Here is a 288179-nt window from a genome sequence, read left to right as displayed (position 1 = left end):
AGCTTTTCTTCTGTCATTACCACTTAAAAAAGGTATGTTGGTGAGTCATGAGTCATGCTTGAATACCTTAATTGGTGGAACAAAAGACAAGGTCCCATGTTCGACTACTGGACCGGTACACAGTTTCAGATTAGTGCACATTCCAGTGCAGAATGAAAATTCATTCTTGAATCACAGTCTTCAGGCATCTCTTTTATCTCATTGGGTAATTTGTTATATGGTTTGATTTGTGTAGTAGGAAATATTAATTTTAATGTTTGTTTCAGTTTTCTCGGGTGAGTAAATTAAGTCTAGCTCTTGTTCTGTGATCATAAATAGAGCTTTTACTGTAGTAGTTACTAAAGCTTTTCTCAATCTCTGTAATATTGTGGCAGATGTACTAAGATGGGGTAGAATCCCCAGCTTTTCAAAACTATTTTTACAATCAGCCTGATTTTTGTATTGTTGTTGTTGTTGTGGTCTTCAGTCCTGAGACTGGTTTGATGCAGCTCTCCATGCTACCCTATCCTGTGCAAGCTTCTTCATCTCCCAGTACCTACTGCAACCTACATCCTTCTGAATCTGCTTAGTGTATTCATCTCTTGGTCTTCCCCTACGATTTTTACCCTCCACACTGCCCTCCAATACTAAATTGGTGATCCCTTGATGCCTCAGAACATGTCCTACCAACCGTTCCCTTCTGGTCAAGTTGTGCCACAAACTTCTCTTCTCCTCAATCCTATTCAATACTTCCTCATTAGTTATGTGATCTACCCATCTAATCTTCAGCATTCTTCTGTAGCACCACATTTCGAAAGCTTCTATTCTCTTCTTGTCCAAACTATTCACTGTCCATGTTTCACTTCCATACATGGCTACACTCCATACAAATACTTTCAGGAATGACTTCCTGACACTTAAATCTATACTCGATGTTAACAAATTTCTCTTCTTCTTGTATTAAATTATTCTTATTGCCATTTTTTTTATAATCAGAATACTGTGAAGATATTTTGTCCACTTGAATACCAAAAGATGACTAAGTGTACATAGGAATAGTATGTAATGAAGACACATTCACTGTTAGAGATAGGAAATTGTCTTGCTTGAAATTTCCATTAAAAATAGCCAGCCAGATTCTTTAACATCTTAGTATGTACTGTGCTGCCCTCTCTCTGCTAGTTGTGCAAATCAACAACTGCTCCCTAGGAGAATGTGTATTGGGTTACCGTATTTACTCGAATCTAAGCCGCACTTTTTTTCCGGTTTTTGTAATCCAAAAAACCGCCTGCGGCTTAGAATCGAGTGCAAAGTAAGCGGAAGTTCTGAAAAATGTTGGTAAGTGCCGCCACAACTAACTTCTGCCGTCGAATATATGTAGCGATTCACATGCATGCTTTTCAGGCACAAAGATAAATACTGGCGCCAAAACCTCTGCGTCAGTAAATAAATAAAAAAAAACGATGGAAGACGAAATTTTTTCTCCGCCCCGAGTTTCGACCACTGCATTTTCATACATTATCCAACGAAGTAAATACAAATTCCGTATTGTTAGTCTTCGAATGTAGCAACATTTCAATGTACTGTACTACGAAAATCCGACTGGCAAGACTGTGTTTGGGATGTTTGTCAATATGGCCAACTCTACGTTCTGAATTTTTTCTATGAGAAGAGATGGTTACTAATAGGAACTTTTATGAATTGTGAATCACATGCAGTATTCTCTTCACCATAAGAATAATACGTATATAAACATTTTGCCATGTATTCTTTCGTGTTTGCTGCTATCTCATTTAAATCCTGTCCGCTTAATAAACTACGAAACTAGAGTGAGACAACAGCAAACGCCGAAGAATATACATATCATTTCATGTTTATATTCGTATTATTCTTATGCCTAATAGTGATAGTCAGAAATGAAGCACGTCAATTGACTAGATTTTTAAATCTAAGATGACTAATTTCTGTGCAGAATGTTATGTACTAAAGAGACGTCTGCAAAGATTTTCAAACAGAAAAATTTTCGCTAAACTCTCGTTCAGAACATCTTCTATCATACGCAGTCTATTATTTGGTTCTTGTTGATCGTCAAAGAAAGCAGCAGTGTTAGTAACAACAAATAGCAGTCTCTTGCCATTGTTTCGCTAATGAGACGATTTCTCTCTTTTTCTTTTTTTAATTGTAAGCGGCGGTAGTGCGCCCAAAAGCAAGCCACGCCGCGAGCGGCGACAGGCCGTAAACACTGATTATCAGAATGCGACAAACAGTGCATGACACAGTACAGTAATGCATTTTCAGCTTAGAGTGACGTAAACACCTATAACAAAGAGAACGGCACTTATAAGATCAAAGAAAAATAAGCAATCGATCCAAACCAGACGAAGCACGTGAAAAAGGAAGGGTACCCGTATAATTATGGACGGAGCGCCTGACTCATAGCTAATTAGCTATGGCTACCTGGTAAAGCCTAACTGCTTAGCTTACTACGCGAACCAAACTACTGTAGCTGTATCGTCATTCATTCGACCTAAATTGTGTCTCATATTACAATGGACCAACTTTGTTTCGATTTGGAGATGCGGCCTAAAACTTTACTCTCCCCTTGAATTTCGAGTCTCATATTTCAGGTGCGGCTTAGATTCGGGAAAATTTTTTTTCCTTGATTTCGAGTCTCATTTTTCAGGTGCGGCTTAGATTCGAGTGCGGCTTAGATTCGAGTAAATACGGTACACTGTCCATGGCTATTACAGTTTCAAACTTGGTTTTTAAATTGAACACTCACACTCAACAGTCACATATATTGATAAGCAGCTTTAAATGCTTGCATATTCAGTTGGCAGAACTTAACCCATCTTTGATTGTAGTCTGAAACAAATAAATTTGATTGTTTTTAACAGAATAAAGTTATATTTACTCTTTCACTGAATTCACTTATGAATTGTCTTTAGTCTAAACTTTGTATTCAACATTATAAATAATAATAAAAACAGGGATGAAGTGAACAATATAAGATTAAACACATAATGTAAGGACATAATTTTTTCGGCTCTTAATTAAGATGATATAGTGTTTCCTATATCAAAGATGTTAATTAATTTTCTGATCTCCCTTTCATTTTTAGCTTTACACTTAACACATACAGAGAACACAAGAAGCAAAAATTAGGTTTTTGGTTGCAAACAATGGTACATAAAGTAACCACCATTACACACCATAGTGACTTGTAGTGTATAAATGTAGATTAAAACAGTTTTTTCTTATAACAGAACAAAATTCCAAAACAACTGAAGCCATTACAGTCTTCTGATTTGCACATGTTGAAAATTTGTAGAATATTCTAGAATCCTGCAGTGAAAGAAAGCATATTGCAATGCAATGCAAATCAATCTGATGAAGCTAATTCCTTAAGTCCAGACCAAAATATCATAATTATTAAAATCAATTAATAAATACTTCCAAAGAGTACTTTCACAGAAGGAACAGGACACCTGTTTGCTATGGTGCGTAGTGTTATACAATGTGTGCTATATTTTTCAGTTTTATGTCACAATTTTGAATTTTTAACTTTCTCTGTAGTAATTTATCCCTATATATCCTTCAATATGAAATTGCTTTCATTTCCAGATACACTCATTCCATGTTAACAAGAGAAATTAATCGTAGGAACTATATTACAAGAAAATCCTCCATGTCTAAATACTTGTTGTGCATCTAAAATAACCATCTTTTTAAAGATTTAGTTTATTTGACACAATATTCTATTTTTCGTTATTTTCCACAGTTCACTAGTAAAATGAATATTACAGCATGTGCAGTCTGAAGAACAGTTTCTTGTTAACGTAGTAATTTGTCTCCTAAACAAGCTTGAAATCTGAAATATCTGTATATATTTTACACTTATCTTTTTCTGAAGATAGAGCACTGGTAGCTAAGAAAGAGAGTAATTACATAAAGCTACTACAAAGAAAATTGATAGAATATAATCAAAAGATTTTTAACCTAGCCTAAATGAAAAAAAAATCACCCCCAGAAAATAAGTAAAATCCTGTTGTTAATATGACAACGCATTTTATTTTCTAGAACATCCACAAAACAATCTCAGGACCAAGATTTTCTAATACCTTTGTGTGCTCGCCCTCATTCAAGAGGCAGGCATAACTATCGTAAAAAATTTAGTTTATTACATAGTGTGTGAAATTATCACCCACATTTGATGTAACAATATTATTTTACCTCCTGAAAGTGAAATTTGTACTGTTCAATTTCTTTATAGCATTATAGCTTGTAGATCAGTTGTACATACCTCCAAACTTTTTATTTGCAATATACCATAAGTTCTGGTGTTTTATTGAAGTTAAAATGATGTAAAAAGAATTTTTTCATTTGCCTAATACTGTTTGGGAGGTCATTGCCATCAGGAACAATAATGGTCCTGAGATACTAGTGAGACCAACTTCTGTATTAATGTATTCTGGATCTGATTTATATTTTATTAGAAATTTTGCCTCATTTTTCCATTTGTGATTGAAACTATTCATCTGCCACACTCCGCTTATTCTTAATTACTCCAGCCACTTCATTTTATGTTCATAATGTCAAATACTGTGGACAGCTTTAAAAATTTGCATGTGAAGCAATCCTTGTTGTTCAGTGCATGACATGTAGTTTTTTTAAACACTATAGCTGATTCTGTATTTCTGCTACTCTGAAAACAACTGTGCTTCAGTCATGTTATGTGTGTTCATTAAATTAATTAATTAATTAGTCTCTCTTTCACAACTGATATTAAAATTTTTGAGAATGATGACAGTAGAGAAACAGGTCTGTAGTTTTCTGTACTTTTTACATTACCGTTGTTTATTAGAGATTGACTTTTTAGACACTTTGAAAAGGTTCCAGATCTGAAGAACTCATTTATTATATCAGTTAAGGAAGCATGTATGTCCTCCTTGCATTATTTCAGTACACAAACTGGTACTTCATCTATGCCTGTAGACATTTTATTTTTTAAATTCTTGTTCTGTTTTCCTGACTTTAAATCATCACCGTACTTGTTGCATAATGTTTTTACAGCAGCTCTTCAAAGGAATTAATCCGTCTCAGTGTACAGAAAGATCACATCAACATAAATTTCCTCATGGTTTCAATTTTTAATCATTAAAGAATGTTGTCTCCTTCAACAAAACTAGTGTGGTCCTCAGTTCACATGAGTACAGCATTTTCATATTTTACAGTTGTTTTCTTTTCTTTCACAGTAGATTCAAACATGGCAGACAAAGGCAAAATCCTATGATAAAGGGGACAATAGCAGTAAACAAACAGTCACAAGAACTTCAAGGTAGAAATGTGCTCATAATCAGTATCACATGAGCAAGAGATTTGTGTAACTGTTGTTGTTATTCTCAGGAGAGATTTCACTTATAAAATGTGACGTAAAGATAGTACATTACTAGCCCCTTTTAAGTGTAAGCACCAATGTTCACAGCTTCTTTATCAGCACTGAAACAGTGTACAATAAAATACCAAAAGTTACTGTACATTTTGGCACACATTTTAAAGTGAAAGATTCAGTTGATATTAGATAGAAGGAAGTGAAAATACAGAATGTGGAGGCATGGATAAATTTCAGAGGGAGCAAAATGAATAATCGTAGATTGTTCCACTGAGTCATAAACGTATTTCATGTTCAAATAAAACACTGCACGGCACTACATATTTTGTGGTAGCATTTGTGAAATTCAAACCTCTTTAGAGAAAATATATAATATCTGGAGATTTTACTCTAGATACTGTAAGACTCGTATAGCTACAATAGTTCAGGAAAAGACAGTTCTTGTTATACCTTCTGGGCATTATGTATACGTAAGGATGCCTTTTGGCCTCCAAAATGTCCCTACTATATTTTAAGATTTTGCTAATTTACTTTTATAAGAGTCAAGGGGCATGAAAAAGGAAGCAGTGGTTGGGAAGGGAGTGAGACAGGGTTGTAGCCTCTCCCCAATGTTATTCAATCTGTATATTGAGCAAGCAGTAAAGGAAACAAAAGAAAAATTCGGAGCAGGTATTAAAATCAATGGAGAAGAAATAAAAACGTTGAGGTTCACCGATGACATTGTAATTCTGTCAGAGACAGCAAAGGACTTGGATGAGCAGTTGAACGGAATGGACACCGTCTTGAAAGGAGGGTATAAGATGAACATCAACAAAAGCAAAACGAGAATAGTGGAATGTAGTTGAATTAAGTCGGGTGATGCTGAGGGAATTAGATTAGGAAATGAGACACTTAAAGTAGTAAAGGAGTTTTGCTATTTGGGGAGCAAAATAACTGATGATGGTCAAAGTAGAGAGGATATAAAATGTAGACTGGCATGGCAAGGAAAGCGTTTCTGAAGAAAAGGAATTTGCTAACATTGAGTATAAATTTAAGTGTCAGGAAGTCATTTCTGAAAGTATTTGTATGGAGTGTACCATGTATGGAAGTGAAACATGGACAATAAATAGTTTGGACAAGAAGAGAATAGAAGCTTTCGAGATGTGGTGCTACAGAAGAATGCTGAAGATTAGATGGGTAGATCATATAACTAATGAGGAGGTATTGAATAGAATTGGGGAGAAGAGGAGTTTGTGGCACAACTTGACAAGAAAAATGGGCTGGTTGGTAGGACATGTTCTGAGGCATCAAGGGATCACAAATTTAGCATTGGAGGGCAGCGTGGAGAGTAAAAATCGTAGAGGGAGACCAAGAGATGAATACACTAACCAGATTCAGCAGGATGTAGGTTGCAGTAAGTACTGGGAGATGAAGAAGCTTGCACAGGATAGAGTAGCATGGAGAGCTGCATCAAACCAGTCTCAGGACTGAAGACCACCACAACAACAACTACTTTTATGAGGTTTACAGCTGATCCTGTGTCTAGATTACATAATTATCTTTTCAAGTATAATGAAAGAACATGCAGAATGGCTAAGAAACATGCTATCTCATGTTAATGATTCTAATCCAAATTTGAAATTAGAAAAGTGCAGTTTAGTGCAATCACAAGTGCTCTATCTAGGCCACATAGTTATGGCAGATGGTGTAAGACCAGATCTACAGCTAACAGATGCAGCAGGGGCAGTGACAAAGGGGAGGGTTATGGGGCTGTAGGCCCCCTCCCCCCAATGGAGTGTCATATTACACTGGATAAAATAACTTCAGAGATCAGCGAATAGATTACTTCAAAAGATTCATTCATTTTTTTTTTAATAATTATGCAGCAATATGGATTGCAATGTGTTTCAAACACATTTTAACAAAAGAATAAGAGCAGTAAATAGCTTACTGTCTAAACCAATAAATATTATTTAACTTAAAATGGGGATCTTTATTATTTATTAATATAGATTGGATGTATATTAATGTACAAGTACCACTTACAATAATCAAGAAAGCTAAATATGCCGGGTATGCCTACCAACACTTAAATTGCTGACTCCAGACAAAAACTTCGAAATTGCTGGACATCTGGGTCAAATTGTATTATTTTCCTGGGCACAAACATTCTGTAGACACATTTTTATGCTGAACTCCATAGCAGTTACCAAAAACTGCTTTAAGCAACATCAAATTTTACCAATTTGTCTGTGGAGGACCCCAACTCTCCTTTTGTTAAACGATATTCCATTCCCCCAAAACCAGCCCCCCCCCCCCCCCCCCAACCAACTTCTACAATCACCCCTGAGATGCAATGAATGATTTTCTAGTACTGAGGAACATTAAAGATTTGCAACCATTTCTCAGGTTAACAACTTACTGTCATCATCTCGTGGAGAACCGTACAGCCACCAAAAAGCTGCTCAAAAAATTACTGAAGAGAAGAACTCCTTTTGTCCAGACAGTGGACTAGAATGCAAGAAATTCTTGCAAGTCTGCTTGTCTTGGCTTAACTAGATTTTGTGCACCTTTTATCTTGTCATGTGATGTTAGCAGTGTAGCTATTTACTGCACTTTGAGTCAAATACAAGACTGTGAAGGAATACCAATTGAGTACTGTATTCTATAGACTATAAGATGCACTTTTTTCTTGAAAAAATTACCTCCAAAATTTATGTACCTCTGATACTCGAAATTAATATAAAAATGTCATGTTCAAAATGACCATATATTTGATGCAATGGAAAACTTCTCTCTATCTGAGAACATTGGTTGTAGCTGACAGCAATAGTGCATCGATGGAACAAACATAAGCTGCGGGGATTCATAATTTTGCTCACATTGTCTCTCTCCTGCCACACCATCACAAACTCAGAACACTGTCTAGCCTATGATGTGTTAGTGCAGTCTACAGTGCCAGTGAACTTAAACTGAAAAATTTGTGTTAACAATAACAGTACAATATTTTTTTAGCAGCTAGATTTGTAATGGAAAAAATTCATTTGATATGGACTACAAATTGAAAATAATAGCATATGCATAAGAACATGGAAACAGAAAAAAACCATTCGTGATTGGTGGTCTAGTAAAGGAGAACTGAAAAAAAAAAAGTGAAGAAGACTAAATGTGCAAATGGCCAAAACTAGAAGATGATGTATTGAAGTGGATTCAAGGACACCATCAAAATGGCATTGGAATTGATACAAAAATCATTCAAATACACCCTCATAAGCTAGCTCTACAGTAGAACTTAACAGACTTTAAGGGTGGAGTTGGTGCTACATGTTTATGAGGCATCATGGACTTAGCATGCAAACCAAAACCAAAATATCTCAGAAAATGCCGCAAGAGTATGAAGAGAAAATATTACCTTTGCCCCACTTTCTTATGCAACATCGAAAGAAAACCAGTATGGAACTAAGCCAAATAGAGAATATGGGCAAAACTCCTCTGACATTTGATGTGTCTAGTAACAGAAACGTTGTCATGAAAGGTGCTAAAACTGTAACTGTTAAAATAAGTGGACACGAAAAAATGAACTACACTGTTGAACTTTCAATGTTATGACCACCAACTGTCATTTTTCATGTATATGACAAGTGTTGGATGGACGAGGCTCATGTGAAATCATGGATTAACAGTGTGTGTGAGAAAAGGAAAGGTGCTTTATTGAAGAAGAGTTCTCTTATTGTGCTAGATTAGTTTAGTAGTCATTTGAAAAATTCTGTGAAACTGAAACTGAGACAGGGAAATAAAGAGTTTGCTGTTATTACGGGAGGACTTCACTTCACTATTGCAACCTCTTGATATCTCAAAAAATAAATAACTTAAAGTGTATATCAGACAGGAAAGGAACAAATGGATGATGGATGAAACCCAACATAAATTCACACTGAAGAGAGCTTTAAAATGACCCTCTTTCAAATGTGTGTAATTGGGTAAAACAGTCGTGGTATAGAGTGAGAGAAGACATTATTCAAAAACCTTTCTGGAAGTGCGGCATAAGTAATGCTCTCGATGGACGTGAAGACCATCTTATATATGAAAAGAACAATGATGACGACGAAGAGGAAGTAGAATAAAATTCAGATGACAATTTTCACGGATTTTAAAAGCCACTCCACTTTTATAAACTAAGAACTCAAATAGATATAGGTAATGGTAAGTGCCATTTCTTTCTGAAAAACCAAAGATTTTCTATCAGCCTGATAACCACACTGGAGAGGTATGACACAGTAAACCCAGAACCCCATGTCGCTGTACAGTATTCATATCCCACCATGTATTTGTTGAACAAATATGATAACAAACACAGGGAATCATAGAGCCATCATTTTCACCATACTGCAGCCCAAAACTACCAGTTAGCAAACCTGCTGGATCAGTATGACTAGTTTTAGACGCTAGAGGCATAAAAAAATCCTAGTATCAGTAAAAACAAAACCAGATAATTTAGATGAACAATTGCTAAAATTTCATAACACCAAATATTTCCCTAAATCGTTTCAGGCAACCGAACCCGAGCTTGCGCTCCGTCCCTAATGACCTCGTTGTTGATGGGACATTAACCACTAACCACCACCACCACCACCACCACCAAATATTTCAGCACCCTTGATCTGAAAAATTCCCATTGGCAAATAAAGTTACATGAGGAGAGCAGAAAACACACAGCATTTGTCTGCAATGGCAGGATTTATGAAGTTAAAGTTCTACACTTTGGCTTAAACATTAGTGCAGGCGTATTTATATCAGCTTTGGACAGGGTCTTAGGACCAGAACTGCTCAGTAAAGTTACCATTTATGTTGAAGATATGTTAATAGCGACATCAACTTGGGCAGAACACATCAGTATAGTGGAAAAGATATTTCAGAGATTTACTGAGTACAAAGTAACAGCAAATCTTAAAAAATCTGAATTGGGCAAAGAGCAGGTAAAATTTTTAGGACATATCATGTCAGAACAGGGTATGTAACCGGACCCAAAGAAACTAGATGCCCGCCCCCCAAGGAACAAAAAACAATTGAAAGCATATCTAGTATTAACCTCCTTTTTTCGAAAATTTATACCACTACTTAACCTGTTGAGAAAGAATGAACCTTGGCTATGGGATGAGAAATGCCAGGAGGACTTTACCAAAATTAAAAATGCGTTAATATCACCAAACATTTTGAGTCATCCTGACATTTCTAAGGACTTATGTTTAAGCACGGACGCCTCATCTCAGGGGCTGAGGGCATGTTTGTTCAAGATACAAGAAGAAGAAGAAGAAGAAGGGAGAACAGTACCCAAAGTCACCAGCTTTGCCAGCAGAACTTTATCAGAGGGAGAAAGATCATACTCCGTATCAGAACTGGAAAGTTTAGCAGTAATTTGGGGGTTTAAGAAATTTGAGTATTTTCTTTGGGGTAAAAACACTAAGCTCTATTGTCATCATGAATCATCATCTTTTCTCTTAACATGTAAACTGTTACACCGAAGACTAGCAAGGTGGTGTTTGTACCTGCAGGAATTTTTAAATGATATACATAAAAAGCAGTCAGAATATTATCGCAGATGCACTATCCAGTGGACTAGACAAGTTCAGTGAACTGTCTGAACACGATTCAGAAATCCAAACATTATTGATGCAAAGTAATACACAAAAATCAGACTACAAAAAATTTTGTAAACAGATGGGAATGATACAACACCAAGACAATAGGTGGGAAAAGGAAGTGTGTGATTTGCAGGGGGGGGGGGATTTCCCCCCCTCTGCATCAGACCATCCCCTCCTCTGGTTTTAGTTTATGCATCCCAACCTGGGATGTTTATTTCCTACGCACTGGAGTAAAACATTACACATAATTTAAATTTGTGGAGCCGAACACTGAAAGTTTTTAATACAGTGTTCCTATTAATACTATTAATATGTTTGCTTATTAATTTTGAAAAAGTGTTATGTAGTAGTTAAGCATTTCAAAACATTTAGAACTAAGTCATCATTCTCATGTTGTCATTGTTGCTTTCGTCTAAGGTGCGTCATCCGTTTACTTGCGAGCGTGCGAGGGAAGTAGTGTGGCAGTCATACCGCAGAGTTGGGTGAGCTGGGGGCTGAAATTCCCACCCCGGGCCCTGACACGGGGTGGTGACCGGCCTGGTACCTGTGCGAAAATTTACCGTTAGGCCACCTTTTGGCAACGGTATGGCGCAGACTAACGCGCCTGGGATGAAAGCACCAAGTAGTGCGAAGTGAGCAACATTGCTTACCAGACGGGATCGGATAGTCTGACTTCACTAGCCACGAAACACGTGGGTGGAGCTTAACACAGGCTCCCCAGCATCACATACTCTAAATTAATTGGTGCCGTTCGTTCGTGGCCTCGCGTCCGCCAAACACATGGCGATCTACACAAGTTCTCGCTTCAGTAGCTTCATTAGTGAGTTGAGTGCATCCGGATCTGTAAGAACTACGGAATTTCAGGATGTGATTCAAACAAAGCAAAATTTCTGATTTCCTTAAGAGCAGTGCATTAGCTGATACGTGTACAAACTCTGACAGTCAGGATACTAACAGTGGTACTAAAAGAGTTAGACAGTGAATGTAAAAAAGAAAACGGTAATGATGGTGCTAATACAGGGGAAGAGACTGAATCTCCGGTGACTGAAAACTGTTACACCGTGAGAGGTAGGAATGGGAGTAACAGTACTCTTGCAAATATAGTAGGAAATTGTGTTGCCCTATCATGTTTTCAAAACTGGCAAAAGAATAAGTTGTGGCTGTCTGTAAATGACAAAAACTTAGTAATATGCACATTGTGTTCACTAGTGAACATGTGCTTATCGATAACGCGTTTTTAGCTGGTGTTTACCACAGAGCTGGCGAGGAGGTATGGGCCTCAGCTGCCTATTACGACGGCAATAGTAACTAGAACTCGTAAACCGCTATTTAAAGGTCGAGATTAGTTGCGATTTCCACCTGCAACGACTTTCCTGGGCTGAAAACCGTAAATTTTCGATCTTTTGTTACCCTTCAAGCTATAATAACTCAGATTATTCAATGGAAATGACAGGTAAAATCAAGTGAACTTTGAGGCTTAATTCCGTGCACATCAGGAAGTAACTCGTCGATCACAGAGTTGCCAAACTTACGTTGCCTTGTTGCCAAATCTCAGTTACAGTACCAGCAGGAAGAAGACGAACCGATGTGATCCTACAGCGGTCTGGGAAGTGACCATAGCTGGTGTCTCCAAGTCGCGGCTGCTACGGCCTGGAATACGTAATGCGTCTGATTCGCTTTCTGTAACTAGGTTTAGGGACTGGAGCGTAGTTACTAATAATACTCAGAACTGACTGCAAACTGAGCATCATAAATCAGTAACTCTCATTGTTGTTTTTATATTTCTTTCGTAAGTGCACTCAAAACTAAGAAAGTCGTTCACAGGCGTTTTCGTGCCTCGCCGATAGTCGAGCACAACATACAAATAAAAATAAAAAAGAATGTGTGTGTGTTTGTGTGTGTGTGTGTGTGTGTGTGTGTGTGTGTGTGTGTGTGAGAGAGAGAGAGAGAGAGAAATAAAAAGCAATGAGAGAGAGTGTAAAAAATTGTTGTAAAGAAATTGAATCATGGTATTTACAGAAATCTTTCATCAAAATGACACGTTCCACGTCATTACGAAATGTCGTATTCATGATCTATGGAACAAGAGTTAATCTAATGTAATCTAATCTAATCACATCATATTGATGATTAGCCATGAAGAGTCATGAATTACCGACATTTTTGCCAATACCAGTAACCAAATTTAAACTTGAAAATAAAAGACGACAATTTTTGTAATAAACCGTGACTCCTATCAAGACCCTTTCATCCCTGTTATCTAACCACGAAAGATGTCTGATATACCTCCATTCTGAAGTAACAAAGTGTGCATGCATTTAAAGATGAAGTGCATGATGTGAAGATCTGTGACGCAGATACGAACCCAACACGTAATCCGATTGTTAACTAAGAAAAATCAAATGTTACGTATCGGTTTTTCTTACGAGCCGCTAGGTGTCTGAATCTAAAATAAGGATACAAACTTTTGTGCCTAAGCGACAATCGAACTGCACACCTACCGTGCATCCACGAATATAGCTTAAGTATCAGTTGCTTACTCATGAACAGTAAGATGTGTGCGTGTTTGACCAGAAATAACGACACCTGTTGCGATTGTTGGCAACACATGAACAGACATTGAAATTGCGCGTTAATTTTCACTAGCAGGTGGGTGTGCACTTGATAAAGCTAGAAATGAAATTATGAATATTTTTGTACTGGATCAGGTTTCAGACCCACATACTTACCTTTGGAGGAGACCTAGAGAAGATTGCAGTCTTGGGAAAAGGAACGAAATGACTGAACTATACTGTTCCGAGAGATTCAGATCCTCGAAAGAGGAGATACGAATTCGAATCACAATCCAGCACCAAATTTTTAAACGTCTCTAGTTCAATCAAGTACAAGTAAAATAAGAGCCCTGTCCCTTTAAATGGCTATCGGTTCATCAAATAAAATAAAATTTTCTAATGTAAGTAAGCTTACTGGCGACTGTATTTCTTTTTACCATGACTTCCGCTGTGTCATTTCCCAACGTAAACCAGCTCTGCCCAGTTGGTAATGAAGGAACGTGATGTTTAATGCGGATTCTGGATTATAACGTCTTTCTCTTGAGGTTACCAGAGGTAAAATAAATCTGTTTGTGCCTCTTAAAAGTAAATGCCTGAACCCACGCATTGCACCTGTGATAGCTCGTTCCACCAGAGTATTGTGGCCACATTACCCAGCCCCAGGAGTGTGCTGTAACGGATGATGTGCTTAGCTTACAAAATTAGTCACGGTGGAAAAAAATGGTCAAGTAGAAGCAAGCTTCTGACGCAGAGATTATGCTATTCTCATGTCAGCAGGATGTAAAGACTCTTCTAGGCATCATAGGCTGGATGTGAAGCCATTTTGATTTTTCACAAATTCAGCAAATTTCTTATTTCGAGAAAATCCACTGTGAAGTGTGAAGTTGCCGGATAATTCGATTATTACTGTTATTATTACTATCATTTTATTCATACCGCTGATGGAACACGACCGTAGTCTTGAGGTAAAACGCGAGACCAGCTAATATGACGTCTGGCGACCGAAAGCACATATCGACAAAATTTTTATCGCCCCTTTCCTCTCGGTGCTGAAGCTATGAGTGTAATTCAAGCGAATCTACAATATCATATTAGCTGGTCTCGCGTTTAACCTCAAGACTACGGTCTTAGTCAAGAGTAATGTACTAAGACTGGAGTCAAGACTTCCTCTGGGAAGTGCCGCAGTCTACATGTTGCTAGATCGAGCATATTGCCAGTAATTTGGCATTACTGAAACAATGATCGGGCTACTTAGTATATAATAGAGCATACAGATTTCAAGGAGGAAACGTATGAAGACGCAGACTTCCTCGTTATCAATATGTGCGACATATCTTTCGTGTTAACGAAAGTAAATTCCCGCTTTACCTCTTCTTACGTGTCAAATGAAATGAATGCCATGAGGAATAGAATATTTCCAGAATGAGATTTTCACTCTGCAGCCAGGAAGTTTCAATAGAATATTTGTTGACTGCGTCTCTTCTTGCTTCCATCCTTACCAACATATTTCTTCATTCTCGTGGTAATCATGACATTCTATGTGCATGCTGCAAACGATTGCAAGTGGACAAATTCGACATCGAGGTGCAAAGCGTTTGGTATCTTACATTATATTCAATTCGAATAAGCTTCCGGTGTATTTTTACTTCGTTTGTATTTTTAGATGATTATGAACGTTACGGAAATTTATCTCACATGCTTTATGCTGAATGAGAAACATTGAATGATCCGTTTTGCTTTCCCTACGTTGAAATGATATAATGTCGGCGTCAACAGCCTTCTTCCACGCCGGAAGCTGAAACTTGTATCATTCTGGATTAATGATAATTGAATGTCTCATATGTATACATAGCCCACAAGGCGACGTCAGAAACCATCAGGGGAGAACGCCGCATAAAAACCAAACGTGCGCGCGCGTCTCCACTCTGAAGAACCGTATCGGAGAATCGTCCGCCGCTCGTGGTCTCGCGGTAGCGTTCTCGCTTCCCGAGCACGGGGTCCCGGGTTCGATTCCCGGCGGGGTCAGGGATTTTCACCTGCCTCGAGATGACTGGGTGTTTGTGTTGTCCTCATCATTTCATCATCATCCAGGAAAGTGGCTGAGCAAAGATTGGGTAATTGTACGGGCGCTGATAACCACGCAGTTGAGCGCCCCGCAAACCGAACATCATCACCCCCGTATCGGAGAATCACGGCAAGCATTTCGCTGAAGAGCTGCCTCGTCAGAGAGCCGAGAAATGGCAGCGTCGTAGCAAGTATTTGTCAACACTCTGATAGTGCATTTACTTCCGGGTGTAGGTCGGCGTTACCTCGCTAAATTCACTTGACATTCGTTTTCCACATCGAAGACTCGTACGATATAATCCACTGCAAGATGACACAATTAGAAAGTATATTTTATTTCTGGACTCCAAGAACGGCGTTCTTCACATAAGTAACACCTGTTTGTGTGTGCATTCGGGAGGACGACGGTGCAATCCCGCGCCCGGCCATCCTGATTTAGGTTTTCAATGATTTCCCTAAATCTCTTCAGGCAAATGCCGGGATGGTTCCTTAGGAAGGGCACGGCCGATTTCCTTCCCCATCCTTCCCTAATCCGAGCTTGTGCTCCGTCTCTAATGACATCGTTGTCGACGGGACGTTAAAACAGTAATCTCCACCTCCTCTGTTTGTGTGTTTAAGGTTGCGTTTTGAGGCTCAGGAAACATCGCAGTGACTATAGTCCGCCTCTGGCCGCCAGTGTGCCGTTAGCTCAGAGGTTCCCTTGTGCGTTGCAGTGCTTGTACTATAAGTTCGAATCACGGTAGAAGCCGCTGACTACAACCTTTTATTTTCCATTTTAATTAATGGAGTTGCAAACTGCTAGTAAAAATTTCTTATGCGAAATCTGAAGAATGCCTTTAAACATCAATCTTCGTCCGATTTCGACTTAGTAAATTAAGTTAATATCATGGATTTCTGCTTTGCAAATTCCAAGGTGCTTCACTGTAAAATAGGACCTGAAAAGATTCAAACCGACTGTCAACGATATAAATTTGAGCTTTGTTCGTCATATAGGTCTAACATGTCAGAAGGTTGTTTATGAAGTGCACATGTTCATTAATATAGTTCCCATCTTCTAAATTTTTGCAATAGCATTTAACTGTAGACGTTTTCTAACACCGGCGTTAGCAATTCCTTTCCGTTCTCTGAAACCTTCAAAACGACAAATTTTTCTGGTTTAAATCTGATGACCTTAACTATCACTTCCGATCAACAATAAATACTTCATGAACCCATACATGGAACTCCAAATGTGCAGTGTGCCTGCACTGCTACAGAGCATGCATTGCAAGGTATTCACACAGTTTATCGCATAGACTTACCATAAGGAATGAAACAAGAACTGTAATACACTTTACACCACAGAAGCTCACTCTGGCTTGACGAAAACATCCAAACATTGACCAAAAGTTGCACAAATAATTAAGTTTGAAAGGAAAAGAAACGAGGTATGAAGCATTTATAAATTCATCGAATGTAGTGAGGTGGTTTAATTTCGTCCCAGTCTATAAAATTAATTTCGGGCCATACTCAGCTCTTGCCGATTACCCGCCTACTAATCAGGGCGTCTATCTCCGTTGCTTTTGAGCGTGAATGGAAATTGTAGAAATTTTCTGTGGAGCAACATTTAATAATAAAGCGTTTTAAGTCATCAAAAGCGATGAGCGGTAGCAGGCGCTTTCGATAAAGAACGGGGGAGTGCAGCGCCGCTGCTGTCGCCACGGCCGCTGCCAGTAGCCAGCAAATGGAACCCGGAGCTTTGCCGCATACGGCGTCCAGAGGAGGACAGTCTGCAGGAAATCTGCCGCAAAATCGTTACTAGATAAAATTTTGATATCGGTGTGTCACAAAGCGAAATAGATTGAATCTGCGCTACCATTACATTCACGTCTTCAGCATTCAGACAGAAGAGGCTATAAAAATATTTTATGCCAGCTGCTCTCGATCCACTGACATTATGAACAGAAACAACGCACGCTACCGCTAGACCACAGGCGTAATCAGCCTAGAGTCTCTCTATCTTGGGACAAGTTTTCCTCCAGGAAGTGCCGCAGTCTACAGTGTTGCCAGATTGTGCAGATAACCGGACTTAGAGAATTAGCGAGTTGGCCAGTTTTTTTGTCCCATGTCGCGATCGGCGCGGACTTAGCCTCTGAAGCGGCCGGCCGCCGGTCGAGTTTTATGTCAAAGAGTGTACATTGTAACTAGAATTAAAAGAAATCATAACAACGAAACCTACAGGACGTGTTAGCTAACAAAAACATGAGATACTGTAGGAGGTGTCAAAGTAACTTCCTTAGCAGTAAATGAACAAAAGGAATACAAATGCAAGTAAATAAATACACTCCTGGAAATTGAAATAAGAACACCGTGAATTCATTGTCCCAGGAAGGGGAAACTTTATTGACACATTCCTGGGGTCAGATACATCACATGATCACACTGACAGAACCACAGGCACATAGACACAGGCAACAGAGCATGCACAATGTCGGCACTAGTACAGTGTATATCCACCTTTCGCAGCAATGCAGGCTGCTATTCTCCCATGGAGACGATCGTAGAGATGCTGGATGTAGTCCTGTGGAACGGCTTGCCATGCCATTTCCACCTGGCGCCTCAGTTGGACCAGCGTTCGTGCTGGACGTGCAGACCGCGTGAGACGACGCTTCATCCAGTCCCAAACATGCTCAATGGGGGACAGATCCGGAGATCTTGCTGGCCAGGGTAGTTGACTTACACCTTCTAGAGCACGTTGGGTGGCACGGGATACATGCCGACGTGCATTGTCCTGTTGGAACAGCAAGTTCCCTTGCCGGTCTAGGAATGGTAGAACGATGGGTTCGACGACGGTTTGGATGTACCGTGCACTATTCAGTGTCCCCTCGACGATCACCAGTGGTGTACGGCCAGTGTAGGAGATCGCTCCCCACACCATGATGCCGGGTGTTGGCCCTGTGTGCCTCGGTCGTATGCAGTCCTGATTGTGGCGCTCACCTGCACGGCGCCAAACACGCATACGACCATCATTGGCACCAAGGCAGAAGCGACTCTCATCGCTGAAGACGACACGTCTCCATTCGTCCCTCCATTCACGCCTGTCGCGACACCACTGGAGGCGGGCTGCACGATGTTGGGGCGTGAGCGGAAGACGGCCTAACGGTGTGCGGGACCGTAGCCCAGCTTCATGGAGACGGTTGCGAATGGTCCTCGCCGATACCCCAGGAGCAACAGTGTCCCTAATTTGCTGGGAAGTGGCGGTGCGGTCCCCTACGGCACTGCGTAGGATCCTACGGTCTTGGCGTGCATCCGTGCGTCGCTGCGGTCCGGTCCCAGGTTGACGGGCACGTGCACCTTCCGCCGACCACTGGCGACAACATCGATGTACTGTGGAGACCTCACGCCCCACGTGTTGAGCAATTCGGCGGTACGTCCACCCGGCCTCCCGCATGCCCACTATACGCCCTCGCTCAAAGTCCGTCAACTGCACATACGGTTCACGTCCACGCTGTCGCGGCATGCTACCAGTGTTAAAGACTGCGATGGAGCTCCGTATGCCACGGCAAACTGGCTGACACTGACGGCGGCGGTGCACAAATGCTGCGCAGCTAGCGCCATTCGACGGCCAACACCGCGGTTCCTGGTGTGTCCGCTGTGCCGTGCGTGTGATCATTGCTTGTACAGCCCTCTCGCAGTGTCCGGAGCAAGTATGGTGGGTCTGACACACCGGTGTCAATGTGTTCTTTTTTCCATTTCCAGGAGTGTATATAAGCGAATGCATGGTCTCAATGCAACTGATCTCAAAGACTGAACTTACAGACTTTGGATGATGCATTCTTTGGTTGAATCAGGCAATGTCTCCACACATAAAACGGGCTGCGCAAAATTTTTAAGTTTGGTGTGAGAAAGGAGTTTGTGGCACCCTGAGTAAGAGAAACGTAATGATAGGGATATGTCTTGGAATCCATGGTCTGAAACTGCTATTTTATTGGAATCCAAAAATTTTGGATAACTTAAAAATTTAATAATAATTGACTGGACATTACCGTATACTACATTATCTTATGTGGATGTCTACCCATTTCAGCTTCATGTCCATGCTTAATGCAGCAGGTCATCTGCAAGACAGGCAAAATCTATATTTCAAATTTTAGGCCTACATTATACTCTAAAAAAGTTATGTGTTTAGGTGAAACAGGTGGCATGTATCAATTCTAATACTTAACACATTGCCTCCCAGACAGGACCAGCGTTAGGAAGGGTAAGCAGGAAGGCCCTTAAAGAAGTGCCTGACTAAATATCTATCAGAACCATGTTTTAAAAGCTGCACCTATGAATATGAAGAAAAAGTTTAGTAACCTGTGGCTAAATTATGCAAAAAAATTGTTTCTATTTGTGTGCAAGCATTGTGTTATTTATGAACGGACACTTATGGGGGAAAAAGATCACAATACCAAGAAGAAGTTGTGTGACATAAACAAAATTTGGTAGGCGTATTTATGTGTCTAAAAGATTATCTATTCCAATTTTGTGCCAGTCGCATAAGAGTGGTGCTAGTAGTGCCACTAAGAGGATGCAAATCAAGTTTGCTTTAAATTATTTGAGGATTTGTAGAACTCCCCTTGATAGGGCAGGGGTGCAATACACAAAGGAAGCAGCTACTCGGGGAGTGCACATGAGGGCTTTTTAGGCTAGGCAGTAGTTTCAGATGCTCTGATGGTCGCTTGATAGTCGATCTGCAGCAAGGGAGATCAAATGGCATTCAGAATAAAGAGACTTTCACTGTCGTAATTTTATCAGTGACCTGTCAAAGTGTTCATAATAAAGTTCCTGAATTCACTGCCCTCCAGGAAAGTTCTTGCATTCAAATTATTACTGGAACCAAACTAAAACCCAAAGCTCAATGGTAGTTAGCAAGTCATGGAACGTATAGTGAAAAGACAAATTAGAGGCCATAAGAGGGTGTTCATTGCAGTTGATAAAAATATTCTCTCTTTTGAGGCCAAAGTTGAGTGTGATAGTGAAGACATCTGGTCGCATATAATAGGTGTAGGTGAAACCAAGTTAGTTGTTGGATGTGTTTACTGGCCACCTGATTCAGTTGTGACAGTTCTAGAGTCATTCAAAGAAAGTCTATGGTCCATAGTGCGTAAATACCCAGATCACACAATACTAGTTGGAGGCAACTTTAACGCACCGAGTATAGACTCAGGGATCTCTAGGGATTCATTGCGGGAGGGGGTTTACAGACAGACAGTCATACGAAATACTTTTGAACAGATTTTCTGAAAATTGGCTTGAGCAGCTAGCTTAAGCTTAGACCTTGTAGCTACAAATAGCCCGGATATTATCGACAATATCAGTACAGAAATGAGGATTAGCGATCATGATGTCATATGACTGTGAAAGTTAATAAATCAGTAAAGAAGGATAGGAGAGTGTTTCTGTTAGATAGAGCAGTTACTAGCATTGCCCTTAGTGTTAACTGGCATTGTTTAGCTCCAGTAAGATGAATATAAAGGAATTATGGGCAAAGTTTAAGCAGATTGTATGGCGTGGTCTGGAGAGTTATGTGCCTAGTGCGTGGATAAATGTTGTTAAAGTCCCCCCATGGCTTAATAATGCAATTCGGAGGATACTGAGGAAGCAGAGGTTGATGCACTCTCGGGTCAAAAGGGAACACACAAATGATGACAAGCAAACGTTAGTAGAGATTCATGCGTCTGCAAAAAGATCTATGCACAAAGCATACAACAACTACCACTGTCACATCTCAGCAAAGATCTGCCAGAGAACCTGAAAAAACTTTGGTCTTATGTAAAATCGTGAAGTGGGTTTACAGCTTCCATTCAGTCCCTTGCTGATCAATCTGGTGTGGCAGTTAAAGATAGCTAAATGAAAACTGAAGTTTTAAATTTCATCTTGAAGGAATTGGTCACACAGGAGAATCATACAAACGTGCTGACATTTGATCATCGGACAGCCTCCCTTATGGACAAAATAGTAATGAGCGTCCCTGGTGTAGAGAAACAATTGAAAGATTTGAAAGCAAATACATCATGAGATACAGATGCAATTCCAGTTCGATTTTACAAGGATCAGTCTACAGCATCGGCCCCTTACCTAGCTTGCATATATCATGAATATCTCGCCCAGAACAAAATCCCAATCAACTGGAAAAAAGTGCAGAGGACTCTAGTATATAAGAAGGGTAAAAGAACAGACCCACAAAATTATCGACCAATATCCTTAATTTCTGTATGTTGCAGAATCCTCAGTTCAAATACAATAAACTTTCTTGAGACTGAGAAGCTAATGTCCACGAATTAGCATGGTTTTAGAATGCATCGCTCATGCAAAACTAGGCTTTCCCTTTTCTCACAGGATATACTGCCAACCGTGGATGAAGGCTAACAGGCGGATTCCATATTTCTAGATTTCCGGAAATCATTTGACACAGTGTCTCATTGCTGGTTGTTAACGAAAGTACAAGCATATGAAGTAAGTTCACAAATATGTGAGTGGCTCGAATACTTCTTGAATAATAGAACCCAGTACGGTGTCCTCAAAAGCGAGTGTTCATCAGGGACAAGGGTATCATCAGGATGCCCCAGGGAAGTGTGATAGGACTGCTGTTGTTTTCTATATACATAAACGATTTAGCGGACAGAGTGGTCAGAGATCTGCAGCTGTTTCCTGGTGATGCCATGATGTGCAGTAAGATGTAGAAGTTGAGTGACTGTTGAAAGATTTGAAAGCAAATACATCATGAGATACAGATGCAATTACAGTTCGATTTTACAAGGATCAGTCTACAGCATTGGCCCCTTACCTAGCTTGCATTTATCATGAATATCTCGCCCAGAACAAAATCCCAAGCAACTGGAAAAAAGTGCAGAGGACTCGAGACAAAATTTCCTGTTGGTGTCATGAATGGCAGCTGGCCCTAAATGTGGGAAAATGTAAGTTCATGCAGATGAGCAGTTAAGATCAAACCTGTAACATTCACATACAGTATTACTGGTGTCCTGCCTGACACAGTCCCATCATTCAAATATCTTGGCATAACATTGCAAAGCGATATAAGATGAAACGAGTATATGAAAAGTGTGGTAGGGAAGGCGAACAGTGGACTTCGGTTTACTGGGAGAAGTTTAGAAAGAGTGGTTCACCTGTGAAGGAGACTGCTTATAGGATGCAGCTGCAATCTGTTCTGGAGTACTACTCAAGTGTTTGGGATCCAAACCAGGTCGGATTGAAGGAAGACATCAAAGCAATTCAGAGGCAGGCTGCTAGACTTGTTACCTGTAGGTTCGAACAACATGTAAGTGTTACGGAGATTTTTCGGGAACTCAAATGGGAATCGCTGGAGACAAGGCAACATCCTTTTCGAGGAACGCTATTGAGAAAATTTAGAGAACTGGCATTTGAAACTGACTACCAAACGTTTCTGTCACCACCAACACGTGTTGTGCGAATGGACCACGAAGATAAGATACAAGAAATTAAGGCTCATATGGAGGCATATAGGCTGCCATTTTCCCTAGCCCTGTTTGTGAGTGAAACAGGAAAGGAAGTTACTAGTAGTTATAGAGGGTACCCTCCACCACGCGCTGTATGGTGGCTTGCGGAATATCTGTGTAGATGTAGAAATAAACACCATAACAGTTATGAGCATAGTTACCTTATAGACTGCACATGGTGAATTGATGTTAGTCAAGAATGCCTTTAAGGTGACAAAGATGCCATTATCAACTCCTCTCTGAATTTGAATGAGGTTGTCTAATAAGGCTATGAGAAGTTGGATGCTACTTCTGCAATATTGCAGGAAGACTTGGCAGGAATGTAGCCAATGTACAAGATTGCCAGCAATGGCGACCACAAGAAAGTGCTGTCACGAGAAGACCGGGCTCCAGACAGCTGTGTGCCACTACCAATTGCGAAGATCATTATGTTCAGCCATGACTCTGGCTCATCATGCTCTATGGCTCAGTCACATCATACCACATATGCAGCCTTTGCACTATAGTGACATAATGAACTGTTGCAAATTAGTTACTTCAAGGTTCGCTCCGAGCAAGATGCGCTATAGCGTGTGTTCCAATGACCCCAAACTACTGTCATTTGCGACTTCAGTGGTGTCAAACGAGAGCTCATTGGAGGGCAGGGTGTGGAAGGTCTGTTGTGTTTCCGATGAAAGCTGGTTCTGCCTCGCTGCCAACCTGTCACTGTGCTAGACAGACTCGAACTATACCTGGAGGTTGGTGGGGTGTGATTTCATATGACAGCAGGTCGACTCTTGTGGTTATCCCATGCATCCTGACTACATGTTTGTACATCAGTATGGTAATTTGACCTGTCGCACTGCCATTCATGAACAGCACTCCAAGTGAAACCGCTCATCCACACACTGCTTTTTTAGCCCAAAGTGCTCTACAGAATGTTGCCTTGTCCTGCTTGATCTCCAGCTCTGTCTCCAGTCAAGAACACATGCGACATCATTGGATGACAACTCCAGAATCATCCACAAACAGCGTTAACTGTCCTCCTATTGATTGACCAAGTGTGACAGACATGGAACTCTGTCTCACAAGCTGACATCTGGCACCTGCACAACACAATGCATCCACATTTGTATGCTTGCATCAGCATACTGGTGGTTACTTCAGTTATCAATGTTCCAGCATATCCCATTTGGAATGGCTGTCTCATGTTTATATTAACCAGTGATCGTGTAATGTTAATCACTTAAATATCTTATTCAGACAAATGTATTCCCGAAATTTCATTATCCTACATTATTTATTTTTTGGTGTTGCGATTTTTTCCATCAGTGTATTTTAATTTCTGTCAATTGACACCAGATTTTAAAGCAAGTATAAGTTCCTTTTATTTGTTGTCAAAGTAAGGGCAATGTTTTTAATTGTCAAAGAAGTTTATTTCTAACCTTATCTAACATGTATGTTATATAGTATGTGTGAGTACGCATGTACGAATTTCAACCTTCAAGCCCCTCTGCAAGTTCTAGTTCCACATACCGACTGAGTTGCGGGCACTCATTATGACAACTTTAAAATTTTTTTTCGTTACTTTTGCATGATAATAATATACACTCCTGGAAATGGAAAAAAGAACACATTGACACCGGTGTGTCAGACCCACCATACTTGCTCCGGACACTGCGAGAGGGCTGTACAAGCAATGATCACACGCACGGCACAGCGGACACACCAGGAACCGCGGTGTTGGCCGTCGAATGGCGCTAGCTGCGCAGCATTTGTGCACCGCCGCCGTCAGTGTCAGCCAGTTTGCCGTGGCATACGGAGCTCCATCACAGTCTTTAACACTGGTAGCATGCCGCGACAGCGTGGACGTGAACCGTATGTGCAGTTGACGGACTTTGAGCGAGGGCGTATAGTGGGCATGCGGGAGGCCGGGTGGACGTACCGCCGAATTGCTCAACACGTGGGGCGTGAGGTCTCCACAGTACATCGATGTTGTCGCCAGTGGTCGGCGGAAGGTGCACGTGCCCGTCGACCTGGGGCCGGACCGCAGCGACGCACGGATGCACGCCAAGACCGTAGGATCCTACGCAGTGCCGTAGGGGACCGCACCGCCACTTCCCAGCAAATTAGGGACACTGTTGCTCCTGGGGTATCGGCGAGGAACATTCGCAACCGTCTCCATGAAGCTGGGCTACGGTCCCGCACACCGTTAGGCCGTCTTCCGCTCACGCCCCAACATCGTGCAGCCCGCCTCCAGTGGTGTCGCGACAGGCGTGAATGGAGGGACGAATGGAGACGTGTCGTCTTCAGCGATGGGAGTCGCTTCTGCCTTGGTGCCAATGATGGTCGTATGCGTGTTTGGCGCCGTGCAGGTGAGCGCCACAATCAGGACTGCATACGACCGAGGCACACAGGGCCAACACCCGGCATCATGGTGTGGGGAGCGATCTCCTACACTGGCCGTACACCACTGGTGATCGTCGAGGGGACACTGAATAGTGCACGGTACATCCAAACCGTCATCGAACCCATCGTTCTACCATTCCTAGACCGGCAAGGGAACTTGCTGTTCCAACAGGACAATGCACGTCGGCATGTATCCCGTGCCACCCAACGTGCTCTAGAAGGTGTAAGTCAACTACCCTGGCCAGCAAGATCTCCGGATCTGTCCCCCATTGAGCATGTTTGGGACTGGATGAAGCGTCGTCTCACGCGGTCTGCACGTCCAGCACGAACGCTAGTCCAACTGAGGCGCCAGGTGGAAATGGCATGGCAAGCTGTTCCACAGGACTACATCCAGCATCTCTACGATCGTCTCCATGGGAGAATAGCAGCCTGCATTGCTGCGAAAGGTGTATATACACCGTACTAGTGCCGACATTGTGCATGCTCTGTTGCCTGTGTCTATGTGCCTGTGGTTCTGTCAGTGTGATCATGTGATGTATCTGACCCCAGGAATGTGTCAATAAAGTTTCCCCTTCCTGGGACAATGAATTCACGGTGTTCTTATTTCAATTTCCAGGAGTGTAAATACTCAAGGCATGTCCATTAGTAAAAGAATTAAATGTCTTAAAATACTCTTTGTGATTGGTAGTTTTTAACTTACCCTCTAGATAAAGCTGTTACATACAAAGAAAGTTTAATCAATTGACATTTTCAATTTTTGCATTTGATATTTCATTCTTTCCATCATTTAAAAAATATTTTTGCCTTTTAGAGCACTAGGGTGACATTGTAGACAATAATGTTTATATGTTGGTCATTTTAGAATGGATTACACTTTCATTTTTGTTTACTTAACCCAGATAACCCTGTTGCAATTCTAGAATAATGCATTGTTGCAACAGTCTCTAACACAGAATTAAATTAAATACGTTATGGCAAGAATGCCCTGTCACAGTCATTTTGATGCTACTGTTTACAGTTATTGAGAAATTGTCTTGAAAATAATTCCAGTATTACCATCGAGCAATTGGCTGAGGTTGTTATCGATGGGTATGTATATATTCTTGTATATATGTATCTTTTTTCCGTATTATGTCAAAAATTCCGATATTGTTAATAGAACATCTTAAAGGAATAAACTATAATATTTTTAGAGTTACATTGCAACTGAAAGTTTTCGTCAATTGTAATTCAATAATGTTTTGTACTGTCCTTCCAGAAGGACATCAGGGTAATATGTTGTCAGTTTATATTCACACAAAACGATGTACATTGTTATAACATTCGGACATTTTTAAACAAACGTTGATGAAATACCAAATAGTGATATGAGCGTAACATTACATCCTCCTCTAAATTCAACGGATGAAGTTACAAATGAATATTCGGGTGCCAAAGAAAATCCAGGTGCAAGTAATTACCAGCAAGTCAACTCAATGCAGCTGCATTTTGTGATTTGGTCATTTCTGCCTATCATAATGTTGTGAATACAACACAAAAACAATCCTTAACCCTCTGACTGCTGGAGGCGCGCCATCTGCTTGGCGCACTGAAGCGCCGTGGCCTGCGGCCTTAATGCGGCTACCTGAGCTGCATGCCTGTCCCTTGGAGCCGCCGCCGGGACCGGATCGGCCTGCCCTGTGCTGAATATTTCTCGGCTGAATACTGCTCGCGCAGAGCCAGCGTGAATTTTTAGCGACTTCGAGCTGTAATATCTCGGGCAATAGTTCTTGTAAAGAAATAAAATTTGGCCATCTTGTACAACTTTATGGGTTCTCTTAAGAATAATAATGAAAAAAATTTACGAGCCATATGTGCCAGAAAATTGTAGGTAAATCGGCCAAAACAATAGGCGCCCGAAAAAATTTTGAAGTTTGGCTTCTTGCATCTCCTGAACTAATGCTATGATGAACGTGAAACTTGGCATGTAGTAACCTAACAACACAAGGTTCTTAAGTATAAAGTTTCATTTCCATAGCACTTTTCAGTATTGAATGAATTGAGCGCAAAATTGAATATTTTGTAAAAACGTCAAAAATGCGGTATTTTCCCTCCGATTTTGCTAAAAAACTATGCTCTGTGAAACATACCAAGCTGTACGTCTAGAATGAAAGTTGGGTGCGAAAATCAGGCCCGAAAACTATGTAAACTTCGGGTTAGCATACTTAGTTGTGTGAATGCATGATGAAAATGAAATTTAGAGTGCAATAGATTGACTGCACAACGATAAGGAATAGAAATTTTTATTCCCCTACTATTTTCAAATAATCCATATATTAATCGAGAAGATGTTGATATTTATGAAAAGATGTATATTCGATACTTCTTTTTCAAATACCGTTTTCTATCAATGCTTCATTCAAAGCCAGTCTCATTCGAACAACAAATTTTAAGCCCCCCACCCTCCCCAGAACAATGAGTTTATTTTTCAATATTGGCCAACAACAGAGGCAAAGTAGCAAGAAAAATCGACCTGAGAAAATAGTTTTAACTTTGGCATGTTGTTTCTTATTGATCAAAGGCGTTTAAATCAGTTATGGAAAACATATTTTGTACAAGTAGACCGAATGGGATCTACATTTGTACTATTAAGGATAAAAGAGTATAACTGTCCATGTTACGTGTTAATAATTTAAATATATCGTACTCAGATTAATATATGGATTTTGTTACACTGGCGCAATGTACTCGGCGTAAACACATTCCCCACAGTAGAGATATTGTGCCATCGCAATCACCAAGTCCGTTCATTTGCCAGTAATCTGCTACATATGAAGTCAGGCTTCGTGTGAATTATTTCACACCTGTTGCATCTATTTCCCATCCTTCTTTTCGATTCGGACTTTGGACCGGCACTGGCGAAGTTAAAAATAGATTTATACAGTATTTTGTTTTACATTTTTGCCTTTTTTTAGTAGTTCATTCAGAAGCGTCAATAAATTTTCTCAGATTTAGTTCCCAAAGATTAGTAATGCTTCTTTGTATGATAAGTCTCAAAGCAGGGTACAACACATAATGGAACGTTGCAAGTTTTGCATTGGTGTCTAGTTTCCCGGCGCACTTTCTGTTTCGTGAAAACCACGCCTCTGCGCATTAGCGTACTTTTCTGCGAAGGCTCATTCACGGTAACAGCCGGAAAATATCTCCCTGCGAATCGCAGAGGATTCTCGTCATCGTAGCGCCTTCCCCTATCAGCTTTTCTCCGTTCTGTAGCATATTTTTCTAAAATATCCCTTACGAGAGAAAAGTGCCATTTTTCGCCCTGTTACTGACCGGTGGAGAGCATGTTCATTTCTTGTTGTTGTTGTTATTGTGGTCTTCAGTCCTGAGACTGGTTTGATGCAGCTCTCCATGCTACTCTATCCTGTGCAAGCTTCTTCATCTCCCAGTACCTACTGCAACCTACATCCTTCTGAATCTGCTTAGTGTATTCATCTCTTGGTCTCCCCCTACGATTTTTACCCTCCACGCTGCCCTCCAATAGAATGCACGAATCCAGAATGTGAAAAAATGTTTCTTATACCATTTCACAGTCTTACGCACTGATCCCACTGAGCTCAGTAAAATGTCACAACGGTCAACTGCACCCATACTGCAATTGTAATCTACAATACATTGCCGTTTCTTTATTTTTTTCGCCAGTATTTCTGTCAGTCTTCTCTGTTTCAACCATTTGTGTTGTGTGACTTGTGGTCAACATGTACACCTCTCTCTTATCTCACCACTTGATAGCAAGTTTCTCCTCGTTTTAATTTCTTCTGCACTTTTGGCATGTTGCGCCTATTGTTACGAACGGTGCCACATGCGGTTTTTCCATGGTTGTGAAGTCAGAGGAACAGGTGCGGGCTGGAGTACCAATTATCGTCATATAGAATATGACTCTGTTCCAAATATGGTCCCATAATAGTTGCCACTACGTCGCCACCTTTTCCCAAATTGGGGAACCCAGTTTCTGTTGTTGCGCCTGTATATAGAATAACATCTAAAATATACCCACTCTGACAGTCACATAGTACAAATGTCTTTATTCCGAATCTACTTCGCTTGGTTGGAATAACTTGCTTAAAAGATAATCGTCCTTTGAACAGCAAGAGACTTTCATCTATACAAAGCTTGTGATGTGGGCGAAATGAATTACGAAACGTCTTACGAACTTTGTCAACAGTCGTCCGAATTTTAAATAGACTTTCGCCTCAAGTACTCGCAGAGTTATCACTGAAGTGTAACATTCTCAGAAGTAAAGAAAAACGGTCTCGGGACATAATTTCGCTGAAAACTGGTGTGTAATTTTAACTTCTTAGCTCGCGTCATTAGAAGGCAAACAGCAATAAAACAATACATTTCCTCAAATCCAGTGTCTATCCACTTCCACAGTCGAGAATTCACAGATTCTGTAGTATTTTTTCTGCTGTAAACGTAAGAACGATTTGTTTCGTCTGCAATAAATTGCAACAGCTCTTGAGACATAAATATTACCAAAAATGAAAGAATGTTAGAGTCAGTATCTAATTAACATTTGTGTTCTGAACTCGAGTCATCGAAGTAATGGTTTCTCTACAGTAAAATGTGTCACTTAAGCGCGTCCTTTTACGAACCGTTTCACTGTCACTTTTTGATTCCTCGGATTCAGAGGAACTGCTGACTGCAATTCTTGCTCTCCCCTCTGATGTAAAGGGCTGAGGACTACAGCTTCGAGATCCTGTTGAAGACTCATCACTGTTAGCGACATCAGATAATTCACACTGTCGCTCTTAAGTGAGCATATCCAAGATTTATTTATCTGTGCAACCACGGCAACGTGACATTTTTCACGTAGAAAACAAGAAAACTGACGAAAATACAGGAATCGAAGTCGAATTCTGCGAAGAGAGAACACAGTAACAAACCTATATGCACTGACGAACTATAACTATACAGTCAGACCACTGAACAGCTACCGTAAGAGCAGGGCTGAAAGACAGCTCTGCGACCTATACACGTCTGTAGCGCTCAGGTAGCTGTGACTCAGTAACTCGTCCCTAGCAGTGGGAAGGCCGATGGCACGGGATGCGTAAACGCATTTAGTGACCCAGACTCCGTTGCGCATTCATGCTCTTCATGAACAGCGTGGTGTCGTCCACACAAAACGCTAGGTTTACCCTTGGCGTTTTCGGGAAGTCAGCTGTCTAGGGGCAGTACAGTAGGGGGCCCAGAATGGAACTTGCGGTACTCCTGCTCTTATGGTATGTGCTGTTGATGCACCATCGTTGGCTCATAATTAGAAGATGCATTCTTGTAGATTTGACTGGAGCAGGTGGACGTGCAACACTGGCATCCCACACACAAGCAACTTGTAAAGAAGACCGTTGTGCCACATGCAGTCAAAGGCGCCAGTGACATCCAGAAGCACCACCCCTAGATACCTGCGACACTCCAGCACTCTCATCACCCGCTCCACAAGCTGCAGCAGCTGCTGTTGCATCAAGTGCCCTCTGCAAAATGCGAACTGCTTGTCAGGAAGCAAGCCTTCCTCCCTGACACGGTGACACAGCCACCTCGCATTAAGATGCTCGAAAATCTTCGATGTGGACGACAGTAGGGTGACCGATTTGTAGTTCTGGGCCAGCCTGGTGTTCTTCCCTGCCTTTGGTATGGCCACTCCCTGAGCATGCTTCCACGCCGGGGGGTAGCTGAAGCTCTGCAGGATGGAGTTGAAGATTGCCATCAGGACAAGCACTGTGTCAGGCAGCAGCTGTTTCAGCAGTGCATTGTTGATGCTATCGCAGCTGCCTGCCTCCCTGGTTGCCAGGAGGGTGAACTGTTGTTGAACTACTTCTTGTGTGATCTCTTCAATCACATCATCTTCTGCTCTGACAGCCAGGAAGGCATGCAGCCACTCCTCCACCAGGCGGACATTGTCATCATCGATGACATATTCCACAGGCGTGAATTTGACTGCAAATGCGTCTACTAACATGCTGGCTTTGGCATCAGGCTCTGCGAAGGCGTTACACCCCACCTCAGTGACGGAATGCGTTGGCGACCTCTCAAGAATCTCTTGGTGATTTGCCATGCGCTGCCATCATCAATCCTAAGCGCTGAAATCGGGCCCATCCACCATTGGTTCCAGTGGTCAGCTACTGTGTCTGCGATGTGGCGGCGACATTGGTTGAGCTCTAGTTTCACAGTGGGGTCTCTTGTGACCGGTCAGTTACGGAAAAGCCAGTCTTTCTCCCAGATGGCGTCTACAATGTCAGGAGGCAGCTGGTGGGAGTAGCCCCTTGGTTTCCTTGGTCCTTGCGGCCCAGCAGCATCTGTTGCATCCAGTGTGTAGCACGTGGAGGCCACAATGGCTGCGTCAGCTCCCATTACATCTGGGTCTGGCGTGACAGCAACTGTCTGTACCGGGTGCATCCAGAACTGCTCCCAGTTGACGTTGTGCAGCGTCCTGTAGCTCTCCAATGGTGCTACCCTGTCTGTGTCCAGGTCGAGTATCACTGGCAAGTTGTCCGATGTCAAGGCACAATGGGTGGACATGACTGCATTGTGGGTGAACCCCTTGATGATCGCGACGTCGAGGACGTCAGGGAGGTCACATCATGGGTGTATGGTAGGGTCATAGGGGCCTACCACAATCCCATCGTGGTTCCTGGCCACTTGGAGTAGCTGCCGTCCACTGTTGTTTGTTACTCAGGAGTTCCATTCCAAGTGCTTTGCGTTAAAGTTGCCGCTGATGAAGAGGTTGCCACACATCGTCAGCAACGCCTCAAAGCATGCTGGTTGTAGTTTCCCTGTTGCTGCTATGAACGTTGTTTTTCTGCCAGTGTGCTGATGGCGACACCATTCGCCACCACCGTCGACAGCTTCGGAAGTTGCACAGAATGATGTCTTGAAGTACACTGCTGTCCTACCAACCGCGAATTCTCGGTCTGTGCAGTAGCACCGGTAATTCGCTACCTACAGGGTGTGGTAGATAAGTAATGAGACTGGCCGCCGCGTGGCGCCCCAGTCGCTCGCAGGGCGGTCTCCACCTGTACGTCACGTGGTGGGGGATCTGAGCTAACAATAGAACCGGTTCGCAGTCGCGTCGGAGCTCTGGTGCAGTGAGGGTCGAGCTTCGCGTATTACGTTGTTTGTGTGCCCGTGACACTTGTGAAAACGCTGAAGATGGATCGCTCGATAGAACAGCGGTATGCAATCAAATTTTGCTTTCGCTTGGGCAAAACTGCTTCGGAAACTATTGCTATGATTACGGAGGCCTACAAAGAAGACTCCCTATCAAGAGCTCAAGTGTTCCGGTGGTTTAATGAATTTAAAAACGGGAGGGAATCCGTTGAAGACATGGAACGATCTGGACGCCCTTCAACGAGTCGTGTGGATGAAACGGTGGCCAAAGTGAAAGAACTCCTGGACTCCGACCGTCGTTTAAGTCTCAAAATGATCGCCGATGAGGTCTCCGTGAATAAATTTACGGTTCACCAAATTGTTATGCAAGATTTGATGATGAGGAAAGTTTGCGCAAAATTGGTTCCCCGAGTGCTCACCGCCGAACAAAAGCAACAACGAGTGGACGTTTGCCGTGAGATGTTGAATGATTTGGAAAATAATCCACACTTTTTAGACAACGTAGTAACAGGACATTCCAGTACGACCCGGAGACGAAAGCCCAGAGCTCGGAGTGGCACACACCGGCATCCCTGCGGCCGAAGAAAGCAAGAATGTCAAAGTCCCGCATCAAGACAATGCTGATTGTGTTTTTCGACAAGCGGGGGTTAATTCACAAAGAGTTTGTCCCTCAGGGGAAGACTGTCAATGCCGAATTCTACAAAGAAGTCCTTCAGCGATTGCACAGAGCCGTCAAACGGAAGCGACAGGACCTTGCTCAACGCTGGCGTCTCCACCACGACAACGCTCCGGCGCACACAGCATTCCTCGTGACCTCCTACTTGACCCGAATTGGAGTTGAAGTTTTGCCACAGCCACCATACAGCCCGACTTGAGTCCTCCTGATTTCTTCCTATTTCCGAAGGTCAAAAGATGCCTGAAGGGTCATCGTTTCGACGATATTCCGAACATCCAACGTGCTGTCACGAAGGCACTAACTGGGATAACTCAAACGGACTACAGTGGGGCCTATGAAGCTTGGAAAACGCGCTGGCAACGTTGTGTCGACGCCCAAGGCGAGTACTTTGAAGAATATTAACGTTTTGTATAAATTGGATCAATAAATTTGTTTTTCTAGACTGAGTCTCATTACTTATCTACCACACCCTGTATATGCTGACCCCTCGTTTTAGGTGAGTTTCCATGATGAGGCATATGTCCACTGCCTTGTCATGCAGAAATTGCTGGAACTCCCTTTCCTGGACACGAATGCTGTTTGCTTTCCAGACTCAGGCTTGGCTGCGATGCTCAGTATTGGTGTGTTAGCCATATCTGGGCATTGTGGATGCCATTGTGATGTTAGCCTGTGTCGCCACTTGCATTGCAGCTATGATAAGCTATTGGTGTGTTAGCCATATCTGGGCATTGTGGATGCCATTGTGATGTTAGCCTGTGTCGCCACTTGCATTGCAGCTATGATAAGCTATTGGTGTGTTAGCCATATCTGGGCATTGTGGATGCCATTGTGATGTTAGCCTGTGTCGCCACTTGCATTGCAGCTATGATAAGCTGTGGAATCTGCATGACGAGTTGTTTGAACACGTTAAACATCACACTGAGTACTACAGGTTCACTTGTTGCAGCTGGTTTCTCCTGGTGCAGTTTGTCTGTTCGGCCTGATCGGCAGTTTGGGAGTCTGTGGCGACCTATGGTGGCCGCAGTCCCCACCTATCACGTCTCTGGCCCACCCTGGCTGGTGTCAGTTGCTCCGTCTGTGGTCCACTCCCTATCGCGTCTCCTGCGATAGACACATGCGCCATCCGATGTCCACTCCACTGGACGTCTGTGGTGGCGTCTGGACGTTGTTTTGTTGGCCTGGTTGACGTTGATCTCGTTGCTGTTGCTGTGGTGCATCTCCTTCACTGCTGTGTCTGCTTGTTGGGGCGACTGCCCTCTCTGGTTTGTGGCTGCACATTTGAAGGCACAGCATCCTTCGCAGCTCGCCACATGTTTCTCCTCACAGTTTCAGCATCGTGGTGGGTCTGTCTTCGCGTCAGTGCAGCCCCAGCTGAGGTGTGCGCTTGCACACTTTATGCATCGTGGGGGCATTCGGCAGTACTTTTTGATATGGTCAAGGCCCTGGCAGTTGAAGCACTGTGCAGGACCTAATATTCTGTGAAATTTTGCATCATAGTTCCGACACTGCCTACTCTTTTGACTTGGAAAATCTTCCTGTTTTCTATACTGTCGTCCAGGATGGCCAGGAAGAGTGGTGTGTCAGAGTTATCTCTAAGCGACTTCATTCGTGAGGTAATACGAATGTTGTAGCCCATTTCTTCCAGCATCTCATTTGAGAATACAGGGTCCATGCTGAAGGGGAGCTTGCAGAAGAGCACCTTCGGCATCTTCATTAACTCCAAAGAGTAGGTGAAGCAGTGCAGGCCCTCCTTCTTCACGAGGTTCAAGAGCCCTTGCTCTTTTTAGTCTTTGGTTGTGTGTGGGACAGTTCACAGTTTGTACAGTTCACATCCTGTCACGCAAGTTGTGAAGTTGCCCTCCATGACCAATTTTATCTTCTGTTCAGATGTTTTGAAGATAACGATAAGTGGAGGCAGAGGCGGAAGCATCTAATTCTGCTGTTGATTCTCAATATTCGCCCCACCTTCCTCAGTGAGGTACAAGAATCAGTTAATGGTGTTGATGTTGTCTGTTGTTGCGAGTGTCACTGCCCTTGCGGTGTGCTTGTATTCGAGCTTCAAGAAGCCATCATCATCTGGGGTGTGTGGGGCCCTAGTACCCTTCCTTGACGCCTTTTCTTGCGTGCAGATGTGGGGGCGCCACTGGCGGCGCATGTGGCAGTGCGTTTTGTGCTGGTGATGGTCGCATTCATGTCAGCTGGCCGCTTCCTCAAAGTTTGCTCCACCTTTCCTCCTCCCAGCAGCTGGTTTTGCCCCTGGTATGAGACCTAGCATTAGGGTGATATACTCCTCTGCCTCTGAAATGGTGTCAGCGCTCGTCGCAGGTGGCGTGCACTGTGATGGTGTGCTGTCCTTGGCAGCTGCGGGCTGGCAGACAGTTGTCGTGGCGTGTGAAGCCGAAACTTCGCCCACAGTGATGTTCATACTGGTAGGGCAGGAGGCAGCATTCAGAGGAAAGCCCCCATTCATGGAATGCGCGCACCATCTCTGCTGTGTTGAGCCTTCCTTCCTGGGTCGCCGAACCACTTGCTTCCACAGCCAAGACTGTGGTGGCGTTCTTCTCATTCTCTGCCTGATGCCGATCCACCACCTCCTTCATTTCTTTGCTGCGTTCTGCACGGGAAGGCATCTCTGTGTCGAAAGCACAAAGGGAAAGGCCAGTGCCTGCTGCAGTCGCTCACGTGAGTGGATGGCCACCGAGAGAGCAGTTTCCACTGATGCTGCAAAGACAGCAGCGTGCCACTCAGAAATCGAAGGCAACTGAGGCAAAAGGTGCTGAAAACTCTCCTCCGTGAAGTTATGCTGGTCAGAGACACGTTCCGATAACACGTACTAGCTCAAAACATTGATTTCTTTCAGTGCAGTGTCCGCCGCTCGTGGTCTCGCGGTAGCGTTCTCGCTTCCCGAGCACGGGGTCCCGGGTTCGATTCCCGGCGGGGTCAGGGATTTTCACCTGCCTCGAGATGACTGGGTGTTTGTGTTGTCCTCATCATTTCATCATCATCCAGGACAGTGGCGAAATTGGACTGAGCAAAGATTGGGTAATTGTACGGGCGCTGATAACCACGCAGTTGAGCGCCCCACAAACCAAACATCATCATCTCCTCTTTCAGTGCAGCAGCTTATACAGCTTATACTGGAACTCTCACAGATAATTGTGGCTACAATGAAGTTGGCCCTAGTTATCATTGCCATGGGAAAACCTCAGAATTAATATGGTTAACACACTGATACAAGGTTTAACTGTTTGTGTGTGGAATGCCAGTTACTGCGAGATGAGGCCATTGATATTTGTCTCGTAACAGAGATATTCCTCAGACCTGGTGTAAAAGTATACAAAGCAAATTTCAGCTACTACTGTAACTATTGCGAAACGGCAGGAGGCTGGATGTGTTTATCAAACGAACACTGTGACTTCATGTAATCCAGCTTCCCAAGTTCTAGCAATTGGAAGCAACTGGTGTGGCAGCCAGCACATCTGTACGTCAAGTCATTTTTATACTATTCTACAGACAACCACGTAAACCACTATTACAAGGCGACATGGAAAAGCTATTAACAATACGTGGCAGATTATTCATCAGCCATGACTTTAATACAAAGCATTCTGAATGGAATTCACGAGTCACTAACAGTAACGGACGCCGTCTACTACGTGCCGCTCAATGACAAAATGAAGCAGTAGTTGGGCCCTGTGACCCGACAAATTACCACAGACGTGGCTGCCCAGACGTCCTCGACATCACGATCCTGAAAGGCGCAGGCCACCAGACTTGCCATCTACTTGTAGTATTTGATCTCGACCTCAGTGGAAATACAACAGAAAACGACCACCGCTAGCTGAGAGATGTCGACTGGGGTTAATGTGCACCTCTCACTGCAATACCTAACACAGATGAAGTCGCAGTGGATGAGGCTCTTGCAGTATTTGTTCAGCTTACATTGTAAGCTGTTGATGTGGCCACTCCCTGACAACCACCTAAGGTGACAGATTTTTCCAGACAGTTCCCTCTTGATGTACTGGAGGTCATTACGGAACTGCTTGGTTCGTGAATGGCACATCACATGAAATCCCGCGACGAAATCAAGGTTGCCGTAGAGAACCAAAGGAATCGAGACTGGGAGGGCAGGATCTCAACCCTCAGAATCGTTGATTATAGTGCATAACGAAACAGTTTTTACGTTAAAAAAAAAAAAAAAAACATGGCATTCCGCCACTGCAAGTCGAGTGTGAGATTGTCTGCAAGCCGGTTCAAAATGGCTCTGAGCACTGTGGGACTTAACATCTTAGGTCATCAGTCCCCTAGAACTTAGAACTACTGAAACCTAACTAACCTAAGCACATCACACACATCCATGCCCGAGGCAGGATTCGAACCTGCGACCGTAGCAGTCACGCGGTTCCGGACTGAAGCGCCTAGAACCGCAACGGCCACACCGGCCGGCCTGCAAGCCGGATGCCGAAGCAAACCGCCTTGGCAGATATATTTGCAGAGAATTTCACACCCATTGATGACAAAGTGGACGAAAACCATATTCAGCTTGTGGAGGAGAGGCTTCCATCTTCCTAGTAAATAGAGATGCAAACAACCTCATTGACGACATTTCTGAAGATTATAAATTATGTGTCCATTTGGAAATCAGATCTGGAAAACGGAGAGATTGAATAAGAGTCTCTTAACATTCTTTCCACCAACCTGTCGTTTACTAAAGTTGTGTCCCCGGCGGAAAAGACAGCTCGTCAGTTGTGGGATCTTCTTTAGCGGAGGCTGCTTCGCTGTCAGTTCGAATCCGTGATTGTGCTTTTTCCAGGATGCCACTTACCAGCTTATACACAGAGGGCAAGATCTGTAGTACTGACAATGATGGTAGGTGAGACTTTTCATTAATGTATCCTGTTTGGTTATCATTCAAATATTCACACATTTATACTGTTCTTTACAACACTCGACATTGATTTCTTAATTGTGGGGTAACTTTTCCATCCACCTTCGAAATATGATGCACGTGTCCGGCTTTCCGGTACGTACTAGATTTTGGTTTCCGCAGGAGACGCTTCACAAGACAATAATTACTCAGGCTAGGTGAGCAGGGCATGGGGGTACTAGACCATTGTGAGTACTTTGGGGGAGTACTATAAGAAGTGTCGAAGGCCTTCAATGGTATGTGACATAACAGCCTCGTTCAAGCTTCTCGACCAGGGGCGCCAGCGTCACAAGCGCCCCTACTCAAATCGTACTCAAGTAACAGAACACTTCATGTCGGAACCAATGGAGGCATCTCGACGGTATGGAAAATGAGGGCGGGAGTACCACAGGAATCTGTACTCCGGCCCCTGCTATAGGCTCTGTATACCGCCAATACTCCGAAAACCTAGAGAGTTGTTCTCGCATTATACGCCAGGAAGGAGAAGAAACGAGGACATCACACAAATTACATGGAGGAACATGACGATTCCAAATTCACATAAAAATTTAGTACTACTACTTTTCGATCTCATGCTTCAGAAACTGGAGCATTTGAATGAAATGTGTAACTATTTCCTAACATAAAACTTTTTGCTTGTAGTGGGCCTAATAGGCATTTAATATTGGTACTTCGTGAGTTATATTCTGTGGTGTTATTTATGTAAACGAGGTAGACAAAAATGACCATTTGTGCCGAAACACTCTCGCTTATTTGGCGTGTGTTACAATTGTGCAATATTCGAAAGGCCTATTTCGTTTTATCTAACGGACAGAGACAAAATAGACGTAGTCAAATCGAGATACCACACCACTCTTGGGTACTTTCATATTAACAGCTTTTTCAGTATTAGACAAGGACATATTCAGTTTTCATGTAGCAAAAACTTTGAAGAATTAAGGTGAGGTAACAGGTTTTTTCGCAGAAGGGAAAGCACGCCGTGTAAAGCTGCAGCAAGATTAGAGAAAAGAAAATGCTGGGACCTAAGGATTGAAGAATGTGTACTGTCTTGCTTGTCTCTTGTCTTTACTGCTTTTATGTTTCCTACATTTCATTTTATGTCACACAAAAGAGAAAGTTATTACGTAATAGGCAACATAGAGTGTAAATTTTCTGAACAGTTCTATTCTCCCGGTTACAAATAATCCGACCTAGTATTACTTGTGAGTTTTTTTTTAAGGGGGGTAGGATGTCAAACCGGCCGACTGGGAGCAGGAGACGCACCACAGAACATTTTAATTTCCACTGCACTGAATATAGGTTTGATGGCTTCCATTACAAAATATAGTCGTTCGAATTCCACAGAGCGAACTACAGTGACGCGCGACAGAAGAATTCTGTGTGAAGATTCGTTGCACTGCCCTTTGACACACTTTACACCAAATAACATGTCTTACACTTCCTCGAACATATATGTTTCATGTATCGAACTCTCCAGAAATATGTGCGCCACAAAATGAACTTATTTTTGAAAATCGATTTTTGAAAATTTTTGACCTCAAATGTTGGAGGGGCGTGGAGGTGGGGGGGGGGGGGGAGAGGAGGGGGACGCCACTACCAAGTTTTTGCCTCGGTTCTCGGTTCGGATGTATCGTAGATACGGAGCTGGTGTAAATTCCACTTACAAAAGCCTAATATATGCTGTGACAGAAGAGGAACGTTGTTACAACATCGTTCTTCCCATGACTTTCTGGGATAGGAAGGTCTGAGGTGTTCGAGATTAAAAGTAAGGGAGAATGATATTCAAATGTAATCTTAGTTAGAATTTGCGGGTTAAATAGCAAGCCGTTTTCCTTAGCCCCTTAGCTGATTTTCACTCTCCTGCAGTAAAAAAAAGTAATGCCCATTTGTAAGCAGTTTTCTTGCCACAATGTGAAATATTAGGAAACTTGTCACAAGGCTGTGTCATATACGACACTCAGCTAAAAAAGTGCTTCCCCCTTATAAATCGAATATACATACGTTGTGTAACACACGTTAGTGCTGTTTTTTCTGCAAACGAAAACAAACAAGACGTGTCAGATCCGGCACCGCATTCTCCTAGAAAGGTTAGTTTTAACGGAAATTTTGATCGTGGTGGCTGTATTCTGAACAAAATTTTGCGATGTAAGCTTTTATTACTGCCACATGTTGCGGAGCACAAATTGCAGTTATATTTTTACATTTTTCAAACGAGAGCTGTATTAATGTAAACAAACGCATTATAACCGAAACACATGAATAGTACCCATAAGACTGCTCAAGGTTGGGTACCGTAAGCTTTCGCTATCACCAGAAAGCAGTACAAGCTGCCGAGCCGAGGCCAGTTGAGAGCTTCCGATCGGTACCAACATTTGCTGTCCCTAGACACAAGTGAGATTATAGCACTAAATTCGTACGAGTGTGACATGCAAAAGTTTTTTTTTGTTTTGTGTTCTGTATTGTCATTACTTGCAAGTACTGTTCAGAAGTCAGTCGAGCTGAAAGGTCTGTTGCACGCTCTCTTGTTATTTTGTGGTTGCGTAACAAGTTACGTTTTTGTTTCACTGCACCAACAGTTTTAAGTTTTGTTATAGTGGAAACGAATTACATGAATGGAAGAAATGCTGCAGTGCTTCGCCAATTCGTCAAAAACAAAAGCATAAAGCTGGAAACTACAATACTGCGAAATAAGGACAGACACTGTTTCCTTTGTGCCACTTGCTAAACCAGCAGTGTTGGGGGAGTCAGAAGGTATTAACGGTAGTGAGCAGGATCAGGATTCTCAGAGACAAGGTACATTGTTAGTTAGACAGTTCTACTTGTAACTGATTAAGGTGGTTGTGGTGTAGGCATTAAAGAACGATCCTAAACTACAGAAATAAGTGCCAGTTTTGAAAATTTTTCAGATGTTGATACGCTAGGAAGACGTTATTTAGAAGCAGCTGTAGCATAAGCGGCGCAGAGATGGGATCAGGTCGATCAAGAGAGACAGTGGCATCTGACTACACACAAAAAGGTGATAGTAACAGAGCAAGTAACACTGACAGCTACGAAATCGTTCCAGATACTGAACATGTTTTAACAGCTAGATCGACAAGGAACGAGATGCTTCTAAATTTCGATATTTGTCTGTGGAGCGAAATAAAAATAATTCTGCAGTTTAGAGGTAAAAGATGTTAGGAGTGGACTGAGCAAACACCGAAAAGACTGCTACAAGACCAAAAATGTATTCAACCTTTACTTTCAATTGTGTTTGAGCGCATCCTACAGAATGGAGAAATTTCAAAAGAGACTTTTGTTTGTAGCGGAGAAAAATAAGCATTGTACCGATTTGCTTGCCAACTGCTTTTACAACGCACGGTTGTATCTAAAAGATTGTCTCTATAAAGGAGACCAACCAGCAATCGGATTTTTTTAAATTTCTTGTATTTATGGTACATAAAGTTCAGAACTCAGGTATCAATTTCCCAAAGTACTTCAAAGCAACTCTCGAGAAAATCGACTTTGAAGTAAGTTATTCCAAGGAATTTCATCCAATAAAATTGAGACGATTTTCATGATGGGCCACAGGAATTATTTGGTAGTGTCGGACGATGGTAAAAGGGTAATCGATGTAAAGCTGGTTTGAATCGCACTAGTGGTTTTTTTATTCAGTTCAAATACCTACAACATTAAAATATAAAATTCATCAACTATGTGCTATTTAACACATCTAATCCTCAATTTTTATGAAAAACATACATCCCGTTTGTAATTATGTATCACACACAACATTCGTTTTCATTGCAAGTATAAATTCTTAATTATTGATATTTTTAAGGATTGTTAATAAATTGCAATGTTTTCTTTGTAATTTAAACAATCTTTTATAAAATATCTATAATTAAGAATTTATATTTTCAAGGAAAACCGGAATTTTGCGTGTGATGTGTAATTGGAAACAAGAAGACATACATTTTTCATAGAAACGATGATTACATATTAATGAGCATACATGTGGTGATTTTTATGATGTAGGTATTAGAACTGAACGAAAAAATGAACACCATAACGAGATTCAAACCAGCTTTCCACTTATTACCCAATTGCAAAAATCCAGTGGCAAAGAGTGAGCCAACGAAAATCGTCTCAGCTTTAGTGCATTAAAGTTCCTCAGTAAACGTCTAAGTCAATTTCCTCGAGAATTTTTAAGAGTTGCGTTGAACTGTCTGGGGAAATCGATATTTGAGTACTGAAATTTACGTACCGTAAATGTAAAAAAATGCGATTGCCGGGTGGTGTCTTGTAAGTCCGATTTGCCTCCAAGAACAACGGCTGGGGATTATCAAGAGGCTGGGAAAAGCTAAAATCAACATTGATTGAACATGAAAGTAGTGCCAATCACATAACACCATGCTGTGAAAGGCGCAGATTAGAAAATGCGCTAAACAGACCGACACATTTAAAGAAAAGAGCAGTATTGGACCATGGTATGCATCACATAATAGAGTGATTCTTTTTATTGGCGAAAGAGATTTACACTATGTGATCAAAAGTATCCGGACACCAGGCAGAAATGACTAAAAATTTCTTGGCGGCCTCCATCGGTAAAGCTGGAATTCAATATGGTCTTGGCCCACCCTTAGCCTTGGTGACAGCTTACACTCTCGCTGGCATACTTTCAATCAGGTGCTAGGACGTTTCTTGGGGAATGGCAGCCCATTCTTCACGGAGTACTGCACTGAGTAAAGGTATCGATGTCGGTCGGTGAGGCCTGGCACGAAGTCGGCGTTCCAAAAGTCCCAAAGGTGTTCTATGGGATTCAGGTCAGGACTCTGTGCAGGCAAGTCCATTACAGGGATGTTATTGTCGTGTAACCACTCCGCCACAGGCCGTGCATTATGAACAGGTGCTCGATCGTGTTGTAAAATGCAATCGCCATCCCCAAATTGCTCTTCAACAGTGGGAAGCAAGAAGGTGCTTAAAACATCGATGTAGGCCCGTGCCGTGATAGTGCTACGCAAAGCAACAAGGGGTGCAAGCCCCCTCCATGAAAAACACGACCACACCGTAACACCACAGCCTCCGAATTTTACTGTTGGCACTACACATGCTGGCAGATGACAGTTCATCGGACATTCGCCATATCCACACCATGCCATCGGATCGCCAAATTGTGTACAGTGATTCGTCATTCCATACGATGTTTTTCCACTGTTCAATTGTCCTGTGTTTACGTTCCTTACACTAAGCGAGGTGTCGTTTGGCATTTACCGGCGCGATGTGTGGCTTATGAGCATAAAATCCAAGTTTTCTCACCTTCCGCCTAACTGTCATAGTACTTTCAATGCAGTTTGGAATTCCTGTGTGATGGTCTGGATATTTGTCTGCCTATTACACATTACAACGCTCTTCAACTGTCGGTGGTCTCTATCAGTCAACAGACGGGGTCGGCCTGTACACTTTTGTGCTGCAAGTGTCCCTTCACGTTTCCACTTCACTATCGCATCGGAAACAGTGGACCTAGGGATGTCTATGAGTGTGGAAATATCGCATACAAATTTATGACAGTGACACCCAATCAGCTGACCAAGTTCGAAGTCCGTGAGTTCCGCCGAGCGCCCCATTCTGCTCTCTCACTATGACTACTGAGATCGCGGATATGGAGTACCTGGCAGCAGATGGCAGTACAATGCACCTAATATGAAAAACTATTGCTTTTGGGGGTGTCCGGATACTTTTCATCACATAGAGTACCTGCGGTAGGTGACAGCGGCTTAGTCAGGGATATTTTGGGCCTTTTAGAATTTTTGAAATAGTTTGATCTGCAGGAAATCATTACAACATAATTCAAATCCAAAGAAGTAATCATTCTACAGAGAGTATATAACCAGAGCATGCAATACTATCTGTGCGAATTTTGTGAACCAGTTGTTTCAAAAATTGATGTACGGCTCACTCTTGTCTTAACACTAGCCTTGAATGCCTGTTATCTTTCTCGCTTCTCGGCCAGCGGATGAGGTAGTCATCACCCCTCCATCCCATGATGCCTCCTTGGACAATACTTCTCTGGTGGACCACAGGATAGAGAGGTGTTCGTCAATTGTACAGAACGGACACTGCCACCTTCATCCCCACAGGCCTCGAAAATTGCTCTCGACACACTTCTATTGGGAGCGAGTGTGGATTATGCCTTCTCCTCTGTAGGTTCCGCATTCTAGGGGAGAGGCGCTACGGAACAAAGCGGAGCTGCTCGTCAGGCGGCTGCCGCAGCTCTGCAGCGCGGCAGCAGACATGCTCAAATTAAGAAAGCTACTGAAAGAAAATCGAATAGTCTGCAATAGAAAATAGAGGTAGCTATGAATTTGCGTTTAAAGCACATTAGGTCATATGTTGCTGCGTATCAAATGTAATTACACTACTGGCCATTAAAATTGCTACACCAAGAAGAAATGCAGATGATAAACGGGTATTCATTGGACAAATACACTCCTGGAAATTGAAATAAGAACACCGTGAATTCATTGTCCCAGGAAGAGGAAACTTTATTGACACATTCCTGGGATCAGATACATCACATGATCACACTGACAGAACCACAGGCACATAGACACAGGCAACAGAGCATGCACAATGTCGGCACTAGTACAGTGTATATCCACCTTTCGCAGCAATGCAGGCTGCTATTCTCCCATGGAGACGATCGTAGAGATGCTGGATGTAGTCCTGTGGAACGGCTTGCCATGCCATTTCCACCTGGCGCCTCAGTTGGACCAGCGTTCGTGCTGGACGTGCAGACCGCGTGAGACGACGCTTCATCCAGTCCCAAACATGCTCAATGGGGGACAGATCCGGAGATCTTGCTGGCCAGGGTAGTTGACTTACACCTTCTAGAGCACGTTGGGTGGCACGGGATACATGCGGACGTGCATTGTCCTGTTGGAACAGCAAGTTCCCTTGCCGGTCTAGGAATGGTAGAACGATGGGTTCGATGACGGTTTGGATGTACCGTGCACTATTCAGTGTCCCCTCGACGATCACCAGTGGTGTACGGCCAGTGTAGGAGATCGCTCCCCACACCATGATGCCGGGTGTTGGCCCTGTGTGCCTCGGTCGTATGCAGTCCTGATTGTGGCGCTCACCTGCACGGCGCCAAACACGCATACGACCATCATTGGCACCAAGGCAGAAGCGACTCTCATCGCTGAAGACGACACGTCTCCATTCGTCCCTCCATTCACGCCTGTCGCGACACCACTGGAGGCGGGCTGCACGATGTTGGGGCGTGAGCGGAAGACGGCCTAACGGTGTGCGGGACCGTAGCCCAGCTTCATGGAGACGGTTGCGAATGGTCCTCGCCGATACCCCAGGAGCAACAGTGTCCCTAATTTGCTGGGAAGTGGCGGTGCGGTCCCCTACGGCACTGCGTAGGATCCTACGGTCTTGGCGTGCACCCGTGCGTCGCTGCGGTCCGGTCCCAGGTCGACGGGCACGTGCACCTTCCGCCGACCACTGGCGACAACATCGATGTACTGTGGAGACCTCACGCCCCACGTGTTGAGCAAATCGGCGGTACGTCCACCCGGCCTCCCGCATGCCCACTATACGCCCTCGCTCAAAGTCCGTCAACTGCACATACGGTTCACGTCCACACTGTCGCGGCATGCTACCAGTGTTAAAGACTGCGATGGAGCTCCGTATACCACGGCAAACTGGCTGACACTGACGGCGGCGGTGCACAAATGCTGCGCAGCTAGCGCCATTCGACGGCCAACATCGCGGTTCCTGGTGTGTCCGCTGTGCCGTGCGTGTGATCATTGCTTGTACAGCCCTCTCGCAGTGTCCGGAGCAAGTATGGTGGGTCTGACACACCGGTGTCAATGTGTTCTTTTTTCCATTTCCAGGAGTGTATATTATACTAGAACTGACATGTGATTACATTTTCACGCATTTTGGTTGCATAGATCCTGAGAAATCAGTACCCAGAACAACCACCTCAGGCCGTAATAGCGGCCTTGATACGCCTGGGCATTGAGCCAAACAGAGCTTGGATGGTGTGCACAGGTACAGCTGCCCACGCAGCTTCAACACGATACCACAGTTCAACAAGAGTAGTGACTGGCGTATTGTGACGAGCCAGTTGCTCGACCACCATTGACCAGACGTTTTCAATTGGTGAGAGATCTGAAGAATGTGCTGGCCAGGGCAGCAGTCGAACATTTTCTGTATCCAGAAAGGCCCGTACAGGACCAGCAACATGCGGTCGTGCATTATCCTGCTGAAATGTAGGGTTTCACAGGGATCGAATGAAGGGTACAGCCACTGGTCGTAACACATTTGAAATGTAACGTCTACTGTTCAAAGAGCCGTCAATGCGAGCAAGAGGTGACCGAGACGTGTAGCCAATGGCACCCCATACCATCACGCCGGGTGGTATGCCAGTATGGCGATGACGAATACACGCTTCCAATGTGCGTTCAGCGCGATGTCGCCAAACACGGATGTTACTATCATGGTGCTGTAAACTGAACCTGGATCCATCCGAAAAAATGACGTTTTGCCATTCTTGCACCCAGGTTCGTCATTCAGTACACCATCGCAGGCATTCCTGTCTGTGATGCAGCGTCAAGGGTAACTGTAGCCCTGGTCTCCGAGCTGATAGTCCATGCTATCGAACTATTCGTGCAGATGGTTGTTGTCTTGAAAACGTCCCCATCTGTTGACTCAGGGATCGAGACGTGGCTGCACGATCCGTTACAGCCATGCGGATAAGATGCCTGTTATCTCGACTGCTAGTGATACGAGGCCATTGGGATCCGGCACGGCGTTCCATATTACCCTTCTGAACCCATCAGTTCCATATTCTGCTAACAGTCATTGGATCTAGACCAACGCGAGCAGCAATGTCGCGATACGATAAACCGCAATCGAAATAGGCTACAATCTGACCTTTATCAAAGTCGGAAATGTGATGGTACGCCTTTCTCTTCCTTACATGAGGCATCACAACAACGTTACACCAGGCAACGCCGGTCAACTGCTGTTTGTGTATGAGAAATCGGTTGGATACTTTCCTCATGTCAGCACGTTGAAGGTGGCGCCACCGGCGCCAACCTTGTGTGAATGATCTGAAAAGCTAATCGTTTGCATATCACAGCATCTTTTTCCTGTCGGTTAAATTTCGCGTCTGTAGCACGTCATCTTCGTGGTGTAGCGATTTTAATGGCCAGTAGTGTATATTCAAATATTATTTAAATTTGGGATGGGGTCTATAAGTTCAAATGGTTCAAATGGCTCTGAGCACTATGGGACTTAACATCTATGGTCATCAGTCCCCTAGAACTCAGAACTACTTAAACCTAACTAACCTAAAGACAGCACACAACACCCAGTCATCACGAGGCAGAGGGGTCTATAAGTCACTACGTTCTCGAGAAAATGGATCCTATATAGCGCACACCGTTCCGCTACCATGCCCTGACGATGAAGTGAGAATGAAATATTCATAACGCCCTTGTATCTCAAGAATGGTTTGACAGCTTAAAACAAGATGATGGCAAATGGTAGCATACAAAGGGGAGACTGTGTTGCCATATGGTTACTCTACATTACATCCTTATCTAGCACAATATACAAGTTACTACAGATTTTTTTTCTACGTCTGCTTCTACATCGGTACTCCGCAATCCACTGTACAGCCATTTCGTTTCCCATTCCACTCACAAATAGAACGAGGGAAAAAGAACTATCTATATGCCTCTGTGTAAGCCCTAATTTCTCGTATCTTATCTTCGAGGTCCTTACACGCAATCAGTGTTGGAGGCAACGGAATCATTTTGCAGTCAGAATCAAATGCCGGTTCTTTAAATAATTTCAATAGTGTTCTTCGAAAAAAGCATCACCTTCTCTCCAGGGATTCCCATTGAGTCTCTGAAGCATCCCTGTAACACTTTCATGTTGCTCAAGCCTACCACTAACAGATCTAGCGGCTCGCCTCTGAATTGCATCAATGTCTTCCTTTAATCTGACTTCATGGATCCCAAACACTCAAGAATAGGTCGCACTAGCGTCCCATATGCGGTCTCATTTACGGACGAACCACACTTTCCAAAAAGTCTCCCAATGAGCCAAAGCCGACCATTCGCCTTTCATACCACAATCGTCACATGCTCTTTCCATTTCGTATCGCTTTGCAGTGTCAAGCACAGATATTTAACTGGGGTGACTGTGTCAAGCAGAACACTACTGATGCTGTGATATTCCACTATTTCAATGGAGTAATGTAATTTCCAAGGCTCATTGACAGATGGTGAAACGAGAATTGTTACAGGTTCTTAGAAACCACAAGGAGTTTTGGAGACATGGTTCTGACATTCACCATAGGATTGATAACAGTTGTAACAGCTGTGGAGTCAGCTACCAAAGTGTTGAGGGATTGTCTCCAGTCACAAGACAAGTGCCTTTTGAAGATGATTTTTTAAATACTGTAAATGATTTATACGACATATAGAACTTTTGAAATGCAGTCGATGATGCTGACAGCCATTTTCATTCAATTATCCTACAAGCAGTTGCAGATCCTCACAGCAAATTCGTCATAATCGATGTTGGGTGACATGGGAAGGAAAGGGAACTGGGTAGATTTCATTCTTCTAGTGTTTTTGCTTGATGCAAGAAGGGGAACTTGATATACCATCAGACTCTCAAAGACATCAGGTATATTGCCTTTTGCTGAGACATTTTACTAACTCCTACAGTTGATAGGTTTCAGATCCAGGGAAAGAATATTTCGACAAACGCTTTTCCAGACCACGGTGATAAATTGGATGTACTTTTATAATAATGAGCGCTGGTTGGAGCATATTTTGGAAGTCAGTACAAATATCACCAGGATTTGCTGACGATATTGTGAAACATACATGTTCTTCACAACACTGTCATTGACCTAGAACAGTGGTTGCCAACCTTTCTGAGACTATTACCCCTGAATGCAATCAATATTGATTAGTGCCTACTCCCTCCCCCCATCACCAATAACATTAGCACCTAACTAAGCATTAGAATGAAAAAGAATTTTCTTTGAACTCTTTTATTTTTTAAATGGCGCAAGATAAATGATTTTTAGTTTTCGTAGATGTCTTTGTAAATCACGAAATATGAGCCAATGAGGCAACTGATACTGGTGCATTCTATTTATTTTTATGGAAAGATGAAGTAATTCTCAGAGCATTGCGAGTGCTTCCTACAACTCTTCCTCAGAAAAGAAAGCTGATTATCCACATTGGTGGTAGATACTTATTACAAAACGTGCTTCGTCTGCACCACTCCTCTCCCTAGCGACATTGCTTTATTCACACCCTGCATCCACATTTTAAAATCAAGTAAGTCAAAGGGCGTACACTATACCAGGGCTTAACAACTGGCCGGTTTTGAGCGCGAGTACTCGCGTCTGCTCAGGCACGGGCTCGCGAGCAGGTGCAAGGAGTAGGGTGGGTGGGGAGGGAGGGGAAATGCGCGTGCACGTTTTAATAGGGCCGCAGCGTAATTCGCGCCGCCTGTGTAACGTTTAAAGTACTACGATCAGCTCCAACAGTTACTTCGCTGGTTAAGAATCATGTCAAGTCGCCGTTGTGTAACCCCGACCGTGCTTTCGCAGTTTGGGAGGAATTGTATCTGTTTACAGAAAAAGATGGTGTTGCAAAATGTTTAGTATGTCACAAAACGCTGAATTCTTTTAGGAAATTTAATTTGCAGCGACATTATATGTCGTACCACGCGAAAGACAACGGAAGTGGAAAATGTGATGGACCAGATCGTTCTCAGGAAGTTATTAAACTTAAAAGGAAGCTATCCGAAGAAGATCTGGACGACGAAGAAAAATCAGCTGAGGCAGCTCTCAGAGTGAGTTACAAAATTACTTTGCTTTTAGCAAAATCTCTGGGCCCCTTCACTGATGGCGATTTAACAAAAGAATGTTTGGTAGTTGCAGCGGAACATTTGTGTCCATCTCAAGTTGAACAGTTTCGGATTGTGCCATTATCTAACATGACCATTGCGCGTCGCATACAGGACATGGCAGACGACGTCCAGAGCCAGCTTGCAAATATCTGTAAAGATTTTATGGCGTAATCTCTAGCTCTGGACGAAAGTGTTGATATCACTGGAACAGCGCAGCTTGCCATATTTACTAGAGATGTTAAGAGATCTTCAGGAGAGGGAGGAGCTCCTCGATGTAGTAGCCGTGAAGAACACTACAACCGGAGGTGATATTTTAAGTAGTGTCGAAGAAAGTGTTGAAAATATAGGATAGTCGTGGAATTCTATAGTTTCAGTGTCTACAGACGGTTCACCAGCGATGACAGGGAAAAAATCAGGTTTCGTTCCGCTGTTGAAGGAGAAAATGCAAAAACTGACCGTGCCGAATGAAATAAGGGGCGTTCACTGTGTGATCCACCAGGAAAACTAATGTGCAAAGAGTATCACTCTAAAAAATGTGATGAGTGTTGTTGTTCGTACAACCAATTATATAAGGAAGCATGGGCCACAACACAGGCAATTTAAAAGCTTTCTTGAGGATGTAGAAAGCCAGTATGGTAGCCTGCCTTATTACAGCGAGGTCCGCTGAATTAGTCGTGGCGAATTATTAAATCGATTTTTTTGGCTATTAGATCAGATAAATATGTTCGTGGAAATAAATAACATGTGTGTTCCTGAATTAAAAGTGCCTTCATGGAAATGTAATCTCGCTTTCTTAGCAGATTTAACTAGCCATCTGAATGCTTTGAACATTTCACTACAAGGTAAAGATCTGCTAATTTTCATTTCATAGATCGAATACGAGCCTTTAAAATGAAATTGACACTTTGGGTGAGTCAGCTGGAAACAGGAAATCTAGCTCATTTTCCTAAATTATCATCCATGCAAGATGTTCACAAAGACTGTGAACGTTATTCACATAGTTTGGTTGCCCTTAAGGAAGAATTTGACAACGCTTTCAAGATCTGACAGCACTAGACAGTGATTTTGACCTGTCCTCCTCTCCATATTCAGCGAATATTGAAGAGATTCGTCCTGAGCTGCAACTAGAAATTATTGACCTGCAGTGTGACAGAGAATACAGAGACAAATTTCAGAACAAGAAAAACATTTTGGAATTCGACAGACACTTCCCTCAGGATAGATTTCCTCGTTTGCACAAACTGGCGGCTACAATAATATCAATGTTTGGTTCCACGTACAGGGTGTTTCAAAAATGACCGGTATATTTGAAACGGCAATAAAAACTAAACGAGCAGCGATAGAAATACACCGTTTGTTGCAATATGCTTGGGACAACAGTACATTTTCAGGCAGACAAACTTTCGAAATTATAGTAGTTACAATTTTCAACAACAGATGGCGCTGCGGTCTGGGAAACTCTATAGTACGATATTTTCCACATATCCATCATGCGTAGCAATAATATGGCGTAGTCTCTGAATGAAATTACCCGAAACCTTTGACAACGTGTCTGGCGGAATGGCTTCACATGCAGATGAGATGTACTGCTTCAGCTGTTCAATTGTTTCTGGATTCTGGCGGTACACCTGGTCTTTCAAGTGTCCCCACAGAAAGAAGTCACAGGGGTTCATGTCTGGCGAATAGGGAGGCCAATCCACGCCGCCTCCTGTATGTTTCGGATAGCCCAAAGCAATCACACGATCATCGAAATATTCATTCAGTAAATTAAAGACGTCGGCCGTGCGATGTGGCCGGGCACCATCTTGCATAAACCACGAGGTGTTCGCAGTGTCGTCTAAGGCAGTTTGTACCGCCACAAATTCACGAAGAATGTCCAGATAGCGTGATGCAGTAATCGTTTCGGATCTGAAAAAAGTGGCCAATGATTCCTTTGGAAGAAATGGCGGCCCAGACCAGTACTTTTTGAGGATGCAGGGACGATGGGACTGCAACATGGGGCTTTTCGGTTCCCCATATGCGCCAGTTCTGTTTATTGACGAAGCCGTCCAGGTAAAAATAAGCTTCGTCAGTAAACCAAATGCTGCCCACATGCATATCGCCGTCATCAATCCTGTGCACTACATCGTTAGCGAATGTCTCTCGTGCAGCAATGGTAGCGGCGCTGAGGGGTTGCCGCGTTTGAATTTTGTACGGATAGAGGTGTAAATTCTGGCGCATGAGACGATACGTGGACGTTGGCGTCATTTGGACTGCAGCTGCAACACGGCGAATGGAAACCCGAGGCCGTTGTTGGATCACCTGCTGCACTAGCTGCGCGTTGCCCTCTGTGGTTGCCGTACGCGGGCGCCCTACCTTTCCAGCACGTTCATCCGTCACGTTCGCAGTCCGTTGAAATTTTTCAAACAGATCCTTTATTGTATCGCTTTTCGGTCCTTTGGTTACATTAAACCTCCGTTTAAAACTTCGTCTTGTTGCAACAACACTGTGTTCTAGGCGGTGGAATTCCAACACCAGAAAAATCCTCTGTTCTAAGGAATAAACCATGTTGTCTACAGCACACTTGCACGTTGTGAACAGCACACGCTTACAGCAGAAAGACGACGTACAGAATGGCGCACCCACAGACTGCGTTGTCTTCTATATCTTTCACATCACTTGCAGCGCCATCTGTTGTTGAAAATTGTAACTACTGTAATTTCGAAAGTTTGTCCGCCTGAAAATGTACTGTTGTCCCAAGCATATTGCAACAAATGGTGTATTTCTATCGCTGCTCGTTTAGTTTTTATTGCTGTTTCAAATATACCGGTCATTTTAGAAACACCCTGTATGTTTGTGAACAACTGTTCTCTGTATGAAATGTAACAAGACGCGCCTGAGAAACGCATTTTCTGATCGAAATTTAAACTGCACGCTGCGCCTATAATGCACAAGAACAATTACTCCGAACATAGACGCAATTGTAAAGGTCAAAAAGTACAAGATAACCGAGAATCCCACACTTCAGTGACACCTTTTATTGTTTAACAGTTCACAAATTAATACGAATGTAGAGGCATACACTAAGCTAATAAAATTATGTGTCACTGTACAAACTCCTTTATTTGTTTCATTTGTCGCAGTAATAATTTGTGAGTGATATCCCTGCAGGTGGCCGCGGATTTACATTGACTGGCGGCAGCTGTTGTGTGCCCCACATGACTCTCCCCACTCTCCGCTCTGGTCCGGTAGTGGGGGTAGCGTGCTCGGCGCTGCTCCGTGCTCGCGCCTTGCTGCTCACAGCTTGCTCCGCGAGCACGTATGTTGTGAACCCCTGCATTATACTTACTGCTTGTGTACCATTAGATTCCTGGAATCCTTACCCCTGAAATGACAGAAATTGGAAGACTTCAGGTTGCCAATGCTTTGTGTGTGACCACTGTTGCACACTAGTGTAGTAGCCATAACATAATTACAAATATGTTCTCCATTAGATTGTTTATTGAAGCGAAGTGAATAATGAAGCAGTTTCTGGTGCATTGTGGGTACAACATACAACTCAGAGAAGGACTTTTCGTGAGATACAGGGTTTGTATAAAAAGTAATAAGACTGAGGTTGTGAATCAAAATTTATTGCAGATATCGCTAGAACCACTTAGTACTCTTCAATGTATGACCCTTGAGAATCAACAACCAACTGCATGCGAGATTTCCACACTTCAAACTCTGCCACAAATGCTGAGTCTGTGATAGCCTTCAAAGCCCTCGTCGGGGCAGCTTGGACCTCCTCCACAGTCCCATGACGGTGTCCTTTCAGGGGTGTTTTGTAAGTCTGGCGGAACCACATCGGAACTGTTGGGGGGCTGGGGAATTGTTGGAATCCCTTTCTTAAAGCAGGTGAGAGTTGGCGCATTGTCGCTATGCAGCTTCAAATCATAGGCGATGCCTGGCCTCACATGATGGACCCTGGCTTTCAGTCTCTCGAGCACTTCACAATAAAAAGCACCATTGACAGTTTCGCCTTGGGGCACGAACTCATGAAGAACCACACCCCTGACATTGAGAAACACAATCAGCATGGCTTTCACCTTTGATTTGCTCATTCGAGCCATTTTGGACGTGGGGATGCTGCAGTGTGCCATTCGGCACTTGTGAGCTTTGTCTCCGGGTCTTACTGAAACACCCAGGTTCCGTCTCTGGTGACAATGTTAACTAAAAATTCTGGATCAGCTTCAAGGCTCTGGAGAATGTCTTGGTAGGCATCCACAAGTGCTTGCTTTTGAACGTCTGACAAAATCTTCAGGAGCATCTTGGCGCAGATCTTCCTTATCGACAGTTCTTTGATGGTGATGATGTGCATTGTCGTTTTATCAAGTACGAGTTCGTCTGCTATCATCGTGACACTCATCCCACAGTCAGTGTTCAATAAACCGACGAACACGTTGATGTTTTCGTCAGTTTTGCTGGTTGGTGGGCGCCTGGAGCGGTTCTCGCCCTCAACGCTATCCCAGCCCTCTTTAAAGCTCTTCATGCACCTGAAAACCTGGGTTTTTGACAGGCAATGATCGCTGTAGGCTTGCCAAGACATATCCAACAATTCCGTACCCGATTTTCCTAGTTTCACACAAAACGTGATGGCGTAACGTTGCTCGATCGTTTGCTGCATGTTGCGCCACGACCAACGACTTTGCGACATGTCCAATCAACGCACGATGCCGCCGAGACAAGAGCCCGCAGACAAATGGCCAACGTCACCTAGAAACCTAGGTGGCATTGGACTGGCACGCCAAGCGTTTTCGGGCGGACACCCCCCCCCCCCCCCCCACCACCACCACCACTAATCTCCTGCGGGCGAGCGCTTGCTGCGAGATACAAACTCAGTATATATGTGTCAATGTTCAAAAATGGTTCAAATGGCTCTGAGCACTATGGGGCTTAACATCTGTGGTCATCAGTCCCCTAGAACTACTTAAACTTAACTAACCTAAGGACATCACACACATCCATACCCGAGGCAGGATCAAACCTGCGACCGTAGTGGTCACGCGGTTCCAGACTGAAGCGCCTAGAACCGCACGGCCACACTGGCTGCCTGTGCAGTGTAAGTCACAGATGGATGATACAGAGTATATGTGCAGTAGGTGGACTATATGCAGAACAAGGAAGATGCAGTTCATACATTCATTTTACAAGCTGTAACCGTCACCACATTGTCTCACGTGTTAATACTAACATTTGAAGTAAAAATGTAATTATTGGTTATGTATATAATCAGTATTATGAAATAGTGACGATAATAATGATGATCTTTTGAAAATAGTTCAGTTTAGAGACCCAAACGCTGCTGAACCCTCTTTTCACCTCTTAGAAATTTTCATTTTACCTCTCAGGGGGTAGTAACCACCAGGTAGGGAACCACTGGCCTAGAAGGATCCCCGAGTGTCGATGAGCAACATACAGTATAAATCGAGCATTCTATACAAGACACTTATCAGTCAGGACGAAACTTTAACAGAGCTTCAAATGAAGCTGTCCAAATGAGACATTTTTGAAAACTTTTTCTCACATAATAAATCATAATTTTCATGTGTTTGTCAGCCATACTACTTGGAATTTACTATCGCCTATCACTTTAAGACAGTGAAAGAAATGAGATTAAGGAAGTGTATTCTGCACATGTTATAATATTGCTGCCATCTCATCAGATAACTTGTCAGAAACGAATCAGTTGTGATGATAACTTGTTTCACTAGTTCGATTAAGAACGCCGAGTAAAAGCAACTGCTATCAAGGCTCTGATGATGCCATTTCTTAGCAGTACAACAAAAGAAACGAGTGCCGGCAACAGCCGAATGCTGCCGACATTGCCTGAACGCAACTGGAGTCACTCGACCCTTCTGTTCGCCACTGTTACAAACATGTTTGATTTGCTCAGCGCCGCTTTACTTGCAGCACCACTATAATCGGTGCACTGAGCAGCGCTGGTTTGTTTCGCCAGCGCCGTACCGCTCCACTATAACTGCAGCCCAAATATCCCTTGACATTTTATCTCCATCAGAAAATTGAAATAGCATATTAGAGGAGGCCAGTTCACCTGTCTGCTCATGTGAACTGGTCTGTGGTCAGGCCACAGCAGTGAGCAACCAGCAAGGTCACAAGGACATGTGGAAGGGACAGGAGGTGCGAGGGGAAGGTAGGGAAGTGAACGAGGAATCTGAGCAAGACAGCTTACCAATGTGTTTTAATTCTACAGCCGATAATGTCATGTTATATGAAGATGTATCACTTCACAGTGACTCGTTAATGTGTTTTGAGGCAAATTTATTTTCTAAGACTATTGTGTTAATGCGAAATGACAATGAAATGAAACATCTCTTTTTATATATATTTTGACGATGTTAATAACATGAGGGAGCTAATTACGAAACATATTTTTTACGATTATGACTGAACCAGCTGTATGACAAATGCCGTATTAGGACGAAATTTAAATTGACAAACTTATATTTCTTTAACATTTTATTTGAATATTAACCATGGAAACACAGAATGGCAATGAATATTACGTATTTTGCTTCTCACTGAATCACCAGTCTTTGGTACCGTTTTATGAAAACTGCTAATTACAATGTATGCTTGCAGTCTCCCTGTGACCTACTGTGCGTGGATTTTGTTGTCTTCATTGCGGAAAAAAGTTGCTTGCCCAAATGTGTAGGTCAAAACATCGACATAATCGTAACTGCAGGCTGCCTGTCACACTGTAGGTCGAACTTCTAACTGTAGATCAGTTTCCACACTATCAGCCCCAATTGAAAATCAGTGAACTGTACAAAGCTCTGCAAACTGAAAAGCTGTATTGTAACTTGCTCAACTGTAGACTCATGTGTCGAGTGTTCCTCCTGAAAATGAAAATATATTTTCACAGTGAAAATGTTTGAGAAAATTGTTCAGCATTTATTTATCTACTCCATATGATAAATTATTTCTTTGGTCACATCACTTCATTAATTTTTGCACCTCCACTTCTCGCTCTTTGCCTTCCACGCGCCCATAATCCTTTGAATGTGAGGTATTGTAATGTCATTGTCAACAGATTTTTCCATTGTCTTCAATTCTGAAGCACACCTATCAAATCAAGACACCATGGCATACAATAAACATATACAGGTGATGTACTGCTGTGTTGTAAACTGAAGTTGGTGTGTGTGACCTTCACTGTGAAGTTCCTAATCTAGCTGTAATACTACTTCATATTTATTTGAAAAGATCTACTCTCCGCTTTATACACTGCACCGTAAGCATATACATTGATCAGCCAGAAGATTATGGCCACCTATCTAATAACTGGTATGGCCACTTTTGGCATGTGATGGAAGCGATGAGACCTTGGTAGGTCGCTGGAGGGACTTAGTACCACATCTGCACACAAAAGTCACTTAATTCCCATAAATTCCGGGAAAGAGGGTGATAGTTCTGACACTACGTTCAATCGCACCCCAAATGTGTTCGATTAGGTTCAGATCTGATGAGATGAGGCCCAGCACATCAATTGGAACTCGCCACCGTGTTACTTGAACCATTTCTGGCCTTGTGACATTGCACATTATCTTGTTGAAAAATGCCCCAGCCATTGGGAAATTTGATCGTCACGAAGGAGTGTACATGGTCTGCAATCAGTGTATGCTACTTATTGGCCATCTTGGTGCTTTGCATGAGCCCCACTGGAACCATGGATGCCCAGTGTTCCCTAGGGCACAATGGAGGCACTACCAGCTTGTCTCCATCCCGCAGTACAGGTGTCAAGGAGCTGTTCCTCTGGAAGTTGACAGATTCACGCCCTCCCATCGGCATGATGATGAAGGTATCAGGACTCATCAGACCATGCAACTCTCCGCCACTGCGCCAATGTCTACTGACAATGGCCACATGCCCATTTCGATCATAGTTATCAATGTCATGGTGTTGACACTGGCACATGCATGGATCGTTGGCTGCATCCTTAGAAGTGTTTGGTGCACTGTGTATTGACACACACTTATACTCTGCCCAGCATTAAGGTCAGACGTTCCACCACAGTCCACCGCCTGTCCTGTTTTACCAATCTGCCTAGCCTTTCAACAGCACTCCTCAAACATCTGACAAGTCGTGCAGTTTCCAAAATGCTTGTTCTGAGCTCCAGGCCATCATAATTCGCTCTCGGTCAAAATGAGATAGATTGCGTGCCTTTCCCATTCTACACACAGACATCACCCTGATTGATACAGCATGCACTGTGGCTATGTGTCACTAGCTGTCATTCCTCACCAGGCAATGCTGCTATTGTCTGGACGAATTTAATCAGTAGTAGGTTGGAGGTCATAATGTTCTCGCTAATCAGTATATATTTATGTCTAAGGCTATGCCAAATCTAATAATGATCATTCATCTGAAAGCAGCACTTCGGTTGCACTTCCCTGTGCTACGTAATGACGTCTTTGCAGTGTGACTGTTGTGCCTGGTGCCCTACACCTACACTGAGCACTCTACTAAATAGGACTTCCAGACAGCTCCGAAATGAGCATGCTGTATTTAACACAGAGACTTAGTATGTGTATTTTTTGTACTGAGAAGTTAATGAAAGAAACAATTGAGTGCTTCCAAGAGTTCGGGTCTTGCCGACTCCATAATGTGCTTGGTCAGTTGCCTTCTGCCTTCTATTCCTGTCATATGTCGTGTCCTGATGTTCCGTGCTGCTTTGGTGAAGTTTAATATTGGTCCCATGACTTGCTCTGTTGGAAGCCCGTGTCCCCAGTCACAAGGATTTCAATTGATGCTTTTGAAAATGGTTTCCCAAAATTAATTGGTGGTAGCCAGGACTTTAATTTGCTGGTAATTCATTTTATGTCCATTTTCAGTGCAGTCATATGTTATTGCAGACACTTCCCTCCCCACCACCGCTGCACCCCCCGCCCCCCCTTCGACCCACCCTCACCACGAGCACAGTGCGGGGCCCAAACTCTGACCAACAGACATAAATACTGTCAGCACACTGCAGAAACATCATTCCAGCAGCACCACCTGATGATGGCAAAACACTTATTCACTGAAATTTTGTGGACCTTCGAAGATTGGATCCAGCAGTACACCGGAGAACCTTGAAAGCAGCACATATGTCTAGAAAGCCTCAGATCACAAAGAGCTGACTAGCAGTGGGAAAGCCACCCAGATGGCTCAGATTAGTGCAGACATACCACCCTAACGTACCGGGAAAACTGCTAGGAAGGATGATACTAATGCAGTAGCATAATGGTAAGGGTAAACAAACAAGCACCACTGTTGCCTTGCTGATACTACTAGAACACGAAAGTGTAAAATTCAGCTAACAAGAATTCTCTGGTTTGAATAGTAACTATGCATAAACTGACACCATTTGGTCATGTTCAGTTCACATTTGTATATGCTCACTCTTTTTTTGTTGGTTGTCAGTCTTTTAGTGAAAAAACACCGGGAATTCACATCTTTTCCACTTTGACACTAGTTGCACGGTGTCTGCTGCTTCACAAGCGAACTTTTGTTGTGGACAAGAGTTGAGATGAGCAATTAAAATGGTTACGGTACAACCAGCATTGGCTGAACCTTTATCTGGTATTCATATTCATTTGCTTCTCCAAATCACAATCAAATTATCACCTTCCAACCTAACCTAACCTAGGCTACATTACAGACCAGCCTGTCACCACAACCAAATGGACTGATTTCATGAATGCCAGTTATATCATACTTATTTTAATGACTCCTTGAGCTGAGTGATCAATGGAGTAGTCAGAAGACAACATAATTTTGGTGATAAAAGTATACAGATATAGGTGCTTGTGAGATTCAAGAAAACCACTGCACAACATGCCAAACAAAATGAAATAGGATTGATAGACAAAAGCCAAAATACTCAAATGTCAAATTTGGTACCTAAGAAAGATGGTAAAAGAAGATGAAAAAGAAAAGGACGATGCTTCCATTAGATGGGTGAGGCGTTAATAACCTGTATTTGTTTTTATTGAAATGGAACAGCACAATAAATTACCTTGAAAGTAAACAATTACAAGTATATATTGAAGAGCCAAAGAAAATGGTACACCTGCCTAAATATTGTGTAGGAGCCTCGCAAGCACACAGAAGTAATGCGACACAATGTGGCATGGACTCAACTAATGTCCGAAGAAATGCTGGAGGGAATTGACACCATGAATCCTGCAGGGATCTCGATAAATCTGTAAGAGTACTAAGGGGTGGAGATCTCTTCTGAGCAGCACATTGCAAGGCATTCCAGATATTCTCAATAATGTTCATGCCTGAGGAGTTTAGTGACCAGTGAAAGAGTTTAAATTCAGAAGAGTGTTCCTGGAGCCACTCTGTAACAAGTCTGGATGTCTGGGTTGTCACATTGTCCTGCTGGAATTGCCCAAGTCTATCAGAATGCATGAGTGGATGCAGAAGTTCAAACACGCTTACGTATGTGTCACTTGCCAGAGTTGTATCAGGGATCCCATATCACTCCAACTGCAAACGCCCACCATCATTACAGAGCCTCCACCATATTGAACAGTCCTTTACTCACATACAGGGTCCATGGATTCATAAGGTTGTCTTCGTAACTATACACGTCATTGGCTTGATGCATCAAGGGTACATGAGTTGACCTTTGGCTCCGAAAGCCCATCTCGATGATGTTTCACTGTATAGTTCACATGCTGACGCTTGTTGATGGCCCAAGATTGAAATGGGAAGCAATTTGGGGATGGGGTTGCACATCTGTCACGTTGAAAGATTCTCTTCAGTTGTCATTGGTCCCGTTCTTGCAGGAACTTTTTACAGCTGCAGCAATGTCGAGAGATTTGATGTTTTACTGGATTACAGATATTCACGGTACCCTCATGAAATGGTCGTATGTGAAAATCCCCACTACTTTACCTCAGAGATGCTGTGTTCCATCGCTCCAGTGTTGACTCGATATAACAACTGTGCCAGATATTTGTTGCCATATATAGGCACTGCCAAACACAGTGCCGTATTCTGCCTGTTTGCACATCTCTGTATTTGAATATGCATCCCTATAACAGTTTCTTTCACACTTCAGTGTATATGGTGCTGATTAAAATACACAAAAAGACATCATTCTCTTTGTTTCTGTTCATTGCATCTGTTATTACAGACATTTTTGAAACAGTGCTCAAAAGAATTAGGGGGACATGTATATATTAAGATGTGGTATGTTAAATCTAGTTTGATACAGGCAGTACATGTGGTCTTATTGGGTAACCTGAGAACTCCGCTTTCAGTGTATACAAAAATTGAAGTCATTTGCCATATATAGACTATGGTAAGCATTACAGTATCAGACGACTCCTCAGAAGTCAATACCTTTGTCCCAATGTTCTCTACTGGGGTACACAAAGGAATGGTGGCCTTTCTGTCATGTTGCTGCAGATGTCATCCTTGGCTTGTGGACACTGTACAGGGAGACAGTTCAGTACAGAAGACGAAATGGAAAAAGTCACAGATGCATTACAGCCTGACCTGAAGACTGATACCTGGCCATATCTGCATTATGGTGTTGTATGTCTACCACCAGAGCACTACAAGATAATCACAAGTGGGCCACTGTGTATGATCAGACTGTAAGGAACAGATAATAAGAAAGGACATTACAACTGAGATGTCCTGTTCAAGTACCACACTTGACAAAATATCTTGCCTTCAGTTCTGCCGTTCCCATGTCAACTGGCAACTTTGTCACTGGTGAAATGTTTTATTGACAGAGGGGTCTAGATTTCCTCAAACACAAGGCAATGGCCGTGTTTGTGTGTGGAAACACTATGGTGAGTTGTACCTGCCAAATATTGTCAAGCTTCTGTGATGGTGTGGAGAGGCATCAGTGTTGATAGCCACATACAGTTTGTCGTCGTCCATAGTCACCGTACTGCCAGGTAATACATTGAACAGATCCAGTTAGGCAATGAAGTGGCTCCTGCATATTGTGATGGCCCTGAATTAATCCTCATGCATGATATATCCAAAGCCCATATATTGGGCATCACCAAGGGTATCTTGCAAACCCTGGACATTGAAGCAATGGAATGGCCAATGGTGAGGCCCTACCTAAAACCCAGTGAGCAATTGTGGGACATTCTTGACAGACGTGTTCATAGTCATCCTGTTACACTGCTCAGACATTTTTAGACTCAAAGTATTCCATGCAGGCATTGCGTGATGATAAACTTTCACGGAGGGCACACACATTACTTAAATTCTCAAAGTCCAATGGGAAATACCCACAGTGAGGGATGAACGGCTGTTTCTACTTTGTTTCTGACATGTCAGACATTTCAGTTCTTGTTATATAAATGATTCATAATATAATGTTTCATTGTATACTAAATTTGTGATAGATAATGGTTTAATTTGGTAACTTACAGAATCAATTACTGCCCAATGGAATATGGCACACATCCAAAGTCATGTTTTCATAATTCTTTTGAGCAATGTATAATAACTGAATAAATAAAAATCGAATCACGGTCACACTATCTGGCCTCTAACCAATTTTATAGCAGATATTATAATGTAGCTTACCCAACAGGTTGTACACATATTCACCTTTCATTTATCATGCTGTATTAACAATATGTACTTAATAAAATGCTAGTAGTGCTTGCACATGTCAATTCTCCACAATATAACAGCTGTTCAAATGCAAAACAATTTTAACCTAAATGTCTTCAGATGCTAATAATCTGAATGTAAATGCTAGCCTTTCCTCAGATTATGTTACTCATTGGTTATTAATGTTCTGCTTTCAAATTTGTAATGAGTCAACTGAGATACGTGCAAAGCTTTAGAATAATGCTGAGGAAGGCTGGAGCTGCAGTTCAGTGTTAAGTGCAAGTTAAGCACTTCATACTTGTGTACAAATTCAGCCATCTAGGCTAACATTCTTCTTTTACTGTACAGTTTTACTTGCTTCATCAAAATCAACTTGCTCCCCATGCTAACTAATCCCACCTTAGTTAAAATTAGTGTTGTATCAAGTGAAATCTATTTTTGGAAGTACTAGCAACATAAACCAACAGTGTCAATAGGATTGACACACTATACCAATTCTCTCGTGAGTGGTAGTGAACAATTGTGAATTGTCTGCTGATGTTTGTTCACTAACATTCATTCCAGTGTGAAGGTGGGGCTTAATGAAAATTACATAATGCGTGACGCATAATTTCACAATGGTGAACAGATTCAAATGAATGTACAGATGTATATTTCTCCATATTTCTGGAAGGCTTGGAGCAATAGTAGCTGGACTACTTACTATCTGACAAGGATATGACTGGACTAGAACTCTCATATGGACATAGGGGTGGCAGTGGGAAGGGGTTATAGGTACCGAGAACTACCAATATTACTGTCAAACACACAGTTTTCAGGGCCTGTTGGCCGTTGATAAAATATCTGTTTAGTTGAACGGAATATTTTGGAAATAATTTTTTTCATATAATTTTGTTGTGAAACAAAACTAGAAACAACTCCATCACAATTTTGCAGATAGTATGTTCAACTTGTCAAGGAATATCTCAGAATTTCTGTAAGTTCTTTTTTTCTACCCATATCTAATGTAGATAGCAATGTCTTGCTGTAACTCTCGAAGTTGTGAAATGGTTGGGCAGCTCTCTCTCGAGTTGGAAACACTGGTCATTCACTGCACTGCAACCAGTTGCCCTCCACCAAAACAATGTGAGGTCGGTCTTCCAGGCCATAGCATTTTCAAAGAACACGTTTGTTGGACACAATGTTGTGATCTTTAATTGTAAATTGTCAGCATCTCATTTCATCACAATACCTGTCTCTAGCACTTAGGTTTACCTGAGCAATTTCCGTTTTTGCTCTGTTTTTTATTTAGTTGCACCAGCATCATAAAATTCATACACATTATAAAAGTGGGTGTACACACGTTCCACATCTTCTGAATATTGGATGGATTTCAACCAAAGTTGGTATACATAACACTTAATGTCAGCGAAGAACCACTGTGTGGGTAAGAATCACTTACTTCCCAAAGGGGTATGGGTGAAACAGAAGCATAGCTCAGCAAACTTCACCACAAAATTTCGAACCATTGAGAGACTTTTTGGTACCCCCACCACGAAAAATGATGAAAAGAAAAGAGTTTACCACTTACTAGATTTTTTCTGTTAAACTGCTGCATCACACTGAGCTTTTAGATATATTACTTCTTTACTACTAACCCTATTCACAACACATCACAGATAGTGTTCACATACACCACTAGATGAACCTGCAAAATTATAACATTGTCTGACATGTAAGGATATTTATCGTCCAACATTAAGCTGCATGAAAATGAAACTGCAGGAAAAATTCACGCTACATATAAGAGAAATATGTATACAAATATTTTAAATATGTGTCACTCATTTATGTGGGCAAAGCCACGAGTAAAAAGCTGCTTCTGCACCCGTGGATCTATTTCAACCAAACTTGGTACACATATAGCAACCTCCTAGTGAAGTGGGGGTCACAACATGGACAGAGCAGGCAGGAGGGGGGGTGGATGGATGGACAGACAAAAAGGAAGGAGTAGATGCACACACATGGGGGAAGGAGGAGATGGATTAATAGAACTGGCATAAATACGTACTGGGCAACACTGGTATTGTACTAATTACTATAATTCTTCATTGAAAAACAGGATTTTCTTTCTTACTTTCTTCCAGTACTGCTACTTTTCAATTTTCTATAATGCTCCAGAAATAAACAGTTGCCACTTCAACTGTGTCCTGCACTGGATTACCATAAATAATTTCACCTTTCAAATGTAATAAAGAGTTTATTTTTTATTTTTACCTAGATGTGTGACCATTGTGCCCTTTAATTTCTCTCATACTACTACTTTAATTGCTTAAAAATTCAGAATAATTTCTATGTAATAACTTGCGGACCTCATGTCGGGTTAACAAGTTGCACCTGCAGCATGCTTGTGATCCGTTAACAGGTTATGTCCACCAGGACACACATTAGAATTACATTAACACTTTCATGGTTTAATACCCAGAATCTGAATCAATACCAAAGTTCATTTTACATTTTTGATAAGCAACTTCCATTGTTCACACATCTATATTTGAAATTCTGCACATTTCCAAGGAAGGCTAATGATAGCTGGAGTATGTATTCCCACATCCAAGTAGGTATCTTTTTCTCGGAAAGCTGCTGCTGTTGTCCTCCCATGTTGAAGACGCACATTGCCCCTTTACGTAGCTCACCACACACAAAATAAATTTAATGCCCAGCACAATGCCTGTACATCTATAAACATTTATTACTTTTAGTTTTATCACCATTTAATAATAAGATACAGGGATATGCATCACTCTTCTGAAGTAGTACCTGGTTGTGATCTTCAGTCCAAAGGCTGATTTGATGCCACTATCCACATTGGTCCATGCTGTGCATCTCTCTTCATCTCTGTGCAACTACCCATTTAAACCAGCTTACTTTATTGAAGTCCTGGTCTCCCTCTTACAATTTTTACCCCATACACTTAACTCCACTACCAAACTGATGATTCCGTGATGTCTGAGGATGTGTACCATCAACTGATCCCTTCTTTTAGCCAAGCTACACCATAATTTTTTTCTCCTCAGTTCAATTATGTACTTTCTCATCAGTTATTTGATCTGTCCATCAGATCTTCCCATGTTAACAAAGTTCTATTTTTCAGAAACACTTTTCTTGCTACTGCCAGTTTACATTCTCTCTACTTTGGTCATAATTACTTTGTTGCTCAAAAAATAAAGCTTATCTACTACTTTCAATTTATCACACGATTTAATTCAACATTTTATTACCCATGTTTACTTTTGTTAATATTCATTGTATATTTCCGAGACACTATCCATTACGTTCAATTGCTCTTCCAGTCATTTACCATTTCATAGAATTAAAATCTCACTGGCACATCTGTTTTAAATTATTCTCTTTGAACACCAACTCCCTTCAAACATTTCTCCTTGTTTTCCTTCACGACTTGCTCAATGTACAGATGGGAAAACATCAGCCTTATGCTACAACACCGTCACACTTCATTCTTAACCAAAGCTTCCCTTTCATGTCCTCTCCTGCACCTAGTTTCTGTTCAAGTTATGAATAACCTTTCACTGCATGTATTATATCACAACTACTTTTAAAATTTCAGAGACTGTACTTCAGGCAACACTTCTGAAAGATTTATCTAAATATACAAATGCAATTAACCTAGATTTGCCTACCTTCTAAAATAAACTGCTGAGTCAGTATTGCCTCACATATTACATTTCTACAGAACACAAGTTGATCCTCCCTGATGTTTGCCTCTACAGTTTTACTGTTGTTCTGTAAGTAATGCTAGGTGAGAGTCACATGATTAAGATTCACAAACTCTGCAATACTACTGGACATACTCTACACATGACAGCATATATGGGTTGCATGAATACTGTGTCTAAGGCTCCGGCAGAAAAGCTATGCTTGAAGTTGTGAACAACTGTGTTGGTGATTGGAGAACAATTACAGATCAGTTCATCACTCAGAACAGTTCCTTGAAAGGAAAACATTAGTAGGGGGACACTAGAAAAGAACAAAAGCCATCATCTGCTTTTCATTAAAAGTAGTGTCAAAAGAAAAGGTAAATATAGTTTGCCAATGCCTTTTATTGTGGAAAAGGAAGTAAAAATGAGAAAAAAAGTGTTTTCAATTCTGAGAAAACATGTTACATATGGTTTGAAGAGAGAAGCATGTATGGAATAGATGTAACCAACGATAATCAGTGGAGGTAACAAGCTAAAGTACAAATGGCTGGTTAGTCTTCTGGCCATGTGAAAACCACATTTTGGTGGTACCACAGAAATATCTTTGACTTTCTAAAACATTTACTTGGAATGTCAACTAAATAAAAATTATTGTAATGAGCTAGGAAATACAGTCACTTATAATAATCTCTAGTCTGACATCAGAAAATATGAAAAACAGAGCCTAACACTTAGACAAAAGAGAAACAGAAACTGATATGACAGAGCTAAACTAAAGTAGCCAATTTTCTCATAGCACTCAGACTAATCTTTCCACTGTGATGCCTTGCTCTACTGGCATTTTCAAAATACTGATCTGAGAGGAAAGTTCACGTAGAACATAAATAGTATAGGAGGAAGGGGACCACTTACGAAATAGCAGAAGCATTGAGTTGTCATCACACAGAAAGGATGGAAACAGCTAGCTTGTAGAAGCAATCCTCTGACAAACTCAAGTACAAACACACACAAAAAAGCACTCATATTAAACTTCAGCTATTCAGTGAGTAGTCTTATTTACTCCTAAAGTATAAATATTGAACGGTTACTCATGTGTATAGCATGAGGGTGTAATTATTAACGACATCAGGATTTCCAAAAACCTGATTTTTTTTTATAACTTACCCATTTCTATCCTCCCAATAAATCATCTAGTCCATATTCTGGTAAGCCATCCAGTCACCTTTGGTGACATGAAAAGAAACAGTGAAGAAAAGCCAATAGCATTACAATGTTTACAACCATTTCATGTTCCCCATCATAACTGTCTCCACAGCAAAAGATGGTCTGAGTGACCCACCATTCCTTTTTGATCTTTCACAAATTATGCCTTTCCACCATCCGGGAACTACTAGTTCCAAAACCTAGAAGTGTTGGATACCCTGATATATGCCTCTCAGCAGTACAGATGTATCACTCCTGAAGGTAATTAATGGCCAGCAATTCTGTCACAGACTATATTTTCAGATTAACTTTCATTTTGAATAATTTAAAGAGGCACAACATAAGAGTCATAAAAGAATAAAACTAGCAAATTTCTTTGCATAAATTTGTATGCTATGAACTGAAATTAACTTGCAGGCAACAAACATCCACACCTGGAACAGTGAATACTTCGACATCTTTTGTGTCAAATTTCTTGACCAATGTTACTTACAAGGGAACCTCCCCATCGCACCCCCCTCAGATTTAGTTATAAGTTGGCACAGTGGATAGGCCTTGAAAAACTGGACACAGATCAATTGAGAAAACAGGAAGAAGTTGTGTGGAACTATGAAATAAATTAGTAAAATATACAAACTGAGTAGTCCATGTGCAACATCAAGGAGATTGTAGCATAAGGAGCACCGTGGTTAGCGTGAGTAGCCGCGGAACGAGAGGTCCTTGGTTCAAGTCTTGCCTCGACTGAAAATTTTACCTTTATTTTCGCAAAGTTATCATCTGTCCATTCGTTCATTGACGTCTCTGTTCACTGTAAGAAGTTTAGTGTCTGTGTTTTGCAACCGCACCGCAAAACCGTGCGATTAGTCGACAAAAGGACGTGCCTCTCCAATGGGAACCGAAAACATTTGATCGCAAGGTCATGGTTCAACCGATTCCTCCACAGGCCCCGAGTTTCGACCACTGCATTTTCATACATTATCCATCGAAGTAAATACAAATTCCATATTGTTCATCTTCGAATGTTGCATCATTTTAATGTACTACGAAAATCCGACTGGCAAGACTGTTAGGGATGTTTGTCAATATGGCCAACTCTACGTTCTGAATTTTTTCCTACCTGTGAGAAGAGATGGTTGCTAATAGGAACTTTTATGACTTGTGAATCACATGCAGTATTCTCTTCACCATAAGAATAATACGAATATAAACATTTTGCCATGTATTTTTTGTGTTTGCTGCTATCTCATTTAAATTCTGTCTGCCTAATAAACTACGAAACTAGACTCTAGAGTGAGACAACAGCAAACACGGAAGAATATACATATCATGTCATGTTTATATTCGTATTATTCTTATGCGTAATAGTGATACAGTCAGAAATGAAGCACGGCAATTGACTAGATTTTTAAATTCTGTGCAGAATGTAATGTACTAAAGAGGTGTCTGCAAAGATTTTCAAACGGAGAAAAATTTTCATCAAACTCTCGTTCAGAACATTTTCAATCATACGCAGTCTATTATTTGGTTCTTGTTGATCATTATCAAAGAAAGCAGCAGTGTAAGTAACAATAAATAGCAGTCTCTTGCCATTGTTTCGCTAATGAGACGATTCCTCTCTTTCTCTTTTTAAATTGTAAGCGGCGTTAGCACGCACAAAAGCAAGCCGTGCCGCGAGCGGCGACTGGCCGTAAACACTCATTATCAGAATGCGACAAACAATGCATGACTCAGTACAGTAATGCATCTCCAGCTTAGAGTGACAAACACCTATAACAAGGAGAACGGCACTTATCAGATCAAAGAAAATTAAGCAATCAATTCAAACCAGACGAAGCACGTGGAAAAGAAAGGGTACCCGTATAAATACGGACGGAGCGCCTGACACATAGCAATGGCTACCTGGTAAAGCGTAACTGCTAAGCTTATGACTCGAACCAAACTACTGTAGCTGTATCGTCATTCATTCGACCTAAATTGTGTCTCATATTGCAATGGACCAACTTTGTTTCGATTTGGAGGTGCGGCCTAAAACTTTTCTCTCCCCTTGAATTTCGAGTCTCAAATTTCAGGTGCGGCTTAGATTCGAGTAAATACGGTACTCAGTTTGTATATTTTATTAACTTTTTTTCATAGTTCCACACAACTTCTTCCGGTTTTCTCGATTGATCTGTGTTCAGTTTTTCAAGGCCTATCCACTGTGCCAACTTATAACTAAATCTGAGGGGGGGAGGGGGGGGGGGTGCGATGGGAGGTTCCCTTGTTAGAATGCAGAGCATTTTGGCTACGCAAGTGGTCATGCTTTTCACAACAAGATGACAGCTGTTCATTAGAGGGCTATATCATACAGATTCAGTTAGGAAATTTTCACTACAAAATCATTGATTCTGGCTAGACAACTGTGCAATCTGAATGCCCTTTGACAGATATGAGTGTCCCACTGGTTGAAGGAATTAAAGTGCAGAGGGTACTTGCTCAATGAGATTTAACAATATAATGTCACCTAATTATTAAAATTATTGAGTAAGATGTGCTGAAATCCTGTGAGGGTTTAATATTTCTCTTTAATCATACTTACATCTGTTTTGCTGAGGAGAGAAGACACCCACGTCTTACAACTTCAGTAACGTAAGAAAGAACACAGGAAAAAACTGTAGCGAAAGAAATATTCGAGAACATATTATGATGACTACCATGTGCAGAGAGAAAAAAGATTTCCAAGAGACGAGGAAGGAAACTGGCCATAACAAACAAGTTGCAAGGCAAATAAGAAATCTTTTATTAACAGGGAATCCGAGAACTGTTCATTTTAATTTTATAATTAAGCACCTGCAAGAGTGTAAATGTGTGTTAACATAGAAATGTTAGTTCAGTCTATGTCTTTAGTGAACATATTTCTGTTGTTTCAAGCCTTTGGTGACAACTGACAATTTCTAAGGGTAAGAGAGGGTGTGACAAAGAACCTGGTGCTGAAATTTTCAGTGACTTTTTTCATACTAGAGATCATACCAAACACTGCCTTAAATGTATTACTTGAACAATGGTAAGTCCAGATTGGAATATCAACAATATTACCAATACATTAAAATCCTGCTACCATCTAGTCCTCACACACTCCGCCAGACAGTATTGTTCTATTCTCGCCCTTCCCAGCCCCACTCTGGACTGCTGCTTTCATTCAAGAGTTGCATGAGATGTGCCTAATTGTGTGAATATAAGTATTTTCTTTACTGAATAAGGCTCTGGCAGAAAACTTACAGTATAATGGTCTTTTTGCTTTGCCTATCTGTAACTGTAACAAACTCTCTTTTTATAATACTAATAATTGCATTTGCCTGTAATTCATTTATGAAAGCTTGCAGAATTTTTTAAAACACACTCAGCAATCTTAAAATTTGTTAAAATTAAAATTTAAAACAGTCTTGATTGCAATTTTTATTTTATTTATTGGAGTGAGTGACCGGTTTCGACTCTTTCATAGAGTTATCTTCAGACTCCAGAGTGGTGGATGGACACCGGCCAGATGAGTTTCGTCGATCCTCGACGCTCGTGCAGAGTCGAAACCGGTCACTCCAATAAATTTAAAAAAAAAATGTGATCAAGACTGTTCTAAATTTTAATTTTAACTGGCAGAATGTTCTGGGGTCCACATAAGATCAACAGAACAGAACATAGACCGAATCACGTGAAATTTGACTCTTAGCTGTTGTGATCCACGTTACATCTGCTGCAAAACAGTGATATCGTTAAGTCCAAACATGTAGAAAAGTGTCTCAAGTATACTGGATAAACTTTTGAATTACCATTCTAATAGTTAACTGGAGAATACTTTCTGTGTAAGACAGAGACTTAGGTTAACATCTTCACCCAGTGCATTGTTTTCATTTAAATGGTACATGCATGTTTTTCCTTCAGAAATGGAAACTAGAGATACAATTTAGTGATAAGACTTTGTTCTAGTGTCCTAAACACAATTATTAATGGCATGAAACTTTAAGTCTCTACACAATGTGCAACACAGGAAAAAACCTGCATCACCTCAACAGATGTTCAATGTGCCCACTGTTTGCATCACTAAAGTTGTGGAGATGGTGAACAAATGAGTGTTGTACAGATTGTAGTGTTTGCACAGTTATTGCTGCACATGCAGTTTGACACATCATTGACGATGAGCAATCGCGCAAAGCCAGTGGGGATTTTGTACGGGTCACTAGCGCATGTTCCACAGATTAACATGAACATGACTTGTGAACCAAGCTTCACCCGTACACAATGTATCATGCAGAAAGTCAGGGTGGCCTAGCAATCGCTGAAATACAAAGCAACAGAATTCCATGTGTGATTCAAAGTCATTCCCACACAGTTCTTGGTGGAGGGAAATATATGAATGAAACGTTTGCCTATGCAAATTTCTCCACACACTGCTACGGCTTATTCAAGAACCACATATAATCTGTCTTACACCCACCTCAGGATTGTGAAACTATAGCAGTCTGAACAGCAGTTTTGTTGTCACTGTTAGTTGCTGTGTTTGCACACTGACGTTTTCTGGGTGCCGAGCCACCTGCTTCTATGAGCAATGTGCATATGCTGGAAATGGTACAATATGAAGGGTCCACATCAATACGCACATTGTTCATTGTACACTGCTACAGCTGTGGTCATGTTTCTGTGGCATTCACCGTAAATGAACATCATCACTCTTTTTTCTTCATTACTGAAGGTGGGCGTAGCAATGAGAGGACTGCAAATGTCACAAGCTAGAGTATATCTCCACTTTTACATTTCTGGTTAATGTTTTCTCGCAGTTTATGACATTTCTTTATTGCTCCCATCCAATTACCTATGACCAAAAATGTTAATTCGCACCCGATTTTGCATCAACGTATTCATAATTTTCCCATGATTTACGCTTTATGAAAAAAATATTGTGGAGACAAAAACTGACATAAAAGGATACTGGCACGACATTGGTCATCGTGTAGTGTTTACAAACATTACGTGGTTAAGTTTCTTGACACCAGGGCGCTCTACTCAGCAGATTTGAAATGGTAAATGTGAAGAAGTTTGAACAATTTATGCAGTATCTCCTCCTGCTGCCATTTTCTGCTCAGTGTGGTGGCTGATGGGAGTAACTAGGTTTGTTCAAATAAAGATCAACCATTTACAAACTGTCTCTATTGCACATGCACAATTTTGTGATTGTTGTGACCATCACGACACCTTTGTCGAACCAGGTTTAACATGTTTCATTGTGTGGTCACTTGGCTAGCGCTAGTTGACACCTTCACTCACTTTGCACGCTCAAATGTTTTTTGCTTAACAACAGGGCCAATTATGTATTTTTTCATGCTTTGAGAAACATGTCTGAAAATCACCACATAGAAAAACACCACACAAAATCCTTATGTAAATATTTGAACTTGACGAGAAAAAAATTCTCGTAACATGTCATGTTAAGCAGGAAACAATACGTACCTGGTGCAGTGTTTCATTATTTAAATAATGAATGACACCTGCTGGCTATCCAAAAACAACGGTTATGATGTATGAAATTGTGCCAGACATTTCTATTTCCCAGAAAGTTATCAGTTCCAGTTATATCAGCAGTTTTTGTTACATGATAAAAAAGTCCCTGAAAAGTATTTTTATGCCTCTTATGTACATCATACATAAAATGTTTCATGTACATGTCATACATAAAACACAAAAATGCAAGGGAGACCCTATATGTAACTTTTACAGCTTAAAACATTACTTCCCACATGTGTCACAGGATAGTTTCTTGTTTGACACTGACAGCAGGTCCGAGCAGGAGACACTAACAGACTGAACAGGGTAGGTAAAGCATACATACTGATAGCGGTCTGTTTGTAGCAGGCTGCAGGGCAGTGCAGGCAACCCTTGCGCTGCACATTACTGTAGAAACTGCAGCACCTGCTATTTCACAATGTATGAGGTTTAGAACAGTGACACCACATCTGCCATCACCTATAAACGCCTGTAGCTTTCATTTCTGTAGAAAAAACATACATGGTTTATACATTCCTGCCCATCGTGTGATCAGAGGCATAGGTGCTTCCCTGACCAATTTCATTTTTTAGTTTTGTTTATTTTCGGAAATATGTGAGGCAGCAGTTAGGTGACACACACACACACACACACACACACACACACACACACACACACACACACAAAAGCAGAATTAAAACAATCCAGAAGTGATAAGGTTAAAATAAAACATAAAGCAGTCACACTAAGTAAGAACTTGCAGATATCTACTGTGATAATATGAATAAAACTAGCTAATTTACTGTTACCTATGCAAAAATGTCACTGTAATTTGATTTCTCCCTAGGTAACCAGGATTTAAAATCCAAAGGGTTGGGGATTCAATCACTTTCACCAATGACTTGTTGACGTGAAAAATGCCACATTACACACATTAGTTCAGTGTTCATGTGAAATTGTAACCCCCTCACCCCATAAGGGACTGGGCAGGAAATGGCATACCATCCCCTCCAAGACCATGCTGTGCCTAGCACAACACTGCAATCTAAACTTATGATTGAGGAAAGATTTAGTTTTGTCACGATATTATCAGGATTCAGCTGCTTTCAAAAGTAGCTAAGTTCTGCAATACACTGAAGCCCAGAGGATGAAGAGAATTATATATTCTAATTTCTATACCTCCATTTCAGCATAGCTACCAACCACCTTTAAACAAATATGCAAGGCACTGTCTTCCTATCAACAGCATGCAAGTGTTAGCTTACTTTCACTCAAGTGACAAAATTCATGTTCAAACAACACAAACCTAATTTTAAACACCTAAACAGCAATTGTTTGCACTGTTGCTGGGTGTAGTAACATGACATTTTGACAGCATACTTTGCAGCCATCTTCAGGTGATACCTGTAGAATAAGTGTCTTTGCTACATCCTGTAGAAAATGGGATTAGCAAGGATGCTAATTCTACAGGTGTCACATGAAGGTGATAGCATGGTACACTGTCAAAAAATCGTATTATGAAAACGACAACCTGGCTGGACACCTGACAACAGTACAAACAGTTGATTCACTGGGAAAGCTGATGATCTCACATTAAATAACAATTACTCCATAAATAAACCAAATATCAGATACTTAAAAATGATTCTTCTCTGTGTGCCCTTTGATTGAGTCTACATGCTATATTGCAATATAAGGTACCACAAGAACTGCAGGAGAAAGTGGGGTGGGGTATAGGGGGCACAATATATGCTGCTTACCAAATCCGTAATGCGGCGAAGCTGCTTTCCTTTCTACATTAAATATCGTGACTTTCAGAAGGCTGGTGCAGTTAATTTCAAAAGTCATTGTGGACTTCGACAACACAGTTAAACATAAAATTTTCTTTCATCACATTTACTTGCGAAGTTTGAAGCTTGCCTGTTATCAATCTTTGCATCCGTGTATAAATACATACTACTGATAATATCTAACAACATCATGTACTAAATTTCTTTGCGGAAAGAGAACACATTATTAATTCAAATATGACAAAAATAAGTTTTTTACTTTATATTTCAAATTCAATTTTAAGTCTTTAAACAGATCATGTAATCAATATGACATTCATCAGCCTTTATTGTAAGTTATTTCACATAATTTCAGTAAGATTTGTCTCTCAGCCTTTCTTTTCACATCAAGATTTTTACATCAGCTTATAAAAACTGGAGTTTGTATTTTTTAAATTTAAGACAACTTGTAAAAAGTGTTTCTTCTGAATACTGTAAGAAGTCCATGATCTTTATTTGTTGTATGGAAGATCAAACTTACATGTGCACAAAATCTGATCAAGAGTATTTGGCAGCATTTCACTTTTTGTCTCTTATAAATATTTACTTTTCAAAAAAGGGATACGTATCACGCTAGCTTCTATACTCTGATGAAGACCCCGTGGCACATGGATGTTTGTGTTTCAAAACACATACTGAAAGTTATTAACAACTTTCAATACTAAAATTGACAAGTCGGGCCACTGAGTCACTTAAATAACAATTCCATTTAAATAGGACAACCTAGCGCATGCGATACACATTACTTTCATGCACTTCACCGAGCTCGCCTTTGAAGTCCAGCTCTATGGTAAAATCCAGATCCCTATTATTTCTAGCATTCGGCTTCATTGAGAACACACCATATATTTCCTCATTTTTCTTCACAGTAAGATAATCATCAAAGTAAAATACTGTCTGCTTCCAATGAGTGTACGGAGCCTCTGGAGCAGTGCTGAAACCAATACGTTTATGGCACTTTGTGAACTCTATGTTAAAAAATGTCACTAACGCTTGAATGTAGTCGTTCCGTCGCACCTGGAGATGAAATGGTGCCGTAAAATGTAAGTCCTCTTTCTGAACAGTGTACAAATCAACTTCCTTCAGAAGACATGCATTTGTAACCACCTGAAACAGAAACACATTTAATTCAACAACATTCCACACACTTGTGTCTTTAGTGCAAATTTTTTACTGCCTCTAAAAAATGTATGAAAAAAAAAAACCACTAATGGAGTACTACATTTAAATGTCTGAAATTATAATCATTCAAGACCAAATTTAAACACTTCTACAAAGTAGTTAATTTTTTTGTCAAGAAGTCTTGCTTCAATAAAGGTATAAGACTTCCCAATCATGTTTAGACTGCTCCAAAAAATTTCCTCAGAAACAATACAATCCATAATAATGCTTCACTGTCTGATATTACAAAAACTAGCCAAGCAACCTATGACCACGACTTTGCAACTGCGTAATATTGCTGGATACTTTGCTGCTACACCCTGAGATTCAGATTTTTTCCTGGAGAGTTTCCTTCCACAAAAATGTTGCAATAACTCATGAGAGATACTTTAGTTTTGAGTATCAATGAGCTGGCCTACTGACAAAAGTAATTTGTAAGCAGAATTCATCTTAAGCCTCTCGTCTGGTATCTTACATGCCACTGCAACGTAACACTGATTCCATTTTTAAAGTATGTTAACAGTAAAACAGCACATTAACAAACGGACTTTTAAGGCACATCTGTTTTTTAACAAATATTTCTGTCAGGCCCACAGAAATTGTCGTCAGAACAATGATACCAAAATTTGGTTTTAATGCACCTTGTTTGACGAAACAGACTGCTTTTAAGGATTAAATATTAAACAATTTGCAAACTGAAACCCAGTTATCACTAAAATCCAAACATTTTTGGACGAGTTGCATTAAATATCTGATCGAGGAAGGATTCTTACTGCCAATAGGTAGATCATAAAATTTGGTTAACAATTTGAAACAATTCCAGATTTCGGTAACCAAGGTAAGTGTATAACATTATAGAAAACATTTGTGTTATATGTACCACAGTGCTGATTGGCTGACTATATTGTCTTTAATTCTACACTGTAAGTCAAAGACAATTTGAACATTCAGCTCTTTGCCAAGGCAAAGAAATACGATTTGGTGTTATTTTCTTTGTGTGGTATACCCCGAAAAACAAATGAATCCTGAAACTCAAGGCCCACATGCATTAAAATGGGAGAACAACTGTGCATCATTTAAAGGGCTTTTAAGGATACAGTATTCTTTTTGGCTCAATAAAATGAAAAATCAACACCTATTTCTTTCAGAACATTCCTGAAGCATAGTCTTCATCCTGCAGCATTTCTTTATCTTCAAGCTTCCTCTTGGAATTCCTTTTAGCACTTCTTGATTCTTTGGTAACTTATTGAGCAAATCTTTCAGCTTCATGCACCCATTGTCTGTCACTCAGAAGAAATGGATCTTCCATATTAGAGCCACATTTTATGCCTAAATTTCTCAGGACTTCCAACCTTCCTATCACTCCATCATTGAAACATATCACTGCATCGAGTACACCAACTTTTAATGTATTTAGTTCTAAAAAACATTCTTGGGTAATCTTCCCAATATGCAACGGTTGAAACTTACATTTGTATTCTGAGTGCCCCAATGAAGACATTTACTAAGCAAAAGAGCGTCACTTAGGTCTCTTAAAAATGTTTTATTTCATTCATAATAGGTTCAGGAAGAGAATGCTTATGATGGTGTATGTGACCACTTTCTTTTGCTTTTTGGTAACTGCACCAAGAATCTGCTCTTTAGGGCAAAGTCTGTGAACAGGGTGGTCATCTGTGGACAACTTATGAAAGTAGGATGCCCGTACAACTTTTCTCATTGCTGTAACATCATTCAGAGGTGCAGTTTGCTTAATGGCCAGTCCTTAATAACTCTGAAGGAGGTCTATTTCAGTTTCTGTCAATCTGCCTCGTCCAGACAGAGATTTTCCATCAGATGGCAACTTTCCTTTCATTTCTCTTCATAGCTTCCTCAATCTAGCACCCACCCTCATTTGCACATGTCCACAACACTCCAGTTTTGCTAACAAGGTATCACCATAAAAATAGAACTCATTAATTTTATTGAAAGCTTTATAATCCCCATCGCCTAGGTAATTCATATATCGAACACTATAAACGGGCACTGACCTCTGAAATATTTTTAGAGTTCCACCACACTCCGTACTTCCACTGTAACCATCATAATTCTTAGAACACTGATGTTCAATATGTCCTTCAGTATTACCATGGCAGGTGTGGCAGTACTTAGATAAACACTCAACATCAACAACTTTTCCATTCTCCAGAGAAGTAGCACTTACAACACCATTCAAGGAATGATGTCCTCAATGTTGCCATGTCCCATCTAGTGGAACAACCATTTCCCTGGTTCCACTAATATTTACAGTTTTTTATACCACACATTTCATAGATGCTTTAGACACAACCGTCAAGGCACCTAAAAGTATTTTTATGTACTTGCTGAACCTACTGGGAGGAGGAGGAACGTCCATCGAACCACAAAACGTTTGGGCAGCCTTTTTTTCCTTTTCCAATTGCACACATTACATACAGTAACTTCAAATTCACATCATATGAATTATGCACAATGTTCAAAGTCATTTTTGAGGTAGATTTATTGCAGGATCTACACAGAACAACTAATTTTAACGCTAAACCCTCTCTGCTACTTTGTTGTTCAGTTATTTCCAGACAGCCTACACCATCACACTGTTTACATTTTGCCACTTCCTTTATCAAAGAATATAAGATGCCCATATCAACAACAACAAATCCACAACAAACAGCGCCATTGTTAACACAAAAATTTAAATCACCAGGAGGTGTGCCATGTAGGAGTTTCTTCCCTGAAGAACTGACACATAGGTTACTTTCAACAGTGTGGCTTGCTGTGTTTGTGAACTGGTTACCACAGAATTTCCTTTTGTTGAGTTTCTTGATGTGTGGGATAGTTCGTATTTATTGCACACTAAAGGATATGTACTTCCACAAATATATGTAGCATTCGGGCAACGAACATTCAGTAACACGTGAACAAACTGCTTCAGCGAAGCAAAAGCAAATACTAGCAAAGAATCATTTACAGACACTAGAAACCTGCACTGTTACCAACATATACAATGTATCATATGTATAATTAATGGAAACAGAAAGTTCACAGTTCTTTTCAACATAATGCTGGTTTCTGTAACAGAAATAAAGGGGGCATGGTGGCACACATGACCAAAACTTTAAAATATTGTATATACAGGTTATTTTTAATTTGATACTCTATAATGTATATATCAATGTAATCAGGAAATACTGCAGAATTTCCTCTCACAAGGCTGCAGTTGTCTATGGAATTTCACGCAGTTCTATAATTCTTAAAATGAAAGCTGTACGGGAAAACAATGTGGCACCAACTGGACGAAGCTGTGTGTTTACTTCACAAGAGGAGGAATCATTTGTAAAGCACGCTATCAAACTGAGCGAGTTCAGATTTCCTATTTCCACAATCGACCTTCGCTGCATTGTAAAAATGTATCTAGATTCATTTGGCCGTAAAGAAATAAGGTTCACCAACAATTTTCCTGGAAAACGTTGGGCTGAAACATTTGTTCAGAGACACTGTGACCGATTATCACAAAGATTTGCAAGTAATATTAAAAGGAGTAGAGCTGCTGTGACCATAGAGATCATAAATGTATACTTCGATAACACTGATAAGGAACAGGAAGGTATTGCCCCTGAAAATATTTACAATTGCGGTGAGACAAACCTGGTTGATGACCCAGGAAAGAAAAGGGTCTTAACTAAATGGGGTTGTAAATATCCCGAAGTCATAATTAATTCAAGCAAAGCGTCGGTCTCAATCATGATGTGAGGCAATGCGGCTGGCGAGATCTTACCACCATGTATCAATTATAAGGCTGAGAAAATGTGGGATACTTGGACAGAGGGTGGACCTCTAGGAGCCACATATAATCGCACAAAAAGTGGTTGGTTCGACAGAACCAGTTTTGAGGACTGGTTCATGACTCTTCTCTTACCTGAGCTGAAGAAGAAAGAAGGAAAGGAGGTCGTTATAAGGGACAACCTAAGCAGCCACATTAGCACGAAGGTTATTAAGATGTGTGAAGACAATGATATTTCATTCATTGCCTTACCACCAAAGACAACACATCTGACCCAACCACTGGACTTGTCGTATTTTCGCCCTATGAAAATCTATTGGCATCAGATAATAGATGAATACAAATGTACATCTTGCGGAAGAAAATACCCAACAATCCCAAAAGACATTTTCCCTTCGCTGTTAAAGAAGTTGGTTGATAGGTTGGAGGCCAATGGACCTTCTACTCTGAAATCTGGATTCAGAAAATCAGGCCTGTACCCTATCAACAGAAATTAAGTTTTAAATAGGTTACCGAATAATGAGCTTGATTCCTCACTACCATTAGTGAGTGCTTCATTCATAGATCATCTTGAATCAGCGAGGGCACAAGAAACTTGTACAAACTCTGGTACTCTGAGAAGGAGGAGAAATGTCAATGTCGAGCCAGGGAAGAGTGTGTGTGCTATAGATCTTGCTGATCATTCAGCCAACTGTGGCCAAGATGATATACCTGGACCTTCAGTAATTTCAAAGAAGCAAAAGAGATTTTCAGTAAGTGTATGTCACATACCGGTACCTACCTTATTCTCCTTTACTTTTATTATTTGCATCAAGGCAATGAGATTCATATTACAGTACGTTTTAATTTTCAGATTCCCGAGAAGACTGTGAGCACTAGTAGTGATGAGGATACAACAACATTTGTATCAGATGATGATGATACCTTTGACTTGAGCACATCAGAAGAAAGTGATGATGGTCTAATGAAGTCTGCTTATGTAACAGTAGCATAAGTGCCTGAAGTGGGTGATAATGTGATAGTTCAGTATGAGGGGGAACACTGGCCTGGTGTACTGAATATGCATAAATCAGACATCAGTCAGCTGTATGGAAAGAAGTGGGAATTACTGGAAATGGCCAACTGTAAAAGACATTTTAAAATACAAAATGTTAGATATTGTAATAAGTAAAATGTGTGTGCCGGTGAAGGTCTCTTCAAAAAGGGATTCGTACAGTATCCCAGAGCTAAAAGACAAGTGGGGTATAAAGGAGTAGATTGTTGAGTTCTTATAGCTGTGCTTAGAAACATTTGAGAAGGTCTTTCCTTTGTATTGTGATTTATATCTGTATTAAAATATTTCTACATCCTCCGACGTGTAAAAAGGAGTAAAATAAATGGTTTAAAATAACGGCATCATTGATCCAGTGTATAAAATACATAATGGTCTATAGTTGTGCACTTTATGTACAACAATGTACCACATTTTGGTATAATGTTTCACCAACACATTGACAGTGTTGAGTCCAGCTCTCACAGTAACTTAATGTCTCACAAACCTAGTATCTGTATAAAAAGTTTTGTGAATTTCAGGGATTATACAATAAAGTTACACATTAAAATATGTCAAAAGTGGTATATAGTTGTAGGTAATTACGGTACCCCGTATCATTAACACTTTCGGTTTAATTGTGCAGTTATCCATTCGTGTCAAAATCTTTACAGTCATCAGTCTTCTCAATTCTGACGTTCCACGCAGCATTTGTGACAACGAAGTGACAATGTAGAAGAAGAAAAGGTGGTGCAGATGTTTTACTTTCTTAGTTTTTTCCACAAAGATTGAAAGTACTTTATTTTCTTCACTACACCATTAGGAGTTCCGTCATGCAACAAAGTCTTAGTGTTTACATTACAATATCACTCGTGGATACTTTTACCTCAAAATCAAAATATGGAACACATTTTATATCCCAATGTTCAGATAGATTCCAGAAACCTTCAATCCAAAAGTGCATGTTTTTCATGGATACAATGAGAGCAGGTGGTTGAGGTCCAGGGACAGGTAATGATAAGAGTGTGAAACTGTCCAATTACCTGCGAGAACTGTTGCTGATGATTGTGCTATTGAATGGCTTGCCTGAAATACGTAGTTACCCCAGGAAATTGTGTAATAACTTTACTATTGACAGATCACATTCAAAAGTAATGACATTCCTGAAGTCATTTTTAGATATTTCTACCTATTAACTGCAGAAGTCCCTTGTAGCCTCTACACCAGGGCACAATTCATGCTACAAAGCTAAATAAAGAATGGCTGTTCTGCAGAGATCAAGTCCATTCCTCAAAGGAAAGGATGTAATAAGAACGAATATTTTACAATGTTTTAACCCTAGAGATACTGTTTAACTCCTGTCGGCTATGGGTCAGTATCGGTTTCTTTTGATTTCATTGAATTCTGTCACAGATATGGCAGCAAATGTGGCATTTCAGGAATTCGTTGTGATCTTGACATCCCAGCTTGCATGTCAGATTCAAGTGACTGGATGATGCTTTAATAAAGCTGCGGTAGAGGGTTATGTGGAGAGAGGGAGGGAGGGGGGTGGAGGAGAGAAGATTCTGATGAGGAGGATTTCACAGCACTAAGTTTTGTTGCAGCTGCTAGAAACTATTTTTTCTCACTCTGTGTAGATGAATTTGTTCTACCCAATATCAACTAGCTACAGGAACAACTGTTTTCGGAATCTATAGAAAGGAAAAAGCAAACAATTCTTGATTTTTATTTAGAGAAATAAAGGTTAATACTGTAGGACTTTTTTCCTTTGGGAATTTTACAGGAAACTTCAAAATAATGCCTACAGAGTTAGTGGAAGCTCTGCAGTGTTAATACAAATTTTAGGATTTGCTAAGTCCAAGTTGTGCATTTGTGGTTGTGGCCAAAAACATCCAAATTATGATAATGGATTCATTAACAAACTAGGATAGCCACTTGAAGGATAAACACCACATACGAAAAAAACCACTATATTCGTTATTGTGTGTGACACCTAAACAATAAACAACATTCTTCTATGATCAGTATAGTGTGTCTTACACAACTGGCCAGATATATGTTTTCTTGTTTTAAACTTATAGTACTATTTTATGTAACCTGACCCCTGCATTCATTTATTTACCATCATGTTACACATACATTCTATCGACGAGGAGAGCTTTCAGGAATACGGAGTAAGATTTCTGATAAAGCAACACATCATGCCAGATTTTTAGTAGTGCTACCATGGGGGATTTTTAAATAAGTCCCTGAAGTCTCCTTTCCTTTATCTGATGGTACGCACATAACACGATACATGAATGACTGCATGCAGTCAGTAACCCCCCCCCCCCCCCCTCAAACACACATATATGCAAACAAAGAAATAATCACCTGTTTGGGGTCAACAACATCCACTAGTGGTTCGCTGATTGCAACTTTACGGATTGAGCTCATGTCAAAACCGTAAACATCATCCCACCAATTGATTTTTTCATCCTTGTACTGGCGATCTTCAATTCCACAAATAAATAACGTTGCACGATCTGGAAACAGTAAACCATCAGGACGAAGCCACTTGTCTCGAGCAAAGAGAACTGTATCCAACATTGATTCATAAAAGAGACAGTATCCCATCCACTCCGAGATTATGATGTCCACATTTTCAATGCCATGGGGAAGTTCTACTTCTTCCACCTGAAAAGTGAAACAGAGGTTATATTATTGGCAAATAGTCCTATTACCAAATTTAATGCTAAAGTCATCAAAAAATGATGTCCTTATAAATCTATCTCTCTCTCTCTCTCTCTCTCTCTCTCTCTCTCTCTCTCTCTCTCTCTCTCTGTGTGTGTGTGTGTGTGTGTGTGTGTGTGTGTGTGTGTGTGTGTGTACGCGCGCACACGAGCACGCATATAGACCGTTGTGAGAACATAAATAATTATTAAGTTACAGACATCTTTGACATCGAAGGACTTCAAAGGGAAGTAGGACTATAGGAATATGTCATACACAAACTAGGAATTCATCCATATGTGTAATGAAAAGAAATAAGACCTTAGCAGCAAATTATTGCTGTCTGTTGAGCAACAACAGCTAATAAAATAGAACACATGACCAAGGCAATTCTCTTGTTGGTTATTTCTATGGTAACTTTTGTAAACAATAGCTGTCAGTTATTTGGATATTCTTGATTCAGACATTCCAGGTGCCCCAGGAGGAATGGTCAATATTCAGGGACATGGTAGGACTGATTATTTGAAGCATAAAGCTTGTTATGGATATATGCCCTATTCCAAATGGTTTACATTTAACATGCAGTATTATTTATTTTCTGTATTATTCCACTATATGTCAAGCTTACACATGTAGAATAGTTAATAAACATTACAATAATTTCCAAGAATGATTGCCTATCAAGTCGCGATACGTATCGAACGTGTGATCGCAAATCGATCATGCGACTCTGGTGGCGGGCGTTGTGATAAATTATTTGTGATCGTCATTTTTATCTGTTTTCCGTCATTCCCTTAGTTGCTCTAAATTACATGCTGCCGCGAATTATTTGTGAGTTGCTACGGAATCCCAGACAATTTATGTCGTTAGTGAGCAGGGATGGCTAGAGGACAAATGTAAGGATGTAGAGGCTTATCTCACTAGGGGTAAGATAGATACTGCCTACAGGAAAATTAAAGAGACCTTTGGAGATAAGAGAACCACTTGTATGAACATCAAGAGCTCAGATGGAAATCCAGTTCTAAGCAAAGAAGGGAAAGCAGAAAGGTGGAAGGAGTATATAGAGGGTCTATACAAGGGCGATGTACTTGAGGACAATATTATGGAAATGGAAGAGGATGTAGATGAAGATGAAATAGGAGAAACGATACTGCGTGAAGAGTTTGACAGAGCACTGAAAGACCTAAGTCGAAACAAGGCCCCCAGAGTAGACAACATTCCATTGGAACTACTGACGGCCTTGGGAGAGCCAGTCCTGACAAAACTCTACCATCTGGTGAGCAAGATGTATGAAACAGGCGAAATACCCTCAGACTTCAAGAAGAATATAATAATTCCAATCCCAAAGAAAGCAGGTGTTGACAGATGTGAAAATTACCGAACAATCAGTTTATTAAGTCACAGTTGCAAAATACTAACATGAATTCTTTACAGACAAATGGAAAAACTAGTAGAAGTCAACCTCGGGGAGGATCAGTTTGGATTCCGTAGAAATACTGGAACACGTGAGGCAATACTGACCTTACGACTTATCTTAACCTACGTTTCTAGCATTTGTAGACTTAGAGGAAGCTTTTGACAATGCTGACTGGAATACTCTCTTTCAAATTCTAAAAGGTGGCAGGGGTAAAATACAGGGAGCGAAAGGCTATCTACAATTTGTACAGAAACCAGATGGCAGTTATAAGAGTCGAGGGGTATGAAAGGGAAGCAGTGGTTGGGAAGGGAGTGAGACAGGGTTGTAGCCTATCCCCGGTGTTATTCAATCTGTATATTGAGAAAGCAATAAAGGAAACAAAAGAAAAATTTGGAGTAGGTATTAAAATCCATGGAGAAGAAATAAAAACTTTGAGGTTCGCCGATGACATTGTAATTCTGTCAGAGACAGCAAAGGACTTGGAAGAACAGTTGAATGGAATGGACAGTGTCTTGAAAGGAGGATATAAGATGAACATCAACAAAAGCAAAACAAGGATAATGGAATGTAGTCTAATTAAGTCGGGTGATGCTGAGGTAATTAGATTAGGAAATGAGCAGTAAAGGAGTTTTGCTATTTAGGGAGTAAAATAACTGATGATGGTCGAAGTAGAGAGGATATAAAATGTAGACTGACAATGGCAAGGAAAGCGTTTCTGAAGAAGAGAAATTTGTTAACATCGAGTATAGATTTAAGTGTCAGGAAGTCTTTCCTGAAAGTATTTGTATGGAGTGTAGCCATGTATGGAAGTGAAACATGGACGGTAAATAGTTTGGACAAGAAGAGAATAGAAGCTTTCGAAATGTGGTGCTACAGAAGAATGCTGAAGATTAGATGGGTAGATCACATAACTAATGAGGATGTATTGAATAGGATTGGGGAGAAGAGATGTTTGTGGCACAACTTGACCAGAAGAAGGGATCGGTTGGTAGGACATGTTCTGAGGCATCAAGGGATCACCAATTTAGTATTGGAGGGCAGCGTGGAGGGTAAAAATCGTAGGGGGAGACCAAAAGATGAATACACTAAGCAGATTCAGAAGGATGTAGGTTGCAGTAGGTACTGGGAGATGAAGAAGCTTGCACAGGATAGAGTAGCATGGAGAGCTGCATCAAACCAGTCTCAGGACTGAAGACCACAACAACAACAGCGAGTGGGATCTCTCGTGTTCTTGGCGTTCCTTCGGCAGGTTCTCTTACTTGGAAAAATCTAATCCCATGTTTATCTAGCGTAAAAGATTGTTTGACTTCTGGGCGAAAATATGCAGTACTACCGGACGAGGAAAGAAGGGACTGTGTAGAACGTGGCAGTGCGCAGTGTGTAAAACTTCATACGAACAGTTTCAATGCTGAAATACCGTTACGATTTCATTGCAGACAGTGCGGAAAATGAACGAGTATCAGAAAGAATACATGGTTCAACTCTTCCAAATTATCCATCCAGACCGCTGTAATGGAGTTTCACATGGTAACACCACCGACAACGAGCAAGGTAAGTCGTCTCCTTTTCAATCATAAGTAATTTTGTTACTCTCTTCTTTTGTCGTTGCTGTAGCGAACACCGTAAATATACTCATAATGCCTGCCACCAGTCGCATGATTGATTTACAATCGCTTGTTCGATATGTATAGTTTGGACCCCGTGACTTCGATAGGCAATCATTCTTGGAAATTACCAACATTACAATATGCATTTAACATCATCTATCGAAAATATGTATTTTTAACACATTCATCTCTAATCATTATAGTCATATTACAGCTGTTGCATAGTTCTTAATAAATGTTCAAATATCCCCTCAGTCAACTTGAATGAGTTTGTGCAATCTTGGTAGAACATGTTGTGATGCCACAAAGTAGTTTACCACCTTTATCCACGTTTTGTTTGCACACTCCAGACTTCAACCTCAAAAACAAAAAACTAATGGCGTAAAGATCTGTCAATCTTTCTAGTCAATTAATTGTATTACTACGACCAGTAAAGGGGTTACAGCAAGTACGGTTTATCCCTCATACATCTTGTAAAATGTGAATGGACTCCGTCATGCTGGAACAAAAATGCAGTCCGTGTGGGTGATGATGTTTGGTTTGTGGGGCGCTCAACTGCGTGGTTATCAGCGCCCGTACAATTACCCAATCGTTGCTCAGCCCAATTTCGCCACTTTCCTGGATGATGATGAAATGATGAGGACAACACAAACACCCAGTCATCTCGAGGCAGGTGAAAATCCCTGACCCCGCCGGGAATCGAACCCGGGACCCCGTGCTCGGGAAGCGAGAACGCTACCGCGAGACCACGAGCGGCGGACAAAGTCCGTGTGGCCCTCAAGGTGTGCAACACAAGAATATTCCTAACAGGTCATGTAATCCTGTCCTATCACTCATAACCAAACAATGATTAAAATCCACTGAGGCATGAGGATTTTCTTGTGACCATTGATGATTATTACATGTGTCATTGATTCCATACAGTCAAGTGTAGCTTCATCAGTGAATAGTATTAACGGATGCAAATGACAATCATTATTTAACCAGTAACAAAACTCAAGTCATGTGGCACTGTTACCAATGTGAAGATTGTGGACATGCTGTATATGAAATAGGTGCAAATTTTCTGCAAATAAGTTTCCCTATATACCTGTTCGTTGGGCACTACCACTGAAAGGAGTCGCCGTGTGTTGGTTGAAGGACTATGCTGCACCATTTTAACAACGTGTTGATCGTGCACAGGTTGTTGAACTACACACCCAGAAGAAAAATGGGAACTTACAAAAACATCTGTTTCACACAATATGCTGTAAAGTGTGGTAAAAGCTCTATTATCAGAAATTTAATGTGTTGGTAAATCCTGAGGGTATTCTTCGACATCAGATTAAGCACTACTATCACAGAAGGCCTAAACACACACCGTATCTGCATATTATTCAGTAGTGTGGATGTGTGAAATTTTAGCCAGCCCGATCTCTCATACTACTTGACTCACAATACATCATGGTCAACTGTGCTTTAATGGGCTAGTTTAAAGGCAGGAAGATAACCCGAGGAAAGAGGTTTAAAATGAGGTAGGCTGGGCTAGAATAACATCAATCAGTCTTGACACACAGTATGTATGTAGGAGAGCAATGGGGATAGCCTAATCTAAACTAGTAAAAGATCAAGAACTTTACAACTCTTCTTTGAACTTTTCTTAAATCAATCTGATCAAAGATGAATCCTATGATTATCACCAGAATGCCTTCTCTTAATAGAATATACACCATTCCAGAATACTAATGAATTGGGATCAGACTTAAGTCTTTGCTACAATAAGATTCTCATGGCCATTCAGTCACTTGCAACAGTGGACAAAACATGTGGTTTACAATAAATGTAAGAATGCTGGCACGTATCTGCAAACTTTTTGTTAAAGATGGAAATGGCTGTGGAAGCCTACAATTGCATAATCATAAGCTATATAAATGATAGCTTAATCTTTAGTGACTTACAAGCCTTCCTTGCTTCACTCCTTTCAGAAACAAATAATTTTCATATTGATTTTTTTTCCAACAATCTTAGGCATGATAATTCTTGATTATTCTGTAAAATTTAGCTAGTTTCTTTTATATCACTCTGGCAAATCTATGTGTACTCTGATAAGAAAATGTTTAACACAAGGCTGAAAGGCTGAGGCATACTAGCCAATAAGCAGTAGCTTAAAGCCCATCTCACATAAAGCAAGCTTTGCCATAAGTTTGCTACATGGCACACTTAACTGCTGGCTAGTAGGTAGTGGTGATGGCTACTTCATGTGTTTAATCTCTCACACAGCGTATGATTCGGTGCGGAAGCTGGCTGGCTGGCTGGCTGGTTTGACTCATCAGTGGCAAGATGCACAAGCTGGCGGAATTGCAATCTTTCTCAAGCAACTGTAAAGAACATATTCGAAGGGGGAGGGGGTGAGATTCTTACACATCTCTTCACGATTAAGTGCCGATCATTTTGTTAATGGTCAAATATTGTGAGATTTCAGGATTAAGTTAACTGCTGCAAGAATTTCTGAAATTTTGGGAGAAAAAAAAAAGTTGCTAGCAATGTTTGTTAGGTATCGCGTTCTTACATATGAGGTGTTGCCAACATAATGAATTATTCTTTAAATTTGGAAGCATACTGCTATCACTGAGCTTGAGAAAATGGAATGTATGCAAAGCACTTTGTCCTGAACTTGCATGCCAGTGAAACAGCCAAAATCAAATATTCATTATATCTTGAACAGTTTCAGATATCTGAACAAGGTATCAGTAAATGATAATACGCAAAGAGGAGAGTATTTCACCATATGCTTAATATGCAAAACTTTCTGTGGGTTTGGAATAATGTATGTGAAGAAGTAACAGTTGGTTTTTATACCGAGAATGGGCAGTCTCATAAACTATAGATTTGTCTATCAGTTGCTGTTTTGTGCTTGCATCGCAATTTCAGCATCATTAGAATGTTAGTGAGATGAATATTTATAAACTCTGTTGTGTTAACATGGCAACAAGGGAACTTGCGTATTACTCAAAACTCATTATTAATAACGTCTCTCTGAATAAGAATTAAGGGAATAAGAAGTCTGGCAAAAATAAATCTCTATTTCTGTTGAAATTCCAATGAACTCATACAATTCAATGTGTTTTTAATAATGAATTATGTGGATTGAAACTGGTCAAATAATTTCATTTCTTTATCTCAATAATCTGAAAAATATGAAAATGTTCAAATTTGCAAAATCCTGTCAACAACCCATCAATGTTGAAACAGATTACCAATGTCTGACGAACTAAAAGATGTTTGTGATGAAGAAGAATTCATCATTCTGTGTATAAGTGTTGAAAACCCAAAACAGTGTACTATGTGCTGTTACTTGTTTTCAGTTACAGAAAAACAATTCATTGGCTAGTTTCAATTCATATCATTTGTTATTAACAACACTGTACGGTACCTCATTCTACAGAAATTTCAACAGAAGTAGCAATTTATTTTTCCAAGAATTATCATTATATATACTGTATTTACTCGAATCTAAGCCACACTTTTTTTCCGGTTTTTGTAATCCAAAAAACTGCCTGCGGCTTAGAATCGAGTGCAAAGCAAGCGTAAGTTCTGAAAAATGTTGGTAGGTGCCGCCACAACTAACTTCTGCCGTCGAATATATGTAGCGCTACACAGGCAGGTTTTGTAGGCACAAAGATAAATACTGGCGCCAAAACCTCTGCGTCAGTAAACAAAGAAAGGAGGTGGAAGACGAGCTTTTTTTTCTCCGCCCCGAGTTTCGACCACTGCATTTTCATACATTATCCAACGAAGTAAATACAAATTCCGTATTGTTCATCTTCAAATGTAGCAGAATTTCAATGTACTACGAAAATCCGGAAGAATATGCGTATCGTGTCATGTTTATATTCGTATTATTCTTATGCCTAATAGTGATACAGTCAGAAATGAAGCACGGCAACTGACTAGATGTTTAAATCTAAGATGACTAATTTCTGTGCAGAATTTGATGTACTAAAGAAGTGGCCGCAAAGATTTTCAAACGGAGAAAAATTTTTGCCTAACTCTCGTTCAGAACATGTTCTGTCATACGCAGTCTATTATTTGGTTCTTGTTGATCATTATCAAAGAAAGCAGCAGTGTAAGTAACAACAAATAGCAGTCTCTTGCCATTGTTTCGCTAATGAGACGATTCCTCTCTTTTTTCATTTGTAAGCGCCGGTAGCGCGCACAAAATCAAGCCATGCTGCAAGCGGCGACATGCCATAAACATGCACTATCAGAATGCGACAAACAATGCATGACACAGTACAATAATGCATTTTACCGTAGAGTGACATAAACACCTATAACAAAGAAAACGGCACTTATTAGATCAAAGCAAAATAAGCAATCGATTCAAACCAGACGAAGCACGTGAAAAAGGAAGGGTACCCGTATAAATACGGACGAAGCGCCAGACGCATAGCAATGGCTACCTGGTAAAGCGTAACTGCTAAGCTTACGACTCGAACCAAACTACTGTAGCTGTATCGTGTTTCATTCGACCTAAATTGTGTCTCATATTACAATGGACCAACTTTGTTTCGATTTGGAGGTGCGGCCTAAAACTTTTCTCTCCCCTTGAATTTCGAGTCTCAAATTTCTGGTGCGGCTAAGATTCGGGAATTTTTTTTTTTCCTTTATTTCGAGTCTCATTTTTCAAGTGCAGCTTAGATTCGAGTAAATACGGTATAATAGAGGGAAACATTCCATGTGGGAAAAATATATCTAAAAACAAAGATGATGTAACTTACCAAACGAAAGCATTGGTATGTTGATAGAGACAATGAAAACAATAAAAAACACACACACAAATTTCAAGCTTTCGCAACCCAAGGTTGCTTCATCAGGCAACCCAAGGTTGCTTCATCAAGAAAGGGGGAAGGAGAGGGAAAGACTTACCTTAGGTGGAAAAAAAGGACAGGTATACACTCTCGCGCGCAGAGAGAGAGAGAGAGAGAGAGAGAGAGAGAGGTGTGTGTGCGCGCGCGCACATACCTGTCCCCCCCCCCCCCCTCCCCCCAAAGGTAAGTCTTTCCACTCCCGGGATTGGAATGACTCCTTACCCTCTCCCTTAAAACCCACATCCTTTCGTCTGTCCCTCTCCTTCCCTCTTTCCTGATGAAGCAACCATGTGTTGCGAACGGTTGAATATGTATGTGTGTGTGTGTGTGTGTGTGTGTGTGTGTGTTTTTCTTTTTCCTTTTTTTTAAAATTATTTTATTGTGTCTATCAACATACCAGCGCTTTCTCGTTTGGTAAGTGAAAGTGTTTTTTATATATATGATGCAAGTGACAAGTCTTGAGTGATACTAAAATCTCCTCGTCGCCACGTTAAAAAATCTGTCTTTTGGCAAAATACAGCAGAGTTTAAAAATCTCTCTAATGTTTTAACGCAGCTAAAATTGCAAAAGAAGCAGGAACGAGCATATTACTGAACTAAGAACTCAGGGAAAGACAAGTCAATAATGTATGGAAATGCCTATTCTCAATATCTAAATAAACTGCAATTTCTTCACATATATTGTTCCAAAATCATAGCAACTCTCATTTCAGCAGCTATTGACGCACTAAAATATTACATTACATTACCCACAAAAAAAATCTGCAGTTGCTTTAATATTGCACTAGATATGGATGTTTCGCATATTAATTATATGGCAAAATGCTCTCCTCCTCTTGAACTATCGTTTGCCAAAATCTTGTTTCAATATCTGAAACTGTTCACAGGAGACAAGGAATTCTGTGAATATTTCGTTCTTGGTTTTTTTACTGGTGAGCAAGTTCCAGACAAAGTGCTTTACATACAATCAATTTTCTCAGGATAGGTGGTAGATAGCAACCTCTTCCAAGTTTAGAGAATAATTCAATATATCAGCTACATTTCGTGCACTGCAACATATGACCTAACACGCACCAAACCCAAGTTCATATTGACCTCTTCTTTCACTGCAAACTTTAAGAATTTCTTGCAGTAGTTTACCTAATATAGAAATATCAGAATAATTGTGACTATTGCTCAAACGATAACCAGCTCATCACGAAGCTGACAAATGAATCTATAAAATGTGAGAGAATATTTTTTTTTTTTACCAAATAGTTCTTTTACAATAGTTTGAGAAAGATCGCAGAAAGGCCGGTGGCCATGGGACATTCTAGAATGAGATTTTCACTCTGCAGCGGAGTGTGCGCTGATATGAAACTTCCTGGCAGATTAAAACTGTGTGGCCGACCGAGACTCGAACTCGGGACCTTTGCCTTTCGCGGGCAAGTGCTCTACCAACTGAGCTACCGAAGCACGACTCACGCCCGGTACTCACAGCTTTACTTCTGCCAGTATCTCGTCTCCTACCTTCCAAACTTTACAGAAGCTCTCCTGCGAAGGAGAGCTTCTGTAAAGTTTGGAAGGTAGGAGACGAGATACTGGCAGAAGTAAAGCTGTGAGTACCGGGCGTGAGTCGTGCTTCGGTAGCTCAGTTGGTAGAGCACTTGCCCACGAAAGGCAAAGGTCCCGAGTTCGAGTCTCGGTCGGGCACACAGTTTTAATCTGCCAGGAAGTTTCATGGGACATTCTGTTTGGTCTCAAGGGTTAAGTGGTTTTGTCAGAGTTCCTGCCTTGTACGCTCTGACATCAGACAGAACTGATTGGCCAGCACTGTTAGCATTTAGGGAACCCAACAAGGCCTCACAAGGAAAACTGCACTGGAGCTATCAGGGAAATCAAGCACAGCTCCCTGCTGGGCAGCCGGTTAGCAGACAACACAGCCTGCATGATCTGGCACGTAAGGTCGCATCAAATCTTATGCCACACGAGACTGGTTTAGCTGCAGCTTTTAAAACTGACAATTTGTATAGAATAGGTCTAATATTCATGTAATTAACACACTTGAAATATTAAGTACCGTCAAATAGGGTGATTCCGGATGGTTTTGTCTTTATTTTGTTTGTAACTTTTGTTTATATTGTTAGATTAAATTGATTGTTATGAAAGTGGTAGGGTATTTGTGTAACGAATAAAATATCCTAGAACCAGAAAGTGTATATGTAGGCATATTTATCTGGGGCAGTTAAATAAACTGTCTGAAGTCACCTCAAGGATTGGGTGTTTTTTAAATCTGTGTCTGAAGTTACAGTATATAGAGGGTGAATTTGGGCAGTTGCTGCCTTTTTTTAAAATTCAACATGATTTTTATTTGATTTTGATGACATTTTACACATTTTAAGGTAGTCCTTTGATACGGAATGATTGTTTCATCATAGTTGATCATGTTACTAGGTGGGAGGTTTTCCAGCTTTGCCTTGATATTGGAGAAAAACATCTTAACAGTCTCTTTGTTCACTTCTGCACAAGCTCGTTTAATATTTTCACTTAAGCAAACGGAAAGGTCTTCTGACTGTCGTTTGAGGAATAAATGCACCCATTCTTCTCCTGGCAAATTATTATGATATTTTCTTCTCATTCTATTATGACATTTCTTCTGTTTTTGGCCAAATTTATCGGTGTAGCCCTTAACTAACTATCTAATACCCAACTTAGTGCAGGGAAATCCCCAATGTGCAGCCCTCAAGATACCTTGCTTCAACATTTTTTTCTTCTTTATTTAGCACTGGCTGCCCTATTTTTTTCGGATGTGCTTCCTGCACTTTCTTTTGTAGGGTTGATTTAGGTATACCACACAAATCACACGCTTTTCTGTACGATAATCTACCACTATGAACATCATGAACAGCTTTATCTAAAAGTTCCGGGTCATAATTACACCATACTGTAGCACACCTCTCCTGCTCTTATACGTTCTTGGCATTGTCCGAATCACCCCACACAGTACACAGTCTTACTAAAACTGTCATTATTTTATAACCTTGTACGAGAAACTTGACAAACTTGTACAGATACTGTCTCAATGCTGTTAGCTACGGAGCGCGCCGGCAATTACAGTTACAATAACTTCCCACTCGACGCAACAATGGAAAGTTTCCACTTTACGATAATGCATTGATTTTGAACACCGAGACTGTTCGTCAATTATTCATCTAGGGAAACAACTGACGCAAAATAAAAGTTGTGGAAAGCGATAAATGCAATCTTGTGCCTAATATAACTGGCACACAGACCATAAAATAAGTAACTCTTTGTTTCTACGCATTGGTAAAGAGCAAATAAGCCACACTGTCCGAATTCGCCCAGGTGTCAGAAATCAACCCGTATGACAGTATTTTAAAATTTGCAATTTATACGGCTCAATAAAATTAAACAACAATGCTAGGTTAAAAACACAAAATTCCCCGAGCTTTAGTAAATTCCAGAGATTTCCTCTATTTTTCCGTGTAAAATGTAATTCTCTGAGAATTCCAGGTTTTCCACAAAAATTATCACTCTGCGTTCAATGTTTAAAACCAACTGCACTATTTACATTACAACAACTAACTGCTAAGTAATGCAAGCAGCCTTTCTTTTGGTCATGGTAGGTTCTCTGTATCACCAATCTCCAAATCTACATGATGGTTTAACAAAACAATTTTAGTACAAATTCTCTCAGCAAGTTCGGTCTTCGTCTTATTGGCACCCACTCACTTCTAACTTTGTGGGTCACTTTCATCATCTTTTGTACTGAATTTTGCTTTCAAATTTCCAAGATGCTCTTTCAAGAAACATAACCACAAAGTACTCAAGAAATCAAGTGACAGAGATGAATGTTGTTATAAGTAGTCTTCCAGATAGAGTGAACATTGCAAGATTGACAGATGCAATTCTGAACTTATTAGGATATGTAGGTTATCATTTTTTTCAAATTTCAATTGTCAAATTCATGAATGCAAAATCTGAAAACACTTAGCGACTCCTGTTAAGTACTCAGAAACTGCATCGTGTATAAATTAACTTTTTGTGTAACCAGGAATTAATTTTACAAGATGGAATATTGCTGTATCACACCTTTCTAAAGGAGGGAAAAATTTTGCAAAGTAGCTTACATGCACATTGCTGTCCTAAATTCTGGGTATTGGAGTTCAAGCTACAAGCCATTTCTGTGCTAAAGTGAATAAGCACAGTACATGAAATCTTGGTACAGACCAAACCATATAATGCACACATTTATAGGAGAAGGAAAACAATCCTGTTCATAACAACATACTTCACGTGCACAGTAAAACTTCATTGATACGTTTTTCTCTCACTTATACGTCTTTTTTTTCTTTTTTTCGTGTCCCGGCTAAATATCCACAGTGTGCACGAGTTATGATGCAGCGTTTCAGAGTGGGTTGGCGGGAAGTGGCTTGGTAAGGCTGATATTACACTAATAAAATTTGATAGTCTAATAAGGAACTTTGTCAAAGTTAGGCATTGGTCAAATTTTCTCTGATCAAATCTAGTGCCTCAGCTTAGATTTGATCAAAGGAAGCGTTCGTCTTACGTTTAGTGTATGGAGAAATCAACAGCTTGGAGCGCTAGCTTCACTCCAGCTCTCTGACACACAATGTTTATCAATATCACTCCCAAATTTACAATATGCGTCGCATATATAAAGAAATGATAGAAATAATTGAGACAGATGAAGCACTGTGAAGCTTATGACATCCCAAATAAAAAACAGAATAAAAAGTGAAACTTATAAAAAAATTGTGTATGCCATTAGCCATGAGGTATGGCCAGGATATAACTAAGAACAAAAAGGGGGGAAAATCTACAACTTCTGTGGAAATAAAAAATTTTCATGACTGCAGTACACATTAAATTAATTTGCCTTCACATATTCCTCCTCCAGTGCATTATAAGTAGCTCCAAATGTTTCTGGTATTATTTTCGTCAATGTGCACTGCAGCATTAGAGTGCTATACTGGTGCTGTAAACTAGATTGGCTAGAAATCCCAGTATTATGGTAAGTCTTTCTTTTGCAGATGTAGCATTTCTGAGGAGTGTGTTCAGCTTCATAATATGAGGAGCCACTTTCTTGAGCACATATTGAAATTTACTCTCATCCATTCCCAAAGGGATTTTCATGCGACTTTACGTCCTCTACTAGTAGCTCCCGCAGTATATTTTGTTGTATATCTTTAGCATCTTGCCGTGAAGTGTATAAATGTAGATGTAGAAGTCCACGGTTCACCCAAGTATGTTTCCTTTTCTTCTGCTTCTCTTGAAAATGCAATGACATTGCAATTGCAGTGCACGCAACTGCAGACCAGGTATACTTTTACTTACGGCATCGGTGCTGTAGTGTGTTGATGTTGGCAACTACCATTCATTGCTGGGAATTCATTTCACCACAAAGTAAGTAATTAAATCCGTTCTTGCTCTGTGGTTGACAGGTTCTTGTATGTACCCTTGCCTGCTCAGTAAATTAGTTATACTCATGAAATGAACATTTCATAACAAAACATTTACATTATATGAAGATGGTGTTGCCAACATCAGCACACTACACCGTCGATGCCGTAAGTAAAATTGAACTGCTAAGTCATCGTCTGCCATTATGAAGGAACTTTGACGAAATATTTGATCAGTGTAATATCTCCTTTTGCACCCCATCAAAGATCATTGTCAAAGAAAGTTGATAGTATAACACCGGCCTAAGCTCCATCTATTAACACGGCACCCTGGTTGCCAATCAGAAAATAACTTTGTTGTGAGTATCCGAATCCAACTAACACTTAATTTTTAATGTGACAGTCTTGAGATTGTTTTATAGGTTGACAGATACGCAATGACAGTATAAACTGCAATAACACAGCCGTCACAGAAACCAGATGTTATATAGAGACTGTACAGTATTGGAAAGTACAGTATAACGTATGAAGCTTACTATTATGGCATTAGTGATAGCCATAGGGAAGGTTGGTGGTAGCGCTCATTCGTTTTTCCGAAATTACAAGACTTCTGCTGAACTAACGCACAATTGGACAAGAATTGTTGCACGTCACTCAGGAATCCCAAAACACACAACACCTAATACTGCATAGGCTATAGTACCGTATTACTGTATTTCTAATTATTTTGAGAACTGGTAACATGAGTGGAAGAAAAATGAAAAGCATTACCATTGCTGAAAAGCTATGAATTTTGAGAGTTTGAAGGTAAACAGTAATTGAAAGCGAGTGGATATTGCCAAGGAATTAGGAATTTCCGCGTTTACTTTAAATTCTATAGTAGCAAAGGCAAAGAAGCTGCAGATTGTGCACGTGTGTGTTCAGAATTTCTACTAGTAAGCAGACAAGCATTCAGGGTGGGAAAAATGAAGACATGGAAGACTGTTGCAGTGGTTCAGGCAACATAGAGCAGAAGGCATTCCTATTAGCGGACCAATGCTTTCCAGCAAATTCCACAAGTGAACTTGACCCACTTGACCTTTGAGTAATACACAATTCCAAGTTGCATTATCACAAAATGCTTGTGCAGCATACCACCAGGAGTGTAAACACTGCAAAAAGGAAGAAATGAAAATAAACCTTTTACAGGTAGGATTTTTAGTTGCCATTTATTTCATGTGCTACCAGAGCCGAAGAACACTTTGAGAAATTATTAATGAATTTGTTTCTTCTGATAGGCAACACATTACATTGCAGCTTCATGGCACAGAGTTTCAGATGATACCATCCAGAACTGTTTCCGAAAAGCCGGATTTCAAAATGAAGTCCACGATCAGGGGGGAAATGATCATACTGACGATATTTCACCTAATGATGAAGAATGGAATTGACTTGAAGAGCAGGCATCATTTGAGGATTATGCGAATGTTGACGAAAACCTCGTCACTACAGAACCTGTGACTATAGCTGAGATATTTCAATGTGCATTGTGCGACCTGGACGAGGAAGAAATTGACGATGAGGATGATACAGAAGAGCCTCAGCACTCCTCCATGACATTTAACAATGCAGTAAATACATTAGAAATAATTGAACAATTTGTGATGCGCCACAATGTTTCTGATGAAATAATGACAGAGTTATCTCATTTTGAAGGGTACAGTGTACGCTATTGCTGCATCAAAGAAAAAAAGAAGCAAAAATTACACTTTTTTTTACATAATGACATTTTCTTCTGTTCAGAGGTTCACATTTTTCTTTGTATCTTTGTTAAGTACGGCACCTAGTAAGTCCATATAACTTTGTATTTACTGGATTTTTCCATTTGTGTTTACCAATTAATTTGGGAGTATGGTGTTATATTTCATATATACATTTTTCACACTTATACCTTTTTTTCTGTAGTCCATTGAAAAACTTATAAATCAAGTTTTACTGTATTATTTATAATGGTGCCCCGCACTCGTATATCGAAACATGTCAAAACGAGGTGAGCATGTTCAATATTGCTTCTCACATAAGTAGCAGCAGTGTACACACTGTGATATGTAGCACTCATAAGATCGTAGCCATGGTTCCTACTTCTTTTACGCAGGTCTTAAATAGTTTGAGCATGTGTTTCCTGTAGTAGATAGGTACATGCTTTTAGCTCGGCTAATGCCTTCTATATTTAAATGGCATACTCGGATTGAAGGGTCAAGCCTTTTTAATCAGTTGGTCCTGAAAAGGTCCATTTTTTAAGGGTTTTTATTTTGATTTGTCTGCATTTTTGTAACCAGGAAATCCAATATCTAGCCTGGATGCCGATTTATTCTACTTAGAAGCCATCAAATGTGCAGTGGCCACTGGATGTTCTGCCATTTACTGCCCAGCCATTGATTTATGCTGAAAATTTTAATAGTCTCCATGGTAATTGGAAGTATGACATAACAATGAGAGTGGTATTATGCTCAATGACTGTGCTGAAAATGAAAATCTACCTGATTTATGATGCCAAGGATTTGGGAACTTTCAGAACGGCCACTTGGCGAAGAGATTACAATCCGGATCTCTGCTTTGTGTCCCGTGACTGCAGAAGGCACCCAGTGCATATACCCAGAGAAGTCCTACGTAATTTCCCACACGGCCAGCACAGGTCAGTAACCCTTGATATGGGGCACTCTGTCCCAATAGCGAGATCTTTACCACAACTCAGATGGAATTTTCACAGGGCTGACTGGTAAGAGTTTTTCTGACAACCTAGGTAAATATATCAGTTTTATTCCACCAGAACCTAGAAACTACCCTCTATTTGTCGGGGCTGTTCTTACCGCTGCTAAGAAGTTTATTCCTCGTGGATACAGAAAGGAATATATACGAGGGTGGAATGAACATTGTAAACAACTTTATATGAACAATATAGTGAAACTGGCAACAGCAATATTGTAGATGACCACCTCCCAGTTCTTGGGACTGCTAGAAGAGTAGGATGCTGTGAGGGGGTAGAAAATGTAAACTTCAGACATTCAGGTTGAAAAGCATGGAGTCTTCTGTGTACAATTGGCAGAGCCTCCAATAAACCCAGGCAGAAGCCTGGTATTTTAAGTAACCAAACTGATAACCAATTGAAACATCTAGATAATCCTGTGACAAACAACACACTTCCAAAATAAACTGAGAACTCTCCTATTTGAAATCTCAGTGCTCAAACAAATCCAATTTCTCTTCATCATTTACACAAATTGAATTGGATGACACCTTTAAACAAACTAAACATGGTAAATCACCACGTCTGGATAATACACACAGAGAATTTCTGATAAACATGGGTAATGATGGAGAAAAGTCTGCTTCCTCTCTAACATCCTAGACAGTCAATCACTGCCCAATAAGCTAAAGAGGACAACATTAGTGGCCATTTTGAAACCATGAAAACCAACTGACCACACTTGAAGTTTCAATACATTTTCCCTTTTGAGGTGTATTTATGAACTCTTTGAGTGGCTCATTTGTAATAGAATTGGTGGATTCGTTCTGGAACGTATCCTAGCTGAGCAAGTGGGTTTCAGGCCACAGAGAAGTTGCTGTGGCAACACACAGGCCATAAAAACTTTCATAGGTGGCTCCAACATCTTTCATAGAGGCTGGTTTCCAAGTAAACGTGAAGACATCTGTCACATTCATAGACCTAACCTGGAGAGAAGGGATGACATCCAGATTACTAAAAACAATCAGATGCGAAAAAACTGCCACTCCCATCAACACCATGATAAACAATAGATATTTCCATGTTTATTTGAAAGGAAATGTGAGCAAGGAGAGGAATTGTACCACCACAGCACTCCGTGTTAGCCCCTATTATTCAACCTATTTATTTTCAATCTTCCCAATATCAGGTCATCAAATTTTGCTAAGAGGACCATCTTGCTCTTGTTTGTAGAACCAAGGATCTCTGACAAGCAGAGAGAATTCTTGCAGAAGATCTAGACGTTCATGCTCCTATTTAAGAAAACGGCGACTTAATCCAGTACAAGTAAAACTGAAGTATGAACATTCCATCTGAACAACAAACAAGCTAACGCGGAGCTCAAAGTGAAAGTTAATAGAAACACACTTTGTGATAACAAGTACCTGAAGTACCTTGTGTCACCTTTGACCACACCATTTCATACAGAAAACATTTTGTAAATTCTGCTGCTAAGATAAAAACTCTTAGCATTATTATTCAAAAATTGTGTGGAATGGCGTGGGGGGCTTCAGCAGATATCTTGTGCATATCATCCATTGTACTGGTCTTCTCAGCAGCCAAATATTGTGTCCCAGTGTGGCTGAACAGCTGCCACACCTACCGTATTTACTCGAATCTAAGCCGCACTTTTTTTCCGGTTTTCGTAATCCAAAAAACCGCCTGTGGCTTAGAATCGAGTGCAAAGCAAGCGGAAGTTATGAAAAATGTTGGTACGTGCCGCCACAACTAACTTCTGCCGTCGAATATATGTAGCGCTACGCAGGCATGCTTTGTAGGCACAAAGATAAATACTGGCGCCAAAACCTCTGCGTCAGTAAATAAATTTTTTTAAAAAAAGTGTAAGAAGAGGTTTTTTTCTCCGCTGCAAGTTTCAACCACTGCATTTTCATACTTTATCCAACAAAGTAAATACAAATTCCGTATTGTTCATCTTCGAATGTAGCACAATTTCAGTGTACTACGAAAATCTGACTGGCAAGACTGTTTGGGATGTTTGTCAATATGGCCAACTCTACGTTCTGAATTTTTTCCTATCTGTGAGAAGAGATGGTTGCTAATAGGAACCTGATGAAATTTGAATCACATACAGTATTCTCTTCGCCATAAGAATAATATGAATATAAACATTTTGCCATGTATTCTTTCGTGTTTGCTGCTATCTCATTCAAATCCTGTCTGCCTAACAAAGTGAGACAACAGCAAACGCGGAAGAATATATGTATCGTCTCATGTTTATATTCGTATTATTCTTATGCCTAATAGTGATACAGCCAGAAATTAAGCACGGCAAGTGACTAGATTTTTAAATCTAAGATGACTAATTTCTGTGCAGAATTTGATGTAATAAAGAAGCGGCCGCAAAGATTTTCAAACGGAGAAAAATTTTCGCCTAACTCTCGTTCAGAACATGTTCTATCATACGCAGTCTATTATTTGATTCTTGTTGATCATTATCAAAGAAAGCAGCAGTGCAAGTAACAACAAATAGTAGTCTCTTGCCATTGTTTCGCTAATGAGACGATTCCTCTCTCTCTTTTTTAATTGTACGCGGCGGTAGCGCGCACAAAAGCAAGCCATGCCGCGAGCCGTGACAGGCCGTAAACACACACTATCAGAATGCGACAAACAATGCATGACACAGTGGAGTAATGCATTTTCAGCTTAAGAGTGACGCAAACACCTATAACAAAGAAAACGGCACTTATCAGATCAAAGCAAAATAAGCAATCGATTCAAACCAGACGAAGCATGTAAAAAAGGAAGGGTACCCGTATAAATACGGACAGAGCGCCTGACGCATAGCAATTGCTACGTGGTAAAGCTAAACTGCTAAGCTTACGACTCGAACCAAACTACTGTAGCTGTATCTTAATTCATTCGACCTAAATTGTGTCTCATATTACAATGGACCAACTTTGTTTCGATTTGGAGGTGCGGCCTAAAACTTTTCTCTCCCCTTGAATTTCGAGTCTCAAATTTCAGGTGCAGCTTAGAGTTGGGAAATTTTTTTTCCTTTATTTCGAGTCTCATTTTTCAGGTGCGGCTTAGATTCGAGTTTGGCTTAGATTCGAGTAAATACGGTACTTCATTGACTTCTAGTTGAACCACTCTATGCGATTAATAATTGGGACAATGTGACAAACACTGATTTATTGGCTTCCTCTGCTGAGCAGCATCTATCCACCCACAATCCGTAGAAATGGGGCTGTGATTATGGAATACTGCAAGCTACAGGAGTACCTGGAATTACCCGTACAGGACATCCAAGTCTGCGATGAAATAGACTCCGTTTAGGAAACCCACCATTACGGCAAGCAGAATAGTTAAATGCCAGTAATAATAGGGTGAGAGACCTGTGGGATCAGAACTGTCAACTTATTGAAAATCCTGAAGGGCGTGAGTGGTTTCGAAAGTATAACTGTGATACTGCAGAGGCAGAATTCGACAGAGAACTATGGGCCAAACCAAACAGAGCTCACACTAGACATGGACTATGCGCAGACACTTTACAAATGAGGTGGTACAGAGTCTCCGGCTTGTGACTGTGGGGCTTCGAACCAGACAATCAAGCACATTAGAGATAAATGCCCCTTGCATTCCTATCCGGGTATTTGGAGCAACCTCATGAAAGCTGATGATACAGTTCTGATATGGATTAGGAACTTAGATATTGACATTTAGTGAGTTTTTTATGTAGTTCCGTATTTTTGTTACACACAAATACTAATTTTATATAACTGTATTTTTAAACTGCATTTCAGCCACACAAATTAACAAACTTAAACCTTGTATTTCAACAGCACTGTTACTGCAACTATGATACTATCATAAGCTATAAAACAGAAATTGTGTAGCCAATGTCATGAAATAAAGCTACATTTCACAATAATAGGGTGAGCATTGTTAAAAATTTTGACAATGGCAACATGTCATCAGAGCTTATCAACTTAAATTCTAATAAAATTTAAAATTTACATTATCCTGTACCTTTCCTTTCACTATTGTGATGATATCACTCAGCTGATTTGCTTCAACAATCTGTTTTGCATATTCAACAATATTAGAACAGTCAATACCAATAACACGCGCAGCACCTGCTTTTGCTGCAAACATTGACAGAATACCAGTCCCGCAGCCGATGTCCAGAACAGTCTTCCCCTGAAGCATAATCACAAAATTAGGATTGTGTCTGTACAGAAAGAATCAATTTGAATTTGGAAATTAAACTTAACTAGTACTACAAAAAATGTTACAACTATCTTTCACATCTTCTCTCTTTGATAGTTATTTATTAATTACATTGTGAATTCTTTTATTCAAATCTTGATGTTAACATGAAAATTATTTAAATAATTATCATTTATACTGAGCTCTCAAGGGCCCAACACTGATTTATTTGACAATGCAAAACGCTACAGATAGTTTTTAACTGGAATGACAGAGGCACAGAAACATAAGCACCAAGGTGTTGAATTAAATATCGCTTAAAAATAAAATAAAAAAGTGTTTGATATTGTGACATCATCTAGAAGGCAGGAGCAAACAGCTAACACATTTTTAACACAAGAATAAGTTTTTTTTACTGTCACGCTGATAACTTCACAACCTGCCCAAGCACTAATTGACTGCATTCCTATTTTATGAATGAAGAGGAATGCTGAAACGGCCGCTTTTGAATTACAGCACCACTGTTAGGTGAATGTGGGTACTTGATAAAAAAGCAGGTGACATGCTACATTATTTTCTTATAACTATTCAAACTTACAATTGGTTAGGTCTCTGTTTGAAGAAGACCATTTACAGTTTTATTTTACTTTGATGTTTCTCTTGTGTACATACAATCAATTTCAGGACAATATTGTCTCGTCTTCAGGTACTGTTGGACATGTTTTTTTTTAAATCTATTGCCGTAAGTACCATGACTGTTCTTCCATCAACAGGGATGCCTTTATCGTGTCCACCAAACCGTTTGATAATTTAGGTCAAACATCCTCTACTATATGTGTCAAATGAACAGATATGGCATGTAATAATGAAGCACATCTAACATGCAGTTGAAGATGAGACAATATTTTACAAATATTACCTAAGCATCAAAATAAACTGAAACAAAGCTGTGACAAAACTGACTTTCATTAGACTAAATAAATAATACACACATATTTTGTATGTAGCCACCGACTCCAGAAAGGGGGGGGGGGGGGTACGGGAGTTATGTGACTGGCTTTATGACTTTTAGCGTATACGACCCTACACTTCTGAAACGAGACTAAATTGTCAGATGTAAAAATAACTTTAGGAGTTCCTGCACAGAATGTTGTAGGATAGTTTCGGTGAGGCAGTTCTTGGATGACGATTATATAGGGCAATTGCAAAGCAATGGCAGAAAATAGTGAAATACTGGAAGACTTATAGCGAACAATTGGTACAGGGACTGGCGATTGATACTTAATATAAATTAAGTATACCACATTGCACATAAATAGGCAGAAGGCCCAACCACTTTTCAACTGTCTACAAATAAATGGCAGAAGTACAGCTATTAAACTCATGGTGGAATAATGCATTTGTAGCTCAATGGCTTAATCGACAGTCTTTTAGGCAACTTCCCGATGACAAGGTTTGGTTCATATTTGGCTCTTAGTGCAATTCTTTTTGTGTTACTACTCCATTAATTTGTTTAACAGTAGATAAAAAAGCAAGCAATAGAATGAACAGTTCACTCTCCTTATTAAGGTATTTTCGACCTCAAAGTGCACAGTATGTGGCTTCTTTACCACTTACCACATCCACAGGTCTTCAACACCAAAGACTGTCTGCAGTCTGCAAGGAAAGGAATCTGTAAGGTAGATAATAGCTTTCTCGTTTTCTCCCCAACTACTACTAGGGTCACATTCAAACGGTAACCCTGAGTTCTTGGCATGATGTGAGGTTTTTATTTCAGGGTAATCTCTGCCCATGCATTTTCAATAAGATTTAGGTCTGGTACAGGAGAAGGACAGTTGAGAAGAAAACTCTCATTCTGTTCCTCAAAGCAGTCTTGCAATATCACTGACATATGTATAGAATACTGCTTCTGTTAGAAACAGATTACTCCCTCAGGATATGGTTGCCGCACTGATGGGATCAAAATACATGTCTACTGGACAACATCAAGAGAACTATCTACCTATTTAAGCATTCCAAGTCCACAGGAACACACACAGCTCCAAACTGACACCTGACACACACACACACACACACACACTCACACACACACACACACACGGCCACTGTGATATGACCTGTTGATGTCTTTGTGGCAAAATGGGCACCTTGCTGTCTCTACTTGCACTGGACCGTCATTTCTCGAAGACAATATCATTTCGACAGAAAATATCCCATTCCACCAGTCACAACTAACACTGTCCTCGGCATACGCTAATGAAATAAGTAGCATTGAGGATCATCAAGGAGAGACTTCTTGATAGCCAAATGTTCAGTAAGTGGTGTGGCACAAACAATATCCACCAGCCCATGAATTGCAGTAGTGTTTCCAACTGCATCACATTTACAAAAGGAATTCTGCTGTGACATGTTGACAAGTTTACTATCCTGGACACACTTTGTTACATGCCAAAGTCTATTTACCACACAACTGCTGGATTCTCCACAATGTTTTATCCATCACTGCACTGAACGCTCAGAAACACCGTACCATACCACCATCTCCAATACTGTCAAATTAACTCCCTGCACGAAAGCAATGACATGGCCATGAATAGCCTGCTGATGATGAGGAATGGTCTAAGAAAAATGCAAATTGACTAAAAGGGATACAATGCAACTATTTGACCTTGCTCGTGTAATGTCATTTCCTGTCCCAGAAGGAATGGTGCACTTGCGGACCCAACTGGCTGCAATGGACTATCAGTCTGTTACCATGTAATATCAATGAAACTGTGTGAATAATTTTTCCAGGTACTATGTCAAATATAAGCATTAAACTTAATTTCTCAATCGAAGGGAGACCATTCCCCACCAGAGGTGACTGCCATTGACTTATAGCCAAAATTCTGTTGCATCTCCTGTGAGACATTAGCTGCACTTGATCATAATGTGTTTCATTAACTATGACAAAGGGGTTCATACAACAACAACTTCTTGAACCAGAAGAATTTGTCTTATGGTGGGCAGGTCAATAGAAGACGAAAGATTGCACGTGTATAAAAGCAGCACTTGAAAGGTAGTTAAGTGTCTGCAGGTGTGTAGTCACATTTCATCAGAAATTAAGTAAACGTGTTCTCATTTCCAAACATATTCTCTTCTTTGAGATTTGACAACCCTTTATACTTTTGCAATAAAACAAAGGATATATTTTTAAAAAAGATTGAAGGTATCTATCATGGAAATTGAAGCCATCAGCCATTGGATAAGCAGTACGGCCTTAATTAGACACTGCAAGGGCAATTGTGTATTATGTGCACCTCATATTTATACTTACCAAAATATTGCTAAACAAACCACTCATCCTACACTCCTTTTACATCAGATACATAAGACACCAGAAATTGAAAGAGCTATAACAAGATTTCTAAATCAACAGATTATAAAATCATGGGAATTATAAAACGCTTAAAGTAAAATATATTTTAACATTAAAAATGACTAGAATATATAATATACTACCTGGATTGTCGATTAGCTCAATTTCTTCATATCATAGGCATCTCTGTTTTTCAATACCACACTCTCCTTAATTTTTACATTTTAATATATTTTGGCAGATAAAATTTAACATTTCATAGAAGTAATCTCATTTATTTCTGATTTTTTTAAAGCTACATTTATTCTCGTGTTCAGCCTCAGTTTAATTGCAGCCTCAGAGAAAACAAAAGCATATTACTTTTTGGCACAGCATTTTTGAAAAAGTAGTTACTACTAGAACTTATTAACACTGGCGTCAGTAGACTTATTGTACTGATGTCTCCAGAAATACTTGCAACATTATATGGAACTTTAAACAACATACTTAGAAATGATTACCTTGAACAAATGTTTGTTGTGAAACATTGAATTTCTGTAGGTCAGTGTCCTGACTTCATCCTTTAACATTTCTTCGTGTATTCCAAAATGTGCATAAGAGTCAAAATAATAATCTCTAGATGTCATGTCATCAACATGAACTTCCTTGGCACTCTTCTCATCATTTGCCATTTGTTTTAGGCTTTCTACTTTCTCAGCATTAACTTCCATGTTTTCCATGCTTGTACCCTAATTGTTGCAAAGAAAGAAAACAGTTCTAAGAAATATTTCAGTTCAACAGATCACCCGCCACAACATTTCTACAGCCTCTAAAATAGATAGAAAGCTTTAAATAGTGTTAATTTGGAACAACTATAAACTACAATAAACAAAACAAAGGACAGAGGAGTGGGGGGAGGAGGTGGGAGATAGAGAGAGTAGTAGTAGTAGTAGTAGTAGTAGTAGTAGTAGTAGTAGTAGTGGTACTACACAAGCAGACCAACAGACAGCACACAATGATAAATGTGGAAAAGCAAGGCCAACTTCCAAATGGGTGCAAAAGGTGACAACTGTAATAGCATAGCAACAATCTGAGAATATTAATGCTTGTGAAGGCAGGTAATTTAATGGTATCGATGAACACTGTCAATTGCTTTTTAGACGACACACAATACAGGCAAAAGTATTTTAACAAGAAACATTAAGGGTTTAAGGAAAGAAAATTAACTATTAATGTTGTATTTGCAATGAGCTCACCCAATACAAAACTACTTAAAAAAGATGGCGTAGAGAACCTATCACCATCTTTTCTACTAAAATGAATAAATCTTGTTTTGCCTGACCTGATTGAAGGAAATCACAAAGAACTAAGTACGATGGTCATATTTAAAACCCACTTCTTTCTGAATAGAAGCCCACTATCTTCACGCTATCTCAGTTTTAGCCATGCCATCACTAAACCATTCTGAAGAATAAATAGCATCACAAACTACAGGTCAACCAAAGTCTGCAGTATTTGCTTTCTTTGACCAGTGACATAACTGTATCGCAATGAGTGACATCACGGATCAGTTTACTTGAAACAGGATCATGTTTGAGTATATGCAATGACACTGTGTAGTGTGGGATGTTTATGTTTTTAAATGGTTTGAGAGTGCTGTTAATAATTCATTGGACTTCTTAAGTGCTGCTTGCAAGAATAATGTTACAACAGTTTGTGGATATTTGTCAGTGAATTAATTGATGTTGGCTGTTATGGGCAACAGTTTTATTTACAGGTTTGGAATTGTTTGCCAGAGTGTTTTTTTTTATGGATGGAGATTTAATTATGGCAGAATATTGTCAAGTGATCCTTCACAGAACCCAAAAAAATACTGGTCGTACGTAAGCCCTATTAGTAGCACCGAAGTTAGCGTCCAGTCCCTAGCGAATGAGACAGGAACAGAAATTGAGGGTAGCACAGCAAAGGCTGAAATGCTTAACTCGGTTTTCAAATGTTCCTTCACAAAGGGAAACCCAGGAAAATTGCCCCAGTTTAGTCCTTGTACCACTAAAGAGATGAACTAAATATGTATCAATGTCAGTTGTGTTGAGAAACAACTAAAATCTTTAAAACTGAACAAAGCTCCAGACCCCGATGGAATCTCTTCAGGTTCTATATTGAATTTGTGGCCGAGTTAGCCCCTCTTCTAACTAATGTGCTGTAGATCCCTCGGGAGGGAGGGGGGGGGGGGGGGGGGGGGGGGGGGATCTCTGCCCAGTTCTTGAAGAGGCACAGGTCACAACTGGCTACAAGAAGGTTAGTAGAAGTAATCCACAAAACTACCATCCATTATCCTTGACACTGATTTGTTGCAGAATCTTACAACATATTCTGAGTTAAAATATAATGAGGTATCTTGAAAAGAATGACATCAGTGCCAACTAGCATGGATTCCGAAACACTGATCACGTGAAACACAACTCGCACTTTTCTCACAGGAGATACTGATAGCTTTGGTTCACGGCTACCTGGTTGATGTAGTTTTCCTCGATTTCCTAAAAGCCTTGACTCGGTACTGCACCTATGCATATTGTCAAAAGTAAGATCATATGAGGTATCAAGTGAAATTTGTGACTGGATTGAGGACTTTTTGAGGGAGGACACAGCATGTTATCTTGGATGGGGAATCATCGTCAGATGTAAAAATAACTTCAGGTGTGTCTCAGGGAAGTGTGTTGCGACCCCTGCTGTTCATATTGTACGTTAATGGGCTTGCAGAATTTTGTTCCCTGTGCTTCACCCCTGCCACCTTCAGAATTCGTATTCTAGTCAACATTGTCAAAAGCTTTCTAAGTCTACTATTGTCAAAAGCTTTCTCTAAGTCCACAAATGCTAGAAACATAGGTTTGCCTTGCCTTTATCTTCTAAGGTAATTCGTAGGGTCGGTATTGCCTAACATGTTCCAACATTTCTACGAAATCCAAACTGATCTTCCCCCGAGGTCACATTCTAGCAGTTTTTCCATTTGCCTGTAAAGAATTCGTGTTAGTATTTTGCAACCGTGACTTACTAAACTCATAGTTCCCGGTAATTTTCACACCTGTCAACACCTGCTTTCTTTGGGATTGGAATTATTATATTCTTCTTGAAGTCTGAGGGTGTTTCACCTGTTTCACCCATCTTGCTCACCAGATGGTAGAATTTTATCAGGGCTGGCTCTACCAAGACTATCAGTAGCTCTAATGTAATGTTGTCTACTCCCGGGGCCTTGTCTCGACTTAGGTCTTTCAGTACTCTGTCAAATTCTTCATGCAGTATCATATCTCCCATCTATGTCATCTTCCATTTCCATAATACTGCCCTCAAGTACAGCGCCCTTGTACAGACCCTCTATATATTCCTTCCACCTTTCTACTTTTCCTTCTTTGCTTATAACTGTTTTTCCATCTGAGCTCTTGCTATTCACACAAGTGATTCTCTTTTCTCCAAAGGTGTCTAATTTTCCTGTAAGCAGTATCTATCTTACTCATAGTGACATATGCCTCTATATCCTTTCATCTGTCCTCTAGCCATCCCTGCTTAGCCATTTTAAACTTTCTGTCTATCTCATTTTTGAGACATTTGTGTTCCTTCCCACTTGCTTCATTTTTATATTTTCTACTTTCATCAATTAAATTCGATATAGCTTCTGTTACCTAAGAACTTCTACTAGTCCTCGTCTTTATACCCTACTTGATCCTCTGCTGCCTCCCCTATTTCACCTCTCAAAGCTACCCATTCTTCTTCTACTGTATTTATTTCCCCTTTTCTTGTCAATCAATCCCTAATGCTCTCTTTGAAACTCTGTACAACCTCTGGTTCTTTCAGTTTATCCAGATTCCATCTCCTTAAATTTCCTCCTTTTTGCAGTTCCTTCACTTTTAATCTACAGTTTATAACCAATAGGTTGTGATCAGAGTCCACATCTGCTCCTGGAAATGTCTTACAATTTAAAACATGGTTCATAAATCTCTGTCTTACCATCACATAATCTATCTGAAACCTTCAGTGTCTCCACGCCTCTGTCACATAGACAAGCTTCTTTCATGATTCTTAAGCCAAGTGTTAGCTACGATTAAGTTATGCTCCATGCAACATTCTACCAGGCAAGTTCCGTTGTATTTCCTTACCCTTATTCCATGTTACTCCCCTTCCTTTTCTTATTATCGAATTCCAGTCACCCGTGACTATTAAATTTTCGTCTCCCTTCACTATCTGAATAATTTCTTTTATCTCGTTATACATTTTTCGATCTCTTCATCATCTGCCAAGCTAGTTGGCATACAAACTTGTACTACTGTGGTAGGTCGGGGCTTCGTGTCTATCTTGGCTACAAAAATGCGTGCATTCACTATGCTGTTCACACAGTAGCTTTTTTAATTCATTATTAAACCTACTCCTGCATTATCCCTATTTGATTTTGTATTTAGAACCCTGTATTCACCTGAGCGGAAGTCTTGTTTCCTCTTCATTAATTCCCACTAAATCTAATGTTAACCTGTCCATTTGCATTCCAAAATTTTATAACCTACCAACCCGATTAAGTGATCTGACACTCCACACTCCGATCTGGAGAATTCCAGTTTTCTTTCTCCTGATTACAACATCCTCCTGAGTAGTCCCCACCTGGAGATCCAAATGGGGGACTGTTTTACCTCCAGAATATTTTACCCAAGAGGACACCATCATCATTTAACCATACAGTAGAGAAGCATGCTCTTGGGAAAAATTACAGCTATAAGTACCCCCTTTCTTTCAGCTGTTCACTGTACCAGCAGATCAAAGCTGTTTTAATTGATCTTACAGGGCCAGATCAGTCAATCATCCAGACTGTTGCCCCTGCAACTACTGAAAAGGCTGCTGCCCCTCTTCAGGAACCACATGTTTGTCTGGCCTCTCAACAGATATCCGTCCGTTGTGGTTGCACCCACGGTATGGCTATTTTGTATTGCTGAGGCACGAAAACCTCCCCACCAATGGCAAGGTCCATAGTTCATGGGGGGGGGGGGGTATATTAAGTATACAACAACAAATTTCACAAGTAGGTCTCTCAATAGCACAATGGAGGATGACATGTTGACCCCAACTAAATTCATACAGCTACTCAGTTTGACTGTCCAGTGTGTAAAATGTAACATTTGTAGAAAAGGTACGACACTGACCAATGGCGCTACATTTCAGACCACATATGTGATGTCACCAGGGCAATGTATGACATTTTATCCAGAGGGGTTTCTGGTTTGAGATGTCTATTTTGGACAAAGGAGAGATTGTGCTGAAGACTTTGCTACTGCTAGATTACTGGATTTGTGTACCAGTTGACTTTAGATGTTAAGTATCGTTTTATTGTTTCTTTCTGTACTATACTATGTATGTGTTTATGTGTATAGCGGAGTGTTTTGTACATCAATACTGGTGTCAACACAATTTTTTTTTTAGGTCACGTTGGATCCTGAATTTTGTTTGGTGTGTGTGTGTTTTAAGTGAGATGAGTGAGGGCAAGGTCACAATAGCGCTAGTTTGAAATACGGGTGTCAGGTATTTTGATGACACAATGGATCAAAGCCAATCTATGGTATTACAAAACTATAAATGCACTACTTTTCACCTAGATTCTATAAATTAACTGGACTCTTTTTTGCTGAGTATGCCAAAGCAACTAGCTAACATGGCTGCTGGTGAGTTATTGCCGATACTATATACAAAGAGGAGATTCCACTGTAATCACATCAGATTGGCGTGTTTCTTTTTACTGCATATTAAGGCTGTGGTGTCACCACCAGACACCACACTTGCTAGGTGGTAGCTTTAAATCGGCCGCGGTCCATTAGTACATGTCGGACCTGCGTGTCGCCACTGTCAGTAATTGCAGACCGAGCGCCACCACACGGCAGGTCTAGAGAGACGTACTAGCACTCGCCCCAGTTGTACGACGACTTTGCTAGCGTCTACACTGACGAAGCCTTTCTCTCATTTGCCGAGAGACAGTTAGAATAGCCTTCAGCTAAGTCCATGCCTACGACCTAGCAAGGCGCCATTAACCATATCTGAGAGTCTCACTTGTATTATCAAGAGCGATGTACCACAAGGATGAATTAAAGTTAAGTAAACAGAAGCTCCGTACTTTTCTTTATAGCATTCATTAAGTATCCTGTTTCAGACCTCACGCCAGCCGGCGTGTGTGTACGCGTGCATTTCGGCTACTTCCGAATGGCGTGGCTGTCTTGCTACGCCACAACAAAGGCTTCATCTCATTCAATTTACAGATTGTTTGTACACCTTCAAGGAAGTTGTTATTAGTCTAATTGAAACTCAGTTTCTAGAATACCTGAGGTGGTTTCTGAGACAGACTTATCTTTCTTCCAGTGCCTGCCATTTACAATTTTTCAGCATTTTTTTATGCTTTTGATTCCTCTGCGCAAGCCTCTGATTATTTGCATTTGTGCCCTTTACACACCCAATATCTCCTTTGAACTTTATCTAATATGGACCTTGTAAACTTGAGAAATATTTCAGTTCAGCTCATCCAAGTACTTTGTAAATGACTTCTTTTAGAAGGAAACTGCAGCTTCTCCATTAACTGAGTCCTGTTGTTTGCTTGTTTTTCCTACAACTGAAAACATTTCTTTATCCTACATCATATTTCAACTTGAAATCCAGGTATTTGTACGACATCTAGTTATGGGTCAGTTACCTTTTAGTCAAAGGTGCATTTATATTTTGCAAGGCGCATAACTTAACATTATTCTACATGAAAAGCAGGATGTGAACATCTAAGCTGATTGACTCATTACATCATGAGTCTATGCTGTGAAGGATGTAAGCGGCCTGTTAATAAATGTTATCTGTGGTCGTAACTGGTGCAAACTTTGCTATTTATTCTGAATACATCAATTTCTGAATGTAGTGTTAGGAAGGGTCCTACACACACAGCTTCAATTACTGCGAGTGAAACCTTGGTTCTCACAATATTTGGTTTTTGTTTCCCGAATATGGCACTATTTCTTTTTCTTTTATGGTGTGCACCTATGTGTCGTCTTGGATCCGATAGGACGTCACAGGTCACAGCTGATGGATGGAATCTTATGATAGATGAGTACACCATATATCACAATACAAATGTGTCAACAGATGCACAACGACAACTGTCTTTTACTGCTACAAGTTTCCCAACCAATAAGTTCATGTCTCCTACCACTCTCTTTCATATACAAGCACTGTTCTAAAAATGCTTGAATAAAACATTGCATTTAGGAGATAAACACTTTCCCTCTCAACATGTTACACAGTTTCCGTACATTACATGTACAAAGCATACCATGACAAACTGCCTATTGGCTTCCGTCTCGGGTTCTTCGGCCGACGTTCATCTAATGATTTCTCTGACGTTTCGCCAGCACGAGTGGCTGGCATTGTCAAAGCTTCACCCTCCATTGCCGGCAATGGAGGGTGAAGCTTTGACAATGCCAGCCACTCGTGCTGGCGAAACGTCAGAGAAATCATTAGATGAACGTCGGCCGAAGAACCCGAGACGGAAGCCAATAGGCAGTTTGTCAACAAGTGGCCACGAAAGCCTCAACAATTTTGTAAAGCATACCATCTTAATTTTGAAGTTCCTCAACTATGTTAGATGATGATTCTGAATTTACCGTTTGATTTTATACAATTTAAGGGCTAAAGGTAACAAATAGTACACATAGCCTACAGTCGTTGAAAGGCACACAAGTTCCCAGCCTTGTTTAACAGCATTTCAAAAACCCAGTGTCCCTAATATTCAACAAGTTGTTACATTTACTACTTCGATTACCCACCAGAACTTTGTATTAAGTTCCACTTCAGTTAGTTAGCAATGACAGATTTTGTTGAAAACCAGAAATGCCATTAGCCATCATCTAAGTTACATCTCAGTCCACACTACAGATCAGAGCAAGATTTAAGTTGAGACAATCAGGGAGGGCACTGGACAAAGAGGTCTATTCAATACTGGCTGTCTGCTTTGACCAATATCACTTGTGACTTTTTCGAACAAGCTACGCTACAGATCAATCTTGCACCTCAAGGAGTCCCCCCCCCCCCCCCCTTCTTTTTTTCCCCACACACTTTGAGTTTGCCATTTACTAACCTAGACCTTGGGCTAAAATACCAACTGATATATCCAAAAGCATGTATTTTTGCTTTCACATTCATTAGCTTAATAAACTCAGCCATGCTATTAAAGTATCCACCAAAATGTGACATCAAAGCATTCATCAACATTATTTCCCTGGTCAAAGCCGACAAACGGTATCAAATATTCCTCTTTGCCTGGGGATTTCCATTAACAAATCAAGAGGGTAATCTTGTGAGGTTATCAGTTTGTTGAAATAATAAATGGTCTTAGGAGTGTAACACTATGGAAATTGATATCATGTCAGGACATTAACGCCAATGATTTTCACATCCATACGTAAACTCCATTAGGGCCTACAGCATATAGCAGTAATGGACGAGCTGGTAAAATGAGCTCTTCAATGACCAGCATTCGAACACAATGTTACTGCACTTCTTGGCCTTCTGTGGCCGTTAAAGGAAACACGCACTGACCTTACTGTAGACTAGTTCTATGGCAACCAAGGAACACGCATTGCACTGTGAATGCTTCCAGTGTATCATTGTGAAACATCATGATAAAAAACTCATGATAAACTGGCCAAAGCACCCTCACTCTCAATAATATTGTGATCAACTAATACTTACTGGATCAGTTGCATTAATACAAAATAATTATGCAAACAGAGAACTAAATTATTCAATTCCATTGTAGATTACATAGGAAATGTGATATAAACCAGTAAAACAGACAGTAGGACTACATAGCACCCCCTAAGAAACTGCCTAAATGATTGACTATTATTTGACACTCTGCTGAAGTCAGAAAAGCACTACATAGTAAATCATACCTATGGGTCATTCCACACCAAGTGGTCTAAAACTGAAAAAAGTTCCCACCATCATGGTCTCCAATTTTCGTCAAATTTTAACTGTAGCTTTAGTCAAGTGTTGAAGTAAGTTTCCCAAGATTTCAGGCCTCTAGCTGCAATAGCTGCTGATCTAGACCCCCTTGTCTGAAGTGTACTTAGTCCGTGTGCATGCAACATAAAAAAAATGTCATATTTGGAGTCTAATAAAATCGAAACTAATTCATAAGAATGGTTAGTAAGATGCGACCCTGTACAGTTTTTTTTGCTGATTCCAACGAAATTATGTATAACATTACTCATGCAAACCCCGGTCAAATAACTCGACTCAAAGTATACTTCAAAATTTGTCGTGACACAACGCGACAAATTTTGACCAATATTAAGACTGCAATGATTTCCTTGCAGTTGAAGATATGGACTTGAACTTTTGGCCAAGCTTCATGCTTGTGCTAGACATAATGCAGCCGGATTTGCAATGATCCAGGCCATATGGTCGCCCTGCAGTATCTCTTCAAATTAGGCAGTGTCAGCACAAACGGTAAAATTTACCAAAGTTTCAAGCCAATTACTAAAAAATAGTTGGCCTGAATCTGCTTGTGAATAGTATCACCTAAAAGAGAAACTCTTGCTCTACAAGACTGACATTTGTTTTTTTTGCAACGCGACCATTAAGTACTCATTAACTCACATCAAAGTTGTTATATTTTGTATGCGCGATGCACTAATTTTTCTTCATTTCTAGGAATTTGAATCTTAATAGTCGCTTAGAATTACTGATATAATTGGATATTTCATTCGTGTTTTATTCAGTGATTGGCCAGTGAGAGATGTCAGAAGTTAATGAAGAAGAAGAATCGTTGGCCCCCTGTTCAATTGGAAAAGATGCTGCTGCATCAAAGTGCCATGTTATCTTCTATGCTAAGAAGACTGGATTCAAAGCGTTTAGTGATTTCACAGAATGTGACCAGAAATTGCTTGTTTCGCGTTCAGAAGCCAAACTTGACGAAAATTCCATCATTTGCTTCCACCATGAAGCCCTCTTCCTACATGAATATCAAGCGATGCAAAAGAAATGTTGCAATCCATTCAAGAAGAGGAATCACAATGTAAAAGCTGGACTTAGACTGCTTGATAATGAAACAGCTGCCAAACTTTGCCTGTTAAAGAAAAAAGAAGTGATTGATATAAAACCTGGTCAGAAGCTTTGCCCTCGCTGCATGTCGGCACTGAACCAAAAGCTAGAAGATTCATCATCACTATCAACCCAATCTGAACAAGATTTCACAACGGATGAAACTGAACCAGCCATCAACAAAAGTTTATCATTTATTGGTGCTTCACCATTGAAAAGAAGACAACTAAGTAAAAGAGATAAGCAAAGCTATGCAAAAAGAAAGATCTTGGATGCACAAAGTTTAATTGGGAATCAAATTGCTGCTGCTGTAGGAATCAATTACGATGAACAGCCAAGTTCAAGTAAAAGTCGCCCATGCAATAATTGTGCAGATCTTGATAATCTTATAGAAGAGTTGAAAGAAAAATGTAAAGTGTCAAATCGTAGGACAAAAGTTCAAATATTGACCTTGGTTCCAAGAAGCTGGACAATTAAAGATACAACAACAGCATTTAATGTATCAGAAAGAATGGTAAAGCAAGCGAGAAAACTGAAGAATGAGCAAGGTGTTCTAGCTTTTCCAGCAAATCGGCAAGGAAGGAAGCTTTCAGATGAAGTTGTCCAGAAAGTACATGACTTTTTTCAAGATGACGAATTCAGCAGACTTTGTCCAGGGAAGAAAGACTGTGTGCCTGTGAGAATTTCAGGAACAAAGGTGTACAAGCAAAAGCGGTTGTTGCTTTGCAATTTGAAGGAAATGTACGTGTCTTATCAGAAGCAAAATGGACCAGAAATTGGCTTCTCAAAGTTTTGCGAGCTTAGACCAAAATGGTGTGTTACAGTTGGCTCTGCTGGAATGCACTCAGTTTGTGTCTGTACAATACACCAAAATGTCAAGCTTATGCTCACTGGTGCATCAATCAATGAAGACTACAAGGAAATTCTTAGCAAAGCTGTTTGCAGCTTGGAAAACAAGGATTGTATGCTTCATCGTTGTGAAAACTGCCCTGGTCCAGAAGGTGTAGAAGCAGTTATTGCAACATATTTTGAAGATAATGACCCTGAAGAACTGATTGAGTACAAACAATGGATTCATACCGACAGGGATACTTTAGAAACAAAGCAGCTTTCAACAGAAGAGTATGTTGAAGATATTGCAGCAAAAATTTGGAACCTGTCTTGTCATCACTACATTGCCAAGCATCAAAGCCAGCACCTGAAAGCTCTCAAAACTGATTTGAAAGAAGGCGAATTCATAATACTAATGGATTTTGCTGAAAACTATTCATTTATTGTTCAAGATGCAGTGCAAGGCTTTCACTGGGAAAACAGTCAAGCAACAGTTCATCCATTTGTAGTCTACTACTGTGAAAACGAAGAGGTGCAATGTGTGAATCTTTGTGTTATTAGTGACTGCCTTCGACACGATACGATTACTGTCCATGTTTACATTGGAAAAGTAATCAATTACCTGAAGATGCAATTTTCCAAAATAAGCCACATCCACTACTTCAGTGATGGTTCAGCTGCACAATATAAGAATTTCAAGAATTTTCTCAACTTATGCTATCACAAAGAAGATTTTGAAATAACAGCAGAATGGAATTTCTTTGGAACAAGCCATGGAAAGTCGCCTTGTGATGGCATTGGAGGCACAACAAAACGGTTGGCAGCAAGAGCAAGTTTGCAACGTCCATATGAAAACCAGATTCTAACACCCAAAGATCTTTTCAACTTCTGCAATGATAATATCAATGGAATCAAATTCTTTTTCATCAGCAAAGAGGAAGTTGAAGAAGAAAAAGCTTCTCAAGAAGAAAGATTCCTGCAAGGGCACACTCTAGCTGGCACAAGAGAAAACCACCATTTTTTGCCCATTGATATGACGACAATTAAGGTCAGTAGAGTTTCTAATGATGCGACATCTTTTTTGGCCAAAATTAGTGCTGCTGAAGTAGTAGTTCAAGTCATGGATCTTCAGCCTGGGCAGTATGTTGCTTGCATTTATGAAAAGAAATGGTGGATTGGAAACATCGTTGAAATCTCAGTCGAACAGAAAGATGCTTTCATAAGCTTTATGCATCCTCATGGTCCTGCAAGTTCATTTTATTGGCCCTTAAGACGTGATACTTGCTGGATTCCAGAACAACTTATCATTGGTGTTATTCCAGCTCCATCAGTGACATCATCTGGTCGGCAATACAGTTTTCCTGAAAGCATTCTCTTGCAAATCAACGATGCTTCCAGAATGATGAAGTAACTGAGGAAGACAGGCTTGGGAACCTGCATAAAGAAACCCACAATCAGGCTTGGGATCCTGTGGTAAAGACACCCTGTAATCAGGCTTGGGAACCTGCAGTAAAGATACCCACCCGTGGCTGTTACTGCATGGCTATCGGGCGTGGCCCCTATGGCGATGGGGATGCTGGTTTTATTGTGATAACCAGTAATGGCTCAGCCATCATGGACCAACGCAGGGCACTGCGCACACAAAATATAAGATACTTTGACCTGAGTAAATAAGCACTTAATGGAAGCGTTGCAAAAGAAAAATATATCCATCTTGTAGAGCAAGAGTTTCTCTTTCAGATGATACTATTCACAATTAAATCCAGGCTGACTATTTTGTAGTAATGGGCTTTGAACTTTGGTAAATAAAGCCATTTGCGCTGACACTGCCAAATTTGAAGAGATTTTGCAAGGCGACTATAAAGCCTGGGTAGTTGGAAATCCAGCTGTATTATGTCCAGCACAAAGATAAGACTTGGTAAAAAGTTCAAGTCCATATCTTTATCTGCAAGGAAATTATTGCAGTCTGAATATTGGTCAAAATTTGTCGCATTAAGTCACGACAGAATTAGGGGTACACTTTGAGTCGACTTGTTTGACCGGATTTTGCATCAGTAATCTTATAATTAATTTCGTTTGAATCAGCACAAAAAACTGTACAGGGTCTCATCTTACTAACCATTCTTATGAATTGGTTTCAATTTTATGAGACCCCAAAAATGGCATTTTGTCTGATGTCGCGCGCATGCGAACTTACTACCCTTCAGACAAGGGGGTGTAGATCAGCAAGTATTGCAGCTAGAGGCTTGAAATCTTGAGAAACTTAATTTAGCACTTGACTAGTGCTACAGATAAAATTTGAAGAAAATTGGAGACATGATGGTGGGAAGGTTTAGACCACTTGGCATGGAATGACCCCTATGGTAAATATATTTATCACACAGTGGTCATTTGCTCGACTCCTGATGTGGCCCAGTCTACTTGCTGATAAAAGCAACGTTCATCTTTCCTGCCATTCACACTGTTGTATTGTGCAGTTGTTATATAATACCTGGGACTGAATGTATTGGAAACTTAATTCATCAAATCTCAAATAAAACCTTTTGCTAACTTTGCCTTGAGTGAATAGCATCAACTTAGGTTTCAGAAATAAATGTCTGCTCTTTGCAATAGTCACCTACTGATCTGCAATTTTCAGCACAAAACATAAAAACAATCACTGCAAAATGATGGACTATGACTGAACGTTAGATAGTATATTCTCTTCAGAGAAGCTTAAATACAAACAATCTTCACAGGTTCTAAGCAAGCCTACACTACAAAAACTCCAAATTTCTACTCTATAGATACAAGCTGAAAGATACAGTTGATAAAATGTTACAGAAGGTGATGGTTAGAATCAACGTTTTTTTAGCATTCCAAGTATTAATACGTAAGTTATATAGGCATGGCCTCCACGAGTGCGTGAACTTCGAAACGTAAGTCTACTACCTCCCTCCCCCGTTCCCCTCACCACAAAAACATTTGTTTGCTATTAAATTGTGGTAAGGAGGCCTTTCATTTTTGTTGCTGCGTACCGACGACAATGTTTCCTGAACACACGAAATTGATTTCACTGTTTGGAATTATTGTCCATCGCATGGGCTAAGCCAAACGACGGTACACTCTTAATAGTACATCGCAATTCATTAATCGTTTTATCATCACTGTTAAACAGTGCTTATTTTAATGTCCACAACATATGTGCTAAATGAACTAGAATAAATATGTCCCTTTCTTATTATACGCTTGTTAGCGAATACATTGCTGGATTACCTCTAATGATATATTTATTAAAAGTTACGTAATTATCCTTTTAACCTTGTTAGTATAAATGTTATAATAGTACTTCTTATTAACTTATTCTTCCACAAATTTCATCTCACCTAGTTACTTACTGAACTTCCAGTTTCCCGCGCACCCACGTGCACCGCTATTCGAACGCCGGACAAATCAATAATCTGCACTAGGTAATTATGTATAAACAGATGCAAAGCAAAATATTTCTAAACCCCTCCCTATTACGGTGTCGAATCACTGCACAAATAACAGAAACACAATGAAAGTAATAGCAATTCCTCCAGCGTCGTTCTCAGTCATTACGCGTAAATGCAACCAAAGGTTTCTATCCCAGTATAACATTAAACCTAGAACACTCTCCATACATTTGAACAACAAGAAGCTGGCAGTTCAAAAATTCGACTTTGTATGAGCTTCTGTTCCAAAATGCTTATCATTTGTACTCACCAGCAATTCAACTTTATTCGCATCCAATTCGTTATTTACTATGGGCGAACTTACTAGACTAGACGCCATATTCCCTTATACAGTAACTGCATATACTGAGTTTCATGCACCAATGTATTTTTTACGCACGTTTGTTGTTGTAAGCAACTAATATGATCCTGCCGGTATTAGCACCCAAGACATGTACAGCTTTTACATGAAGTAAATTACATTCCTGCAAAAATGTACAGAACGATGGAAAACGCTTTCTTACATATCACGTGACTTTCGGCCAATCAGGATCGATTTTCAAGTGACAAGTTGTTTTTCAGTTTTCAGCTTGCAGATGGCTGGGAAGGAGGTCAAGATGTGTTGTTTATATGATTGACAATTTGTGTTTCGATGGATATAAAGTTTCAAGAGCGTTGTGAGGGTCGGTGAAGTACACAGGTGCCAAAAAATGCAGGTAATTTCAGTTTTATGTGCTTAAAAACTTAGGAAAAATCGACAAGCTATTTTAAGGTAACATCAGTAGTTTCTGCAGACAGCCACTGCATCACTAGAAAACTACTGATAATAGAAAGCCAATAACTTCAGTATACTGATTATTTAATTTGAATATTCCATTCGTGATTATAATCCTGCCATTTAACACAAACGTTTTCCAATACTGTTGTTTCAAGAATAGTACGGCTGAACAAGTGTTATGGTTCGTAGAAAATTCAGTTTCGTAGCTTTCGTCAGGAGATTGTGCTCATTTTTATTGCGAGAGTATTCTATCCGAGAATTTACAGTAACATTTAATTTCAATATTTGGTGTTAGCTGCAGCTGCGGAATTTAAAGCTTATGGTCTTGGCCCTCGGTTGGCCACTGCCGACGCAAAAGGTAACCGAAAACATTTTGTCAAGAGAATGACATTTGATGGCCCGTCTGAAGAATATTGAATAAGAAAAATTTGTATGGAATGGGAGAAAGATATTATCTTTCTCATTTGTATGGTGTGTTGCAAAAAATAAACGTTAGTTTATTTTTTCTCCGCTTAAATGAGCGTTTATGTAGCAGTATTCGGCAAAAAAATAGTGCTGTAACGTTAGAGGACGGCATATAAACTTACTTTTTAAAAAAGTCTGCCAAGGAGTTGTGCAGTGTAATGCTTACACATACATTACGGCTCATAGATAAACTGATATTTGCATTTTGTTTACATACATTTCTTAAGAAATTGTCTAACTATCACTGCATGAAAAACTTGGTTTTCCATTAGTTTATTTTCTCATCAGTGGCTTAATATAAGGCCTCTTCTGTTCTAACAACCCATTTGATTATTTGTACATATCGGTAGCACCATGTTTATGACTTTTCTTATTCTTTATTTATTTCTCACTTTAACCACGTTTGGTTGTGAATAGATCACTGCCCACATTGAAAGGTTCAGTCAACTTCCTTGGCAGTAAATTGGCGCTTGATGTCTTTATTGTAGTAGGAAGCTTTTCTTAATTTTTGTCTTAAATTGTAGAATTAGTTTCTCTTCTTTTGTTTTCACCCATTGTATAATGTTCAGTGTGTTAAAGAGACTGTACCGTCATCACATCTTTGCCAACATCCAATTTTTTTAAGTGAACATCAATGTCAGGTAGGTGAGTAATACAACGTGTTTTTACTGAACTACACATGTTTTTGTTTCTTGCTGTTGGATTCTTCCATTTTCAAGCACTATTTCAGTATGCATTTGATACCACTTCACCATGCGGACAAAGGAGCCCTGAACCAGAAGAAAAAGTGCTTATCCAGTTGCACAATGATTTATTCAAAAATTAACAATATAGCTTTAATAACTATTGATAAGGGATAAGTTGTAAAAGTGGAAAAGAACCATTTGACTGCTCTTCTTGGTATCGCATAACAGTCTATTGAACAATTTGTTTTTGTTTGTCCAACCTATAATTTTTCTATGGTGTTTTTACACAAAGTGCACTGTCATTGGTGGAAGCATTAGATTTATAGTCAGTTGTTTTCCAAGTATGGCAGAGTATAGCGTTCTGGATTTTTCTGTCCCCACCTTCATTGCTCTTCTTTCGTGAGCTGTGGCTCCAACTCCAAATTTAAGTAGCACTTACAGGTCTTAGTTCTCCTCGTGGATTATTGGAACATGGTAATTGAAAATATTTTACCTGGTTTCTTCAAGTTGCACATTGCATAAGATTTTGTATATATCATACCACCATACCACTTATGTGCTGGTAGAATTATATTGTTCAGCTCAGTACATCATCTCCAGCAGTAAGCTTTGTATTTATTTGTTTTAGTTTCCTTTGATGTTTATGTTTAGGGTGTTTAGGTAAAGTTAACTAGAAATATTTACTCACCATGCTTTATTATTAAATCTATGCTCTGAATGCTTTCCAGGATACCATTATCTTTGCATCACCATCAGGTGGAACTGAATAAGTTATTCAGTAGTTAACCTTTGGGAAAAATCAAAACTAATCTTAATTGATTACAGGACACTACTTCTGTATTTTATGTAATTTCCTAAAAAAGTTCTTTGCTCATTTTGCTTAGTCCACTGTTCATTTTATAAAATTAAATAATTGCAGTGTGTCCAGTCAATATGCCAATAAACTGAAATGTTATGCCATTTCTAAAAAACTTTTTATTGAGGAAACAATGCAAGTAATATCATTTATCTGCGTAGTTTCCACCAACTTCTGTGTACTTCTCAGTATCTTCATAAGCTTCCTATTTCCTGTCTGGAAGCAGCTCTATACATTGGGCACATCCGCTCTCCTCTTGCACTGTCTTCACAATCCTGTTGTTCGATTAAAATTTGGATTCATGTTTCAGTATGGCGTGGATGTAAACAGTAGACTTTATTATTGATCCATTTGTTACCACAACCATATATTCTGCTTTGATGTTCATTGTCTTCGCCAACTGTCAAGTAAATTGTCACCATCCAACGTAACCTAGACATCAGGCTGCTCTATAGATCAGTCTGGCACCAGAGTCAAGGTTTCAGAGGGGAAGGATGGCGGCTCCAATACATATCTTAGTCTGGACTTAGGTTAAGACTATAAGGTGGATGCTCTAGCAGCTCAATATCAAGATTTTGAATGCACTGGATTGATTTCCCAGCTGTATGGGCATTATCCTGAAGTAAAATATCACCTCTTGAAAGATTCATCTCCTATGCTTTTTGATTTTGAGTTTCAAATCTTGTAGTGACTCACAATAACTGTTCAATACACTATTAGATCTTTAGGATTGTAAAGAATCAATAGGGGACCTTTCATGTCCGGAAACACCAACTTCACTTCTGAAATGGGTTTTTGAGATTTTTTGTTATAGGTAATGCTTGTTTTCATCTCCTGCGCTACTGCTTACTCTGTTGTTTGTAATGATGGACCCATATCTCAGCAGTGGTTACTGTGTGACTGAGAAAGTATTCCGTTCCCCATTCAGAATGCCATAAATGGGGTCTTCAACATTTCCAAATATACCTGTTTGTCAGTTGACATCTTTTGATGATTTAGAGACTCAAGGGCAATTGCAAAATCTGAACCATAACTTTTTCAACTTGTGTGAAACTGCACCAATTTTGTCCCAATGATCACTACAAGTGATTGTCTCAACAGTAGTGTTCCTGACTGTTTTCGAAGGTGGCATCATACCAGGACACTCTTTGCCACAGAGAAGCATTCACTTTTAAAGTGTCTTGTCCACTTATAAATGTACATTGTTCATTAAGAAAATTATCAACATACTGCAGCTGCATTGTGTGAATAATTTCTACATCTTTAGTCCCTTCAGAAAACAGAGAATGGGTAGCTCCCCTTATTTCTTCCTTTGTACATAAGGGCAGCAGGCTGTAGTAATAAAATGCAGCTATTGTCCATACCAAAACAGCAACAACAGTGATGTTAAGGCATGTCATTGTTGAGTCAGTGCTGTTAACTTATAAAGCAAAAACAATTTATGTTTACTTATTAACTTGCCTTGTACTTTATGGATGTGGCTTGACAATGCTAAGCTCAATTCAGTGCATTTTGCTCTTGAGAGTATCATATTCTGTTTAAAAAGATAAGTGTGTTTGCCTTTTGGATATTTAAATTTGTTGTCTTTCGACATTATCTTCTGAGGCAGTGCACTTATAGTAAATAAAGTATGTAATCAACAGAAGTGAACACTGTAAATACATAAAGTAGATTCATCCATTGATATGTCCCTCATGTTATATAGATCCTCCTAAGAAGGATAACCTTCAGGAATGTGGAATGAGTCAAGCTTCATAACACAAACACCATAGAAACTTAATGTATATAGCTTACTATATTAACAGTAATCTGTCATTATACTGCGTAATGTTATTCATTGTTATTCCATTTAAACTCAATTGAGTGGATTTGTTGAACATAGTCACTTTTGACTGGAAGAGGTTTAAAATTTCTGTCGTAAGGCTGTTATGAGGTGCTTCAGCACTTGTTAAAAAGTAAAGATCATCTGACATTTATACACATTGTCATTGTCATAACTGTTTGTTGGGCCTTTTAATATTTTTAACATATTTAACATGAATCACATCATTTAGTGTGATTCCTGTGAAATATGTTACCTATGGTGACAACAGCTGAGGTTGTCATGTAGACAGTGTAGACATGAAGTGCCTTAGTGTGATATATATTAACATAGGGATACAACAATGACATTTCTACAGGTCAGAAGATTCTTAGCTTTTGAAATGAGCTAAAGCTCAGTTGTAGCGCTTGAAAAATACCTCACTGCCAATGCAGTAGTGCAAATAAATCATTTTTACATTTTTTAATATCATTTCCAATATAAATATAATAGAGGGAAACATTCCACGTGGGAAAAATATATCTAAAAACAAAGATGATGAGCCTTACCAAACAAAAGCGCTGGCAGGTCGATAGACACACAAACATACACACAAAATTCAAGCTTTCGCAACAAACAGTTGCTTCGTCAGGAAAGAGGGAAGGAGAGGGAAAGACGAAAGGATGTGGGTTTTAAGGGAGAGGGTAAGGAGTCATTCCAATCCCGGGAGCGGAAAGACTTGCCTTAGGGGGGAAAAAAGGACAGGTATACATTCACGCGCACACACACACATATCCATCCAATCATCACGTTGAGACAGAGATTCCAAAAGAAATCAGATTTGAATTGTAAGGCATACTCCAGAGCAGATACAGACTCAGGTTTCAGTTGTGGTTGTCTTCAGTCCTGAGACTGGTTTGATGCAGCTCTCCATGCTACTCTATCCTGTGCAAACTTCTTCATCTCCCAGCACCTAATGCAACCTACATCCTTCTGAATCTGCTTAGTGTATTCATCTCTTGGTCTCCCTCTACGATTTTTACCCTCCAGTACTAAACTGGTGATCCCTTGATGCCTCAGAACATGCCCTACCAACCAGTCCCTTCTTCTTGTCAGGTTGTGCCACAAACTCCTCTTCTCACCAATTCTATTCAATACCTCCTCATTAGTTATGTGATCTACCCAAGTAATCTTCAGCATTCTTCTGTAGCACCACATTTCGAAAACTTCCATTCTCTTTTTGTCTAAACTATTTATTGTCCATGCTTTGCTTCCATACATGGCTACACTCCATACAAATACTTTCAGAAAGAACTTACTGACGCTTAAATCTATACTCAATGTTAACAAATTTTTCTTCAGAAATGCTTTCCTTGCCATTGCCAGTCTACATTTTATATCCTCTCAGCTTCGACCATCATCAGTTATTTTGCTCCCCAAATAGCAAAACTCATTTATTACTTTCAGCGTCTCATTTCCTAATCTAATTCCCTCAGCATCACCTGATTTAATTTGACTACATTCCATTATCCTAGTTTTCCTTTTGTTGATGTTCATCTTATATCCTCCCTTCAAGACACCATCCATTCCGTTCAACTGCTCTTCCAGGTCCTTTGCTGTCTCTGACAGAATTACAATGTCATCGGCAAACCTCAGAGTTTTTATTTCTTCTCCATGGATTTTAATTTCTACTCCGAATTTTTCTTTTGTTTTCTTTACTGCTTGCTCAATATACAGATTAGGTAACATCGGGGAGAGGCTACAACCCTGTCTCACTCCCTTCCCAACCACTGCTTCCCCTTCATGCCCCTTGACTCTTATAACTGCCATCTGGTTTACAAATTGTAAATAGACTTTTGCTCCCTGTATTTTACCCCTGCCACCTTCAGAATTTGAAAGAGAGTATTCCAGCCGACATTGTCAAAAGCTTACCTTACATTATGTATTAAAAATTTAAGGTGGTTTAGTAATAATCATTTATACAGTCATTAAATGTTGCACATTGTGTTGTGTTCTTATCAGCCATGGAGTATGTAAAAAAAAAAAATTGAAAGCTGTGTAGGTAATGCCCAAAAGCCAGTTTCATCTTGAAGATGTTCAATTGTGAGACCTTACGCCTTTTCTGAGAGATCCATTCTTGTATGGTCTTCTTTGATGCTGCTCTTGTGGGTCTGGCATATTGATAAGTATAAATCTAGAAACAGCAGACAAAGAATGGCTTGTTTTCTTTGTAATTACTAAGATGATAAAGTATATAAAGTGCAGCGAATTGGGGGTGCTACGTGCTTTGATAAAAGTCTGAACTATAATAAACATGGGGAAAATATTCTAACAGTACAAGTGAAGATGTTTTATTTTTGAATTCAGTTATGGTATTAATTTTATGATAGAAATGAAGTTAACTGTTTCCTAATACATTTCTTAGGTTGTTTAAGACTGTGGGAGTGAAGCTTTACTGTAAGTGAAATTAAATCAATGATTCTAAAGCTGCCCCGTGTATCTACAGTTCTGTTTGCTGTGTACACCTGGCCATATCAGGCAAGATAAATTTTCTCTCATATCGTAAATGTATAATGTCACAATCATTTAATGTAGAAAATTACTTTTAACACTTTTTTTTCTGTGCATGTGCGTGCATGCGCACATTCGTACGTGCTTGCATATGTGTGTAAATGAAACATTTCAACTTTAATCTGTTGTACTCTGTTTCAACAGGGAGACGATCCTCCATATTTGGCTGTTGGCACGGAAGTCAGTGCCAAATACAAGGGTGCTTTCTGTGAAGCCAAAGTTCGCAAGGTTGTTCGCAGTGTTAAATGCAAGGTCAGTTGTTGTTTTTTACAATATAAATCAGTTCACAGTTCCTGAAAATGTCAAATCTTTGTGAAATTCAAAATTTATGCAAACATGCTTTGATGGTTTACACAGTGACATTTTTTTAGTTCTGGTCAGCAGTTGGATTCTTTTACTGATTTCACCTGTTCATATATTTAGGTAGATATGCTTTTGAAGGGGAATTAAGTATTCCATCTCACTTGGGTAACCATCTTTGACCCTAAGGTGTCCTGAGTGGTTTTAGTCCCACAAAGTTGCAGGTTTAAAGTCTTGATCTCCTGTTTGCTTTGGTTGTAAAGTAGTTGTACTCCCTCTTCTTTTTGTACTGTGTGAGGCTATAAGGGTTACAGGTACGAAGGATGTGTTGAAAGGATGACTTCCATCTATGTAATTACGAAAAAGTCATGCCAGATGGGAGGATCTAGAGAAAACAGATTGTGAAGCAGCCATTGTACTCGAACATGTTGTTCTCAGCGGTGTGTTGGGCCACTAGGTGGTATACTTGCAATCCCAGCATTGTGTCTTCAGTGATACAGTGTGTGTGTGTGTGTGTGTGTGTGTGTGTGTGCGCGCGCGCGCTTTTGTGAGTGATGTTAGTGTGGTATTGATATTGTGCTGCATGTTACTCGATGTTGTGGGAGTTTGTTTTTTTCTGCCTTGACAGTATGTAACTTCAGAGTTGTTAGCTATTGGCTTCCAATTTATGTTTGGTTTTGTAACTGTTGGTTCATTGTGTTGTTAATGGTTTGATAGTTCTTTTTATTATGTATTTGTTTGGTACTATCAGTGGATGTTACAATGAAGTTTACAAGTCATTGGTTGCTTGCTGCCCTGGGTGACAATATGGTGAGTACAATTAAAGTTCTCGACTTGGCGGAATGTGTGAACTGTCAGAGCAATGTGTGGAAATTATGAAATTGAGCCAAGTATCTGATTTTCAGACCAGGGGCAAGTGTATGCAACAATGTTTCCTGTATGTTTGAGTAATTGTTATTTTGGTTTTTTGGTGTGTATGTGTGTGTGGGGGTGGGGGAGCAGGGGGAGGTGTGGGATGTCATTGTTTGCCTTTGAGCTAAGCTGACATACGGCCGAGAGAACGATGTCTGACCACGTGCCCCTCCATATCCGCATCCAGTGACACCTGTGGACTGAGGATGACATGGTGGCCGATTGGTACCATTGGGCCTTCATGGCCTGTTCCAAATGAGCTATTTGATTTCAGATTTTTTAGTGTTTTTTGTTTGGTTTATTCTTGAGGATTTCGTGTTTGTTTTAGAATGGTGCCATTCTTACTGTATATGTAGCTTGTCCCCACCCAAGACCCTGTAGTTTCTGCCTCATTAGTTTCATTTTATTTCTGATATGAAATATTTTACATGGTTTATATCTTTGTTTGTGGTTGTATTAAATAACTCTAAGATTGCCGTGTTGTATATACTGGGAAAGGGGTGTCCGCCATCTTTATGACGGCATGGGGCAAAGCAGATGGGCAGAATCGGACACTTCTATATTGCCCTAACTTGTTAAGAGATTCCTCTTGGAAGGTATCAGAGTGTTAATTCTTTTTTGTGTGCCTTTTGGCAGCTCAGTGTTTCCACTATAAGGCGAGTAGTTCCTTTACTCTCAAGTTATTTACATTCTGCCAGAACTTTTTCACTGTACATGGTGGATTGAGACTCCACTAACATGTTGAGAGATGGAAGTATGGAGCAAAACAAGAGAAATATGTAGTAAACATGACTCTAAAATACGCACATTAAGAGCTATGAGCACTTTCAGCTTCAGTACTGTGAAACAACTCTGTTATGCTGCAAGCTCTATGCTTTCCACATTTTGAAACCAAAATAATAAAGAAATGTTCACAGATATGGACTCTGAGGTACATACCTCAAGAGCAATGAGCACTTGTTCATCTTTGCTACTGTGAAACAATTCGCTTCTCCTAAGCAAACCTCATAGCTCTTGATGTATACATTTTGGAGCTCATATTGACCAGACATTTTTTTCTTGTTCATACTATCACCTTTGAAGGTTTGGATGCTGGTTCACTCTGTACTACAAGACATTCTTTTTGTTTTGACAGCTGTGTTTACTATGTCAGTGGCAGTAATTTTTTTCCACCAGGAACATTTTTCATTACAGGCAGAGTAGGCTCCTTTATGCAGCTGAATTACATTTTTTCCAAATGCAGTCCTTTCACCCTTGATCTCAATGAAGGAAGAAATGAAAAATGCACTGAGAGGAAACTTTTGAATTTTGAGACATTATCTTATCTAGGAGGAGATAGCAGAAAATGAACACTTTATTGCCCACATCATTTCTACGCAGAATTCAGGCAGTCACTGAATTCAAAGACACTGCCTGTAGTGAGGTATCTTGTGATGAATAGTGAAATACATCCAGGATCTGATCTGAGGAAGAGGCAAGAGGGGGAAGAAAGCACAATTTCTTTCAACATAAAATTCAAAACTAGTGAAAAACTGTGCATATTAATTACCAAACATATCAATGCTACTACTTTTCAGTTGGTAGGTATCAACTGACAAGTGACCACAAAGATACTGCGTGCAGGAAACCAAAGTATGAAAAGTAAAGATATTAACAACTGCACAGAATCTTTGGTTACAATATTAGACAGGACAATATTTGGCATCATTCACATTGTGTGTGAAGCGTGTTAGAGTAGTTGGTAACTTTTAGTTTAGTTAAATAGAAGTGTATTGATAAAGGAGTTGAGAGTAGATAAATTATAATGTAAATAGTCACCATAATAGGTGGGACACATTTCAATATAAAAATCACACGGATTCTTATTTTACAATACATCTTTACACAGTTAGACACAGTTGGTATACATTGTGATGCAGGATGGTGGTAACACAATGACATTGTATATATACAAGGGCATAAAATTAAAGTTTGCAAAATAAATAGTACCAAAACACACACACACACACACACACACACACACACACACACACACACACACACACACACACAAAAGTATACATATTGTATGAATACAATACAAAGTAAGCATAGGCACTGTAACAAAGGAAAAGAACTCGGAAATCATAAACTATATTAAAAAGAATAAATAAATCGCAATGCAGGGATTAATTACCACAAACTACAGTCTGCCTACATGGAATATATGAACACTATATTGTAAAGGAAGTTTGGCTATACCGGTAGGAAGAAGTACATAGTAGAGAAAAAAACTATGTGGCAGAGAACTACATGCAAAACAGAACAAGGCATAAATGACATATTGCAGTACAGGTTTATGATACGTGGAGTGAGTATATACCAAAAGAGGTAAGGGGCCGGTTTTGTGAGCTGTAGACTAATGAATGCCACCAGTCCTCCGTAACCATACAATTTGGGCATGGTTTAGCGACCACTGTGCGGCGCGGCAGTTGAACTTTGTGTGTTACGGGAACTGGCAATACAGACATAGCTGCGTGGTACGCGAGGATGGTACAAAACACTCTAAAAAGTCCCTCAGTCATAAGGTGTGCTGCACACATGGCTGTTTAGAAGGAATAGTCATCAGGGGTGTCCTCTGGGGACCTGCTGCACCTCAGTTGTATAAGACTTGTTCAGGCAAGTGGGGCTCTGTATAAGAGGACTCTTTATTTCCCTAGCCACTCATGGTATCAAGATGGAACCCCCAAAATTAAATTCTCCAACTTTCAGTGTGATTCAAGTACTGTCTGGGAGTACTTACACACACTCACTCAAAACGAATGAGGAATGCTAGCCTTCCTGTTATTCTAATTGTATTTAGTTTCAGGGCTTAAGGAGTTGCGAAGCAGAATGTGTTTGTAGTGATGAAGAGGAAGGGGGGAAATTTGAAAAAAGTTTCCCTTCCATATTCATAAAGGTTTTTCATGGCTTCCTGGTACCTTAAAGTCTATGAAACGGTTACAAAATGGTTCCTTAATAGGGCAAAGCAGGTATAACTTCTTATGTTGTCAGAAAAATTGGGTGGCTGTGACATAATTGCTGAGTTGCATAACTCCCTCAACTCAAGTAAGGGTGTGATCACATGCCATTATATGGGCATAGACATCGGAGAACTTAAACAACTTCAGGTCACTCACAAGGACTAGCATCTCAATCCATAGAAATTCTCACCCCACCCAAACCACACACCCCCACTTTTTACCTTCTTCCTAAGATCCACAAACCCAATCGTCCTAGCCATCCTATAGTTGCTGGCTTCAGAGCACCCATCAAACATATATCTGCCTTAGTTGATAAACACCTCAAACCCTTAGTACAAAAACTCCCATCAGACACCAAACATACCAACCGTTTCCTAGATAGTCTGAAATTCGTGCTTGTCCCACTCCCACAACAACCTTTGCTTGTCACCATTGATGCCACCTCCCTCTATACCAACATCCCCCATGTAATGGTCTGTCTGCTGCTGAACATTTCCTCAGTCAGTGCCCACCTGATTCCAAACATACAACATCTTTCCTACTCACCTTAATCAGCTTTATACTTACCAACTACTACTTCATCTTTGAGGGGCAGACATACAAACAGATCAGGGATACAGCCATGGGAACCAGGATGGCTCCTTCCTATGCCAACCTTTTCATGGGTCACTTGGAAGGGGCTTTCCTGGGATCCATATGTCTTCAGGGGTCTGGAATGTGTTATCAGCTACTTCGTCTGGGCTGTGACTTCGTAAAATCGTGCTCTGAAAGGAGATCCATTCTGTCTAAAATTTTGCCTATCACACCTAGAATAGCTTTCTGTCGCCCTCCCAATCTCCACAGTATTCTTGTCAGGCCCTATGCTCCTTCAACATCCCATCTCTGTACCATACGGCTCCTACCCCTGTGACTGTACCTGCTGCAAGCCTTTCCCTATACACCCTCCTACATCACCTATAACAGCCCTGTAACTGGCAAAACATATATTACTAAAGGCACCTGTGAAATGACACATCGTATACCATCTGTTCTGTAAACACTGTTAGCCTTCGACAACAGCATGACTACTGCCAAATTATCAGTTAGGATGAATGGACATAGGCAGAGGGTATATACTGGCAACTTGCAATATCCTGTTGCAGAGCGTGCTCTACAACATAACATTCATGACCTCGGCACCTGTTTCACCATACACACCATCTGGATTCTTCCCCCAGACACCAGTTTCGTAGAACTCGGCAGGTGGGAACTATCACTACAACATGTCCTTGGTTCTCGCCACCCATCTTACTTTAATTTACATTAATTTCTTCCATCTCAGCTTTTCTTCACAGTAACTACTCTTTGTTTCACTCTGTTTAAGTTTTCTACGTATGCCATTGTCTTTCCTGTCTATTTTTCACCAACCCTTCCCATCTTTGTACATACAATGCAGTTAGCTTCCCACTCTAACTCATGCACGTTGTTTTAGTAGTAATCTCTATCTTGCATATTACGCTGTCTTCTACCTTTAAGCTCTCAGGTTTCAAATCTTGTCCGATGCAGTCCCCAACAATCAGTCTTCCCTTCTCATCTCGTATGGTAAGTCTCCCCTGACGCAAGGTTCTGGGGGATGTTCCCAAAATCTACCCTTTCCTAGATCTCTCCAGTCGTTTTCCTTCATCCTTCTTTCTTCCCCTTCGACCATTCTGCCTGAAGAAGGAGCCACTGGCTCTGAAAGCTTGCCACTCATAACAGTCGTTTGTGTGTGTGTTCTGCTGGCACTTGGTGAGTAGATTTTTTTAAATCTATCCAATTAAATAATTTTATCAGTAAACAATAGTTTTCATTGGTATAAACAAGAATGAGAATCACAGGTGATAGTGGATGTGGAGCAGAGAACAAAAGGAATAATGGAGAAATTGAGAACACAACCAGTTTCATTGTGACCTTCAGTTAACTGATGTGCTGCCTGAACACTGAGTTGCACTGGTGAAGTGACCTGTGGGAAGTGTGGAAAGACAGCAGATGAAACTGGGACACACTGTTTGTTGCCAGAAATATGCATTAATTGCTCTGGGAACCAATCAGTCTGGAGCCGAGATTGCACTGCTTTTGCCGAGGAACACAAAATTCAGGAAATAGGTAACCAACTGAATCCCCTACGCAGAAGCTGAAAAGGATGTAAGGTGACAAGACAGCTGTGTTTGCCACTTCATATGCTTCTGTGGTGCAGAAAGCTGTTCCCAGTATAGATGCTTTGATGCAGACAACATCCAGAGCACCATTATTTACCACCATCACCTGTACTTGCACCTATACATGCCAAAGCAAAGTGATTAAAATCTTAGTGATCCAGGCAGCTACCATAGTAGAGACCAGCAACATTTTGCAGTAGGTATCGAGAAGAAACCCCAAAAGCAGAGTGCCTCTCAATGCCTCCTTTTCCATCATCCTTGATGTAAAAGCATCACTATATTCTGTAAAAGCTGTCCCAGGTGCCATTGTACACCATACTGACACTTCTGACTGATGAGGAAGACATCATGGATTCCGATGCCTCATCAGGGGATCCTGGCAGCCCCTCCACTCCCCCTAGCTCGACAAGTGCCTCACTATCCCTTCATAAGGACAGAGGTGAATCAAAACCACACTGCTGAAACGGGTCTGTTACTCAAGTGGAATATGAATGGCTACAGGCCTCATCTGAAGGAATTGAGACTTCAGTACAATGCAGACGTTTTTGCCTCTAAGAGACTCACTTTAAACAGACTGGAGGCTATCACAAGTACAGAAAAGATGACATTACTGGTGACAGGGCAAAAGGTAGACACGTTTCACTCCTCACCTGTGCCCTTCACCACAGCACTACATTCACTCTTCTGATAGTGGCCCATGTTGCTGTCACAGTGTGATCTGTGTAAGTGCCACCACATGAGTGCATTGACAGTGAGGTCCTCATACATCTTCTTGATGGACAACCCTGTCCCTTCCCACTTTTAAAGGAATTTAATGCAAACATTGCTCTATGAGTTTCTAACACCACTTTCCCCAGGGGTCAGATACTTGAGGATCTCTCATGAACTACAGACATCATATTAATCAACGTGGGTCAAGCTATGCAGTTTAGTACTGCTAGGGGTTTGTCTACAGCCACAGACCTCTCCTTCTGCATGTGTGCCCTCACAGACACTGCTCAATGGGGAGTGGACGACCACTACCCTGTTGGGACTCATCTGCCTGATAGACCAGATCCTAAAGTGAAGCTGAAATGGCTATTCAGAAAGGCTAAGTGGATGCTTCACAGCACCAATAGCAGCTGTACGAGAGCAGAAGTGTCTCATAACATTGCCAAGAGACATGGCTCAGACAATGGCTCAATCCTATAAGACCATTATGGTCAGTTCTAGCCAAGATACAGCTTTGTGTTGTTATCGGGAGATACAGGAGAAGATGGGTTTTGATTTATGTTCCATGAACACTGAGGAATACAGTCAGCCTTTCTCTCTGGAGTCTGCATTGTCAGTAGCTTGAGATACTACGGCCAGTCATGACCGGAGAATGTACAGCATGTTAAAACAGATAGACATGTGGTTAAAGGAGGTCCTCTTCCAGCTCTTTAATGAAATCTGGGTGACAGAAGATTTTCGCAGTTGGTGTAAATAATCGATTTTTATTCCAATTTTAAAACCAGGGAAGAAACAGGCTAATCCTGGTAGTTTTTGTAGCATTACTCCGAGAGACTGTATAGGAAAGACACCGATGCATATGGTCAATCGCTGCCTAGTGTGGGGTCTTGAAGCCAGGCCCCTAATAAGTCACACCCAATGTGGGTTCAGGAATTATCACTCCACACTTGATAACCTGACCCTGCTTGAAGCAGCAATTGAACAAGCTTTCCTCTGTAAGCAACACCTTATTGGTATCTTCTTCGATTTAGAAAAAGACTATGACACTACCTGGAGGCTGGTATTTCATTGCAGCTCTATCAGTGAGGGTCCCACAGGCATACTAAAGTCTTTCCTCTTCGACAGGTATTTTTGATACAAGGTTATGAATGTTCTGTCTGACCATTTTAAACTAAAACTGAAATGTGCCAAGGGGTTTAACATCCTTTATTTGCCCCGGTATCTTGTATTATGTTCGAGAGTTGATGGGGTATCTTTCATGTCCATGAAGCCTGAGGTTATTGTGGAGCATTTGGAGGACAAGTTTGGGGAGGTGGAGGGCTTGTCCAAAATGCGCTTTGGGTCAGTCTTGATAAAAACAGCATCCTGTGCCCAGTCACAGGCATTGCTCACTTGTGACAAGTTGGGCGATGTTTCTGTTACCATCATGCCCCATAAGAGCTTAAATATGGTCCAGGGTATTATATTCCACAGGTACCTTGTTTTGCAGTCTGAGGACGAGCTGCTCGCCAATTCAGAGCAGCGAGGTGTTCATTTCGTCTGGCCAGTCCATTGGAGTCCGAGGGATAATCAGGTTGCCACCGGTGCCTTGAAGGGTGACACATTGCCTGAGAGTGTCAAGGTGATGGTCTACTGCTCTGATGCAAGCCATATATTCCTCCCCCAGTGTGGTGCCTTAAGTGCTGGAAGTTCGGCCATATGTCTTCCCACTGTACTTCCAGCATCACATATCGAGATTGTGGACGTCCATCACATCCCAATACTCCATGTGCCCCACCTCCCATCTGTATCAACTGCAGAGAGCATCATTCACCTTGCTTGCCAGACTGCAGGATTTTACAGAAAGTGAGGAAAATCATGGAATATAAGACCCTGGACCGACTGCCCTACACTGAGGCCAAGATGAAATTTGAGCGTCTGCATCCTGTGGCTATGACCACCTCTTACGCTGCTGCTATGAGAACAGTTGTTGTCCCATCAGTTCCTTGCATTCCTGTCGCCTCTCAGAACCAGGAGACTACACCTGCCTCCTTGATGGAGGTTGGATGTACCCAGCACGTGGGATGGTATGAGACGCACAAGATGCTGTCATTCTTTTGCAAAGGCAGGAGAAGGAAATAATTTTCTACTGGATTCCAGGGCGTATAGAGCTCTGGGGAAATGAACTTGCCACTGTGGTTGCCATGGGAGCCTATTCTCTTCCAGCTCCTGGTCACTGTTCAGTACCCTGCAGACCGTTACCTCATTTGTGACAAGAAGACCATGGGTTGACAGGAGGGTCAGTGGCAGGAAGTTAAGAATTGTAAACTCTGTTATGTTAAGCCTTCAGTGCGACCTTGGCTTACCTTCTACCAAATGCAACAAGCTGAACAGCAGTCCTTACAGGGTGTAGAGTACGACATTGCCCATTGATGCATGACTTTCTCTTACATCGTAAGGAGCCATCAATGTATCACAAAAATGGGACACAGCTGTTGATACAACATACTTAGATTTGATTTATGCGACCTTAGGGCTGACCTGGGTCTCCCACAGGAACTATCCTCTCTTTTAGTCCTCTATTAGTTCTAGTAGTGAGGTGAGTGTGGTTCGTGTTTTAAGATTTTGTGTGATGTCTAGAATTCTTACCAAAATACTAGGTGTGAGATTGTAATGTGTCCTAGGCTGGCACGATCATTCCATTATTTCTAAGTGTCATCCAGACACAGTCACCTGTCCCATTTTCAACTGTCTGTACTGGTATTTGAGTTTTATCTATTACTGGTATTTGATTTTTACTTAGTTATTCTGCTGTGTTTTATCTGATCATCATTGTTTAGATTAGGGTGCATCTGACTGGTTGAGTAGATTATGTGAAGCTTAAGAATGTTGTATCCATTATTAAGTATATTCTAATATTATTAAGAACAGTTAAGAGTATTTTGTCCATTTCATATTGTACGATTTTATGAAAAATGTATTGTAGACTATCTTGTAAATAAGGTATTACTCTACTAACAGCCAGTAATTTTCATAATACAGGTTACTTTCAAGCAAGGTTTGGGAACTGCGACAGTGACAGATGACCATATACGTGGGACACTTAGGGTAAGTATTTCACATTTACCTTTTTTTTTTCATTTGGCAAGGTTTGTAAATGATGTTTCTGGTTTCCTTTATACATGCACAAAAAAAAGTTAAACATTAATTACAAAATAGGCAATCAAGAACAGTAGCAGCATAAAGTAATTTTACTTTCAAGAAATACATTGGTGAAATTTGATGTGATTGGACAAGATCTGACAAGGGCAAGTGCAAATGTTTACTTCGGTATGCAGTTAGGAAAAAGAAAATGAGTGTGAAACGTAATGAGATTAAAGTTTCAAAAATTACTCTAGCTCCTTACTGACACCAATGGAGGAGCTGATTAGACTTGATAATACTCTTATTAAAACACAAAATTTGAGCCAAGAATATGTAACATAGTGAAATTAGAGCTAAGATTTACAATTTTGCACATTGTTTCCACTGTTCCTTTTGGGAAATGGAATGACTTTCTGCCAATTACATGAGATGCACATATTCCAACTGTAATACACTAAAGAGCTAAAGAAACTGGTACACCTGCCTAATATCGTGTAGGGCCCCCACGAGGACACAGAAGTGCTGCAATATGATGTGGCATGGATTCAACTACTGTCTGAAGTACTGTTGGAGGGAATCGACACCATCAATCATGCAGGGCTGTCCATAAATCTGAAAGAGTACGAGGGGGTGGAAATCACTTCTGAACAGCACATAGCAAGGCATCCCAGATAATGTTCATGTTTGGGGAGTTTGGTGACCAGCAGAAGTGTTTAAACTCAGAAGTGTGTTCCTGGAGCCACTATGCAGCAATCCTGCATGTTTGGAGTATCACATTGTCTCGCTGGAATTGCACAAGTTCATCAGAATGCACCGTGGACATGAGTGGATGCAGGTGATCAAACAGGATGTTTAGGTATGTGTCACTTGTCACAGTTGTATCTAGACATACCAGGGGTTCCATCCCATATCACTCCAACTGCACACACCCCACAAAATTACAGAGCTTCCACCAGCGTGAACCGTTCACTGTTGACATACAGGGTACATGGATTCCTAAGGTTGTCTCCATATCCTTACACATCCATCTGCTTGATACAATTTGAAATGAGACTCGTCTGACCAGGCAACATGTTTCCAGTCACCAACAGTCCAACGTCAATGTTGATGGGTCCAGAAGAGGCATAAAGCTTTGTGTCATGCAGTCATCAAGAGTGAGCCTTTGGCTCCGAAAGCCCATATTGATGATTTGTTGAATGGTTCGCATGCTGACACTTGTTGATGGCCCAGCATTGAACTCTGCAGCAGTTCGCAAAAGGGCTGTACTTCTGTCACGTTGAATGATTCTTTTCAGTTGTTGGTCCTGTTCTTGCAGGATCTTTTTCCAGCTGCAGCAATGTCAGATTTGATGTTTTACAGGATTCCTGATATTCATGGTACACTCATGAAGTGGTCGTATGAGAAAGTCCCCACTTCATCGCTACCCCGGAGATGCTGTGTCTCATTGCGTGTGCACCAACTAAAACACCATGTTCAAATTCACTTAAATCTTGATAACATGCCACTATGGCAACAGTAACTGATCTAACAACTGTGGTGCGAGAGATTTATATAGTCTTACATAGGCGTTGCCGACCGCAGTGCTATATTCTGCCTGTTTATTATCTCTGTATCTGAATATGCACAACTATTCCAATTTCTTTGGAACTTAAGTGTATATCTATGTGGATACATAATGTGTGTAAGCCTTAAGAGACAGGAAATCCTGTTCTGCACTTACAGTAAAACTTTTGCCTTGACTAAAAATATTTATTATATTTATTCCTTACACATTTTGGCTTTGCTCAAGGAACTGAATGTGAAAATGAAATGCACACAATGAGAAACATATACATCACAAACAAAATACAGTAATACAGCCAGCAGAACTTGCACATACCAGAACACTGTTGATACAAAATATTGTGTCCAGCTTATTCTTTCTAAGTGTTAGTGCTGATTGCACATATGTGTCCATAAAACAATAAAGAAAACATCTCTGCCTGATGGTTCTAATTTACAATAGATGGCATTATGATGAAAGAAATACATTTTTCCACATTAAAAAAAAACGGCAAGTAAATGACATTGTAAAATTTACACTTGTCATGTTTGTTTTTAATGTGGAAAAACAAGAATTCCTTTCACTACAGTGCCTTCTGCTGATTTACTGTATGTTAGAGCCACCTTGTTGTGCTGTTTTCTTTGTTTCATTGCTGCATGTGAGCCACTTTGCACTAATTCTTAGACAGAATAAGCTGTGTCCAATTCTCTGTATCAACATTACTCAGTAGGTGCAAGTTCTGACACTTGTATTATTACATTCAGTTTATAGTGTGGATGAGTTTCTCATTGTGTGATTCTCCTTTTACGGTCATTTCTTTTGGCAGTATTGAAATGCTAGAAAGTGTAAGGAAGAAATACAGTAACTTCTCACTGTTGCATGCCAACCTGTCACTGTTGCGGACGAGTTACTTCCATATCTCGATGAATAAAAATGTTTCTAGTATTTATCCTAATATATATGCATGTCTTTGCATGCTATTAAAAAAAAAAAACCTTGCTTTTATATCTATTATGAAATAGTAAGATTATTCTGCTTGTTGTGACCACAAAATTTCCAGTGTGAAGGTTCAGAAATCGGCACATTGCATTGTGTGTGATGGTCCTTCAAATGTAGAAATCAATAATTGAAGAATGAAATGAAATGTCGTGTGGCTAGGGCCTCCCGTCGGGTAAACAGTTTGCCTGGTGCAGGTCTTTCGAGTTGACGCCACTTCAGCGACCTGCGTGTCGATGGGGATGAAATGATGATGATTAGGACAACACAACACCCAGTCCCTGAGCGGAGAAAATCTCCGAGCCAGCCGGGAATCGAACCCGGGACTTAGGATTGACATTCCGTCACGCTGACCATTCAGCTACCGGGGCCGGACATAATTGAAGAATGAAATGAGATATGGCTCTGCTGAGAATTTTAAATCAAATTTCAGTATCTTATCCACATTTCATACCCTGCATTGTATGAGCTAAACTCAACCATACGCAAAGTTTACGCAATATATATACACACTGCATATACTCACTAATGCCAACTGCAGCATATTGCAACACTTAAGGACTTAGCAAGAAAGTACTCATTAAAATTTTTAATAATGTTTGCACCTTGTTGCGTAAAATTTTGAGTGAAATGCCAGATGTTAGTAACTTGCTGCCATGAGAATTTCACAGCAGCCTTTTGGCCATCTTCGTGTGTATATAGTGTATACCTCAAGGTGGTGAGGAGATTGCACACAGAAGTTAGTACAGGGAGGAAAAGGAGGTCTGGGAAGGAAATGGGAGATAAAGAGGGAGATATGGAGGCAAAAAATGGAAAAATAGGGGAGGGAATGGGGGGGGGGAGAGAGCACGTGCGCGCGCGCATTAGTTTTGCTTGAGAAAGAGAGATACCTCCAAAGCTAGGGTAAATGCTGTTTTTTTGTGTGTTTCTATGCACCACACATCAGTTAGCTGTAAGTGAGTGGTTGCTTTGCTTTTATTTTATGTATTATTCCATCTAGGAATTTCCATTGTAGATATCTAAAAAGAGTTTTAAGTATCACAATGTTTGCATTGTTGGTCACTGTCTTAAAACAGAAAAGAATCTCACAGGTGTGTACTGCAGCATTTCTAAGGCATGGAGAACAAAATCATTGGAAAGATTATCAGCTGTTAAACCACACATGTCATAAAGTATTAGTCTTAAAAGTCACTTACAGTGTAGATCCCACTCTAATGTAGTGCGACAGACAGCTGTACAACAGTTATTCTAGCATTAGTGACGTGTGAAGGTGATGTATGAGGGTAGGAACTTAAATAGTGGCCACTATTTATTCGCAACTGATACAAAAGTTACATGTTTGCACCTGTTACTGTTCTTCAAAGTAGTCACCAGCATTGTGTAGAGCTCGTTGCCAGCGATGTGGGAGGCATAGCCTGTTGTGTTGATTTTGTGAATGGAGTGGTCTACTGCCTGTTGGATATCTGGAACAATTCGGAAGCATATGCCACGAAGTGGTTCCTTGATCTTCGGAATCAAATCAGAGTCGCAAGGACGTAAGTCCGGGGAGTATGGTGGATGGTACCGTACTTCCCAGTCCCATCAACCGAACAGAGCAGGTGATGCTCCAAAAACGAACAGTAATGTGACTTAAGTTCTTGTGACTTTGATTTGATTCCGAATATGAAGGAACCAGTTCATGGCATTCGCTTCAGAACTGTTACAGAGATTCGAGAGGCAGTAGACTGCTCCATATGCACCATCAACAGAACAGGCTCTGCTAATGGTATACCACACCTTCCACATTGCTGGCAATGATTCTACACAACACTGGTGACTAATTTGAACGACAGTAACAGGTGCAACATGTAACTCTTTTGTATCGGTTGTGAATAAATAGTTGCCACTATTTAAGTTACAACCCTCGTATTTTGTTCTGGTAATGCAGCATATTGTTTCATCTCTGAGTGTATGAATATGACTTTGTTAATTGCCTGACATCAGCTTAACATGTAGAGTGTAAAATTATTGTAGCATAGACCGTACAGTTCCAAACTATGATACTCTCTGCAGTATTTCCTTTCATCATCTCTAAGAATCAGATAACTTCACTGTATATGTCATGGAGCCTACAAGTCAGCAAGAGAGTTATATAACATTTGGATTTGTTAGTCTACTCAAATTTTCTTAGTGCTCTGAAATTGGACAGCAAATGTGTCTCTGCAGAATGAACCGCACACAACATCCAGCAATTTTAGACTCAAGGAAAGGCACTTCCATTCTGCTGGGTGGTAGTACTTGCAGAAATACAGGAAAACAACCTACCAAATTGCCAAGGAGAAAGTTCATTTCAGAATGAGTGGCCAAAAAGAGAGAATAATATATCCTGATCACCGAAATTGGAATCCTTTTGAAACACTATTTATTCATGGAATCTTAAAACAAGCAACACCTGGTTGTATGTTCGTTCTTTAATTATGATCATTTATAGAAATCATCCAAAGATAGCTACATTATGCACTACTGACTTCAACAATAATATACAAAACTTTACATAATAATACAATGCACAAAATAACACTTAGTGATACCATATTAAATTGATAAAATTATTTCCATTTAATGGGAGGTATGAAGTTTTTTTATTTTGCTTTTATTTTTGACCAACTGATTGCCAGGCTTGATAGGAGAGTGTTGAAGACACAGGTCAGGTTCAGCATCCAATGTATTGAAGTATTTTGTCTTTGTTGCTGCATGTGCTGTGATACAATTTCACACAAGTATGTTGTTGGGAACCAGATATGAACATACAGCCTGTGGTGTAGCAAGATGTGGATATTCATCATGAAGTCTGCACTAAAAATCAAGTAACATAGTTTTGAAAAGTAATTCCATGCTTGTATCTGATGTCATTTCTAAAGAGAATTCACATGCTTCATTTGACTTATTTTCTGCCGCCTGAAAATTTGGCACAAAATGATTCGGAAACCATGAATTCATTTTCAGTTTTGTATTCTGCTCTTCACGAACACATATCTTGAAACATGCACACATGTCATTGAGGCATTGGACCAATTCCTCAAATATTTCATTTTCTAATTCTGCTGTCTAACTAACAAACACGCCCAGTGTTCAGTTCTCTCTCGCCAATACGAACAGTCCAGAAATATAATTTTTCTCTCTTTTTCCTTGTGAAGTTAGATTGAATGCATTATTTGTCTAAATATATCAGCCAAAAAATCTACTATGAATAACTGAGTCACATCACTCAGACTTTTAATTTAAAGAAATATCTGCCATAAAAATTTACAATTCTGTTCTTAGTTCGAATATCTTGTCAAGGTATTACCCCGAGATAACCACGTAACCTCACTGTGGAGTAGTAGTGGTTTGTGTCTGCTCCCATAGTCTTCACACAACATTTAAAACAATCAGCAGTGAAAAGAGTGTGATTTGACTTAATAGATTATTTTTACTGTTTCATCAAGAACAAATTCTGGATTTTTGTGAGTGCTTGTTTATGTGGGATACAATGGCTGGAACTATAGTTGGCACTTTACTTTTTTTTATGTGATACCGCTCCTAATGTTTTACCAGTCAGGCAGCAATGCACACATAAGCAAGCCTTCTTCGAGTGAATTTTTATTTGGATGTTGTACAGTTATCGGCAAGCTGGCCAGTCTAGCAATATTAGTCAATTTATCAATTTGCAAGACGGACTTTTGTTGGGTTGAAATGGCACGGTAGAAAGATGCTTTGCAGATTGTTCCTCAAGCATACATTTTGTTATGTCGGCCACATATGGTTTTATTAAATTTTCAGTGATAGCTTGTGCAAAGCAGTAATTTATCAAATAACGATGCCTCTTCGGTCTTTTCACTCACAGTTTGCTCTTTGTTACATATGAAAGTTCTTCATTTTTGTCTTTGCAGTCAGTGTGTGATATTTCTAAATGTTGGAGCACCTTAGCAGGTGCCATGAAACTACATAATTGGCAGTGAGATGAGCTGGTAGAATCAACAAATCTGAGATTGATGTAAGATTCATCATACTTTCTTTTTTCACATTTAGTGAGTCATTAGATATCTTAATTCTTGAATACATGGAGCTTGATCTCCTTACATCACCTTCTTGAATCTCATAGTCTCGATCGGAAATCTTTGAGTTTTATGTTGCATGTTTTGGGTGAATCACCTGTGAATCTTCAGGTCACACCTTTAAACCAATGCTCTCCTCCATCTCTTAAAATTGACAGTTTAATGTTACAATATGACAAACGTAGAATAATATAGCCACAAGATAATGAAGTGGTGTGTTCTTTGCCTAATTGAACTGTGCCTTGCAGTCACAAACTCGAGTAGAAACTGTACTCTGTTTTGTGCAGTGTCACTCTACCTCTGTTCTGTGTTGGTTTGTACAGCCTTGAGTCATGCAGCATAGATAGCAAAGTTACAAAATCCTTCAAGGCAGTTTGAGTTGTTTGTGGATGAGACAGAGATGGAGAGAATTTAGTGGAATTAATGAGACAGTGCATGGGACACCGCCCCCCCCTCCCCCCCCCCCCCCCCCCACACACACACACAGAGAGAGAGAGAGAGAGAGAGAGAGAGAGAGAGAGAGAATACAAGCTGTGAAATCTTTTGTTTGTAGTTTTTATCATAGCATTATTGTAGATTTATGTTATTTATTGTCTCATTTTCTGCTGTTATGTACCGAGAGGAAAAATAACTTATAAAACCAACATTGATATGATATTTATAAGAGTTGTGTGCCTCAAGTGGGGCAAGACCTCATGTCATTTGTTCTTTATGCTGATATTTTAGTGGAGCCTCATGGCTCTGTGCAGCACACTTTGAGCATTGCTGATCTAGAGATACATGACCATGTCTTCCAGTGAGAAGAGTACTTAGTATTTCACCATTTCTCTTCCTTAATGCACACTCTACAGGCCCTTATGAACTATTTTGCACCACAAAATAATTATTTTTATTCTATTTATGTCATTAGTCAGCCATCTAAAAACCCAATTTAACTTACAACCATTGTTCTAGTCTGTATATAAGTCAGACGTTTTTTCAGCAATGGACTGCTTGGCACCAGTTACTAATTTCTCATTGTGGAAAGTCTCAAACGTCACTTCCGCTGTTCTGAAGATGCATGGGTGTTGTGCATTTTCCTGCTGCATGCCCATTTCAAGTCCTTCTTCGATGTTAATGTATTTGGTTTTGACAGATTCATTCATTTTTATATGGCCATGATTCCAAATCCTGTAATTTTTTATTTCAGACAGTATTTCTTGTTTCAATTTTTAAATAAGTTACAGTTTAGTTATTTGGTCCCAGTTGTTGTTGTCGTCTTCAGTCCTGAGACTGGTTTGATGCAGCTCTCCATGCTACTCTATCCTGTGCAAGCTTCTTCATCTCCCAGTACCTACTGCAACCTACATCCTTCTGAATCTGCTTAGTGTATTCATCTCTTGGTCTCCATCTACAATTTTTACCCTCCACACTGCCTTCCAATACTAAATTGGTGATCCCTTGATGCCTCAGAACATGTCCTACCAACCAATCCCTTCTTCTGGTCAAGTTGTGCCACAAACTTCTCTTCTCCCCAATCCTATTCAATACTTCCTCATTAGTTATGTGATCTACCCATCTAATCTTCAGCATTCTTCTGTAGCACCACATTTCAAAAGCTTCTATTCTCTTCTTGTCCAAACTATTTACCGTCCATGTTTCACTTCCATACATGGCTACACTCCATACAAATACTTTCAGAAATGACTTCCTGACACTTAAATCTATACTCGATGTTAACAAATTTATCTTCTTCAGAAACGCTTTCCTTGCCATTGCCAGTCTACATTTTATGTCCTCTCTACTTCGACCATCATCAGTTATTTTGCTCCCCAAATAGCAAAACTCCTTTACTACTTTTAAGTGTCTCATTTCCTAATCTAATTCCCTCAGCGTCACCCGACTTAATTCGACTACATTCCATTATCCTCGTTTTGCTTTTGTTGATGTTCATCTTATATCCTCCCTTCAAGACACCATCCATTCCGTTCAACTGCTCTTCCAAGTCCTTTGCTGTCTCTGACAGAATTACAATGTCATCGGCGAACCTCAAAGTTTTTATTTCTTCTCCATGGATTTTAATACCTACTCCAAATATTTCTTTTGTTTCCTTTACTGCTTGCTCAATATACAGATTGAATAACATTGGGGAGAGGTTGCAACCCTGTCTCACTCCCTTCCCAACCGCTGCTTCCCTCTCATGCCCCTCGACTCTTATAACTGCCATCTGGTTTCTGTACAAATTGTAAATAGCCTTTCGCTCCCTGTATTTTACCCCTGCCACCTTTAGAATTTGAAAGAGAGTATTCCAGTCAACATTGTCAAAAGCTTTCTCTAAGTCTACAAATGCTAGAAACGTAGGTTTGCCTTTCCTTAATCTTTCTTCTAAGATAAGTCGTAAGGTCAGTATTGCCTCACGTGTTCCAGTATTTCTACGGAATCCAAACTGATCTTCCCCGAGGTCGGCTTCTACTAGTTTTTCCATTCGTCTGTAAAGAATTCGTGTTAGTATTTTGCAGCTGTGGCTTATTAAACTGATTGTTCGGTAATTTTCACATCTGTCAACACCTGCTTTCTTTGGGATTGGAATGATTATATTCTTCTTGAAGTCTGAGGGTATTTCGCCTGTTTCATACATCTTGCTCACCAGATGGTAGAGTTTTGTCAGGACTGGCTCTCCCAAGGCCGTCAGTAGTTCTACTGGAATGTTGTCTACTCCGGGGGCCTTGTTTCGACTCAGGTCTTTCAGTGCTCTGTCAAACTCTTCACGCAGTATCGTATCTCCCATTTCATCTTCATCTACATCCTCTTCCATTTCCATAATATTGTCCTCAAGTACATCGCCCTTGTATAGACCCTCTATATACTGCTTCCACCTTTCTGCTTTCCCTTCTTTGCTTAGAACTGGGTTTCCATCTGAGCTCTTGATGTTCATACAAGTGGTTCTCTTATCTCCAAAGGTCTCTTTAATTTTCCTGTAGGCAGTATCTATCTTACCCCTAATGAGATAAGCCTCTACATCCTTACATTTGTCCTCTAGCCATCCCTGCTTAGCCATTCTGCACTTCCTGTCGATCTCATTTTTGAGACGTTTGTATTCCTTTTTGCCTGCTTCATTTACTGCATTTTTATATTTTCTCCTTTTATCAATTAAATTCAATATTTCTTCTGTTACCCAAGGATTTCTACTAGCCCTCGTCTTTTTACCTACTTGATCCTCTGCTGCCTTCACTACTTCATCCCTCAAAGCTACCCATTCTACTTCGTTGAGCCCACGGGTTGACGGAAGCACCGCGGACGCTTCTGAGCTCATGAAGCGGCCGAAACTGTAGATGAACTCCAGTTCTCTCCCACACAACGGCCTCCCAGTAGCTTGGATTACAGGAGCGCGCCAACACTCCCAGCCGACAGTCATGTGCTTCTGAGTGGATGAGGTGACATTGCCGCTTCTCAAAGTCTCCTGCACCCCTGGTCCCAGTATATTGTGTAAAATGTTCCTTCTTTCTCATTCCACTAGTAAATATCTGTCAGACATTCGGTTGAAATACATACATTGGTTATTTGACATAGCTGTGATGGTGAATTTTGGTATTTATAGAAAAGTTTCATTTTATATGTTTGAAGCAATTTGGAAAGCTATTTACATTTTTCTAGCACTTATTTACATTTCTTCTATCAGATACTGTTCATATGTCATATTTGTTCTATGTATAGTGTTTGAGTGTGTTATATTGCACCTGATATTTGACATTGTTTCTTGTTTTCCTGAGGATATTTGCGAGTCATTTTGTTTTGCTACTTCTTTGAGTACATTTATTTGTTCTGTTGCGATTTCAAAATCTTCTGGGGTCATGGCTATATCATCTGCAAAAGCTAACCATTCTGTTTCTACACCATTCTTCTTAGTCACAGTCCTTAAAGAATTAAAATGTTCATGAGGTTTCAGTTTCTGGTGGGGTTCTTGTGTGTTTTGCAATGTACAGCTGAAAAAGTGTGTCAGGAGTCCATCTCCCTGTCAAACTCTTTTTGTGATTTCAAATGGTTTAGAAAAACATCGTGCTTTGTCTGGGCTTAGGACCAGCAATAATACTACTGAGGTACTCAACTGAACCAAGAATACTGCAGGCACAGTTCAAAGTAACACTTGCGTCACATTCTGCATACCAGACATTTTGATCACTGTAAACATAGAGACCTTAGTTTAACTTTGTTGCTTATTTATAACACTCCCTCTTTTTCATGCAGTTAATTGTACTGATTCAAATAACTTTATTATTTAAATTGAAAAAATTTGTGCTGGATATATTACATTATTTGAAATTTGGTTCATGCAACCTGTACTGTAAGCAAATTTTGAAATTCGTCTTGTTAATGGGTTTATAGTCAGTGTAGGCCTGCCTACATTTGTCATAAATATTGTAACTTAACTGCTATAAAATTTACAGCAACTATGTTTAACTACCAATTTCAATCCACTTTTGCCCCCCCCCCCCTTCCACACACACACACACACACACACACACACACACACACACACACAGTATGAAAATATTAACTTCCTTTGAATAACATCTTCACAACTTCCAGATGACACAAGTATTGAAATATCTGGTGTGATGAACAGCACCAAAAATGTCGCACCAATATTACAATCTATGGTTGGCTGAATTTAATGTCAAGGTTGTAGTGATATACAGGCACCTGCAAAAAAATAAGGTTTTCATGCCATTCGTTGAAGACATTTCTGACTGCATAGGAAAGATCTTGATGAAACAGAATGTCACTTTCGTCTACAAAAGTGTTTTGTAGGGGGAGAAAAACAAAATTTGTTGTGGAAAGTGCTTTGCACCCAGGATACCACCAGATTCAGTTTGATAAGACTCAAGTACTTTCAGCTATGAGCAGATACTGTGAAAGGCTGTACAGAGGCCATAGAGATTGCCAAACACCCCAGTAATTTAATTGGAAGGCAGAGGCTGTGAAATTACGTGGTATTTGGATGACAATGGCAACCGACAACGACAAATGCACTCTAGTTTTCAAAAAGTGATGTCATGTCTCACTGTGGGAGCACATGGAAATGGAATTTTATTTAAGTCAGTAGCGAGCCAGAGTATTAATCCGACCTTTTAAAAAGCCCACAACCCCCCTTGAAGATGTCCTCCACAGATGGGGACAAAATGTTGGGTTTTAACAAGAAAATCATCGAACCATGGCATAATAGTCTGGCATCCATACAAATTATAAAACTACAGGGTTATTACAAATGATTGAAGCGATTTCACAGCTCTACAATAACTTTATTATTTGAGATATTTTCACAATGCTTTGCACACACATACAAAAACTCAAAAAGTTTTTTTAGGCATTCACAAATGTTCGATATGTGCCCCTTTAGTGATTCGGCAGACATCAAGCCGATAATCAAGTTCCTCCCACACTCGGCGCAGCATGTCCCCATCAATGAGGTCGAAAGCATCGTTGATGGGATCTCGCAGTTCTGGCACGTTTCTTGGTAGAGGAGGTTTAAACACTGAATCTTTCACGTAACCCCACAGAAAGAAATCGCATGGGGCTAAGTCGGGAGAGCGTGGAGGCCATGACATGAATTGCTGATCATGATCTCTACCACGACTGATCCATCGGTTTTCCAATCTCCTGTTTAAGAAATGCGGAACATCATGATGGAAGTGTGGTGGAGCACCATCCTGTTGAAAGATGAAGTCGGCGCTGTCGGTCTCCAGTTGTGGCATGAGCCAATTTTCCAGCATGTCCAGATACACGTGTTCAACTGTTTCTTCGCTCACTGCAGGCCGACCCGTTGATTTCCCCTTACAGAGGCATCCAGAAGCTTTAAACTGCGCATACCATCGCCGAATGGAGTTAGCAGTTGGTGGAGTTTTTCTACGTATCTGTAGTGTGTCGTGACCATATGTCAATGAATGGAACTACAGTGAATTTATGAAATTGCTTCAATCATTTGTAATAGCCCTGCATATGTATGTATGTATGTTCCACATCTCCTACTAAACTGCTGGACCAATTTCAGTCGTACTTGGCACACATGTAATTTACAATCTAGAAAGAATCACTGAAGGATTAAGAACCTCACACCTGTCAAAGGGGTGGGGGTGGGCATGGAGGTGAAGAAACAGTGTAGCTCACGACATGAGAATGTAAATTCTTTAGTCATCCAGTAGTTCAAAGGGAGCAATTAGAGACTTGCAGCAACTTAATGCATCATTTCAAACCTTACAAAACTTGTTCTCACTGTTGACCCCATGAAGTGGTGAAAGAAAAAAGTTCATCGCTCACTACATTTTCACTATTCATGCTGTAAAACTGCCACATAAAGCAACACTTTTAATTTATCACTCCTTTATCACTAACTGTATTTGTGACACATATTGCAGAGAGTATTCACGTACACTACTCAATGTACCAGATAAATTACATCTTGTACAACATTTATTTCAGGAGATATGACATCATAAACACTGTGATTCGCAGAAACTACTGCATCATGCAAGACATTTAAATTTATTCTTTGTTGCTGCCAACCCTATTTGCAACAGTTTCCTGTAACAATATTGACATCTGCCGCTGAATGAACATAAAAAAGTATATTATTGTACGACACGTAGTTCAGAAGAGATGCTGTCACAAACACTGAGATGCGGGAGAAACTGCTGCATCATGCATGACATTTTGAATTTATTACTACTTTACTACTAACTCTATTCACTATACATTTCACAGCCACTAGATATGTGTGAAAAATTATATCAGGGTAAGTCAATTATTATCTGCAATTTAGTTATATTTTCGTTGATTTTGTGAGTACTGTTGTTTTATGTTGATGACGCATGCTTTGTTTATTTGTTGTTGTATCTTTGCAATTTTCAAGCTGGTAGGTTAGTTTCGTTATTGCTGCTGTGCTGTTAATCAAGGCTGCTCCGCTAACTATTTGCACCAAAGAAGAGCAACGTTCAGTGACCCATTTTTTGTGGTCTGAAGGTGTATCAGGGACCGGAATTCATCGAAGACACTATGGGAACTATGTTTTGCCACAATGGAGTGTCTGTAAATGGATTGAAAAATTCCGAAATGGTCGCACAAGTGTTACACACGATGAAGGGGCTGGACGACTGTTTAGCGCCACAAATGAAGAAACCATTGAGCGTTCACGTGAAATGATTCTTTTAGACAGATGATTAACTATTGACGAAGTGGCACGTCGTCTGCAATTTAGTCACAGTTCTGCCTACAAAATCATCCACAACAGACTTGAGTCTCATAAAGTTTGTGCAAGATGGGTCCCAAAACAACTCGCACAGTTGCATAAACAGATGTGCTTGGACATCTGCAAAAAACATTTGGATCGCTGTGGTAACAAAGGGGACATCTTCTTAGACAGGATCATTACTGGTGACGAAACATGATCCATCATTACGAGCCAGAGAGTAAATGGCCAGAGTATGGAATCAAAACATCCAAATTCGCCGTCGAAACATCCAAATTCGCCGTGCAAGAAAAAGTTCAAGGCCCAACTGTCTGCAGGAATTCTTATGTTTTTTTTGGGATGCACAAGGCCCAGTACTGGAACAATATGGGGAAAGGGGCACAAGAATAAACAGTGTACATTACAGTGAGATGCTTACTGCCAGGCTTGCCAGGCTAAAGCCTGCAATTCAAAGCAAACACAGAGGATTTACGTCAAAAGGTGTTGCGTTGTTGCACGACGGTGCTCAATGTCCGTCCGCATACTGCTGCCCACACTGCTGAAACGCTCCAGAAACTTGAAGTATTGAAGTACTGGATCATCCTCCATATAGTCCCGATCTTGCCCCTTCTGACTATCACTTGTTTGGTCCACTCAGACAGACATTAAGGAGCCGTCAATTTGCCTCAACAAAGCAGTGCATTCCTGGCTCACAGCTCAACCGAGAACCTTCTTTTATGAGGGCATCAGGAAGCTTGTACAACGATGGACCAAGTGCATTGAAACACAAGGAGACTATGTCGAAAAATGATTCTCTTGTATGTTTCCTATTTTATTACAATAAAATATTATAGCTATTTTGCAGATAATAATTGACTTACCCTCGTATCATTGTACCGCTCCAAACAGCTCATAAGATATGATGTCATAAACACTGAGCTACATGAAAACTGCTGGAAAAATTCACTAGACATACAGGTGAAATGTGTGTACACTGTACACATATGTGTGAATGTTTTTAAATACGTGTATGTTTGAAATGCATTTGACATGTGTATGCGGGTGAAGTCGTGAGTAAAAAGTTCACCCTAAATCCCTGAAACAGTTTCAGTCAAATTTGGAAACACACATTAGTTACAAATTGGAAAGAAATACTGTTGTAGGGGTAAGACCTAACAGCCTCAGACTGGTTTGGGTGTGGTAACATGAGGAGGAGATGGGGGGGGGGGAGAGGGGGGGGTGCAGATGGACAGAGAGTTGGGGAAGGAGGAGATGGACTTACAGAAGATTAGAATAAATACATGCCCAGGCAATGCTGAGATCAGAATAAATACATACCCAGGCAATGCTGGGTACTCAGCAAGTATTTTAATAAATGTGAATCACTGTTAGGCAGTGGTAATACACGAGTAAGGTTGCACAGTAGTTCTGGTAAAACTGGTAGCTAAAGTGGCTCCTCTTCTTTGAAGTCCTTCTTTTGATCAGTCAGTAAAGACCCATGAATGGTCTTAAATAGGTGGTATTGTGTGGTCTTAATCATAGGTTATCCTCACAGTAATTCACGCATGGGGTACTACAGAACTGGGAGCAATAGTGGTGTATTGGTGAACTCGGTTGGGTGGGCAACGAGTACCACTTAAGATGGTATTCTTCATTCCAAGGTAGAAGAAGAGGCCTTTATTAAGGAATTGGTTTAATTTCATTGTTGTGGTTGTTGATTGTTACACATTTTGTTTTGTTAAGCATACTTCTACAGACAAGAAAAAATTGAACACTAATCCCTACCATTGAGTTTGGACGTTAATGGAGAGAGAGCAGACATCCCCCCTCTCCCCCCCCCCCCCCTCCTATTCCTCCAAATATTGGACACAAAAGTGGATGCATCATAGAAATCATTTTTGGGCATCAAACATGCTAAATTTTCGAATGAAGGAAACAAATTCTGCACTCATTTTAACTGCTTCTCTTCCTCTGTGCATTTGGGAGGACGACGGTTCAATCCCGCATCCTGATTTAGGTGTTCCGTGATTTCCCTAAATCACTCCAGGCAAAAGCCGGGATGGTTCCTCTGAAAGGGCACGGCTGACTTCCTTCCCTATCCTTCCCTAATCCGATGAGACCGATGACCTTGCTGTCTGGTCTCCTTCCCCAAAAACCAACCCAACCAACCTCTTCCTCTGTACAAAAGATGGGTAAGCATATGCGAGACTTCGTGCCAGCTCCCATTAATTTACAAATGCTACAAGTGCTACCTGGCAACTGGAGACACTGTTACTACCAGTTCAGTACCGATGTGCTTGATGTGTTTCTAAAAGTTGCAGTTTCTAAAATTGCAAGTGAAACAGTGACTACTATTTACAGTATACTGAAAGTAACCCGTATCTCAATAGTTCTGCTTTGTTTTCATTTCTAGACAAAATTCTAAGAGGTCAGTGGTGCTGTAAATGCACTGCGTGACAAAAAAAAAAAGTGAAGTACTCAGGAAGGGACAAGGAAACAAACTTAAACTTCATGGATTGAAAAATATTTGAGGTAATTTCAGTGATTACAAGATGACGACAAATTTACAAAGAACTTAGCAGTTTGAGCTCATGTATCAGTATGACATTTCTGCCGCTCTAGCAGCGATGGATGCACTTATTCGGTTGAGAAGGATATCCTAAAGCTGGTGTATCTGCTTCTAAGGCAAGCTGGCTGACAACTGTTGTGACTGCTTCTTTACATCCTGGATACTGGCACTGGAAAATGGACATACAAGCTGGTCCCACATATATTGTGTCAAGGTCAGATCTTGCAGACCACATGCGTACTTCCATGTCATGCAGACAGTTCATAGACATGTGGCATGTGGATGAGCATTGTACTATTGAAAAATGACACTAACAAATGAGGATGCTGGATATCCGTGATGTACTGGTTTACCATCACAGTTCCTTCAATAACTACCAGTGGTGAGCTGAAGTCATATCTGATGGCTCCCCACACTATGACAGCATGACTAACTCCACTGTGCCTCTCCAAAACATTGAAACAATGGGACCTTCCCCAGGGCACTGCTATACTACATGATATTGGTCATATTGGTGACTGTAGTGGTCATATTGGTGACTGTAGTGGTCATATTGGTGACTGTAGTGGTCATATTGGTGACTGTAGTGGTCATATTGGTGACTGTAGTGGTCATATTGGTGACTGTAGTGGTCATATTGGTGACTGTAGTGGTCATATTGGTGACTGTAGTGGTCATATTGGTGACTGTAGTGGTCATATTGGTGACTGTAGTGGTCATATTGGTGACTGTAGTGGTCATATTGGTGACTGTAGTGGTCTCGTTTGGGATGGGTGAAACTACGATTCATCAGCATTACAAGCTTCCCAGTCCTGGTACAGCTTCAAACGCAGCCATTTTGTGTCTGTGGCACTCTATGCATTGCATGATAATTGCCTGATCTGGCTGCTGCTTGTCTACGACTAGTGGTGCAGGAGGACAGAACGTTGCAGGGAGATGATTAGTTGTTCTCGGATGGCAGGTGCAGATGTGAATGGATTACACTGTGCTTGGCACACAGTATGGCGATCCTCCCTTGTGGCAGTCAGATGTTGTTGACCAGAATCTTGACGACAATTATGCGTGCCCTCATGTTCCTGTGCAGTCCAAAATCTGGCCATTAAAAGTTCATCCAAGCACCCCACAAATCTGAATATTGTACAATTTGACCAGCTAGTTAAGTGGAGACCCACAATGACGCTCCTTTCACACTCTGTTAGGTGCTGATAAACTTTTTTATATGGGTATGTGACGTCTCCATGTCCTCCACAGTAATCGCCTAACGTCTGATGTCATTCAAAGGTGGCTATGTACATTTATTAAGTTATATTGATATCTTTTGGAACCAGCCTCTGGTTCTGATTTCTTTTTTCTAACTCCGTGTTTTTCTTTGCCATATTACATTTTTTAATTGCATCTTTTACTCTGTCGTACCACCAACTGGTTTGTTTCTCTTTTGCTTTACCCTTTGTTTTGTGCATATATGCGGCAAAACAAAGGATAAAGTGAAAGACAAAGAAACCAGTTGGTGGAATGATAGAGTAAAAGACACAATTAAAAAACATGATATGGCAAAGAACAACATGGATTTTGAAAAAAACAATCAGAACCAGGGGCTGGTACGAAAAGATGAACACAAGGTGACAACACTGGAGAAGGAATACCGACAAAAGAAACTCCAAGCAAAGAGAATTGTGAAAGAATAAAAGGAGAAGAGTTGGGAAACATTCACCCAGAAACTAGAGCAGGATAGCAAAGGGAACCAAAAACTGCTATATGGGTTATTGAAAAGTAAAAGATCTGATAGAGAAGATGGAAAAGCAATTGAAACAGAGGATGGGGATATTATCAGGGATATTGAGGGTATCAGAGAAGATATGAAGAATTATTTTGAAATCTTACTGAATGGGGAAGGTGCACAAGAAAGTGACACCAGTGTCATTGAATTAGAAGAGGAGCATAATCTAATCTGTTGGTTAGAAACTGAGAATTCCCTGAAACAGATGAAAAGTGGGAAGGCAGCTGGAGTAGATGAGCTGACAGAAGATATGATTAAAGCAGCAGGAATCCTTAGAATGCAATGGTTACACTGGGTGATAGGAAAGAAAACAGTGCCGAATGAATGCCTTAAGATAATGGAAAAGGTCACAGAAAAAAGATAGTGGAAAATTCTAGAACACCAGTTAGAGGAACAACAGCACGGGTCCAGAAGTAATAGGGGAACAGTAGATCTCATTTTCTCCCTCTGTCAATTAATGGAGATGTTTTGGGAAAAAGGAAAGGACTTGATAGTACTATTCGTTGACTTGGAAAAGGCATATGACATTGTAGCAAGGGATAAAATATGGGAATGCTTGAGAAAACTAATGTTCCTGATTAATTAAAAAATTCCAGATGCTGTACGATGGTTGTGAGAGCAGTGCACAAGTAGGAGATGGAAGATCAAAATGGTTTAAGAGAAAGAGAGGTGTTCAGCAAGGCAGTTTGCTCTCCCTTTTACTCTTCATCACACTTACGGACACAACCATGAAAGAAATCAAGGAAGAAGAAAATGAAGATCTCAGTGCTTTTGTTTTTGGTCATGACATTGCCATTTGGGGAGTGATGGATGGAAATGGAGGTTCAGAGGAGACTAGATTACTGGAACACAAAATTTAAAAAAAATTCAAGTTAACTATGAGTAGGAACAAGACAGTACTAATGAAGATGAGCAGGACACCTACACCTACAATGTCATCGGCGAAGCTCAAAGTTTTTATTTCTTCTCCCTGGATTTTAATACCTACTCCGAATTTTTCTTTTGTTTCCTTTACTGCTTGCTCAATATACAGATTGAATAACATTGGGGAGAGGCTACAACCCTGTCTCTCTCCCTTCCCAACCACTGCTTCCCTTTCATGCCCCTCAACATATACTAAACAAAAATATATGAACAGCCCACAGAAAAAAAACAGGGCAAGTCACAGTTTGTACATTTCTCAGGAGAGGATATTTAAACTTTCAAGTTTACAACAAATACATAAAACGTTCCAATGAAGTGTAACTAATATAATTAAAATGCCAAATTTAATGGTTGTAGAAAAATAATTACAATTGAAATTGTGCAATAAAAAATACGCTACTTGCAAAAGACATGCATCTTTATCATGAAATGAACGTAGTAAGTCCATCACTTTTTGTTAAGCTCTCGTCCCGCCTTTGTGTTCTTTAAGACGGAAGTTTCTATTTGTTGGTCTTTGATTTTGGTTCATTATGTGCTAGACTGGAACAGAAATTTCTTGCGCCTTGACCACAAAACTGGTCAGACTACAAAGCTAGTCTGTATATTTTCACAAGGTCTTGGCAGGAACTCTGGAAACATACTCTCAGACTTAGTCATTTGCAAAATAATCTTGATTTACCTTTCAAAAATTTCATATTACACAACACTATATGCATGATTAAGCCATAAGAATTTGTCTGATCCCTGTGGTTTGTACTCGAGCTCGATGTCTGCTTGGGGCCCACTAGAATGTACTGGTGTCAAAACTCAATTGTAAGAAATCCTGTATTTGAACACCATATATTCCTTCACAAACAGATGTTCTCTGAGTAGCCATGACTTGAAAGAACATCGCAATTTGTAACGTGCTTTTAAGGTGGTTATTCAATCACGTATACTTTCTTGTTGAACAGGAATGACTTTAAGCGTTAGACTCATTCTTGTGATTTCAAAGGCATTTTGGTTACTCTGCAGTAACTCTTTTTATCAGACCAAAGTTTTTATCACATCCCATGTAGTGTGCCCTTATTGGAAATACTACTTTGACACTAACTAAACTCTTAACACAGTCATTCCATGTCAAATCAACACACCTATTTTACCTCACCCTCTTAGATTTTGCTGAAAGTTGGTATACTTATAGTGGGCACTGAGACTAAGAAAAATACCAAATTTCAATTTTTTATCTCAACCCATTCCTGAAATAAGGCTATGTAAACTTTTCAAAAACCAGCCAAAAATGTGTGGACGGATTTTTTTTAAATTGTCCTAGGAGCTGCCCTAATTGAGCTAGAGAACTGGGAAAGGTGTCATTTTGCAGCATTTTGCATGCTCTTTCCAGGGATATACAACAAAGCATAGCTTCTAATTAATATCCTTTTTCAAAATACTAATTAATATTTTGATTTAAGTTCAATTTTTTTTACAAAAAGCACATAATTGAAAATTTTCAAAATATTTCCATAACTACTTCATACTATTGTAAATCACATGGCAAAATATAAATCTGGGATGATGATTGGTTCATTGTTAAAAAAAATTATTCCCGACTCTTGTTTTTCACTAACGGCCCTAGTTTGACCAAATTGACAAACAGGAATTTCTTTAAAATATACTGAAAGGTAAGTAAAAAAAGTATTAGAAATATCAAAACATCACCTTATTAAACCAAAACTAATCAGCATATTTTATAATTAAGTTGATTGCTTATTTTAATTTCTTAAAACTTCACTAACAGTATATTAACCGATATAACAAAAACAAGAAATTGAGCATTTAATTACAAACTGAAATAAAGTATGAATAAGTACAAGTATTTACGTAATAGTTCTGGTCCATGATGTTTGAAATGGAACTATTAAACAAATTAAATACGTAATGCTTGTTTTTGAGTAACAGGTATCTGTACATAGCTAAATTTAACACAATAGATACTAACAATAATTTTGAAACAACTTTCTATAAAATATACATTAACAATAACCTGAGACGAAATTTAAGTTTTGAGTTGAAAGCAGTTTCCCAATAAATTGTCTTGGAACTTCACATATTACATTTTAATAAAGCTGACTGGGTTTGGTTTACATAACTTTCATTAATATTGTATGTTCTCCCTGTCGGAGTAAATGGATTCACTTTTGTGAGAAAATCCACAGCTGACACCCACAGGACATCTGCATGTGCAGGATAAGAGAATGACTTAGCTGGTCCACATGGATGAAGAAAAGTTGTTTTCACTTCGTCAAGTTCTTCGTTTTTTTCTAAAATGTACCCAAGCCACCAGTTTCTGCCATATACAGTGGTGACATAGCCTGATACATCTTGTAACTTCAGTTTGTCTGGTGATGTAATTACTTCCCTCTCCCAACTCTGCATACCACCTGAGAAGTATTTGACTATTAATTTTGATGTGGTGTTGGGAATGAAGGTGTGAAATTGCTATGTTCCTTTGATTGTCAATGCCTCTTCAAGTCGGCTTTTTAAGAATATTTCTGAAGCAGCGTAGTCTTCTTGAGTGGCAATGCAAAATCAACATTTGTGATATTATCTACTGCCCACTCAAACAGATCTCATGCGGTTTGGATCTGATTTTGGTATGGCCTTTGCAAACTTGCACAAGCTGCCAGTCTCTTTACTGAACCCCCTCCTCCATCACAAGGCCCTTTCCCATGTGCTGTGGCTGAAAAGTGCCACTCACCTTTTATGTTGAAGTCTTCCTCATGAAGACAAAGGTTCAGAAAGTTTTTCTTATTTTTATACTGAGCGGCAGAACCGTCAGAATAATAGTATATCTTTTTTGGAATCTTTTGAAATTTATTTGTTAGATATGAAATTAGCTTCTTTTGAAAGGTGTAAACTGCAGTTGTATTGTGCTCCAGGCAATCAGAAACAATGACAAAGCTCATATGCTCAATTTTGTCTTCCTGTTTGTAATATGTAACAATAGGATGAATGGTAATCTGTTGTCTTGTCCAGTGGAAACTCTGAGCTTCATCCTGTAGAACTATATTATAATTTTCTGAAAAATCACCTATGACAACAAATTTAGATTCCATAAGGTTTTCTCTTGTGGAGTTAAGGAATGTTTGTTGTTGCTTGGCAATGAAGTCATGCCGAATCAAAGTTGACATCTTACTACAAAATAAATCTACGAATTCTTCAGAAGTTTTCTGAACAATTTCCAGATTACATCCGTCAACTGACATCCTCTGTCGTAACTGAACTTGATCAGTTGTGCACACGCAGACAGTGTGTGTGCCACTCCGGCCAGCTAGTACACAATGTTTTGGTCTCAACTCAGCAAATTTAGAGAAACCTATTTTTATGTTAGGAAACTTGTCTTTAAAATGCTAGTAAGCTGCATTAAGGTTGCACAAAATAAGTCTTTTTGATATTTTTGTTTTATTTCCACTTGTTTCTGTAATTGTCACACAATCTTTAATACCTGGCATTGCCCTGCTAACTTTATCATTTTCATAAAATGAATGTACACTTTTGACAGTTTCTATTGGTAAACACTTCCCTGGTTTAGGGTTTGGACCTTCCATAAATCCTTTCTCTTTCAAAATTTTTTTGAACTGCCGAACAATGTAATTAGGAGCATTAAATTCCCTCATTATTTTCCTGACACTCCACTTTTCAGGTAAACTTGTAAGAATCATTAGTTTTTTTGCTCTACTTATAGAATTTTTAAAGTTTCTTTCAAGATTTTCAAGAATGGATTCATCAGTATCAGTATCCGATGAAGTTTCAGGAGCAACAAAAAGTTTACGTGTTATTGATGAGATTTTCTTCACTTTTGATTTGGCGTAATGCCTAGATGTTAGTTTTCTCTTGTCAATTGGGGACTCATCTAGTTCTTGAAGTGTTGTGTTAAATGTTTTAACAGCTACTGAAGTTGGAGTGAAGTCAGGGTCTTGGTCTCGGATGATTGTCTCTTATCCAGAAGATTCTTCTTAAACACATTCATCACTGATGGGCTCTGGTGTATTTTTCAATTTGGTTACATCTTTCCTACATTTATCACAAATCTTGGCACTACTTGGTATTTGAGGAAATAATTTGGGCATCCATGTTTTGACATTTCTCAGTTTTTTTCTGTCTCCAATAAAATGATTTGACTTCTTCAATGGATTACAACACTGCACTCTTGCAGCACTGCACTTTTTACTTGGTTCCATATTTATACAAAAACCACTTATAAACAGCCCTTCAGTGTATAGATTTACTTGAAAATGAACTATTAAATATAATAGATACAGACTGGTCAACACAGAGGTAACAATTGATTTGAACTAAAACCACAGTGCACAATAATGCTGTAGGCACACAAAGCCTTAGAAGGTAACAATGCAGACTACATCATCTCAACAATGGCCCCAGTCTCTGAATTATTGTACAGACATCAAGCCCTATGTATATGGTCCTCTACTGACGTACTACCTTAAAGGTCAGTTTGGTCAAACTAGGGCCATTAGTGAAAAACAAGAGTCCGGAATAATTTTTTTTTTTGACAATGAACCCATCATCATCCCACATTTATATTTTGCCATGTGATATTTATGGAAATATTTTGAAAATATTAAATTATGTACTTTTTGTAAAAAAAAATTAAATCAGAATATTAATTACCATTTTGAAAAAGGTTATTAATTAGAAGCTACGTTTTTTTTGTCTGTCACCGGAAAGAGCACGAAAAATGCTGCAAAATGACACCTTTCCCAGTTCTCAGCTCAATTAGGGCAGCTCCTAGAGCAATTTAAAAAGTCTGTTCACACATTTTGGCCAGTTTTTGAAAAGTTTACATGACCATATTTCAGGAATGGTTTGAGGTAAAAAATTGAAATTTGGAATTTTGCTTAGTTTCAGCACCCACTATAAGTATACCAACTTTCAGCAAAATCTAAGAGGGTGAGGTAAAATTTTTATTTAAAGTGTGTTGACTTGACATGGAATGACTCAATAGTAAGAGTGAGATGCTGATGATCTATGAACACTGCATTGTTCTTCTTCTGTCCTGAGCACCAATCACAGATTATTACAAGAACCCTTACTCTTGGACCAAGGATTTTACTCACATAATAGTGCAAAAAGTAACAACTTCATTTTCTCCTTTATTCCCCAAAACTTCAGTGCAAGTATGACATATTGCATTACTGTTGGACACCTGATGAATGTTGAAACAGAAAACCATCAGAAATAATGATGATCTTCTCTGCCCCTGTTTGCAGTTGAAAAATTTTACACATTACTAGCAAATTTTGTGCTGAGTCATGTCCTGTGTCATCACTTACAGCTGCAACACTTGTGGTCTTGTTTTAAAAGTATGTCACTCATGTAAAAATTGAAACCTGGTAATTGCTCCAATGATACTCTTGTACTTCTTGTGGGTGAATTACAGGCCAGTTTTCAGCAAAATCACAGTGAAGCATCAAACATAGTTCTTCAGCCTGTACACACCATTTCACTTCTGCAATGTGTTGTTGTTGCAATTTCTTCAGATGCTGGTGTGTTACTGCTTTCACTGACTATTTACTAAGTTTATCACTCGTGGTCTTGCAGTAGCGTTCTCGCTTCTTGCGTATGGGATCCCGGTTTCAATTCCCGGCGGGGTCAGGGATTTTTCCTGCCCTGTGATGACTGGGTGTTGCGTCGTCTTCATCATCATCATTATTCATCCCCATTATGGTCAGAGGAAGGCAATGGCAAACCACCTCCACTAGGACCTTGCCTAGTACAGCGGTGCGGATCTACCGCGTTGTCCCCTATGCTCCTCGGAGTATGGGACCTCATCATCATTATCAATGAAACTGTCAACGGCAACAGTTTTCTTAATTAGTTCATTTTCCTCCCATGTCACATATTTAATTTCTGCAGAGTTACCTGCTACATCTTCCAGGCCAAGTGTCTGTAAAGCAGTCCTCCCTTTCCATGGCAGTCAACACATTCTTGAAACAAACAAGTCTCTTGCTTTATGTCACAGACTTCTAATGACTTCACACACCCAACCAAGGTGTCATATGTCATGTGCTCCAGTAAGTTCTTCAAAGTTACCACACAATGTTCCAAATTCTCACAGTATACACACAGACATCTAGAGATAGGTGTGGAAATACCCACTTAGCTCGTAGTGCATAAAATTTTGATCTTCCAATATGTGAAGTTGTACAGTTGCTCTTATAAACTGCAAAAGTTTCTTTAATATTGTGAGTCATGTACCTCTTCACTTTAAGTTTTTTACCTTCAACAGTTACAGTTATAGTGTCTTTTTTTGTTGGCACTCTGGCGAGAACAGTCCCATTTATATTCCAGATAAAGTGACTGCACTACTTGAACACTTGAGCTGCTTCAACAGGATGACCGTAATATGGATCTGGTCTTCCCAAGACTCCTGTTACGGACCTCACATATCTTGATTTGTCTACCATGTACTTTGATACCAATGAAATGTGGTTCAAAATTGTTTTCTTTGATAATGTTTCTGGATTAACAGTTAAAACTTGCACCTATTCACTGTAGGATGCACAGTATTCAACAGCTGAATTGATATTTGTGAAAAATTCCTGGCAAGAGGTGCGGGAGTGCTTTGGTTCATTTTTTCTGAAGATGGAATTTCTACTTTGAAGAGTGTGGTCAGTGTTGCTGTAGTGTATTCATCCATAACTTTAGTAATTTCTCTGCACTTTCTTGATGCACAAAGCAGCTTATGACTCAACTTCACTGACCAAGGTATCTTAATAGGACTAACACCGACCTCTGTAGTTGACTGATTTAATTCTTCTTCTGTTGATGCAAAATCTGCATCATCTGCACCATGGAAGGCTTCACCTTGTTCACATACTATCATTGTTATTCTGTTAAAAAATTTAGAACAAAAAAGTCATAGCTGGAAACATCTTCACTTTGAAACAGACTTCAAATGAGAACACTTATTCCCAACTTGAACAAGGTCTGTTTTTTGTCTGTCTTATGTATCACTCTTTTATGGGTATGCAAATAGTCACCAAACTTCACTCTCCTGTGGCCCCAGTCAGAAGACATTTCAAACAGTCCTTTTCGCAAAACACACCGCAACTGTGTCAACTGGCAAACTCCTCACGAAAACACAGAACTCCCTGGTTGGTCTCAGATTTCTTAGAAGCATCTTCAGTAAACAAATTAGCACAGAACAACTATAATACAGAAACTTGCAATGAAAACCATGACAAAGAAACTGACAAGAAACCACAAAGTGCAAGAAATAACTGCAACAAATACAATAGAAATAAACAGCGTAACAAAGAAATTAGTAAGAAACAACTTCAGTGAAGACACAAATTACCCTTGAAAGTTACAAAAAATGATTTTTTAAAATAAAACCTGTACAACTTAAAGCTGGAAGCTCTCATTTACAGAGAATGTTGTACTACATGGTACTAATCAACAGAAAACAATTTTTTCTGTAAATTATAAATAAAATTCAAAGGCAACAGTGAAAGAACTTTGACAGATATGTCCGAACGGACGTTACCATTGTAATTATAGACCAATTATCTTTCAAATAAAAAAAAAACTAACAGAATATCTAGAACTGTTATAGAGATACAGCTTTTTAAAAAAAATTCCAAGATTCACAACTTCATTGCTTTTCTCTAGGGGCAGGAATTTTTTTGGAGAAAACAAAAAATAGGCATATGTGTTTTACTTCTAAATTTTAACATATGCTAAATTCAATAACATCACAGACTGTGAAGGTAACCCCCTTGCCTGTGGTGACATGGATTATGCCATTTTTGCATTTCATCTGTCGTGCTTTCTGGATGTCATCATTCCCTGTGGAATTTTTTTGTTTCCTCCTCACTTCAGTTATATTGGATATACAAAGTGCTGTCCAAGGATTCCTACTAGGGCGTGTCATCTTGCCTATTTGATGATGTTCTGCCTTAACTTTTTCAGTACAGGTAACACACTGCCCGGTGCTTTCTCTTGAAATTTCCAGCAGTCTCTGGTTCTTTCAATTTAAGCAAGTCCCACACCCTTAATTTTCTTACTTTTCTTCAGTTTTGGTCTGCAGTTCATTGTTAATTAATTATGATCAGAGATCATACCTGCACATGAAAATGTTCTGCAGTTTCATTTTGATATCTGATTGTATATAATCTTATCAGAAACATTCTGGTGCCTTCAGTTTTCTTCCACATATGCAATCTTTTCATGATGACAATGATTAAATTTCCGCTACCCCCCCCCCCCCCCCCTTCGTCCCCCTCAACTATCTGAATAAAAAGTTCTCAACGGTATTGAGCCACAGTCGCACAAAATCTTTTGAAAGAATAAACTGCCATTTGACTGTGTACCACCACTATATTCTGTACTACCTAGATTTCGGCTTTTATGTAATTATCAAGTACAATGAATAATACTGGTGTAATAACTTTTAGCTTTGCACTTGATAACGGTATAAAAGCCGAAAACAGGATACCGGCAGTGCAGAAGATCTACTAATACAGTACACAATCAAATGGCAGTTCACTCTTTCAAAAAACTTGAATAAAGTTTCTTCTTCTTTCTTCGCCGTACATTATTCGTCTCTTCAACTGCGGAGTTGTTCGGTATAGGAACTCGTCATATTGTGGTTGGCTCCCTAGGCTACTAGAATGCGTTCACTGTACTAGCTCCCCGCATTCCATGTTCTCATTCATTATTAGGGCTGCTACTGCATTCCCCCACCTGATTTGTATACTCACCTGCGTAATAGTAACAACAGAAAAAAGTTCATTACAAGTGCGTCTCGTATGTATTAGCCAGCAACAGCTAAATGGAAATAACATTTTGTTACTAGCTTGTTCGCAACAGTGAAGTGATTACATTGGCTGCATGACTTCTGCAAAGAACAAGTAACCACCTTCACATGACTAATCCTAAATTAGTTTATCACAACAACTGTCGGAGAACCGTATCGATTGCAGTGAAACATGCCGTAATGTGTTTGGAAGCGCCATCTTGAGTCCGCACGTAATGACACTACGCATTATACGCTCCGTTTGTTGGCTACTGTTCGGCAATTCGTCGCCATTTCAATAATGTCGTAAACACCCTCTGTAGCACACGTACATAACAGAATGCTTTTTTAAACATTCCTTTTCGCTGTCCACATGCTTCAACAATGATGGATCTTTTTGCACACGTCATTTGCGAAGTATTTTAGGACTACATAAGACAGTCTAGCTAATGTTATTGCAGCTGTTTCGTCTTGAGTTAAAAACACAGTAAACTCGTGTAACTTTTCGCATAAGTAATTATCTCATTGTATTAAAATAAACCCAAGTTTTGTAATTCTTGTGATGTAATTTAGTTAGTATCGTCAAAAATTTTCAAAACTTTTTCTTTGCATTCTTACGCCACGTGCTATTTGCTTTAATTGATTGTAGTTTTGAAGGTATGTCTCATTGCATTGTTGACGTAGTGCCCAATCAATGAGTGCTAGTTTCCCGGATTAAACACGATTTTCTCTTCGTGACATTGCGGCTGAATACGAGAAATTACCGTAACTACTCTATATTTTAGTCCCCCGCCCCCTCCTTACCACGTTGACGTTCGTGTCCGTTTTTTTACATCTTTTTCGAATTCGTGTCGCGGATGCGGCAAATAAGCCGCCACTTATGTTTTGATGAAATAGTATATCTAAATTATATTTTTTAACTGGCACAATTGCTATGGAGTCGCTCATTTTGTTGAAGATTTTTTGGGTCAACGCATTTTCATTTTGCGTTGTTTAATTCTTACAACATAAATCTGTGAACTTCATTTATTTTTGCGGTCTGATTCCGTTCTTATTTTGTTGGGATATCATCTAGAGAAACGTTTAATCTCTAGTTCATATATCAGACGTTGTCTATTTTCTTTCCTCCACACTACCACATGTAAAGACGTGACGGCAACTGAGTCATGTTTTATGTTTGATTGCTACCACCAGCCTTTAAATGAGCGCCGCTCTTCGGTTGTGGCTTCAGCGTAAACATTATTTAAATTTCTCAAAAATTTGCATAAGCACAACATTTTGGTTGTCATATGTATAGGCCTAATACGAAATTAAGGATTTCGTTCGTTGAGAGCAAGTTACTGTGCACCATTTTGTGTCGATTGTTTCTAGAAAATACAAATTATGTAGAGACAAAGTGAAGCTTTACCTGTGAGCTAATGGTAGCGTAAATTTATGTCATAGAAGTATTACTTATCGGTTAAAAATATGAACACACACACACAAGTACTTAATTTTAATCACATTGATAGAGATTTCACCCTAGAAATTAATTCACTTATGCTTTTTGCAACACATAAATTTCCCGTATTCTTCTCTGTAGTTGCAGTGAGGCTGCTTTTTAATTTCATCTTATCAGAAATCAGTATTGTGTGCAGTGGTGTAGTACATGTATTGAAAAAAAAAAATAAATCGATGCTGAATTGTTTTCTCCAGAGCCTGTGGCTACAGAATTCATCATCTTTGAAAAATCATAATTTCCTCCATTTCTAATCAAAATTGTACAAGTAGCAACTTTGATGGAACATGGGGAGAACATGGTGTGCTGTTTTGCAAATGCCAATTTTAGGGAGTACAGTGTATTCTTTAGTGTGGATATTCAGAAGGCTGTTAAAATGCATGCTATCTTTACTCTGTGGTAAAATATTCAGAAAATTCAAAAATGTTGATGCAAAATATAATAGATTGCCAAAAATTTCTATTTGGTGGTAGGAGTTCTACTTTATGACTGTTTTGAAGTACTGTAGAGTGTCTTGTGACAGTAAGTTTATCATTTATAGGGTACTTTGATCTGTGGCATTTATACTGTTGGTCATTAAAATTAAAACAATACCATGAAGCTGGCAGCTAACAAATATTAATTAGGCGTATGCCTAATGTGTACTACATGCTTGGCTATGCAAATGTTTAGTGTTTCAGCACAGCCACACAAAGCAGGTAGGAGTAACACCTCTTACGTTGTGTGTACAAGGAATTAAATGACAGAATTATCATTTAGAAATCACATTTGAACGGAGGTTATTTATGAGAAGATGCTGTTATGACAGCTAAAGGAGGAGGAGAGTGTTGGTATTTGAGCGCAGCAGAGCCGTGACATATTGAGGCTGTGGCTTATCAGTGTATGATATTGCTGTCCTTTTTGGTCGGGATTCCATGTCAGTCATATGAATATGGAGTGAATGCCCTCAGGAAAGCAAACTCAACGACATGCACAATCTTGGCAGCCCTTTGCCCAACTGTGCAGATTGAACAGTCATGTCACATACTTAGGGTCAGGTGATGGGCTTGTATACAGCAAGAGAACCTACCACACAGAATTAGAGATGACGCCTGGAATGCCAATTACTGTTAAGCACAGTGATCATAGTTACAGAGAATAAGCCATCAGTGGTGTGTCCAATGTCAGTACTGGACACAAGAATGACACTACATTGTCTCTTTAGATGGTTCTGACTTCTCCATTCGTCACAATGGATGGAATCCACAAGAAGGAATTAATGTTGCCAGATTCATCCAACCCCCTCCCCCCCCCAAACCACCACCACCACCACCACCACCACCTCCTCCTCCTCCTCCTCCTCCTCCTCCTCCTCCTCCTCCTCACAGGCCCAACACCTTTCATGTGATTGTATTTAATGGCATTGATTGCACATCACCAACACTTCTGGTTCCCAAACCTAGTAATGTGGACAGCAGGCATTACCTTCTGACATTTTAAGGTCAGTGGCTGTGCCTTATCTTCAACATATCTTTTGACGAGATAATACAAGAGTACATGTTGCCCCTGCTGTCGTATTCTACCTTGATGCAGAGCGTGTTCAATTGTGCTGTTGGCCAAAACACTGTTAAGATATCTCACCCATTAGAGAGATGTGATTATGGGTCCAGCACATTGTTCAGATCTCGCCCATTAGAGAGATTGAAACGTGGATTGCTAAGAGGCTGACATGCTGCAGCTTGCCAGCCATGGCAATTTATGAACTCTTGTCATATAGCTGAAGCAGCATGGAGTGAGGTATCTGTACCTGTCATCCATACTCAGTTCGACTCATGCCCAGCTGGGTTAGAGCCTTTGTTGCGCAGGTGATGACAGCTCTGTCTACTAAATTTCATACTCTGTAAACACCCAAACCATCCATAAATTTACTGTACACACACAATAAGTAAAGTTTATAAAAGGAAAGTTACTAATCACCATATAACGGAGATGCTGAGTCGCATATAGGCACCACAAAAAGACACAAAGCTTTCGACCATTGGCCTTTGTCAACAGTAGATGGATTTTTCATTGTTTAATAATTAAAACTTACTTATTTGCTATCCATCCTGGTGTTGCAGTTTTAATGGGCAGCAGTGTACCTTTTCTTTGTTGGACTTGTATTCCACTTAATTTTTTTACACTGATTATTTATCTGTTTTTCTGTCATAAGGCGGTTCTTAGAAATATTTAATTATATCATGAAGTGAAAAGAATTCTTAGTTGTGGACATGTCATATTTACCATAGCAAAGGTTAATCATTGTACATCTACATCAATACTACAAAATCCACTGTACAGCATGTGTTGGATGGTACCCTGTACCGGTACTATCATTTCCTTTCATTTTCCACTCGTAAATGGAGAGAGGGGGGAAAACAACTGTGTATATGCCTCCGTATGAGCCCTAATTTCTCATATGTTATCTTTGTGGTCCTTAAGTGCAGTGTATGTTGGAGGCAGTAAAATTGTTCTGAAGTCAGCATAAAATGTCGGTTCTATAAATTTTTCCTCGAAAAGAATGTCACTTCCCCTCCAGGACTCCTCACTCGAATTCCTGAAGCATGTCCGTAACACTTGCATGTTGTTCGAACCTACCAGTAACAAACCTAGCAGCCTGCTTCTGAATTGCTTTGGTGGCTTCCTTTAATCTAATATGGTACGGTTCCCAAACACACGAGCAGTACTCAAGAATAGGTAGCACTAGCATACTAGATGCAGTCTCCTGTACAGATGAACCACCCTTTCAGAGAATTCGCCTACTAAACCAAAGTAGACCATTTGTCTTGCCTACCACAATCTTACATGTTTGCTTGACTTCATATCGCCCAGATATTTAAATGATGTGACTGTGTCAAGCACGACACTAGTAATGCTGTGTCCTAACATTACGGGTTTATTTTTCCTACTCATCCACATAGAAATTTTGTCTAAGTCATCTTGTATCCTCCTACAGTCACTCAACTTCGACACCTTACCATACACCACATCATCATTAGTAAACAACCGCAGATTGCTGCCCACCCACTTCCCCAAATCATTTACGTATAGGGAACAGCAGTGGTCCTATCACACTTCCCTGGGGCACTTCTTGTCTTGAATGAACACTCATCAAGGTCAACATCCTGGGCTCTGTGTCAAAGACTTTCCCGAAATCTAGAAATATGGTATCTGTCTGTTGCCTTTCTTCCATAGTTCGCTGTTCATAATGAAAAAAGGGAAAACTGAGTTTTGGACAAGCAATGCTTTCTGAGACCATGATTATATGTGTACATAAGATTCTCTGTCTCAAAAAAATTTATTACATTCAAACTGAGAATGTGTTCAAGGATTCTCCAGTAAACCGATGGTAGGGATATTGGTCTGTAATTTTATGAGTCTGTTAGTGTGCACTTCTTATACACGGGAGTCACCTGCGCTTTTTTCCAGTCACTTGGGACTTAGCGCCAGGTGAGAGATTTGCAATAAATGTAAGCTAGGTAAGGTGGCAGTGCTGTATACTACTTTGTAGATACCTGAATTTGGATTCCATCTGGACTTGGTGACTTATTTGTTTTCTACTCTTTCAGTTGTTTCTCCATACCAGGGATGCTGATTATGATGTTGTCTGTACCAGAGTCTGTTTGATGGTCAAATGACAGTATATTCGTACAATTCTCTTACATGAATGATTCCTTAAATGTGAAATTTAAAACTTCGGCTTTTGTTTTGCTATTGTCAGTTGCCACACCAGACTGGTCAACAAGTGACTGGATGGAACCGTGAGACATGCTTAATAATTTTATTTGGACTGCCATCACAGGCAAAAGCATGGAATTATATGTACATCCTTTCTATAATCTGAGGGATAGTTTCCACACCTCCCGCTTCCTGTGAACTGCAGATCTTTCCGAGGTGGGGTGGCTCATGTCCCTCAATGATGAAGGTAATTGTATCATAGATGCAAACACAATGGTTAGGTATCTCCGGAAAGGCCAGATTAACACACAGCTCCTCAAAAGGGGCAGCGTTTTCAGTAGTTGTGGGGGCAACAGTCCAGATGATTAACTGATCTGGCCTTGTCACATTAACTAACATAGCTTTGCTATGCTGCTACAGCGAACAGCTGAAAGCAAATGGAAATGGCAGCTATAACTTCACCCCCCATCCCCCGGTCTCTCGCCTCCCCCAAGGGCATGTAGTGTTTCCTGATGTTGGTGGCATCCTCTTAGGTGAAAATATTCTGGAGGTAAAGTAGTCCCCTATTCAGATCTCGGGGCAGGGACTACTTAGGAGAATGTCATGAGGAAAGCCAAAACTGGCATTTTACGGGTCAGTGTGTGGAATGTTAGATCCTTCAGTTGGGTAGGTAGGTTAGAGATTACATAGCTACGATGAATAGCATAGTGAATGCATTATCGTAGCCAAGATATACACGAAACCAACACCCACTACAATAGTACAAGCTCGTATGCTAACTCTGCACATGGTCAAGAGATTGAAAGAATGTATGATGGGATAAAGAGAATTATTGGGATAGTTAAAGGCAATGAAAATTTGTTATAGATGACTGGAATTCAGTATTAGAAAAAGACAGAAAAGGAAAAAAACTGTAGAAAACATGGACTGGGGAAGAGGAATAAACAAGGAAACTGACTGGTGGAATTTTGCACAGAGCCTGATTTAGTCTTTGCTAACACTTGGTTTAAGAATCATGAAAATAGATTATATACATGGAAGAGACCTGGATACACTGGCACATTTCAGATTGATTATATAGTAAATCAGTATTTCGAAACCCAATTTTAAACAGTGCGACATATCCACGGACAAATGTGGACTCTGACCATAATTTATTAGTTATGAACTACAGACTGAAACGAATGAAATGGCAGGAAGGTTGGAAATTAAGGAAATGGGATATGGGTAAATTCAAGGAACCAGAGGCTGTCGAGAGTTTGAGGGAGAATCAGGAGATATTCTGAATGAAACAGGGCTAAGGAACACAGTAGATGATGTAAGGATAGCCGTGAGATACAAAATGATGAATGCAGCAAAGAATCAAATACGGAAAAATTTAAAGTTCAGTAGAAATCCTGGGATAATGATAGAGATATTGAATTAACATATGAAAGCAGAAATCATAAAATTGCAGCTAATGATGCACATGAAAGGGAATACAGACATCTAAAAAAAGATGGTGGACAAGAAGTGCAAAATGGCTAAACAGTAATGGCTAGAGGAAACAATTCAAGACTGTAGAGTAATGCGTGTATATATATAAGGGAAAGATATATGTTGTCTGTAGGAAAAGAGAGACCTGTTGAGATAAAGAGATGCACCTGTATGAATATCAAGCCAGCACAAAGTAAAGAAGGTAAAGCTGAATGGTGGAACGAATATAAAGAGTGGCCTAAGGCAAACAAACTGGAGGACAATGTTATAGAGATAGAAGAGGAAGTAGGTGAAGACAAGATGGGGAATGTTGCTGCAAGAATAATTTGACAGAGCACTGAAAGACTTAAGTAGGAAAAGGCTCATGTAATAGACGACATTCCCTCAGAATTATTAAGATTCTTGGTAGAGCCAGCTATGATAAAACTATTCCACGTGCTGTGCAAGATGTATGAGACAGGCAAAATACTCCCAGACTTAAGAAAGAGTATATTAGTTCACATTCCATAGAAAAAAAGTGTGAATACGACCGAACCATCGGTATTGTAAGTCACAGCTGCAAAATATTGACATGGAAATTCCAGGTAGGAATATCAATAATGTAGGAAAAGATAGATTGCTATTAACTGTAAAGAAGACACATCAAGTTGCAGACAGGCACAATTAAAACACTTACATAAATCTTTCGGCCACAGCTTTCGTCAGTAAGAGAGAAAATGATGTGTGTGTCTCTCTCACTGATGAAGGCTCTGGCCAAAAACTTTTGTGTAAGTGTCTTTTAATTGTGCATGTCTGCAACTTTACGTGCCTTCTTTATGGTAAGTAGCAATCTGTCTTTCCCTACATTATAAATATCGACATGAATTGTATACAGAAGAATAGATAAACTTTCAAAAGCAGATCTTGGGAAGATTAGTTTGGGTTCCAGAGAAATGTAGGCACAAGTGAGCCAATACTGACCTTAAGACTTAGCCTAAAAGATAGGCTGAAAAAAGCCAAACCTAGGTTTCTAGCATTTGTAGATTTAGGGTAATCTTTTGACAAAGTGGCCTGTATTACATTTTTGAAGTTCTACCGGTAGTATTGTAGATTTAGAGAAAGCTTTCGGCAACGTTGATCGGAAATTCTAAGGATAGCAGGGATGCGTGAAAGGGAAGCGGTAGTTGATAAGGGAGTGAAACAGTATTGTTAAGTCTCCCTGATGATGATCAATGTATACCTTGAGCAAGAAAAGCAAAGGAGAATTGTGGGAATTCAGTTGAAGTTCATGGAGAAGAAATAAAAACTTGGCAGTTTGCTGATGACATTGTAATTCTGTCAGATGATGCAAAGGATTTGGAAAAACAATGTAACGGAGTAGATAGTGTTTTGAAAGGAGATATGTGATGAATATCAACAAAAGTAAAACAAGTGTAATGGAATGTTATCAATTTAAATCAAGTGACACTGATGGAATTAGGTTAGGAAATGAGAAACTAAAAGCAGTTGTTGAGTTTTGTTATTTGGACAGTAAAATAATTGATTAGTGATAAAGTGGAGAGGATATAACATACAGATTCGCAATAGCAAGAAAAGCATTTATGAAAAAGAGGATCTAATATCAATTTATGTGTTGGGAAGTCTTTTTCTGAAAGTGTGTGTGTTGGGTGTAGCAATGTTTGGAAGCAAAACATGAATGATAAGCAATTCAGACAGGAATAGAACAGAAGCTTTTGAAATAATTTTCTGTGGAAAAATACTGAAGATTAGATGGGTAGATTGAATAACAAGTGAAGTAATACTGAATCAGATTGGGAAAAATGAATTTGTGGCACAACATCCCTAAAAAAAGGGGATTTGTTGATAGGACACGTCCTGAGGCAGCAAGTATTGTTGGTAGGGTGTTGGAGGGTAAGTGCATGGGGTAAAATTGCCAGAGGGAGATAAATGGGTGAATACAGTAAGCAGGTTCAAATGGATGCAGGCTGCTATAGTCATGCAGAGATAAAGAGCCTTGCAGAGGACAGCTACATTGGACCTGTCGTTGGAAATTGTTGATATGTTGAACCCAAGTGAATTGTTAATTCTTAGTTAACTTTACATAGCAGTTAATCATTGTATTTCTTTTGATTCTGAATAATATATTTTATTTTGTCCAATATTGCTGCAGGTGGGAGCTGTATGTGAAGTAAAGCATCCTGAAAGAAAAGAACAACTAGAAGCTACAATTACTAAGATTCAGGATTGCAGTCAGTACACAGTCGGTAAGTTCTGTACTCCTAATTATAATGCCATAGGATATAATATTTAATGTAAAGTTGCCCTGCAACGAGTGAGATCACTTTTGAATTTTTTTTATTATGGCTTTATCTTTACCATTTTATACTATACAGTGGAGCAGCAGCATGCTCTGATATCAGTTAAATCAAAAGTTACGACTTAACTAGTTTCATATGTAGTTAACAAAAACAAGAATTCTAGACACTACTGCTGGTTGCTGCTTCGTGAAATTTGTTGTTGTATTGTTTTTGTGGTTTAGTGTATGTTTGTTACTTCCCACTGCTGTTTTTGTGTTGATATTTTATGATCACATGAATCATTATTGGCAATATTTTGGAAAAGACAGATTGCTACTATTGTCAAATGACATGTTGAGCTGCAGACAGGCACAACAGAAAGACTATTCCACATTTAGCTTTCAACCAAAATGTTCTTCAGACTAGAAAAGAAATCACACAGACATTCACACAAGAAAGCACACATGACCGTTGTCTCTGGCCACTCTGTTCAGAATACAACTGTCACTTTGAACGAAAGTAGCAATCCGGGAGGGGGGTTTGCAAAGAGCACTGTCAGACACTGTGCAGGAACTAGATGGTAGCAGAGCAAGGCTGCTGGGTGCAACATCAAGAGGCTGTGGACGGGGGGGGGGGGGGGGGGGCATGGCAGGAATGGGATGTGGAAGAGGAAAAGAAGGGGAAAAGATTGATGGGTGTGTTGGCAGAGCGGTGCATAGTGAGGGCGAGGGGACATGAGTTGGGTAGACGGAAGAACAGTAGGTTACCAAATGTTGAGTCTGGGATAATTTCACAAGGATAACTCTCACATGCACAGTTCAGAAAAGCTAGCGGTGGATGGGAGGATTCAGATGGCCCGGGTTGTGAACCAGCCATTGAAATCAAGCATGTTATGTTCAGCTGCATGTTGTGCCACAGGGGTGGGTCCATTTTACATTCTTGGCCATTCACCCATGTGGACAGCTTGCTGCTAGTCATACTAATAGAGAAAACTGTGCAATGATTGTAGCAAAGCTGGTATATGACATGGCTACTTTCACAGGTGACCCTCCCTCTAATAGGGTAGGGTAAGCCTGTGATAGGACTGGAAGTGGTGGGTGGATTGGGGATGGGGGTCTGTGGTGATATGGCATGGGAAATCTGTCTGTGGACTGGGTCTTGGGGATATTGCCTGTCTGTAACAGCCTTTGTGAGAGGTTCAGCATACTGCGCAAGGGAGTTGATGCCCATCCCAAGGTGGCCAGGCTGCATAGAAGGATTTGCTATATGTTGGCCACCTCCTCCCTGATCTCACTTCAGTCCACATTGGGCAAGGGAGTTGTTGTCTGTCTCTGGGTCGCCAAGCTATATGGGAGAGAGGTTCTGTATGTTGACTATCTCATCACTGATGGCTCCATCCACACCTCACCATTCCTTCCACAATGAAAAATGCCTCTCATACAGCCTGGCTCCAGAGGAAGGCATATCTACAGTGACAAGAACTACCTTCTCCAGTATGTTGAAAGTTTCACCAGCATCTTCACTGGCAGCACTATCCTCCAGACCTAGTTGCAAACAGATTTCCTGTGCTCTTTCACCATGCATCATCAATACAGACCACCCTCAAGGACAGCTACAAAGATGTACGTCCTTCGTCATCCAATACCAACCCAGACTGGAACTGGACCCCCTCTTTCACCAGGGCTTTGGTTACCTATCATCGTGCCCTGAAATGAGGGACATCCTACGCGAGTTCCTTCCCAATCCTCCTAAAGTGGTTTCCTTTTGCCCACCCAATCTCCACAACTTCGTACTCCATCCTTATGCCACTCCCAATCCCAGCCCTCTTGCCACAGTGGATGGACTGAGATGCAAAATCTATCCAATCCACTCATCTATAAGTTGTTACCCCAGTCTTGTTACAGGCTTATCCTACCCCATCAGAGACCAGGCCACCTGTGAAAGCAGCCATGTCATATACCAGCTCTATTGCAATCATTACACAGCTTTTTATATTGGTATGACAACCAACCTGTTGTCCACCAGGATGAAAGGCCACTGCCAAGCTTTTGGCCAAGAGTAAAATTGCACCCACAATTATCCCGGCCATAACCTATGGTAACCTACTGTTCCCACACCCTCTAATCGACAGTGTCCACACCCTCTGTCCTATTACTCCGCTCAATCCACATCCCCTCACACTCATTGTGTGCAGTTCTCTGCCAACTCACACACAAGTCTTTCTCCCCTTCTCTCCTTTTCCACTTCCTTTTCCTTAGCTGCCAAAAACACCCCTCCAAGTTTCCTGATGCTGCACCTGTCAGCCTTGGCCTGCTGCCATTTTAGCCCTGCACACTCCGTCAGACAGTGCATCTTTGCATCCTCTCCCATATTCTTATATCCCTCCCCCTCCCCCTTCCCTTGTCCCCCTCCCAGATTGCTGCTTTTGTTCAAAGTGACAGTTGTATCCTGGCCAGAGCAGCTGAAGATAGTGATTGTTTGTGCATGTGAGGTGTATTTTCTTGTGTGAACATGTGCTCGTTTTCTTTTCTGAAGTAGACTTTGGCTGAAAGCTAAATGTCTTTACATTGCTCCAGTCTGCAACTCAATATGTCACCCTCATGAAGAGTAGCAATTTATCCACTTTTTAACAGTGTTGATATTCCAATCTGGACGTTCCATTGTTACACTATTATTGTCTTCTTTCGTTTCATGTAGCCACTGTTTCCTGTAAGGGGACCCATAAAATATAAAGTTACTTGAAACTTTCAGTATCCTCATTTTGCTGGAAATTCATACATTCAGCATAAATATGATGAATAAGAAAGTTGCTACTCACCGTATAGCAGAGATGCAGATTCACAGATAGGCACAACAAAATGACTGTCAAAAGTAAAGTAAGGTGACAGTCTTTTTGTTGTGCCTAACTGTGACTCAGCATCTCTACTACATGGTGAGTAGCAACTTTCCTTTTCATAATACTGTTACATTCCATCCTGGATTTTTCATTGTTCGATACTTTCAGCATCCTTATTTTGCTGGAAATTCATAATTTGAGTCAGCTGTAGTTTGTCATTGCTTTCTGCTTTTATTGCATGCCTTGTAAACGTGTGCTATAGTGTACTCTCTGATAGGCATAGCCTTTCTGTTTTACATCTGACAGTTTCACTGTGTTTCCTTCCTTCTTGGTTTAGATTGTGCTCTTCTTAGGACAACCTGTAGTTTCCAGGGCTGACATTTATTATAACATTTTTGGGCGTACTGTATGATATGTTGCTATGATGCAGGTGATTAGTAAGTTACGGAAACTACAGTTTATGAGAAAGAGTGAGAGCTGGTGAACCATATGCCTTTCAAAATGGTTTTCTCAACATGGCATATGACAGGGTGTATATGCCCCAGGACAACCGGGAAATCAGGAAAAATCTGGAAAATTTTTCATCCAAGAGAAAATCTGGAAATTTTTCATTGTTTTACTTTTCAGTTAATTTTTTGTAACTTTGGCTGGTAAGAACTGATACTCTAACAAAGAATTTTACTCCAGCTTGCAACTGCAGAATAATACTGCAGCAATAAAACATAAGATGGGAAAACACTAAAATAAAACTTAAAGACAACAAAAATGTGCCATTTACAACATCAAAACAAAGTGCGCACACAATCTCACGCTGGCAGCAAAATGTTTCAGATACATTAGGATGAAGACAGTACAATACTTTGTAACAACAAACTGCTTTGTGTGAGGCTGATGTTGCAACTGTTAACATTTCTAACAAGTTGTGGAAAAATATTATGCATGGTGGTGTAAGAAGTGTTACCTCAAAGTAAATTTACTTTTACGCAAGATGAATTAGGATATGTGTGAGAATGTGCAATGAATTTCTTAAGTCATGGAGCATAGACTCTGTTTCAAAACTTAACACTTTGATGACCAACTACTCGGAAAAATTTTGGGTCCAGCAGACTGGATATCTATGTCATTGTTTAAAATTTTAGTGGCACATTTCTGTTTGATATATCTTAAAGAATAAAACGAGCGGAAAAGGACCAGTACTATATGTGCAGGCTTAGCTTTTCTGGTACCTATCCTCTTATGTGTATTAATTTAAACCATTAACTTTCCTAGTTGCTATTGGCTGTCATCACGTGTCCTATGCGCTGAATATCTGCTGTCATTGACTGGCGATATCATGTGATGTGAGCTGTAATTGGCTGACAAGGGTGCATTGCAGTCTGTTTCAAAGCTTCAGGAACTGATGTACTGTGTTTGCTGGAATTCACATTTATACTTTAGACAATATAATGTAATTTTATAGATAAAAAAATCTACTCACCAAGCGGTGGCAGGAGAACACGGGTATAAAAAAGGTTTTACTGATTCAAGTTTTTGGAGACAGTGGCTCGTTCTTCCAGCAGAAGAATTGAAGCGGAAGGAAGAGGGGTGAAGAAAAAGGGATAGAGAGGTGTAGGGAAAGGGGCAGAGTTTGGAAAAGTCACCTAGAAATCCCTTTCGGGAGAGACTTACTGGATGAGATGAGAAGGAAAAATTGGTTGTTGGGGACTGCACTTAACGAGATTTGAAAACCCGATAGTTTAAAGATGGAAGGCAGGATAATATGCAAGAGAAGAGATTACTGCGGAAACATCATGAATGAGTTAATAAGAGTGAAAAAAGTTAATATATGTAACAAAGGTAGGAGGGGGGTGGTGAAAAATTGACAGGTCAAAAAAGAAAGATGTAGAAAACTGAAACTGAGTGAAGAAAGGAATAGTTAATGTGAAGAAATGCACTGCTACTGTTGCTCGTAGTGTGACTTCAGCTGCCAGAGGATGCAGTTTGTGTAGTCCAGTCTGTTTTCGACATAGGCCGTGATAGCTGAAAGCTTATATTGTGACAGCCTTTTTATTGTGCCTATCTGTGACTCAGCATCTCCCGCTATATTGAGAGTAGCAACTATCCTTTTCATAATTTTTTTTGGATTTGTTTATTTATTTAAACCCCCCCCCACTTTAAAGTGCCAGGAAGTTCTTTGCTACTACATAAAACCTTTACCGTTCAAAGGATGGGCAAGTTTTACAGTTATGATGGAAAGTATACTTTACACTTAATGCGGAGAAAGTGTATTTTCACCTCGGAAATTTTTATTTTCACCCAGGGAAAATTGTATTTTTAACTGGGAAACCAGGAATTTTTTTTCTTTGTCTGTGTATATACCTTTGTAGTAAAGGCTATACAGTTTCCTCTGCTCCAATTATTTATGTTCATACAGTTATTCAGGTAACAAGTTTGTTTGTTGAGTTAATGTGAGTATAAGCTGTTTGATGCAGTTGAATAGTGTTCATATTATTGAGACACAGTCTGTATGTCATAATCTTTTTTTTCCATCACTTTTTATGTTTTGAGATCTTACATAAGTATACCCCACTTGACTAATAAATGTACTTGTTTTACAGTATTTGATGATGGGGATATCACCACATTGAGGCGAAGTGCATTATGTTTAAAGAGTGGTAGACACTTTGCGGAAAGTGAAACTCTGGATCAGTTGCCTCTTACGCATCCTGAGCATTTTGGTAATCCTGTCATTGGAGGCCGCAAGGGTCGAAGAAGTCGCCAGGCACAGTGAGTTTATAGCTACTCGTTTAATTACATTTAGTAGGCTTCTGCTGCCATTGAGCTATTATCATAGTATTCAGTTCTGTGACAAATAAGTATGTTCTGCAGTAAGTTACCATAATAAATTTTGGTTACTGTGTGGGTAAAAGATTCCAGCAACAGCCCGTATTGTGTTATATATTTGTTACTTAGAGGGAGCTAACAAATAAAATAATGACTCACCTATCGCACTTTCATGGAATGAAATGAAATCGAACAGCACCATTTCATTATGTGTTCACATTAGAGAGAATTTTAACATAATGTCACAACACTCAGCGTAGTATGGGATAATTAAAGGCAGGTCATGAGGGATCATGTGTCTTACAAAAAGTCACAGTATATTCACAGCATTAAGGGACTATCATGATAGTAAAATTTAATAATGGCTGCAGCAAAATCATTGACAAAGGAAAATCTTCCAACATTTATTTGTTCAACATTTTTTTTGTGTGTGTGTGTGTGTGTGTGTGTGTGTGTGTGTGTGTGTGTGTGTGTGTGTGTGTACACGTTTTAACGAAATTACTTGTGGGTAATTATTTTAAGTTAATTTTCTTTACCTTACTTTCTTTGCGTGCGAACTTTGTTGTAGAACCTCTCTCTTATTTACGTGTGGTAATAAAAATTTTCACTTTCAAAAGAATTACGTACATTTACAAATTACGTGAACTCATATTAACTGATTAAGAATATTTGGTTGAAAATTAAATTCCTTACATCATTCGGCCTTGGCACACATTTTCTAAATGCAGTGGATTTTTTTTTTTTGTTAAATATTTTTACTGAATTCTTTCCCGGCGTTAGCTTTTGAACACAAGATTATCACTATTAGCAGAAAATGGTTAATTATTACCAAGCCAACATTTAATTATCACCGATCAAACCTACTTCGCTATACATTAAAGTTATTTGAAAGAACCAAAATTGTTAAATTTCAATGTTAACTATCCGTCTAAGAATGCACAAATGTGTAACTACTTTTTTTTTTAAATCTCAGCCAGTCTCTGGATCGCTGTAAAAGAAGAACATTCTCTTAGTTCACTGTTAATGTTTATCTATCTGTTCCCGATTTACGGGTTTGGTTGACTTTTCCTTTAGCGGAACAATTTTTTAAATGTGCCGCCGCTGCAAATCGATCGGTCGCGGCACAGCCCAGCAACACCGCTAAAAAATGCTGAAAACTCTTTAAAGAAATATTATAGATGACATGGGCAAGCTAATTTACATTAATAATACACACTTTTTATAAATTCTGATATATTTAGATCAAGCAATAATTCAACTCACATTAGTTCGTAATTTCTCCTTCAATGGCGGCTAAATCTAGATACAGACAATTGACGTCTACCCAAACACCAAATACATCGATACAGCTTCCTACCGCTTTCAGCTCTAAACGAGGAAGACCAAAGAATACATAGTGCATTGTGCTTTTATAGTATTGCTGATTATTAACATTTCTTTGTAATTTCACGACATTATTTCCCTCTGGCTGAATTTCACATCTCTGTTATCTCAGATATTGACACATTTCGCAATTACATATTTAATATAGAAATATTACCATCCTAAATACAGAGAGAATATTACTACAAAAAATATTACAATAATAACAAATGTCTTTTACGCAAAATTCAATAATATTTTTTGTTAAATAATTACATTATATACAAATTGCTCAGAGTGGCGTATATGGTACAAATAAATTTCAGTTTGTAAATGTGTGAGTTTGCCAGGGAACGTTACAACGTAGCACCTTTTTGTTTTATCTTTTGCGCCTTCTGTTCTTTCTGATTGCGAGATGTTGGGAAAGAAACAGTTTCTCTCCCATTTTCACTGTTCAAAAAATTTTCCTTATATATAATAGAGGGAAACATTCCACGTAGGAAAAATATATCTAAAAACAATGGTTCTGTAACATACCAAACGAAAGCGTTGGTATGTTGATAGAAACAATCTCTCTCTCTCTCTCTCTCTCTCTCTCTCTCTCTCTCTCTCTCTCTCTCACACACACACACACACACACACACACACACACACACACACACACACACATTTCAAGCTTTCGCAACCCACGGTTGCTTCATCAGGAAAGAGGGAAGGAGAGGGAAAGACGAAAGGATGTGGGTTTTAAGGGAGAGGGTAAGGAGTCATTCCAATCCCAGGAGCGGAAAGACTTACCTTAGGGGGAAAAAAGGACAGGTATACACTCGCACGCACACACATATCCATCTGCACATACACAGACACAAGCAGACATTTGTAAAGACAAAGAGTTTCTTTGCCTTTACAAATGTGTGCTTGTGTCTGTGTATGTGCCGATAGATATGTGTGCGCGTGCGCGTGCGCGTAAACACACCACGATCTATACCAAATCTCTTCAGCACTTCAATTCTGTCATTATTTCCATTATTGTAACAGAAAACTGCATCATAGACACCTATTTTGAGTACTTAAAGTCTACAGAATGTCCTTTTTGAGCATCTAATCCAAATTAAATTATTGAGGCTTTCATTTGCATTTTCTCTCTTTCTGTGAAGACACTTCCTCAATAAATCAGTGTTTACAAGAAACCTGAATGTGGGCTTAATTGCATTCATAACAGGTTCTGGTAATGAGTGTTCATGCGAATACTTCTCATTTCTGTTGTTGAACTTACACCAATCGTCTTTCAGACACAGATTGTGCATTGGTGTTTGGTCAGTGGATAGTTTGGGGAAAAAAATTGCCCACACAGCATGCCTCATTGTCTCTAAATTGTGTGTGTTTTTCCTGATAGCTCTCCCATAAAAGAACTGAAGAGAATCAGTTTCTTTCAAAGTAAGGCTGCCTTTTCTTCCTATTGGTTTTCCATCCTCAAGTACTTCACCTTTCTTCTCTTTCAGCAAGTGACGAAGCCTACAACCAAGCCTCTTTTGAATGTGGCCAACACATTCCAACTTTCCTATTGTTGTATTGTACAGATTTTTATCTGTTCCAGCTTTGAATGAAGAGGAGTCCCCATGAGCAAGGTATTTAGTATTTCTAACACCATACTGGCCCTCAGATATGGAAAACATCTTCACAACTGCAGCAGCCTCAATGCCCCCACTTGAGCCACTATAATTTTTAGAGCATACTACTGCATGCTTATCTTGCCACAGTTTCTCACTGTCTTCATTGTTGGACATTTTCCTTGTTGCACACTAGTGGCAGTATTTGGACATAATTTCTACATTTAAAACTTTACCTGAGTCAATACCAATAACAGATGCAACTCCGTACAGAGATGTGCGACCCCTTTTCATCCAGGTCCTATCTACTGACACACGCAGGTTAGCAACATTTGTAGGAAATTCACTGTCATAAATATCCACCCCAGGATCTGTTTCTTTTTGGTTTATTTCCACCAATTCCTCCTTTTCTTTCTTCGTAGAAACTTTGGCAGTATCACATACAGCATCAGACATCTCTTTATTTTTTTAAACCTTGCACAAGGTGGAGGCATGTTCAGAAAACCACACAATAAATTACCTCCTTCCCTGCCCTGTCCAAGGCATCTCAGAGCATATGCTAACCTAAAATTGCTTTCATAGGTACCAGTGTCCAGTGTCCATTATTTAAGGATGAAAATGAAAATTCATAGCCACGCGAATTACAAATTAATTCAAAATCACAAGCTATTCCCACTCTTCTTTCCTCAACAACGATCATGCATTCCTTATTTTTGCAGCTAACACATGAACATGAAAACTTCATAGCCTGGCAGAGGAGCTCTAAATCAATAAGTCTGAGTCCAGTGGAATCCATATCAACATCATTCATGAACCTGTAAAATTCTCCTGTCCTAAGTTTTGATGCTGAAGCTATTTCCTCTTTTTTGTTGGTAAACCAATTTCCATGAAACCTCCATTTCCTAAACACAGTTTATCCACCACCCATTATGCATAAATCACGACTTCCACCTAAAGGTTTGTGAATTCAACCTTCAACCTATTAATATGTGTTAGTACTGTCAAAATGTAAATAAGCCACATGCAAGAAAGTTTTCAGTCAAAGATATAGTTGTCAGCCACAGATATAGATGTCAGCCAAAGGTATCGAATGAAAATAGCCTTCACATTGACAAAAATTCTGCTGAAGCAAGCAGTTTCCCAAATATCGGAAGAGGTGCGAGTGGCTGCCAGTGCAGAGTTAATCAGTTTAACAATTTAAAGGCCTTTCTAAAGCTGCTATCATGATAAATTTCACACACTACATAGATTGGACTGTAGATCAAGAAAATACGATTTTGAAAATTACTTTTTTGGACCAAAATCAATTACATCCTCCCTTAAACAAAAATTTACCATTTTTCTGTTATAACCTAATGGAAGAAAGAAAATGATCTGCTGTGTTGTGATAATTTGCTATTCATGTTTCATCTTGAAATCAGCTGTGAAAGAAAACCTCTGTATTAGGACAGTTGCATTTATGGCTTATCAACTTGTGTTTGGAATACTACAGTCCTACCTGAATAATTCAAAACTTCGTAATGCTACCACTCCACACATTAAAACTATGTGAAATAATGTCATTGAAACTACTATTTTCACAGATACAGCAGGTGGAGAAATTTCTGTCATACCTCCCATACCGATGAGCCCAACCGATTTACCCATGCTGTGGTCAGTTGTATGTGCTCTATTACTAACTTTTACTGCACATTATCCCAAAAACTAAAACTGTACTCTATACTATTAGGACATAGGTTATACATATTTTTAAACAACTATTGTAAACACAATATTATTGAAGCTATTGATTGTACTCTTAAGAGATCATAGATGGTATGATAATTGATAGGTGGCTTAACTTTCGTATTTATGGTGATTTTCAGCAAACTTTGACAGTTATACCTAAAAGACAAGGCCTGAAGTTATCAAGGCCCATTTTAAATCATAACCTGTATGGAACTAACATGAGTACACCTTGAATATGGTGATATTCAGTTTACATTACAATTATTCAATATTGGAAATAAAACAATATTATATGAGTGTAGTTATGTGTGTGCCAGTGAGGAACTTGGTAATGTTGTGCCATCTAGTGTTGCCCCGGTTCGAAATATCGTAAATCCATGTTATCTGTGTTTACATTTAGTGATTTTGCTGTTTCCTCTTCGTTTACTGCTCTCAGGTCAAATGGAAAGAAAGTGATTTCTGTGGCTGGGAGCTATCAAGTGAATTAAAGTACATCCACATAATTATCAAATGCTACAGTATGTTGTTAGTTCCAGATTTTATTTTCACCTTTCTGACAGTCAAGCAATAATCGCCTTGCAGAACAATGAAGTTACTTTTGTCTCTTTGCTAAAGAAATTCGGCTTTTATTTATCTTTTCCGCTGAGGCAGCCAGTTTGTTTCAAACGAAGTGTTTAATTCCACACTATTGGCTAGTTTCAACTGTCCACTGCATTCCAAGTGCACGTTTTCATCTTGTACAACGTATGGCATTATGCCATAATAAAGAAACAAACATGAGACAATACAGTACTGGTACTCCAAGAAAATTTACATCCCGAAAACAACACTGAAAAGGTTAATATTAGATCAAGGCCTACTTCGCTGGGAATCTGGACGTATGAATGTGCACTTTAACGCAAATTATTCATTTCAGTATGGTTCAAGAAATTCTGACTCTTGTGGAGTATCCTCTGATGTCTTGTTTCTTTTACATCTACATCTACATTTATACTCCGCAAGCCACCCAACGGTGTGTGGCGGAGGGCACTTTACGTGCCACTGTCATTACCCCCCTTTCCTGTTCCAGTCGCGTATGGTTCGCGGGAAGAACGACTGTCTGAAAGCCTCTGTGCGCGCTCTGATCTCTCTAATTTTACATTCGTGATCTCCTCGGGAGGTATAAGTAGAGGGAAGCAATATATTCGATACCTCATCCAGAAACGCACCCTCTCGAAACCTGGCGAGCAAGCTACACCGCGATGCAGAGCGCCTCTCTTGCAGAGTCCACCACTTGAGTTTGTTAAACATCTCCGTAACGCTATCACGGTTACCAAATAACCCTGTGACGAAACGCGCCGCTCTTCTTTGAATCTTCTCTATCTCCTCCGTCAACCCGATCTGGTACGGATCCCACACTGATGAGCAATACTCAAGTATAGGTCGAACGAGTGTTTTGTAAGCCACCTCCTTTGTTGATGGACTACATTTTCTAAGGACTCTCCCAATGAATCTCAACCTGGTACTCGCCTTACCAACAATTAATTTTATATGATCATTCCACTTCAAATCGTTCCGCACGCATACTCCCAGATATGAAGTAACTGCTACCAGTGTTTGTTCCGCTATCATATAATCATACAATAAAGGATCCTTCTTTCTATGTATTCGCAATACATTACATTTGTCTATGTTAAGGGTCAGTTGCCACTCCCTGCACCAAGTGCCTATCCGCTGCAGATCTTCCTGCATTTCGCTACAATTTTCTAATGCTGCTACTTCTCTGTATACTACAGCATCATTCGCGAAAAGCCGCATGGAACTTCCGACACTATCTACTTGGTCATTTTTATATTATTGTGAAAAGCAATGGTCCCATAACACTCCCCTGTGGCACACCAGAGGTTACTGTAACGTCTGTAGACGTCTCTCCGTTGATAACAACATGCTGTGTTCTGTTTGCTAAAAACTCTTCAATCCAGCCACACAGCTGGTCTGATATTCCGTAGGCTCTTACTTTGTTTATCAGGCGACAGTGCGGAACTGTATCGAACGCCTTCCGGAAGTCAAGAAAAATAGCATCTACCTGGGAGCCTGTATCTAATATTTTCTGGGTCTCATGAACAAATAAAGCGAGTTGGGTCTCACACGATCGCTGTTTCCGGAATCCATGTTGATTCCTACATAGTAGATTCTGAGTTTCCAAAAACGACATGATATTCGAGCAAAAAACATGTTCTAAAATTCTACAACAGATCGACGTCAGAGATATAGGTCTATAGTTTTGCGCATCTGCTCGACGACCCTTCTTGAAGACTGGGACTACCTGTGCTCTTTTCCAATCATTTGGAACCTTCCGTTCCTCTAGAGACTTGCGGTTCACGGCTGTTAGAAGGGGGGCAAGTTCTTTCGCGTACTCTGTGTAGAATCGAATTGGTATCCCGTCAGGTCCAGTGGACTTTCCTCTGTTGAGTGATTCCAGTTGCTTTTCTATTCCTTGGACACTTATTTTGATGTCAGCCATTTTTTCGTTTGTGCGAGGATTTAGAGAAGGAACTGCAGTGCGGTCTTCCTCTGTGAAACAGCTTTGGAAAAAGGTGTTTAGTATTTCAGCTTTACGCTTGTCATCCTCTGTTTCAATGCCATCATCATCCCGGAGTGTCTGGATATGCTGTTTCGAGCCACTTACTGATTTAACGTAAGACCAGAACTTCCTAGGATTTTCTGTCAAGTCGGTACATAGAATTTTACTTTCGAATTCACTGAACGCTTCACGCATAGCCCTCCTTACGCTAACTTTGACATCGTTTAGCTTCTGTTTGTCTGAGAGGTTTTGGCTGCGTTTAAACTTGCAGTGAAGCTCTCTTTGCTTTCACAGTAGTTTCCTAACTTCGTTGTTGTACCACGGTGGGTTTTTCCCGTCCCTCACAGTTTTACTTGGCACGTACCTGTCTAAAACGCATTTTACGATTGCCTTGAACTTTTTCCATAAACACTCAACATTGTCAGTGTCGGAACAGAAATTTTCGTTTTGATCTGTTAGGTAGTCTGAAATCTGCCTTCTATTACTCTTGCTAAACAGATAAGGGGTCTGTTTGTTACCAGTAGGTCCAAGATGTTATCTCCACGAATCGGTTCTCTGTTTAATTGCTCGAGGTAATTTTCGGATAGAGCACTCAGTATAATGTCACTCGATGCTCTGTCCCTACCACCCGTCCTAAACATCTGAGTGTCCCAGTCTATATCTGGTAAATTGAAATCTCCACATAAGACTATAACATGCTGAGAAAATTTATGTGAAATGTATTCCAAATTTTCTCTCAGTTGTTCTGCCACTAATGCTGCTGAGTCGGGGGGTCGGTAAAAGGAGCCAATTATTAACCTAGCTCGGTTGTTGAGTGTAACCTCCACCCATAATAATTCACAGGAACTATCCACTTCTACTTCACTACAGGATAAACTACTACTAACAGCGACGAACACTCCACCACCGGTTGCATGCAATCTATCCTTTCTAAACACCGTCTGTACCTTTGTAAAAATTTCGGCAGAATTTATCTCTGGCTTTTCTTTTATGACACAATGTAAGATCTTTATGTTTTACTCATACGAACATACGGGCTCCCTACGTCATCGTAGCTGCGCAAGCGCGGGGATGCCTTGTATGTACCACTCTCTGGCAACTGCTGGAACAAAGCTATTTGTAACAGATCTTTGCGAATTGTGGTTTGAAAAGCGTTATTTTCAAAGTAAATTTCCTTTTGTGCAAGATGAATTATGTACAAGAATGTACGATGAATTTATTAAATCACAGAGCGTTTGACTCTTATTTAAAAATCAACTCTTTGATGACAAGCCATTTAGAAGAATTTCGAGCCCAGAAGATCAGAGATATATGTTGGTATTAAACATTTTACTGGCACATTTATGTGACATCGTAAAGTGTAAAACGCGCAGGAAACATCAACATTATATGTGAAAGCTTAGTTTCTCTTGTAGCTTAGTAATCTTTGTGACAAATATTAAAAATGAAAACTTTGCTTTTCCTGTCGAAACAGTGTATATTAACTTAAACCATTAACTTTTCCTGTTTGTGTGTTTGCGCTGCTGTGATGCTGGTGGCTGACTACATCACTTGACCTATGCTATGAATATCCGCTGTCATTGGCTTGCGAGATCACATGACATGAGCTATGACTGGCTTACAAAAACGCATTGCAATCTCGATTTCAATGTTTCGGAAAGTAACATGTGGTTTTTGGTGCAATTCGAATTTATACTTTCATAATACAAAAATATGCAGCGTATATGTTGCTGCACATTAAAGAACTTCCCAAAACGTGGTTTTCCTCCCTGAGATCCACCACACAGTATGTGGCTTAAAGTCAGCATTCCTGTAATACTTCTGCACAGCCCTCCAAAACTTTGTAATGGTATCTGTTCCCAGATTAAAACTATGAGAAAGCTACTATCCTCATGTTCAACAGCTGGAGAGGTAGCTCTCACAACTCGAACACCAGTGATCCTACTGACGTACACATTCATTTTAAGGTTTCGTTTACATTAACAATAAGCAAGGCTCTAGGTTAGATATTCAAATACGTTGGAATTGTTTTACCATCTCTCTCTCTCTCTCTCTCTCTCTCTCTCTCTCTCTCTCTCTCTCTGTGTAGGGGAGCGCGCGCGTGTGTGTGTGTGTGTGTGTGTGTGTGTGTGTGTGTGTGTGTGTGTGTGTGTGTGTGTAGGGGAGCCGAGTTGTATGTTGCCCTTTCGTGACCTGGTAGTTCAGAGAGCCAGCTCCTACTCTTACCATGCAGTATCAGAAAAATTGAAAACATTGTATATTCTGAAGTTTTATAATTGTGTGGTATACAAACAATTGAAAAAACTTAAAAACAATTATAGAAACAGAAAATACTTGTTAATTTATATTCTATGAATTATTATACTCGTAATTTAGATTTCCTTACATTCCAAGTCGCAGCAAGGAGCTGAAATTTGCTTTCCGACACAAATGCCTTCCCCAAGGTAACCCAGATTAGGACTCCAATCCATTTACCATGTAAAGTAATTGTCATGTGAGACTGTAGGTAGGTGTGTGTGTGTGTGTGTGTGTGTGTGTGTGTGTGTGTGTTTGTTTGTTTACTTTGATTATGATGTATTTTTGTTAATTCGTCCTTGCATGTCTCACATTCTCTTTCTACTATTACTTGTTATTGTCACAAGAGTATGAGTTTACCAACAAAGTGTTACTTGCAGGTGAAACTGTAATGGTGATATGTACATTTGACTGCAAATAATTTCTTATGTTGTGTGGCTTCTACTGCAGTTGCAAGAAAATATGGCAGTCCTTACAATTGTTTTGCAGGGATGACAGCAGTGATGAAGATGAAGAGAGTCAACGCAAGGGAAAGAAGAAGGAGGAGAAAGAAGCTGATATTGGAAAAGTTGTTTGTGTAGAGCTTGGAGACAAAAAGAAACAGAAAGATAATTGGTTTCCAGGTCTTGTAGTGGCACCAACTGCCCAAGACACAGTACGCATCCGTGTCCGTGATGAATATTTAGTGCGATCATTCAAGGATGGCAGATAGTGAGTAATCTTTCCGAAATTTTAATTCTCTAGTAATATTTATAGTTTTTCAAAGGATCAGTTTCAAAATTGTGTTGTGTTTTCAAACTACTGAAAGATTGAAGGTAGTGAATTTGAAGTGTGCACTCTCTGTTGGTGTTGTAGGGCTGTCCTAATGGAGGAATGACTATTGAGTTCTAAATAACTGAAAAAACCCTAATTTTACCCCTCTGAAATTATGAAATTTTGCAAGATCTATATGTTACTTATAGACTATTTCTCAAGTACCTTAACTGCAAGAGAAATTAAATTCCACATTAATATGTAAAATCCATTTGTGTTTATTTTTTCTTAATTGTCACAGTATAAAGCATTTTACTTTCATTATTTTGGAATGAGTGGTGCTTCAATTTTTATTCATTTACTACATAAGTGCTAATTGCCATCAGAAATGTTACATGCAGGTCTGTGCTTCATTTGTTATATCAGATATAATCTAGTTTCTTGAGATCCCTGTAGTACGATGAAGAACTATGGTGCCCATAACTAAGCTGAAGCATTCCATGTAAAGGACTGTCAGCATTCCTTTCTGCTGCGGTCAATTCGGCTTCTCTTACATATCAGGATGTCACTGACACATGCAATAATTTTTACTATTGCACAAGATATTTGTGGCTTTTGTCATCATATAGAATTTATACGTATTGGTTTCTTCAAAATGTTATCCTCCATTGTATGGTGTCAATGGTTTTGATTACTTCAGATTTGTGCTTAGTGTTAAGAGACAATGGTACTTCACTTATATTGTGTAATCTGTACAATGCTTGTGATATATTGAAGATTGTACAATCAGATATGTGGTCTTACTGAAATAAATATTACCTCAGTAATTACATTAACATCTTACACTTAAATTAGAAATTGTCCACTTCGAGGTACCGTGAGAACAGTTCATAAAATAAATTTTAGTAAACATCTAAAGGTAGTTAACACAGTAACTGTTTGTATGCTGTAATTTTTTGTGTATAAAGCGGTTACACCAAATTGCTGTGTTCCATTTTCTTATCAGTCTCGTTTTTGTTGTCTGTTGTATCCTCTTTCATGGTTGGAAATGTTGATTTGGAAATTTATTTAGTTTTACAGTTCCAAAAAAGGAGGCCACAGAATTCACAAGGGAGATAGGAGGGAAGGTTGATAATAATACCCTAAAGACTGGTATGTAAACAGCAGTATTAGAGAATATTCCATAATATGTTGATTTGTTGTACATGAAATTATTAACTGTACTACCTATGGTAATGTTGTTTGTTTTGCTCTGCCAAAAGTGGAGCCTACTTTTGCATTGCATAATAATATAGAAAATATAGTCATGCTAAACTGTTGATATTTCGTGGCACGTTTCCTTTCAGCGGTTGAAAAGGCATTACAGTTTCTTGACAAAGAGGAATTGCCACCTCACTGGGACCGTGACCTGCTCTTTGGTCTGGATGAAAGTAGTGCAAATAGTGACGGAATTGACAGTGACGTGAGTAACCTTCAAGAAGTAATGTTATTAAATGGTTATGATATTGCCTCCACAATATTGTCATAGCAATAATAATCAGCTTCATCATTTTCCGTAATAAATATTTCGTTTTAGGGCTCGGATGATGAACCACGGGAAGAAAAGGACCATTTTGTGGCCCAGCTGTACAAATTTATGGATGATCGTGGCACTCCCATTAATAAAGGGCCTGTTATTTCTGGAAGGGATGTTGACCTTTATAAACTTTTCAAGGTATTTTACATGTGCTAAAATATGAAGTAAGTGGGGACACCCAAATAACTAAATTTGTGAAGATTAGTGACATTGTAAAGTCAGACTAACGGCATTATGCATGTTTCTGAAAATTTCAGTTAAATATGTTTGTTGTACAAACACTTTTTATTAAATTCTGGTGAGTTTGTTTATTTACTTTACTGATATTTACTTTATAATTCTTCTTTTTGTCCCATCTCTTTTTCAGTAAAAGATTTGGGTGCAGAATTTTCATTTCTCGCTGTTTGTTCGAATGAAAAAAAAGAAACTACTACTGCTATCACCACCACCGCTACCACTACCCTACTTTCATCCTGGTCCTAAGTACCTTAATCTGCTTCAGTTCTCTACTAGGCTAGCAGAATGCTTATAATTTGTTGTTGTGTTTCTGTAACTTTCTTGTAAATTAAGATATCCTGTTTTTCACAACTGCTATCTTACTGCAGTTAGTTTTTACTGCAATTTTTTTGCCTCACTTATTAGTTTTTATGATTTTTGCTTAAGCATATTTAGATTTATTGCAAAATATGAGAGTCTGGGGCCGTGAATCACTTCACAGACCAGCATTTATATAACGGTACCGTAACTGTATTTAAAATGACTTGAAAATAAGGGCTTGCAATGTGCTAGGAGATATTTTTGTGAAGCTTCTGTGTTTTGTGCAGACCAAAGTGAGTAGGAACAGAGACACTTACATCATTTTTCTATGCTACTCATTGCAGGTTGTTGACAAACTTGGTGGATATAATCGTGTCACAAATCATAATCAGTGGAAGACAATCACTCACAAGTTGGGGTTTGGTGATGTTAGTGGCAATACGAACCTGGTTAAAGTTGCATATAAAAGGTAAACAATAGAACTAAATGTATTCTCTCTGCTTTTTTATGAATGCAGAAGGCCATTTCTATGTAAGCTGATTATCACCACTTTTGCCAACAGATTCTTACATAGCTTTGAAGATTTCTATCGAAAGTTAGGTTGCACTATGGTTAATCACCCGAGGGGGAACAGGGCTCGCCATCGTGGAGGCCGTAGCCTCATAAGGGATAGAGATCGTGCAACTCCGGTCAACACTTTGAAAGAAAAGGACAAAGAAAAAGATAAGGAAAAGGAAAAAGAAAAAGAGAAGGAGAAGGAGAAGGAGAAGGAGAAAGAGAAGGAAAAGGAAAAAGAGAAGGAGAAGGAGAAAGAGAAGGAAAAAGATAAAGAAAAGGAAAAGGAAAAAGAGAAGGAAAAGGATAAAGTAAAGGAAAAGGGGAAGGATAAGGAAAAAACAAAAGAAAAGGACAAATCAAAAGAGAAGGGAAAGGAAAAGGAGAAAGATAAAGAAAAGGTGAGTTATCTTTGTTGCTTTGGAATTAGGTGGACTTGAGCCTGATTAGTAAATTTTGATTAATGGCTAATATAAGAATTTGCTGATCCCTCTGAATTACGTTACTTCTTCATTACTGTCAACAAGAAGCAGATTTTTCAGTTCCCATGGTTACCAGTGAAATTTAAGGCACATGAATACCTTGAAACTTCAGGCAAGTAACAGCTTCATTTTCTTTTGATTACATATTCTCTAATTATGTTTGCTTGATTTCATAAAATCAAAACAGCAGTTGATTCGAGTTCCATCACCAACATTAAGTATTTTATTCTCAGTATCACCTCATCCCATACAACTTTTTTGTAATACAAAGTATGAGAAGCAGTAGCTCATGTTTTGATAACATTATAGTTTTGTTGTTCTTCCTGAAATTTTTCCATTATTCATCACTTTTTGGCAAGTATGTTGGTCATTTTTTGATAAATGTTTGTAGTGTGTCTAAAAATCTAAATAAAACATTATCTAGAATATTTAGAGTAATTTATGAGGCTATTGCTGACATTAACATCCTGCCCGTGTTACGGCATTTAAATCATTACTTTCATTCATTTTTTAAATTGCTGTTTGAGTTACCGAATTGCATTCAAGCCCTTTCCATTAATATTATACTCAGTGAAAATAATTCTTGTCTGGGCAGTTCTTTTTAAATGATTACAGATTTTTCGTAGACTGACATTGTAGTTACGAAGAGAACAATGAAAAGAAACCACATCTATCCCTGTAAATCGAAAATACCACTTTATCTCTGTTCTGTACTAGTTGGTGTCCTTAGTACACATTGTATCTGATGGAAATGCTGCCTCCACCATTACTTAGATCATCTCCATTCTGTCCTATCACCTGAAGCCAAGAAATGCTGTAAATGCTTTCCTTTTTGCAACTGTTGCCATCATTTATACAAATGGGTAATTCCATGTATGAGTGCTCAGTTAGCACAACCTCTGCAAATGGATACTGGAAAAAGAAGTGCCCCTGCCTGCTAATGGAACAGATCCATCTCTCAGGGAGGCCTCCAAGCACAACCCATTGTGTCAGGAACTATATACTATGTGATCAAAAGTATTCGGACAGTTGACTGAAAATGACTTAAAAGTTCATGGTGCTCTCCATCAGTTATGCTGGAATTCAATATGGTGTTGGCCCATACTTAGCCATGATGGCTGCTTCCACTCTCGCAGGCATACATTGTCGGGTGATGGAAGGTTTCTTGGGGAATGGCAGCACATTCTTCAAGGAGTGCTGCACTGAGGAGAGGTATCGATGTCAGTCGGTGAGGCCTGGCACGAAGTCGACGTTCCAGAACATCCCAAAGGTGTTCTGTAGGATTCAGGTCAGGACTGTATGCAGGCCAGTCCATTACAGGGATGGTATTGTCATGTAACCACTCTGCCACAGTCCGTGCATTATGAACAAGTGCTCGATCATGTTGAAAGGTGCAGTCACCATCTTCAAATTGCTTTTCGACAGTGGGAAGCAAAAATATGCTTAAAACATCAGTGTAGGCCTGTGTTGTGATAGTACCTTGCAAAACAACAAGGGGTGCAAGCTCCCTCCATGAAAAACACAACCGCACCATAACACCACTGCCTCCAAATTTTACTGTTGGCACTACACACACTGGCAGCTGATGTTCACAGGGCATTCGCAATACCCACACCCTGCCATCGGATCATCACATTGTATTCTGTGATTCGTCACTCCACTGTTCAGTCAACCAATGTTTACACTCCTTACACTAAGCGAGGCATCGTTTGGCATTTACCAGCATGATGTGTGGCTTATGAGCAGCTGCTCGACCATAAATCCAAGTTTTCTCACTTCTCTCCTAACTGTCATAGTAATTGCAGTGGGTCATGATGCAGTTTGGAATTCCTGTGTGATGGTCTGGATAGCTGTCTGTCTCTTACACATTAAGAGCCTCTTCAACTGTCAGCGGTCTGTCAGTCAACAGATGAGGTCAACCTGTACTCTTTTGTGCTGTACATGTTCCTTCATGTTTCCACTTCACTAACACATCGGAAACAGTGGACCTAGGGATGTTTAGGAGTGTGAATATCTCGCCTACCGACGTATGACACAAGTGACACCAAAAATCACTTGACCATGTTCGAAGTCCCTGAGTTCTACTGAGCGCTCCACTCTGTTCTCTTGCAATGTCTTATGACTACTGAGGTCGTTGATATGGAGTACCTGACAGTAGGTGGCAGCACAATGCACCTAATATGAAAAACATATGTTTCTGGGGGTGTCCAGATACTTTCGATTACATAGTGTATATGTACCCACGCTGCAGCAGTTCCGCTTGCTACTCTTAATATGAGTTAAGTCACTTTTTGTTTCCAAATCTGAATCTGATAATTCAGTACTGTGGAAGCTCCATCATGGATGGACTGGAAATATGTTGCAGTGGTAGAGCATTGCTCACAGACAAAAGATGTCCAAGTTATCTAGAATCTGCAGTTAAAGTTATGTTCCCATACTTCTGTCATGTTATATAATTCTTTATGTAACAAAATTGGTGATGTTTCCAATACTGAAGCTGTAGCTTTTTTTCAACATACACTAATATTCATATTTTGCACTTTGTCGTATGAAACAGAGGACCCTCTCTTTTGTTTAGCGTTCATCACAAAAAAGTAGCACTATTAGTCCCTTGTGCTTCAGAATATTTTTCTATCTGTTTTGTAATATGTGAGTAGCAGTCCATCACTTCCATGTTGTTGTTGCCATCTAGATTCTACACACCCACACTATCTTTCCTAAATTTTGCATATCTTCCATTCCAGTAACCTCCCTGGGCTCAACTTTCACCAGTCCCTGTTACCCACCTGGCTGTCCCCTGCCTTTTATCTTGCCAGTGCACCTGCATAGTACTCTTGCCAGTGCACCTGGCCAGTTCTTTCCCTTTCTCTACTTCTCTACTCTACCCTTTGCTCCCCCCTCCCATGGCACAGCTACTTGATGCTGCACCTAGCAGCTCATTGTCTCATCCCCACCATGTCCCTGCATACTTTGACAGGTGGCACCGCAGCAGATTACCATATGACCATTTTCAAGAACAAGTTATTAATTTACATTAATCATTAATAAATTCAGCTACTGCTATTGGTACTTCTTTAGTGCTTATACTATGTTCAAACCGACTTCATTTTGATGATTTATGTAGTTTGAACACACCACCATGTGAGGGTATGATTTGCCATTATATTAATATCCTTTGTGAATCTGCTATAATTATGACTATCATTATGGTAATGCACATGATGGAGTATTTGAAGCTCGTTTGCTATGTAATTAAGAAATGAGAAGTACTTTATTGTATAATAATACAGTTTTGAAAATCTCAAAACTAGTCATATCTTTACATTTATCCTCCTACATCCATAACAGTTTCAAAATTGTCACAGAATTGTGTTGATTCCCTAATTGTATAGCTAAATGGCAAGGGAAGCTTCAGATCCAATTTTTGAAGGATACTTTTTACATAATTAGGTTGGAAGAAACTGTGTTGGTTTTAGAAGTATTGATTCATGGCAATTACCTGTTACAGGAAAAGCCACCTGCAGTTAGTGAAAAATCCACAGAAGTCACATCAAAGCAGCTGGCTGTGACTGCAGTGAGTGAAAAGGAGCAACCAAAACCATCTTCAGTGGATGAGAAGAAACCACCAGAACAGCAGTCTACCAGGACAAAAGAAATAAAAAAGGAAAAAGTCAAAGAAAAGGTGAAATGTTCAAACTTCCCTACTTGATCAGTTTTAATTTCTCTTTGGTCTGAAAATTAATACTTCCTGTAGTTACAATACACAGACATTGTTTAACCATAAATATATGTACAGTTATTTTTTAAATGAAACTTGTCTTTGATATTTTATGTGGATTGCTTATTTGTATTCCTTAAAGTAGTTGATAACATCTGTTGCTAAATAGTAAATGGGGGAGGGGCAGGAGCAAACATTTTGTCAAAAAGTTACTGAAGTTCTTGTAAATTGTGCTCAAGATCCACAATGCTTAGTACGGTAAGAATAGTTTTCTCTTGTTTCTTCGAATTCTCAACTTGGTTCAGGTGATCGCAATACAGATCATTGTTTAAGCTGCATACGGATACTCGTGCCATTGTACGAGTTTCTCCAAATTTGAGATTTGAATGGGTGGGGTATTTAAAATTTACCTGATTACAATAGTAGAGACAATTTCAGATAGTATCTTTTTAGAAAAAGTGTATTTGAAGGGGGGGGGGACACTGTATTGTTGATGTGCTTGTTGCCTATTTTTCCATGTAATTGCCATCCCTTTCATTGCATGTGGTGAGCCGTGGCATGAGCTGCTTTATGCCCTCCTCGAAGAACTCTGCTGCCAGCTCCTTCCCCCCCTCTTCAGAACCTCTTTGTGCTTCTGCTCATTGATTGAAAATTAAATTTCATTCTTGTGTGCCTTCAGGGAGGTGAGAAGAAGGGAATACCAAAGGGGGGGGTGGAGATTCAAAACTTAGCAACCAAATATGTCCAATAGTGCCTTGGTGGCTAAGGCTGTGTGAGGATGGGCTTTGTCGTACAACAAACGCATTCCTCTTGTCAGCATTCCCTTCCTTTTGTGTTAAATGCTCCGGGGGAGTTTTTTAAGGTCTCACAGTATTGTTCAGGCATAAATTTGGCAAAAATGATGCCATTTCAGTCCTAGAACATTGAGGCCATGATTTTCGCCCGAAATTGCGGTTTTGAATGTTTTGGCAGGTAGGGAATAGGTGTGACATGACTGTGACAAATGTCTTTTTGTCTTAGGCATCTAATGGGCAGGTGTTTCATCTCCAGTCATCATAGAGCTCAGATAATCCTGACCTTCCAGTTCAAATTGCCCAAGAAACTCACAGGTCTGTTGACCCCAATTTCTCTTGTGCTCATCTGTCAGCTGTTTGAGGTATTGCACGCAGTTGGTGGTATCCCAGTGTTTCTGTTAGTGCTATGTATAACGGAGTTCTGGAGAGTTGTGGAAACATTGCAAAACTTTTATCGACTGCTATTTCAGTCTTCCCCAATTTTTTGCATCCCACTGATCAGTAAAAATGGAAGGTCTTCCACTCCTTTGTTCGTCATGATCATTTGTGCTGCACCACTAAACTCCCTACATCACTTAAACACATTTCTTCTGTTCATACAGCCTTCATCATAAACCGTTTTTATTCGCAAAAAAATTTCAGTAGGTGTTATTCCTTTCAGGAATAGGAAACGGACCACAGCACGTGGCTTGCATTTGGCGGAATTTCATACTGACATCTTTCATGCAGCTTGACACTGCAACATGAGTTTATGTACTACCATGTTCCTGTGATGTTCACTCTGGTCAGGTGATCCCTGGTTAACATTAGCTTTAGAGTTCTTTCTCTAGTCAGTGCACACACCCACACACGCACACTCAAATGTGGTGTGTCCGTGCGTTTGTGCGTGCGTGCACATGCTTGAATGTCTGTGTGGCTGTGAATACTCTTACTATAAAAGAGTGAGAGTTCGAAAGCTAGTATTGACTCTTTCTTCAGTTGCGTGTGTGCTGTGCGCCAGTCCTCTATAGGTGAGTGGTTGCCTTTCACTTATTTTGTTTTTCTCCATCCAGGAAATTCCATTATTATTGATATATTCACATATAAAATGTGACAGTATTATGCCTTTATATCCCAGTTTCTCTAGAAGTTGGCAACTGATTTCAGAAGAAATAAGATTATCTGTGATGTAGAATAACCCAAAATAGATTTTGAAGATTCTGAAATCCATAAGTTTTGATTTTGATCATCCCTTTATAAGCACATGCAGTTACTAAATCAGCTAATACATATCTTGAGTAGTTGTAAAATTTTCTTGCAGTATACCTGAAATAAGTGCTAGATAGTGGGTGCATGGGACAATTCCTACAGCAGCAACAGTTGCAGGGAAAGGAACTGTTGGATAAGGATGGTAATATAAAATTTGACAACAGAGTTGCATATAGTAGGTGGCAGACAAAAACTGGAAGTAGGTAGTGTGGGGAGAATTTCAGGATGAGATGATGACATTTCTGGGCTTACCTTCTGAAACATAGCTCTGGTGTAGGCCCCTACTGAGACACTAGGTCATAGTAATTCTGGGTGATCAGTGTAGGAGTTGGGGTCACCTTATATTTTTTATGTTGGAGCTTTGTAGGGCAGAACAACAGAGGAGCAAGCCATCCAGAAAAAACTCTTGAGGAGATTGGCATAGGATGCTGTCAGTTTGATTTCCAAAGCTTTCTGGTTTGTTTGTAGGTCTGACCCTAAGGTAAGGAAGTTGTGGGCAAGGATTAACTTGATAGTTTGATGGTGACTGAGGTTTTTTGGAAACTTCAAGGTGGGTGTTGGAAGAGGTAGTATTAAAGTGCTGAGAGACCATATGTATGAGGGCTGCTAACACGAAGTTTTCAGATGGAATAAGTGTTTACCCAATGTTCGATTTGTGTTTGCTGTACATTGGAGGTTAATGTTCAGTATTTGCTTTTATGTTGTTCTAGGGTCAAAGATTTTCTTAAACTTGATTTTTTATTTTAATTATGCAGATTGACTTGACTAAAGAAGAGAAGAAGACTGAGAAATCAAAGGTGAAGAATGAAGAGAAAGTAAAAGTTGAAGATAAAACAAAGCAGGAAGAGAAGAAACAACAAATAAAGCAATATGAAAAGGATAAACAAATAAAACTGGAAGAGAAAAGACTGGAAGAAAAGATAAAAACAGAAGAAAAAGTTAAAATTGAAGATAGGGATAGTTCTAGAGCACTGGTTCGTAAGGAGGAACATACCAAAGAGAAGGAATTAAGAGGTAGAATAGATCGTGGACGATCTCGTAAAGAAGAGCCAGCTACTGGCCCAGAGAAACAGTCTGAAAACATTCAGGTTGTGAAACAGGTAGAGGAAAAAAATAAAGGAAACACTTCCAATGAAGAGGATATTTGCAAGAAGACTGTCAAAGTTGAAAAAATACCAGATAAAAAACAGGATGAAGATGACAAGGTAGGTTACACAAAGAGTTGTTTTGTACGATGTAAATGAAAAGGGGATTGTCCTCACTGATAACTTTGTAAGGTTACTAACCTTTCCTGATGTTTCATAATTCTTCTTTTACTTTGTCCAGCTAATGACTATTAGGTGCTTTAAGCAATTTTTAAATAATTCATATCGACACCTCAAAGTTTCTTTTCATTTATTGATGATGATGATAAACTTTTGGATAATAAACTTCTTAACTATCACAAAAAGGTAATTAAGCTACAGACACCGAGGAGTCTAAACAAACAAGTGGTGATTTGTAGTAATATGATGAATAATTTCAGAGACCCTTGCTAAAACAAGCTGCCTGTATGAACATTATGTAATCGGTGTTTTGCTATGTACAGTTGGCTGTGCTCAAATGTAACTTCATGTGGGTTGACTGACAGTTACATGACGGAAACTTGGTTGTGACTAACTGAAGCAGTGTTCATGGTGCCTATTTAAAAACTAGCAGAAGACTGATTTTACAAATTATTAAATTACATAGCAATTACGTATTTGTTTACAACATAGCATTTAAGAGTGATAGTTAATACATGTACACATATGTCTATCAAATTATTTTGTTTAACTGTTGTTTATATATTCTTCAAATTGTGTGAATACTGGGTTCTACTCTCATGAACGGAATTTCGGACATGCTCTTTTATCCCCAGGATTTAGCAAAGCCCACCAAGAATTTTTCAGAAACTCAGTTTCTGTTTTTAGAATATTTCGTTAACTAACGTCAGTATGAATTGGATAGACAGCTACTAACCACACAGAGGTGGTATTGAGCAGCAGACAAGTGCATTCGAAAGAAAACTGTTAAATATTGTCAAGCTGTTGGATAATGTCCACTGTTGGCTTCATGTGCTGAGACCCGGCTGGGGTTGATAGTGGGGGAACAGTAGTGGTGTGGGGAAGGGAGGGCAAGGGTAGTGGGTAGGGGTGGCAGGAAGTCTGTAATGCTGACTAGGTGTATGCAGGCACAGGATAGTGGCTGCTGGGTGCAGCACCAGGAGGGTGTGCTGACAACGAAAAAAAAAGATAGGAGAGAAGCAGAGAAAAGATCAAAAGAGCTATGCCGATGAACTTGGCAAGAGTTGGGAGGAAGGGGGGGGGGGGGGGGTTGCAGGGGTTTAAGAGATGTGTGTAAGGTTGGAGTGAGAGGTTATGACAGGGACTGGAAAAGGTTGAGACATGGGGTTAGAAGAATGAAGAATGTGTTTTAGTGTTCCTACCTATGCAATTCACAGAAACCAGTGTTGGTGGGAAGAATCTCGGTGGCACAGTCTTTGATGTAAAGCACACCATGTTGCATGGCCTGATTGACAACTAGGTGGTCCAGCAGTGTCTTGGACACAATTTAGCAGTGGCCAATCATGCAGACAGCTGGTAAATGGTCATGTACACATTGAAAGCCACATTGTGATTGTAGCTAAACTGGTAGACCTCATGCCTGCCTTCAGCAGTGTTCCTGCCTCTCATTGGGTAAGAAATGGCTAAGACAGGACTAGAGTTTTATGTAGTGTGAGCATGTATGGGACAAATCCACACCTCACTCTATATCTGGATATGAGCTATGGAGAAAGAGGTTGGGAGGAGGGATTGAATGGGGATGATCAAGGATGTTGTACATTGGGCAGGCAGCAGAGTAATAAAACTGCGGGAGGGATGATGAGAATATTTCTCACTTCAGGGCACTAGGAGATGTAGTCAAAACCTCGGCAGAGAACGTGATTGAGTTGCTCCATTCCAGGTTTATAGTAAGTATTGTGGGGGTCATTCCTTTGTGGCTGGATGCTGGGTGTATGGGGCATGGTATGTGACTGGCAAGAGAAGGCACAGGAGACCTGTATCTGTAAAATTTGGAGAGGGTAATTTCTGTCTGTGAAAGCCTTGGTGAGATCTTGGTCATAATTGTCTTTGTCTAGTAAAATTATACATTTTTGGAAACATGTGGTTTAAATGAGTCACAGTTATTGACTATTTACTTAAAACTTTTCCACGCAAACTGTTAATGCTGTTGCAATCAGTACCCTGGAAATTATATGCTGAATTAAGAGGGTGTTCATGCCCTGGGACCACTGGGAAATCCGGGACAAACTTGGGAATTTTTTTGTCCGTGAGAAAATCAGAAAAAAGCCGGGAATTTTTTAGTGTTTCAGCTTTCGGTTAAATTTTTGTAATTTTAAATGGTAAGAACTGATGATCTAACAAAGAATATTACTGTTTCTCACTACTGCAGAATAACACTGCAGCAATAAAACATAAACAAGAGACAAAAAACAAAATAAAACTTAAATTGCAAGGGAAATGCGCCATTTGTAACAACAAAACACAGTGCGTACATAAGTGTCTACCAACAGCAAAATGTATCAAAGGCTTTAGGGGGAAGACTGTGCAATACTTCATAACAACAGACTGCTTCCGATGAGCATGATGCCACAATTGTTTACATTAGGTTCATTTTAGCTGTTGCCAATGGGCTCGTGTGCATGCACAGTTGAGTCGCATATGAGCAGTACCTTCTCCCGCTTACAGCTACAAGAAGTGTTGCTGTTAGCTGTATTGCCAGTAGCAACAAGTGGAAAAATCACCCATGTGCAGTTTCAGTTTTCTGATTTTATTTTTCAGTTTATTTGAAACAAAGTGTTTCATTCCACACTGTTGATTACATCAACTGTTAGCTGAATTTCAAGTGCACATTTTCATATTCTGGCACATATGGCATTATGCCATTATAAAGAACCAAACGTGGAAATTATACAGTACTGGTAAACCAAGAAAATTTACATCCCAAAAGCTTAATATCAGACTGGAGCCAACTTCATTATGCACTTCAAGCTAAATTATGTATTTTAGCATGGGTATGAAATCCTGATGCTCTTGTAGTAGCCTCTTATGTCCTGTTTCTTTTATGATTTAATGTAAGATCTCTTAATGCTATATATGTACGAACATATGGGCTTCCTATGTCATTCTAGCTGCACACAGGCAGTAACACCTGTTTCCTGGTACACTCTGGCAACTGCTGAAACAAACCTATTTCTAACCGGTCGCAGGAAAGTATTGTGAATGGTGATGGTTTGAGAAGCATTACTTTGAAAGTAAATTTCCTTTTATGCATGACGAATTACGTTACATGTGAGAATGTTAGACGAATTTCTTGAATCACAGTGTGTTTCACTCTCATTTAAGACTTAAACACTTTGAGGACCAGCCACTTAAAAGAATTTAGTGCCTGTACCGCCAGACATCTATGTCATTATATAAAATTCTACTGGCACTTTTGTGTGATGCATCTTTAAAGTGTAACCCATGCAAAAAACAACCAGTATTATATGTGAATGCTCAGCTTTTCTTGTAGCTGCACTATGTATATTAATTGAAACCAGTAACTTTTCCTATTTGAGTGTTCGCACTACTTAACAGTGATGTTACTATTGGCTGACCACATCATGTGTTCTATGATTGGCTGGGGACGTCATGTACCATAAGCTATGATTGACTTACAAAAGTGCATCGCAATCTCTATTTCAATGCTTCGAAAATTAGAAATTAAGGTGCTGTGTTTTACAGAATTCAAATTTATACTTTCGTAATATGAAAATATACAGTGTACCTTTTGCTGCACACATGCGCGTGTGCGCACGCGCGCGCACACACACACACACACACACACACACACACACACACACACACACACACACACACACGCCCAAAACTACAAACAACACCTCAGCTGTCGAACTACATGCTGTGCTGGACAGCATCAACATGAGGAAAATACACTGCTGAGAACTAAGTCAATGTCCAGGGCAGGTAACTGGAATGTCAATGCCCACAAGGCAGGAGATACTGCTGGTACACTTAATTAATGAAGGCATGAATTAAATTAAGTCAAAAACCACACAGGAAGACGGCTGCAATTCTAGCCGACTTCAATGCGCATATGTTGTTGGCCGCGGGAATCGCCCAGAAAGCAACAACCAGGATCAAATGAAGAGTTGAGACTTGATAGTAGGTTAAATGAGCACTCAACTTTAGTGTCAAGGATCGGAGGGCGATGAACTTCGTAACCCTCACAACTCCAACAGCGCGTGCACGTCGCCAGTGGCTCCAGTCTGACTACGCGCCACGGAGACTTCCTCGCTGCTCTGCCCCAACCGACCAACTCACCCACAACACACCCGGAAAATATATCCACCACACCAAAGATAGTACAGCAGTACTAGTATCGAGAGACACTGCTGCTGCCACTCACAGAGGGAAGACAGCAACATTATGGTGGTAACCGAAGAAGAAATAAGAAACCACTGGACTGTAACCAATGATAAGAAAACAAGGCATGACGTGAGCCAGCCACGGCTGAGGTTCTCCCCTCTCTCTAAAGTATTTTGAAACTGGAACTTTGTGTACACCCTTTACCTGGCATTTGTATTAAATATGTAAAACAAGGCAGAAAGAGGGAGGAAGTTATTTACATTACAAGTAGTATTATAGCAAAGGGAATTATTTCATCGTACTGTGTTTCAACTCCTATGACAGATTATATTTTGCATGTTGTTGAGTAATTTTCTTACTACGTGTATGATACAAAATCTGCAAAAATGGGCATATATAATTGTGGTTGTGTACGTTTCCTTCAATATGTTGAACTTCCAAATTTCTTGTCTCACAGATTTTGAAATTTAATTTTGAGACTCAGTATATACGGTCCAACATGGTTACATGGTTTCTCTCTCTCTCTCTCTCTCTCTCTCTCTCTCTGTCTGTGAGTGTGTGTCTATCTGATAAAAATATTTTGGAGATGCTGTGTCGCAGATAGGTACAACAAAAAGACTGTCACAAATTTTTTTGTGACAGTCCTTTTTTTTTATCTGCAACACAGCATCTCTGCTATATGGTGAGTGGCAACTTACCTTTTCATTATGTTGTTACATTCCATCCCAGATTTTCCATTGTTTGATTAATAAAAATATTTAATTTGTATGGTAAACTTATGGTACTTGCAGCATTAATTTATGGAAAAAGAGCCAAAATACCATAGATTTCGTTTGGAAGCTGTCTCAAGCAATCAAGAATTCTAGTCTGTAGTTCGGAGTAATACATTCAACCTGCCTTGCTGTATCTCATGCACTATGTTGTATAAATTGGTTTACTTACATTATTTCAAGTATCCACAAAGAATATAAGTGTAAGATATCTGGAGACACCAACTAGTTATGTTGTAAAGTTTCAAGATAATATACCCAGGAAATATTTCTCTTCCAGGTCACACTTTATTCCTTTGGTGAAGTTATTGCTTCTATCTGTTTCTAGAAAAGCTGACAGTTTATAATACATTACAGGTACACTACAAGTCTGTGCCCTGGCCCCTGCCCCCCTTATTCCCCACCCCAAACTAGTAAACTGATGTGTGTAGGCGGAATGGATTTTAGTAATTACTCATTCACTGTCACATCTCTTGCTCTCAGATCAGTAACTGGAGTTGGGTCTGTTGACAGACTTAGAGGTGGAAATGTTCATCACTTGTGTCACATTATCGTCTTGTGCGTTGTTTTTGGGGCAAAATAATAATACAGTCTTCTGCAGTTATAATAATCTGAATGCTTCACAGTTCTCATTTCTTATAAATGAGAATTAAACTGTAAAATTGTCATTGCTAACTTACTGGTGGAAACAGTCATAAACACATCCATTAACTGAGATGGTGGGTTGGCTTGTAGTTTGCTTATCATCTTAGCAGCATTTGGGTAGTTTTTGATGCTCCTGTTGAAGTACGTTTAAATTGTAGCTCGAATGTTTTGCATAAAAACCATCAAAATTTTATTAATAAGACAGAGTTATACATTTATTGCATTCAGTTACTCAGAAAGCAACCATTAACTTGAAGGTTAAACAACTAAAATGTTTGTCATAAGTACTGGAATAGCTCCATTGAATCTAATGATTGGCCAGCCAATCTGTCTGTATGTATATTTACTCTTTTCTGAAGTGAACTCCCTCTTTGATACAATTAAGAACGTAGTTATCATATTCAAAAGGAATATTAACAGATTTTGGACAGAAATGTGACAGCCGATAAATCAAGGAAGCCTGAAGTAAGATGTGCCCTCAGAGTCTTTCACGATGGCATGCTTCAATAAAATATTATCGGTTTACAAGCTGTGTCATATCGAATAAAACACCCGAGCTTTCTATAACTGTCACTGCCATTGTCATCAGGAGTTAAAATGACTGACTGTCGGGGCTGGCACAGTGTTCTGCTTATGTAGATCTAGGGCCGGAGTGGTGCATGAGTGGAAGGCAAGCTACAAGCTGCCGAACTTGTCTTCCATGCATGCATCACTTTGGCCCTCTCTTGAAGGTTCCAGATGCTGCGATTGCACTGTGCCAGTCTTGACAGACAGCGATTTTAACTCCTGATGACAATGGCGGAGACAGCTATTGAAAGCTTGAGTGTTTTATTTGAAATGATGAGGCTTGTAAACCGAGAAGATTTTACTAAAGTAGGCTGGCCACACAGTTTTAAAAACCATTTTAATCTCAATAATTCAAAATTTTTAGAAAGAGTCATTGCCTTAATTATGGAAATTCCAAACACTCTTGCAAGGTTAATGAACAATTCAGAATAACAGTGTGCTGATAGTGGGCTGTTAGTATTTTTAGGAGAAATATTGAAAGATGGAACTAAAAAAAAAAAAAAGTCGTTGGTCACAGATTTAAATAAGAGGTAAAGTTCTAGAAAAAATGGTTGACCCTGTCTCATAACATTTGTAATTTACCTGCTAGATGCTGTGCCTTTGGTTGCACACTGGCAGCTTCATTTAACCACATGCTCAGTTGAGCATGTATCTGCTGACATTCTTGTTACTTAAATAGTATGCTAATAGTTCAGAGGGCCACTTACTGTCAGAGACTGTACTGGTACTGTCCTTCTTATACCTACAAATTGATGCTGTTGTAGCAAATAGAGAACTCTTATTATAATTTGTCCACCAAAATTCATTGTAATTAAACTAGTCGTGAGGAAAATAAATAATAAAATCTCACTTAGTAATTGATATTAATACTCATATGAACACAGAAACAGTATCGTTTGTAGACACTTTGCACATATGACGAGTATGCACATACATTGGTTTGTCAGTAAAAAAATTGCCCTAAATATAAGTTCATGCTGCAAAATCTGGTTGTGTGACAATAATTGTCCTATACACCAGTACATCAAGGGGGAGAAAGTTCTCCAACCTAGTAGGTAATGAATGTGAACCAGTCCATACAAACAGTAGCAGTAGTAAGCTATGTTTGACCTGCAGTGACTTCTACGCAGTCAAGGCTGAGTCAGTATGACCAGACTGGAACACAGTTTACCCTTGAACATTAATTAATTTAGATATTAGTCACTTTCAACATCACTAACAGTCATGTGTATAGTGTGATGCCAGTAGTAAACATAATGAACATATTGATGTGCAGGACATTTATGGTTACACAATCTGAAGTTGCCAGCACAAACTGATATTTCTGGTAACTTCTTCATTGATAAAGCAATGCGTATCTGTACTCGTCGTATGTGTAAGTTGCCTAAAGATGATACAGTTTCTGTGTTTGCTAGATGGTGTGGTATCCATAAAATAAGGGAGGGTAAAACCTTTAAAAATACTACCAGGAAAAAGTGTAGAATGTGTTAAGATAAATGTAGCACAAGTAAACAGATTGCTAACATTGTAGATAGAAACAAATAGGGAACTGGAAGAATTAAAAGACAGTTTGGCTACAAGTGAAGTGCAAGATTTTGCAAAAGTGATACAGTGAGAAAGTGAATGGCAGTAGGATGAGGAAATTTGGTGGAAAAGATGGATGGGTGTACATTTCCACTCTCTGCCATTCTTATTTGTACAGTTTCTTGTTTTCGGAGCCATTTCAAGCTCTCCAAATAGCTGAAATTAATTATCTTGTCAGACAAAACTTGAGCTTCAACTAAAGTCTCAAGAACTCTGAAATGGAACCTTAAATGATTGAAAATTATAACTGTTCATTTCTCTTGGTGAATTAATTTTCCATTTGTTTATTCCTTTATGGAGATCATTTATCAGTTCCTCTTTCACAATATTCTAGTGGTATTATTCTCTTTTCATTAATATAATTTTCAGAATAATATCAAGGCATTCTGGAATATAGGTAGTAAGGTTTATTTTAATGCATTTCGAATGCTTGCCTTTTATCTTTATAAGAAATATCTTTAAAATAAAATAAGTTTTTTGAAATGAACTGTTTATATACTTTTTGATTAATGTATTATACAAACACTTTTCTCTGGTAAAATGCATCTTCTTTTCGTTTTCCTTGAAGGTACGCAATAAGATTAAAGAGGATACATCGCATCAGACAAAGAAAGAGTCTCCAATTTCACCACAAGGGAGGGAAAGTCGTACACCATCAAGAGAAAAAGCGCCAATGTCACATTCACCTCGCGCACCTGTGAAGAAAGAGGACAATTCTTCTTCTGTACTCGCCTCAGATTCACCATTGTCAGGTCCAAAAAAGCGAGGTCGTAAACGCAAGGACACGGAAACCAACCTTGAGGAGTAAGTAAATTCTTAACCTCTGACTTAGAGTAGTAGTCTAGAATCTCTCCAAAGCCTGATTAATGTAATTGGTTTGATCTTGATCCCATGTTCCATTACACAACTAGACAAGAGATACATGTCTTGTGAATCTTCCACCTTAGTTAGTTTTGTGTTCCATATATAATAGGAGTTGTCAATGAGAACCTTTTTTGGTTTATTTTCAAATTTAACTTTGCTTTCTGTCAGTTATTTTATGTCTATAGTAAGAAAAGTTCTGGTGGGATGTAAATAATTTAGGAGTCAAGGAGTCCACTCACTAAATAGCAGAAGGGTTGAGTCATAAACAGGCACACACAAAATAGAACGAAAACTCACTAGCTTTCGTAAGAAACTCTTTATTCTTTGACGATCTAGAGTAATCCTCCCTCCCCCCCTCTTCCCCCTTCCCACACACAAAAACCTGTGCCTCTACATGGTGCCAGCTGATACTCAATGGACTGGGTTGAAGGTTTTGTCAGGTGGGGTGGGGGACAGAGAGAGAGAGAGAGAGAGAGAGAGAGAGAGCGCTCCAAGTGGGATCTGCAGTTTGGGATGGGTATCTAACGGCTCAGAGGGAGGCACCAAGCGCATAGGATAGGAATGCAGGAGAGAAGAGTGGCTGGCACAATAGATAGGCATGTGGCACACAATTGCTGAAGCTGGTGAGACATGGATTGGTTAGGGGATGACAGGTTGTGGAGAGAGGGGACGGGTGTTTATGAGCGAGTGGAAGGTGTGGGTACAGTAAATTAGTGGAGGTTGAAGCCAAGACAATTATGGGCGTGAAAAATGTTTTGCAAGGACAATGCCCACCTTTGTAATTCAGAAAAGCTGTTGCTGGATGGAAGGATCCACATGGCGTGTGAAGCAGCCATTAAACTTCAACATGTTGACTTGGCAGCATTTTGTACTATTGGCTGGTGAACTTTGTTCTTGGCCACAGTCTGAGAGTGGCCATTTATTCTCAATGACAGCTGGTTGCTGGTCATAAACAAATAAAATACTGTCCAGTGATTGTAGCACAGCTGGTATATAACATGACTGCCTCTACATGTTGCTCAGCTTCTGATGGGATTGGATATGCGTGTTACAAGAATTGGGGCAGGACTTGTTGGGTGGATTAACTTGGGCTGTCAATAGGGATATGACCCTGTGGCAAGAGGTTGGAAGTGGAAGTGGCATAGGTTGGGTGGGTGACGTAGTGACAAGGAGGACCCTCCTGTGCATGTGATTCTTGGAGATGGCGGGAGGATTAGGGATTTGTGAGGATATGACATCAGAAATCTGTTTGCATACTATGTTTGGAATAAGTTAGTACCTCTCTGTGAAGGTGTTTATGATACTTCAGAACGCTGGTCAAGGGAATTCCCATCGCTGCAAGATACCCTTTCCATTGGTGTCTGGGCTGTATGGGAGCAATGTTTTGGTGTGGGTTGGGTGGCTGCTGTCAAAATGCAGGTACTGTTGGTAGGTAGTGGGTTTAATATGGACAGAGATATGGATCAATGCCCAGAAAGATGGTATGTTGGAACGAGGAGGACTTCATGAAGCAGATGAGAGAGATGCTGAGGTTGTGGAGGAATGAGGAGAGTGTCTCAGCCCTGGGTCCAGATCAGAAAAGATCATTAATGAACCTGAAATGACAACCGTAATGTGGTGTAATGAATGTAATTTTTTCTTCTGTTGTAAATGTGTATGAGGGGCATTCAATAAGTTCAGCATTTTTTGTCTTGGCCAATTTCATTTGAAATTTCTTTCGTCCTTATAGTTTCATGAAATTCTAATAGGTGGCTGTGCTATATGTGGCCTTGAAAATGGTGGCTGTAACCCAAGTGCGTTCCAAGCAGAGAGCAGTAATTGAGGGTAGTTTTTTAAGAAACAAAGCATCGCATATGCTTATAGGCACTTCAGAATGTCTACAGAGACCCAGCAATGAAGAAAATCATGGTGAGTCAATGGGCAAGGCAGCTGTCGTCATCGCGAGCAAGGTAGCGCGAACCTGTCAGATCTCGCACATGCCGGCCGGCGATGCATAGGTGCAGTGTTGGAGTGTGCAGACACTGTCATTCAAGGTGATTGTCAGATAACAGTCGGAGCCCTTCCTGCTGAACTAGATATTTTTGTGGTAGTGCTGACACTCTCACCCATCACTTGGGCACTCAAAGGTGTGTGCCCACTGGGTTTCTTGCTGCGTAACAGAAGACTGTAAAGAACAGAAGACTGTAAAGAGCAACGAAGGGCCATCTTTGTGGAACTGCTTGTGCATTACAAAGCTGATCGTGACGGTTTTTTGCCGAACATCATCACAGCAATGGAATGTGGGTTTATCACTTTAAACTGAAAACAAAACAGTAATCTACAGTGTGACATCACACCACCTCACCTCCAAAGTAAAAGTTCAAAGCCAGTAAAGTCATGGTAATGGCCCTCTGGGACTCTGAAGGGGTTATTCTGTTTGGTGTCCTTCCTCACTGTGCAACAGTCAACTCTGAACTTATTGCGCTACCCTCAGGTAATTGAAGAAACGACTTCAGTGTGTTCATCTCCACAAAAATACAAATGAACATCTCCTTTTGCGTGACAACACAAGGCCTCACACAGGTCTTTGCACCTGAGAGGAGCTCACAAAACATAATTGGACTGTTCTTCCTCATCTATCCTACAGCCTGAATTTCATGCATTCTGTTTCCATCCTTTTATGCCAATGAAGGGTGCATTCCGCAGAAAGCAGTATGTGGATGATAGGGAGGTTGTTGATGGAGCAAGACTTTGGCTCCGATGTCAACCAGTTAGAGTGGTACCATGTAAGCATACCAGCTCTCCCAGTGAGGTAGCCTAAGGCCATTGCCTTGGATGGATATTATGTTGAAAAATAAGGTTGTGTAGCCAAAAAGATTGGGGAATAGTATGGTGTATTGGAGACCTAAATAAAAGGAACTGCTTTCAAAGAAAAAACTTGTATTGTAGTACTTAATGAACCCAACTAATACATTGTTGTTCCTTTCATACTGCAGTGGATTATTTATGACAAATTACATGGTGCAATAAATATACTGTGAAGCAATAGTAAAAATGTCTTAACTTGTTGAACAGATGTTTACAAGGTGAGTGTGTGTTTCCATCACACATTATTCTTACAGCTCATTTTTGAGCAGTGGAGATCTTATTTCTTTAAGATCAGTTACCCCTGAACATTATTATATATGACATTGAATGAAGGTACACAAAATATGCCAACTTACGGATTTCTCTCTCTGGATTTTCGATGATTCAAAGTGTAAATGTGGCTGAATTACGTTGTTTTATGAGTTACAAAATGTGCTGCTTCTTGTTTACATTCACATCAATATGGGTGCCTAAGAATTTAAGTTTTCACCCTTTTCATTAGTTCCTCACTGTGTTACATTTACCATTGGTTTAGTACCCCTAGACATGCAGAACAGAATATGTTGTGTCTTTTTAAAATTGAGGATGAGACCATTTGGAGAAATCACTCAGTGATACTTTTAAGAAAATAATTTACCATTTCTTCTATTGCTGTATGTATGTTTGGATTGATGACAATACTAATGTTATCCGCAAAAAGAAATAATTCTGTTTGTTGTATGTCAGATGGAAGGTCATGTGCTTATATGGAAAACAATAGTCGATCTTAGAGTGATCATAGTGGATCCCCATAAATGGTTTCCCCATAAGAAGAATCTCTTGTGCTTACATTGTTTGAATTTTTATGCAAACCTTTCTGTATTATTTTGTTTTGAAATAACATTATCTTTTGGTTGGCCATGCCGTCAGTTCCACAAAACCTCGGTTTATACTGGAGAGTACTGATTGACTCAGTCTGATCGTCTTAAGTAGGTTACAGAAAATACCAACTGGTGGTGTTTTGTTGTTTGATGCTTGTAAAATCTGTTGAGTGAATATGCAGGCAGCACTCCCCCCAGAGCACTCTTCTGAAATCGAAACTGTGATTCACTGAGGATATTACTGTTGCTCAGGTGTGATACTATTCTAGAATACATCATTTCGAAAATTTTGGAAAATGATGTCAGTAGTGAAACAGGTCAGTAGTTACCGATGTCTGCTCAATCATCTTTCTTATAGTGCAATTTAACAGTTGCATATTTCAATGTCTCTGGAAAGATGCCTCGAGTTGGTGATGCATTACAGATTTCAGAAAAAGACTTCTCTTACTACATGGGAAAAAGTCTTTAGTACTCTGTTGGAAATGCCATCAAATCCAAATGAGCTTTTATTTTTCTTAATTTCCAGAGTAGAAGTTGGTGAGACATTCATATGGTTGCATTTCATGAGTGTTGCATTTAAACATTCTGCTTTGATTTTTCTCCTGAACCGTTTGTCCGAATCCTCTATTTTTCTACTTCAATTAAGGAATGCCTTGTCATGTCAATATGTGACCAAACTAAGGTATACATATGGCTTATTCAAGTAGACCATTCTCAAGATAAGGGCATGTGTACACACACACACACACACACACACACACACACAGTATTTTCTTTCTTTAATGTCTTGAACCTCCATCAATATTGAACATTTTTCTGTCATGTTATTGTTTTTATTTATGCCTGTTTTATTTCAGTGCATTGTGCCATATTGGAAATAGTGTGACTATTAATGTTGGAGACAAGCTGAAAGTGTATTATGGACCAACTCAAGACTCAAACAAAGTTACATATGAAGCAAAGGTAAGATGCTTATTCATGCCAGCCTTCAAAAAATTCAATATTGGTTATATATCTGTGTGTGTGTGTGTGTGTGTGTGTGTGTGTGTGTGTGTGTGTGTGTGTGAGAGAGAGAGAGAGAGAGAGAGAGAGAGAGAGAGAGAGAAAGTCATTGCCAGTCACTATATGTGTGAATACTGTGTAACAGTTGTTTCCATTAATAAGTACTTAATGTAATGCATTTTTTAAAATTATGTGGGCACAAGTCAAAATAAGATTTCATCACTGATCTGTGTGGTTGTGTTAGTCAATAACACAGCCTGATTGAAGTAAGTGTGTGCCGATCATATGTTTCTGTGTCATATAAATTGAATTCAGCATTCAGAGCTAATGGAAAATTGAACCATAAGTATGGTAGAACTGTCTACACTTACTGCCGTTCTCCTCACAATATACAAAAAGTGAGACAGTAAGGAATAGAGTCATCCTAAATATAGGAAATATTTTTTACAGTCAGGACGACGACTATCTAGGACCACCAATCAGTATAAAAGCATACTGTTGTTGACTTTGTCGACAGTTTCTTTAGAACTGATAACAATATCACCTCCAGAGTCACTAAGTTTCATCACTAGCTAGGACAATTTCTGCTCCTTAGGGCACCTTTTCACAGTTTTCAAAGTCAGAACCAGTGTTATTCTGATGGATGCACATTACTGTGAATGTACAATGTAAGTGGATGACTTGCTGTAGTGCCATCCCACAGTGTGATAATACATTAAAATGTACGCTTCGCTCGATGAGGCTTCAACTTAAATATGAGAATTTGTAAGCAAGATATCTGGTTATGGTGTGTTTGTAATACACAAAAGCATATTTCATAAAGAAAATAACAAGAGCTGCATTATCTGTGGACTTGTGGTATTCCCCTCCCCCACCTTCACCCATTTTTTCCTTGCTGGTCGTACATTGTCTGACAAGGTAATAAATCACTGCAACACAACAGTGGTAGTTCAGAATACTTAGTTCTTAAGGTACTGTAGGGGAGTAAAAAAGTAATATCACCCCTTATTTTGTCCACATTTCACTTACGACAAAAGTGATGGTATAAGGACTCAGTTCCTGTTGGTTATGAAATGTTTTTTAGTCATTTACTTATGATTTTGAATATTGTGCAGATCAGCATTTGTGATGTATTTGACCCAAATAAAATAAAAAAAACACAGCTTAAAACTCCATGGTTGTCATACTACCTAATGATGAATTGTATGCTATTGTAAGCTAGCAATGAATAACTGATAAATCATTTTAAAAGCAGTTCTGAAAACCATAATGCTAATGCATTAAAGGTCAGTGCCAGGAAACAACCATTGGCAATGAATTATCTACACCAGGGTGTTTGTATTATATTGTCTAACTGCACCATTCCATTGTTAGGAAAACTATGAGGGTATGACAGGTGAGATAAACATTCTTGTTCACACATGACCTGTACACTTGTTCTTAAAATCTGTAGAAATATTTTAGGATTAAAGACGACGACTCACTGAAAAGCAGAAACAAAAAGAAAACTTGCTAGTGTTCGGGTTTATCATATGATAAGCTAGAGTAAAAACACATGTGCACACCTACTTACACTCCTATATGATGCCAGCTAGACTGACATGGCAAAGTGCACTTCTGCGGCAGCTGGACTGGTTGTGGTGGGGCTACTGTCGGGTCGGATGGGGTGAGCAGATGGCAGGGAGTCAGGAGGCAAGGCAGAGGACTGGGGGTGGGCGGCAAGTGACTCATAGGGAAGAAGCCGGTTTGCTAACTAGGAATGTGGGAGGGAGAGGTGGCAGGTATATGGGCTGGTTTGATTGGAGCAGTTACTGAGAAGCAGCACACGCTGAAGGCAACATGGGGATGTGTATTGGGAGGAGGTGACAGGATGGACTAAGGAGAAACTGTTGGGTGGAAGGTGTGGGGACACTGGCTTATGTGAGGTTGAGACCAGGAGGATTACAGGATCAGAGGGTGTGTTGTAACAAGAACCCCTGTCTTCATAGTTCAGAGAAGCTGGCGTACGCAACCAGAACCGTCCGGATCCTTCCCTCCACTATCAGCTTCTCTGAAGTATGCCTCTGATCCCATAATCATCTTGGCCTCAATCTCAGGTAACCAACTGTGCCCGCACGTTCCGCCCTACAGTTTTCCCTTCCTCTGTCCTGACATCCCCTCCCAATTAATGTGTCTACATTGCCTTTAGCGTGTGCTGCTTCCCACTGGCTGCTACAATCTCGCCAGCCCCTACACCTGCCACACTTCCCTCTCGCATTCCTAGCCAGCATATTGGCCGCCTCTCTACAAACAACTAGCCACTTACCTCCATTCCCCTCTCTGCCTCCCACCTCCTCTCCTTTCAACCACCCATCTGGCACTAACCCCACCACAACCAGTCTACCTGCTGCAGAAGGGCATTGGCACTATCAGTCTAGCTGGAACCATATATGGGCATAGGTCTGTGTGTGTGTGTGTGTGTGTGTGTGTGTGTGTGTGTGTGTGTGTTTTACTCTAGCTCATCAAAGGCTAAATCTCAAAGTTAGCAAGTATCTTTTGTGTGTGTGTGTGTGTGTGTGTGTGTGTGTGTGTGTGTGTTGGTGTGTCACAATCTCTTCTATATGGTGAGTTCCAGTTTCAATTTTTTACTTGATAAAATATTGCTAGTTTGTTATTTGAGCAATCAAGCACACCCAGAAAAAGTAATGAACCATTAAATGTTTATGCTAAGATTGCAATTTTGTTGCCATTGACTTCTGTTTTGTTAATATCTAATGGAGCTATGAGGGTGGTTTGAAAAGTTCTCAGAATGAAATAGAGTAAAAAGTACTTACATCACTGAAACCTTTTTTTTTTATTTGTCGATGTAGTCTCCTTGTAGATTAATGCATTTGGTCCAACGATTTTCCAGTGCCTTGATCCCATCTTGAAAATGAGTTTCCACCAAGCCTGCAAAATAGTTGTCAACTCGGCTATAAATTCTTTGTTTGAAGTGAATCTTCGTTCACCAAAAAGAAATTTTCCATTTTGGGAAGCGATGGAAGTCTTGACAGCTATATCAGGTGAATAAGGCGGGTGTGGCAACAATTCATACCTTGGTTCGTGTAATTTTGCCATGGTGACAGCACGTCTTGATGGAAGATGACTTTCTTTCTTGCTGGCCTTTTTTCGCGTATCTTTAGTTGCAATTTGTCCAGCAGGTTAGCATAGTATTTTCCAGTAATTGTTTGCCCAGTGGAGAGATAATCTACAAACAGAATTCTCTTCGCAGCCCAGAACACTGATGCCATGATCTCTCCTGCCGAAGGAATTTTCTTTGCTTTTTTTGGTGGCGGAGAATCAGCATGTTTCCAATGCTTTGACTTGTTTTTCCTTGGCGTACAGTAGTGCACCCAAGTTTCATCTGTGGTCACAAGCCAGCACAAAAAATCTTGTTTGTTTCTTCTAAAATAGGCCAAACATTGTTCCAGTATGTCCATTTTCATGCGTTTATGATCCAGCAACACGAGTTGTGGCACCCATCTTGCAGATAATTTTTTCATTTCTAATTCTTCAGTTGAAATGTGATATACCCTTTCAGATGACATCTGGAAAACTTGATTTCACACACTTTCAATCAGCAATCCTCCGTGACCATTTTGTGCACTTTGCAGTGATTTCTGGAATAGTGACACATCTTGGCCAACCACTGCACAGATCACCATCTAAGCTCTCCCTACCAAATTTAAATTCATTTTTCCACTTAGTAACAGTTGAATATGGAGCAGTCCCCTGTCCTTTGCTTTCATACTTTTCTTCACGAAGTACTTAATCACTGCTTGAATCTCGATCTCCCCCTCCCCCCCCCCCCCCCCCCCCCCCATCTTCGCAAATCACTATGCGGGAACAACAACAGGGCCATGTCACCGCCACAGCTCTCTTCCTAGAGCACTGACGTGGCACATGTTTATAGGCAACAGTCCAATGAATATCATGTGCACAACTCATTGCGCCAGCACTGACCTCTCGTGGTGGTTCTGAGAACTTTTCAAACCAGCCTTGTACATTATTTAAAAACTTATTTTTTATTAACACCTTAAGTCATCCGTCAGATTGATATTAAATAGTGGTATTGAAAAAATTATTTTGTTGGTTGTATGTAGTAAAATGTGTTTAATATATTGGAGGTAATATATTTGTTTTCCGAGCTATTCAGAATGCTCATAATTTTAGAAAGTTTATAGAATCTTCAGTGGACTCATTTGATAGGATTGGTGTGAAACAAATATTCCATATTCTGGTTTGCTGTCCATAATGTTAATTTTTCAAAGGTAATTGTGAAAGTATTAACGAAGACTTCAGGTGGTTACGCTTTTTTGATTGCATCAGCATTTTCTTCACGTTTTTATCACAAGCTTCTCACAGGTCTGTAGTGAACAAACATGACATTTTATCATTGTCTTTTTGAAATAGACTGAATTGCGTTATCCTGTCCTCTTGCTTTCTCCTCTGACCTTCTCTTCTTTATCTTTGTATTGTTACTATTAATCATCAGTTGTTTCTACTCTTCTGTGGCTCTATCTTCCTTATAAGTCCATAGTGGTGATCTAACATGTTCCTAGATTCACAAAGGTTTTCATTTGTAAATGAAATGAAGATAGTTCACACAATAACATACGTCTGTGTTTCATGGTGGTAACGATCTAGCTTATTCAGAGTGGAAGAGCCTGCTTAAATGGCAGATTTTAAAATTTCTATTAAGTAATTATTCTTTGTTAAGCATTGCATACTCAAATTGCACTATAAGTGAGCAGTGCACAGTTCTATAAAGGTAGATGAAAGATAAAAAACAACTATATTTCACATTTGTAGTGATTGTATCACACAGTGATTTGCTGACTAGAATCATATAATGCCTCCTTTGAAATCCCTATTTTATTTTTCTCGTGCTTGCTTTCTTCTGGTAGCCCATATTTACATATATTTATATAAAACTACAATGTTCCTTTCATTCTACAGTGTCTTCTGTGCTTTGCTTCCACAGCACGGGCAAAATATTTTCTAGCACATTCATGTTCATCAGCATTTCCCTGATGTGGTGAAGTTAGGTTAACTCGTACAATGCCTATACATCTACAGGCATATTGTATGTGTTTGAGTTACTATGCCAGTACATTTGGAGAGTAATCCTGAAAAATGCACTTGTAGATTTTGGGTAATGATTCACATTTGTGTTGTCTTGTTGAAATTAGTATAGAGACATGAAGATAACACTAGTTGTGTCCAGAATTTTGCATTGCATGTTGGGGAAGTCTGTGCAAAAAGAAATAAAAAACCAGGTAAGACTACACCTGCTTTATGTCACTCACGTTATGCGCTGTTTGTTGATGTTGGGTGGTGTGTTTAGTTGGCTCTGGGGATAATGGTTAGTACTCTCTGTTTATATGTCCCTCTGTTTTCTGGTGTTAGGTACAAGCTGTTACTAAAGTGGTAGTTTCTTACATAGCCATCTTCTCTTTGTACTTACTGTTCTATATAACACTCCAAACTGTCCTAGAAATGATCTGTATTTGGTTGAGATTTACCGTTTGAATCAGTTAGTTGTGTCTGTGTTTCATTCAGAAAAATTCATCAGTTTCTTTGTACATGAAGTTCCCAGTTCTACTAAATTTTTCTGTAGGTTTTGCAAGTTTTTTCACATTCCAAAATAACCCAGTTGCAAGAATTCAGTTTGAAATGAAGGGTAGTAGGTTAATGTACTAATCCACACTTGCTAGTATGCATAGGAAATGAAGGTACAGCAAATCATTTCAGCATGAGGTGAGATTCATGCAGTTTTGCCTCTGCTTTTGAGGTTTGGCTAAAGAGCCATTGTTGTTGTAGGTGCTAGAAATTGAGGACGACGATCTGTTTCTGGTCCATTATACTGGCTGGAACACTCGTTACGATGAGTGGATCAAGCGTAGCAGAATTGCTGACAATCTGAGCTGGAGTCCAACTAGAGCGAAACGTGTGAAGCAGCAATCACAGGTTCAGGTAAATTGAAGGCACCCTTTCAGCGCCTGCTTGCCAGTACTCCCACCCTTAACCACTCAGTTGACACAACTACTTAGGGCAGTTTCCATTGAGCAGAGTGTTTGTTCACTTGATAGTCTGAATGTGAAAAATTACAGAAGACACCTCAGGAACACAATGAGTAGCACATTTGTTTTTCATATTCATTATTCATTCATGGATTTACCATACCATGTAAATTTTGGTAAAGAAAGGCTTCTGCTCTTCATGATTTCTGTTCTTTAGTGCAAAGTAGAAAGCTGCCTTCACTAAGTAAATCTTATCTGTGCCTGCTGAGTGGTTAATGCTATGTGTGTGTAGTGTGTGTGCGCCAAGGATGTCAGAACGCTTAGCATGGAGCTTTCATTTGGTTATAGTCACTGCTTCCCTTTGCAGTACTTCGTAAAGTGCATGTATATGATTGTAACATAGTATGGGAGAAACTAAAGCACAGCCTTCACTTTTAGACTAAAATATCTGCTGTAGATTAGAATTTTTTGTTTTTATCATCGTTTTCCTTCTATATCAACATATTTCAATAGACTTTTTGCTGTAATAATGAACTGTACTCTCTTAAATGCAGTTTTCCTGTGTTTAGAGCCCACTCCATATTTTCATCATCTCCTTGTGTCTGAATAATTTTTGGTTAATATTTTGTAGTCGTTTCAATTGCATGAATGTTTTGCCGTAGACAAAGTTACATGTAACTAATAAAAGTCTGATGGTATGATCATAAGTAATATTTTACTTAGTGGTTTTTCTTCTTCTTTTTGTCTGTTGTATTACATACTTAGGAAATATAGATACAAGTAAATGTTAAACAGCAAAAGTAACCCATTGCTTCAGCAAATGAGAACCATGGACTACAATTGACAGGAAGCGAAGGACAGTATTTTAAAAATCATAAAACATGAAACATCATCATGGATATTCTCAGAAACTAACCCTTGAAACAAAAACTGATTTTGCAAAGAGGATGATAAAACACATAAGCAAATTCTGTTGCTATAATACATAAATCTCGTGCACAAGGATTTCTCCTGGAATGCTACACGTGGTTATAAAGACAGCATTGTCACTGCTTATGAACAACCACCAACTATATAGTAGGCATTGAGACAAGCTGCCTGTAGATTTGTGATTGACATTTAAGTTCTGTATGTTGTCAAAGGAAAGTAGAATTTGATGCTCTCATAAAAAAAAAAAAAAAAACTGTTATTACAGATTAAGAGTTAATATTAACTCAGTACTTTCGAGACAATAAATGCATTCTTCAAATTGTTTTGAGGAAAAAAACTTACTTTCAGAATGGTAGGTATGGTGTGCTATAAACCAGATAAAGAGAAATGGTGTTGTAAGTTGACATCAGACACAGATGAAAAAGTTGCAGAAGCCTAATTATTCCATTATTTGAGTGATTTTCATGAACCTGTGTTACGTGACAAATTACAAGAAAAAAATTTATTCAATTTCATAGTTAAGGTGGTAGCAGAAGTCTGAGTAAATCTCCAACATAGTTATGTATGAGATAAAAATGGATTAGAATAATGTTTGCATGGAAATGAAATTATACTGCAGTCACAATGTTGCCTTCAAACAAGAGTGTTATGATGATAATTGTGATGAACAAATATGCTTTATACAGGGTGATTTTTTTTCCACCGTGTTCAAACTGTAGTGATAGATCAGTGGGAGGATACGGAACAAAAAAGATCTAATGAACTTGGTCCGGAAATGCATGGTTTCTGTGTATTTCATCATTCAATCATACTTTGTTACAGAGACTGCGGCCTAACAGGTGTTGCCACAAAAAGCCACATTTACAGTATGCGTGGTTTCCTCCTAGAGGATGGTACTGTTCCTCATACGTCATGCCCTAACACCCTCTCCTGCCATAATAATTGGTAATCTTGTGTCTGATTCATTTCCCTTTCTGACTCACCCTGTAGTGAATGTGATACAGCATACAGATGTATTCAAATCGAGAGGTTGCCGACATGGTGTTTACTTATGGAAAGGCAAAAGGACGTGGGCAGCGTGCAGCAAGGTTTTATCAGGAGACCTATCCCCACCAACCACCACCACAGCAGTCAATGTTCACATCAGTGTTTCACTGTTTACCTGACAGGGTCGTTTCAGGAAGCTGGAAATAATGAGACATACACTAAATGTTCAGACATGATACTCGGAGGAAAACATGATTGACACATGGAAGGTGACCGCCATGTCAGTACCAGGCAGTTGGCCTCCCAGTACAGGGTAAGCCAGATGACCATTTGGAGCATTCTTGATGACAAATGTTACTACTCTTATCACTTAGAGCATGTACAGGGCTTATCAGTGACAGACTTTCCACATCAGGAGCAGTTTTGTCACTGATTTCTTAACTAGGCAACCTCAATTTTGGGATTTGTGTCATCCATCTTTTTCACAGATGAGGGCACCTTTACGTGGAGTAGTATATTCAAGTTCCATAACAATCATCTGTGGGATAGTATGCAGAACCCCCTGGTATGGTGACAGCGAATCATCAGCATCGGTGCAACCAAAATGTGTGGGCCAGGATAATTGGCGACCACATTTCGTGACTAGTCTTCCTTCCATGTTGCGTAATAGGCTGGAACTATTGGCATTTCTTGCAGGTGACTTTGTCTCCCCTGCTGGAAGTAGTTCTGTTGATAATTTGATGGGTTAGTGGCTACTACATGATGGTGCTCCAGCCCACTTCGCCATTAATGGCTGGATGCATCGCAGTTATGTGTTCCTTAGTCAAAAGCTCAGATAAGAGGGAGTCCAGTTGTGTGGCCCGCCCATTCACCAGCTCTCAATCCATGCAATTCCTGGTTATGGAGCCATCTCAGAAGTATCATTTATGCAGAGCCTACTCCAAATGTGGAGACACTGGAGCAGCATATTCTTGCTGCCTTTGACACTGTTTGGATGCAGCCTAATCGATGTGAACGTGCGAGACGGAACATGCTAAGGTGTGTAGATACATGCTTTGAGACACATGGAAACCATTTTCATCACATACTGTAACTGTGTTTGTGTGGTACAGCACACATTAAAGTGCAGTCTCTGTAACAATGTATGACTGAATAAATTCTCTCTCACATGGAAACCTTGCATTTTCGGACATAAGTTCATTAGACCTTTCATGTTCCATATCCTTTCATCGATTAATCCCTAGGATTTGTACATGCTGGAAAAAATCACTCTGTACAATACATCACTAATACATGGCAAAACAGGAGAAAAGGGAAAAGAAGGAAGAAAACTTGTTTGCAACGCTAGTAGTAATTGTGGTGAAAGCTTACACACAACAGAATTTGTATCATCCAGAAAATACTGAAGACCGCTGGTTTAATAAAATTAGTTGCTTGGCTGATTTTGGGGAGGAGACCAAACAGTGAGGTCATTGATCCCATTGGATTAGGGAAGGATGGGGAAGGAAGTCAGCTGTGACCTTTCAAAGGAACCATCTCGACATTTGTCTGAAGTGATTTATGGAAATTGTGGGAAGCCTAAATCAGGATGACCGGACGCGGGCTTAAACCATCGTCCTCCCGAATGTGAGTCCATTGTGCTAACCACTGGGTCACATTGCTCAGTAATAAAATTGTTTTACTGTTAATTTTGATCTATGATTTATGTAAAAGTACTGAAGAGGAAGTAATGTAGTGAATATCCTGTTGCCTTGCCTCTTATAGAAGTATGAGGTATTTCTGAAACAGTATGTATTAAAATTTAAATCCTTTAATTTCTTGCAGGGTGCTCGTCAAACTCCTAGCCGCCGTGGGAGACCTTCACGTGATTCTGTTTCGTCAACAACAGCTCCTCCACGACCTCGCTCTACTACTCCATCTTCTGTCACGTCATCTTCTAGTCGGAATAAATCCCCAGGGAGTGGTGGACGCAGTGCTTGTGCACAGAGTGGAAATAGCTCCACCAGAGGTCGTGGGCGACCTCCCTGTCGACGAAGGACTAGAAGATCTTCTGCACATACTGGTAATTAATTCATACATTTTAAACATAACCTGTCTATTAAGTATTTTTAGGTGGGGGGTGGAGAGAGTGTGAATGTGTGTGTGTGTGTGTGTGTGTGTGTGTGTGTGTGTGTGTGTGGTGTGTGTAAGCACTCGCTACCCATGCTCCTGTATTCTAGATCTAGGAAAACTGTGCCACCATTTTCCTGTCACAGCTACTAGTTTTCGCCTATTTAGTGTAGAGACTCTTTCATGTCCCATGTTCAGTTTGTGACTTCCTAACATATATATTGATTACTATAACTATGTATTCATAGTTGTGCTATTCTCACATACTACTGGCTCGATTAGTTTTTCCTGCAAGTTGTCACAGAAAACTTACAATTTTTATCCCTCTAAGTAAATATAAATATTGTCTTTTAACAAGAAGTTTACTGCAACTTGTGCCTTTGGTGTACTATGAGAAACAAAAGAGTGTTATCATGAATTCTGTTTTGATTGCAACTGAAATACTTAATGTCATTTGACAATATATGACATTGCTTTCAGGCTCATGGAGTCTTTTAAAGATGATTTTCAAAATATTACTTTTGATGGAACATCTTGAAATTTCTTAGTTTCCTGTATAAAGAATGCTATAAATCTGAGGATGTCAGTTAACCAATGTTCAAAAATGATAGCATAAGCAAAATTGAAAATTTGTGTTAACACAATTGCCAAGATTACATCAGACCTGCATCTAGCAGGAAAGTGTTGTTGGAAAAGATAACATTGTTGACTGATCATAACTGGTGTGTAATTGAATACACATTGAGCAGCTGCAGTTCCATGCCAGTTTAGAAATCTAATTTGACTGTCATGGTTTCTTTATCACCAATATGAAGAGTGGTCAGTTTAATTTCAAAGAAGGCATCTGTGACAATAAATAGTGAAGATTGGTATGCCAAGTATAAATGAAAATATAGTTGTCAAGTGTTTGAAAGTTGCATATTGAACCTTCTGTAGACAGTCAAATAAATGTCTGTAGTTGCTATTATTACCTTCAACAGCAATGAAAATTCAGCATAAATGACCAGAGGAATCACATTCAGATTGCTTCTGATATTCCAACTGCAGCCATGTTTTCCATAAAAAGAGGTGTTTCATAAGATTTCCGTAACTTTCAAACAACTTGAGGGTTTCCTGAAACAAATCATCATAAACAACAAACTGAAATTTTATTTGTCATAAAAATTCAATCAATTCATTTTTCTTCATAGAGAGAATTTGCACAGGTCATACATATCTGAAATAGTTGCAATAGACTGGCCATATAATGGCCACAGATAAAACTTGTGCACAGCCAAAGTGCTTGCCAGTTTTCTGTAGGCATTCAAGTGCAGAATTTACATCAAATATAAAGAGTACCATGCCTCCATTTCTAGTGGCATTTACAGAATAGAAAATTTGCATGAATATAGTTGTCAAGATAACAACAGACTTGTGTCAGAGGGTAGGCAAGAATAGGGGAACTGTCTGGATGTTTGTTTTGCTACCTGTGCATTTAAGATAGGTATCAAACTTTTGACTTTTAGATAGTGGTAAGATCAATTAATGTTTGTTGATAAATAAATAAATGATTGTGAAATCAATTAATAAGTTATATTCTGTATTTAAAAAAATGGTTCAAATGGCTCTGAGCACTATGGGACTCAACTTCTGAGGTCATTAGTCCCCTAGAACTTAGAACTAGTTAAACCTAACTAACCTAAGGACATCACAAACATCCATGCCCGAGGCAGGATTCGAACCTGCGACCATAGCGGTCTTGCGGTTCCAGACTGCAGCGCCTTTAACCACACGGCCACTTCGGCCAACTCATATTCTGTATTCATTCGCTCTTGCAGGGAGGAGGATAGTTAATTATGAAGAACATTCTTAGTGAAGTAAGCAAGCGATTATGTTCAACAGACCATCATTCACAATACACAAAGCCATTATGTAATGGAAAGGCACTTTGAAATTAATAGAAGGGTGTGCTGAAAAGTGCCTCTGAATTTTGTATTCTGTTCTCAATATCGATTGAGGTACTACATATCATGCATGTTACTCGATTGGTTTAGTCACTTTGCTGATGAAAGTTGCTACCCTCTGCCATTAGAGGGCTTCAAATTGTGGTATGTAACATGGCGGTGTGTAACGTAATTATGTCGGTGTGTGAGAAAGTGGCAGTGTGTGAGAAAGTGTTCCGTAGTTGAGTTTCTAGTCGCAGAAAACTTTGTGTGCATGTGGAGCACCCTATCCTTCGGTATGACAATGCCAGACCACACACGAACAGTGCGACATCTGCAGTAATCCGGCACCTTGGGTTTGCTGTCATCAGTCATCTTCCATACAATCCTGGCGTTGCCTTATGAGATTTTCATCCATTTCAAAAACTGAAAGAACTTCTTCGAGGATTTCACATTAACAGAGATGAGGTTGTGGCTCTGTCATCAAAGTCAGACAGCCTACTGTGATGCTGTCAACAAGCTGGTCTCTTGTTAAGGGAAATGTGTTCGTCACCAGGATGACTACGTTGAGAAATATATATGTAGAAATGAGGAATAAAGATGTAGGTTGTTAATAAGGTTCGTTTTATGTAAGTAGTTCTAAGGGTTCAAATGGTTCTGAGCACTATGGGACTCAACATCTGAGGTCATCAGTCCCCTAGAACTTAGAACTACTTAAACCTAACTAACCTAAGGACATCACACACATCCATGCCGGAGGCAGGTTTCGAACCTGCGACTGTAGCAGTCACGCAGTTCCGGACTGAAGTGCATAGAACCGCACAGCCACCGCGGCCGGCGTTCTAAGGGTTTTCACATAAACTCAGAGGCATTACTTTTCAGTACGCCCTCGTAATTATTGTGCTTAACTCAATTGAATGTTTGTTCCTTGTCTTATGTGACTTTCTGTTATGTAGTTAGCCAAGGTCTGTGACACAAACTAAAAGTTTTGTAGCTAAGTGGTAATCATCTATTTTTTGTGTACTTGTCTGTGACTAACATTATCTTTCTCATGCTAGTTTTTAATATTCGGTTCAAAAGTTTGTGCTACATTAATGTAATAATTTAGTTGAGGATGAGAAAGCACAAAATACGAAAAGCAGGACATTAACAGACATATGCACAGTGTGCAACAGTTGTCAGTTGTGAGAGAGCCTTTCCAGACATTGTATAGGTCTGTATTTTGAACTGTTAATTTAAATCATAACTTGATTGATTGTAGCCTGGATGAACCCAATATTCTAGCATCATATTTCACATCTCTCAGAAAAATTGCCGGACTTTTAAATTTAAATTCATTTGAATTTGTTGTGCAATAATAAAAATTCCTTGGTTGTGTACCGACAATGAAATGAGTAATAACAACCACTCACCATTTAGAGGAGGCATTGAGCAGTGGATTTTTTGTGTACCCATCCACTGTCTTGGACCAGCATAAGATGGCTGATTGTGTTTATTTATTCCACCAGTTATCAATTTGTTTATAGTTGATAATAAAACTCACAAACTTGTCATTGCACTCCTAATAGTTTGCTTATGTTTCATTTCAGATATATCTCTCGCATCTGAAACAGAGAGTGATGGATTTGATTCTGAACAGGAAATAGAGCTTGCGAGGCTTCGTAGTGGTAATGAAAAAGTAATGTCTTCCATAGCAAGTGTGGAAAATGATGAAATGAAGCAAGAAACTATATCATTTAAAGAGCAATATGCAATTAGTAAGGCTGAAGTATCATTTTCCAAAGATGATGATGAAAGTATAGGTGGTAACTATGTCCTCAGAAGTAAAGGCATTGCAGAGCCCTCGTCCTCACTTGAGGAGGAGGAGGCTGACGATAGTAGTATTCCTGCTACTCCTGAGCCTGAAAATCAGAACTTGTGTAAACGACGTACAAGACGTGCATTTCATTGTTTAGATATCAAAACGGAAACGGACAGTGATGAAAATGAACCAAGAGGTCGTGATTTTGATCTGAATGAGATACGCTCTGAACTGAAGGGCATAGAGAAAACCGTTAAGGTCTTACCTGATGTTGAAGAATGTATTATTCCTCTTGAGATTAAAACAGAAGTTCCCATACACATACCAGAACAAGAAAAGAGCCTTGCATCTTTAAAAGCTGATAATTCCTCTCTCAGAAAGCTTCCTGAAAAGATATGTGAGACTGTTGCAGATGATATTTACGAATTCAAAGAACCAGAACCATTCGAATTGGAAGTTCGACCAAAGAGAGAATCGTCACTTTTTGATGACAGATCTTGCAAGGGCAGTAGACGATCGGTAATACCTCGATTATTTGAAGATGTTGGATCATCATCTCCTCCAAAATCTGATAGATCACCTCAAAGGAAAAAGTCAACACACACAAAAAATGGTGAGTCTTCAGACTCTGAAACAAAAAAGAAGTTATCTCACATTGTTCAAAAATCGGATGATGATTCTATTTCAGCTCTTGATAACACATTACTATCTTCTTCCAAGAGTCATGGAGTTTGTGAAGATGCTTTTGATAAATTGTGTGTGTCACCTTCTTTCAGACTAGTGAACAGCAGACCAGCTTCAAGGAGCAGTGTCAGTGGAATTGGCAGTATTAGCCTCTTTGATGGTGACGATTGTGGTCACGATGCTGACGATGACGATGATGACGACGATGATGATGATAATGATGCTGATGCTGATATTGATGATGACGATGATGACAATGAAAATGATGAACAGCTTGGTACAATTAGATCTGAACCACTATTTTCATACCCACAACGTAATCATGAGGATCTTCTGCCTCCTCCTTCTGAAGATGAATTTACTTTTGGAGGGCAGATACGTCCACCTTCTAGCAACATGGGCGGCAGGTCATCTGATAGTCATCCAGCATCAGCAAACGAGTCTCCAGAGGAAGTCATGAATATGATTCTCAAAGAGGCAGAATATGAAGATGACACAATTAGTGCAGCCATTCAGCGTGTTATTGATCAGTCAATTATGGATGACGATGATCAAGAAATAGATCTGTTCGGAAAGAGTGGACCTCCAACACCACCACCCCCTGCACCACCACCACCTGCTCCTCCTCCACTTGACGTGAGAGAGGCAAGGAGCAGATTTGCTGCTGCTGTGGATTCATCTGATACTGATAGTAGTGATGAAGAATCCAGGCTTGTAATAGCACCATTGGATGAGGAGGAAGAAGAAGAAGAGGAGGAGGAGGAAGAGGATGATAATCAAGAGGAGGAGGAAGATGATGGTGATGACGAAGAGGAAGAAGGTGAAGAAGAAGAGGAGGAAGAAGAAGAAAATGGTAGTGAAAGGGGATCACCACAAGCTACTACAGAAGTGGGATCTTCGACTGATGGTTCTTCTGACATACCAAGTATGACAGCAGGTGCAGGAAAGTCAATTCCAGAAACTGCAGTAACACTTCCAGATTCTGTGGAAGTTGAAATGCCTGTCCTTTCAGAAGATACACCTGTCATTATAGAAACGTTACCAACACAAATCATTGCAGAAGAGAATGTGCAATCAGCAACAATTGATCATCAGAGAGAAGCTCTGACTGCTTCTGTAAGCTCAGTATCAAATGACTCAGAAAGCGATTCAGTAAGTGCTATGGAAAATCCTATTAGGGAAAGTATGCCACAATTATTTTCAGTGTATGACAAAGCAGTTCTCAATGCTGCTTCTGTCAGAAAGGATTCCAGTACCTGTGAAATGCAAGATGGTGGCTCCAGAGATGAAGAGATGAAAATGTTGGAGAGGGGGGAGATTGTGCAACAGGAGGTATGTAACATTCATAATTACTGCACAGTGTAGGTACTACTAATGTAAAATTGGAATGAAATAGAAAGCATTAAAGCTGAACAGAATAAAGAAAAGTATAATGTTCGGTTGTTACATATGTACCTCATGTAAACATTACCACTGAAATATTTAAAGATATCTACACAAAACAATGCAAAATACTTTAAAGAGGGACACGAATATTTAAAAAATACAAAAATGTTCACTCTGTGGTATAATTGGTTGTTTGCTCATGGTACTGAATTATCACAACCACATTAATGAACATACTCTAAGAATAACATTCATAAAGAAGCATCTTGATTACAAATTCAATTAGTTGATATGTCATATTCAGGAAGTCTTCAAATTGTCCTGTGTAGGGTGGTCTTAGGGAACATATCTGCACTACATGCTGGATTGTCTGCCTTTCTGCTTCACAGTCACACTTTGGAGATATTTTTAGTTTTCATTTATACTATGAGTTCATACATTTGTGGTGGTTGGTTTCAGTTCAGTTTAGAATTACCCATGATTTTCTTGGGTGATCAGAGCCAGTTGGTTTTTCAGAGATACGTCGAAATTTATTGAGATCTATAGTTATACTATCTTCCCAAATTTTCTTCCAGTATTGCACAATATCAACGGTGTTATTTTGTAAGTGCACAGCCTCTGTAGCGTATGCTATTTCTGGAGCAGAGTTGTTCAGTATTTATGGATCAGCGAGCAAATGAAAGGGTGACCTTGAATTTTTCTTAATTCACTGAGAAGTGCTTGTTGTCTTTGTACTCACAGTGGAGGTATATGACTTACGACTGATAGCCAGAAGATAGCTAATCAGATAATCTGCTGATCTGATCAGCACATATCACAGTAATAACATTTTATACCTAAAAACAAAGATGATGTGACTTACCAAATGAAAGTGCTGGCAGGTCGACAGACACACAAACGAACACAAACATACACACAAAATTCAAGCTTTCGCAACAAACTGTTGCCTCATCAGGAAAGAGGGAAAGACAAAAGGATGTGGGTTTTAAGGAGTCATTCCAGTCCCGGGAGTGGAAAGACTTACCTTAGGGGGAAAAAGGGACGGGTATTCACTCGCGCACACACACACACACACACACACACACACACACACACACACACACACACACACACACACACACATATCCATCCACACACATACAGACACAAGCAGGTATGTCTGCTTGTGTCTGTATATGTGTGGATGGATATGTGTGTGTGTGCGAGTGTATACCCGTCCCTTTTTCCCCCTAAGGTAAGTCTTTCCGCTCCCGGGACTGGAATGACTCCTTACCCTCTCCCTTAAAACCCACATCCTTTCGTCTTTCCCTCTCCTTCCCTCTTTCCTGATGAGGCAACAGTTTGTTGCGAAAGCTTGAATTTTGTGTGTATGTTTGTGTTCGTTTGTGTGTCTGTCGACCTGCCAGCACTTTCATTTGGTAAGTCACATCATCTTTGTTTTTAGGTATATTTTTCCTACGTGGAATGTTTCCTTCTATTATAACAACATTTTATGAAACACATGACTGCAGCTGTCTTTACGTCCTTTATCATCACTTCCAGTTTCAGTTAACAACCATTATCTGGACTTTAAAGTTCATGTGTTACTTATGTATCGTTTCATAGCCAGTGGCAGTATTATTAATACAGCCTCAACAGAATTGCTGAACATCATAAGAATAAAGAGGTAGCTGTACTCGAGAGGCAGTGTGTCAGATGTGAAAAACACTTGACACACCAGCTCTTGAGTATGGATACATGTTTGTTCTTTGTACATGTGAGAACCTAGTTATTCACAGCAACATTCTTGGACATGTATTTCTCGGATTTTTTGCCAAGTCAAATTTGTTGGCAAACTCGGGCTTTCAACAACTTCCCCCAGCAGCATTTTCAGGATTTCACTTCTGCCTTTATATTTAGTTGGCCAAATTACGCCATTATGGATGGGAACGTCATATTAGAAATACCCAACTGCTTGCAGACATAATTCAATGAATCTGAATCGCTCCAGACAAAATTATGAGTTTGGATATGGCCAGACAAAATTATGATGAGTTTGGGTGTGGTCTCTTTGTGCACAAAGATCCCTGTGGAATATGTATTTCAGCTATTAACAAATTACTGTATTGTGGGATTTAAGTGAAGTTGAGTGGAGTTCGGGTTGGGGGTAGTGCAGATGTGGAGCTCAGTTTAACAATTATTTTATCAGACATCCAAACTTCAACTAACAAAATAGTAAACTACTTACAATAAAACAAAATATATATATTTCTGTAGCCTAAAAGAACTTTGAGTAAGGTCGAAATAAAAATACCACAATTATTCCCATAACAATAATGGAACACATTCAAATACAGAACAAATTCAATCTTGTCCTATAATGGATGCCAGGACACAACATAAGTTTGCAGTGTTTTGCATTTAGCCATAACCATAAATAACAACAAAAATTTACAATGACAAAGAATACTTAACCTTACCTAGGGTCAGTAAAGATAACCTCTAACTACATCTTGATCTACTATTGCAACTGCCACAAGACGACTAAAACATCAGTTACCCACACCACTGCCAAACTACTCACACTTATGATTGAATAATTTCTTATACAATAACATTTGTAGCTCATTCGCATAAGAGCAATAACAGAAGAATCCTAATGCAACTACAGTGAGCCATTGCCATTCACTTCAACTCAGTAACTCAGTGAACTGTAAAAACTACTGGAGTAACAAATTGATTTACATTTGCAGTGATAAACAATAAATTTCGTGCTTAACACTTTTGCAGTCAGCCATTTTAAGCAGTGGATGCTAAAAAGTGATTATTTTTTATATTGTCATCCAGTATTGTTTAAATTTCCATATATCAAGCTGCAATCAATTTAAAAACGTGAAAAAATTATCACTTACCCAGGAAAGTATTTATTTTATTGCAGTATACACAGATTGTCACACTTATTCACTTTAAATGGTTTATAAGTGTCAAAATAAAAATTATTTTTAAAAAATAATATAAATTTGATTGAGTTTCCATATAATTAACACTACACTCAATTTAAAGAATGCTAACTAATGTCCATAAAATTTATACAATTTTTTTAGGAAAATGATATAAGAAAATAAATTTTTTTACCATTATGTACAGAGATAATTATTATAATAATTGGACACTACATTAGTCTGCCCAATGTATGCAGTTCTGTACCACCTGACACTTCTGTTTTAGAACAGAACACATTTTGCCAAACCATGGATATGCCTTAGATCGTATTGTGCTCCAGAACGAAAATTATGTAGGTCTATTGTTAAGTAAAATATTCAGTAAGAATGCGATGAAACCTCATACTTCAGCTATTGTGACATTTATCAATTTTTTACATGGACTGGACAAAGCAGCAGCATGTTTTCAGATATAAATTGCTTAGCTGAGCAATTCATTTAGGTGACAGTTAACTGAAGTAATGGTGCAGTGAAAAATAAATTGATATATTCAATTGTAGAAGATACCACTGGTGGTATATGTTTGGGTCCAGGCACATTGTGAAGCAGATGAGGTAGCAACTGTAGTGTTTTGTGTGCAATCACTTCAATTTTCCATTCTGCCTTCTCTTTTAATCAATATACCAGCAAGAATGTCATTTTCACTTTTTGAACTGCTCAGAAATACTCTGTATCACTAGTATTTTCCAATAACTTGCAAATTTCATTCTTGGACACATTTAAAAAAAAATCACAAAAGTGAATGAAATAAACAAACTGGAAACATCAACTCAAAGAAAAATAGCACAAAACAATATTAAGTAACGATACTGCACAAAAACAAAAACTTCCAATGGAATAACAAAATGTAAACAAGTATTACGAAACACAATGTTAACAAACAAACAACAGAACAGCAGAATTACCAATTCTTGACATTTCACTGCAACAAAAGCTGGAAAACAATAACTATCAGTGTACATGTAAATCAACACTTTAGAACACCAGCAATATCTAGTGTCGAATTTTATAAGCTAAGGGAAAGTAAACAGAGTACCAATGAATTGACATTATGCCAGTAATTGCATTGATAGAGTGTAACAATAAATCATTGCCTTGGCATTCAAAGGATTAATCCAGTAAATCACTCCCTCAGCTCATAACTACACGATCATGCCTATTTTGCCTCTCGGCATACATAGTCGCCTACCCTGCATAAACAAACAACTAGTTACACAGAACCTGCTGACATCCATGTGGGAGTATCCTTCCCCTTGGGGTTTTATCTGCTCCGCGCCTTAATGTCTCGCCTGTTTTTGGAATGGGGGACTGATGACCTTAGCTGTTTAGTCCCCCTTAAACATCCTAACAACCACCACCACCATCCATGTGGGTAGTTGTAAACAAGTAGCTACACTCTATGCACAGTTCACATGTAACACTTTGTACTGCCTCAATCATAATGCTACCAGGATGTCACCATAATTGTGAAAGCACTCAGGTAGCGTTCCTTATGACTTGCCAAAGATTTTCCTTCACCTCCACTGGAATTGCTGTGCATCTGCCCCGGAAAAACAGCAATCGCTCTACTAGGCTGTTGTCCACATGGCAGTCGTACCTGTGCTGAATGTTGTCTCTTCTGGTAACTGTCCTGCAAACTAGCTTCTTGAGGCACTTGTTGGAATCCAGAAATGTATTATTCGTGTCACTCCAGCATCTGACTAGCTCTTGTCAGCATCATACCCAGCCTGCTGTTAAAAACACAACGGCCGCCACGCCAAACCAGCACCATGTGACGCGCTGCAAACTTGTCCCCACTCTCACTGTGGTAATTGTGCCACCCTCAGAAGATGTTGCTAGTTCCAGTCACTCCAGCTGTCTGTCTCCTTCCATCTGAAGCTGTCCCCAGCGCGACAGTGGTGGCACTCATGACCGTCACGTGCCTACACCATGTGCTCTCCAGCAGCATGAGCACGACATTTCACTTGGAAATAATCCCCGCTGTTGAGAAAATTGGCTATCAACTGTCCCGTTCGATACAGTACAATCCTGCCCTCACTCCTGAAGTTGGGCCTCCTCCCCAGCCAGCATACAAACAACATACATCAGGTCTGGAAATAGTAAAAAGAGTCACAATCCCACATGGCCGGAGTATTCCAGGCAATAATACAGACATATGACATTATCATGTCAGGCACCTTGAAATTAGATTCATTCGCAGTTAGGCACATTTAAAACATAACGAAACGTGTCAAGGAGGTAGTTATATACATAACACGTACTAAAATCTTAGTCATTGCTCTTATTTTCACTGTCTAGACTTGACTGTACGACAATATGTGCTGCATCTATAGAAGTACACCAGACTGAACCCTGACAAACTTGTCCCGACCACTGTACATCGCCAGGTGGAACAACACAGTTCAGACTGACAGGAGACTACCTCATTTTGAAAACGCAATACATCCTCACAAATAAATTCACTGTGCCAAACAGTTAAATAAACTAGTCTTTACTGACAGTGAGACAATAACATTACGTATCATCTTCCACCACTTTATTCAAGACGGTTTGGCTTCCTTGCACTGAATATACTAATAATAATTCAGCAGTTATTACTTCTAACGTGGTCAACTTCTCATACAACCTATTTAACACACATCTATTTTCTTCCCCAACAATTCCTAGCAGATTATTAATTGTATTCTTATAATGCATTGCTCTTGCTTGTAACCATTGCACCTGGTCCCATGAATGTGATTCACATTGCAAGAATTGCACAAGAAGTGCAAATTACGAGAGAGCCAAACTAACAACAGTGATAGTTCTACACAAGTCTTAGCGCTGTTAACTGCACCAGCTTATGCATGACTTGCCAAAGCTACTGGGACAGCACCACCACTGTATTGCCCCGAACTCCCCACCTCCGCTTCCATTGCCACCTCATACAAGAGCCCATTCTCTCTAAGCCAGGCCATGTCCGGCACATCCCTCACTGCCATGGCTGAAAGTCCATTATCTGTAATTTAATGCTATCAGAGTGCGCCCTCACTGGCACAGTGCAAACTACTCTCTGCTAACAAAATGTTTTGTGGGGTTTAGATGGTGTCTGGTTCAGGCTGGGGGGTTGTGCAGATGTGGAGCTCAGTTTGTTATTAGGAATCCAAATTTCAGTTAACAAAATGGTAAACCACTTACAGTAGAACAAAATGTATCTTTCTGTAGCCTGAAAGAGCTTTAAGTAGATCCAAAATGAAAAAAAAACACAGTTAAAAATTATGGAACAAACACAAGTACAGAACAAATTCAGTCTTGTGCCATCATAACAATTTACAATATCTGGCATTCAGCCATAACCAGAAAAAAACTGTAAAACTTATTATGTCCAAGAATTCTTAGCTTTGTGTAAAAGTAACCTCTAACTACACCTACTGTCACCAAACAATTGAATTGCCAGCTACCCACAACAATGCCAAACTACCCACACTTACGTCTGAATAACTTCTTACTCAATAAATATTCACATAAAAACAATAACAAAACCTTAATGCAATGAAAGTGAGCCATAGGCTGTCACAAAAATGAGTAACACAATAAATTCTTAAAACCACTGGAGCAACCAGTTGATTCACATTCACAGTGGTAGGCCTAAACAACAAATTTCTGATTTATACACAAAATCATGCCTACAGCATATAGTGACACAATGATACCTACTTTGCGTCACAGCAAACATTGTTGCATGCCGTGCATTCCATAAACAACAAACAGCTAATAACACAACACCCACTGACTTTCATGCAGGGAATTTTCACTTGGTGTACGGTTTGTGCGTAATACAGTGTATCACCTCAATCACAATACTATCAGGATGCCACCGTTAGTTGTGAAAGCACGTGGGTAGTGCCGCTTATGACTTGTCAAAGCTGTTCATTCACCTCCACTAGAATTGTTATGCATCCGCCCTGGAAGTACAATCCACAAGGTCGTCCTCCACACAGAAGCTCCGCGTATGCTGACTATTGTCTCATCCGGTAACTGTCCCATGCACCAGTTTATTGAGGCCCATGGGAGTTGCTCCAACCAGAACCATGTTCTTCAGGTTATTCCACCAACTGACTAGCTCCAACAGCTTCAGTCCCAGCCCGCTGTTACAAACACGTCAGCCATCACGCCAAACTGGTGCAAGGTGATAAGCCACATTCTTGTCCCCACTCCCATCATGGTGATGGTACCAGCCTCACGGCGTAGCATGTTGCTAGTTCCACCAATCTCTGGTGGTGGGGAAATCAACTGTGACGTTCAGCATGGCAAACCACTGCCTGTATGAGATTATCAGACTGTTTCTGCATACACTGATGACAACTAATTTTTTTATCATGGTAAATTTTTTTGAAATTACTAACAGAATAGTGTGTAATTTCATTATGAAAGATTTTGAAGAACACACTTCAAATTAAAGTACCTTTCCTTCATCTCTCTTATTTTGCTATGTCAACAACACTGTATGATCTGGTCACATGGGATTAAAGCTCTTCAACTGTAGATTGGTCATACGAATAGTACGCACACTAATATGAAGTACACCAGTGATATGCGAACAGAAGGAAAATGGCCTATATACAAAATTCTTGGGAATGTGGTGGTGAGTCAGTACACAAGGTTTTAGAATGCTACACAGAAAACTACATTAAATATCTCTGTTTCAACAAATGTACTGTTGCTAAACAGTAATATAAAAAAGTGGATCATCATGTTTAATGAAACAAAACTATTTCCCCATGTGTCTAGCTACTGGGTTTCTGTTGCCAAAGAAGCCGTTGAGATCAAGATATACAGGTACTACCTTCACCAAAACAGTCACTAAGTTCTTTAGTGATGTATGGAAATGGACACACAATGTTGAAACACTACAAAGAAACAAGCAGTGTTACCCACCCTCTAACCAAATCAGCATCACTGCTAATTTACCTCCATTGTAGACATCAATATAACCTCTTGTAGCATATGAAAGTTCTGTGACTTGATGATGTCTCCATGAGATAAATCGGCCAATTAAATATGAAAGTGCCCTGTGGCCTATTATTAGAAGAGAACTCCTGACTATGGTAATAGAGGAAATCATTGGAAAATTGAATTCACTAACAAGTCTGACTTGGTGCAATACTTAGCTTTCCTATTTCTTTTCATTGTTTAATTTTTAAATTCTTTATTAGTTTTTGTGTGCTTGCAAAGTTTAGTTCTTAAATTCATTGTGTGTGTGGGTTTTTATTTATTTATTTATTTATTTATTTTTATTACTTGAGAGGTATGGTGTTGTGTTTTAATAATGGTAAAGTGTACATTCGTGCAGTCTATAGTGCAGTTTGTTTGAATGGCCAATAACTGTTGACCATAGCTCAGTCAGCTGACGGTCTCTGTTGGTGAAGCATCAGGGGACCAGTGAGACACACATTTAGCTTTTTCTATTTGTTTGTGTAGTTTAATTCTGCTACTTTGTGGTGTGGCAGCAGTGGGGAATCTGGCTTGTTGCAGGGAACACTTCAGGTGTCCTTTGTTTCACTTACAGGCTCTGCTGTCAAAGCCCATTCCAGCATATACAATGTGGGATCCACACTCACTGCAGGGTTAGTGGTGGTTTGTTACACGGTCACGTCACTTGAGGCAGGGTGTTAGTGTTGAGGCTGATAATCTGGTTTTGACCATTTACTCTGTGAGTGGACAGGTGTCCGCTCATTCAGCAGGGTCTGAGCAGGCATGCAGGGGGAGCAGTTAAATGATTATTGGGAGTTCCAGTGTTAGGCACATCGTGGAGCCCTTTGCGAAACATCGTCCAGGGCCAGAAAAAATTCCATTGTGCACTCAGTGTACCTACCGGGCCTTCGCCAGAGATGTGCAGGAGGCCCTGCCTGCAGCTGTCATGGGTGCAGGGTGCAATAGTGGGGAACTTCCTGCTCATGTCAGTACCAATGATGCCTGTTGCTTGATTACTGAGGACATCCTCAGTTCCTACAGGCAGATGGCTGAAGTGGTGAAGACATCTGGCTGACTCAAGAGTGAAATCAGATCTTACATGAAGTAAGACACGCTTTGACCGTCAAAATTCTAACAGTAAATTGTTGAAGTGTTCAACCCTCCAGGAAAATTGTTGCACTCAAATTATTCTCAGAACAGATAGCTGGCTGAAACCCGAAGTAAAAAGCTTCATAATATTAAGTGAGGACAGGAACATGTATCAAAAAGACAGATCAGAAATATAGGAGGGGGAGTGTTCATTGCTGTCAACAGAAATATGTCTATCAAGGTCAAATTTGAATATGACTGTGAAGTTATCTGAACACAAGTATTAGGCCTAGGTAAATTCAAGTTTATTATCGGAGCTATTTAAGGAACAGTCATAAGTCACGCAATATTCTTTATTAACTTAAGAATTGTGCAATCTATGACAGTTTCTAAAGTAGTAGCAATAGAAGGTTGCTATACCATCACATCAAGTCAGAATGGAATAATTTTTAATTATGGGATGGTTTTACTGGCCACATGATTCCACCATAACAGAAGCTCAGTAATGAGGGAATACCCAAATCATACAGTATCTACAGGCAATTTTAATCTACCAAGGATAAAATGGGAAGGCTATGTATTCACTGCAGGTGGTGTAGATACACAATCTCGTGAAGTAGTCTTGAATGTTTTCTGTAAATGCCTTTAACAATTTGCTGGATAACCCACACATTGGAAATAATTTAGATGTTACAGCTGTAAACAGGCCTGACCTTTTCGATAATGTCAGTATAGACAGGGTCATTCCATGTCGAGTCACCCAGGCCTTGACACCAACCATGTCAGATTTTGATGAAACTTTGTACAATTACTTCTTTTATCATCCTGAAAGCACTTGTAAAATTTTTTTGCTCTACCTCTTATAGTTTTTATAAATTTTTAAAGTTTATAGATTTGGCGTTGTTTCAACAGTCTGAAATCGTAACTTAAACGTGTCCTCACAACTAAAAAAATTTGTATATTAAAGAATACTCAAGATATCAGTATGAAATGTTGGAATAAGTTTGTGTATTATATCTAAATGTTACTGACGGATGTTCAGTTTTACAAAAACTGCAATATCTAGAGTCTCAGACCTGATAGAAAGCTCAAATTTGTTTTAAAATACTCTTAATTGTATAGGCTATTAGATAAAAGAAAAATTATGTTGGCTTTTTAACCTGTTTAATAGTTATCTAATTTTTAAAATAATATTAATTATATTTTAAAAATAAAAAGTACCAAGTGACCTAGACACCAAAAATAAGTTTTTGTCTTCTTGGAGTAACAATGTACGCTTGGATTTTGTTTTGTTACTCCTGTGTTTTGAAGTAAAAAATTATTACAGTGTTAAATAGTGCTTTGATAGTATTTTATTAAGTTTATTCGAACTTTCAGTAAGTTCTGTTACTTAATTTACAGAGATTATTTTCCAATATCTTATAAAAGTAACCAGAACAGTAATCAGACCAAAAGTGAAATCATTATCAGATATTCAAATCTGTAGTGTAGGGTTATTTAAAAAATCTGACTGTTTCCAAACAACCTACACACCTTCAAAAAAGTTACAACCGGTATCTGAATTGAGTGAGGAAGAAAAAGATTTGATCCACTTACGATCTAGAATTAATCTGTGTGAATTTAAGAATATATGTTCACACCACAGCTACTACTTTTTAAATGTTTTTGAAAAGCATCAAACAACTTGTGTAGACCCACTAAAAAAACACAAAAAGCCCATCAAAAAATCGTTGAAGTGTAGGCTTGGATCTTTCTAAACAGTTACTGACAAAAAAAATTATGCTAAAACCTGGACAAAAGCTTTGCTCAACATGCCGTAACTTCTGTGAGGAAAAATTAGAGTTGAAGTCAATGAAAGTGAAACAGATGATGAAGTCATGGTTTAATTAGAATCATTGGAATCCAGAAATGAATCCCTTGTACAAACAAACATTGCTCTTGATAATTTAGGTTTAACTTCATGGCTTGTCAGAACAAAGTAAAGGGTCTTATTTTAAAAGGAAGGTTAGCAGTGTTGAAAAGACTGCAAAAAAGGCGGTTTCAAAAGCATTAAAATATGATGCACCAAGTTCTGATGATGACGAAGATCCAAGTGTGGTTGAGAAAGCAAAGGATTTTGATGTAATGATTTCTCTTATGAAAGAGAAGATTTCATCTGGTGGGAGGTCTAGAAAAATCCAGATTCTGACCTTGGCTCCAGATTCTTGGAGTCGAAATAAAGTGATGAAAGAATTTAATGTAAGTGAGTACATGGTGTGACAAGCTAGAAAGCTAAAATCTGAAAAGGGTATTTTGGAAATTCCTGGTCCAAAAAAAGGTAAAACTCTTTCTGAAAATACAGTAAGACTTGTAATAGATTTTTATAAAAAGGATGAAAGTTCCAGGGTGCTACCTGGAACAAAAGACAAAGTAAGTGTTAAAAAAAATGTGTACATGCAAAAAGACTCATTTTGTGTAACTTGAGAGAACTCTATTATTCTTTCAAATGGGAGAATCCCGAGGTAGAAGTAGGATTTTCAAAATTTTGTTTCTTGAGACCTAAATGGTGTATCCTTGCTGGTGCTGCAGGCGCACACACACTGTATGTGTATGCAGTATCCACCAGAATGTTAAACTATTACTGGATGCTGTGAAAATTGAAGAATCTTATAAAGACCTAATTAAGATGCTTGTGTGCAACACGGAAAACCAAAACTGCATGCTACATCATTGCGACAGCTGTCCTGCAAATACTGCACTGACTGAGTACTTAACTGAAAAACTAAGTGAAGATTATGATTTAGAAGAAGATATTGTAATCAGTCAGTGGGTTAACACAGACAGGGCAGAAATGATCAAACAGTCTATCAGTGTTGAAGACTACATTTCTTTATTGGTTAGGTCATTGGAAAAGCTCACCCCGCACTCGTTTATAGCAAAATCCCAATCAGCAGGCTTTAAAAGATTGAAAGAAGACCCACCACCCAAAACAGTAATTATTGTGATGGATTTCAGTGAAAATTATTCCTTTGTTATACAAAATGAGATCCAAAGTTACCACTGGAATAGAGGTGGTTGTACTCTACACCCAGTTGGAGTTTTTCTAAGAAATGAGGAAAACGATGTTTCTGTTTCCAACCACTGTTTTATTAGTGATGACCAAGAACATGACACTGGTTATGTTAACTTTGTAAAAAAAGAAATTATAAAGTGGCTGACATTGACTCAGTTCACTACTTTACAGATGGTTGTGCTGGGCAGTACAAAAATAGAAACAGTTTTAAAAATTTGACTGAACACTTGAGAACTTTAATTTGAAGGCCCAACACTCTTTTTTTGCAACAAGTCATGGGAAGTCAATTTGTGATGGCCTAGGAGGAACTATTAAAAGAATTTTAAGGGAAGCCAGTCCACAGCTTTCAGATGAAGAACAAATAGTGACAGCAATCGTTGTGTACAAGTTTTGTGAAAAAAATATTGAAAACATTCATTTTCACTTTATTGACAAAAATGAAGGTGATTTGCTGCGGTTAAAACTAGAAAACAGTTTTTCAGCAACCCAAACCATTCCTGGAACAAGAAGTTTTCATAACTTCAAACCACTTCCAACAAACAACCTTGAAATTAGGACTACAGATAGTGTAAAACCCTCCTTAGTCTTTTCTTTCCATTCTTCTTCTGATTGGGTTCGTGTTGAACCATCCATAAATAGCCATGTGGCTGCAAATTATGATGGTAACTGGTACTTTCGACTGGTAAAAACAATATTCAATGATGAAGAAAATGCAGAAATTCTATTTCTACATCCTTCAGGACCAGCTGCATCATTTTATTGGCCTGATGGAGAAGATTCTTGCATAGTGCCTTTGGAGCACATAGTCCGTGTAGTAGACGCACCTCAATCAAGCGGCACTGGAAGAATGTATTACTTCAAAAAAGACTGTATCAAAAGATCTGAAAGCTCTTGGATGAAGTGGAAAAACAGTTTGAATCAGCATTAATGTTTATTAAAAAGACAAAATTACTCAAAAAATTCAATGTTTCGAGCAATCAGTTGGGTTATACATAAGTGTTGTAAGTACACTATCTTTGTACATAATTCTAATGTAATCTACTATAATTAATAAACATGTTAAAAAGCCATCATTATTTTTGTTTTATCAAGTAGCCTATATGTTTAAGAGTAAATTAAAACTAATTTGAGCATTCTATCAGGTCTGAGACTCTAGATATTGCAATTCTTATAAAAAACAAAACATCCGTTAAAAAAAGAAAAAAATACAGTTTTTTAGCAACCCACTTAGATAATGGAGAATGGACATAATGTAGTCCCAATGTGACAGATGTAGAGGAATTATAGTCAAAGTTCAAATTGATTGTGAATCAGACTCTGGAGACATATGATCCAAGTAAAGGATTAAACAGAACGAAATTTGCACTCTGCAGTGGAGTGCACTGAAATGAAACTTCCTGGCGGATTAAAATTGGGTGCTGGACCAAGACTCAACTCGGAACCTCCTGTCCTCACAACTTTACTTTGGCCAGGAAGGTAGGAGAACGAGGTACTGGGTGAAGTAAAGCTGTGAGGATGGGTTGTGAGGTGTGCTTAGGTAGCTAAGTCAATAGAGCAAATGCCCACAAAAGGCAGAGGTCCCGAGTTCGTCTTGGCCCTGCACACAGTTTTGATCTGCCAGGAAGTTTCAAGTGGATTAACCCTCAAGCAGGTGCACTGTTTTTCATAAAGTGAGCAGGTACGCGGTGTACTTTGTACACATGTAAAGAATAGCAGTCTTTGTTACCAAGGTAAACATGTATTAGCAAAATCAATATTTAACACTTTCGAGATGAGCAACGTAGCTCCTACGTCGGTCCGACAGTACCCCAAAAAGACGATCGATGTAGCTCCTACATCGGCAGATTATCAGTGATGTTAATGGCTCCCAGCGCATGACTTCCATATTCTGTACATTAAAAAGTACCTTCTGGTTATCCTAGTACCAAGAAAAAATTATAGATGGCAGCATATGTCACTGTTGGAGGTGGTACAGGAGTATATTTTGAGTCATTTGCTTTGCCGCGTTCACGCTCAACTTAACAACAGGCTTGCGGCAGTTCGAAACTTTAGATTGTTGTCGGCTGATAGCCTTGCGAGATGAAGAAATAGAATTTTTATTGAACAATAGTGGTTCAGAATTAGATGAAGAAATTGCAGATTTTGACATTAGTGATGGTAAGCTATTTATTGTCCGAATTTTCCGTAATTCTGTGGTTTGATTCCTGGTCAGAAAAAAGATAATTTTTTACGAATTTTCTTATAGATGAAAACAATACCTTGGACGGTCAACCGTCAGGAAGACCTGAAAATGAGGCTGTTGACATCGTTGTCACAACAAACACAACTGGTCATTGCAATTTGCCATATTCTTCTGGCCAGTGGACAGATGACGACACAATCACTCCCCAGCTTCCTGTTTTTTCTGAATCCTGTGGGATTCAAGATGGGATTGACCAACATTTTTCAGTGTTTGATTGTTTCACGTACTTTTTCGTTGAAGAACTGGCGAGACTGATCAAACGAGAGACAAACCGCTACACTAGAATGACAATAGAGACACTAAGTGCTACAGGAAAACTGAAGCCTCAGTCAGTGTGGCATAAGTGGACAACAGTGAAACTCAGTGTACTGTATAAATTTTTTGGTATTATTTTGCATATGTGCCTAGTCAAGAAACCAAAACTGTCTGACTACTGGTCAACAAATCCCGTGTTGCAGTCCTCATTTGCGGCAAAGTGTCTGCCAAGAGAGAGATTTTTGTCAATTCTACGAATGTTACATCTCGTAGATAAAGCAACATATATTCCTAAAAACCAGGTAGGTCACGATCCTATTCATAAGGTAAGACCTATATTCGACAGATGTGTGACCCAAAGTGGAAAGGCTTACAAGCCAGGTGAAAATATTACTATAGATGAAGGAATTTGCCCTTTTCGTGGTAGACTGAGTTTTAGAGTGTGTATGAAAACTGAGCCTAATAAATATGGTGTAAAATTTTTTATGCTATGTGAAAGTAAAAGTAGGTATGTCTTGAACTGTGAAATTTATTCTTGGAAACAGTGTAATGCCGATAACAGCATTTTACACATTGTAGACAGATTGTGTCATTCGTTTCATAATAAAGGTCTCACATTATACATGGACCAATTTTACACCAGCTCTGATTTACTGGATTATTTGTGTGTGTGTGTGTGTGTGTGTGTGTGTGTGTGGCGGGGGGGGGGGGGGGGGGGGGGGTGCTAAGGCAGTTGGTACTGTGCAGAAAAATAGTAAAGGACTACCAAGGGATCTTTTTGGCCAGAAACTGAAAAAAATGAACCTGTTTCGCAGATGAGATCACTTGCTGTTTGTAAAATGGAGCGGCAACAGAGACGTTTTTCTTTTGACATCAATGCATAAAATGACAGCAACAAATGTCAGTGTAAAAACTAAATTTGGAATGGTGGAGAAAATGAAGCCAGACTGTGTTTTGGACTACAATAGTAAAAAAAATCTGGTGTGGATCATAGCGACCAGTTAATGGCGTACTATCCTTTTGAACGAAAACAAATAAAGTGGTGGAAAAAGTTTTCTTTCACATTTTCATGCTCATGGCTGTAAATTCATACATTTTGTACAAAACGTCGCGAAATACAAGCAAACATCTGGTTGAATACATTACAGAGTTAGCAGAGAACTTGGTTCACAAAGGTGGCCTCTTAGATTCGTGCACTTCTCAATAGTTCACCCATCAACAGACTAAGCGGAAGACATTTTCCAAAATTAATTCCATCCACAAAATTGTCTAAGTGGCCCCAGAGAAGGTGCAAAGTATGCACAGAAACAAGCAAGGCCAGATATGGTAAAGTTTCAAGGAAAGACAAGCGATATTATTGTGAAACCTGTGATGTAGGGCTTTGTTTTCCAAAATGTTACGAAACATTTCATACAAAAGCCACTGTAACAATGTGATTATTAATAAAATAAAAGTTCATATTTCAACAGTTATTCATTTAAAACTAACAACTTCAATCCTATGTCCATTAGAGGTCGTAAAACTTTTTTTTTTTAATTTTTTATTTTTTTTTTATTTTTTTCCCCACTGTGAAAACAGCATACTCTCAAATTAATATACAACTCTTGTCACTAACATAAATATTTATTTCTTTGCAGTACTCTGAAGGGAATCGACATAGTTTTTAAATGCAAAAGAGCAATCTATTTTCTGTGGTATAGAATCTGCTGTAGAAAATTCAGAAAAACTGTGAAATCGCTCAGTACCAGCCGGTTGAGCGTCCACACTCGCACTCAGTCCTCAAAGTATTAATATTAGTTTAATTAAACAACAATAAAATAAACTTACATAATCTGAGCTAAAGCACTGTTAAAGTAAATAATAATGAAATAAAATTTCATTATATCATTCTGTTGCTGTGGACAGGCCACAGTAATGACAAGCTAGAAAAATTAATCAGTGCAGTTGCATCAGATCCTAGCCATTGGCTTACTCGATTACTGATTACCTCATAGACAACTGCCTTATTGTGCAGTTGTGCTGCTAGCTCGTAATCTAGGTCATTTGTAAATTTGTTCTTCCATTATTTTATATTTATACTGCTCACTTGGCAGCATGACAACATAATTTATCACTGTGTTAACAGAAGCAATGATCAAGGAATAGGTATGGGCTTGTAATTGTGAAACAACAGTGGAATGGTGCAAAACAAAATTTATTTATGGTTGGTGCACTTTATACATAGGTGCGCCCACTCGAGAGTGAACGACAGATAGGACCCTCTGTGGTGTAATAATAAAACTTGGAAAATGCTGTGGAAACAGATTGGTGTGGTTCAAAAGAGATCACTCAAATGTTTTCAGGCAAAAGTTAGTAGAAATTCATGCATCTGTAAAAAGATCAATTTGCGAAGCATACAACTACTTCCACCATTATATTGTAGCGAAGGATCTTGCTGAGAACACAAGAAAATTATGGTCGTACATAAAATCACTAAGGGAAGGCTTCTACCCAGTCATTTGTTGAGCAGTCTGGGATGGATATAGAAGACAGCAGAAAGAAAACTGAAATTTCGCTTTTAAGAAATCATTCGCACACAAGAATCATACAATACATCCTTTGACTGATATACACACTGTCACATGGAGGACATGGAAATAAGCATCTGTGGTCTAGAGAAGTAACTGAAAGAGCTGAAAACAAGTAAGTTACCAGGATCAGATGGAATACCAATTTCGTTTTACAGAGAATACTCTGTGACATTTTCCCCCTACTTGGATTTATTGTGAGTCTTTCACAAAGCGCAAAGTCCAAAGCAGCTGGAAAAAAGCACAGTTTATCCTCTATATTTAAAGAATGGACCTGCATAATTGCAGACAATAACTGTAACATGGGTTTGCTGCAGAATTCTTGAACACATTCAGAGTTTGAGTATAAAAAATTTCCTTGAGACAGAAAAGCTTCTGTCCACAAATCAGCACAGTTTTAGAAAGCACCGCTCGTGCAAAACTTGGCTTGCCCTTATCTCACGTGATAGCCTATAAGCCATGGATGAAGGGTAACAGGCAGATGCCATATTTCTAAATTACTGGAAAAGTGTTTGGCATGGTGCACCACTGCAAACTGTTGCTAGAAGTCCAAGTGTACAATTTAGGTTCCCAGATATGCAAGTTGCTTGAAGACTTTTTACGTAATAAAACCTGGTATCTTGCCCTTGGTGGCGAATGGTCATCAGAGATGAGGCTGTTATCAGGAATGTCCCAGGGAAGTGTGATAGGACCACTCTTGTTCTATATATACATATATTATCTGATGGACAGGTTGAGCAGCAATTTATGTTCATCTGTTGACAATGCTGTGGTGTATGGGAAGGTGTCATCGTCGTGTGGCATGTGTATACAAGCTGACTTAGCGCGAGTGCTGGGAACTGTGTCACTTCAACTGGCCATAAATAAATATAAGTAATAAATACAGCTGCAGGTATTACTGCTGCACACTTTTGTATTGTCTCTCATTGTTGTTCATTTAGCATTTCCAAGATGCTCTTGTACTGAATAAACAAACCTCTGACAAAACATGCAGCCCTAGTTTAACTTATCATGTTTGACTCTTCTCTTTATATTCAATCCTACCTAATATAGGTCCCACTCTAAGGAACAATAATAGAAAATCAGTAAAACATGGATTTTGTATGTTTCAATCGTTGTCGTTGAATCAATTTCCTTCTGGTCCTTCCCATGTATACCAGTCTTGTATCACTATTCTTACATTTAGATTTTGAATGGGTCTTGTTCATTAAAACACACTACTTACTCCTGTCCATTTAAATACATTACATTACACATGTTGCTGTTTAAAGGGCCAGCCGGCAGTCCGAGCACCTAGTGTAAAGCTTGTGTAAATCTTCCTGCATTTGTTAATCGAATTATTAATAATTAGTTGTTTGGCAGAAGCTGCTTGTTTAGAGGATTGTTCTGTGCTATGAAAAATTTGTGAACATAACGTTCTGTACAACAGCATCAACTATTTTCACATTTCTCAGTTTTGAGAATGATGTGTTAACTTCTGTTTGCTAGGAACTGTTCAATTCAGTCTCAAAGGTGGCCCAGTATTCCATTAACTCATATTGTATTCATTAGGTAATAGTCCGGAACTGTATCAGATACTGTGTGAAAGTCAAAAAACACGTCAACAACTTAGTTACTGAAACTTCCTGGCAGATTAAAACTGTGTGCCCGACCGAGACTCAAACACGGGACCTTTGCCTTTCGCGGGCAAGTGCTCTACCATCTGAGCTACCGAAGCACGACTCACGCCCGGTACTTCGGTAGCTCAGATGGTAGAGCACTTGCCCGTGAAAGGCAAAGGTTCCGAGTTCGAGTCTCGGTCGGGCACACAGTTTTAATCTGCCAGGAAGTTTCATATCAGCGCACACTCCGCTGCAGAGTGAAAATCTCATTCTGGGAACTTAGTTACTGCTATGTATTCCAGTCAAGATCTTGTGGATAGACAGAGGAAGCTGACTTTCACATGAACACAGTTTGTTGAAGCCATTTTGATTCCTGCAGAAGGGGCCGTGTCATCCTCAGGAAGGTCTCTGTACATCAAAAGCTCAAACTGTCTATTTTGATGGATATATTGTGTTCGTAATGTGTATCCCTTTGTACTAGATTGTTTTTTCTTTTATTGGTAAATATAGTGATTGTGATGCATAATTTTTAGATTTAAAACTTAAGTGTTGAGTGACTTCTTCCTGTAATATTTTTCTTTCTGTTTGGAAACAGATTGAAGTTGGTGAAGCAGATCTTCTGGACACTGCAGTAATGCCAGAGAGCCCAAAAAGGCGTCGACTTGACACAGATATTGCTGAGTGTGAAGACTGCAGTGAAGTTCCTTCCTTTGACCACTGCAGTAATAAAGCTGCTTATGCTGAACAGCAAGCATTGGTGAAATCAGATGATACCAAGATATTGCAGGATGATATCATATTGTTATCACAAAAGGAGGGAGAGCTGGAAGATGAAGATGAACTAGTGCAACAGCAAGTGCAGGAGGAAGAAGAGGAGGATGAGGAGGAGGAACAAGAGCAACAGCAGCAGCACTCTCAAGAAGAAGAGGAGGAAGAAGATGAAGAAGAAGAAGAAGAGGAAGAAGAAGAAAATGAACAGGAGCAGCAGCAGCAACAACAACAACAACAACAACAACAAGAACGAGAGGAGGAGAACAGTGAAGTAAGCAAGGAGGAAGGAAATGACGAGCAGGTTGACCAGCAAGACCAGCAGAAGCAATTGCATTCGCCGCAGAAACAGCAAGATAATAAACATGAACAAAAATGTGGGTGGGAAGAAAATGAAAGGAAAGATGAGGATGGAGAGGAGGCAGAAAGAGAGGTTGAAGAGGAAGAAATAATGGAGGAGGAGGAGGAAGAAGAAGAAGGGGAGGAAGAAGAAGAGGAGGAGGAGGAAGAAGATGGCGATGATGAGGATGATTGTGAAGAAAGTGAAAAGAGTGATCAACAGAAACACCAAAAGCAACAGCTACATCACCAGAATGATGAAACAGAAGACGAAGGGTTACGAAAAAATAGGACCAGAGAACAAGACGTGGTAGTTTGTGGTGAAAGTAATAGTGATTCCAGAGATGTTATTCTTTTAAAACCGAGGACAGAAGAAGTGTTAGATAAAATTTCGTCACCTGTGGCTATGTCGGACAATGCTGTGACTACTCCAGTGTCAGAAGCATCAGACCTGGTGCACAAACAAGATAAACAGATGGCTCCCAGTATTGTCACAGATCCTGCTACATGTTTACTCCCAGAAAATGCTGCGCCATTAGTTGCAGAGGAGGTCAGTCACTTTCCTACCCTTTCTTTCTGTTATTCCAGTAGAAGAATATATTTTGTGTGTTGGTACATGGCTGCTGAACTTTGATAACTGTAGAAATTTGATGAACCTTCATCAACACTTACAAATACGTGCAAGACATAAGTGGAGACCCTTTTATGCCCCCAACAACCTGTGCTCAGACACACTGATTGCACATCATTCAAGCTGTTGCCTATTGTATCAGATTTAATTTCAACTATCCTAAATGGAGTGTGATACTTTTAATTCAAACGAAAATGAAGTTTTAAGTGAAGACAACAAAAATTCTTCTGTAAGAAATTGTTCCCCACTCCCTCTAACCTCATCTGCAACCTCGCAATCATCTCTCCCTATTTCTGGGATTCTCCCTTGCTGTGTTGAGAAGTACATTAGTGTTGGTGAAGAAAATTTCAAAGCTTTGTTCCATGTTGGTGATTCTGAAAATGTTTGACCTAACACATAATGTTACTGATAAGTGGTGGTATTCTGTCGCTCTATCACTCGCATGGCCAATTATGTCCTCACCGCAGCATTAGGTTTACCAATACTCTCGTTGCGATGCCCACTAGTAAAACTCTCTCTGAGTGCAAAACACTTATTTTAAATTTATTTCATTCCTTGCTGAATGATGCCAATGTCACACAATTCTCGCTCAGAAAATTCAAAGTGAAATAGTTGTGAATATCAAAGCAGCAACAGTCAAATAATTATATCCTTGTGGAGGATAATGTACTTCCAACTTTGATCGACTATGAAGAGAATGTGCCGATCTTACTGTCTGTCAGATCTTACTGGCTGTCTCTAGTGACAGCTCTTCAGTTATATGGATCAGGTTTGACTCCTCTACTAGCTGTCATAGGCCTTTCACAATTTTGTCCATCACTTTCTCTCTGGGTGTACCTGCCATACTGCTCCACCACCATAATGTATATGGTAAAGTTACACTAATGATATATGTGCTTGTTAAACTACACATTTAATTAAACTTGCCAAGTTTTAGAATTTCCAAAATGTAAATGTGTGTGCACCGGGTTTCTTGTGTATTTTTTACAGTGTATCCAATATTCATGTAGCTTATAGATTCTTTCAGTCTATTAACTGAGCACATTTATGTTCTGCGCATGGCGCAAAAAACTAAACTGTACCTCCTTGAGTACCCCCCAGTGAAAGCAAATTAATGTCAGCAACCTCTTCATTATGCAGTTTACATCATACTTTAGAACAACCCGCAGTCCAAAGATTGTTAAGCTGTGAATGAGGGTGACATGTAAGTTTTGTGTAGTTATAAATTCTAGCAAGTAAAACTCGTTGTTCATTCTAGCTTTGTTCCACTGCTACACAAGATGGAAGACTGTCTTAAGTTAAGATTCAGTAAGATATCAAAACGAACCTCATTTCAAAAATTAATTTTGAAATTGAAAATCTCATGTAAAGACATAAAATCTGTGAAGTAGAGCTGCTAAAGATGGACACACACACACACACACACACACACACACACACACACACTCTTCCTGTGGACACCATCATCATCATCATCATCATCATCTGATTCAAATAAATATTTGATCAGCTAGTAAAATCCAGATAACCATGCTTTTTTCCTTGCTAGTGGACTGGTACTCATTTGCTGCAGTGTCTTCAGTGCTAGAGGCTAAAGAAAGCTAGAATACTGCTCATTTTTTATGTATTGACCAACAATATTTCTTCTTTAAACACCAATTTATTTAAGCTTCTTTGTTCACTGAGTTACTTATTCTGAGAGATATATATATTATAGTCGTATCACCACTGTTAGGATACAGATATCTTCCACAACAAGATTACATTTTGACATGCAAAATGACTGAGAATGTAAGATAGAATGACAGTTTTACTACTTCATTTGTTCTCCTTCTACAATGACACTACTGTTATTGTGAGTGCCATTCTTCCATGGCTGGAACAAACCTCCAAAGCACATTGTCCAAAAACAAGCAGCAAGTGGACATCATTCTGTCTTGGAGATGTGCTGTGCCCAAGTACCTTGCATTATTTGGCATTCAGTTAAAAGATGTTGAGAAGTTACTTTCTTTAAATAACGAATAACTATATTTAATTTTTTTTATGCTTTTGTTGGTGTATAGTTTTAATTCATTTTTAAATAAACTCTTGCTTTAAAAAGCGATTGTATTGTGTTCTCCTACTTGTCGATCTTATTCACCTTGAAATAATTTGCTTGCTATCCCGTACTTTGATGCATCAGTTGCAGACTTGAATGGTTAATGCATTACTGGGTGTTTCAGTATGGGTGCTTCTATCAAAGCTTGCTTGGTATTCTGAAACACTTCTGATGTCCTCTCATCCCATATCCACATTGATCTTTGTTTTAAAAGGGATAATCATCATGGATCATTCATCGGTTGACACCTGGTGAAACATCTGTAATTATTGTAATAAAAAATCATACAATTCCTGTGTTTGTTCAATTGTTAGAACATTTGACTCCCAAGATTTTACCTGTATTTGTTTTCAGAGTTCCTCGTAGTTCTCCATGTTACAATTAGTATTCATTACTTTAGCTGTTGCTAGTAAATGAACCTTATCTGCTGATAAATTTGGCTTAATTGTTTGTTTATTACTCTCTACTCTATACACGGAATCTCCCCATGCCCAGTACAGCTCATTAGTTTTGATACTTAACAATATTTTAAGTAACCAGTCTATCTGTAGTAGTATATTCAGATTTATATTAGGAACCACTAATTTAAAATTATTAGATGTTATCAGCGAATTCATTTCTTCCTTTATTAATTTTTCTTTACTTCCAGTAATCCCCACTGTATATATACCAGTTAAGGGTAGTATTGACCTCGAATTCCTGTGTCACATTTTTGCTAGGAAATCTTGGGGTATCAATAAAACTTCCTGCAATATCTGTATAAATAGTTACATTGCTATCAAATGCATTCTCGACTATCATTGGTTTAATATGGTCTTCACATTTTATTTTTACTTTCTTCCAACAACCACGTGTGCTTTGGTATGATGTGGGTGGAAGCAATTAGCCTCACCATGTACGGGCCTATGGCTGCATCCTCGATCCTAGCCCTTACATCAGGATGTTTCTCGTTTCCTGACATTGGAATAGAGTGAGATCCATTTGAAGACACCTGATCCAGAAAAAAACCATGTTAGAGGATATATGGTTGTCTAAATTATTTGTGGTATTGTTTGATTTGCCATATATCGTGTTGTTTCTCTGATTGTTGGTCCTTTTATTTACATGACAAAAGTTACATTCTTCTTTTGTTTTGAAATTTTGATAGGTAACAATTATCTACACTGCTTTCGCTCCGATTTTGTGACTGTGTGTAATTCCCCCATTCTTTATTAAATGTATCCAGGCCTTATATAAAGGTTAGATCATTGATAGTGGTCCTGATATCATATTTCTTTCCTCACATAGTAAGGTAGTCTCCTAATAAAAATCTTTACCAATTGTGTCCCCTAATGGCTTATATAAATATTTAGATCTAGTTAAATGCCCTCAGAATATTTCTTATAACTACACCATGTTCTGTTATATTATTTGGGATCAAGCAATTCTAGTATCCTGTGTACTGGGTGATCAATACTTTATTTTGGTTTTTTCCTGGAAATTTCCCAAGATTTAACTCTTCTGAATGAGTGGTTCCCTATTCCGCCATGTCACCTACTGAGTAATTAAGTTCAAAATATATTTTCTTGGAATCTTTCCACCTCTTTGGTAAAGATGTGGAGAACACACTTACAAAGTAGATTGGATGTATATCACCATCTGGTTTAAATGCAGGAAACTGTTTGGACAAATTTGTCCTATTTGTTAGTTGAAATCTCCTGATAATCTGTTACTATCTTTAACTAGCCTTTTTTTCAGTTCTCAATTTTTTTCTCTACTTCCTGCTCTTTAATTTTTTATCAAATCTCCTTTAGAATTAGGTGTACTGACAGTTGAGTCAATTTGCTCCTGTACCTTCTGCTCGACTACGTCATTTATTCAGTTCTCCAACCTAGTAAAAGTAGTTTGGGAACCAATAGTCACATTAGCATCCCTAGTCTGCTGTAATACATTCAGCCTTGCCTGGGTATCTGAGATTTGCTCATTAATACTGTTAAACTCCTGCTCTGTAAATTATTTCTTTGTTTCAAGTCATTAATATAAGAAATTGCTCATTAACCTTATTTCATACTAGATCACATTGTTCACCTCTGTATGTAATTCCCTTTTTAAAGTATTGCAATTACAAAATCTTAGTATCACTATTACCTGTCTTACTGCTTCCTTTGAAAGGGCTTGAGCGCTTTCCTTCTCCATCCTTCCCTAATCTGAGTTTGTGCTCTGCCACTGATGACCGCATTGTCGAGGGGATGTTAAACACTGATTTCCAATAAGAACTAGCTTAGTCTCACAGCATTACCAAAACACAAGCTTGTACTACTAAGATCACACAGCCACACTCAATAGAAAAATAAATCATTTATCACAGGAAGATCACCCAAGCTGTGTAGGCGCCTATGTTGTTGTGGTGAACTGCTGGTGTGAAGGTAATGGGGAACTACAGTTTTAACATGAAATCAGGAAAGTCATTCAGAGGTGAAGGCCAGATTAAAATGAAGACTGAAAAACCCATAGTCTATCAGATTCAGTATCATGACTTATCCATTTCCAGGCACATGCTTTACCACTAAATCACCAGGCCCAACATGTACATACATAGTTCATCTATAAGTTTTGATGAGCGAGTTTGCAAGTGTCAGAATGACATATGATTGTATCTTTTGATTATGGAACATAGACTCTAGTATTTGACAGAAAGTTCATCTTGGTACATGTACCCATTCCTGGTGAAAAAGGGGCCTTTAACAGCCAGACAAGAAATGTCAAGAAATATTTTTTGTATGATATAATTACAAATTAACAAATTTGGGATTTTTTCCCCTTTACTTGTACTATGAAACCTTACTTTTTGCCAAATTTTATGATTGTAATTCAACCGGAGTAACCCTGTGAGTTTTGGTGGGTGAGTTTGCGAGTATCAAAATATGACATAAATAGTCATATCTTTTGATGTCATTGTCTTAGGGGCTTAAATTTTTTACACTGCCAAGGGACCATAAGCATTAGTATCTGACATAAATTTCAAACAATGAAAATCAGGATGGAATGTAACAATATTATGAAAATGGTAGTTTCTATTCACGATATAGCAGAGATGAGAGTTGCAGATAGGCACAACAAAAAGACTGTTACAGAGTAAGCTTTCAGCCAACAAGGGCTTTGTCAGAAATAGATATCACACCTATCCACCCCCCCCCCCCCCCTCTCTCTCTGTCTCTCTGTCTCTCTGTCTCTCTCTCTCTCTCTCTCTCTCTCTCTCTCTCTCTCGTACTGACATAAATTTCAACTTAATACCTATACCCATTTCTTAGAGAAAAGGTTCTTGACAGTAGGATGGACAGACAAACAGACGGACAACAAAGCAATCCTCTAAGGATTCCATTTCTACTTATTGAGATACAGAACCCAAAAAGTTAGCAGTTTTCAGTTACTGTTATTGCACATAATCAGGTGAAGCTTGATTTTTAAAGAGAATGTTTGTAAGAACACATTTGCAAGATAGATTGCAACTATGCATAAATGCCACGACATGTCAGTATAGTCATGATATGTTCTGGCACTGCATCAACTATGGGCCATTGAATGTTCTAGAAGATACATCCTGCATAAGCCTATGGCCACAGAGGACTCAGCTAAGGTACCTAGCATTTTAGAACAAAGAAACATGTATCTTTGTTTGCTGTTGTGCGGAAAAACATTGCAGGTTTAGATTAGGAAGTGGACGTTTTTGAACTATGGTTCCATAAGATACTGATAGAGGTTGGTCATAGACTGTCATTCATGACTGCCAACCTTGGCAAACAATAGTGTGATATCTGTTACCAGATGCTTTGTGCACTCCATTTTGCTGTGGGTTATGCATAGCTTGTTGTTTTCTTTCCTAATTTGTAGTATGACTCTCACAACACCAGAAGGTATTGGCGAACTGTATAACCATGTATCAGTTCTGCTTTCGCACAAGCAAGGAACACGGGTGTAGGCCCATTGCCTGCAAGAGTAATTCTGGGTTCATTCCTCTCCCCTCTAATGGTCAAAATTCTCATTTGTTTATGCTCATGTCTAACAGCCACATTGTAGTGGCTACATGTAGAGCAATTGGAAGACAAAAACAATCAATATATTTTGACCAGGCCATGGAGTCAAGGTTGCGTCTCAAAAGGAACAGTCAGTTGACGAAAGTATAAAAAGAGCCAGAAGAAGAAGAAGAAGAAAAGCAAAGACCGTTTTGGCAAAACTGTTGAAGTTTGTGCATAAAAAGAGGGATGCGAAGTTTGTGAAAAACAGTTGCTGTTTTTTCTCAAAATAGATGCTAATACTAACAAAAATAGATGCTACATTTTCAGGCCTCTACCTTGGGCTATCCTCAGGTTTTGTACGTTTCGCACATTTAGCATTAATGTGTCACTTTCGTAAGTTAGTACTGGCAGTTCATGCTGGTTATAAATGTACTGGAAGTTTACTTCCAGGTGTGGTATTACGTTTTTGTAGGTAACTCAGTTTTCAGATGTCTACATCTACATCCATATACTCCGCAAGCCACCTGACAGTGTGTGGCGGAGGGTACCTTGAGTACCTCTATCGGTTCCCCCTTCTATTCCAGTCTCGTATTGTTCATGGAAAGGAGGATTGTCGTTACGCTTCTGTGTGGGCACTAATCTCTCTGATTTTATCCTCATCGTCTCTTCGCGAGATATACGTAGGAGGGAGCAATATACTGCTTGACTCTTCGGTGAAGGTATGTTCTCAAAACTTCAACAAAAGCCCGTACCGAGCTACTGAACGCCTCTCCTGCAGAGTCTTCCACTGGAGTTTATCTATCATCTCCGTAACGCTTTCGCGATTACTAAATGATCCTGTAACGAAGCACGCTGCTCTCTGTTGGATCTTCTCTCTCTCTTCTATCAACCCTATATGGTACGGATCCCACACTGCCAAGCAGTATTGAAGCAGTGGGAGAACAAGCGTACTGTAACCTACTTCCTTTGTTTTCGGATTGCATTTCCTTAGGATTCTTCCAATGAATCTGTCTGGCATCTGCTTTACCGATGATCAACTTTATATGATCATTCCATTTTAAATCACTCATAATGCGTACTCCCAGATAATTTATGGAATTAACTGCTTCCAGTTGCTGACCTGCTATTTTGTAGCTAAATGATAAGGGTTCTATCTTTTTATGTATTCGCAGCACCCGTGTCTACATTGAGATTCAATTGCCATTCCGTGCACCATGCATCAATTCGCTGCAGATCCTCCTGCATTTCAAATTTTCCATTGTCACAACCTCTCGATACACCACAGCATCATCTGCAAAAAGCCTCGGTGAACTTCTGATGTCATCCACAAGGTCATTTATGTATATTGTTAATAGCAACGGTCCTATGACACTCCCCTGCGGCACACCTGAAATCGCTCTTACTTCGGAAGACTTCTCTCCATTGAGAATGACATGCTGCGTTCTATTATCTAGGAACTCTTCAATCCAATCACACAATTGGTCTGATAGTCCATATGCTCTTACTTTGTTCATTAAACGACTGTGGGGAACTGTATGGAACGCCTTGCGGAAGTCAAGAAACACGGCATCTATCTGTGAACCCATGTCTGTGGCCCTCTGAGTCTCGTGGACAAATAGCACGAGCTGGGTTTCACATGACCGTCTTTTTCAAAACCCATGCTGATTCCTACAGAGTAGATTTCTCGTCTCCAGAAAAGTCATTATACTCGAACATAATACATGTTCCAAAATTCTATAACTGATCGACGTTAGAGATATAGGTCTATAGTTGTGCACATCTGTTTGACGTCCCTTCTTGAAAACGGGGATGACCTGTGCCCTTTTCCAATCCTTTGGAACGCTACACTCTTCTAGAGATCTACGGTACACCGCTGCAAGAAGGGGGGGCAAGTTCCTTCGCGTACTCTGTGTAAAATCGATCTGGTATCCCATCAGGTCCAGAGGCCTTTCCTCTTTTGAGCGATTTTAATTGTTTCTCTATCCCTCTGTCGTCTATTTCGATATCTACCATTTTGTCATCTGTGCGACAATCTAGAGAAGGAACTACAGTGCAGTCTTCCTCTGTGAAACAGCTTTGGAAAAAGACATTTAGTATTTCGGCCTTTAGTCTGTCATCCTCTGTTTCAGTACCATTTTGGTCACAGAGTGTCTGGACATTTTGTTTTGATCCACCTACCGCTTTGACATAAGACCAAAATTTCTTAGGATTTTCTGCCCTAAGTAACCTACACAATTTATCAGCTGTTTACTGTCTGTCTTGCCATTCACATACTGATTGTACATTATTTTGGTCTTACTGTAATAAACCTTCAGGCCTCCTGTCATGTGTGTATGGTGCTCATAAATGAAAATAGTATGCTGTCAGAGTAATAGAGAAAAATCATCAGGTTAATGATGAATAAGTCAGATGCATACTACTTGCTGATTTATTCTATAACCGTCGACTGATTCATCCGAGAAATAAGATTTGAATGCAGCTATCCTATTTCATTATAACATCAGTAGAAATCTTCACCTTGAGACACAAACTACTATTGTAGTGTTCTGTACCATCAGCAAAAGAGGATCGGTTAAAGTTCTTCATACAGTGTAACGGGTCTGTTCTTCTGCTGTACAATAAACAGGCTCATGTCGCTTCACGTGTTAGTAGTAGAGTAGCATTTTGCAGTCATTGATTGACTTATACAAATCCATGAAATTTTCCTCCAGGTAGAGGCACTGGAAGAGGCCGCAGAAGATTGTGAGGTTGAAGGTGACTGTCAGGTCCTGGGCTCTTTGTTGTGCCAGGAAACTATACCAGGATCTCCTGCAGCTGTTCAGCCAACACAAGATGAGGAGACGGACTCCCAGATAGCTGCAGTGGATGAGATGCCATTTGCCAGTGTTCCTGGCTCCAGTCCTGGGCCAGCACGCACCAGCAGCCCGTCGAGGTGTCATTCGCGACCATCACCGCCCCCATCAGCTGAAGTATCTCTGCCGGTTCACCCAGCACCAGTTGCCGGTGTCTCTGGAAATAAGAGGGATGCTGCTCCTGTCATGGATAATACACCTCCAACCACACCTGACAGCAGTCTGTCCACAATATCTGAGTAAGTTTTGAAAATAAATTGTCAAAGGTTTGATTTAATGAGGTGAAAAGTGCTGGTGTTTTATTTTTTTGTACAACACACGCCTCATTCCAGGTTTACACTAGAAGCTACTCTGTAGAATATGGCTATTTAATTTCAGTAGCCAAGCAGAATTTAATTTCATCTCAAGTGTTTTCCTCTCCTAAAGTAAATGTTTATTGTGATTGTGTTGATGACACATGTTATGATGTATATGTATTCCTTTCTCCATTCATGGGTGTTACTGTAAATTGCCGAAAGTATCTCTTTACCTCACTTTCTAATAATTTATTCTCATGGTCTATTTAAACTATTTTTCTCACTATGAATGTTTGAGGCTTAGCAAAGCATTTAAGTATTTGGTAAATTTCTTCTTTTTCATCAGTGTTTTTAAAGAAATATCTAGCTCAATGCCTCAGTCAAAAATAGATAAAATTGCAAAACTTAAATTTTATACAACAATAATTTATAAATCTTAATGTTCAGTGACTGTACTGAACATCCATTCCTGGCTAATCAACACTGAAGTGAGAAGTTCATTAGACAACATAAGACGCACATTTCTTAATATGCTTTCTCAGCTTAATCTTCATTGTCCACAGCACTTTTGTTTAGCAGTGTTCTGTTTTGTTATTGCCACATAAAATGAATTTGTTCTAAAGCGTAATTTGCTACAATTGCCACCTCTTCATCAGATATAAATTTCTTTCTTCAGCTTACTTTGTGAGGGTAGGAAACAGGCAAGCCAAAATTTTCAGAAAAGTGTAGGTATTTTTTGAAACCCCTCTAGTGTCCTTCTGTCAGCACATCTGCTGATGTGAGAGTTCCCTTATTCTTGTGTAATTACAAACTTTTTGTGCCGATCTGTTGTACAATAAGAGCTTGTCATTAATTTATCCTTTTCCAAATAATTCTGATTATACCCTTCGTATCCTGTGGCTCTCTCTCTCTCTCTCTCTCTCTCTCTCTCTCTCTCTCTCTCTCTCTCTCTCTCTCTCTCTCCCCCCCTCCCACCTCCCCCTCTTCTCCCCCCCCCCCCCAAAAAAAAAATCAATATTTCCACAAATCGAATTATTCTCCCTTTTTACGTATTTTCACCTTTAACCAGGCCCCCAGTTTTGACCAGAGTTTAGTCTCCGGATTGAATTGGCATGTTAAATACATTCACACAATAATACAAAACAACCTTTTTAGTAATTGACACAGCACATTACTTTAAATGGATGCAGAGAGTTTAAAGCTCCTGATTTGGCTTCTAGATGGTTGTCCTTGTCATCTTACTTGACTATTGCTATGGTAATTACATTTAATTGGTTATTAATTTATTCTGTGACAGGAGTCACTAAGGTTAAACAGTTCATTGCCCTCTGAACCTATTATTGTTGTCTACTCACCAGACAGCTGGAGGTGAAACATATATGAAGGTTAAAGAAATATGCAAGCTTTTGGAGCCAATGGCTGCTTCTTCTGATAGAAGGGTTGAAGGGGAAGGAAGAGGGACGAAGGAAATTGGTCTGGCAAATTATAGGAGATGGAGAGTATTTGGAGAAATTGCTGAGGCCTGAGTGCCAAAGCACTCAGCCTCAAATTACATTTTCCTCACTGCCACGCCACACTGTCTGAGTGCGAGGAGCGGGAAGAGAGGAAAACGTGCTACATTTAAATGGCAGTATAGTTGTACTGCTTACGACTCAGTTTTATATTTCATATTCCTCAACAACATAGATCACAAACGGAAAAAGTTTCCAGTATTAATTATTTATTTTCGGTGTGCAGAAGAAATAATGTAATTCTTATCTGGTACAAACTATTGGCGTACGGACAATATCACAGAGTTTTGCACTCAAGTTGCCACATAATCATGACTTATTTAGTTTCATAATTGAAAAAGGGTTTTTCAGGCAAATATATTGATCAAAATAATGTAACCCTTTCGCAGCCTCATTATGGAGACACTATCTGAGGAAAGCAATGTAGACGGGCTGACAGTTTTAATGTAAAAAGATTTGTAATTAAAACTGGAATTACCTTGCAGGTCAATCAGTTACCTCTGCACATGCTGAGGAGTGCTTTCAACTGAAACAGCAAACGGTTTCGAAAACAGGTGTAAAACTGACAGTATCCCCAAAAACTTTGTAAAACTATTGTTGTAATGTTTTCAAGGCCACAGTGAATTCTTCAAAGCTCGCACTTTCTTCAATGCCAGTGAGTTAAGGGAACTGGATTTTCGTTGTCAAAATGTGTCCCTTCTACAATGTGTGTGGTCTTTGTTTTTCTTTTTAACGCATCGCTATCACATCAGAAAGAAGTGAACCATGCAATGTCTTACTGTGGGCAGTGTACAGTCAAGTCAGCTTAATATGCGTAGCCTGCAGCCCATTCCATATGTTCTAAATTTTGTTCATGCATGCCTTTTTCCTTCTTAAATTCAACAATAGCGAGATTTAAATCTGAAAATCATTCCAGACCTGCCCCTTAACTTAACAAAAGCACTTTGCAGTGGTATATGAAGTCCCCCTTACTCTCTGTTCATTTCCATTGAAAACCTTTGCAACTGAAAATGGCATAGTGTGTATGACTTCGGAAGTTTTACTATTCATACCACCAATTTCTTCCAAGTGCCCCATGCCTGCAAATTTAGCACAAAGTGCTTCTAGGTGTACAGAACAATCAGTCTCGTGTGTTGATCGTTTTGCTCTTTCATTGTCATCTAAAAATTTAAATTATTTCTACGTGGTATTATAATGTCATTTTGTAGCAAATAAACAGTACACATCCCTTATGCAAATAGAGAATTCTCATCCGTCTTTTCTGTCGTTCCCATTCATTTTAAAGGTCTGTGACAGTAGATTGCTAGACTGCCTCTTTCTGTGAACATCCTTCCCACCATGAACAAATTGTGAAGGGTTAACAGCACTGACATCACAGTTCTGCCGAACTCTGAGTGTTATGCTGACTGCAGAATACCACAGTGCAATGCTAAATGAAATGTCACACTGTCCCCGGATACTTCCGAAAAGTACCGAGCAAAGTCAAGTGACAGGCTGGGCCTTGGCCTGCATGCAGTCTGCACACACTGCATGCATGAAGTTTGGCACACCATGGCCAGCCCTGATCTAAACCAAACAAGGAGCTGAAGACCGCTTCAAGTGACCCATAAGAGATGTTTGTTTGTCTGCCTCTCAAAAGTAAAGTAGTTGCCTGTAAGTATAAAGTTTATTAAGGTGAACAGGAAGGAAATCTTAGATTTGGAATCAGGTGGGCACTGATCGAGGTAATGTCCAGCAACAAACAGACCATGTATGTGGGGGGGGGGGGGGGGGGGGAGTAGTTGGTATAGAGGGAGGTGGCATCAGTGGTGACAAGCACGGTGAGTGATGGGAGTGAGATGGGCACAGATTTCAGATGATCTAGGGAATGGTTCATTTCTTTAATATAGGAATGATGTCTTTGTGCTATAAGTTGCCGGTGTTGATCTGTGTTATAAGCTGCAGGTGTTGATCAAGTAAGGTAGATATATGTTTGGTGAGTGCCTTGAAGCCAGCAACTGCGGGACAGCCAGGGTGATTGGGTTTGTGGATCATAGGAAGAAGGTAAAAGGTATGGGAGTGTGGTTTGTGTGAGGTGATAAGTTATAGGGACTGAGGTTTTAGTCCTTGTGATGGAGCAGGGGTTTTAAGGAGGGACAGTTGGTCAGTTTGTATCACGGGGATGGGATCTTGATGACAGATGCTGTACATAGTTGTCAAGACAGCTGGGTAGATCCTCTCTTGCATACTCCTGTTGGTCAAGTACTACAGTGGTAGACACTTGTCTGTTAGTCAGCTGGGAGGATAATGGAGTCACCAGTTTCAGGGAACAAAGAGCCTAGATTGCTGCAGAGGAAAGTTTAGGGTCATGTTGTAGGGACCTGAGAAAGAGTTGTTATGCAGTGCTGGATGTTAGGAGTTCTTGGAAGGTTGAGAAGTGTGATTTTGAGGTAATGATAGTGGATCGAGTTAGAATCATGATCAGAACTGTTCGAGGCTGGGTTCAATGTCAGCTTTGCTGTTGGAAAGGTTTTGGGGTTGGACTGCAAAGTTATGTTTCCAGTTGATGTTACATGTGAAGCAAAGCAGGTCTTTCACCAAAACAGCATGGTTAAGTGAAGGATTGTTGCTGAAAGTGAGACCTTTGGATAATACATATAATTCAGGAGGTTGAGAACATTGCACTGTTGTGATTGGTTCTTGTAACAATGAGTTTTAATTGCTGTGGGAGGCAATGGTGAAGGCTGGGGCATGTTAAGAAGGTTGGCCAAGCTCGTTCATAGGTGGGGAGTGATGGTTGACAGCTGGAGAGGGACAGAAACAGAAACACTGTTTTCTGACCTGTCTTAGTAAGTCTTTCATGATGTTTTGTCAGTAATCTATGTCTTGCGTATCTTTCACTATTAAGCTGTCAGTTTTTCAAGTCTCGTTTGGTGCAGTCCTTGACAACCATCCAGTAAGTACCCCTTGACCCAGGCTTCTGGGCAACTTTCCTGAACTTTCCCCATATCCTAAACCTCTTCAATTCAGTTGCCTTCATCCCTCTTCCTTCCCATTCAACCCTTTTGTCAGAAGGGGCAGCCACTGACTCCTAAAAGGTTGCACATTTCTTTAACCTTCATATATGTTTCCTCGTGCTGTCACTTGGTGAGTAGATTTTGTCTATCCAATTACGCAATATTTTCAAAAATAGATTATTTTGGCTTGTATGTTGTTGTTGCCTGTGTTGTTTCCCAACTTTAAATTTTTCATAACCAGGATAAATACAGTAGAGAATCATTTTGTGTTGCATTTTTGTTCACAAGTTCTCGTCAAACAGTAAGTGCATTGTATTGTGGTTGCTAATGTTACTAATTGCTCAAACAGTTGCCCCAGAGATGTATGTGTGGAGTATTCCCCATATAATTGTAATCATGTAATCACTTCATTTTACATGTTGAGTGCGTATTCATAAAGTCAGTTCAAAATGTTATAGTATAGGCACTTTGTTACCTACTTCCTCAGGCTTACTGGTTCCTTTACAAATAGAGCAGTTGATATAAATTATGTGGTAATTAATCTGAAGGTCATTATTTCAATAAAATGTTTGGAGACATACAAACCATTAAGTTATTGTATTAAGTAGTTCACTGCTACTTAGAACAAAACTGATTGAATATAGTTGTTTTATGTATAGGTTAGGTTTGTACATAATCTTGCACTGTGTACAGCTTGATTTTGAAATACTGCCCTAAATATTGGTGACGCTTTTTACAATACGAATTGAACAAATTATTTTCAAGCTTCAAAGGAAGATGATTTATTTGTGGAAAGACAAATAATAACTTTTATAAATTTATCATTTACAGTTTTCTTTCTTGTGATTTACATCAGTTAGTGTACTCTTTACTTTTAGATAATGTGTAAAATTATTCTTCCTACACCTTTAATGTAAGTGATTGGTTTAAATAAAAATTAAAGAGGTAATGATTAACCTGATTTTTTACACCAGTTTGTTCTCTGTTTCAGTGAAAGAGGAGGGCTATCACCAAATCTGGATAATGACAGCTCTAAGTCTCATAGAGACTCTTTTGAAATTGATTTGGATAGTTGTGCTGATGGAACAAAAGGAGAGCATTTCAGTGAGGATGGTAGGTTTATTTCTCATTTTTTTCCTTTACCGTCTGTCTGTAAATAAATGGTTTCTCATCATCTACATCTGTACTTTACCAGCCATCCTTCCCTACTCAACACATGGGTAGAATGATGGTCAGTAAATCTCCGTATGAGCTCTAATTTCCCATTGTGGCAATTTCATGAGACATTTTTGGGAGGAAGTAATACGTTGCACAATTCCAGAGGGTGCGTGTTCGTTGTACATACTGAATATTTGTACTGAGTGAGGAAGAATGTGGTTCAATCTGCCATGTATTAAAAAAAATTATTCTTTTTGCAGATGATGACAATGAACAAAATCCCCCCCCTCTCTCTCTCTCTCTCTCTCTCTCTCTCTCTCTCTCTCTCTCTCTCTCTCTCTCTCTCTCTCTGCTGCTGCTGGAAAAGGGGAACAATAAGGTGCAGAATGTGATAGTGACTGCTTATGGGATACGTATTTCCAGTTACAAGCAAGGGATGAAGTTGCACTAACCTATGTATTTCATTGTTCATAATCTAATGTAAAAACCAACTACATGGGTGACAAATTAATTACTACAGTAATTTCATTATGCACAAATTCACATGTGCATGTGTTGTTTGAATGGATAGTGCAATTTTGTAAAGGAATACATATTAAGTGAAGAATTTGTAACTGATACTCTTTTCCTTTGGGGTCGTATTATTAATACAGACAGCTCAAATTATAAGGTATTGATTAGAAACAGTTTTTCTTGTCTTCCTGTTCACTCTATTTTTTAGCAGTTGGGAAGTAAAAATATTGTTTCATGGTTCCATTTTCAGATTCGCTATTAAACATAGAAGTTCCAAGTGAATGCCAGCAACAGTTACCACGTACGCCAGCTGGTACTTCTCCCCTGGCTGAATCTACAACAACAAGTGGCAAAAAGCGCCGGAGAAGCAGAAAGCGTTCAGAATGTGGCGAGACAAGCGCAAAGAGGCCAAGGGCAGGCCGCAGTCCTCGTCACAGCATTTCAGTTGCAGTCTCTTCAGATTGGATAGGTGGTAATAGCAGTGCAAGTGACCGTGAAAGAGACAGACGGAACAACATTAATGGTGGCAGTGATAGTGATGAGCTTTCAGAGAGTTCAGCAAGTGGTATTGCTCCTGACAGCACTGCAGCTACTCGTTCCCCCCGCCCTTCAAAGTACAACTTTTATGTGGAACTTGGTAAGTAATGTTTGCAGTGCTTATTTAGATCATTGTTTGTTTGGTTAATTAATTCAGCCACTCATGATCTAAATCACATAATTGTGTTGACTTTTTACGTCCTTTTTCCTTTAGTCAATACTTCATCATTTGCGGACTCAGTTTGTTCGCTCTCTCGAGAATATACGTTGTGTTCCTTGTGGTCTCTCATTGGATAGGAGCACCATTAACTGATCTCTCATTGTTCATTATTTGCTGAATGAGATCGTTCAATTTTCAGCAAGTACTAAAAGTGTAAAGCCTTTCATGTTTAGTTTTCAACTAAATGTGTAAAGAGTCAGCTTCTTTTTTATTTCTGTGGGCTTAATGAAGTTCATGATATTTCCATTCAGATGTTACAGTGAAGTTACTGTTGACACTCTTTTTATTAAAGTTGGGATAACAGTGATCTGTAACATGTAAAGTAGCTGAAGGTCTGTTTGGTTGTGAATTGGCAAAGTGTGTGGTATGACAATCTCGTGCGCTCATTTTGCGCTCCATAATTACATTTACATTCTGATGAAACTCCTTTCTTCCCTGCTTTGTTTTGTATTTTCAAGTTTTTAATATGTGTGAAGTTGAAGTTGATATTAACAAGAATGTCCCTGCCCAAAAACTATTGTGGTAATGATAATAAGATTGTTGTAAACGTGATTGTATGTTGCCCTTGTCACCATTGTGGCTATAAAGTGCTCATGGATAGGTCCTTTCGTAACAGCATCACTGTTCAAAGCTGAATAGTTGTATAGTATTGTTCACTATTTCCATAAATATTCGTAACACTGCCCTGTCCTTTGTCCAGCTAAAAGTAGAATGTTGCATGTGATGTATTCAGTTTTTGAGGAAATTTAAAAGTTAAAATTTCATTTACGCTTTTCTGATAGCTCCAGAATTGGATGGTTCCCAGCGGATTGCTCTGCTTCAGCAAAAACTTCAGGAGCTGCGGAAGACCTATATGAATGTAAAGGCAGAACTGGCATGTATAGATAGGCGGCGGAAGAAGCTGAGGCGAAGAGAACGGGAAGGTATGTATTGGCTGAGATACAGGTTGATACAAAAAATACCAATATGAACAGTTTGCTTTTGATCATGTATTTTTAGGTCATTTGAGAGAATTTGTTGTAGGATTTGCTTTTGTAAAACGTCTAAACATAAAACTCTAATGTTGTAAATACAATTTTGTGTTAATAATGTAATAAATGCAAAACTTAGTTGCTGTTTGTCACAATGTTTCTTAATTACTGCCAGTAAATTTCTTCAACTGTTAATAAGTCAGTAAGTAAAATTTCACAGAGACAGAATGGCTGGCCAGTACTTATCTCCAACAATTACAATTATGTAATTATGTCTCCTTGAAATTTTACATGTTGTCTCAAGTGACTTTTTCTTTGGAATAATAAATAACTCTGTACTTAACATGTTTCAGCAGGGAACAGCCTTTTATTTTTTTTACATTTTCGGATCTAAACACTTCACACACAAAAACAATGACATCAGTGTAAACTGGAGCAACATTTGTTAAAGAAATTTGATGGATAATTAATTGAAACATTTGACTGCAATACCTGTAATATAATTCGTCAAAAAGAAATAAAATCCACAAGATGTGAAGCAGATTTATTTTCACTTAGATTTTGATCCTTCCACCTGTACCTTCTAGAGATTGTCCAGTTGGTGGTTTGAAAGCTGAAACACTTCAGACAATTTTTTATTTTCTAACTCCTCATGTTATTGAAATTGTATCAACGGATTATTAACTTCATTTATCTTAAACTATTCTCCTTTCCAGTGATTGAGCTACAGGAAATAAAAAATCATACTTTAGAAATTTTGAGACTTGAGTAACTGCCCTGTTCATCTCTACATTGCTGCTGCTTTGAATCAGTTATTTAAAAAGTGTCTGCAGCATAATTCAGATCCTACAAAAATGACAAAATGAGCTCTCATCAAACTATTGAAGATGGGTTCAGCATTGGTTAAAGACAGAAGGGATGTTTTTATAATAATAAAAAAACTATTTCTTGTTAACAGTACTTGGTTACATGCTATGGAGTTTCATGTAATGCATATTGATGGAGCAGTGAGAACCTGCATTAATAGTGATTCCATTGTTTATTTTGGTGGGTACATTGTCATGAAGTGTAGATATTAATGTATTTCACATTATATGAATCATTTGAGAGTTTGTATTGTTCACCCGAGTAACTCTATTCTGACCTTTCATAGTTTCACAATATAGTGATCACAGAGAGTGTAAATCATTCTGGCATGAGAGAACAACCTGCAGACAGTTCTTGTTTTTATTTTTCCTTGAAATGGGAAAAATCAGTTTCATTGTGTAATCATGTGTATGGGTTGATGTTGTGGAGGAACGTTTGCATGCAACTTAAATGTTGCTCAGACAGTGGGGAAAATGTATTAAAGTATAACGTTGGTGGAATAATAGCAGAAAATGGAGTGAAAAAGTTTGTCACAATGACAATGTTATTTTTGTAGTAAATAAGACCTCATCTTAAAATAAATATTAACACCCTGCTGCTAATGGATTAAGTTGTTGCTACATTACTGAATAGGAATTGTGTACATCACTCAACAACTGGACACATTACATTCTTTGCTTATCAAATCAGATTAACAGTTTATTGAATGACTGGAAATTTTCTTTCCAGAAAAAGCTGCAAAACAGGAAGTCACTTGCTCATGACGACAGCAGGAATGCTCTTCAAGTCTGAACTGCCCGAGTGAAATGAAATAGTTTTCTATTTTGTGTATGTATATATTATACATAGACATTATACAAAGTAAAAACATATTTTCTTGGCAAATGTACAAAGTTAGTTTCTCAAACATTTACTAATGTTTTGATGTCTCTAACCATTAATGATTCTTTTTTTAAACTGTTGAGATGTGGAGTTCCATTAAAGCAATATTTTACTCATATTGCTGCAGTTGTGAATGTATGTTGTATTATATGATGATATTTTTAACTGAAAGAAAACCATTTCCAACAAGCTCTTTGTTAGAGAAAATAGATTGTAAAGTTTACACTCAGATTTAGTTTTATATGCTGAATTCATTACTGTCTGTAATTTTAAATTAAGTGCAAAATCATCGGGCACCGATAAGAGTGAATGGGAAAAAGTTGAAAGTTAGAGAGTTTTTATATGAAAAAGAAAATATATGTATACATATATTTATATTTTTATGTAATGCTGACAATTCTCCATTGTGAACGGCACAAAACTGATTGTATTTATTTGCAGTTCCTTTAAATGTTCTTTCGTATCTCACGTTCATTATTTTACAGTGTACAGTTTGAATCGTGACCTATGTACAATATCATGTAATTATAACAGTATATTTTATTTTTAAAATAATTAACAATTAAGCAAATATTTTGTGAAAATTTATTCTTGTTTGTATCAGTTTTGTCTTTGTTGCTTCCTTCCAATCTTTCTTTCTGTCTTTCTTTTATCTTTTTGAATGTACTGACAGTATTGCAGCAATTCATGTATTGTAGTTTTATTGACATTATAATTTGAAATAGAACAACTTTTACATTTCATGTGTGTAAACTTTTACTTTATTGTAAGCAGCTGAATATTTCCATTGAGATCAGTCATAGTTCACTCCATATTGGAAAAAAAAGCTAATAAAACTACCATGTAAAGAACCTTTTTTTCATATAGTCGTATAAACAATAAAACCAACAGGTTACATTCGCCAGCTCTGTGCAGTTTTGCTCCCACTGTTCTCCAGATTACAGTCCCACTTGTTGGGTCATCCTGCTACCTTCTACATCTGGTGCTTTGATGTGATTATTAGATCATGCTACATAGTTAATTCCAAATAAGGTAATGAAAGAACAGTTCGTGAAATATAAACACTGTAAGGAGTGAAAGTAGCAACTCACTGAAAGCATGTTCATGTGCACACTCTAGCTCTGAAGAGTTCTTTGTGTGAAATGCTAGCAATATTTTCAGCCTTGTTTATGTTCCTGTCAAAAGATTTCAGCCTTGTTTATGTGCTCATTAAAAGATTTTCCCATGTCACATTTATATCTCTACATATCCATCCTCTGCTGCTGTCTCATGTTCTACATCTTTTCTCCCCCATCCATCTTTTCTCCTGCATCCATCCCCCTCCCTATATGTTCTTTCTCACTTAGCCTCTTTTCAACTCAGAATATAAACTATTCAATGAGTTGTTATCATTACTCAATCCATAATTTACGTAATTGGTTCTGATTTGTATGTTGTCTGCTTCCATTGAATGTGGTCCTTAGTTTGGTGTTGTGCAGTACAGACATGCATTGAACTGATACTCTAACAAACAATTTTACTTTAGCCCCATACTGCAGAACAATACTGCAGCAATAAAACATAAACGAGTAGGGAGAAAACCAAAATAAAATTTAAGTTGCAAAGGAAATGCGCCATTTATGACAACAAAACACCATGCACACACAAGCGTCTGCCAACAGAAAAATATGCCAAAGGCTTTAGATCGAGTACTATGCAAGACTTCTAACAACAAACTGCTTTCAATGAGCACGACGTCACAGCAGTTCACATTAGGTTCGTTTGAGCAGTTGCCAGCAGGTTCAGTCACATGCGCAGCTGATTCGCATATGTCAGTACCTAGTCCCATTTCTGCCTACTTGAAGTGTGTCGGTTACCTGTACCAGCAGTAGCAACAAGCAGCCAGATGCCATCCAGAAAAATTTTCCTGGTGTGCCTAAGCTGCCAGATTTGCGTATGTGCAGAGCAGACTGAGTTGTAGTGGGGAGAAGGGTAGTGTTCACGTGCCCCGTGTTTACATTTAGTGGGTTTGCTAGTTTCCTCTTCATTTACAGCTCTCGCGTCAAATGAAAACAAAATGGATTTCTGTGGCCAGGAGCTATAAAGTGAATTACAAGTCACATAATTATGGAAGGCTAAAATATATTATTAGTTTTGGTTTTATGATTTTTATTTTTATTTTTTTTTTTTTTTTTCAAAGTTTTTGGCAGTCAGGTATTGCCTTGCAGAACAGTGAAGTTATTTTTGTGAGTTTTCTAAAGAAAATTGGCTTTCATTAATCTTTTCTGCAGATACTGTCAGTTTATTTGAAACACTGTTGGCTAGAATCAACTGTTTGCTGAATTTCAAGTGCACATTTTTATCTTCTTACACATATGGCATTATGCCATAATAAGGAACCAAACACGAGATACTACAGTAGTGGTACTCCAAGAAAATTTGCATCCCATAAACCACACTGAAAAGCGTAATACCATGTTGGGCCCACTACGTCTTGAACCTGGGCATACAAATGTTTACTTTGAGCTCAGTTATGCATTTTAGTATGATTTACAAAGTTCCGATGATCTTGGAGTATCCTCTGATGTCATGTTGTTGTTGTTTTTGTGACGTAATTGAAGATCTTATGGTATACACATACGACCATATGGGCTTCCAAACTCATCACAGCAGCTCATGCACAGTAATGTTTTCTGGTGCGTTCTGACAACTGCTGAAACGAATTCTAACAGGTCGCGGGAAAATATTGGGAATGTTTGTATGAAAAGTGTTACTTCCAAAGTAAATTTCATTTTACACAAGATGAATTATGTTATGTGTGCGAATGTACTTTAAATTTCTTAAATCACAGAGCATTTGATTTTCATTTAAAACTTAACACTGAGAACCAGACAATTGGAAGAAGACCAGACATGTATGTCGTCATTTAAAATTTTAGTGGCACATTAGTTTGATGTGTCTTGAAGTGGACCACAAGCAAAAAAAAGACAAATATTATATGTGAAAGCCGAGCTTTTCTTGTAGCAACGCTGTGTATATTAATTTAAACCATTAACTTTACTTTTCCTATTTGTGTGGGCACGCTGCTTAACAGCATTTCACCCCTCCCCCCCAACCTCCACCTCCCGGTTTGTTTTCTAAAGTGCCGGAACGTTCTACGCTTGTGTATAAAACCTTAACCGCTCAAAGGATTGATAAGTTTTGCAGTTCCAAGGGAATATGTACTGTCACTTCACGGAAATCCAGGATTTTTTTTTTTTTTTTTTTTTTTTTTTTCCTTCCCCTTGTCGGTGTATTCACCCTGATTTAGAAACAAATTATTGTCTAGATTTTAATTTTAAGAAGTGCTTGAGGTAAGGAAAATCATCACAGAAATCTAAAGGCGTTGGAAGTAACAGTGACGAGTAGGAAAACCTCAAATTCCTTAGTATTAATGTGTAGTTGCTGCTAATCACTGGCCAAAGAAGAGAGAATCAAAAGAAATGCCAGTGCAAATGGAAATGAAAGGAAAACAACAAGAGAGAGAGCTGCTGTTAGAATGCATAAAATAAATATAAAAGGTGGTGAAGGAAGGCCGTGGGAGAGAATGCTGATACAACAGTGGAAGAAACTGGTGTAAATTAATAACAGATGGGCTGCAAGGGCCAAGTGTATGTTGATGGGCTATTTATTTTCTCCATTGTTTGGAAACACTTTAGTTTGCAGCAGTGATGAGGTGAACAGTAAAACAAATTGTGGTGTTTGTTAGGCCCATAGCACCCCTTCAAATGGACAACAGTTGTTGCTGGCATAGGCAGTTTGTTCACAGTCAGCCTTTGATACTTTCAAAATGTTTAGGCATTGTTGACACTAGCTTTAACACTGTTTTGATGATTAGAGGCTGTGAACATTTTCTTGTTTGACCTGCTCATTTACTGTGTGATGTGCGTAAGATAAAACCAGTACCAGTTAGAAATAATTCTTCAAAGTGTTTTCTGCAATGGTTAGCTAGATTCATGACTATTAAATACACAGTAAACAAAGAAGGGAACTCCATAATTCCCCCCCCCCCCCCCCCCCTTGTCTGTTATGTTCTCCTCCAGAATGGTTCATGTATGTTCATGTATTGACACGTGACTTGACACCTTGTGTTTGTACTTGCTATACTGTTGCAGGAAGCCTGCATAATTTTGAGCTCATTTGTGTTTTAGACATCTCTGTATAAATAATTTTTTGTGAATATAAGACCACTCAGAGACAATGAAAGAAGGGAGGGAAGGTTGGGGTAGACGTTATTCTCAGAACAATATGTGAATGTCAGGTATGTATCCCTCAAAATCTCAAAGAAATGCAGAAATTTGTTCATTTATGTCAATTCAAGAAAGAAAACAAATTAGCTAATGCTTTTAGCATTCGTGCACCAACAGTCTAACATTTCAGTTTACAACATAGAAGATGGCTTTGTCCTTCTCACATTCAAGGAAGGCCAAATGAAGAGAATCTGAGAACAAGTATATGATCTACAGGAAATCACCACAAAAGTAAAAAAGTTAATAAATATAATTGTTTTACATATATTGCTAGTTATCTACAGCTAACATGTTGCTACCTTTGTGAAAGAAGTCTGTAACAAGTTGTTTTAGTAGTTAATAGGATGTGACTTCTGCCAAGAGCAACATTATTTATGTGAGCACTGTGTAAGGAATAGACTTAGTTGATTTTTACAAAATTAGTGATTGCCAAGCAGCATGTCAATTGTAGATTAAAATAATCTTCATTATATTGGGTATGATCCCAGTGAGAGATGAAAAGTTACCTTCAAGTACATGGTGTACATTTTAGCATCAATCACTTTGAAAAATTGGATTTGATTAAGCAAATCAGAAATGTCAGTGGTATGAAATTATAAAGCTGCTGAAACCTTGCCACAGGTAATGTTATTGTCCATAAAGAGAAAGTTGCCATCACCCAAAAAAGAAAACAGAGCTAAGTACAGTTATATCTCAGGAAGAAAGAGAAGGGAAGAATAGAGCAAATTAAGATTTGGTGCAATAGTATAGTGTGAAGAGAGGAAAGGGTAGCTATAACTTAATAACAACTACTTCAAAGTAATGGGCAACAATTTCTTGAATTGTCTGATAAATCAGATGTTTTGTATTTTATGATCACAGTGCTAAGCAGGTATTAAATATTCAAAAATTAGGTAGAAAAAGGAGTCAGTTTAACATAATGCTTCAGAGTGAACCACCACTGACCATGCTTTCATGAACTTCCAAGCACACTTACAGTTGTGTGATGATTAAATGAAAAGCATACAAAAAGATTTTGGAATTACTCTTCAGTCCAGGTAAAGAGTCTTTTCATCCACCACAAAAGAATGTGAGCAAGGTAGAAGTTTTCCAGTAATAATTTAACTCTGTTAAGAGAAAAGCAAAGTGAAGGCAGCAATGAAACTGGCTGTATTTGTGCAGCAGAAAGATGACATGTACGAAGGAATTTACCACTGAAGTTTTGTAGGGTTTGGTTGCTGGGGTTCTGCCAAAGAGCAATTGTCATTGTTTATGGGTAAGTTTTTCATGTATTAGAGCCAACTGAGTGGTAATCTGTATCAATTAATTCAGATGTTTTTGGAGTCCCAAGAGCTCACTTTGAGAATAGCTCTGGACAGTTACAATATCATTTGTCTATGTAATTAGAGGTCAGCACATGAGCTCTGGGGAATCACTTCATAAACTCAGCTAGAGATGGAGCATCCATTGTTGCCATGGCCATATTCTTACTCTGTTTGTACATCTGATGTTCAAAGGTCAAATGGTTTTTTGCCATAGATGGAAATTTTCAATGCAAGAGTTAAGGTTTTCAAATGTTTGGTTTTAGTGTGCACTATTTGGGAAATGTTTATTAGATTATAGCAGCAGGCAGACAGTACATGGCAAATAATGATGCAAAGGAAATATAAATGGTGTGGGCTAATGTTTCGTACTGTCTAAGATAGGCCTGGCAAAGCATGGCTCACAAGACATTCCCTCCCAGCACGTGCTTCCCTCTCCGGCTCTATTTGCACTGTGTGGTCATGGCCATGCCACAGCATATGATGCACTTGTTTATCTGCAGTCACGAGGGGTAGCATCTTCCTTCAACCACTTCCTCAAAGCATACTGGTATGCTCTTGCACCTTGACAGGCATTGGTTGCGCTTGGCAATTTATTCCAATTTGCTCTCAATATCTGTCTACTGCTCAGGCTGTCATTTTGGTTGCTACTGTGGCTATTATTCTGGTTTTGATTCTGGTTATTATTGTGGCTGTTGCGGCTTTTGTAAATGTCACAAAAAAACCTAGAATCTGTGTTTTCAATGATGTTCAGTAAACAATTTTGATGAAAAATCCAAACATTTAATGTGGAAAAACAAATGATGTATGACGGCAGATAGGCAATGGTTTGATAATCAAGAGGAGCTGCAGTTGAAAAGATACCACTTCTGGGTATCCACAATTTCCCAAAACAATTTGTAATAAATACTTTAATAGTACCTTTACTACAGCAATGGTTAAACCCTTCTTCCATCTTTATGCAATTGTAGTGCCTACTGACCTTGCCCCTGAGAAGAAGTTAATGTTAACAAAGGGAGTCGATGTGTCACAAAACATTACTTCATACTGCTGTTTGTAATCCATAAGCTGTTACAACAATGGTTGTCTGAAGATTCATTTACTCCTATTTTTTCCTCCTACTTTTACCAAGTGCAGTGGCATAGTAATTAAGAGATTAGTTTTCAGTCCAGGAGGAGAATGGTTCGAATCCCTACTTGGACATCCAGATTTATGTTTCCTGTGGTTTTCCTAAATAGCTCCAGGCAAACACTGGGTAGTTTCTCCCATGAAGACATAGCCATTTTCCTTCTCCATCCTTCAATCAGAGCTTGTTCTTGTCATCAATGGAATGTTAAATTGTAACCTACCCAACTTATTTCTGCTTTGATTTTCTATTGTTATGTTTATTTGCAACAATTCCAAAGTGTGTCATTGTTAGCATTCTTTGCTTCTCAGGAGTTCACTACTGTACAACCCTTGCAATGTGCAAAGAAGTTTTGGAGGACACAGGAAATTGTCTGAGCTGGATTGTTTATGTAAGCAACAGTGAATGGTAAGTTCATATTTAACCTAATTTTGTCAGGAAATTAGTGATATAAATCAATAAACTGAACTCAAAGTTGGACATCAGTACTGCTTGAAAATGAAACCAGAGTGGCATGGAACTGTGGCAGTACTGAGGTGTTTCCTTAGAAACATAAACAAAATCAGTCATGGTAGATGCGTAAAGCAGCCATGCAAAGCCCAAGTTAACTGTCACATTGAACGGGCTGTAGTTTGTTTTCCAGCTGGACAGAATTGAACACAGTATTTCATTTAGTACCGGACCATTAATGTTTATTTCTGGCACTAGCATATCACTTTCATTCATAGGAAATTGCTTAATTGTGAGATCAAGACTTAATTTTTTTCTGTGAACTAGTTGTAAGATTTTCCAGAGATCATAAGGGCTGTACTGGGAGTGGGTGAGTTTCACCTTGTAATTGCTATGTTTGTGTCACCAGGAATCATAGTTTTTATATAGTACTTCAAAATAATTGAAAGGTCATTTATCCAGATTAGGAACAGGAGTTAACCCGAATTTTATGTTCGTCCAGTTTGAGTTTATGTTAATTCGTTGCAAATTTAGTCAGTGTGATTCTTTCGTGTTATGCAGGTAAACCCCACCCAGTTAAGAGCGGCACCATTAATGCCATAACGTTTTAGTTTCCCACACAGAAGAACTTTATGATCGACACAATCAAAGGATTTAGCATGGTAGTTTTTGTAGTTACCCCTTCCAAGACTTCATTTATGAGATCATACACTGCTTTCACCACAGACAATCATTAATTAAAGCTAAACTGCGTGACATTTACAAACAATATGTTATGCTGTGGGAATTGAGTCAGTATTTAATTGTGTGACAATTTGTAAAAAGAATGAGGTGAGTGGAATAGTTCTGTTTCAAAGATTATTTCTTATTTCCATTTTTATAAATGGGCTTCACTACCATGTATATAAACATGTAGGGTAGCACACCTCAGTTCATTGGCCAGTTACAAAGGTTACTCAAGAATGGTGCCGCAACGTGAGCACAGAATTTTAATACTCAGCTAGAAACATGATAATTGCAAGAAGAACTACACCTAGTAGAGACATGATCAGTTTTACAATCTCTTGAAGACTGTACACTGAGCAAAGGGAAAGCAATATGCTCATATATGGATGACAGTAGCATCATGGACACAAGGTATAAAAAGGCAGTGCATTGCCAGAGCTGTCATTTGCACTCAAGTGATTGCTGTGAAAAGATTTCCTATGTGGTTATTGCCGTACAATGGAAATTAACAGACTTTGAATGCAGGATCGTAGTTGAAGCTAGACGCATGGGACATTCCATTTTGCAAATTGTTGGGGAATTCAATATTCTGAAATCACATGTGTGCCAAAAATACGAAACTCCAGGCATTACCTCTCACCATGGACAATGCAGTGGCTGATGGCCTTCACATAACAACTGAGAGCAGTGGGTTTTCATAGAGTTGTCAGTGCTAACATGTGTAGAAGTATGAAACCAGAATTTGGTTCCAATAACTACGCATCTGTTGTTTGAAACAGATAAACAATATTTTATTTAAAATAATCTCCATTGCTATTTATACGTTTCTCCCACCTCTCCAGCAGGCTATGAATGCCACACCAAAAAACATTTCTTCCTTTGAAGCGAGCCATTTTCATATGAACTGAAGTGTTGTTCAGCAAGAGTGTGTCCCATTGGTGCAAGTAAATCATAATCGGACAGAGCCAAGTCTGGAGAATAAGCCGCATGCCCTAGTATTTCCCAAATGAGTGCCTCAATCGTTTCCCTGACCCATTTTGCTGTGTGTTGTGGGGCATTATTATGGAGCAATATGACTTTGTGTTACCTTTTTCCCATATTCCGGTCATTTTTCACGTAATGTGTGATTTAAATTTATCATTTGCTGTTGGTAGCAATAAGTATTAACGGTTTCAGCAGCTCATAATAGATGACACCCCTCTAATCCCACCAAACACAGGGCACACTCTCTTCCTTCCAAAGTGATTTGGTCTTGCAGTGGATGTTGATGGTTTGTCTGGATTCACCCATGATTTATGATGCTTAGGATTCTCTAAATATATCAATTTTTCATCACCTGTCACTATTTGATGTAGAAACGACTTTCTTTTGTATCTGGTAAGCAGTGTTTCATAAGTGGTCTTTCAATTTACTTGCGGTCTTTCATTCAGTTCATGCGGAACCCATTTTCCCACTTTCCGCAACTTTACATTATCTTTCAAGCAAAGAGAAAAAGCTTTGTGCATCACATTCAATTGTTCCGTGAGTTCCTGTTGAGTTTGAGTATCATCTTCATCCAATAAGGCCTGCAATTCATTGTCTTCAAACTTTCTTGTGGTTTCCTACGCTTATTGTTTCTCACGTCAAAATCACTACTTTTGAACCACTCGAACACTATGTTCTCCCAAGAGCAAGTTCACTGAAAGCTTCGGCAAGCATTCAATATGATTCTGCAGCAGTTTTCTTCAAATGATAACAGAAAACAAATGCTGCCCACAAATCGTAGTTTGTAGGTGCAAAACTTGACATGTTCACTGGTTTGAAACAGGTATTGATACATGGAACTTGGGTTACTGTGTGTTGACATTCGTCATCAGCTGTTACAAGAAGCAGATGGCACTGCAGATGCAGTCTCACAGGCCCTACACTGACAGATAGCCTCATCTATATGCAAATTCCGATTTTATACTTCTACACTTGGTAACAGCCAAACAACACTGCATGAAATAAATGTAGGACATACGAGGAACGTATCTGTTAGAACATTGTAGCAAAATTTGTCATTAAAGGCCTATGGTAGCAGATGACCAATATGAGTGCCTTTGCTAGCAGCATGACATAAACTGTAGCACCTTTCCTGGACTCGTGAACATATCAGTTGGACCTTAGATGACTGGACAGCCGTGGTCTGGTCAAATGAGTCCCGATTTCAGTTGGTAAGAGCTGATGGTAGGGTTCAAGTGTGGCGCTAACCCCACAAAGCCATGGACCCAAGTTGCCAACAAGACAGTGTGCAAACTGGTGGTGGCTCCATAATGGTGTGGCTGTGTTTACATGGAATGGACTTTGTCCTCTGGTTCAACTGAACCAATCATTGACTGCAAAATGGTTATGTTCGTCTACTTGGAGACCATTTGCAGCCATTTATGGACTTCATGTTCCCAAACAACAATGGAATTTTAATGGATGACAATGCGCCATGTCACCAGGGCACAACTGTTTGCAATTGGTTTGAAGAACATTCTGGACAATTCGAGCAAATGATTTGGTCACTCAGATCACACAACATGAATCCCACGAACATTTATGGGACATAATCGAGAGATCAGTTCGTGCACAAAATTCTGTACCAGAACACTTTCACAATGTGAATGGCTATAGAGGCAGCATGCTTCAGTATTGCTGCAGAGAACTTACAACAACTTGTTGAGTTCATACCACATTGAGTTGCTGCACGACACTGGGCAGAAGGAGGTCCGACACGATATTGGAAGGTATCCCATGACTTCAGCTGTCTGCAGCTCGTGGTCTAGTGGCTAGCATTGCTGCCTCTCGATCACAGGGTCCTGGGTTCGATTCCGTGCCGGGCTGGGGATTTTCTGTGCCTGGGGACTGGGTGTTTGTGTTGTCCTCATCATTTGTGTACTGGGATGGCAACAGAAAGGCCATCCGGCCGCCACTTAAACTAACCATGCCAAATCCAACCGTAACCATGCGAAAATGTTGGACGAAGGTACAAGAAAAAGAAGAAGATCCCATGATTTTCAGTTAATTTTTTAAATTAATTTTATTATTGTTTGTTTATTCAGTTAAGTCCCATTTTTCGGTAACAACAAGTAGTTTACATTTATGTCAGTCATTATGGCAACCATTTTTACTGTGGGTTACTACAATAAATATTACTCTAAGTTTACTATATTTAAAATATCATTTTTCTTTGTTTCTGTTAATGTAAGTTTACTATATTTTAAATAATACTTTTCTTTGGTTCTCTTTCTTACTCCTATTAATGCAACGTTCTGATGCCTACCCACATGCCACTGTCAATGCACCATTCATGTGGGATCTTCTTCCATTCTCAGTTGGATGTCCTTCTTCTGTACCTGGAAAAAAGCCACAAGTTTTTGTTATGTACAATCTGTTTTTTAATTATTTTTGCTGTTACCTTTGTCACCAAGCTGCTAATAGTTCAGTTACAACAACAACAACAACAACTACTACTACTACTACTACTACTACTACCACTACTACGATTAAGGTGTGTTAACTTTTAGTTGGCAGACCATACTCCAGTCCTCAACCAGTAGAAATTGGTAGACGTTCGAGTGCTTCGGTCGACTGTGATTTGTTTTTTGCAGCAGCCAACATTGGGTAGCAGACCATATTGTGTGAGGTAGCTATTGTCGCCTGCTTTGTTATTTTTTTGCGCTTCACTGTTCTGAGTGTTTCTTATTGTGCAATATGTTATCAACATGAGTGATGAGACAATTCCTGGCCCATCTCATGAAGAAATCAGTGTTGGGTAGCAATGTTCGCAAAATTATATTGTGAGCAATTGAATTCTGCAAAGGGAAATGTATTGGAAAGAATTACTCTACCCCATCTAAAAATCTTCCATGAGGGCTGCTACATACTTCCCATGCATAGCATTGGTATGTTCAAACAGTTTTCAAGAAACATCCTGGCAAATCACTGAAAACGCCTGGGAAGAAAACATGAGTCTTAATTTAAGATATTTTGAGATTGCTTTAAGGGAGCCCTCTATTTCATCTGAATTACTTTACATTGTACCTTTCATTACTACCATATTGCTTTACATGGGGCCACTGCTGGTTATTGTATGGGGACACTGCTGGTTATTGTATTACTGTATTTTGAAACACATTCATATTACAATACACCCCACTGTCGATGAAATTATCATTAACCCAGTTACAGAGATGTAATAGAGGAAAAATCAGACACATAAATGGAAGATCATGGCAGTGAAAGTGAATAGCCAAATGGATTTTTTTAAAAAAGTATGACAGCTTCAATAAATGCGAAAAACAGTATGCCATTCATTGTGTCATAAATTTTATTTCTATTTCTTGCAGCGATTCCCAGCCGGGTTGGAGATTTTCTCCACTTGTGGACTGGGTGTTGTGTTGTCGTCATCATCATTTCATCCTCATCACTGGCATGCAAGTCGCCCAATGTGGCGGCAACTGAAATAAGACTTGTACTCGGCGGCCGAACTTCCCCAGATGGGCCCCAGTTTAGCATGGTATTCTTAAGTAATTGTTTGCCCAGTGGGGAAGACTGATTCCATGACCTTTCCCACCAAAGGAATTGTCTTTGCTCTCATTGGTGGCAGAGAATCGGTATATTTCCACTGCTTTGACATGTTTTGTCTTTGGGGTACAGTATTGCACCAAAGTTACATCTGTGGTCACAAACTGGTGCAAAAAATCTAGTTCATTTCTCCTAAAATGGGCCAAACATTGTTCTGATATGTTCATTCTCACGCATTTTTGATCCAGCGTCAAGAGTCGTGGCACCCATCTTGCAGATAATTGTTTCATTTCTAATTCTTCAGTTAAAATGTGATATACCCTTTCAGATGACATCTAGCAAGCATGAGAAATTTCACACTCTTTCAATCAGCAATCCTCCATAACCATTTTGTGCACTTTTGCAATGATTTCTGGAGTATTGACACATCTTGGCCGACCACTGCGCGGATCACCATCTAAGATTTGATCTCTCCAGATCAAATTTAAATTCATTTGTCCACTTGGCAACAGTTGAATATGAAGTAGCAGAGTCCCGCAATGTATTCTGGAAATTGGCATGAATGTCCTTTGCTTTCATACCTTTCTTTACTAGGTGCTTAATCATTGCTCGAATCTCAATTTTTTCCATCTTCGTAAATCACTATGTGAGAACAACAACAGAGCCACATCACTGCCACAGCTCTCTTCCTAGAGCACTGATGTGGCAAGTGATTACAGGCAACAGTCCAGTAAATGTCATGTGAACAACTCATTGTGTTAGCTCTGACCTCTCGTGGTGGTTCCGAGAACTTTTCAAGCCACCGTCGTACTTTTGCAGATGCACAACCTGCTGTTTGTAGTGCCAGCACTGCAGAGGGTAGGCATGCCTTGCTCCCCCACACACACAGCTTCTCATCCCGAATCTCCCTCTGTGGGAACTGGTATTAATAGGTCCTACTACTATTACTACCACGACTAAAGCTTGCTGCATTCACGAGATTCTCTATACCGTATCTGCCTTCTGGGTTGTGCAAAATGGTGAGTACTTCAGAGAGCTCAGTCTTCATTGGCTGAGTATAGGTTTTGTGAACCCAGAGCTGGGAACTGGTAAATACCACCAGTGCTCCGTAACTATAAGCTCTGGGCATGCTTCATTGACCACCATGTGACTTAATGTTGTAGTGGGGATCTTCATTTAACCAACATGATCATGAGGACAGTACGTACCCTCAAAATGTACTGCATACTAATGAGGCGGATTACTGTTGAGACAAAACAGTCATTAGTGGACAACCTTCAAGGAAACTGCCGCAGTTGTATAAGACTTCCTCAAGCAAGCAGAGCTCTGTCTGGGTACTCGTGGCACAGCCAAGAAACTTACTACATCTTACTGTCCCACTGGTTTTGGTGGCCTGTTGGGCAGAATTAGTACTCAAACCCCAAAGGGACCTGGTCTGGGTAGTCCACCTGAGAAGATCAACACAAGTTGAGAAAGTACTGTTGTTAACAGTGGAAAACAATGTATTAATTATGTTTAAACATGTGGAAGGTACATTAGGTAAACAATCACTCTTCTTTGTACATAACGTGTTGGGGAAACCTGGAGAGTCCCTGAAATCAATTAAGAAACTGCAAAATGGTACATCCTGACTGAAACCTCAAAGGCTGCCCCTCAAATAAGCCACTACATTCCAAGTTGTTAGAATGTGTCATAACTAAGAGCTAGACTCCACTCTAAATTATGGTGAGGGGGTAATTTTTGGTGTAGGGACATCATACACTTCAACACCAAGAAATTTCAACAGGAAGTTCATAAAGTCATTTGCCCGAGCATTGAAGCAACCTATCCAAAAGCCAGTGTTGTTGTGTGTGGACCATTTTCACTCCTTACCAGCAACCCCTCCCACACCAGTATCGTGTGAGTGGCCTACACAGCGAAGCCGTAGGGGCCACACCTGCAGATGATAGACAGAAGACCTCAAGCTGTCACCAGGTTGAAAGGCAGAAGAGTGAGCGCCACCAGAGGTCACTAGCCCGACAGACCTGCTTTGTTTCGCAGGGCCACGAGGCCACAAATAGATCCAGCTGATACCCTGGGGCCACCAGGGTATCTAGGCCAGCGCCAAGCTGTGCCAGATCAGTTCTTTCCTTCGAGTCCTTTGTGCTGGGACCAGAGAATGCCGCATCACTGTTATTTTGTTTTGTAACTTCTCAGCTCCAAAGAAAGCTCAGACTTTGATTTTGTGATTTATTGGATCTACGTGCCCAATTAAAAATCTGTGTCAAGTCAGTGATAACCACAATCTACCACAAACAATTCCTGTAAATAACTCATTCCAAGAAGAGGTTTTTGTTTACAAGTTGTTTAGTTAACATGTTCTGCATTATTTACCTGGACACTGTCCTTGTTGTGCATCCGGTATGGGACAGTTCAAGTGCCATAAAGGTGTTTCCCTGTGAACTTTTGAGAGGCATATAATAGGTAATGCAACACTTTTTTTTTCTCAGCGTATTTCAGTCAAAAAATGTGGCATTTGATGTGGGATATCACAAAATATTCCTGCTTCAGCCCCTATAGTTTCATGAAGTTCTGATGGGTGGTAGCGCAATATGTAGCCTTAAAAATAGCCATTGTAATGGAGTTACATTTCAAATAGAGAGGTGTCATTGAGTTTCTTTTGGCAGAAAACCAGAGCATTGCACACATTCATAGGCACTTGCAGAATGTGTTGGAAATCAGGCAGTGAACGAAAGCACAACGAGACACTGGGTGAGGTGTCTGTCATCGTTGCAACGAGGTAGTGTAAACCTGTCCGATCTCCTGCATGTCGGCTGGCCACACACAGCTGTAAATCCTGCATTGTTGGAATATGTGAACACACTCATTTGAGGTGATCAACAGGTCACAAACATCTCACTTCTCAACTGGCCCTCTCCATTGGTAGTGCTCCCACCCACCTGTTGGAGTACTCAAAGGTGTATGCCTGCTGGGTTCCTCACCTAACAGAAGACTATAAAGAGCAATCAAGGGCCATCTTTGCAGAATTGCTTGCACATTATGACACTGATCGTGACAAAATTTTGTCGAACATCGTCACAGGCCATGAAACGTGGGTTCGTCATTTCAAACCAGAAACAAAAGTCAAATCTGTGGAGTGGCACCACACCGCCTCTCCTCCACAGAAAAAGTTTAAAGCCACATCTTCATCTGGTAGCCCACACGGTACCACTCGACTCGACGAAGTCGGAACCGATGTCTTGCTGCATCAATAACCTCCCCGTCATCCACATACTGCTTTCCATGAAGTGCATCCTTAATTGGGCCATATAGATGGAAGTTGGAAGGTGCGAGATACAGGCTGTGAGGTGGACAGGGAAGAACAGTCCAATTAAATTTTCTGAGCTCCTCTCAGGTGTGCAGACTTGTGTGAGAAGCTCATTTGTGTTTTTGTGGTGACAAACTTGTTGAAGTCATTTCTTCAATTTCTTGAAGGTAGTATAATGTACATTAAAGTTGATTGTTGCACCATGAGGAAGGACATCTAACAGAATAACCCCTTCAGAGTCCCAGGAGACTGTCACCATGTCTTTACCAGCTGAAGATGTGGCTTTGAACTTTTTCTGTGGAGGAGAGGCGGTGTGGTGCCACTCCACGGATTTGACTTCTTTGACTTGTTTCTGGTTTGAAATGATGAACCCACGTTTCATCGCCTGTGACACTAGAGGAGTCGAGAGCGCTGGCATACCGTAAGACGAGAGCACATTTGGTCACCAGCGGGAAGGATTGGGATCACCTCATCACCTGCTATAAAACCTCTATTCTCCTCAAGCTCATTCTCAGAATGAGGCCATTCCATCTGCATCATGGATACTGATGGAAGACAAGCTCTGTTAAGTTGCAGGATGCTCTGTGGAATTCAACAGATGCCTACAATCACAACTGTGACTGACTGAGGATGGCAGCTGGGCCAATCTTCTGTGGATGATGAAACAATCTGCTCATCTGCAAGGTGTTCAATTTGAGTGCTGGGAACCTGCATCACCACTACTGGGGCAGTACTGCCTTACGGACTGTATCCTGGGACCACCTCTCAGGCTGTGCTTAATATTGCTGTAGAGTCTTTGAGGTCCTGGCAGATGTCCATAGCCACGTTGGGATGCAGAGATGCACGACCACAGCATCATCCTATGGGCCACAACACTGACCACAGAGAATGCCAGAACCTGTGATGAGCAAGTTCCTCATTGGGCACTGACGTACCACCACGTGCTTTCAAGCAGCACAGTCTCAGGGTGGTTGCTGCTAGTTAGTGACAGGAAGAAGATGGAGTGATTGAAAAGCTCTCACCAATAAATAATTGTTAATTGAATGATGTTTCATTGGTGCCTCAGCACTCCACATGATACTCACTGCTGCTCTTTGCTTGACCTCCTGATAACAACATGACCCTGACTCAGGTCATAATACTGATGTCAAGAAGTGGAGCTGAGATGTAACATTGGTGTCAGCAGTGGTTCTAGCACACTATATTCACATCAGTAAGTGGTTCTGATATGCAGTGAGGTCCCAGAAGAACTTTCAGTCCTACACATTGAGCACCTGAGGTACTGACATCAGCTATCACTGCAGTTGAGAAGCCACACCTATACACTAACAACCATCATCATCTGGTAGCTTGAAAGTGACAATGTACAGGCCACAAGAGACTGCAAACCTTTCACTATTCTGGCGTAGCTGTAGGGCAGGATATTTATGTCTGACTAGGTGCCAGTTTTGTAATGTAATTTATCAGGGCATGAATTACTGTATACTAAGGAAGTGCCTGGGACTTGTGAAACCTGTAGATGATTTGGCCATGAACCATGGCAGAGGATTGAGTCTCACTGGACTACGTATGATGCGAAGATAAGGTCAGTCTAGTTATTTTTGCTTATTGATATTGTGGTGATATAAAGGGATCTCACTTGTTCTGAAGTGTAGTTCAGAATGGAGGTTGCACAATGGCCAGAAACGCATTTCCTAACTCTGAATGAAACCATTGAAGTGTTGAAAAATCAGGTAGCTGCATTACTCCAGGATAAAATAGAATGGAGCTGGGCTAGCAAAGAAATGCAAAGGGTACTGGAAGCATTACATGCAGCAACTGGGATAACACAAGCACAAGGAGGGATACC

The 288179-nt window shown here is 39.6% G+C and overlaps 2 protein-coding genes across 6 annotated transcripts; one reads left to right on the top strand and one right to left on the bottom strand.

Annotated features, from left to right (window-relative positions):
* Positions 1-75245: 75245 nt before the first annotated feature.
* LOC126169835 (protein arginine N-methyltransferase 1) lies at positions 75246-122240 on the bottom strand. Of its 4 annotated transcripts, none has more exons than XM_049920677.1 (6): positions 121974-122170; positions 121613-121763; positions 107825-108052; positions 103787-103957; positions 83398-83700; positions 75246-76144 (listed from the first exon to the last, which is right to left on the bottom strand). In XM_049920677.1, exons 3-6 carry the CDS (start codon positions 108041-108043, stop codon positions 75761-75763), a joined length of 1077 nt encoding a protein of 358 aa, XP_049776634.1. In that variant the 5' UTR covers positions 108044-108052; positions 121613-121763; positions 121974-122170; the 3' UTR covers positions 75246-75760. The 4 variants fall into 4 exon arrangements, with proteins under 4 accessions (XP_049776634.1, XP_049776635.1, XP_049776633.1 ...); XM_049920678.1 differs by having other exon boundaries at positions 121625-121763; XM_049920676.1 differs by lacking the exon at positions 121613-121763 and having other exon boundaries at positions 122103-122240.
* Positions 122241-122268: 28 nt separating this feature from the next.
* Positions 122269-271752, top strand: LOC126169809 (uncharacterized). 2 transcript variants are annotated; one of them, XM_049920673.1, is made up of 24 exons: positions 122269-122418; positions 129004-129111; positions 138983-139048; positions 175790-175883; positions 181350-181518; positions 191620-191841; positions 192956-193035; positions 193230-193345; positions 193460-193597; positions 194341-194465; positions 194559-194952; positions 198542-198715; positions 201549-201998; positions 210381-210616; positions 215241-215346; positions 221227-221379; positions 225168-225405; positions 228964-231191; positions 250581-251642; positions 260528-260907; positions 266463-266584; positions 267393-267779; positions 268682-268822; positions 270467-271751. In XM_049920673.1, exons 1-24 carry the CDS (start codon positions 122413-122415, stop codon positions 270499-270501), a joined length of 7230 nt encoding a protein of 2409 aa, XP_049776630.1. In that variant the 5' UTR covers positions 122269-122412; the 3' UTR covers positions 270502-271751. The 2 variants fall into 2 exon arrangements, with proteins under 2 accessions (XP_049776630.1, XP_049776631.1); XM_049920674.1 differs by lacking the exon at positions 221227-221379 and having other exon boundaries at positions 270467-271752.
* The last annotated feature ends 16427 nt before the right edge of the window (positions 271753-288179 follow it).

The sequence above is a fragment of the Schistocerca cancellata genome, chromosome 1 (assembly GCF_023864275.1).
Source record: "Schistocerca cancellata isolate TAMUIC-IGC-003103 chromosome 1, iqSchCanc2.1, whole genome shotgun sequence".
Taxonomy (NCBI): Eukaryota; Metazoa; Arthropoda; class Insecta; order Orthoptera; family Acrididae; genus Schistocerca; species Schistocerca cancellata.
The sequence above is the reverse complement of the archived record's forward strand: the minus strand, read 5'-3'. Positions and strand labels throughout refer to the sequence as shown.

What these genes read in the sequence shown, in the direction of transcription:
- LOC126169835 (XM_049920675.1), bottom strand. Translation starts at nt 122,042, where the DNA reads ATGGCGTCTAGTCTAGTAAGTTCGCCCATAGTAAATAACGAATTGGAT. An exon ending in ACAACAAACATTTGTTCAAG is followed by an intron (nt 103,958 to 107,824) that starts GTAATCATTTCT and finishes ATTATGCTTCAG; the next exon opens with GGGAAGACTGTTCTGGACAT. An exon ending in TCACAATAGTGAAAGGAAAG is followed by an intron (nt 83,701 to 103,786) that starts GTACAGGATAAT and finishes TTCACTTTTCAG; the next exon opens with GTGGAAGAAGTAGAACTTCC.
- LOC126169809 (XM_049920673.1), top strand. An exon ending in AGGAGAAAGATAAAGAAAAG is followed by an intron (nt 194,953 to 198,541) that starts GTGAGTTATCTT and finishes TACCTGTTACAG; the next exon opens with GAAAAGCCACCTGCAGTTAG. An exon ending in CGCCATTAGTTGCAGAGGAG is followed by an intron (nt 251,643 to 260,527) that starts GTCAGTCACTTT and finishes ATTTTCCTCCAG; the next exon opens with GTAGAGGCACTGGAAGAGGC.